The sequence below is a fragment of the Besnoitia besnoiti genome, chromosome III (genome assembly GCF_002563875.1).
Source record: "Besnoitia besnoiti strain Bb-Ger1 chromosome III, whole genome shotgun sequence".
NCBI lineage: Eukaryota > Apicomplexa > Conoidasida > Eucoccidiorida > Sarcocystidae > Besnoitia > Besnoitia besnoiti.
Window position 1 is genome coordinate 3,760,549 of NC_042358.1, and position 275,060 is coordinate 4,035,608.

General features: G+C 58.0%; 30 protein-coding genes across 30 annotated transcripts; 14 read left to right on the forward strand and 16 right to left on the reverse strand.

Annotated features, from left to right (window-relative positions):
* Positions 1–2,993: 2,993 nt before the first annotated feature.
* BESB_048090 (uncharacterized protein) lies at positions 2,994–16,206 on the forward strand (the record flags this gene model as incomplete). Its single annotated transcript, XM_029363260.1, has 9 exons — positions 2,994–8,391; positions 8,762–9,070; positions 9,459–9,587; positions 9,915–10,330; positions 10,620–13,115; positions 13,276–13,380; positions 13,678–13,908; positions 14,369–15,019; positions 15,496–16,206. 9 exons carry the CDS (start codon positions 2,994–2,996, stop codon positions 16,204–16,206), a joined length of 10,446 nt encoding a protein of 3,481 aa, XP_029220626.1.
* Positions 16,207–18,190: 1,984 nt separating this feature from the next.
* On the forward strand, positions 18,191–25,992 carry BESB_048100 (uncharacterized protein; the record flags this gene model as incomplete). Its single annotated transcript, XM_029363261.1, has 4 exons — positions 18,191–18,442; positions 19,324–19,380; positions 19,818–19,876; positions 20,193–25,992. 4 exons carry the CDS (start codon positions 18,191–18,193, stop codon positions 25,990–25,992), a joined length of 6,168 nt encoding a protein of 2,055 aa, XP_029220627.1.
* Positions 25,993–29,559: 3,567 nt separating this feature from the next.
* Positions 29,560–39,035, forward strand: BESB_048110 (Oxysterol-binding protein; the record flags this gene model as incomplete). The annotated part of the gene is made up of 19 exons (XM_029363262.1): positions 29,560–29,652; positions 30,060–30,813; positions 31,034–31,328; positions 31,493–32,030; positions 32,187–32,253; positions 32,517–32,710; positions 32,954–33,205; positions 33,523–33,586; positions 34,027–34,277; positions 34,743–34,880; positions 35,202–35,284; positions 35,683–35,761; positions 36,352–36,572; positions 36,885–36,956; positions 37,152–37,387; positions 37,671–37,767; positions 38,057–38,221; positions 38,383–38,485; positions 38,976–39,035. 19 exons carry the CDS (start codon positions 29,560–29,562, stop codon positions 39,033–39,035), a joined length of 3,762 nt encoding a protein of 1,253 aa, XP_029220628.1.
* Positions 39,036–41,827: 2,792 nt separating this feature from the next.
* BESB_048120 (uncharacterized protein) lies at positions 41,828–48,805 on the reverse strand (the record flags this gene model as incomplete). The annotated part of the gene is made up of 5 exons (XM_029363263.1): positions 41,828–46,835; positions 47,132–47,190; positions 47,624–47,680; positions 48,245–48,291; positions 48,577–48,805. The coding sequence occupies 5 exons, from the start codon at positions 48,803–48,805 to the stop codon at positions 41,828–41,830; spliced, it is 5,400 nt and encodes a 1,799-aa protein (XP_029220629.1).
* Positions 48,806–51,714: 2,909 nt separating this feature from the next.
* BESB_048130 (uncharacterized protein) lies at positions 51,715–53,758 on the reverse strand (the record flags this gene model as incomplete). The annotated part of the gene is made up of 3 exons (XM_029363264.1): positions 51,715–51,800; positions 52,312–52,467; positions 52,759–53,758. 3 exons carry the CDS (start codon positions 53,756–53,758, stop codon positions 51,715–51,717), a joined length of 1,242 nt encoding a protein of 413 aa, XP_029220630.1.
* A 2,331-nt stretch (positions 53,759–56,089) lies between these two features.
* On the forward strand, positions 56,090–59,781 carry BESB_048140 (uncharacterized protein; the record flags this gene model as incomplete). The annotated part of the gene is made up of 3 exons (XM_029363265.1): positions 56,090–57,158; positions 57,803–59,097; positions 59,359–59,781. The coding sequence occupies 3 exons, from the start codon at positions 56,090–56,092 to the stop codon at positions 59,779–59,781; spliced, it is 2,787 nt and encodes a 928-aa protein (XP_029220631.1).
* A 1,969-nt stretch (positions 59,782–61,750) lies between these two features.
* BESB_048150 (uncharacterized protein) lies at positions 61,751–78,531 on the reverse strand (the record flags this gene model as incomplete). Its single annotated transcript, XM_029363266.1, has 8 exons — positions 61,751–62,569; positions 62,836–62,972; positions 63,390–66,319; positions 66,615–67,030; positions 67,326–70,657; positions 71,011–74,110; positions 74,764–74,934; positions 75,166–78,531. The coding sequence occupies 8 exons, from the start codon at positions 78,529–78,531 to the stop codon at positions 61,751–61,753; spliced, it is 14,271 nt and encodes a 4,756-aa protein (XP_029220632.1).
* A 2,018-nt stretch (positions 78,532–80,549) lies between these two features.
* On the forward strand, positions 80,550–93,513 carry BESB_048160 (RbAp48; the record flags this gene model as incomplete). The annotated part of the gene is made up of 23 exons (XM_029363267.1): positions 80,550–80,665; positions 80,719–80,939; positions 80,997–81,063; positions 81,124–81,281; positions 81,753–82,135; positions 82,332–82,365; positions 82,941–82,990; positions 84,200–84,280; positions 84,733–86,624; positions 87,201–87,288; positions 87,533–87,590; positions 88,159–88,243; positions 88,587–88,645; positions 89,024–89,222; positions 89,501–89,595; positions 89,997–90,064; positions 90,489–90,562; positions 90,976–91,012; positions 91,417–91,500; positions 91,929–92,049; positions 92,335–92,504; positions 92,976–93,023; positions 93,412–93,513. 23 exons carry the CDS (start codon positions 80,550–80,552, stop codon positions 93,511–93,513), a joined length of 4,290 nt encoding a protein of 1,429 aa, XP_029220633.1.
* Positions 93,514–96,555: 3,042 nt separating this feature from the next.
* BESB_048170 (uncharacterized protein) lies at positions 96,556–105,116 on the reverse strand (the record flags this gene model as incomplete). Its single annotated transcript, XM_029363268.1, has 13 exons — positions 96,556–96,589; positions 96,879–96,940; positions 97,488–97,549; positions 97,914–97,971; positions 98,389–98,466; positions 98,821–98,876; positions 99,418–99,511; positions 100,006–100,119; positions 100,389–100,439; positions 100,722–101,046; positions 101,380–101,483; positions 101,913–101,984; positions 102,495–105,116. 13 exons carry the CDS (start codon positions 105,114–105,116, stop codon positions 96,556–96,558), a joined length of 3,732 nt encoding a protein of 1,243 aa, XP_029220634.1.
* A 3,596-nt stretch (positions 105,117–108,712) lies between these two features.
* On the reverse strand, positions 108,713–119,658 carry BESB_048180 (ATP-dependent DNA helicase, RecQ family protein; the record flags this gene model as incomplete). Its single annotated transcript, XM_029363269.1, has 16 exons — positions 108,713–109,341; positions 109,994–110,078; positions 110,428–111,105; positions 111,612–111,815; positions 112,109–112,222; positions 112,646–112,769; positions 113,072–113,175; positions 113,628–113,729; positions 114,025–114,163; positions 114,458–114,553; positions 114,985–115,114; positions 115,484–115,683; positions 116,002–116,096; positions 116,634–116,780; positions 117,280–118,056; positions 118,384–119,658. The coding sequence occupies 16 exons, from the start codon at positions 119,656–119,658 to the stop codon at positions 108,713–108,715; spliced, it is 4,899 nt and encodes a 1,632-aa protein (XP_029220635.1).
* A 1,527-nt stretch (positions 119,659–121,185) lies between these two features.
* BESB_048190 (uncharacterized protein) lies at positions 121,186–133,725 on the forward strand (the record flags this gene model as incomplete). The annotated part of the gene is made up of 6 exons (XM_029363270.1): positions 121,186–123,097; positions 123,165–123,347; positions 123,764–131,893; positions 132,429–132,516; positions 132,814–133,016; positions 133,442–133,725. 6 exons carry the CDS (start codon positions 121,186–121,188, stop codon positions 133,723–133,725), a joined length of 10,800 nt encoding a protein of 3,599 aa, XP_029220636.1.
* Positions 133,726–135,558: 1,833 nt separating this feature from the next.
* BESB_048200 (Sodium:neurotransmitter symporter family protein) lies at positions 135,559–138,927 on the reverse strand (the record flags this gene model as incomplete). Its single annotated transcript, XM_029363271.1, has 1 exon — positions 135,559–138,927. The coding sequence occupies one exon, from the start codon at positions 138,925–138,927 to the stop codon at positions 135,559–135,561; it is 3,369 nt and encodes a 1,122-aa protein (XP_029220637.1).
* A 4,977-nt stretch (positions 138,928–143,904) lies between these two features.
* Positions 143,905–150,282, forward strand: BESB_048210 (NEDD8-activating enzyme E1 catalytic subunit; the record flags this gene model as incomplete). The annotated part of the gene is made up of 14 exons (XM_029363272.1): positions 143,905–144,045; positions 144,519–144,573; positions 145,167–145,359; positions 145,600–145,717; positions 145,906–146,055; positions 146,799–146,856; positions 147,127–147,176; positions 147,613–147,723; positions 148,192–148,308; positions 148,387–148,725; positions 148,759–148,842; positions 149,325–149,459; positions 149,871–149,941; positions 150,159–150,282. The coding sequence occupies 14 exons, from the start codon at positions 143,905–143,907 to the stop codon at positions 150,280–150,282; spliced, it is 1,746 nt and encodes a 581-aa protein (XP_029220638.1).
* A 3,643-nt stretch (positions 150,283–153,925) lies between these two features.
* On the forward strand, positions 153,926–161,884 carry BESB_048220 (uncharacterized protein; the record flags this gene model as incomplete). The annotated part of the gene is made up of 5 exons (XM_029363273.1): positions 153,926–155,455; positions 155,813–156,236; positions 156,532–157,544; positions 158,215–160,714; positions 161,097–161,884. 5 exons carry the CDS (start codon positions 153,926–153,928, stop codon positions 161,882–161,884), a joined length of 6,255 nt encoding a protein of 2,084 aa, XP_029220639.1.
* A 3,559-nt stretch (positions 161,885–165,443) lies between these two features.
* On the forward strand, positions 165,444–169,533 carry BESB_048230 (uncharacterized protein; the record flags this gene model as incomplete). Its single annotated transcript, XM_029363274.1, has 5 exons — positions 165,444–165,746; positions 166,017–166,123; positions 166,510–166,685; positions 167,028–167,492; positions 167,912–169,533. The coding sequence occupies 5 exons, from the start codon at positions 165,444–165,446 to the stop codon at positions 169,531–169,533; spliced, it is 2,673 nt and encodes an 890-aa protein (XP_029220640.1).
* Positions 169,534–170,492: 959 nt separating this feature from the next.
* BESB_048240 (uncharacterized protein) lies at positions 170,493–181,782 on the reverse strand (the record flags this gene model as incomplete). Its single annotated transcript, XM_029363275.1, has 11 exons — positions 170,493–170,807; positions 171,354–171,503; positions 171,810–171,913; positions 172,399–172,475; positions 172,937–174,691; positions 175,067–176,228; positions 176,439–176,546; positions 176,973–177,783; positions 178,505–178,788; positions 179,090–179,221; positions 179,994–181,782. 11 exons carry the CDS (start codon positions 181,780–181,782, stop codon positions 170,493–170,495), a joined length of 6,687 nt encoding a protein of 2,228 aa, XP_029220641.1.
* A 3,881-nt stretch (positions 181,783–185,663) lies between these two features.
* BESB_048250 (uncharacterized protein) lies at positions 185,664–190,402 on the reverse strand (the record flags this gene model as incomplete). The annotated part of the gene is made up of 10 exons (XM_029363276.1): positions 185,664–185,830; positions 186,192–186,282; positions 186,797–186,950; positions 187,366–187,433; positions 187,897–187,969; positions 188,355–188,428; positions 188,813–188,867; positions 189,133–189,395; positions 189,664–189,923; positions 190,276–190,402. The coding sequence occupies 10 exons, from the start codon at positions 190,400–190,402 to the stop codon at positions 185,664–185,666; spliced, it is 1,332 nt and encodes a 443-aa protein (XP_029220642.1).
* Positions 190,403–191,797: 1,395 nt separating this feature from the next.
* BESB_048260 (uncharacterized protein) lies at positions 191,798–193,741 on the forward strand (the record flags this gene model as incomplete). The annotated part of the gene is made up of 3 exons (XM_029363277.1): positions 191,798–192,210; positions 192,312–192,408; positions 193,292–193,741. The coding sequence occupies 3 exons, from the start codon at positions 191,798–191,800 to the stop codon at positions 193,739–193,741; spliced, it is 960 nt and encodes a 319-aa protein (XP_029220643.1).
* Positions 193,742–194,982: 1,241 nt separating this feature from the next.
* BESB_048270 (uncharacterized protein) lies at positions 194,983–201,539 on the reverse strand (the record flags this gene model as incomplete). Its single annotated transcript, XM_029363278.1, has 7 exons — positions 194,983–195,132; positions 195,626–195,674; positions 196,132–196,237; positions 196,745–196,893; positions 197,580–197,679; positions 197,892–197,966; positions 198,290–201,539. 7 exons carry the CDS (start codon positions 201,537–201,539, stop codon positions 194,983–194,985), a joined length of 3,879 nt encoding a protein of 1,292 aa, XP_029220644.1.
* A 2,426-nt stretch (positions 201,540–203,965) lies between these two features.
* BESB_048280 (uncharacterized protein) lies at positions 203,966–209,342 on the reverse strand (the record flags this gene model as incomplete). The annotated part of the gene is made up of 3 exons (XM_029363279.1): positions 203,966–204,105; positions 204,531–206,191; positions 206,296–209,342. 3 exons carry the CDS (start codon positions 209,340–209,342, stop codon positions 203,966–203,968), a joined length of 4,848 nt encoding a protein of 1,615 aa, XP_029220645.1.
* A 2,677-nt stretch (positions 209,343–212,019) lies between these two features.
* BESB_048290 (uncharacterized protein) lies at positions 212,020–213,316 on the reverse strand (the record flags this gene model as incomplete). The annotated part of the gene is made up of 4 exons (XM_029363280.1): positions 212,020–212,442; positions 212,583–212,761; positions 212,955–213,123; positions 213,185–213,316. 4 exons carry the CDS (start codon positions 213,314–213,316, stop codon positions 212,020–212,022), a joined length of 903 nt encoding a protein of 300 aa, XP_029220646.1.
* Positions 213,317–216,362: 3,046 nt separating this feature from the next.
* Positions 216,363–222,512, reverse strand: BESB_048300 (phosphotransferase enzyme family protein; the record flags this gene model as incomplete). Its single annotated transcript, XM_029363281.1, has 8 exons — positions 216,363–216,453; positions 216,703–216,815; positions 217,414–217,682; positions 217,956–218,070; positions 218,628–218,768; positions 219,413–220,294; positions 221,036–221,125; positions 221,403–222,512. The coding sequence occupies 8 exons, from the start codon at positions 222,510–222,512 to the stop codon at positions 216,363–216,365; spliced, it is 2,811 nt and encodes a 936-aa protein (XP_029220647.1).
* Positions 222,513–222,718: 206 nt separating this feature from the next.
* On the reverse strand, positions 222,719–223,147 carry BESB_048310 (uncharacterized protein; the record flags this gene model as incomplete). Its single annotated transcript, XM_029363282.1, has 1 exon — positions 222,719–223,147. One exon carries the CDS (start codon positions 223,145–223,147, stop codon positions 222,719–222,721), a length of 429 nt encoding a protein of 142 aa, XP_029220648.1.
* Positions 223,148–227,290: 4,143 nt separating this feature from the next.
* Positions 227,291–232,650, forward strand: BESB_048320 (glutamate 5-kinase domain-containing protein; the record flags this gene model as incomplete). Its single annotated transcript, XM_029363283.1, has 7 exons — positions 227,291–227,617; positions 228,276–228,448; positions 228,802–228,910; positions 229,240–229,405; positions 229,948–230,838; positions 231,375–231,524; positions 231,908–232,650. The coding sequence occupies 7 exons, from the start codon at positions 227,291–227,293 to the stop codon at positions 232,648–232,650; spliced, it is 2,559 nt and encodes an 852-aa protein (XP_029220649.1).
* Positions 232,651–234,995: 2,345 nt separating this feature from the next.
* On the reverse strand, positions 234,996–239,083 carry BESB_048330 (putative arabinogalactan protein; the record flags this gene model as incomplete). Its single annotated transcript, XM_029363284.1, has 7 exons — positions 234,996–235,330; positions 235,636–235,717; positions 236,343–236,380; positions 236,873–236,941; positions 237,306–237,438; positions 238,333–238,526; positions 239,044–239,083. The coding sequence occupies 7 exons, from the start codon at positions 239,081–239,083 to the stop codon at positions 234,996–234,998; spliced, it is 891 nt and encodes a 296-aa protein (XP_029220650.1).
* A 7,528-nt stretch (positions 239,084–246,611) lies between these two features.
* BESB_048340 (uncharacterized protein) lies at positions 246,612–247,649 on the forward strand (the record flags this gene model as incomplete). The annotated part of the gene is made up of 1 exon (XM_029363285.1): positions 246,612–247,649. The coding sequence occupies one exon, from the start codon at positions 246,612–246,614 to the stop codon at positions 247,647–247,649; it is 1,038 nt and encodes a 345-aa protein (XP_029220651.1).
* A 2,257-nt stretch (positions 247,650–249,906) lies between these two features.
* BESB_048350 (uncharacterized protein) lies at positions 249,907–252,231 on the forward strand (the record flags this gene model as incomplete). The annotated part of the gene is made up of 5 exons (XM_029363286.1): positions 249,907–250,276; positions 250,440–250,655; positions 250,904–251,186; positions 251,615–251,772; positions 252,107–252,231. 5 exons carry the CDS (start codon positions 249,907–249,909, stop codon positions 252,229–252,231), a joined length of 1,152 nt encoding a protein of 383 aa, XP_029220652.1.
* Positions 252,232–257,144: 4,913 nt separating this feature from the next.
* Positions 257,145–257,936, forward strand: BESB_048360 (uncharacterized protein; the record flags this gene model as incomplete). The annotated part of the gene is made up of 1 exon (XM_029363287.1): positions 257,145–257,936. One exon carries the CDS (start codon positions 257,145–257,147, stop codon positions 257,934–257,936), a length of 792 nt encoding a protein of 263 aa, XP_029220653.1.
* Positions 257,937–259,402: 1,466 nt separating this feature from the next.
* Positions 259,403–262,780, reverse strand: BESB_048370 (uncharacterized protein; the record flags this gene model as incomplete). Its single annotated transcript, XM_029363288.1, has 1 exon — positions 259,403–262,780. One exon carries the CDS (start codon positions 262,778–262,780, stop codon positions 259,403–259,405), a length of 3,378 nt encoding a protein of 1,125 aa, XP_029220654.1.
* A 10,683-nt stretch (positions 262,781–273,463) lies between these two features.
* On the reverse strand, positions 273,464–274,744 carry BESB_048380 (uncharacterized protein; the record flags this gene model as incomplete). Its single annotated transcript, XM_029363289.1, has 1 exon — positions 273,464–274,744. One exon carries the CDS (start codon positions 274,742–274,744, stop codon positions 273,464–273,466), a length of 1,281 nt encoding a protein of 426 aa, XP_029220655.1.
* Between the last annotated feature and the right edge of the window lie 316 nt (positions 274,745–275,060).

Consider the following 275,060-nt stretch of genomic DNA (forward strand, 5'->3'; position numbering starts at 1 on the left):
GTTGAGTCGCCTTTATTCGACAAGTCTCGTAATCAAAAGGGAGTAGCTGCTTTCGGCGTCTTGGACTTTATGAACCCATCGTCACATTAATCAGCACAATCGAACTGAGGGCTGGCTCAATTCAGAGTCCTTCGAGGAATGACGAGGCAGATACGTCTGCTGCAGACGTAGTGACAGCCTCATACATGTCTAGAGCACACGCCAACAGAGTAAACTAGCACGTCGCAGCACGAGAAGACCACATGCGGAGAACAAACCACCCTACCAACCGACAAGCGACGTTTTCCACCAGAGAAAAAAAAAGTCAGGACACATTTCCATCTACTGGAAACAAGGCAATTTCTATCGCAATCGCCAAACTAGTAAGCCGCAGGATACCCCTCCCGTTCTTGGAGTCGGTGAGTCAGCTCATGCGAGCCACCCGAACGGTCAGGACAGCAGCAACCGGTACAGCGCAGTAAAAATGCCTTGTAACATGGCGTTGCCTCCGCCAGGCAACCTGACTCTTTATCAGGAATTAGCGAAGGCTGCAATTTGGAGGATGACAACTGAGTACTGTGAATTGACTGCGGCGTCCCCTGCAACCAGTTTAAGACAACGACGAGCGTCTCGGGCTGCCCCACTGGCGAGCGATCCACTGTGAATTGGTCTCGCGTTACTAAAAATTTTTCCGGAGCATATCCTCGTAGAGGAACAACGGCAGTCCACCACACGCAGCACACATATGCCCGCATCGGAAACGCTCTTCTGGTGATTTATCCATTAACTCAGGCACACCACTTCTGCGCAAGGCCACATAAGAACTAACGACTGAACACGTGCTCTACGCCTCATGAAAATGTGAGCAGCGTAGAGCACGGGGACGAGGACTGAGACTCTAGATTTAAGTAGCCATAGAGTTACATGAGACGGCTTTCGTCGGGTCAGGAAGCCGGCCTGATCTCGCCTCTCCTCGCGAGACGCCATTGGGTCCACCCTGTAATCGTCGTTGCCATCAGCACCTGCAGTCTTGCCAGAGCAACGGTGCTTTAACACATGGTACGCGAGGCTGACTCCGTGTCTGTATCGTATTATCTCGAGTTCAATACTTTCTGATAGCCAAATACCGAAGTATATATTGCTGAGAGCGTGGCGGTTGAACTGTACGCGCCTTCCTTCCACCAGTGAGTCTGGGCTCAACACCTCGCTTGCTGCCTAAAACATACAAACTGCAGTGGTTCCCGACGCACTGGCCAGAGGCAAGGCAAAATGAATTGTGCGTGCGTATGTGCATGGCAGTGCCTTTCTGGATGCCTCGTGTGTTTCGAGGTTTGACGGCACACAAGGGATCCCGCGAAAGAGACCCGACCAGCAAATATGGCCCCGCACGCCTCGTTGAACCGGCGCGTCACTGGTATGTCTACAGAGGGCGAAGCAGTTCACAAGCGAGTTGCCGAGCCATGAAGAAGTATTAGCCCACCAAGCCCATAGCCGACGAATGTGGTGCCGATTTGGCCAGTCACAATCATCCACATCTCAATCCGATGGTGCCGTGATTCACGGAATGCCTCGCATGTCTCCTAGTGTTGGCAGTATGCCTTCGCGCGCATCCGGAAATGGGGCGAGACCAAGGGTATGTTGGAGCACATGAGCGTACTCCAAGAGGTCGTCGCTCGTATACCAGTTATATTCATGCTGCTTTTTCTCGAACCTCTCACTTCTTCTTCCGTCCGTGCTTCTATTATTGTCTTGTCCGTCGGACAAGACACGATTGTCGCGGGCGACACCTAAAGGAAAACTTTCTTCAGAATAACATCGTGGCGACACGCGCGGCAGAGACTTTCGTCTTGCCTGATGGGCAAACTGAAAGTGAATTCACCAGCGAAGCGCGTTCACGAACTCCCGCATTACAGTTACAGCCACACTGCGCAACGGCTCCACTGAACGAACAAGCGATAGGCAGCGGCAGCCTCTTCTGCCATCGCCTTGACGGGAAATCCTGCTGGCCGTACGTCGCATCTATTTGCACAGAGTTTGGGCCGCCCACTAACTCAGAGAACGCAAGACCCTGCTGCGCTTGTTGCCACGTTGCTCTCATGAACACATTTTTCATTGGATGTCACGCACAACCGTTTCGCAGCGCCGTGGAGTGAACCTTTGGAACCTCGCTGTAAACAGATACATGCCTTATTGCAAGATTTCGGTGCAAGCTGCACCCGGAATGAATGCTAGAGGAAAGAAAACAGTCGGGTCGCGACTCTGCGACAAACCTTGTACGGGAGATGAGGTAAGGCTAAGCGCGCTGCAGGGGCAAGCTCATTTTTTTTCTGGCCTCTGAAGAGACGGTGACAGACTACTGAAACCAACTCTGTAGTGCTCTTATCTTCTTGAGCGTTTGACTCCGCGGCGATGTGATTGTCGTAGAGTAAGGCCTCCCACCCGTGCCCGCACGGTCTTGCGCCCCACGAAGCCCTGACGAGGCGGCACCGTGCAAGTGGCTCTACTCACATGAGTGTTGTCCTTCAGTCAAGTGAAGCCAATATTAGAACTTAGATTGAAGCATTGTCACAGAACACGGAAAATCAAGTGAAATGACTCTTTGAGCGTACAGCGGGCGCCAGCTTTTGTAAATACACTGCATGCATGCGACGAGATTGCATGCATCTGATGTGAGTTTCTCCAATGGCGAAAGCCAGATATGCCGTCTGTCTCCAACTAGTTACCAAAATTACCTGCTTGCTCCGTAGCAGTAGATCCTTCCTGTTTGACTCAGCAGGGGGTATAACGGAGTGGAAGCGCATGCTTCTGTAGCCAGCTCCAGGCTCAGCCCCGGAGCCCCGAGACCGAGGCGCGCTGCAGATTTCGAGGAGTTAATGTGTGCTTTTACGTACCGCGCTTCTCGTTGCCAAGGGAAAAAACCTCGCCTGTATACTGAAGAGGCAGTCGGTGGCTCCTTCTCCCCAGGCACCACTCCCGAGGTAACTGTCAGGCTGGTCTCACGACTGCCCGCCACCATGGCAGGTCCACTGAACGGAGAGTTGAAAACCGACACATTATTGAATCCTCAAAATGGGCCGGCAAGCCACGCCAGCCTTCCCCCTTCAGCGTCGAGTCGAAGGGTTCTCGCTCTCCTCCGCGAAGAATGCGCGAGGCTCGGTAGCGAGGCACCATCTCCTCGACGGATTGATCGCGAGAACTGCAGCTACGAGACAGTCGCGCGCCTGTGGGCTATATTCGTTGAAGACAGCAAGACCCTTGAAGGCCAAGGGACTACGTTGAAGCAGCTCGCGAATTTTCTTTTTCAACGAACAAAGCGAATACACGAGACCGGAAAAGGGGCATCTGGGACTACTCTCGGCTGCACTTCTGAACCTACAATCGATGTCCTGCACGAGCTTACACGGCCTCTTGTGGAGGCTTTGATGGATATCCTTCTTCAGCTGCGCAGCAGGGGAACCCTCAGCGCAGTTAGCAGTCTGCAGCAGCTCGAACGCTGTTTTGCCGCCCTGCTGAAAGCAGACGGCGGGTCTGGCGACCGCCCTCACTCAGTTGTGCGCGGAAATGACGACGGACGGGTGCCGAAGCCCGAAGGATTGCCAGGCGGCATAGAAAATTACCAAGCCAGCGAGAGGCAAGGCGAAGCGACCTGTCAAGTTCTGTCATCAGGGAAACGTGCTGGAGACGTCATTCTCGAGCGTCTCATGCTTTGGGCTCAAGAACGAAGTGCTCTCCTCCGGAGGTTGCGAGCGGAGTTAAACAAGGAAACTCGACAGGCCGAAGACTTAGCTGCTGTTCCGCCTGCCGAGCAAAGCGAATCCACCACAGAAGTGGTAGTGGAACCTCTTCATGCGGCAGCTCTAAGAGTTAGCGCCACGCTGGAGTCTCCGACATTATCTGCCCTGTACCGCGACTTATGGGGCCAAACAAGAACGGCCGGAGCTGACGCACCACTTAGCGACGCGAGCATCACGTTCCTCCTTCTCTTAACGGGCCTCCAGCAACTGGAAAACGGCTGCATGCTTCCATTCGCAGAGAGTACAGGTGACGATCGAAACGCCGTTTTTCTTTCGGTGTTGCAAGCCTTATCGTCTCTTTGCACCGCATGCTGGCGACAACTGCTGGAAGACTTCGCACTTCAGAGGTTGATCAATGCGACCTCGATGGAAAACCGACGTCCTGACTCGGGCTGTCGATTCTCCAGTTCCTCTCGCGCAAGCGAGATAAGCGATGACGCGTTGATGGCGCAGTTGCTCGGCCCTGCGTTGGATCCTGGGTTTCTGGTTCGCTTTCTTCAGCAGCAGAAACAGCTGGAGGTTTTGACAGCTGCTGCGGCGATCAAGGTTCGATTGGCCGCACTCGCGGGTCTCCACCGGGACTCGGGAGGCTTACTCGATGCATGCCGGATGGTGCAACAGTTCCTGACGCCGGTGCGTGCGGCGGCGCTTGATGAGGCAGGCGTTCGCCAGAGAAAAGAAGCGCCGCACACGCACGGGGCCGCAGGCACTCAAGCTAGTTCCACCGAACGTAGGGCGCGGGCAGCGGGACAACTGTCCCCTCGAGGAGGCCTCGCCCTTTTGCGATCCCTTCTGCTTCTCCTGTCGTCCAACGACGAGGGCGCCCGGACCCCGGATGCTCCTTCTCACCAACACGAGATTCAGGAGAAGGGTACGGCCAAAGTATCCGGTCAAACCACTACAGCAGGCCGCCAAGGACGAGGTGCTCCCCTGAACACCAAAACGCGCGTCCTAGCTGAAATTACGCGACATCTCATCATTTTTACACGCACCCATGATGTTCACGTCAAGCGCGACGCGCTGCTTCTTTTGAAGCAGCTTGTCGAGGTGGCGCCTCCTTCATTGCTCTTGCAGTCGTCCCTGGGCAACAGCGCAGCACTGCATGGCACATGCGATGGGGTATGTATATCCAACGGTATCACTGCGCGGTCCTCTGCTGTCGCACTAGCGTCTATGGAGGCGACATCTTCAGTGGATGCCTTGGCGAGTGGTGTGTCGGCGTCCGGGGAGTCCCCCAGTCTCGTGGACACGCTAATTGAGGTCTCTTTGAGCCACTGGCAGCATCCCCAGCGAAGCGTCTCACAAGTGGCTCGGAGCCTGTGGGAGGCGCTCGGGCGGGTGACCCTTCCGCCTCCAACAGGTGGTCGAGAAGGGAGACCGTCTACAGCACGCACAGCCACATGTGGAGAAGGCATCGAGCACGTCGGCATGTGTTGTCTGCCGCATCAGCTCTCTCTGGCCGTCCTTGAGTTGCCTGCAATGCACCGCAAGGCACAAAACCTCGCACTTTTATCGCTTCTCCCGACGGTCGGGGTGGAGTGGCTGTTGCACCAGCGGCCGCGGCTGGTAGAGCAGCTCCTCGTGGAGATAGGTGACTCGTTCTACACAGGCGCTTCCGCCGTAAAGCTCCTGGAGGGCATTTTGAGGCAGCTGCTATCTCGTCCTATACCCCTGGGGCAGACGCCCGAAGGCGTGCAGCCTGGGGAGCATGCATCAGGATCGTCTCACCGCAACACATCTCGCGTCACGGCGAGGAAAGCCCAAATTAAGACGCCCGTCGCACTTCGTCAGATCTTTTACCCCGTACTCACCGACGCCCTGCTGGGCCTGCCCTTTGGGTGTACTGCTACCCTCGGGTCGTGGCAAGCAGATGCGAATAGCGGCGGCGTGACTTGCCCGGCATTTGCTGCGTCCCTGCTGCCCCTCTTCGAATCTCCGTTAAGTAGCGTATCATCTGTGCGGTCACCTACGGGCTCCCCCCCAGCCACCCTGGCCTCTCAGCGTCGTCTGTCGCCTGATGCTTCACAGAGAGTGGCAGCTACGGTCATGCCTCTGCTACGGTCGTTGGATCCGCAAGGCCTTGCCTCAGTACTGCAATTAATTCATTGGGCTGGCTGCCGATTTGGACCTGCTAGCGCTGATAAAAGCACTCTGCTGGCGGGTATTCCCGGCGCTCATCGTATTTCCCAGGGGTCGTGTCGACAGGAGGGTCTTCGTGAAGTGGACACAGAGCAGGGCCTCAGATACTCGGAAACGGGAGACTGTGGCGACCAGCTACCATCAGATACGGACCGCATGCCGTGGAGCGTGGGAGAGGCGGTTCTCTTGAATGTCGCTCGACAGGCTGGCGTAGCCGAGTGGAGTGTGTGCTGTGGTAACGCATCAGTCGCAAGCAATGGTGCGCGGGTGCCTTCCCAATCGGGCGCTTTCTGCCTGCGTGTCTCCGGAGTGGACACAGATGAAAACCCGGTAGTTGTAGACATTCCCCAAGGACGCCTGCAGCACGGTCTCCAGAGTGGGGATGACGAGGTCCGCATGGCCCTTCTGAAGGTCGTCGCTCTGTCGCGTCTGTCGTCTGTACCTCCTGCGCTTGTTGAACTCGAGCTGCTGTCTCAGGCAGTCGAGAATGGCAGCAGCCGCCAAGCAGCTGGCTCCACGAAGGCAGCGTTCGCGGATGCCTTCAAGCGGCTGCTTCAGCGCGCGCGCGACGCGTACAGGAAGCAACTGATGCAACAGACTCCAGAGTCCATTCGCAGTTTGCTGACGCCTTCTTCTCCATCCACACGACTCCCGGCAGGACAGCGGGAGAACACGTGCAACGCATGCGCTGCTCCCGTGCCTAAAGGGGGTCTAGATGTGGTGGCAGAGGTCAACAGCTTTCGCGACTTCCTCTTGTTCCTGCAGCGACTGCACCGCAGTGCGCTGCTTCAGTGTCTCCCGTGTATGCACCCAGATCGACAGAATGCGGGCACGACTCTTCTATTGTTCCTCTACGAGCTGTGGGGTTCTCAACCGCCTACAGCGCTCCGCAAAGGTAGCAGCTGTGCGAACGCTGCTCTGGCCGCGGCTCGCGTGGTGCTGACTGATGAAGCACTTGCCAAGCTCACTGAGGGAGGCTGCGCGGTGGCGGAGGCTCTCGGGTTCTATGCAGCCTCCGTACAGGCTCAGCTAGTCGGAATGCTTGCTAGCCGCTGGCCGAAGCAGAGCGACGCCGCACTCAGGATTTTGAAGCTTTTCCCTCGCCATCAGTTGGAATGGGGACTGTCTGCCCTGTGCTTGTCGCCGCAGAAGGACGCCACCGGAAAAGGGAGTGGCTGCAACCCCCCTGCTTTGCAACCGAAGACAGAAGCCGGATCTCTCAGCCAGCAGCCAGTCTGGTCGCTTAAGCGAGCTTACGCCGATGTACTCGTGCTGATTCATAGCATTCGGGAGAGCGATTACGCAGCGGGAGCGTCGCAGCTCGAGCTTGCGCTTTCCACGGCGTTTGTGGCTCCGCTCAAGCGCATGATAGCTGCCAGAGGTCATGCAGTCACTGACCCCATCAGAGGAATGGGAGACTCGAATGCCGCAGCAAAACGCTCGCGAATGAGACAGGACGAGTGCGTCAGCACTGCTCCTGTGGACTGTCTGCCCGGGACGACACTTACTGCGTCCTTTTCTGATGTGCGAGAGACTCCAGAAGAGCTGGCAAACAGCGCGGACATTCTCATCGACATTCTTGACCGCTCGCTCGTCCAGCACGGAGAGGGCCAGACCAGCTCCTGTTCCGTCCTTCCAGGAAGCGTGGAGATCGGCCCGTTGCGCATCGCGTGTGACGGTGAACCACACCTCCAAAAACTCTTCCGGTTGCTTAACGTATTCCTCCAGGCTTCTCAGCAGAGGCTTGATGCCCTGGAAGGCCACGCTCGCCTTTCCGCCAAGACGCCTAATGCGTGCATCCACGGCCTACTTGTCGTGCTCTCGAAGCTTCTCCGGGAGCTCCCACCGCTTGGGGTCTTAATCCGAGCATATTCAGAATACTCCACGGGGACCGCGCGGGCGGGCAGGTTCCGGGGAGATTCGGGAGCTGGAAGCGATTCCGGGAGTCAGGTCTGGGTGCCATGGAGACGTTTGGTTCTTTGCCTTGTGCGGATGCTGATGGACGTGTGCAGCAGTATGTTCTGCGTAATTGCTGAGGGTGCAGACAGTGTCATGCTGAATGCCGTGTGGCAGCAGCAAAATGATCAACAGGAGGCACAGCACGATGAAAAGCAGAGCCAGAAAAAGAACTTCAACGTCGACTGCAGAGGCCATCCGCTGCTTCCGCGGCGAGACGTCGCGGACATAGAGATGGCGGACGGAGAGAGAGAGGACGAAGAAGAGACAGAAGAGACTTTGCTTGCTGTCCGGGGCTGGGTTACAGTTAAAGCAGCTTCATCGTGTCTGTCAGCTTTGCTGGACTGGATACCACTTGAACAGGCGGTGGAGAAACCAATTGAGATGCGGGTTGGTGACAGAACACGGGCCACAAAGGAACTGGAGAAGCAACTGATCAAGAGTTCCACCATCATAACAGTGGGCGAGATGAACGCCATCGGCCGGCGGCTTCTCCACTTCTTGCTTTCGTGCAGACATCTCGGTAAGCGGACAGTCTGGAAGTTCTGCAGAAAGAGTTTTGCTGCTCCGCTGCATTGCTGGGTTCTGCGCCGGCCGCCAGGCATCCGTGGAGCTGTCCTGGCGACTGCTGGATACGACGCCAGCTGCGCATAATCTATCGTAACCGCATATGGTGCGTTCTGTGCACCTGATCGGCTAGTAAATAACGAGTAATTTGCCTCCATTGATCGAGGAACAATGATGTCTCTGTTTAGTCGGTCCGAGGGAACACATGAGATAACCAAGTTTAACGGTGTGCTCCTGACAGTGGTGGCACAATCCCTCTAGCGCTCTCTAGCGCTCTCTGACTCCTAGAAGCCTTGCTCTGTTGTGGTGTGCTCTGCGGCTTTCAGGGGCTATGAACAGTCTTTTCGACAGTCTCGCAGGTTTGAGCCGGAAGTTGCTTTGTTCCCCTGAACAAGCCATGCAGGGTCTCCCCCGCACCTGGATAGATAACCTGCTTCTGCTGCTCCTTCCGCCCGCCCTGGCTGCAGCATCTAGCCGGACGTCCAGCATGTTTGAGAGCGAGGCGGTTTCCACTACTGTGGCAGACCCGTCTCAATTCAGTGCGTCTGAGAGAGATGATGTCTGCGCGGCTTCGCTTCCCCCTCCACTGAGAAAAAGCGCCAGCCTCGGGCTGGCATTCGTTGCAGTGCTTGCAGGTAGGCTGAGGGACTGGGTGCAGTAGCAGGCCAGGCCCTTGCCTACGTGGTTCCAGCAACTGGGAGTTTCCGTTATTTCGAATCGTGTCGCGTTTCTTGCCCTGGAGGGGAGGCGGCTGTTGTGGTTCGCCGTCGTAAGTGGATACTGACTGAGGCGTCCAGTGTCTGAATGCGAGGGGAGGTACACGATACGATGCTAGGCGCGTGCCTCTATGGCGACAGCTGGGTCAGAGCAGTCCACCATGAGAAACATTCCGGTTGAGTCAATGTAATGGCGCAAGCCTACGGTAGCGGACGAGCGAGGTGCATTTGCATCGATTATTATTGTTATGGCGGACGTGCCTGCCCATTTGGCGCATGAACGCCTCCTTGGTGCTATGCTGTGCAGGTGAAGCTGCGAGCGCAGACACTACGATGCGAGGCGGAGACAGATGCCCACTTCTTCAGCGCGCGATGTCGATCCTCGTCCCTCTCGCGGAGGGGCGTTACGACTCGATGTTCCCTGTTCTCGAGGAAGGTGAGGCAAGCTAGACGGTGCCGCGAATAGCCTCAACCCGCCGTCCTGCTTTTAAGCACCGAATGGAAAGCGTCGGCATCCACCCTACGGCAGCAAGACTAAATGAACAATGCGAACACTCGCGAATGTGAAGGAGGCGCATTTTCTATTGATGGTCGGCAGGCAACACAAGTTTGGCTCGCGGGCATATAACGCCGCCATGCAGACGTCTAGTGGTTCCTCCACATGCAGTCCGGCTCGCACACGCGCGTAGCCCCTTGTGCCCTTGCGTGACTGTAGCAGGCATACCTGCGCTTTTTCTGTGTTTCTTTGTGCATTGGATCTCAGCCTACGCACACCGCGCACACTGTCTCAATGTGATTCGAGCGGTGATTCGAAGTGGGTCCCTTTCCACTTCGATCGCGTGCGTTTCGTTGATCCCCTCCAAAGAAGCGGTGACCGCCTTAGGCATCCGACAGGCCGCTGGCGCAGCGCCTTCACGAGACAATCGGCTGTCAACGGACGCGGGTCAAAGTGCCGGCGCGCATGGTCCCCCGTCGAAGGCAGACGACAACGGAGTTGCTGCGGAGGTTCTGGACGCAAATGCCACCAGCAATATCATAGGAAATGGCGTTCCCTTGGCAGCACTGGCATTGGCCGCGGCGGTGCGCAGCAGCAACTCGACGTCGTATTTCCCACTTCGCAACGCGGCGACGCTTCTCCTGGTCGCCGCTGTCAAGCGGATGGCAGGGAAAGACAACGATGTAAGCGTTGCGGTCTTTGTCCGATGTCAGTGCGCGAAGCGGATGTAGACCTGCATTGGCGATAGCACGTCGATCTGAGTTTCCGTGAAACGGCATGGGACATCAGTGAAGCAACGGGAAAGGTGGCTCTCTGCATGCCCAAGACATATTCGACGGCACTATTTGCGACTTTGCTCACGCGTCTGCTGTGTCCGAGGTGTGCGGAGGCGCCAATAGCCAAGATGTTGACAGGCGTAATCGGCAGGACTGTATGTGTATGCCCTGTGTCCCTGTTCCGTTGTCGCTGCAGTCTCTCCATGTTGCAACCTTCCCTCTCTACTCCTTCTGTAGTGGGGCACAGCAAAGATCCTCTGCCAATCCATCTTTGGCAGAAGCGCCGATCGACTTGCCATTTCTTCAGTCCGCAGATGTATTGCCGATTCTGCTGCGCACGCTTGAGACTAGCTCCCGCAGTGCAAATCCATGGGCCTTTTATTCCGAGGATGAGGGACAGGCGGCCAATATGCCACAGTTCCGTGATGACCGCGGGCAGGCATCGGGGCAAGACACGGGCAATTACCGATTTAAGGAGCCTGAGCAGCTGAAGGTCACCAGGAACGAATATGACCAAGGCGCGCTAGTGGCTGTGCTGCTGCTCGTATCCCGGCTTGACTTCGCATCGGTTGCGTCAGAGGGTCCGAGACTGGCCATGCTGCTTGCGTCTGAGAGCTGCGGGGCACAGCAGGAAGACGACGACGCTGATGAGGTGTCGTGTCACAAGATGGACACCCGCCCATCAGCAGCCTGTCCTCCTGCGCCGTCGTCACCCAGGTGGCTGCTGCGACTCATGGTAGCGTTGCGGACGCATCTGACAGGCCCGAATTTCCACACCCGTCTGCTAGCTGCCAGGGCTCTAGCGAACTACGCGACGCAAGAGGCGCGTTTACAGGGTCCCGAATGCCTGCTCCACGGTCTAGAAGCGGCTGTCGTGAGTGCGGCGAACGCCCGAGCGAACAGCAATACGAGCAACGGCCTCTTGCTTCTTGTCCTTGAGCTCCTTCAGCGTCCTGAGGTCTGTGACTGGCTGGAACAGGTTGCGTACAAGCCTGCGGTGGCCTGCCAGCACCTGGCCTCAACGCAAGACGCGGCCGCTCTGCTGTCGGATGGGGTCGGCACCGGCTTTGAGCGCAGCGCTGAAACCGTATTGCGATCAGCAGCTCGCTCCGGAATCTCCGGATTTGTGAGCCAGTTTTCGCGATGCATATTATATGTTTGTTCCGTGGCACCAGCCCCGGTGAACAGGCTTCTCGGACTTCAGGCCATGCAGACACTTGCAAAACACTTAGTAAGTATTCGGAGGTCGGGTGGCGAAGCCCGTCGTGCGGCCTGCGCTTCCGGACGACAAGCTCAGGGAGCCACGTGTGTGAACGACGCGGACAATCAGGTCGAGGGCTCCCTCTGTCGTGGAGGTGTGGAAGGTGACTGCTGCTCAACATCCAGCGAAGAGAACGATGACATCCTCGAGGCTACTAAAACCGTTGTCGCTTGCGCTTGCCGCCACCTGCCGTCATGCTTCTCTGAAGTTGCTAGGCACTTCAATCTCCCGTCTCTATCCAACTTATCGCTGGAGCTGTTGCTCTCGACAGACGAAAACCCGCCATGCTCTACCTCGGAAAACGCGTGCTCTCTCGGCAGCCGGCATCCGTGTGCACTCTGCCTAGTGGGAGGCATCCACTTGCCATGCTCGCCAGCGGGCGTGACTGACAGTAGCTCCCGCTCTCCCACAAGCCTTGGACCTCGACTCGGTCTGGCCGCCCCCCTGCATACAGTGGCGGTATGTGCGTTGATGGATGCGGTGATGCTGACTCCGGGGCCAGCGTCACCGGGTGCGAGACTCGCAGCCGTTGCTGCGCTTCTTCACCTCGTTCATGGCGTGCAGCTGCATCCGCAGGTGCTGGAGGAAGCGTTCAAGTGCTGCCGAAAACGGCTCAAGAAAGGTCGGGTCTTCGAGCCACCGCATTGTGCTACCGGGGGCAAGGCCTCAGTAGGTGCAGCGGCCGAGCTTCGGCTCGGCGTGCGGCTACTCTGGAAGACCGTTGCGTCGGCCCTCTGTAGTATTTCTGAAGCTCCAGAGCACATCGAAGACACAGGTTGCAGGGCACCAGCCAGCCAGGCCTACGTAGAAGAGGCGAAAAGGAAGGGCAGCAAGGGGGCAAGCACTGTATTAACAAACAGCGAGCATGCAGAAGAACACACATGCCCGTTCGCTCACAGCAAAGTCAAGACCGGCTTTTCATCAGTGCTACGGGCTGAGGCGCTAAGGTTGGTCGCCCACCTTGCCCAAATGCTGATCCACGACAGTCAAAACGGTGGAGGAAACGCTACACGTGCGGGCGCCGTTGGCAGTGAAGGGGGTGGCTTGGCTGCAGTGTCACCGCCAGCGGCGTGCGTCGCAAAGGCAGCTCGCGGGCTTGTCCGAACGTACCCTTGCAGCACGCCGGTCCGCAAGAGTTTCATGCTTTTCGGGGCTGCGTTCCTGACCTCGAACTGCCGCCGCAAGGGAAGTGACGAAGGACAGGAAGGTGAACTGGAGGCGGACAAGGAAACAACAGAGCTTGCACAGGCGTGGACCGCATGCTTGGCGGAGTGCAGTTGCCCGGAGGCAGAAGTGTCTCTTCGGCGAGCAGCAGTACAGGTGATCGGCTTTGCTACCCCTTCTCTGATGCGTTTCTGTCAAAGAGGGACTGACGTTTGTGCTGTAAGAGATGCCCCGGAGCACACCATAGGTTATCCGGCATCTTCCCGTGTGGCAGAGGCGTGAAGCCCCGATTTGATGTGGCTATACAGTATTTCAGTTTCAGCAATGCAAAAAGCGTCTGCTTTAACAAGTGGGTTTATCCGCGTTGATTTTCCGAATGTCTTGCCGATTGGTCTTACTTTCCTCGCGTTATCTGTGAACTCGGCAGTCACTCAGCTTGGTCGGCCTGCCCGTTCCCAGTCCGAGAGGGTCGCCGTTTTACTGCTGCGAGGACGCCGTGCAGGTTTGGAAAGCCATGATCACTCTTCTGCAGGTAGGGTTATAGTTCCTGCACGAATACGGACTTCTGTTGCTCTGCGTTGGCAGTCGACTAGTTCAACTTGAACTGTTTTATAGTCGCGTTGGGAGGTGTTTGCGAGTTTTGCTGTAAGGTGTCTTGTTTAGGGACTTCCCTTCGGAGCCACAAAGCAGGTTACTCATGTCGTGAAGCTGCCTACCGTGTTCATACCAGAAATCAGTGTCACCATGTGTGCCTTCGGTCATAACTCAGATAGTCCTACAGTTTTGTCTACTCGAATGCGGTTACCCCATGTTCTGCTGCTCATTCCAGGATGGCGAACCTGTTGTTCGGGGAGAGGCTATTCGAGTATGCACGGACATGTGCAGCAGCCTGGCAAATTCCCTCCTCGCCGTCCCAGGAGAAAACGGGAGGCGGATCGCGCCAACGGCCGAAGCCTCGCGAGTCGTCCCTGTTCTGCAACTTGCACTGTGCAGTCAGACACCGACGAGAGGCGTCGACAGCTCAGTGCTTCTGCAGATTCTGCTAGACGTGGCGACAGAGGTGAGCCCGGGCGTTCAGGTGCTGCCTGTGCGACACTCGTCGGAGCCCGACACGGCAAGGAGCATGTCTCGCCAACAGTTACGTCCGGTCCGCGTGCCGTGCGTGGCGGCCGTCGAGCAGCCCAGTGCATACTGGTGTGTCTGCGGAGGCCCGTGACTCCAGTGGTGCTCATCTGGCCGCACAATTCACAGGCATACCGTGACTGGAGCACCTCCGGGCAACCAGCAGAAACGACAGCCTTGCTCGCTCAACGCCAGAATTCCAAGGGATGGGGCGGTGTGTTACGTGTGACCGGCGCGGAGGGTGCCTGCTGCCCCTCCTGCCGTGTGGGCGGCGGGAGGCCAGACTGGGGTGTCGAATAACTGATTTACAATTTCTGCCCGGCGGTGGTGTATGCTGAAGGTCTGCATTACACGTCTCTAATGATGAATGGCGTGTGCGCGTGCTGTTCACTATGCAGCTGTTCCCTCCTCAAGTGGCTGCGGACCTGCTATGGGCCTACACGGAGGCAAGCGCGCCCGCGATTCGGGATTTCTGTGCCGAGAAGCTCTGCCTCCATCTGGCCCCTCGTAGCGGTACCGGCGCAGGGCCTGACCAGCAGCCTGGCCAGGACAACGTCGGTGGGAACCCCGACGTTCGCCCGCTGTTTGACGAAGAACAGGCAAATCTGTACACCGAGGATATTCTTCTTGGCCAAGCAGCTGCGAGGAACTTGCTCAGGCTTCTTGGCTCGCCCAGTGCGCTCGCGCACTGCTGCGACAGTGGCACGGTCAGAGGTTGCGAAGAGAACTCTGCAGTTACGTTCGGGCTCTCCCGCAGCGCGTGCGAAGCAGCCGGAGGAAAGGGAAGCGTGCTGTTCTTGCTGAGATGTCTCGCCAGGCGTGCCTCAGCTACGGAGACAGCAGGTCCTGCTGAGGGTGACCGTACACAGCGCAACGGGGAGAGCATCTCACGCCGCGTTGTGGAGCAAGCGTCCGGTAGCAGCTTCGGTGATGCGGACACTAGATTAAGAGATGCCATGTTCCTGTGGGACAAGGTGACGAAAGTTTCCGGGGAGGTGGAAGACGTCTGCATTTGCCTCGAGGAGGTGACCGTGGAGAGGCTTGTTTGGGTAAGTGTTCGCCCGCGTATGCGCGGCAGCGGAGGCAGCGGAGGCAACGGTTTGTCTCTTCTCCGTTTCAGGGTTCCAGCATCCAATATACTGTGGTCGTGTGCGCGTGTACTTTGCCCCAGTGCATCTTGTCGAGTCTCTGAAGGCGATCCAGTTCGTATTGCTAGCGAAGTGGACACAGAGAGCCTCCCTCATATGCTCGAGTGCTTATGTCAGCATATTTCTGGCTTCGTACCTGTGAACCAAGGTTTTCGTATATATTCGGAAACTGAGCTTCAGGAGATTCCTGAAGACGGCTTCACCCGAACTGAAGTTGTGCTGCAGCGCTGGGGCCTTCACATTCACTCAAACGGCTGGGGTGAGGCGGCTTGCTCTGTATGTCTAGGCGTTGCATCGTCAGATGGCAAGTGCGCTATGTGTGCGTGACATGCAGACGGTGTGGTTTACATTGCGGTTTGTGACTGGGTTTTTCACAGGGCGATGCAGCTGTCACGCTGGGAACTGGCGAGGCGAGGAGGCCCCACCGCGCTGCGCAAGATCAACACGTTGAAGACGCTATGCAAACGACATACGATGCCAAACATGAAGCAACGACTCGAGTGCTTCACGCCTCACGGACTTCTCTGGTCGGTGAAAACGAATTCGGTTCTCCTTCTCTCGGCAACCCCCACTTTACTCAACATGCCCTGTTCCAGCCAGTGTATGGCGCTCTCCTGAAGGCAAGCATCCTGTTACTCCTTTTGTCTGACTCGTCCCTCAAGGGCATCTCGCCTGCCGCGCAGCCCGCCAGTGCACACGAATCGCGTTTGCGAGACCTGCGGAACCTCTGCGAGTGGATCAGGTGTCTCCATGAGAAACTGGAGCAAACAGTCAAGGGGGGAAGCGCGGCCCACTGGGTTTTGCTGTCGATCACTCGACATCTTCTCGCTGCCGTAGGTGCAGGCCAGTGGGGACTGCCACGCCAATCCGCCGGCTATCATGCAAAGCCGGCTGGACCCGGGGACGAGGGAGATTCGGACGGCCAAAGAAGGATTGCTGAAGACAAAGAGTCAGCTCAGATACCCGTCTCCGACGCTGCTGAAGCTGCGCTGGATGAAGCTATCGATCCTCAGGCCAGGGAGGCGACCGCACGTCTAGTAAATGCGGTTTTGTTTATCCTGCCTGGTGGAGCGTACGGAGGGAGATAAGTAATACCAGGATGCGATCCTGTTAGCCCCGCTACCATCTATGTCTTCTTGCTGATTGAAGCCGGCATGGCACCCGTTAGTAAGAGGATTCCTCTGCCTGTGCAGAAGCCAATCATCGTGGCAGTCGTCTAGGGCCGTGCTCCACAAGTGCGCAGCTACCGTCAATGGGGCGTGAAGAATTTCGTAGCTTTCATCTCGTGTTCCCGTGATCGGTGCACTGTACGCGCCGTTGATTGAATTAGGCACTTCCGTACTACGCTGAGTATTTTGGCGGCATGTATTGGTGCCGTTTTTTGTCCTACGTGAGATGCCTGGTTTAGCGGAGGCAGCGACAGGTTTGAGTTCTCTCACAGCGTTCGCCGCTCGACCTGGAGTATCGTGACTATCGCATGGCGCCATTTGTGAAACGCTGCTTAGCTGGTGTACAGCATCAGTATTTTCTTCGCCCTCACCTCCGGGAGCATTGTCTCCACAGAAAAAGTGACCTGCTACTGGGCGTATAGTCTTGTGCGGCGACAGCATAATCTGCTCCATGGCTTCATAAGCTGTCTGCCAACAGAGACACTGACACGGAGAACGGCAGTGCAGCGGAGTATTAGGCGGCGCAAGTGAAGGTGTCGCAGGGTCCCAGATTTGATCCCTTTCACTCCTGTGTCCATCGCCCAAGGGCCACCGTGATCCAAGAGTACGTGCACCCCATATCGCTGGTAGAAAATTTTTTCCTTAGCCGGAGACGACAGCTAGCAGGTGCAAGTCCTGCGGCCCAGCAGCTCTGCAAGAGGCTGCACGATCGGTACCTTAGATGAGCTAAAGAGTGGCAGCGGCCCAATGAGGTCTATTGGTGTCTGTCTACGTCGGCTTCACCAGGCAGTGGATGCGATATATGTTCCTACACCTCAAGAAAAGATGTATCGCATCCAGCTGAAACCCCCGAGAATAGTTGGTTCGGCAATGCATCATTTCATTTGCCACCGACTGGGGCGATTAGATTCGACGATTCTGACGAGCACAGACGACCTGGAAAATGTCATCTACCGGATGCAAGATAGCTCGGATTGTAGCTAGCTATCCTGAGGCCCCCCCCCGGCGCGGTCATCCATGCCAAAGCTCCGGGGCTGGCTAGTCCCACATGCACAGCAGTTGACACGCACGATCGTCGCCCGCGCGTGTGCCCAAAGTGCTTAGAGCGCCTGCTGTTTGCCATGGTCATTCGAACACTGCTTCACAACTCATTTCCAAGCAGAGTCCAGCAACGTTTCATGACGTGCATACATCACTCGTACAACATTAAAGCTATCTTCTTCGAATCATCTGCAACCTGGGTTCTACCACAACGAGACCCGCAACCACCTCCCCCAATTGTTCGTGATCAAGCGTCCTAGCGCAGGCGCGCCTAGCGACGTGCGTACATCACTCGTACAACATTAAAGCTATCTTCTTCGAATCATCTGCAACCTGGGTTCTACCACAGCGAGACCCGCAACCACCTCCCCCGACTGTTCGTGATCCAGCGTCCAAGCGCAGGCGCGCCTAGACGCACTTCTTTCCCCTGTGCTGTACCCATCCGCTCCCACCTGCTCTCAACTGCTCTGAGATTCTCGCCTAAATCTTCTCCTCTGTGGTCGATGGGACGCCTGTCTCTCCCGAGTTCCGCTGACGCTACCGTCTACTCGTGAACCCAACCCGAGCACTAACCTGTGTTGACGCAGGGCTCAGCTCAGCTGGTGGGTCTGCGTCTTAGGCAGCCGCGTCTTGTACACGCCGAGTTGCAACTGGCTAAGTCTAGTTTCAGCAACATACACGTCGTGAACGAACTTGGCTTGCTCGCGGCTGTCGTCGTATTTCAGCGTACGCTGTACAAGTGCTGGGTATTCCCTTGCAAAAACTGTTGCGTTTGCACATCGGCTGCGGCAGCAACCGGTAGCACCATCAGGTTTGCCTCTGATACCCCGTTCATGTAATACATGTCCCATCGGTTTCCAGCATGAGTGCGCATGCTTCTTCCGGGTCTCCCCTTGGGAAAATTTGCGAACCTGCTCGTGCGTGCGGAGCAGTGCCACAAGACATGTCTCCAGAGCTGCAAGATCAGCTCCTTAACAAGGATGACTGTACTATTTCAGTGGGGATGAACAGCATTACGAGCCTGCAAGTCGATCTCCTCCAAAAGGAGGAGAACGTCTTGATGTTGCGGCATTTGTTGGAGGAAGAACAGAGTGAGTGCGCACCAGGTGGCGTGGTGTGTGGAGGCGTGCACACGCAACATGATCATAGGAGGCTCTACATGGCAGCGGTAGCGACAGCTTATAGTTCCTGTACGAGCCGTTTGTTTCTCGAAGCCGCGAAGGTTACGCAGTCGAGCGCGAGAGATCTACGTTCTAGCCACTGGCTGATCCCTACGCTGATTGGGGGGTAGATCCGATGTGCGTCGCGTGCCGCCGGCGAGCCTAGAGTAGTGCATTGAATCTCAGAATGTGTGGACGTGTCTATTTGCCCAGCGACAAGTGCTCTGCTACGATGTCAACTATCCGATCTACGCGATGAAGTAAGCAATCCATGTACCAGTTCCCCCCTGTCCATTAGAAGAACTTCTTTATACGAGGCATGCTGGTTAACATTCAAACTCCCCCTGCGCCCTGTTGAAGTAGCCATGCCATACAATGCTTTATGCCGATTCACACGAAGGGGCCGCGACTCCCCGGTCAGACTTGGGCGCACCGCCGTTTCACGAACGTGGTGGGGGTTCGTCGTAAGCCGTGAGCAGGAGTGTAGCAGTCCACGCGACGCATACTAGGTCCGCTATGCCTCCGGCGTCCCAGTCGGCTGCTGAGAACGGAGCCTCCTGGCGGGGCGCCTGCCATCGAAGAATGCTGTCTGTAGACTGCCCCTGCCACGTGTCCTTGCAAGGACTAAAAACAACACAGTTCTATTCTCGTCACTTCAAGAAGCTGCGAGAACAAACCTGCTGCGGCCCGAAATGCATCTGCCTTCCCTAGTGCGCAGGGCGCTGTTCACGCTTTGATGTGCCCGCCAGTTTGGTCGTTGCGAAACACGATGTCTCGCGATCTAATCCCGCTCAGCTTCCAAGAGCTCTGTACATGATTATGTATTTGCTTTCAGTGCGAGCGCCAACGCAAAGAGTACGACATGCAGGCTGAGCGCTTCACCAACTCAGAGGTAACCGCACGGTGGAGTGTGCTCGGCGCAGTGTGAGCGTATGCGATAAACAGGATCGCTCGACATCATTATCCCCCTGCAGGGACGCAGGGTTGACTATCACTGCTCATTCCACGCGCAAAGCCGTCACCAGCTGTGCGCGGATCCGTCTTGACTAATGGTTCGCAGGAACTCCGAAACCAAGTCGACGCGAATGCCTACAAGCTCAAGAAAGAGAATGAAGCACTTCACACTTCCCTAAGCAAGAACGCCACTGAGGTACTGCTTGCCGTTGGGCCTCAAACGAGAAACGTGCACCGAGAAAGAGCCATGCCACCATGTGCACTGTTCTGTAGTCGCTCCCGACCTCACTGTGCCGCGTCGGACACAGACTGAGGTAGTCAGCCTCGCGGTATCGGTGGAACAGAGCCTCTGTGGCGCTGTGGTGGCATTTGCAGATGCAAAAGTTGGCGTCGCTCGTCGAACACATGTTAGTCCAAGTTGATACCAAAATGAGGTACGCATAGTCACAAATTCCCGATTCAGACGGTATCACCGGTACCGAAAGCGCGTAACTCAGGTTCCACTGGCGACCTCACCGTCGACCCAACCCACTCCGAACGGTCTCCCTCCCCTCCCCCCCCTCACGACACTGAGACTTGCTGGAAGCACTTCAATGATTACACCCAGTTGAAAAGACCCCGTAGCTACTGGCCCGCTAAATCGATTTTAAGGAGGAGCAACTGCCAGAGTCGGGCCGTCGGCAGTCACAGATAGTCCCTGACGCGACACCCTTTTCTCACAGTGCTCGGTTTCACTGATTTTGATTGCAGGACCGTCGTGGATGAGGCGATTGCTGTCATCTCTGTGATTGCTCGGAAGTGGAGATGCGGAGACCTACAAGCCATGTTCGAGAAGAAGTCCCTTAGTCATCTCCTGCTGGCTCGTCTTTCGTTGCTGGAGTGTGCTGATGCAGTGGAAAACGCAGTGTGTTTCCACGGCAGCGTTTTCGCAGAAAACGGAACAGCCGACGCTAAAGTAACCCGCGGCAGAGCACAAGGGCAGCGCATGCCAGGTGATGAGGGCCGCCCGCCTGCTCAACCACAGAGTGAAGAGCAGCGCGCCTGGGTGTTTGTTTCCGAAGAAAAGCAAATTCACGATGGCCAGACGAACAACGTTCAATGCATTCCTACACATAAGGAAACTAACGCACTTGCCTTCGAAGAATGCGCCCCAATGCCGAGTCTTATGACTAAAAGCTCTTCCACGCCACCAGCCGTACCGACCACGGCTGTGGCAAATGCCATGGGCGTTCCCCGCAGGAAGGCTCAAACGCTTCTAGTGGGTAAGAATCTCCTTCAACGCGGGAACGATCTGCGTGCTGCTCGACCGATATTGCGCCGTGCCAAGTCGGACAGTTCGCCTGCTACGCCACATCAGCAGATGCCAGGGTGGCGCTCAGCTCGTTCCACTGTGTGCCAGTGTGTTGCCAGAGATATGAAAGCTGTCGGCAATGGAGCAGCCTCTTTCATTTCAGCCTTGCGTGTGGTTGAGGGGACCCTCGCTTTCACCAGCAGACACAGCTGCAGCGGGAGCGCCACCGGTGCAGAAACGAAACACGCACACATGCCAACCCATTCGTCCTTTAACTCTGGAAGCAGTAATGGAACCAGAGCAGTTCCAGCGAAGAGTCATCTAGCTTCGCTGCGTAGAAAGGCATCAGTCGTGGAGAAAAAAATGATGAACAACCACAAAATCTGCACAGTTCAGGCGGCGACGTCCGGTCCCCGAATAGCGTGCAGCGCCACCGGATATGGGCAAGGGTTCGCGCGAAAGAATAGCCAAGCTCCTGTTTCCATCAAGGCAAGTAATAGATGCAGGGCTCTTGGGGTGGCATCGTCGAAGAGGGAGACTGCCACTGCATCCGAGACTCCTCTCGTTCTCCGAAACAAAGCTGGTAATTGCGAGCCGATGGACATACCTGGCCAGAACAGCGCGACAGCACTGGCTTCGAGGCAGGCAAGGGGAGCAGCTAGCATCTCAGATCAGGGATTTAAAACCAAGCCTGCGGCACCGGAAGCCAACAGGGAAAGTGGTAACGCCAGCAGTGCCCCTGATATTGGGGCTGCATACACGCCACGCGCCGCGGGTCGTACAGCGTGTGTTGCCTTAGCCACCAGAGCCGTGCGCACAGCGGCCATGCTCTGTAACGGCGTTTCTCTGACTCCCTCCGCTACCGGTAACCGGCGCGCGCTGACTCACTCGCGCAGTTCACCTCCCGAAGCGACCGCTGGCCAAAGTGAAGACTCAATAGGTAGCTGTCAGCGGCATCTGGCAAACCCGGGGCCCCAGCAAGTGTCTCCTCCCACAGTCATGCCAACCATCCAAGCGCAGCTCAGCACACGGAGCCGGCAGACCCCCGGACAGCATGGAGCACACTCTGGGTTGTCTCCGGCTGCGGTGTCCTGTCCGTTGCCGAATATTGGGTGTTTGGCTCATGAGGAATCAGAGAAAGCGGAGACAGCTGCATTGTCGCGCGGTGACTGGCCGCAGCACGACCTCGAGGATAAGTGCAGTGCAAGCCCCAAAACTCGCACGCCTGTCGCCCCAAGCATTTCAGCCTTTGGCAGTCACCCGATGACTCCTCGGTCGGAAAGGTTCGACTCGCTGGCAAGCGCCACTTCATCGTTCAGTAGTCGAGACACATTTTACCTCAGTCCGAGTGGATCATCAACAGATGGTATAATCGACGATTTGGAACCAACGAGTCCCCTTCCTCGTTTAAACATGCCCCCGTCGAACACGTTTGTACCCCCATTCCCCAACGGGTTGTCGCCCCTGCATGCCAGACCATGCCCTAACTCTGAGTTATGGGCAACACCTTCGCTCTGCTTTGTTCCGGCGTCTTCCGTCGTCTCTCCCCTTGCAGGCGATCCTCTTTCGCCCAGTCGCGGCGGCTACCACGATCGTGCACGCTCCCCCTCCAGAGTTGTGAACAACCCGGAATCTCTACAAGTTTCTCTACAGCCTCCCAGCCCAATTCAGATGCGCTCCCCAGGTGCCGCATATCCAGCCGCACACACGGTAATACCCACAATCATGAAGAGCGGACCCACTGGCGCGAGGACATCACGGCTCCTCAAGCCGGCTTCCCTGTGCTCCGTCGCGGCCGCGAACTTATCAAAATTATCCGTGGACACCAGAACTTTCGACGCTGGCAAAGCTACGACAAACGTATGCCGATCCACCAACACGACTCGGGTGCGATCCGTCGGGCCTGCGAGCACTTCGAAATTATCTGTGAACACCAGAACGGTCGACTCTGGCAAAGCTATGACAAACGTATGCCGATCCACCAACACGACTCGGCTGAGCTCTAGCGAGGACACCGGCACTGCAAAGCAGCCCGTCAACACCAAAAATATCAACGCTGGCAATGCGAACGCAAATTTATTACCGGCCTCCCGTTCATCTCGGACTGGCTGCCTCGCTGCCGGCGGACTTTCGACCCAATCCATCGACACCCTAGCCCTCGACGCTAGCAAGATGAACTCTAATACCAAGCAGCCTCCCACTCGAAATCGGCTGCGCTCCGTCAATCCCGCTCGCGCAGCTAAGCAATCCGTGAATTCCATAAACCGCCACGCTGGCCATGCTAAAACAAATATGTCACAGGCTGCCAGCCCATCTCAGAGAGGCCTCCTCGCCGCCGCCGAACACTCCACACAGCCCACCAACCTCAAAACCCTCGACGCTGGCACATCCAGCTCAACTACATGGCAGACCACCAGTCGACCGCGGCTACGCTCCGTCGAGGCCGCGAGCATACCAAAAATATCTGTGAATGCCAGAACCCTCGCTGCTGGCAACGTCACCGCAAACGTATTCCAACCCGCCAACACGACTCGGCTGAGCTCCGTCGAGCCCGCGAGAACTTCGAAATTATTCACCAGCACCAGAACCCCCGACGCTGGCAAAGCTAAGACAAATGGAGTACAACCTCCTGACCCAACACGGCTGCGTTCCTTCGAGCTCGCGACAACTCCGAAAAAATCCTTGAACACCAGAACTCTCAACGCTGGCAGCGCCAACACAAATGTATTACAACCTCCGAACACGGTTCGGCTGCGATCCGGCGAGGCCGCCAGCACAGCAAGTCTGTCCGTCGACGCCAGAGCGCTGAACGCTGGCAAGTCTGACTCCAAAACGTTGTGGGCCGCTACTTCATTTCAGACTAGGTCCCGTTCCGCCGGCAGCGGAGCGAAACAGTCCGTCCGCGTTAGACTCGTCAACACCGCAGACGCTGACGTAGTTTCATCGCCGCCTGCCAGTACAACGTGGATCCGCCCGGACGAGACCGTCCGTATCTCCGCAGAATCTTATTCTTCCCTAGTGCTCACAAACGAAAATGATGTATCTCCTTCTCCACACGCGACAACGACGCAGCTGCGATCCTCGAGACCAACACATGTTACTGCGAATCAACTGGATGCAGCAAGCAGCCGTTGCGGAACCGTTCAATCGGTAAGTGAGTCCTCGCTTTCCCCCGCGTCAACACCTCTCGCTCCTCTTTCCGGATCTCGCAACATCACGCCTTATGGAAGTGGGGATACACACGAGGTGGTTCAGCCGCAGCCGCAATACAGACACACCCCGCTTGACTGCAGCAGCCGTGAACACAAACTCAGCCAGCCTAACACGTCGACGCCCCCCGCCTCCCACCCCCTCTCGCAAGCCACGCCGCTCCCTCCTCCAGTCAATACCCGCCGCCCTTTGCCGGCTGCGCAGAGGGTCACAGACGAGCTGACCCTGCCGCAACAGCAACAGACCACCCCGCCTCACGACTTGGTCTACTGGGAAATGCCACCGCTCCCACTCAGCACCACGCCGCCGCCAACGTGGTGTCTGAGTAGCAGCGGGGGACCGCCCACCAACCAGGGTTTGGCTCATCACGACTCCTCGGGCACAGTCGACAGTGTCAACCACACCGCCCCAGACGACGCGCACCACACCCGCAATTCGGCCCCCGGCCTTGCGAACAACTCTGGACTCGCCGCGCCTTCGTGCCGCCAGCCTGTGGACGAAGTAACCCAGCCGATCCTGTCTACGCTCCGAGACTCCCACCTCCTGTCACACCCCGCGCCGCTCCCTCCTCCCGTCAATACCCGCCGCCCTTCGCCTGCTGCGCAGGGGGTCACAGACGATCTGACCCCGCCGCAACAGCAACGGACCACCCCGCCTCACGACTTAGTCTACTGGGAAATGCCACCGCTCCCACTCAGCACCACGCCGCCGCCAACGTGGTGTCTGAGTAGCAGAGGGGGACCGCCCACCAACCAGGGTTTGGCTCATCACGACTCCTCGGGCACAGTCGACAGTGTCAACCACACCGCCCCAGACGACGCGCACCACACCCGCAATTCGGCCCCCGGCCTTGCGAACAACTCTGGACTCGCCGCGCCTTCGTGCCGCCAGTCTGTGGACGAAGTAACCCAGCCGATCCTGTCTACGCTCCGAGACTCCCACCTCCTGTCACACCCCGCGCCGCTCCCTCCTCCCGTCAATACCCGCCGCCCTTCGCCTGCTGCGCAGGGGGTCACAGACGATCTGACCCCGCCGCAACAGCAACAGGCCACCCCGCCTCACGACTTGGTCTACTGGGAAATGCCACCGCTCCCACTCAGCACCACGCCGCCGCCAACGTGGTGTCTGAGTAGCAGAGGGGGACTGCCCACCAACCAGGGTTTGGCTCATCACGACTCCTCGGGCACAGTCGACAGTGTCAACCACACCGCCCCAGACGACGCGCACCACACCCGCAATTCGGCCCCCGGCCTTGCGAACAAATCTGGACTCGCCGCGCCTTCGTGCCGCCAGCCTGTGGACGAAGTAACCCAGCCGATCCTGTCTACGCTCCGAGACTCCCACCTCCTGTCACACCCCGCGCCGCTCCCTCCTCCCGTCAATACCCGCCGCCCTTCGCCTGCTGCGCAGGGGGTCACAGACGATCTGACCCCGCCGCAACAGCAACAGGCCACCCCGCCTCACGACTTAGTCTACTGGGAAATGCCACCGCTCCCACTCAGCACCACGCCGCCGCCAACGTGGTGTCTGAGTAGCAGAGGGGGACTGCCCACCAATCAGGGTTTGGCTTGGCACGACTCCTCGGGCACAGTCGACAGTGTATGCTTTGCCGACCACGGCCTTCACCGACACGTCATGGCTTCTGGCGCAGACACGGCGTCTATGCCTGGTCCCTTGTCTCTGGCTGTGTGTCCCACACGGCATGAATCTGCACGCTGGCCTCGAGGGGAACTGGCGAGCCAACGAGAGCCGGCGGACTGGCCGCTGTTTCAGCTGCCGGCCCAGAGTTGCATGAGCCTTCCTCAACGTCTCATAAATCCGAGCCCCCTCCCTTCGTGGCAGCCAGGCGCGACTCAGCAGTTTCAGCGACCCCCCGCTATACCAGTGCAGTCGTCCCAGCACGTGTTCGTTGACGCGCGCGTCTCTGTCCGCACTCCTGAGCACACGATGTATTGGTCGGCAACTGTTGCCGACCAACCCATGTTGTCACGGGGACCACAAGGGGTTGAGCAGTATATCTTTGTCCACCAAGGTTCTGCGCCAGCGTGACGCACGCGACGTAACATTCCAGGAACCGTGATTCGGGTGGCTGAAAATGAGGAGTCGTTTGAGGTTGCTGTATTCGAATGTCTGTTCATTCTCGGGGGAAGCTCACGAGATGCCACAGACTAGGTACTCATACATAGTGTACTGTTTTCGAGAAGGCGAACGGGACGCGACCCAGCCATCTGGCTGTAGTCCCAATGGAATGTCTGCAAGATACGGGGAAAGCGCAGGACCGAGGTCCCTGATTCCAGCTGACGGCAAGCTCTGCATGCCTCGTTTTGGCCTCGTGTCGCCTTGCACTTTCCACCTTGAAACACTAGCAGACGTCTGAGCGTCCCCTTATGTCGTATACGTCCTTGCGCAAGCCGTCCCTCTGCCAGTCCTTCCAACGCCATTTCTATGTGTACCTTTGAATCTGGAAGTTCTATGACGCCCTTTCACGCTGACCCAGATCCCTTTCGGCACTATCATGAGCACCGGCGGGGAGGCCACCTACTTGTACGCACTTTCAGCAGCAGACGACTGCAGGTAGCCGAAATGTCTTGGTCACGAAATTGGGATCCACTGATAGAAGCACTCTGCAGTGCGAAGACAATACATTGTGACATGGTCGCTCGTCATTCTTTGTTAGCCGAAGGTGATGGGATGGCCTTCAGCGAACCAGAGGCTATCACACTGGCACTATCTCCCAAAACTGCTCCGCAGGCATGCTTGTTTGCGAAGCTCATTACCGTTCGTCCGCGCCCGCTGAGCATGGACGGCAAACAGGCTTGACGGTGTTTCAGCGTGGTGCCGATGCTTCGCGATGGTAGAATTAGGCATGTGGCTCGACAGGGACGGGGCGGAGCGTGCCGCTCTGTTCTTGCGAGCATCTTCAGCTGGTATAAACCGGAGTTGTTTGCAACCCCGTCCGTGCCGACTGCATATGGTTCTCTGGTGTCAATACATTATGGATTCTTAGAAAATTCGGTTGCCGACTTGTAACCCGTGTACAGCACACCCTCTAATAAACTGGTGCTTCTGTAGTAAAACTGGTCCTTTGCGACCAGTTGCCCCAGATAATGTGTCTACTGGAAATCCGTAATATCTTTGAACTTCCAATATGCGGATACTCGAGTTCATGCTCGAGCACTACTGCACCAGGGGTGAATACAACTCAAAAGCGACCGGCTGACTCCTCTCAGCGCTCGCTTTGCAAATATTTGCCTTCAATCGTGGCAGCAACAATCAGGATAAGAAATCTGCTCATGCGAAATTTTGCATCATGAATGGTCCGTCCTTGTCAGAGCTGCGCCCCAACAGACTTGTCACCTGATGCCTCCTGGATGGCTCGTCCTGGACACGGATATCGTAACAAAGACTCTCATGGAATGCCTAGGATTGTGTTCTTCGTCCCTTTTAGCTCTACAATCCGTGTCTTGCTTCCGCTGCACGATAGAAAATCAGCAACAGAGCACGCTTGTTCCGCCTCGCTCAGCAGCTACAGACACAAGTCGCGCATGCAGCAGATATTTGAACGAAAAACAAAGCACATTCCCCAATTACCCCTACGAACACAAAAATGTCGTTTTCAGAGCTATGCCGAAGCGGCAAGCGAGTCTGACTCATCATCGTCGCATCGCTATGTGCATCTATCCCTATCAGCGCGGGCAAGACAAGGCAGAGTGGGTCGCAGCACTGGAGAGAAGGACAAATGAAGAAGGAACGATTTCGTCCTCCCTTGTGGCATTGCACGGCAAAAATACAAACCATTTCTGTTCACCTTTATTAGCAAGTGAAGGACTCATCAGTTCGGAAAAAAGCAGCAGAAGACGCACATGCAGTTTCAGCCGAGCTGGATTTGCTGAACAGCACAAGGGACGGAAAACAGGGCGTTTCTTTTCTCGTAGTTTACCACGTGCCCGCGTGCGTGCACGACTGTTTTCAGCGTATGCGTCACCATGATGACATGTTTTTCTCTTCTTTATGTAGCGCTTTTCGAACGCCCAACGCTGTTCCCCATTTTTTTGTTCCTGTGTGATATCTGGACGAGCCGATGCTTGCTCGGTTTCAGAGAGGGGACGGCCAGTCTGTCGACTACATGCTCAGGAACGGAGACGACGTGACGCCTGTAGTTGAGAGTAAACGACGCACAAACCTGTTGCAGAGTGTTGTTGCACACAGGTTCGGCGTCAGTGTTACTTTTCCCGCTCATCATTTCTTCTTTGCTGCCTTTTTTAGTGATAGATGTTTCTGCTGCTCGCCTCCGGTCTCTTGCCCAGCCTGGGTAAATACTATCCTCTTTCAGCGGCCCCTCTGGTAAACCGAGAGGGAAATGTATTCCCAGTTTATGTAGGGGTCAGCCTTCGCCCATTGACTTGCCCTCTGCTGCTCTCCTTGCCGTACGTATTCCAACTTGCGAGGATATCTCTCTCATACGCGCTGTTGCTGGCAGCCCTGCTCTGAACGTGGGTAGGCAACGCCTTACTGATACATTGATGCTGCACCCCTTTTCACCAGCTGCACAGGGTGCGCAACTATTCTGATCGTTTCCCAAAGCGTTTACTTGCCCTGGCGGCATTCGCATCTCGAATCAGCAGCCATACAGCAGGGGACCACAGGCCTGACCCCGGGACGCGCCAGGCGGTGTACCTGTTGTGTGGCGCGGCTGGCGCGCTTAGCTCTGTGACCTCCGGCACACATCTGCGGCAACCTGCCGCCATACACTCCCAACACCCCCTGGAAGTTGATCTGCCCCTACTGGTGCCGCGCCGCTCCGGCCGACCTGCGTACTTCCCGCGCAAATGACGCGTACATGCGCGTGATTTCAGTTGGGCAATAAAAGCAAACGTCCCTCCACCGGCTTGAGCGGGCAACTAAAAGAATGCCATATCTCTGCGAAGTAGCGCGGATACACTTCCCTAATATTGTTTCACCCACTCCCCGCCTGTCTGTCACTGGCTGCGTTGGAGCATAGCCTCTGCGAGGTTTCTTGACTGCTTCACCAGTTGAAGACATAGCATGCTCCACCGTTCCAGCACGCTTTACGGTTTGTTTCCGCCTCGTGTTCCTGATCTTCCCGTGACCACTCTTTCCCTCGCTGTTTCTTGTCTTTCGCCGTCTTGCTCGTCTGCGCTGATCACGCGGGATACGGCTCGAGGAGAAGGCGACGCAGCAGGAAACCGCGAGGGACGGGGGGATCGCTGCGGTGCTGCACGCTCACCGCGTCTGTCTCTCAGCGAGATTCTGAACTATGGCTCCCGCACGCGGGCCTCACGGAAGGGGAGGAAGAGGCAGTGCGTCTCCTCGGCCGCCTGACAGCGCTGAGCCCTCAAACAGTGTCTCTGCTTGTTCGACTTGTCCTGCAGTCTCTCCAGCTTCCGCGTCGGCTGCCGCTGTGTCTTCTTCATCTTCAGCTTTCTCTCGCGTCCCTCCGCCCCCCCGCCCCCTCCGCCTCCAGGCCGGGGGCCGCACACGGGGAGAAAAGAGCGAGGCGGAGGACCACAGGAAGGGGAATTGGTAGGCAGGCATTCGAATCGCGAAATGAGGGAGGGAAGCGAACGCGGCAGCCCAAGAGCAGGAGAGGTGCGGATGGAGCACGACTCATGGTTATCCGCAAGTCGCCCCGAGCTCTCCCTCTCTCCGCCGGCGGCGAGCAGCAAAGGAGGAGCGCTTCGGGGACAGGTAAGGCCGTTGAGAACATGCATAGTGCAAACTCTAAGAGACAATCCCCAGGGGTGGTATGCTTGGACGATCCTACCACACATAAGTGCTGTTCCTTGCGCACGCCGGCATGGCGAGGTGTATGTTGAGAATACTAGAGTACACGTGGTGGTGGGAGAAGCACGCTCGGTATGTTTGCGCACCGCGCCGCAAGCGTGCAGAGTCCTCGAAACTGTTTTCGAGGATCTTAAGTTGACAGCTCGCTGCTACCGGTCATCGTGTGCGACAGGCCGGTGTCTGCCACAGACAGGTTGAAGGCGTGTCACACATTGTGGCCCACTCGACGAAGGACCCACGCTTGCCCGTTTGCTCGGCAGCATTTGGCTTTCCAACATTGCTGCCTTGTTGCGTCTGTTTTCCGTCTGCAGGCGTCAGCTCTCTGGCGTCCCCAGACCCCTCCTTCGCCGGCTCGTCCGGATGCCCCTGAGACAGGCACGGCGGCGCCGTGCTGCCCGTCCTCCTCCGGAAGCGCCTCTCAGTCGTCCGCTCCCCCGCAGTCTTCGTCGCCTACGCACGCTGCTTCGTCTCTTCAGCCGCCCTCGCCGTCGTCTCCGCGCGCTGCCTCGCCGCCTCAGCCTTCTCCGCTGTCCTCCGTCATGCGTGCGCCCGCCTCTCCTTCGTCTTCCGCCTCGCCGACCCCTCCGTCAGCCGCCATGGCTGCCGAGGCATTGACTGCGACGCCGCTCACATCGGCGTTCATAGCGGACACGAGGCGGCAGCACTCGATGAGCATGACGGGCCCACGCAGCAGTCGCCTCCTGCGCGCGTCGTCCTCCTCCTCCTCGCCCTCGCGGTCCGCGACTTCCTCTTCCTCGCCGCCGCGCCGGGGCCCGAGCGGAACGCAGGCAGGCCAGAGGCCAGCGGGTTCGCAGACGCTGGCGAGACGGGCAGACGGCAGCTCGCTGGCGCGCAGCGGATCGCACGCGTTGCCGCATTCCTCGTCCAAGTTCCTAAACAGCGTCATTCAGCAAGGCTGGCTGCAAAAGTGGACCAATCTGGTGTCGAGTTGGCGGCCGAGGTACTTCTACGTGATGCCAGGACTCTTCAAGTACTCTGTGCAGAAGAACGCACCGCCAAAGGAGGTGTTCATGCTCAACCAGTGCGTCATTCGCCTCTGCCCTCGTAAGTCCACAGCGCCCCCTCCAGGCGCAGCAAAGACCGCGCAAGTTTCGTAGTGCGCACGGGCGCCGCTGAGCCGCGAAGGGTATCCTCCTATACTTTTTTACGGCCGCGAAAGCGAGTCGCCGCACGCCGGATGTTGCCGGTCTGCTGCGTGTCATCTGGTGCCGATTTCGTCCGGGTTTCCTTCGCCGCTCCTGCCTGTCTGTGCGTCGCGCTGCAGACGACCCGGTGAGATTTGAAGTTGAGGTTGTGGACCAGCAGACGCTGTACCTGCGCACGGAGACGCTCGAAGAGAAACAGCTCTGGTATGCGGCCTTCAAGCAGGCGCAGCGCGCGCTCCTCAACTGCACTCGCAACCCGTCGTTTCCTCTTTCTTCGCTGTCGTCTTCCTCCTTCGCGGCCGCCGACAAGAGCGAGAAAGCAGGATCGCGCCCCTCCCGCGACGGCCCCGGGCCGCCAGACCGGGCGACGGCGGGGCCGCCCCACGAGCGGAAGGCTAGACCGAGCGACGGCAGGTGAGGAACCAGGCTTCTCCGAGGGAGGGCAGGCGGGGGGGAGAGGAGGGGAGAGCAGGGGAGAGGGGCGTAAGGAGTTATTTGAAGGGCACTCGTTGATCATCCGTGATTACGAGTCACGCTCAACGACCGGATGCCTACCACTGGCTTGCGCTTTTCTGCAGCCTGCCAGCATCGTCTCCTGACTCTGCTCCCTCGACGGCGGCGCTTCCTGTATCGTCCGCGACGTCCTCTCCCCCGTCGTCTTCACGCCCTGCTGGGACTTCTTCGGTCTCTGTGTCATCTCAAGAGTTATCCCCGAGCGGGTCTTCGTCCTTTCTGTCTTCTTCGACCAGCAGCATGGCTGGCGCGCTTGCGGGGGCGGTGGCGTCGGGCGTGAACTACGCAGCTGCGTACGCCTCTAGCAAACTGCGGGGTTCTTTACTGGCGTCTTCGCCTAGTTCCTCATCCCTCTCCATCGCACCTCCTGGGAGCTCCTCCGCCGAGGGACTCGGCGCCTTGGGCGCCACGACCGCAGGCGGCGCTGCGGCGGCGCCGAAGGAGCCAGGCGCCGGCGGCGGCGCGACGGCAACAGGTGCTGCGTCCCCCTCGTCGCCGCAGTCGGCCGGCGGAAGCTCAGCCTCTCTTGAGTGGCTGGGCAAAGAAGGCAGCCCTCTGGTGCTTCTCCTCGAAAATGTTATTGCATCTCGACAGCAAGTGCAGGTAAAAAGCTTGCATACGCAGCCCGTGGAGCTTTGCTCCCAAGCCGTCCCCCGACTTAGCCCTCCGGTTCTGGGTTCGGACGAACCGCACTTGCTCTGCGAAAAGTGGCTTCGTCGACCACGAATATCGTTTTTTCTTTCGTTGTTTTGTCTGCAGGCAACCAGTGCGGAGATCCGCGCTCTACAAGCAGGCGCGCTGAAGGAAGTTGGCGCGATCCTCAGCAGTAAGCTACGACCGTGCCCTCTCGAGTGAAGTGACTCTCACTATTTTGTCCGCCGCGAGAAACAGTACCCGTGTTGCTGTCCTTATGTGCATCGAGCGCCTCACCCCACTGGAATATGCGTCCGCAATTCTCTGTGTGCATCTATGTCTCTCGGTCTACTTTTATGTGCATCTGGGTAGCGCGTGCCTGCTGCATGCGGACACGCTTGATCTTCACGTCAAACACATTCGATGCTTTGGACTGCTCGTGGCGTGTGCTCTCAGATGCGAACGGCCCTGGCGCGCATGAGCTGAAGCGGCAGCTCGTTGCGTTGCTGCAGAAGATTGACAGCCTACAGCTGACTGTTGAGCGGCACTTCAGCACAACTGAGGCGCTCCTTGCGGAGGAGAATTCGCAGAGACGCCAGCTTGAGAAGTCGCTCAGATCGATGGCGAAGCAGAACTACAAGCTCGAGAAGGTATTCTGAATATTCCCGCCCAGGGGCTGGCTGCCAGCGCTCGTTTTTGCTCGGCGCACAATATAGGTTGACTTCTAGCCGCGTGAATGTGTGTACACGTACTCCGTGAAGCTACGTGCACCGAATGATGCGGCCTCGCCATGTCTACGGACAGTTCTGTCAACGCGTGTCTTGCATTATCTCTCTTCTGCTGATCTCTGCCCTATGCATCGCCTCTCCGGTGCGCCTTGCGTGTCCACTCAGACCCAGCAACGGATCTTGGCGTTGGGGACTTTGCCTGAAGGAGCCCAGAGCGCGGGCGGTGGCATGGCGGCGGCAGGAGGCTCCGCGCTCGCCACGGGCGCGGGCGCGCCGGCGGGTCGCGGAGGCGAAGGCCTCGGGAGGCGCGCAGGGCCGGGCGGGGTCTTGGAAACAGATCACCAGTTGTCCTCGAGCTCTGGAGAGGAAGACGACGAAGACGACGACGTGGAATTCTTCGAGTGTGAGGATCAGGAGGTGAGGGGCCTGCCAAGGGCTCACGCGCACACCAAGCATTCTCTCTCTTTCCATATATATATTACACACGAGTGCGTCCTGCAGTTCCTATTGGCACGTGCGCCTGAGTTCGTCCTTCTCCGTGCATTTCTTCAACTTGGTGTATGCGTGTGTAGGGCACGGGCAGTGACCATGTCAGTGGACAGACAAGCGAACTCGGTCAAGTCTCTTGAGAAGCCTCGGAGATGATGTGACACAGATTCGTGTGCGAGCCTCTGCGCTGTGGCTGCGTAGTGAGCTCTTTCATCGCCTCGCAGTCGGAGTCTCTTGGCTCTCAGGCTTATCCTGCCCCCGAAGACCTTCCGCCCCCACCTGCGGTGCCCCAGAGACCCGAGGAGCCTGGTGAGCAGGATCCGGGGCGGAGCTACAGTCTCCTGGCGGCCGCGCTCTCTGTAGCGAAGCCCGGCGACGGGGAAGTGGGCAGAGACGTATGCAGTTGAACGGTGCCGTAGCACCACTCTCCCCTTTGCCTGGTGTTGCTAGCGGCGGAAGACTTCGTCGGCTCTCTTCTCGCTGTTGGTGTCGTGACTGGACACGCGGCCCCTTTTGCTGTGACGGCCCTTCGCTCGGGTGGGATTTCTCCGTTCCTTTCATGCGTGGTCAATTCGGCAGCTCATGAATCGCTTCGCGTCCACTTTCAGTTTTCCTGTCACCTGTTGCCACATTTGCATTTCCCACGTTCTGATCCTTTTGTCCAGACTCTGACTCTGGCTTCGCGTCCCCCCACACAGTCTTTCTGGACGCGCCTTTGGTCGGGTTTGTCTGCGCTGTCTCCTGTTCAGCGGCAACGTCTTCTGCTGTAGCCGCCTCTGCGGCGGCGGGCGCGGAAGGTGCGCAAGGAAGAGTCAAGAAGGAGAAGGCGCCTGAGACCTCGCTGCTCCCTGTTGCTTCGCCGGCGTGCTACGCCTTGTCTCTGCTCTTTCCTTCTGAGCACCCGCCTGTCCTGAAGTTCCTCGAAGCCACCGCTGGCCGCCTCGGAGGCGCCATGCCGCACCGACGCACTGCGCTCGCGAAACCGAGGACGGAGTTCAAGGTAGAAAAGCGGAATGAAACTGGAACTGGTGGAGCGATTTCTGAAAAAGAAGAAGCGAACAGCAGCGAGGGAAGGCAAGAGAGGAAAGAGGGAGAGTAGGGGAGGACGGCGGGAGAGTCTAACCTGAAGCAAAATGGCGAAGCGCAGAGGGGCCGACGGCAGTCCTCGGGAACGTGGAGCCAGAAAGGCCAGGATGTGGAGCCGGAAAAACCAAGAGCACAGTATACAGGCCGCCGACAGGAGGAGGGGATCTCGTTCTCGCCATCACTAGCCCAACGTCGCGAGGAATCGCTTTCTTACGGACAACGCGGTGCTCATACAGGGTCGTCGAGGAGGAGATGCGAGCACTCAGCTCGGAGTGAAGGGGAAAGGGAGGGCAGCTTCGTATACACGGATGTCCTGCATGCGCAGCAGGAGGGAAGCGATGCCAGCTTGGTGTTGATGTTTCTCCGCTTTTTGCCCCAGGTCGGCCTCTGGTCGATTCTAAAGGACTGCATTGGCAAAGATTTAAGTCGCATCAGCATGCCCGTCTACTTCAACGAACCCACTTCGTTTCTCCAAAGGCTTCTTGAGGACTTCCAGTACGCCGACATCGTGCATGCCGTGAGTCTTGAGGCAGCCAAGGGAAGTAGGAGAGTCGCACTTCCTTTTTCACATAATTATATTCAGCGGTAGACGTATGCATCATAGAGACGTTTATCTGTGCGGCAGACGAGAAGCGCACGGCGCGTTTGGGGGGTGTGCTAACAAATATGCCGAAAATATGCTCTCGGCTTGTGCTGTCCGCGGATGGCTTCAGCAGTTCACCCGAACGGCGCACGGGTCGCTTTGGTATGCATGCGGATAAGTGTACACTGAGTATTTTTTCGTAAGCACGCATTTCTCGCTACTTGTTTTTTTCGGTCTTCCGCGACATCTGCGCAGGCGCCGCTTTTCCCTGATAGCGTGGATCGCATGCTCCTAGTGACTCTCTTCGCGATCACGCCGTACGCCTCCGCCACCGGCCGGTAAGAGAGAACAGTCCTTCCCACAGAGCCGCTCGATGCTGAGGAAAGCGAGCGACGGAAACCAGCAACAGCGGAAGAGTCGAAGCCCTCGTGCCACGAGCCGTGACGTGAGCGAGAGGATGCAATTCACAAACAGCAGAAGCTGCATGGATCTGCTGGGCAGCAGCAGAGAGGGTGATGACTCTTTGGATTTTTTTCAAATCTATGTTCGAGAAAGAATGCGAAGACGAGAGCCGGCATGACCCTGGAGCATGGAAATGGAAAAGCTGTAGATACGGGGCAGCTGACAATGACATTACTGGCGCGTCCAGATGCTGTCGTCTGTCGGCATTTGTCTTCTCCGACGCATCCAGTATTCATGCAGTTGCCACCGTGAAGCTGTTCTGTCTCCCCTGCAGGACATACAAGCCCTTCAACCCGCTTCTCGGAGAGACCTTCGAGTTTACGCACCGAGGATACAATTTTATTGCAGAGCAGGTTTGTCGTTTCTTGTCCCTATTAAACAACCGGCTAATCGTCCTTTATCTTCTTCGCTTTTACGACGTTTTCTCGGTCTCCTGCACATATTTTTCTTATTGCTGGTCCTTCCAGCGTCTCGGTTTTTTCTCGATCTGTTTGTGTCATGAATCTCGCCTCCTAATGGATCTAGCGTCTGTCGATTACTCTGAAGTTTCCACGCCTTTTCGCATTTGTGTCCGGATGTCCGTGTAATATGTTCGCTGGTTCCATCGGTCTGGCAGTGTCTCAATTTGTGGTTCCTCTTCTCTGCTTGCATTCTTCACCCCCAGAGTCCTCTGGGGTGTGTCGCCCGCCTGAGGGAGTTTCACGCCTTGTCCGTCGTCGCTGCAAGCGCTGGATTTTTCCCGAAGCGCTTGCTTGTTTCTCCGGAGCTGCATCCGCTATCTTATGTCTGACGCGCTACCCGGGGGTTTCCCCGGCCTACGCCGGAGGTGCTTCGCGTCGTTCGTCGCTCTGTTCAGAAGGCTCTTTTTTGGACATCACCGTGAGCTGCAGTTTCGGTCAAGTTTCGCTTGTGCTGTCGTGTTTTGTTTGCGCAATATGCGCAGGTCGGGCACCATCCGCCCCGAACGGCTTACCACGTCTCCAATGACCGCTTCCTCTGCTGGGGCGACGTCGCGGTGCGGAATCGCTTCACTGGGAAGTCTCTTGAAGTCACGACGCCCGGCACTGTGCACCTTGTGCTTCCCGCGGTCGACGACCACTACACCTACCGCCGCGTCAAGCTTCTCGTCCACAACGTCATCTGGGGGAAGCTCTGGGCAGAACTGTAAGTCGGAGCCCTCGGCAAAGCACTCTTCTGCGTGTATACCTAAACATGTATATATGCATATATATTCGCATATGCATGTACATATGTACATACACATGTGCGTCTGTACCTTGCAAAGATGTAGAAGTGCACGCCGAACCGAACCTATGGGCACAGCCACCTGGGCCCACGTGTCCGCGTAGACTACTCATCTGTCGGCTTGCTGAGGTGCTCATCGTGCGGCTACTGCATGCACTTGCTCGCCATGTGTACCCTGATTCGTGGGTATGTCTGATTTCTCATCTGGTCTGTCTAACTAACACTCTGCAGCGACGGCACGACGCTCATTCAAAACCAGACAAAGGGCGACTACAGCATCATCCAATTTCTACGCAAGGGCTGGTGAGGATCCGGCGCTTCAGTGCGAGATGTGTTCCTGCAGAGCAAGTGGTGGCGTCACCTCTGCCAGCTCAGATGGGGAAGGAGTACCCTTTTTGCTTGGGTGGTGATCTGGCTCGTACTCGGGCGGTCGCCAGTCGTCTGCTTCCTGCACGCGACGATATGAGTATTCCTCCATGGTGGAGTGCTTCTCTTCAGGTTGGACAAGGCCATTCACATGATCCGAGCGATCGTGTTCACGGCGGAAGGTCGCCCAATTTACCGCCTCTCCGGCAGCTGGTCGCACGCTCTGTACGTCGAGGAATACCGGCAGAGCCGCTTGCCTCCCAACGCGCCCAAGCCCGTGCCCGCGTCTTCGATGAAGGAATACTGGCGCTCCGAGGGCCCTCCCCCGTCCGATAGCCCCGACAACAAACTCCAGCAGCTCGTTCAGGGTGAGACAGCAGCTTGAGGACAGACAGCAACCGAGCCGCAAAAAACCGTGACGACCGCGGTTGATTTGCGTGTGCAGAACGACAAGCGATGCTCGCGAGGAGAGCAAAGAGGGGGGGGGGGTTGGAGGGGAGGCGGCAGTCGACTGTCTCGAAAGCAGGGAAGAGGTGCATGTGCTTGTTTGGACGCGCCTGGCAGCGTCGTCTTGCTCCTGTGAAGCACGCCGCTTCCCCGCTCAGGCCCATGCATGCGCGTTTTTCACGTTCCGCTGTGCCGCGACCTCAGGCTTCTGGGAAACGATTCCTGTGATTGAGGGCTCGCGACGGTTGATATGGCGCCCTGCGGTTCGACCTGCGCACTCCGATGCGTACTACGGCTTCGGGTAGGTTTCCTGCCCTGCAGAGACAGGCATGTAAAGGCTGCGGTGTCTTTCTGCGATCCGCTTGCCCCCTCATAAGCAGGAAAGTTCGCCAGGGCCATGCACGCTGCCAGTCTGCATCCGGCGTTGCCTACCCCCAACTGTGAGGACTTCTTTCCAGGGTTCTGGTGGTGAAAAGGAAAGCCTGTAACTCGACGGAGTTTGGTTAATCACATGCATCAGCCTGAAGCGAAGACGCGACCTCTGATTCGCTTCGTACGAGTTTTGATGCGTATGCATGCTGTTCACGTAGAAATCTTACGATGGAGCTGAACGAACTTACCGACGAGTATGACCCTGCAAAGGGCGCAGTTATCGCGCCTACGGATTCGCGATTCCGCCCCGACCAGAAGCTCTACGAAGAGGGCCGGGTGGAAGAGGCGGTTGAGGAGAAGACGCGACTGGAAGAAAAACAGAGGTAGGTGCCTCCTACACAGATTTAATGACAATGTGTCTACTTTTGCCCTGAGCCGTCTGCAGGCACATGCAGCAGGTATGCGGGGTGCTCTCTAGAAGCAAAGACGAATATGTTTGTCCGCTGTGTACTGTCGCCTTTGAACTTGCCAATGCCCTTTTCAGAAGTGCTGCGCGGCTCCGACCGCGAGGCGAAGAAGACTACGACCCTCTCTGGTTTTCAAAGGGACAAGACACCATTACGCACGAGCCCGCCTGGCTGTATAAGGTAACTAGAAACCGTAGCCGGTTGATTCAGGCACGGAAGCGTCGGTGAGAGCATCATCTCGGGCTGTGCTGCGCTGAGCCCTTTCTTACCAGTGAAACGGCACATGTTTGTCTCTGGGAATGCCGGTGTGGCTACGGTACCTGCTATCTTGTGAGCGAGAGGCTTGAAGCGTGCTGCTTTGCTTAGTGAGAAGCCGCAGCTCCATACGCCTTGAGAGAACACGACATGCGTGAAGGCTCCCAGAAATGTCGTGCATCGTCCTGAGTTGCGTTCCAGTGAACATCTGCTTGTTCTCTAGGGAAGGAGGAGCGTCGTACACGCAGCTAGGATCTAAGGACGTGAATCTCCCATCTAGACAGAAAACGAAGCGGAGCCCTGACGGGTGCCACACGCGTTTCCCCACGCTTCAAATGAACCTAGCGTTTGCTCCTGGTCGGCAGATAAACCCTAAATCGTAATCTGACCTGTGTGCGTATGTTTTACGCTACAGGGAGGTTACTGGGAGGCGAAGTCCGAGGGCGGTTATCCTGATAGCCCCGACATCTTTTAGGTCGTTCGTGGCATCCCACTGGAGAGCACTGAGAACCTGGCTTTCCCGGGTGTCAACTTTGATATCGTCTGGATCAGCCTATGTCGGGGGCTTCAGCTTGCCAGGCCCTTGAGCTGACCGGCCTAGATTCGCTCTTGGAAATTGGGAAAGGGGGTCTGCAGGCGCGCGGGGAAAGGCTCGAGATCTTTTTACTAAATGCCATGACTATTTCGTGCTGCACGGCTAGGGAAACCCGCGATTATCTTTTTTCTTTGATGATACATCTGAGAGTTCTACATGGAGGAGAGCCACTTACCGGCATCTTTCAGGGTCAGGCAGCAGACAACCAACCTTTCGCCGCTCAGAAAGAGCCCCTTCATGCACCAGGATGCCGAAGACGCGGCTTGTAGGCATGCTTCGGTATGCATGCTTCTTCGCAACAAACGCAACGCCATTTCAAGCTATACTCTGAGTCAGTTGCCTGGCCCCGCTTCATTCATTTTTAGACGTGTGTCAGGAAACGACGCCGTGAATGCGCCCGCACGCGGTGTGAGACAGTTGACGCAGTAGGTAGCGCTTAGCTGCTCGTGAGCGAACTAGAGATACTACCTCATGATGGATGAAACAAGTAAAAGTGTTTGTTTCAAATGGGCTTTCCTGAGCGATACGGAAAGAGAGGAGGCTGCTCGGTACCTCATACCTCACGCACACGTATGTGATACATACATACCCAAACCCCCGCACCATCATGAGTGCAGCTCGACAGGCTGAGAAAACACGCACACTATTTAAAGCTGAAACGGTCACCTCCCGGCGCGAAAAGCACGTTATGTTCCGGAATCGGGTGTTTTCGCGAGGAGGGGTACCGTGGAGTTTCGAGTTTTCGTGGGTGCAAACTAGATGTCTACAAGTTCCAGCCACTGTATGCAGTCCGCTCGGCACTCAGCCGTCCCAGCCACCGACGCAAATCAGCATCCTACGCGCATAATGAACCACTATCAATCGCGGAAGTCCAGACAACGCGCGAACTAGCGATCATAGGCCGCTTTAGGATCATGGATTTTCAGACAAGAGTCAATGGATTCTTGGCCGGTCCCTCATACGCTTCTCCGATGAGGCAGCGGCAAACACGTGACCACGACGATGTGCAACTGCCGAGGGTACTTTTCTACTGTCCGCTGAATTATTCAAAGACATAGCACACACATTGCTATTCCGGATGCACAGGTGTGTAAAACCTAGGTGACGCTCAATTACTTTAGTGTCGCAGAGTATATGATACGAGCCCTCTGCGAAGCAGAAATTGCAGCCAAGCAGCAACCTCAAGAACCGCTCGGCTCCCCAAGTAGTAGACACTTGCACTGATTGCGGAGTATTCAGAAGAACCCGCTGTGTAGCCTGCGGTAGTCGCGCCCCGGTGACACGGCGTATTGAAGCCTGAGCGATTCTCAAGGGTGGCGGGGGGAGCTCGAATACCTGCACACCGGAAACTTTCCCATCTGCGTCAGAACATACGTCATGACGGGATGTAGCGTCCGAATTTGCCTTTGCTCAAAGAGGCCGTAGTGGCGTTCAGGAACAGACGTGCGGGAATATGCCGATTTCACGTTTAATCCAGATACGGGCCAGCCTCGACTGGAAAGACAGCAACGCAGCAGTTATTTGCCGCAGCTGTGCCCGGTGACTGCGATCCGTGTTCGCAGTATGTTCACCCTGTCCAATTTCCCGCCGCGTGTATCTATTTCCATCACGCTCCCTCCCCCGTAGAGTCTGCATTTCGCTCAGTGCAGCAGTTAATGCATAGGAGCTCTCCAGAAGACCCTTCAAACCATATGAACGCTCCTTCCACCATTCAATGGATGATGCTGCATGTGGAATAAGCCAGTCAGAGAGGCCCATGCCATTTGCTTCGCTGCCCAGGACACGAACGCGGAGTCACCACGGCTGCCCGCGAGATGAGGCCAACGTGCTGCATGTCGTCCCCGTCGAACCACAGACATATATCTTCCTCGATAGAACGTCGACTCCACGCGAAAACACCGTCAAGCCTGTTTGCCGTCCATGCTCAGCGGGCGCGGACGAACGGTAATGAGCTTCGCAAACAAGCACGCCTGCGGAGCAGTTTTGGGAGATAGTGCCAGTGTGATAGCCTCTGGTTCGCTGAAGGCCATCCCATCACCTTCGGCTAACAAAGAATGACGAGCGACCATGTCACAATGTATTGTCTTCGCACTGCAGAGTGCTTCTATCAGTGGATCCCAATTTCGTGACCAAGACATTTCGGCTACCTGCAGTCGTCTGCTGCTGAAAGTGCGTACAAGTAGGTGGCCTCCCCGCCGGTGCTCATGATAGTGCCGAAAGGGATCTGGGTCAGCGTGAAAGGGCGTCATAGAACTTCCAGATTCAAAGGTACACATAGAAATGGCGTTGGAAGGACTGGCAGAGGGACGGCTTGCGCAAGGACGTATACGACATAAGGGGACGCTCAGACGTCTGCTAGTGTTTCAAGGTGGAAAGTGCAAGGCGACACGAGGCCAAAACGAGGCATGCAGAGCTTGCCGTCAGCTGGAATCAGGGACCTCGGTCCTGCGCTTTCCCCGTATCTTGCAGACATTCCATTGGGACTACAGCCAGATGGCTGGGTCGCGTCCCGTTCGCCTTCTCGAAAACAGTACACTATGTATGAGTACCTAGTCTGTGGCATCTCGTGAGCTTCCCCCGAGAATGAACAGACATTCGAATACAGCAACCTCAAACGACTCCTCATTTTCAGCCACCCGAATCACGGTTCCTGGAATGTGTCGCCGCGTGTGTTACCCTGGGGCACAGCCTCGGTGGAACAAAATATACTGCTCAACCCCTTGTGGTCCCCGTGACGTCACGGGATGTGGCGCAGCAGATGCTGACAAATAGACCGTCGGCGCAGGAATGCCAATAAACACGCGAGAGTCGAGGATCACGTCTTGAGACGAGTCCATTGGAATACCGGGGCGGCGCTGAAACTGCTGAGTGGCTGCGAGCTGCCACGAAGGGGGGGGGCTCGGATCTGTGAGAAGTGGAGGAAGGCTCATGCAGTTCTGGGGCAGCTGCTGAACGGGCGACCAAACCGTCGACGCCCGCTGTATCGCCAGAGCCCCGTTGGGCATGCCTGGAAATGCATAATGCGTCGGAAGCGACGCCTGCGTGCAGGGCTCTGGCTCACTCGCCGCGTCGACCGAGGAGACAGTGCCGAGGCGGGGCGAGCGGGGGGCTGCGTGGATGTCACTGCCGAGGATGCCGGCGAAGTCGACAGATGAACCTCCGACATTTGTGGATGACCACCCGCTGCTACTCAGACACCACGTTGGCGGCGGCGTGGTGCTGAGTGGGAGCGGTGGCATTTCCCAGTAGACCAAGTCGTGAGGCGGGGTGGTCCGTTGCTGTTGCGGCGGGGTCAGCTCGTCTGTGACCCTCTGCGCAGCCGGCGAAGGGCGGCGGGTATTGACGGCAGGAGGGAGCGGCGCGGGGTGTGACAGGAGGTGGGAGTCTCGGAGCGTAGACAGGATCGGCTGGGTTACTTCGTCCACAGACTGGCGGCACGAAGGCGCGGCGAGTCCAGAGTTGTTCGCAAGGCCGGGGGCCGAATTGCGGGTGTGGTGCGCGTCGTCTGGGGCGGTGTGGTTGACACTGTCGACTGTGCCCGAGGAGTCGTAATGAGCCAAACCCTGGTTGGTGGGCAGTCCCCCGCTGCTACTCAGACACCAGGTTGGCGGCGGCGTGGTGCTGAGTGGGAGCGGTGGCATTTCCCAGTAGACCAAGTCGTGAGGCGGGGTGGTCCGTTGCTGTTGCGACGGCGTCAGCTGGTCAGTGAGGTCCTCCTCGGATATGGTAAAGAGGCGAGAGTGCGACGGAGGAGGGAGCGGCGTGGCGCGCGAGAGCAGGTCTGTGGCGCGGAGTGTCGGCGTGTTATGGTGGCTGAGTTCGTCTTCAGGGCCGGCGCGGTCAGGTGGGGCGGGTTTGAAGTTGTTCGGATTCTCGGGCGCCGAGGGGGTGCTGTGGCACGCGCTGCCGGGGACAGCGTTGCTGTCACTGCCGAGGAAGTCGGCGGAGTCGAGACATGCCGCTGCGTCGTTTGTGGATGGCCGCGCGCTGCTTGCCGGGAACCATGCTGGCAGCGTCGTGATGCTGAGCGAGAGAGGGGGCATTTCCCAGTAGACCAAGTCGGGCGTTGGGGCGCGCTCCTGATGCGGCGGCGTCAGCTCGTGGGTTAGCTCGTCTCCGACCCTCTCCGCAGCCGCCGAAGGGCGGCGGGTATTGACTGGAGGCGCGAGAGACGCGGGGTATGAGAGGTCGTAATTGGCGCGCAGTGTAGATGGGTTCGGCTGGCTGAGTTCGTCTTCAGGGCCGGCTCGGTCAGGCGGGGTGTATCCGAAGTTATTCGGAAGATAGGCAGGCGAGGGGGTACTGTGGCATGCAGTGTCGGGGGCGGAGCTGTCACTGTCTTCTACGCCTGTGGAGCCTAGAAACGAAGCACTCTCATTGGTGGCTGGTCCCCCGTTGCTACTCAGACACCACGTTGGCGGCGGCGTGGAGCTGAGTGGCAGGGGTGGCATGTCCCAGTAGACCAAGTCGAGCGTTGGGGCGCGCTCCTGATGCGGCGGCGTCAGCTCGTGGGTCAGCTCGTCTCCGACCCTCTCCGCAGGCGGCGAAGGGCGGCGGGTATTGACGGGAGGAGGGAGCGGCGCGGGGTGTGACAGGAGACGGGAGGCTCGGAGCGTAGACAGGTTCTCGGACGGGGTGAGTTGGCCTTCACAGTGGCGGCGGGCAGGCGGGGTGTGGGGCTGTTGGTGCGGATCAAGTGCGCCGGGGTCCACCTCCTTAGCAGGCGCGGAGGCGCTATTATTGGGCGGGAAAAGTTGATGCTTGGCTTGCGCGGCGAGGTGGGAGGCGCGAAGCGGTTGGGTGGGGGCGCAGTGAAAGGGTTCTACTTCCAGTGTATTAGCGGATCCACGTACTGTAGTGGAGGATTGCAGCCCGTTCTGTTCCCCGTGACGGGGTGGGCATGCATCAGGGTATCCGTTTCTCTGCACGATGGGTGTGGCGAAGTCTTCAGATATACAAGTAGCCCCATCGGGGCGGCTCTTTGTTGGGTCAGGCGGCCGTAGTGTACACTCTTCACTTTCTACGGTGCTGATGAGTCGGCCGTTGATGGATTCGACTGCTGCGTCTGCAGCGTCAAGATAGCGTGTCCGTGTCCGGACGGGTTCCCGTAGTGTACCAGCTTCACGTGTTACGGTGTCAATGACTCTGGCGTTGGCGGAGTCTGTCGCTGCTACAGCAGTCTCACGGGGGCGCATCTCACTTGGGCTGGGAGGCCGCAGTGAAGCTTGGAGAGCTTCCGCGGAGTTTGCGTCACTGGTTTGGGAGCGCGCAGGATCGTGGTCACCGCTCGGACTGGGTGGAAGAGGATTGTTTGAAGAAACAGCGAAAGACCCAGGGACGATGCAGAGTGAAGGTGTTGCCCACAACGCGGAGTTAGGGCATTGTCTGGCATGCCAGGGCGACAATCCGTTGGGGAATGGGGGTTCAAACGTGTTCGACGGGGGCATGTCTACACGAGGCAGGGGACTCGAATGCTCCAATTCGTCGATTGAGACATCAGTCGATGACCCACTGGGACTGAGGAAAAGTGCGTCTATACTGGCGAACGATAAAGCGGCACTTGCCAGCGAGTTCACGATTGCGGGCTGAGGCTCCCTCGGGTGACTGCCAATGGTTGAAACGCTGGGGGCGACAGTCGTGTGAGTCTCGGGGCTTGCACTGCACTTGTCCTCGAGGTCGTGCTGCGGCCAGTCACCGCGCAACAATGCAGCTGTCTCCGCTTTCTCTGATTCCTCATGAGCCAAACACCCAATATTCGGCAACGGACAGGACACCGCAGCCGGAGACGACCCAGAGTGTGCTCCATGCTGTCCGGGGGTCTGCCGGCTCCGTGTGCTGAGCTGCGCTTGGATGGTTGGCATGACTGTAGGAGGAGACACTTGCTGGGGCCCCGGGTTTGCCAGATGCCGCTGACAGCTACCTATTGAGTCTTCACTTTGGCCAGCGGTCGCTTCGGGAGGTGAACTGCGCGAGTGAGTCAGCGCGCGCCGGTTACCGGTAGCGGAGGGAGTCAGAGAAACGCCGTTACAGAGCATGGCCGCTGTGCGCACGGCTCTGGTGGCTAAGGCAACACACGCTGTACGACCCGCGGCGCGTGGCGTGTATGCAGCCCCAATATCAGGGGCACTGCTGGCGTTACCACTTTCCCTGTTGGCTTCCGGTGCCGCAGGCTTGGTTTTAAATCCCTGATCTGAGACGCTAGCTGCTCCTTGCTGAGATTGCTGTGGGGTAGGCAAAGGTGTGAGTTGGACTTGAGGATCTGGATTCTCTTCAGCTGCCTTCGTTGCTTGTTCAGAAAAAAGACCGCGGTCGGGTCGCCTTGCGCGCGCCGGCGTGTCGTCTGGATTACTGCAGCACTGAGGAGTTGCCGGAGAACAGAAAGCCCGCTCACGACTGATACGGTCCGTGCTGTTCTCGTCCGGTGAGGGGAACGCCGGCGTTAAACTCGTGCTTACGCAACCGGTAGCGAATCCTGGTACGGTGCCAGTGTCCTGCGTCGAAGCCATTGATGTCACACCGTCCTTGCCCGGTATGTTCGCCTGTTCGCAATGACCAGCTTCGTTGCGGAGAACAAGGGGTATCTCCGCCGGAGTGGTGGTCTCCCTCTTCGATGAAGCCCCCCCCCCTGGGCCCCTGCATCTGTTGCTTGCTTGGAAGGAAACGGGAGCATGACTATTCTTCCTCGCGAACCCTGGCTCATCTCCGCTGGCACTGCATGCTGTTCGGTTACTGGACGTTGCCGCCTGAACTGTGTGGAGCTTGTGGATGTTTATCATTGATTCCTTCAGGATGGATTCCTGTGTACGCAGCGATGCTAGGCGACCCTTCGCTGGAACTGCTCTGGTTCCATTACTGCCCCCAGAGCTAAAGGACGAATGGGTTGGCATGTGTGCGTGTTTCGTTTTTGCATCGTTGACGCTCCCGCTGCAGCTGTGTCTGCTGTTGAAAGCGATGGTCCCCTCAACCACACGCAAGGCTGAAATGAAAGAGGCTGCTCCGCTGCCGACAGCTTCCATATCTCTGGCAACACACTGGCACACAGTGGAACGAGCTGAGCGCCACCCTGGCATCTGCTGATGTGGCGTAGCAGGCGAACTGTCCGAGTTGGCACGGCGCAATATCGGTCGAGCAGCACGCGGATCGTTCCCGCGTTGAAGGAGATTCTTACCCACTAGAAGAGTTTGAGCCTTCCTGCGGGGAACGCCCATGGCATTTGCCACAGTCGTGGTCGGTACGGCTGGTGGCGTGGAAGAGCTTTTAGTCATAAGACTCGGCATTGGGGTGCATTCTTCGAAGGCAAGTGCGTTAGTTTCCTTATGTGTAGGAATGCATTGAACGTCGTTCGTCTCGCCATCGTGAGTTTGCTTTTCCTCGGAAACAAACATCCAGGTGCGGTGCTCTTCACTCTGTGGTTGAGCAGGCGGGCGGCCTTCGTCGCCTGGCATGCGCTGCGCTGGTGCTCCGCCACGAGGTACTCTGGCACCGGCTTTTGCGTTTTCGGCGCCGTCGCTGCCGTGGCAACACACTGCGTGTTCCACTGCATCAGCACACTGCATCAACGAGAGGCGCGCCAGCTGGAGATGACTGAGCGACTTCTTTTCGAACACGGCTTGGAGGTCGTCGCTTCTCCACTTCCGAGCAATCACGCAGGTGACAGCGATCGCCTCGGCCATCAGAGCCCTGCAGTCAAATCAGTGAACGCGAGACGCTCTGCGAAATGGCTGTCACGTTAGGTTCTAGCATGACTTCCGCCGGCTAGAATTTGACAGTCGCTTTTTCTTTTGAAAGGAGGTAGCAGGCTAGCAGCTAAGAGGGCATTCAGTAGGTTCTCATCACGGAGAGTTTCCAGGGAGACTCGATGACGTGGTCGAGGTTCTGTCTGCAGTGGGAGACTGTGAGGACGCGAGCCACGCATGCCTTACGCGCCTTCAGTACCGGTGATAGCCTCTGAATCGCTTTCTCGTAAATATACGTACCTCAGTTTGGTATCAACTTGGAGTAACGTGTGTGCGACGCGCGACTCCAGCATGCGCATCTGCAAAGGTCATCACAGTGCCACAGAAGCTCTGTGCCAACGACAACGCGGGGCTGACTACCTTAGTCTGTGTCCGACGCCGTACAGTGAGGTCGGGAGCGACTGCAGAACAGTGCACATGCTGGCTTGTATCTTTCCCGGTCAGCGTTTCTCGTTTTGAGGCCAAATGGCAAGCAGTACCTCAGTAATGTGCCGGCTCAGGGAGGTTCGAAGTGCTTCATTCTCTTTTGTGAGCTCGTAGACATTGGCATCTACTTGTTTCCGGAGTTCCTGTACATAGTAGTAGCAACGCGTCTGCGCACAGTTGCAAACGGCTGTGCGCATGGACTGAGTAACGACAGTCAACCCTGCTTCGCTACACATGGATCATGATGTCGAGCGGTCCTGTTTGCAGCACGCGCTCACACAAAGGGTAACTCTACCGTGCGGTTACCTCTGTGTTCGTGTACAGCTCAGCCGTCATGTTGCACTCCTTGCGCTGGCGCTCGTTCTGGAAGCAAATACAGAGCCAGCTACGGGGTGCTTGGAGCCAGAGCAGGATAGTATGGCAAGACGGAGTTTTCGGCAACAACAAAACAGGCGGGTGCATCAATGGGTGAATAGTGTCCAATGAACGGGGAGAGGCAGACGCATTTCACGACGCGACATGTTTGGTCTCACAGCTTCTTCAAGTGACGGGAACAGAACAGGTGTCCTTAATTCTTGCAAGGACACGTGGCAGGAGCAGCATACCAGCAGCATTCGCGAACGGCAGGCCCCCCGCAGGTAGGTTGCGTTATCAGCAGGCGGCCGGAACGCCCGAGGCATAGCGGACCTAGTGTGCGTCTTGTGGACTGCTACCCTCCTGCCCACGGCTTACGACAAAACTCCACTACATTTATGAAACGACGGTGCGGCCGGGTCTGACCAGGTAGCCGGGTATTCTTGGTGTAAGTCGGCCGAAAAAGTGGTATGGCGTGGCTACCAACCAAGCACAGTCGGAGTTTGAATGTTTACGCGCATGACTGTAAGAAGTGTCTTCCTACTGCACGGGATTGGTATTGGCATTGCTTACTTCATCCCGTAGGTCGGCTAGTTGACGTCGTAGCAGAGCACATGTCGCTGGGCAAACACACACATCCACGCGCTCTGAGATTCAACGCGGTACTCCAGGTTCTCCGGCGGCACGCGACGCGCATCGAATCTATCCCCTAGTCAACATAAGGATCAGCCCGCGGCTGGAACTTAGAGCCCTCGTGCTCGACGTACGTATCCTACGCGGCTTCGAGAGTCAGCCGGTTTGTGTACAGGAACTAGATGCTGTTGCGAACACTCCCATGTGGAGCCTCCCATGATCGCTTTGTCTGTGCATGGCCCCACAGACCACACTGCCCGGCGGCTGCTGACTTTGTTCCTCATCCAAGAAATGCTGCAACATCGCGGTATCCTCCTCCTTTTGGAGAAGGTCGAGTTGCAAGCTCGTAAGGCTGTTCGGCTCCTCTGCAAGATTAGAGTCATCCTCGTTGAGGAGCTGATTTTGCAGCTCTGGAGACATGTCCCAGGAAACAGCTCCGCATATACGAGCAGGCTCACAAATTCCTTCGAGGGGAGCACCGGGAGAAGCATGAACATTCATGTTGGAAATCGGATGGGACATGTATGAGACGGGTGCGTATCACAGGAAAACGTGACGACGCTGCCGGCCGCTGCCACAGCCAATGTGCAAACGCCACGATTTTTGCAGCGCTACGCGCAGCTGTAGAAGGTAGGCTTAAATACGACAGCAGTAACGAGCCAGCCAAGTTCGTACACTTCGGCTATGCTGTCGAAACTAGGCCTCGGTCAATTCGAGCCCCCCCCCCCCCCAAAACTGTTCTAAGATAGCGGGCCTGAGTTGCAACTCGGCGAGTCCAAGACGCGGCTCTCTAAGACCCAGTCCCACCCGCTGAGCTGAGCGCCGCGACAGCCACACTAGTGTTCCGGTTGGAGTCATGCGTAGAGGACAGTGGCACACAGGAGGGAGAGACAAGCGTGCAGCGACCGCAGAGAAGAAGATATAGGCGAGAGTCACAGAGCACTTGAGAGCAGATGAGAACAGCACAGAAGGGAGATGTCTCCAGGCGTGTCTGCGCCAGGACGCTAGTGCACGAGCAGGAGGGGTAGGCGGCCTTGTGGTGACAAGACTCAGCTTGCAAATGGTTCGCAAAACAGGGCCGTAGTACTGCACGTTGCCTGTATGCAAGCCAGGAGTCTTTGCTGGCGTATGCTTTGACGTGAGGTGTGAAGCCGTGTTCCAGTGACCATGGCAAACAGTAGACGGTCTACGCACGCCTGGCACACGCCACGGCAACGATCGTGCGGATCATCTGCTGTGCACGGGGGATTAACCAGGCTCGGAGCTTTGGAGTAGATGACCCGGCCGGTGAGTGGCCTCACAACAGCTAGCTACGACTTGAGCTGTCTTGAAGCCGGTAGATTACATTTTCCCAGGTCGTCTGTGCTCGTCAGTGTCGTCAAATGTAAGGGCCCACGTTGATGGCACATGAAGTGATGCATTGCCGTCTCAACTATTCTCGGGGATTTTATCTGGCTGGATGGAGCAGGGAAACGTGTTTATTTCAAAATGGACTTTTCTGTGCGATAGTGAAAGAGAGGACGCTGCTCCTCGGTACCACACGCACACATATGTGCTACATACGTACCCAAACCCCCGTACCATCATGAGTGCAACTCTACAGGCTGAGAAAACACGCACCCTATTTAAAGCTGAAACGGTCCCATCTCGGAACGAAAAGCAGATTGTGCTTCGTATACGGGTGGTTTCGCAAGGAGCGGTGCACTAAAGTTCCGAGATTTTGTGGGTGCAACCTAGATGTCCACAAGTCCCAGCCATTGTATGCTGTCCACTCGGCACGCATCCGTCTGAGCTACAGAAGAGAACTGGGACTGTCAGTGAAGACTTTTTCCGCATCAGGTCGTCGAGAGTGTCACACAAAGCGGGGCTGAGCTGGAGAAGCGCTGCGCGAGACTCGTCCGTGACAAGTGAACAGAAAGGTCTTTAAGGTAGCCCGTAGGTGGGTGCCGATTCTCGAGGCAGGCGATCCACTCTTGCCCTCGAGATGTGTCACAACTGCCTAATGCTTGGCAACCCAACCACCATACGCAACGCCACCTGCATATCATATGTAGGGGGTGCGTGTCTGCATGCTTTTAAACCAGTGTTTGTTCAGCTCTCTTTTTGCGGTAGCCCGTACGTATTTGTTTGGCAAACTCAAATTAACTGCATCCCACGACAACGCGAGAGACCTTCCATGTCCATTCAATTCCGGTCAGCACCAACGCGACCTTGAGAACTGTGGTTGCTGTAACTCAAGCTTGTTCCCGTTTTCCCCGCGAGGTCGACTGCCTTCTTGTCTCCTTGGGTTATCGAAAGACTCCCTCCGTACACATTCGGTAAGCCACAGTGCTCATATAGGATCGAAAAAACGTAGTTACACCATGCACACCTTTTCACAACTTGTCCCAGCTACGTTCTCTGAACCTGCGAGTTGCACTGCTGCAGTAACGGAGACCTCCCATCTCCTTTTACAGGACCCGTGTTTTTGCTTCACCAAACAGAGGATTCTCCCGCGCAGGCGTGTGACAGGCTCGCCGTTGCGGTCATGAACGCTCATTGGCAACTCTCGCTTTGGATTAACGTACTCCCTCCCGGCAAACTGCGTTCTAAGGAATCTGAGTTCCCACTGAAGAGATAATCACTTCCTGAGCTCCGTCACTGCGTTCAGCTTTCGTCTCGACTCTAATTAGCGCATCACCCCTGGTGTCCCTGCGGCCTTTCTGGAGCCCCCAGCGACGGTGCCGATTCTAGATCCATAACATACGTCTGGCTAACATATCCGGCAAAATGTCACGCTTCTAACCTGAATTTGTGACGTCCCGCATCAGGCTTCGATTGAGGGGCCCACCAGAAGGCGGGTGTAGCAAAGTCGGAACGAGTGCTTCAATTCGGATGTTGAAGCATCCCAGAGATGCTTCTTCAGCATATGGCTCAGCCCCGCCCCCCCCCCCCCCCTTCGAGAGATGCGCCTACCTATAGCGGGCCACCCTTTGAAGTGGGCAATGTGAGAAAAAAGACACACATGCCTGGTAGGAGCGTGACCGAAGCAGAAATATTTACGGGAATAGGCATTGCGAATGCCGTTTGACTACGTGCGCAGTCCATGCAAGGCCTCATACCGGGAATCAGTCCGTGTGTGTAAATGTGTGTTTGTGTGAAATGTGACTCCCGGCATTGGCTTGTAACAGCCCTGGAATCGGCGCTTTGTTTACTTCCGCAGCTCTGTTCCTCCTCCGGATCTCGCAGAGTGTAGGTACAGTTCACTACTCTATTCGCTTTTTGAGCCACGCACGCCACATGACGCCCCTGATTCGCTTAAGGCGCCTCCATCTGTCATTGTTACAGCACAGTCGCAAAAAAAAACCCGGAAACGAAACGGTGTGGCTGGGTCGACCTGCGGTTGCGCTTCTTTTTTCGCGTTTGTCTCCCTAGCAGGCGAGCGCCACATAGCCGGCGTGCTCCACGATTTCTGCCGCCTCCTCGAGTCCCTTCAGCGCAGCGTCAACTTCTTCCTCTACGCGCACACACACCACGGCAAAAGTAGACACCAGACATCACCGCCAATCCCCAACCCCCCGAAGCCTTCGCCCGTCAAAAAAAGAACGGTTTCTACTAAAAGATGACAGATGTGATTGAGGCACGAGATGCCGCCGTAGAGCGACACGCTCACGCGAGAAACCGCCTTCTGCAAGGCTGCAGAGAGCCCAGAAAGACGGGAAGTGGCGGCACCTTCTCACGCCTGCGGGGGGCCGCGCGCTCAACCGCGAGGAAAAAAAACCACATTGTCGTAAGCCTCAGTATATTATATCGAGCAAGCAAGTAAAAAAGCTGTCAGCACACGAGAGTATTCACCGGGAGTCCCCCGCCCAAGCCTTTCGTGCCACGCGGCTCGCAAACAGGCAGCCAGCAAGAGCCCCGACGTTTCCTTCTCTCATTGTCGTCTATTAAATCGATTTATTTAGAAAAATCGTATGAGAAATGCCTATTTCATTAGCTAATAATAAACAATGCGGCGCAGCGCGTACCTGTGCGGGAAGGCCTTCGTCTGCGCGCCTCGGCCTTCACTTTATCCTTCGGCGCTCGCTTGGCGCCACCTCCGAGAGTGAGGAGAATGAGGACCACGTCTCGCTGGAGAGCGTCCTCAACGTGGTCGTAGTCCTGCAGAAGCTTCTGTTCTTCTTCTGCACAGCCAGGCACCGCAGCCGTTGAACACAATAAAGGCGCACGGCTGGAATCATGAACGCGACATGCGTCTCCACAGAGCACACACGACGAAACATTGGACAGCACAATGCACAAGCGCGTCACGCGTACACAGAGAGAAAACAGAGCCTCAGCCTCTCTGCGCCTCCATGCGCCGGTGTGTGGCAGACCACCTCGGCTTCTCGTGCCCAAAGAGCCTCAGGGCCTCTCTCTTTCTCTCTCTCCCCCCCGTCCCCCGCCCGCCCGTCTTCTGTCTGTTGGCTTCTCACCTGGCAACAAAGATGAGGAAGCCAAAGAAGACGCGCCATCTTCGCCGTCTGCGTTCGGTTCGCCCTTGACTGCCTCGCCGTCTCCGGTCTTAGCCTTCTTGACACCCGCGAGGTCGCCTTGCTTGGCATCAGCTCTGCCCACATCCTCCTCTGCGCGCAGCGTGCCTCGCCTCGCGGCGAACGTCGCGGCTGCATGCGCGACTGCGGCCGGGTGCAGGAACACGAATTCTGAAGCGTCTTTGATTGGCGCGCAGGAGGACGCCGAGAGAGACACCTCGCCATTCAAGTCTGTGGAGACACCCGCGGCGATGCGGACGAGGGAGCCGACCTGCAGGAAGCGCTTCTTCCCACTCAAGACTTGAATTTTTTTCGCTTCCTCCGTCCGCTCCGCGTCGCCTCCGCTGGCAGCAGCGCCCGCAGCCTCGAGCTCGGGGATTACCACGCCTGCAGCCTCCTCCTCGTGGACTTCCCACCAGGGTTTGCCGTCGACGACGTCGTACTCGACTTCGATTTCACCCGTCCCGTCGGCGAGTTTGAAGCGCACGAGAGACGCGAGCTTCTCGCAGCCCGGCGGCGCGACCCAGCCGCGCAGCCCCACGAGGCCCACGTCGTTCCCGTGAAGGCGGAAGGCGTGCTTGGAGCCGTCCTCCTTCTTCTCGCCGTCGCTGGGCAAGTGCCCTTCGCCCTGCGCAGCCGCGCCCTCCTGCATGTCCCTCGCGGCGCGCTGCAGCATGCCAACCGTCACATAGACCAGCCCCTCCGCGCCAGAGGCAGACGTGCCCTGGAAGCCCGCGGTAGCGGCGCTCGCGCGATTCTTGCTCTCCGCCTGCTGCTGTGAAGGGAAGAGCGATGGCGAAGTGAAGTCTTCGAAAGGCTGCGAGCCGAAGCCGCTGCCGCCGCTCGCTCGCCGGTGAGCCTCGGAGTCGCCTGCGACCGGCCCGCCGAAGCCACCTCCGAACGAGGAGGAGAAAAAACTCGAAGAGTCGTCGAAAAAAGCCATTCTGGAAAAGAAAAGACAGCTAACAGCGACGGCGGGCGCAGCGAAGAGGAGGAAGAAAACGGGGGCTCGCGGCGGGAAGCGCGGCGGCGGGCGGATGTTAAAGAAGGGCGGCGGAGTGGGCCAGACGCACGTAGGCAGGACAGCGGTGGCGGAGATCAGAGGTGAAAGACACGCAACAGACTCATGCCTTGTAAAGCTCGGAAGGAACCTGAACAAGCATACAAACTAGAGAAACAACATGGACACGCGAGGCGTTCGACGAGACCAAGGATTTACACAGAAGGGCACATCCTCCGTCTGCGTCACCGATGGCGTGCTTTTCCACCGGCGGCGCTCTCTGCGACTCCACACAAGTCAAACCCCGTACTTTGGGAACTTCCCAAAAGGAAATACGGTGCGTGCCAACAACACACAAGCTGCGCGTCTTCGCGTCTAGCAAAGTGAACGAGAAGACGCAGCAATGAAGACGTCCTGACGAGCTGCAAATTCACCGAAGGAGAACATGTCGATTAAAAAGAGACAAAGGTTTAAATTGCGAGAAGTTCGGTCTTGTGTCCGCACGGTGTGCTGCTTTCTGGAGCAGCGAAAAGGAGAATCTGGAGAGAGGTTGAGAGTAAGACACCGAGCATGCCGTCGTGGGGGCCAGTGTCCATCCACTCAGACGCCGCGTGTAACCCACTCGAAAAACACACCAAGCAGGGAAAAAGAAGCCAATTGATCCTTTGCCAGCCGGCGGGAAAAGACACCGCATCGGACAAATCACCTGAAACGGCGAACTAGGGTCATTCCAGCGCTCCGTGTAACGGCGCAGTGCTTACAAACACGCGATCAGTGAGTGGGGTTAGTGGCGATGCCCGCGCGGCAGAGCCCCTGGCGGCAGCGATGCATTCTCCAGCACACCGTAGAAAGCGGAGGAGAAACGAAATACGGGAAAACCAGAAACCTACACGTACGGCATGCTGGACCTCACAAGAGAAAGCAAGAATCATGAGGCGTCAAAGATGAGACTGCTAACCTAGCCGCGCCCGGGAGGACGACTTTGCGTGCACACGAGGCGTTGGAGGGCGACGGGTTCGCAAAGCTACGTCTTTCGCAGCACCGTCGTTCGCAACGAAAGCCTGCCTTGTCTTTACACCTGCGAAAACTGCCTAAAACTGAGAGACATTGTCTTGGATGACGACTAGAGAAATCACAGGCTCGATTGCAAGAACAATGAAGAGGAAGCAAAGCGCGCATCTGATTCGGCGTGTGCTGCCTAAGCGAATGACACACGAGAAGAAGCAACGATGAGGAGTGCTGTCGTCGGTGAAGGCGTGGTCACGCGTTTGCATTTCACAACAGGAGCGGCTTGCCACCCTGTTTTTTTTTTATCGCTTGTCTCGGCGTCTTCTTCTTTCACCATCGTTTTCGACTTTAACGTCGCTTGTCTCGCTACACTCTCTCGCCCTCAGGGTCGCCCCCGGTTTTGGTAGAGATGCAGTCAGAAAGGGACAGAAGACAACGCGCCTGCTTTACGGTTCTCGCTTAGAAGCAGCTTGGTGAGGGCAGGTCGCCCTTGCTGTTTAGGGAAAAACAATCTTTTTCTCTTTCTGTGGACTTCGTCAGTCATTCAGAGCAAAGAGAGGCCCTAACATCTGTCTACATAAGGGCGAAAAACGAGGCCGAGCGAGTCGCAAGCCTGGTTTTGACGACAAGTCCGTGGAGATGCGCGCCAAAGATCCATAAAAAAACAGGGCTCAGTTCAAACCGCGGCCTCACAAGCACAAGAGAGGGAACTGCTCTACTGTTTTTTTGCCTGGGGACTCCCGCGATTCCCGGTGTTCTTTCCGCCCCTTGCGGAGCGCAACTGCCTTGATGGGCGCGGCATCACCGGAATCTTCAACGCCTCACCCGGCTCCTTCGTTCGTCGCTCTTTACGATCGCGGTTTTTAAGGCTTTCTCGACTTCCGATGTTCCCTCGTTGAGACGCCTCCGGTACGAGTGTATGTGTACGTTCTTCGAGACCGAGGGGTCGCCGCCTGAGAAGTGCATTTCCTCGGCTCGAGGGCCACTTCCCACCTCTGGATTCTCCAGTTCTTCAGAACAAAGGGAACAAGCCAGACAGCGCAGGCTTTTCGCGCGCGCGCACATCTGACCCTCGTCCGACGGCCAAGGTGGCGAGCTCTGTCTTTTCCTTAGCGTCTTGAGGCGCCTGCTGGCACAGTCTGCATTCTTTCTCTTCCTCCAAGTTGTCGTTTCGCCTTCTTTTGCCTCTCTGTAGGCTGTCTCTTCGCCTGCAGCTTTTCCTGTCTCCAGCGCCGGTCTGGCAGCCGTGCCTCGTTGCTGTGTAAGATGCATGTGGAACGAGAGGATTCTGCTTTTTCCTCTTTTTCCTCTGAATCCTTTCCCTCGCTGTCTCGCACGTCCTCTTCTTCTTTCTCGGACTGTCCGCCGCCTGGCGCCGCATCGCCGGCAGAGCCGCCGTGTCTAGACACCCTGAGGTGTCTGTACACCTCGGCGCAGCAGGACCATTTGCTCGATTTCCATCCGCGCCTCTCCCACGCCGACCAGAAGCTGCTGCTGCACCAACTCAGCCGCCACGATGCCGTGCGCGTCTCGCGCATCTTCCGCCGCGCCCTAAGGCGGCACCAGGCGAAGGCGGCCGCGGAGTCTGCTGCGAAGCTCTTAGAGGCACAAGCCTCGCGCACGGTGTCCGCGGCCGAGGAAGCTGGCAAGCACGAGCTCACACAGGCACTCGATGCGCCGGGTGCTCCCGCAGGCGCGCCCGCCCCAAGCCCTTCTCTGCGAACTAAGGAATGCGCTGAGTGTTCATTGTCTGTCAGCCCCATAGTCGCCCCGTCTCCCTCGGTGCTCTCCGCGGAAAGTGCGCAGGTGGCTGCGCCGGCGGACGAAGCGACGGCAGCTACGGGCGAGGAGAGGTCGAACGCGGCGTCGCTGGCTGTCTCCGCCGCGCGCGCGTCGGCGCAGAGCTTCGCGTCGGTCGCCGCGCGCGCGGCCCTGGAGGCTGAGCTGACGCTGGCGGCGCCGCTGATTGGGAAGCGGATGAAGACCGAAGAGCCGCTGCGGAGTGTCCAGCCAGCGAGGCCGCCAGCGGGCGCGGGAGGGGGCAACGAAACCGAGCACGAAGACGAGGACGATTTGCATGAACTCCCCTCGAGGTGCTGCCGAGAGACGTGCTTTCCGCCCGATATCATCGAGTGGGGAGAAACGGCTGAGGACGCACACAAGGGCGAAGCGCAGCACGCAAACGACGCCAGCGAAGAGGACACAGATGCCATGCAAGCGAGACTCGCGCGGCTGTATAGCCTCGTTGAGCAAAGCAGCTGCCCGCTCGTTCGCCTCGAGGCCATGCCCGACCGCGCGAGGCGGCATTGGTACTCCCTCGGATTGAAGCTAATTCGTAAGTCGTCCAACGCGGGGCTGACATCGCCGTGGTTCAGGCAAGCGGATGAGCAGTAATATCCATATATATGAATACATATATATATATATATATATATATATGCTGCCACGGGTCCGCGTGTTTCACTGCGGCATCTGTATATACGCATCTGTAGGCTCTAGTGCCGTGTGTGCGCGCGACCACGGAGAGGGAGGAGTACAGTTAAAAAGCAAGGGCTGATTGAGACGCTGCTGGGTTTTGGTATAGACGTGCGTGCTGGGGTCAGCATAGTTGCATCGACTTTCCGTCGTCGCCGACCGCGAGCACCTCTTCTGGCCCCGGCCTACGTCTCGGCGCTTCTCTGTCGTTTAGACACGATCAGCTCCGCCGTCGCTTGCGCAGCCTGTTAACGAGTCTCTCCCCTCTAACCCAAGTCCTCATCACCTCACGAATGCCCAGGCTCACCCCCTGCTGAGGCTGTGGGGCTTGCACCGCCGCCACTCATTCCGCTTTTTTATTTCTGCCAGTACGCTGCCTTTGCGTTCGGTGCCTGGCCTGCGTTTTTGAGTGAGCAGACGTCAGACGCTTTTCAACGCGTTTCGCTTCATGCATGTCCGTCTTCGTGTGCGTTTGTGTGGTTCGTCTGGGTGTTGCATCTTCAGGGGAGGGGCGAGTGGCGGCCCTCGTGCTGGCGGGCGGCGACGGGACGCGCCTGGCTTTCGCAGGCCCCAAGGGACAGCTGCCGGTGGCGCCACTGTCGGGCAAGAGTCTGTTTCAGCTGTTCGCCGAGCGCGTCAAACGTCTCTGTGAACTCGCGGAGAGGGAGGGAGAGGCTGAGAGCCGCACGAGCGCTGCGGAGCGAGTCGAGTCGACGGGGATGCCGAGGCCGCAGCCTCGCCTCGTTTCGCTGCCGCTTCTTATCATGACCAGCGAGGGCAACGACACGCAGACGCGCGCGTTTTTCGCGCAGCACAACTTCTTCGGCCTCCATCCGTCGTCCGTGTATTTCTTCCTGCAAGAGTCAATGCCCACGTTTTCGCCCGACGGCCACATTTTGCTCCGTGAGCCCGGATGTATGTACACCGCGCCAAACGGGAACGGCGGCGTGTTCAGCGCGCTCGAGTCTGCGGGGCTGCTGCGCGAGCTGCGCGAGCGGGGCGTGGTGGGGCTGCAAGTCTGCAGCGTTGACAACATTCTCGCGCGGATTGGCGACCCGCTTTTCTTTGGGCTCTGCTTCGAGTCGCATACACCCGTCGGGAACAAAGTGCTGCGGCGTCGCGACCCGTACGAGAAAGTTGGCGTCGTATGCCAGGTGCTTTCGCAGGCGCCTCCGACGCACGCCGAAAGGTCGCGCCTCAAGGAGGCGCTGCTGCACTCCTTCGCGGCGACTGGCGGAGACAGGTCGGCAGACGCGAGCCGTGTGCGCGAGGCGGAAGCGAGGGAGAAAGACGGGGGTTCGCCGCGCGAGGGACGCAGCGCGCGCGAGTGCAAAAAAAAGGCGGCGACAGCCAGCGGGGAAGCGCGATCACACCCTGAGAGGAATGGAGATGGACGACGACGCATCCCCGTCGTGATTGAGTACTCCGAGCTGCCGGATGAGATTCGGCTGGCGCGGAAGAGCCCGGCGGAGACGCAGCAGGACCAGGCGACAGATCTCCTGTTTGAGTGGGGCAATGCCTGCCTGCACTACTTCGACCTGCGATTCATTCACGCGGTTCTGACCAATCGCCGCCTCCTGGACTCCTCGTACCACCTCGCCTTGAAGAACGTGAACGCGATTCTTCCGAGGCGCGCCGGAGCTGCCCGCGAAGGGGCCGGTCCGACCGCGGAGACGCGCCCGAACGGGCACGCGAGGACAGGCGAGGGCGACCTCTCGAAGGACTTTGTCAGAGTCGAGAAAGGCTGGAAACTCGAACTCTTCATCTTCGACGTGTTCGCCCTTGCCTCCCGCGTCCTGGTGAGACACTCCACAGCTCCTCTGCATAATTTACCAATTCGAGCAAAAACACCGAGGGGTGGGGGGGGGGGGGGGGAGGGGGCTGGCTGGCTGGCCGTCGTGTGAGGCGCACAGGTGTCTCTCGGCGATCCCCGCTCTTTTCGTATCCCCCTCAAAGCGGCTGTGCCGTGCTCCAGGTGTGCTGTCGCGCACGGAGTGAAGCGACTTCTCCGTCGTCATCTAGGAACAGTTTTTCTTGTTTCTTGTCGTTTCCTGCCGCAGTGCGTCGAAGTCGCCCGCAGCGCCGAGTTTAGTCCCATCAAGAACAAAAGCCCAAATCCGAACCCCCGCACAGTCAGCGACGTCGTCGAGGATACACTCTTCAGCGCGCAGAGAGACCTCTCTCGCCTGCATCGCTCTTGGCTGCGGTGCGCTGGCGTCCGCGCCGATACGCACGACGCGCAGCCGCTGCGATCGCCTGACCAAAGGGACGACGACCTTGAGCGGGAGATCTCTGCACAGCGCGCGGGCGCCGACGGCGGGAAGGGGGACGAGGCGGACAGGGCTGAGGCAGAGGTCGGCTTCCAAGAGACGCTCTGCGAAATATCGCCTCTAGTGTCATACGGAGGCGAAGCGCTGTCGGAGGCTGTGGCTGAAGGGCGCCTTGCGTCTCGCGTGGGTCTGCCGTTCCGCTTTGAAGGCTGAACGAGGCCGCCCCGCGCATTCGAAACGCGGTGCGCGCCGCTGCACCAAAGGGTCGCGATTGCGGTGTATGCACAGCTGGAGGTAGTGTCGCCGGAGGCTGTGCACTTCTACAGATCGGGCGCGATGCGTAGGTGCGTCCTTTGTTTTGCGTTCTACTCTTTGACATTTCCGTTCAGTCTACGTTTTTTGTGAAGTCCCAGCTGCGTTAGCAGCAGGCTGAGGCTCGTTTGTAGCCTTGTCTTCGCGTATTCCAGTCCCAACGAACCGCGTTTCACGATGAATACGGACAGCTCTTCGCGCACCGCACGGCCGAGGCCACACCCCGGGAGGTGCGTTGGGGATCTCGAGTGCGCATTGCCCCTGTGAGACGCGGCGACGTGCGCACTCCAGGAAGCGAGTTAATTTTGGTATTTTCAGGAGCGGACACCTCGCGAATCTCTCAGGTTCTCTCCCTCCACGCAATTCCCACGTGGCGCACCTCAGTCAGGGAGTATCTGGTTGAAAGGGCACCTGGCAAACTGCGCTCTGCAAGCAGGTCTGTGCGGTTGCTTCCGTAGACGCGTGCATGAGCCTGGCGGCCTCGCGGCCCCGGCACCTATTCAATTGTACGTACAGTGCAGAGAAGATAGAGATAGGCACTTGTGCTTTCTGTAGTTGTTGCAAAAGACAACCTGTGCCCTGTGACTACAGAAAACAGGCATGTGCGCGTAGACGTCCGAACTCCTGAACTCCAGAAAACTGCGGGACAGAGCGGCGGCATCCAGCCGCACATCTACATATCCATATATATATATATATATATATATATATATATATATATATATATATATCCATATATATATATATATATATATGGTAATGCATGCACATGCGTGCAGACGCTATCGTGGAATTGACTAACATCCCTGGGCGACCGCGGAAATTGGGTCGCATGTGCTGCGGATTCGCCCTCCCTCGGCACCGACGAGAGGAATGGGGGCGGAAATCGAATCCTCGGGGGACTGCTCACCACATGTGCCGAGGGGGCCGAGAGCGGCGCGAGATCACGGAGAGAAATTTGTTTTTCCAAAAATGATCTTGGCGTCACAGAGAAAAGAAGCCAGAACCAGCACCGCGTTCTGGCACAATCGCTCAAGGACCGCTGCGATGATGGAGTGGCGCTACGTCGACGGCGCAGCGCGGTACATAAGAGCAAGTCGTGCAAGCTATAATAAACGTGCGCATGCAACAATGCACAAGCGATCCGGGAGGTCAGGCCCTTCGAAGTCTCCCGGCGTTCAGAGAAAGGCAGACAAGAAGGAGGGGAGCACCGCGCGGGGGGCTGCAGTGAGGAAGCGCAGGTCGGGGATCCCCACAAGAGAAGAACACAAAACTATCCGCAGGCCGCCACGAGAAAGAGTCAACAGGACAGCAGAGCGCCAAGCGGCCGCGCACCGCCGCAGACACTCCCCACACATTCGCGTTTGACTGAGTAATTCCCTTCCAGCGAGAGAAGTGGCGCTTTCGGCCTCCACGGCGCCGTCGTCTGAGACGGAGGAGATAGCCAAAAAGTGCGGCATCGCCTCCGAAGCGCGCGGCCGCGCACTGCGCACGCGCTCAAAAAAAGCATTCCCTCACCCCTGGGCCGCCTTCGTCGATCGGGGTAGCACGCGAAAGGCAAAAAACAGGAGCGAGCCAACCAGTGAAGCCTGAAACGCTAAAGGCGGAGCCATCTCTGAGAGGCTGACGATGATGTGCCCCGCCAAAGAGGATGTGTCTCCATGCAGCCGCGTGCTTCGGGTGACCTCGCCCTTCGTTGTCGTAGTTTTCTGGCGTATGCCAGCGTCTCTGTCATCCTATGCGTTCATACGCCATGCCCTGGAAGGACGGCAGTTGCAGCGGGCACGTTGCGTGCGGTGTACGTACACCGTCCACGTCGAGCGCGACTGAGGGGAGGCCGTTCTCTCCCAGGTTCGCCTCAACTTCTTTTCTATCCTCTAGAATCCTTGGGTTTAGTAGCAGTACCTCCATCCTTGGTTTCGCCGTTTGCGAGATTCTCTTCGGTCCGCCGACCCCTCGCTTGGCATACCTTGTCTTTCTCCGTGAAGGCGAGACTGCTGCGTTTCGAGTTCCTTCCTCCGAGGATAGTCACGAGTTCGTGCCAGTGAGCGAGCGGGATTTGGCAAGAGAACTCGAGGCCGCGCGCATCCGTCGACCTGCGGCTGTAGTGCAGTTGCCAGAAGTGCAGGAGACACCAGAAGTTGTAGACCGGCAGCGACATGCCTCGCAGGTCTTTCTTGTCGTGAGACAGTCCGCCGATGCCTTCATTGTGTTGCCGCAGGAGACGCGCCGCACAGTGGAGAAGGTCTCCACTCGTCGCGAAGTCGTTGTCCGCGTCCTCCGCCTCTGCCGCGTCCCTCCGGGCTCCGTGAGGCTGCCCTGCCGTTTCCGTTTCGCCGTCACCGCGCCGACGACCGAGTCCCTCCGGCTTGCACGCTCCACTGGACGGAAGGTCCTGGCTCTTTGCGCGTATTTCACTCTTTCCCTCCTCGCCTCGGCTGCAGGGCTTCTCCGCTCGTGCGTCACCCGCTTGGCTGTCGGCCTTCGCCCTCGCCAGAGCGAGGGCCTGACATCGGCGGCATCTCGAGCGCGAGGCTGAGACAAGCGACGGCAGGTTGCCAGCGTCGCGGCAAATGGAAAAGAGAAGACGCGCGGACGAAGAGAACGGCGACTCGGGCGGCGAAGACGATGCAGCATCCACGGCCGGCGTGCCCGGAGCTTGGCGAGAGAGCACCGGACATTCACCCGCCTGCAGCAGCCGAGAAAAAAAAGAGAGCGCGTAAAAAGAGACTCTGCTGGGGAGTGCAGCCAACGCCCTCAGAGCAGAAGAAAGACGGAGCGAGAGGAAGGCACGAGAGACGAACCGCGCCACGAGAAGCAGACGGTAAGAAACGACAAACAGAACAGACGAAACGTGATGACCTCATCACGCTTCGTCAGTACGGGAAGTCGCGCACCCAAATGAACATAGATGTCTCTTTCTTAAAAAGTGTATGCGAGTGGTGTCTCGCCTACCTCTTCTGCGGCGAGATCGCACCGAACAGCGTCGAGTGTCTCCTCCAGCTCGCCATCGAGTAACGCGAGCATCAACAAGAGCAGACAGCTGTTCACGCAGCAGATCGTGTCGGGGGCGACTGTGTCAAACGGTACCACTGCAGACAAAACGCACAAGCAACGTGACAGCAGGGACCGTTTCTCCCCCCGAACACGCAACAGTCAACACGCACATTGCTCTCTGGTGAACCCTGCGACACCCGGAAAACAATCCATACGCAATCGAAGAAAGGGAAGATGTGCGAGCGGGCCTCTCCTTCACTCACATGCAATCGTGAAACGGCTTCTATGCACGAACGAACGCGCCACGGAACAGCGGCGAGCGTCTCTGCTGCGTGGCTCCTGCGTCCACGCTGACGCGACGCGGTGCTGGGCGAGGAGAAGGAAGACACGGATGCGGAAAAGAGACTCCCCACGCGACGAGGGTGCTGGCCTCTTGCCTCTGTGCAAAAGACTCTCTCCCTACCCCTCCGCTCCCTCCGCCCCATCCGTTCGTTGCTTGCGCTTGGTCTTACCACACATGAGCTTCTTGATAAGAGCCGTGCGCTGAAGTCTCGCGAAAAGGAACAGCGGCCGCCGTGCCTCCGCTTCACTGCCTGCCTCAGGCACGACGTCTTCAATCTCCACGGCGTATTTCTTTCGAAACACTGCGTGTAGTTCCCGGCATTTCTTCACCGCGTCTTCCGCCATCGCGGCCGACGGCTCCACGCGCAAGTCCCACACGTCGTCCCACACAGGCGCATTCTCCCAGTACAGCCCTTTCGCGGCGGCCTCTGCTAGGCGCGGCGAAGAAGCGAAGGGAGAAGAAGACTCGAGGAGGCGCGGGCACGCAGTGGCAGACCCCGACGCAGGTGAAGCTCTCGCTCGTGAAGAAGAAACTGCGACCGAATCCGAGGCACGGCGCACCGGAGTGGCCTCGCCTGCCGCCACACCGGCTTCTCGCCCCTCCGCAGGGGCCGCCGCCCCACCAGTCTGTCCGTCGCCTGAGCCTCCGGCTCCATCTGCCTTTGCGTCGTTCTCTGGCTCTTTGCTCGACCCCACACGCACCTCGCCGCCGGCTGTCTTCCTGGCCGCGGCGCGGGCGAGCAGCGAGCGCAGCGAAGGCCCTTCAACGAAAGGGACGGAGAGACCAGACGGCGCTGCATGCCACCCGCGAATGCAGCAGTCGCTAAACTGGTGCGGCATCCCGAAGCGATCGCACGAGGCGAGCGGCGTGGCCTCTTTTCTCTCCCTTTCGGCGTGACCGCCTCCGCAGCCTTTTTGGTCCTGCGGGCTCCAGGGCCATGCGACCCCGCTGTCCTTCGCCGCGGCAGGGCCTCTGCCCGCGAGCGCGAGCGCCGCAGCGGCGACGGAGTTCTTCGCGCCGCGGCGCACGCGCGGAGACGACATGCCTCTCTGCTTCACTGCGGGACTGTCTGAGGCGTGAAGCGCGTACGGATTGCTGCTATTTCGCTCGAAAACATGCACCGCGCGCCAGAGAGGAACCAGCTCGTGCCTCAGCAGCTCGAGGGCCTTCTCCACCTCCTCAGGCGCTAGTCCCGACGCGCAAGACGCAGGCGCGACGCCGTCAGTGACCGCAGAGGGTTGCCAGCTCGCGGGGGCAGTGCGCGCCTCGCGGAAGGCCGCCGGCGACAGCGGCGGGCCTTCGCCCGCTGAGGTGAGACACGACACGGCGTCGCGGAGCCCGTGTTGAGGTAGCCCACCGGCGCGGTTATCCGGTTCCCACGCTTCTCCGTCCTCGACTGCGGCCGCCAGGGCAGCGGCGGCGGCCGCCAGAGAAGGGCCGCGACTGTAGGGCGAGGGGAAGGGAGGGACTCTTTGAGGTAAGCGGGACTGGAGAATCGACGGCCGCGGCGGAAAGGCGAGAGGCGGAGCCGACGAGGGCGACCCGGGAGACGGTTCAGGAAGCGTGCCGTTCAGCGCTGCCTCGAGCGCCTGCAGCTGGATGCTGCGTTGATCAAGTGAGGGCAACGGATGAGACAGCGGACAGGCGGCGCGCTCCACGTCGTCTGAAGCCGAGAGGCGCAGGCCTCGGCTGCCCGCGTCGCGGGCCTCGCTCTCTCTCTGTCTCCGCGGCGAAACTTTCATGACTCTGAGCAGCCGGCTCGCCAGCGCGGCGCGGGCGGCCTCGGTGGCGCCGCCGAACTCGCGTTCTGCCTTGCGAGACGCCGCGCCTGTCAGAGTGGAGGCGGCATCGGGATCGGTCAGCGCGCGTCGGCCTGCCGCGAGGATGAGGCGATTCAGGTGGCGCACCTGTCGACAGAACTCGATGGTGAGATAGACGGAGCGCAGCAGGACGTTGCTGTCCACGAGGTTGCCGACAATCACGTTAAGGAACAGCGCCAGCGTGCGCGGGTCCTTCGCCAGGTGTCGGTTCAGCATGTGTAGCACGTAGGGGTTGAACTTGATAAGCTCTCCCAGCAGGTCGCAGCAGGACTGCAGAATCCCGCGGTGAACTGACGCTGCCTGGCACGGAGACGCAGCGCTCGCCGCAGCAGGCGCCTCCGGTTCCAGGGGTGCGGGTGGCGCCAACGGTCTCGGCGGCGTGTTGCTCGTCGCCTGCGCGCCCAGACAGGCCGTCGCGAGGGTGTGGGCTCCGGGTTCGAGTCCCGCGGTCTGCGGGTCAGACTCCACGCCGCCGCGCGCTCGCTTCTGGCTCTTCTTCTCTGCGTACTTATCGAGGAGCAGCCGCGTCTGTCGCGCCTGCTCGCGGTGCTGCTGGAAGGCGATCTCGACAATGTCGCGCAGGAGGAGTCTAATGAGCCCGCGCTCGGCCGCAAAGATCTTCAGCAGCGGGTCGCCGCCGCGAATGCAGGCCTCGATGGAGGACGCGAGCCAGAACTTGTAGACGGAGGCGCAAGGCTCGCTGGCGTAGACCGTAATCAGCTTGGTCAGCAACCCGGACGTGCCTTTGAACACGTAGCTCGTGAGAATCCGCGGAAAACGCTCACTCGACTGATGCACGCCACCAGGACCCCCGGCGCCCGCGCCGTAGCCGCTCTCGCTCGGCGCGCCGCTCGCGCAGAACGCGCTTGGCGACAGCGGCGGCGAGGAGGACACCGACACCGCGGACGACGCGGACACTGGAGACAGCTGCGACGCCTGGTCGTGGGGCGACGTCGCCCAAGTGGAAGGCGGCGACGGGAGGAGGCCCGCGGCGTCGCCTGCCGGCCTCGCGGCGCCGTCACGCGTTGGCGACACGTCGCCGCCGTCCTCTTCTTCCTCTTCTCGCCCTGAGACGAGTTGCGGCGGGAGACCCTGATCGTCGTCGCGCGCCTGCGCGGCCGGGGGAGAATTCATCATCGGATGCGGATGCACAACGAGGACCTTGCGGCGGATGACGCGCACACAGCAAGGGGGGCGGGTGCCTCGACCGCCGTCAACCCGCCGGACGCGCCGCAGCGAATGCATCACCACATTTCGCTCGTGTGCAGTCAGCAGCTGCCTGAGGCGAAAAAAGGAGACGCAACAAAACCACTTCTGGTCCAAGTCGGCACCCGCACCTCATTCGGTGTCTCACACCCAGTCTCCACCCCGTACATCTCCAACACAACCCCACCTCCCCTTACGTCCCCACCCTACCACGCTTTCCTTCGCGATTCCGTTGCGTGTCTCTCGTCAGCCCCTACGCATCTCTGCGTGGAAAGGCGCGGCCGCACGCGCAGTCCCTGCCGTTTTTCTCAGAGAGACTGAATGCGGGTTTCGCACACCGACTGCCGCACATATTCTGGTCTCCTCACCTCTTAATGGTGCCCGCGACCACACCGGATTCGAAGTCGCACACGTCATGAATGACGCGGAGAAACTCGACGATGAGGCCGCAGAGCGATGACTCGCACGCCACCTTCAGAGGATCTGCATCGCCCTCCTCCTCCTCATCGGCGATGGGCTCCGCGTCGCCCGCTTCGGCCTCGCTGTCGGCCCCTTCGGCTCCAGGCTCCTCGCCGCAGCCTGCGCGCTCACGCGACCGCATCCGGGCCTTGTCGGGCTCGCCAACCGTCGGCTTTCTGCTGGGCTCGTCCGGAGGCGAGAACCAAACGACGGCGTCGAATAGCTGCGAGAGGAGCGGCACGATGCCGCACTGGTTGAGGCGCTGCTGCACTTCACGCCGGAAGCGCCCCGCCAGGAGGCCGCAAATCACGAAGTAGAGCTCGGGCTGAAAGCCGGAACGCAGCGAGACACAGCGACTTCAGGCGTGAAATAAAAACGGGGAGCGGCCACCAGAAAGACAAACGACCAAACCCTCAGAAGCGTTTAGGCCCAGCACTCGCAAAGCCGCGACCCGCCTCCATGCACACAAGTGCTGCCGTCTGCTTTCCGCGTTTGGCTTGAGGCCTGGTCTGGGTCGAGACTTCCATTTGCGACAGGCAGCTGTGCCCCAGACGACGTTCTATCCTCGGTCGGTTCGCTGTCAAGTGCAGCCCAGTCCCGCTGTCCTTCGAGTCGCTCACCTGGTGCTGCGAGAGGCCCGCAATCCTCAGCACGTAGGAGCGCGTGGGCGAGCCAAAGTGTTGGATGAGGCTGTTGAGCAGCATCTGAAGCGCCTCGTTGTTGCTTCTCGCGGCAGCTTGCGAGAGGGCACTGAGGGCTGTCGCGAGCATGAAGTCGACCGTCATGCCGCCGCTGCCCGCCCCAGAGAAGCCGCTCATCACGTTGAGACTTCCGTCGCCGCCCGCTGGCAGCACGCCGAGGACATTCGCGCTGACTGCCTCCGGGGGGACGCTGAAGACAAGCGGCGCACTCCCCGACGGCGCCGACAGCCCCGAGACCCCGGCCCCCAGGCCCGCCGCGTGAGCCCCTGAAGCAGAGCCAGACGACGCAGCCGGACGGCCCGCGGGATTCACAGCGGCGGCAGCGGGTTGCGAAGACGGCGCAGCATCCGCAGCCTGAGGGGTTTCTTGGGGAGCTTGTGACGAGCCAGGGCCGCGCGGCAGCGACGGCTGCGAAGGCGACCGCAGCACGGAGGCAGGGAATTGTTGCCCCTGCGACTCCACGTTCTCCGAACGTGGCAGCGCGCCCGCCCCCTGCGGAAGATGCAGCGAGCTTGGAGTGAAGGGTGAAGAAAAGAAAGAGAGAACACCCGGGAAGGACGAAGACGACGATGACGCGGGCAACGCCGACGAAGGGGGGACAGAAGACGCCCCAGGGCCGGCCGCCGCTGTCGAGTAGTCCGCCGGGTGAGCGGAGGAAGCACACTCCAAAGCGAACGCCTGTTCCCCTGAAGGGCACGCAGCCGACGCGCGCGGCGAGAAAGCTTGCTCGGGCGCTGAGCAGGAAGCGTCGAAAGCCAACGAGGCCCGCTGACTCCCTGTCTGCGCTTCGGCCTCCTCTTCATCTTCATCTCCACTCCGCTGCGGCTCCGGGAATGCGTCTTCTCGCTTTTCGGATTGACTGAGCCCCTGCTGAACATGGTAGAGCAACTCGGAGTTGTAGTTCCTCCACGGCTCCTCAGAGGCTGCGCCGCCTGTGTGGCCGCCGCCTCGCATGCAGTCTCGCTCGTCAACTTCTTTGCGATCCCGCTCAGCTCCCTCCTCCTTGGCCATGGCCCCAGCACCGCCTAGGGTGTCTCCGCGCACCTGGCCTTCTCGCTTCTCTGCTGTCTCTAAGCCGTTGCTCCGTTCGTCTCCCGAGTGAGCCGCCCGCACCGCCTCCGTCGCAGCGCCCGAGTCGTCCGCTGCTGTCCCAGCCCGCTCTCTCTCGGCCGCTGCAGAATCTCCTCCGAAGGGTCGCCAACTTGGCGCGGCGCGGTTTAGGGCTCGTGACGGGCTTGCTACAGACAGGGGAGAGGCTCCGCCCCTCTCTCGCGCCTTCTCTTTCTCCGCGCCTTCTGTCCCTCCGGCCTGGAAGAAGCGCCGTCGAAGCGCAAGGGACGCGATAGCCTCAAAATCGGCGGGAAGCGCCTTTCTCTCGAGGCGTCGCAGTTTGATCGCTTCTTCGTCTTCGTCCTCCGTGGAGCTCGACATGACGCTGCTGTCTGAGCTAGAGCTCCAAAAACTCGACAGCGACGCCGCACGCGAAACGAAGAGACGGGCCGCGCGGCTTTCGTCGCTGCTGGGGCTCGAGTCGCCGTCGGAGCTCCCGCGGGCGGCAGCGCACAGGGGCGCGACACGTCTGCGAGGACCCTGAGAGGCTCGAGAGGACGATGACGGGCGAGGCCGATGAGGAGACGAAGGCGAGGCTCCAGCTTCCTCCCGAGTCTCTTCTGTGACTCCCCCGGCGTCTGTCTGTCGCACCTTCGGCTCGCCGCCGTCATCGGGGCAAGCGGAAGAAGACAGCGAGAAGGAGGACGAGGAAGAGCTCGCTCGGTCGTTGCTCCCTCCGGATCCAAGCCGTCTCGCTCTCTTCTCTCTACGGGCCCTCGCGCCACCGCCGACTCGTCTCTCCTCCTCCTGCGCCTCTGGCGCCGCCTCTGCGCGTCTCCACTCGGCAAGCGCTCGGCGCTCAAGCCGTAGAACGTAGCGCCGCAAGCGCGCCCGTTCTCTCTCAGTCAGTCCGGCCGCACCTGTCGCAGTCGGCGTCGCTCCTTCGTGCCCTTCTTTCTTCGCGCGTTGGCTTCCCTCCCTTCGTTTGTGGACCTGGGGGACTCTGAGGCCACAGCGGCCTGCGTCTGGCCCTCGAGGTTCGCCTCGCCGGGCTCTCGCGGCGTCGCTCCGCGCTGCGACCACGTCCGCGAAGCGCGACGGCGGGGCCACCGGAGCGCGGAGTGAGGCAGCTGAGCTGGACGCCCTTGGGACAGCTTCAGATAGAGAGGCGAAGTCGTGCTCACACGGACTGGCGCTGCTGCCGGTCGAGGCAACGTGAGGGGTGACGGAGGCCGACGAGAGAGAAGTGAGGGGATGCGAAAGGGAGGACAAAGAGCAGGGCAGAGAGGGCGAGCAGAGCAAACCTGGAGACGAAGAGGTCAGTGGAGAGACGTTAGGGTCCTGTACCGAGAGTTGCGCGCGTCGCTCGTCTTGGGGGGGGGGTGACACAAATCTGTCATCCGCGGGGAAGTCCTCCACCCCCCAGCTACGCGCGTCTTCTCGCCTGCGGTGCCTTGCGTCGCCCGCCTCTCGGTCTTGATCCGTTGCGCCGCCTTGCGCCTCCAAACCGTCCTCGCCCCCGTCCCGCCGTCGTCTTTCGCCAGCGCCGTCACGCACCCCTCCGGGCGCGGTGCCTGGCGAGCACCTTTGAAAAAAGCCTTCGCCCTCGAAAGAGCGCGGCGAGAAGAAGGACGAACGGCGACAGGGCTGCTCTTCGGCAGTCACGGGCGCCTCGCCTCGGCCCTCCGCGTCTCCCCCAGCGCCGCTCCCTGCGCGAGGCCGGGATGAGGAAAAGAAGGAAGACGACAGCCGTCTCAGGAGTCTCGCGAACACGTTCCCTTCTTGCTCGCTGTGCGCGCCTCCTTCGCTGCCTGCTCGCTTCCCGCGGCTCGCACGCCGCGCAGAGCGGCGGAACGGGGCCGCCGTGAAATCGGCGCCCGCCGCCGACAGGCGCCCCGCCGACCCGGGTGTCGCTCTCTGGGAGACGCTGTCGTCGCGTGCGTCTCGGCGCGAAGCGGAGGGAGACGCGCTCGAGGCAGACGCAGAAGACGCCAGCCCGAACGCGTCGCTCGATGCCGAGCTGCGCTCCTGGTCATGACTCAGGTGCATGTCGGCGAACCACGACCGGCGCGGTGGGCGGCGAGAAGACGAGGACGCGGACTCCGAAGAGGAGAACGACGAAGAGAACGCATGCGCCAGCCCGGTGGACGCGCTGCCGGCGGCGTGAGGGAGATCGGCTGAATTTCCGTCCGGGAAGAGATCTGCAGCGAGAAAAGGCAGCAGAAGCAGGCGATGAGAACTCGAATGCTTCAAACATATCGAGAAGTCTGGACAGAAACGGACTTTAATATATACATACAAGAAAAAAAGATGATACATGTACATATCCAAGGCGAGAGAGAGAGAGAGTCGTCCGGACGCGTAGTTCACCAGAGGCTACGCCGAAGAAAAAGCGGAGAAACGCTCTATCTATGGAAGGCCGCAACAATGAGCCTAAACAGCTTGAAGAAGGAACGACGTCCCACGCTGGTGGTGCAGTCATCCACTCGCCATCCTTTCTCCCCTTCCTCCCCTGTGAACTGGCATCCCTCGTTTAACTCGTCGTATCTCTAACCTTTATAATGCGGCGAGGCCCGCCGGCGTGTCTCTGCTCTGCGTCTCCTGCGCGCTTGCCGTCTTTCCTCGCGCTCGGCCTGTTCCTGCTTCTTCACATTCCTTCGCTGAGTTCGGTACGTCTGGTAACTCTGCTCGAAGATGCGTTGAAGCTGCTGCAAGTCTTGCGCGTTGCCCTGGGCTCCAGTCCGGCCGGCGGCCCCCATGGGTTCCCCGCCAGCGCCCGAGAAGGAGAAGCTCGCAAAGTCCTCGCCCACGTCGTCCTGCGTCCACGTCCCTGAAGCCCCGCCGAAGCCCGTCGCGGCGTACTGCTGCTCCAACGACAGCCCCGTCGACCCTCCAGTCCCCAGCAGCGTGAACAGCTCAGAAGTCGAAATCCCTCCCGCAGACGCGCCCGCGTTCGAGCCCGATTCGCCGCCGCCATCCCCCGCGATCGTCGTCGCCATCCAACCGACTCCCGGCACCAGGCGCCAGTTGTTCAGCCCCGCCGCGGGGGCACTCGGGGCTGCACTGGCTGGGTGTTCGCCGGGGCCCGCGGGAGGGGCAGAGCTCCCGCTCGCAGCGGCTGCATGCGCGCGGACGCCGCCTGAGGAATGCGTTGGCTGAGGCGGTGGCGAAGGCGTCGCCGAGGACGCGGAGACGGGGCGTAGGAAAGACTGGTAAATCTGCTGGGCAAGCGACTGAGCCGAAGCCGCGTCCGCTGAATCCGAAGACGACATGGACGAGTGGCTGCCACTCCTGCTCCAGCCTCCGCTGCTTCGGCTGAGAGACGCGTCAGAACCGGCAGGCTCGCGGCCTCCCTGCGCGGGCACCGCGGTGTGGGCCTCTCCCTGCGATATCGAAGAATAAAACTGCCCAGATGCGGTGGCCGCGCTGCCGCCGCCCACTCCTGAGAGGCGCGCGAGCGCGGCTAACACACTCTCTGCAGCGGCTTCGCCGCCTCCGCCGCCTACGTCGGCAGCCCCTCGCAGGTTGGTGGGTGCGGGCGAGTGCGGGAGCGCCGAGGCGAGCAGCGGAGCCAACGATCCGCCGCTCCTCTCCAGCGAGCCTGTTTGGGACGAAGACGCAAAAGTGAAGACGTCGTCGCCCTCAGGGACAGCTGTCAGCGCAGCCTGCACCATGACTTGCACGACTGTGCGCGGTGCCGGCGTCGCGGCGCCTCGGCCGCGCAGCGCAGCGGCGACCAAAGACGAGGACGCCGCTGAGGCAGAGCGGAGAGATCCGCGAGGAGACGAAGGGAGTGAAGAAGGAACGATCGTGTGAGACGGCGGGGGTGGGGGCGGCGGCGGCTGCTGCGCCGGCGTCGGCGGAGGCGCAGCAGACGACGCAGGAAAAAGCGAGTTGGGGGAGACGTTAGCGCTGCTGCGCTCGTCCCGAGACTCAGACTCGAACGAAGAGGAGGCAGAGGAAGACGACGAGTGGGCGCCAAAGGAAAAGAGATTCCACAGGTAATCTGCAGCGCTGCTTCCTGACCGCGTCGGTGACGCAGCTGGAGCCGCAGGCGAGGCTTGGGGGAAGGGAGACGCAGCAGCCGCGGACGGCTGCAACTGGGGAGAGGGCACTTGGGGCGAAGGCGACGTAGAGGACATCTGGCATCCGAGCGAAGACACCGCAGAAGGATACGACGCCAAAGAGTGTCCCGAGGCCGAAGAGGCGTATCCACTGCCTCCAGTGCCGTCTCGGGTCTGGCGGCCGCCCATCTGTCTCTGTTGAGCGAGCGGCGGCGAGAAGGCCAAGGTGTCGGGCGCGCCTGAGGTGGGAGGCGGGATGAGAATGTACGGAGAAAAACGGGAGGAGCTGCCTTGGCCCGAGAAGCTGTCAGGCACGTAAATGATTGCGTAGCCTTCCTCCGTGATGGGCACGACGCCCTCCTGGCTCCCGCCCTGGGCGAGGTCTCTTGGAAGCCAGACAAAGCCCCCAATCGACGCCAGGGTCTCAGCTAACTCGACTTCTCCGGGTGCCGCTCCTGAAGCCGCAGCCGCAGACAGCGTGGCAATCGACGAGGAAGAAGAAGCGGAGGACCCCGCGCGCCGCTCGCGCTGTTGGCGCGCAGCTGCTTCTCGATCTTGCTGGACCTTCCGCAGCCTCGCAGCGGTCACCACAGCCGCAGGGAAGGTGATCCGCGGGAGCGTGACCGGCGCCGGCACGACGCGAGTCTGTCGCGCTTCGCCTTCTTGGACGGGGACGAAGGGAGGAATTGACGCGAGGCCTTCCTCCGCCGCGGTCCTGTCGGCTGCAATCGTCGCGGGGCGCAACGTGCTGACAACTGCGTCGGGGGACAGGTCCCCCTGGCCAGCGCTGCATGCGCTGCTCGCCCGCCTCTCAGGTTCCGCTCCAGTCGACGGCCCTCCTTGGGGTGCGTCTCTGAATCCGCCCGCAACTGGGCTCGCCCCCGCAGGTCGCCGGGGCTCTCCGCCGCCGGCGGCGCGCTGGTCGACGTCCCTGCCCGCTGGCTGGAACTCGAACGAGGGCACAGCACTCAGCGAGGAGACTAGGGCGTTGTCGTTCGCGGGGAGCACGAGCAGGCCCTCGGGAGTGAATTCCAGCGTGATGGTCGCGCTGAGCTGCTGGCCCAGCTGTGCGGCGCCCGCAGGCTGCGAGGAGAAATTCAGCAGGTCCCCCTCTCCGCCGTCGCGGCGGTCTTCGAACGTCACTTCGAAGTGCCCCGGCGGCGCGACGCGCGGCGCGCCCGCGCTCCTCGCTGCGTGCGGCGGAGGAGGAAGGCCCCCCCCCGCTGCGGCCGCAGGGGCAGACGCAGCTGGCGCAGACGCCGAGGGCGCGGCTTCCTCGCCCGCAGCCGAGGTGCCTGCGCGGCTGCCTGTCACGAAGGAAGACAGGCGACGCCAGACCGAAGATGCTCCCGACGCCGCCGCGGAAGGCGCGGAGGGATGGGAAGCGTTCACGGGCTGCTCCCCCCTGGCGGACATGCCGGCAGCCTGCAGCGAAACCTGGAAGAGGGAGAAAGACTGACGGGGGCCAGAAGGATACGCGCCGCCCTCTGGGTAGTGGGGCCAGATGGTCGCTCCCCCGGGAGCCGCAGAAGGCTGGACGCCCGACGCCGCCGGTCCTGCCGCGACGGACCACGCAGACGAGGCTTCCGCCTGTAGCACATGCACAACGCAGGAAGACCCACGGCCGGCCGCAGTGGCGTCTCTGAAGAGCGACAGCACTCCGCCAACGAGCAGGGAAGAACAAACGGAGAGGCAGCTCGTGGGCGAGGAACGAAGCTACACAGCCTGAGGCGGGCAGATCAGATGAACGCTTCTGAGAGAAGGAAGCGAACCACGGCACATATAAATGCGTTGGTATACACGCATGCTATATATTCGCCTCACAGCGGAGAGCAAGCCAAACAGACCCCCTAAACCCCGTACTTCACATACAGATTTGAAGGCAAATCGCTTTGCCATCGCACGTCTCACCACGTACGAGATTCAACCCCCCCCCCCCCCCCACACACACACACACACTAAACCCCCTCCGGCAAAAAGAATCGCTCGTTGGCTGTGCGTGAGGGGCTTTAGCCATGGAACTCCGTGGGTGTGTCCTAAGCAGTCCAGGGGGGTGGTGGTGTGCTGCAATCACAAAGACCGTGGTTGTCTGTATCTCATAACCGCACTGTTATGTTATGTGGGGCAAAATACACAACATATGCGTGTAGATATCCTGTGCTGAGACAATGATGCGGTGCCTGGCTCGCCGACGGGACAAGCTGAGAGGGGACAGCGAACCCGGAGGCCGGGTAGCCGCTTACCGCGGGCGCGGGAGCCGACGGAGAGGCACCCGATGAAGAAGACAAACCCAGCGCCTCCTCGAACAGCGGCGCCGTCGACTGACTGAGACGCTGAATGAGTGAGTTCGCTGACTCGAAGCCAGGCATGTTCCCGCAGGTTAGCCCACTGAGGCAAACCGGCATCGGCAGAACCTGGAAAGGCGCACCGCAACGAGAAAACGAAATCCCAACACGTTACAGTAGCTATGCAGAGCGAGCGGGCGCGGCCGTCGCACGGCAGAGAGACAGGAAGCAACAGGCGCAGAAACGGGGGGAGAACAGAGTTCTACCAGCAATGAAGAAGCCGGAGACATGTACCGACCAAAAAATCGCGAGGCCGCAAGCGCGTGCAGCTCTTCTCCCGTGCGTCGAGTGTGGACTCACCTGAAGTTTGAGCAAGTCAACGAGTCTTTCGAGGAGGTCTGGGGAGTCGAGGATGGCCCTTTGGTTGCCGACGAGGCAAACGTCACAGGAGGAGCTGTGGAAGAACTTCGTTGCAGACATGGGGCAGCAGCGAAGGTTGCGGGCCTCGCGTCCGCCGCCATCGAGGTCGAGCTCCCGAAGCAGTTCGCGCGTGCTTTGCGTGTGGACATCGACGTAGAGTTGCCGATCGAGCGCCAGCGACGACGGGCGGTTGAACCGCTGACAAATCCACGCACGATCCGAGTGAGAGACACTGTCTTCCCCGCCACTGTCTGAGTGTCCGGCGTCCCGCGACCCATCGTCGACGTCGTACCGTGGTCTCCATCGACCTCGCCAGGCGTCGAAGAGCATGGCGGAAGGGGGACAAGCCTGCCGTGAGGATGTAGACACACGGGGAGCCGAGCTGTGCCTGCGTCGCCGACTCTCTGCTCGCGCCTCCTCGCCAGCTGAACGCGACTCACGTCTCTCCGCCCGTGGACATGTCACGGTCGGCTCGCCCTCCGCTCTGTCCGCTGCCTCCGCATCGGAACCCGTGGCCTTACGAGGACCTCCGGCCTCTTCTGCCCCGTGGCGCAGCTGCCGACCCGCTCCCTCCCCCTGCCCCACGCGGCAGTCCTCCAGGGAAGCCGAGGAAGCAGACGACAGAGAGTGCAGGCTCCTGCGTCGCGAGCTGGTCGCTTCGCTCGAGCTGCTGGATGCGTCCCTCCCATCTTCGCTCGCCCCAGAGACTGTGGACGACGGGGACCGGCTGGTGAGTCGGGCGCGGGTCCGCAGGCGGCGATCCAAGGCCCGACGAAGCAGACGGCCAACCTTGTCGCGAGCAGGGTAGACCGACTCGAGTTGACTAGGAAACACATACGGATATCGCATTCGTCCTCGCCGCCCTTCGTCGCCCTCCGTGGCCGTGGAGTCCTCGTCTTCCGCGTTCCGGAGCGTCCCCTCGGGCCTCCTAGGAGGTGAGAGGGAAAAGGAAGAAGACGAGTCGGGGCTGAAAGCTCTTCTCTCTTTTGTATTGTCGCTTGTTTGCGCGTCATAACAGCTCTTCTCTCGCCTCCGCTCTTCATCGGCGTTGCATAGGCATGAATCGCTCGCGCCGTGGGGGCCCGCGTCACCTCTGGTGTCCTCCTGCGTCTCCTTCTCTTCTCGGCTCGTATCTTCCGTTACCGTTACTCCCCGCCCCACGTTCCCTCCCTCGTTGTGCGCATTCTTCTCTGCGGCTTGTTGATCAAGCAAGTGGTGCCTCTGTCCTCTCCCGCTTGCGCCGCGCGCCCTCGGCACGTGCCGAATTCGCCGCGGCAGCTGGAGAAGCGCGAGTGTGTCCTCGCAGGCGTGGCGGTCGTCTCTCTCAAAAAGCAGCAGGCTGAGCAGCCGCGTCATGACCGCCACGTGCCGCATGCTGAGACGTTGGATGAGGTTCGTTTGACGGAGAGGCGGGATAGAAATCACTCCAGCAGAATCCGCGTGCGGCGGGCGAACGCCCGAAGCCGCCTGATGGTGAAACTCGCCACCTGCTCCCGCTTGCGAGTCGGCGGCCTCGTCTGGGTTCTGAGGAGACTCAGAACGCCTGGACGGCGGCTGGCGAAACCAATGTGGGCAGCCGTGCCGCGTTGAAAACAAACCTTCGCGAGACGACATGAGCTCCTCCAAGAGAAGCTCCGAGCTATCGAAAGTCACAGGGTTTTCAATGAGCTCGAACAGGAGCCGCATTAGCTCAGGGTTCCATGCACACGTGCCCGCCAGCTGCATATTGTTGATGACGAGCTCGCGCAGAAGATACAGGCACTCGCTTTTGACGTAAATCAAGAGCTCCTTAAGCTCAGCAGCCACGCGCGCGCCGGAGAGGAACTCGCTCGGCTCGTCAATGTCGAATGTGCTCTCCTTGAGCAGCAAAGTCCGGACGAGAAGCAGGCCTCCCCCGTACCCGAGAAACAGAAGAACGTTGTGCTCTGCAGACGCCGGAGAAACTGTCGGTGCCGGCGGTGGCGGCTGAAACACGTCTGCTTGCGGGGCCGCCTGCCGCGGCGCGCCTCCTCCAGCGTTGCCACTGGGCGGCGCTTGCGCGCCCCTGGCACCTCCGCTGGAAGGCTCGGAGGCGGGCGCGGCTCCCTCTGTGGATGCGCCCGTACCGCCAGAAGGCGCGGTATTCCCCGTGACCGGACGTGGAGTAGGCGAGTCATTTCGCTCGTCTCTGTCGGTCGGGGTGCCGTTTGCGGCCGCCCACGACGTTGCGTCCGATATGGTGAGGTCTGCGACCTTGAAGATCAGCTGCCTCAGGTCGTGGAGATCTTGCCGTTGATACTGCTGCCTCTGTCGCCGCGCCTGTCGCGTCGCGGAGCCAGCCACCGGGTAAGGGTTGACTGACGACGCGGAGACCGACAGCGCAGAAGCCGGGGCGGTCATGCACTGCGGGAGGAGGAGAAGACCCCCGTCATCTTCCGTGATGTCGTAGCTACTAACGATAGGCCTCCCTTCAAGGAAATGAGCGTAGCTCTCGAGACGACTGAGCAGCTGACGGAGTTGCTCCACCACGCCCAAAATATCTGCCGACGCTGCGAGCCCGGTCGAAGGCTCCTCCAGACCCGCGCGTCTCCTCAAGGGCTGCTGCTGAAGAAGCGCCTGCTGCAGACACTGCTGGGGACGCCCCGACGCAGTGCTTGCGTTTCGGTGAGAGCGCCCAGCCTGAGTGCGACGCGCGCGCTGAAGAAGGAACGCGTTCACGGTTTCTGTCGGCGCCATATCTTGGACAGACACGGGGGAGTCTGGAGGCGGAGATGCAGAATAAGACGAGTCAGCCTCGCGATTCGAAGATATGGGCGGCGCGGAAAAAGCAGAGGGCCCGGAAGACGACCCGAGAAAGGGCCGGGTCAGAGCTTCGCTGGCACATGCAAGAGACGGCGCCGGACAGCGTCGGGAGAGTTGCTGTTCGACTTGCCGTCGAAGGCGCCTTGCCGGAGGGAGAAGGGAAACCGCAGGAAGATGCGCAACACCATCTGCGGTTAGATAAAGCGGCGACGAAACAGACGGCCTCACACCCTGTGGCCCCGGCAAATGAGACGTCGTAACGAGGAGACGCGGGGAAGTAGACAAAGACCAGGGTTTGACGCGGCGATTGAGAGGCCCGTTCCCCCACTCGGTCTGTGCGGGGTCGCAAGTCGCATCCAAATTATATTCGTCTGCATCCGGCAGACCTTCCGCGAACGACTGCGCGTTCGCGTCGCCTTCTAGGGTTAGCCGATTCGCGTCCGGTCCATGCTCCCCGCCGCCGGCACGATATGTGTCGCACCACGCGGGAGCTGCACGTGCGCGATGTTCGTGCCCGTTATCCATGCTTGATGCCAGACGAGAGAAGACGCCCCGCGTTCCCAGCGGTTGCAGCAGATCGATAGAGCGGGAATATGGAACGGACTCGGAGGCGCCTCGGAGCTGTACGAGTCCTCCTCCCGCCACTACTGCTTCCTGGGAGAGTACCAGGCGGCGCACCGGCTGATACGGCGCAGCGCAGTCCAGTCCGCGAAATATGGGGGCAAGCTCAGAAGCGTCAGCTGCAGAGACCGGCTAAGGACGATCAAATGTCCACCGGCGGCGATTCCTGATATAGAGACTGTCCCCGGCACCGACTGGCAGTCAGACCCCACGTACCTAGCGATTCACGAAGGCGGGGTGAGGAGGCAGATGGCTACTGCGTCTGAGCGGGCCAGTCTCTACCCCCCTTGCTGCTGAATAACTGTCAGATGGAGAAAAGCCTGGACGTCCATACGATGTCCCCTGTCACCTGTGCAAAAAAACATGGCCGGCTGGCAGTATGACTTACAAAAATTTTCGGTCGGACAGGAGCAAACGCAGGCCATTCAGGCGCGGCTGGCACTCGCAGTCACATTTGCAAACTAGGCATTCAGTCCATGTCCAGAGGAACCCCCTGATGGACCGCGGCGGGAGGCTAGAGTCATGTTACCAGGGATGAGACGGACTTCCCACCACCGAAATGTTTCTGCATGCCGCACGTCGGTAAACGAACATTTAGCTGCGTCCAAGCAAGTACTGGTACAAAGTCAAACGCTCAGGTATCCAAAGTATGGCGGCTGCGTGTCGTAACCAGGGAGAAGAGCAATCTGCGGGCGGTGCAGGCGTTCGTCTCGAGAAACATGGCCAAGAGTCGGGCCTAGCGAAGAGCAAGCACGCCTGTTGAAACAGCTTTGAAAAGCTACGAAGAGCAGCGTACGAAGGCCTGCACGAGCCCAGAGGGTAATGAGAACCCGAACCCAAGAAGTGTTTGCCGACCTGGTGAAAAAACGTATACAACCCGAGGAGAACTACTTCGTATGTCTCTAGCAAAAAAAGATGTCAAAGCGGCAAAAAAGCGCGACTTTGGCCGGACAAAGGGTACAAAAAGACTGCGAAATGCCGTGAAGGCCTTGTCCCTTCCCGCGTTACGCTCTAACGTGGGGGGAACTACGGATTTCGCCTACTGGAAAAACTGCCTGCCAGAAAACACTGTCATGCAGGAGGCAACAGCGAGCGGAGCGTACTGGAGGGTACGCGAGCCATGCGACTACTCAAGAACTCTGTCCCGCGCCGACGCTCACAATTCAGTACTGGTTATATCACCGAGCACTCTGCAGTGCTTTCTTTGTGTCAGTTCTCGGTATCAGCGATGTCGCGGACGGCCAGTGTGTCAGTTCTTTGCCGTGTCAGCACCGTTGACAACTGACTCTTCGAAAAGAGAAGCAACATCTCGAGAGAAAACCCACGCGGTTTCGCATGCCGAGAGCGCAAAGAAGGCGCGGTGTCGACAACGCGAAAGGGAGTGGGGCTGCTGTAAAGTACGCCAGGTGACGAGTCCCGCACAGAAACAATGAGAGGGGAAAATGAGCAGTTTTTACCATGTTTCAATAGTGTTATTAGTATGTCGAACGCGGTCGCCTTCCCTTATATCCCATGAGGACTGTTGTTCGGAAACCCGTCGCGCCCCCCCCCGCCTGCGCTGCAAGAGCCATACGCTGATATGGCACAGCCGTCGGTGATCGGAACTACAGTTAACAGTAGTTCCGGACACCGACGGCACAGCGAGGCCGCCTGCCTAGATTCCGAGAAAAGTGGCCTAGTGCCAGAGTTTGAAGCAGCGGGTCTAAGGGCCAGAGAACCGCTACGCTACCGGAGGGCTCAACTTTATCTCGCAGTTGCACCGGATGTACACCTGACGCCTTGCAGCTGTCGACGTGTCACTTATTTCATTCGAGCTGCCAGCTCGTAGATTCAAACCGTAATTTTAAGAGGCAGAAAATAAATAGCAGTAGTTCGTGGGAAAGCACAGGCCTGCGTGTCCAAGTTCCTTCTGACGAGAAATGATGGAGGCGGAAACACAGAGACGCAGCTGGAGGCTGACGGATGAAATCCGGCTCGTGAGCGGGCTCCGGGATGATCTGGCGTCTGCCTTGCAGACCAGAACAGCAAACCGGCTTAAGTAAGTCTTGCTCAACAGGCCTTTCACGTTTCCGGTGACACAACTATCATCAGGTTAAAGACATCGTTCGAGACACATCAGTCGGCTCTGACTCTTATTTACGAGGAGATGGCTGTGACAGGCTCACAAGTGACTGAGAGCCGCGAAGCCCTTCGACACGCAGCGTTCCTTCTCGAAAAGCTCACCGCGTCTGCCGTGCACCTGCAAAAGACAGGCGAAGTATTTGAACGCCAACTCGTCAAGACAAAACAAGGCTTGGAGCAAGAACAGAAACGTACGCCTCTACGATACACGTGAACGTATAGTGCGCCATATGGCGCTATGCCTCCAGGAATCCATGAGTTACGCGCAAAGCTTGATACTTACAGAGAGGGAGCCAGTGGATTAGTTCAGCAGACGTGCGTAGGGTGGTACCGGGACCGGGTCTTCACAAGGCACTCTAATGCGTGCAATTGCAGGCAGGCTACGGAAGCTGCAATAATGGAGATGCGTGAAATTCACACGACAACTCAAGCACTTCGGCGTGAGCTTGAGGAATGCAGTGAAGAGAACAACCGAATGCAGTCTGAAATGGCAAGGCTTGCGCCTGAGCTACAACGCCAGCGGAAGGCTCTTGGTGGGTGCGAACGCCAACGCAGGATAAAAGCATGGGTCTATGCCTTCGAGACAGCCGAAGCAGAAGAATCCCACCAACTCCACCAAACACAGAATAAACATCTCCTCTCAGAGCTGCAGCGGTTGAAAGATGAACAGTGCCGATTCCAAGAGGTACTCTCGCCGTGCGACTGAAGTTGAACACTGCAACGCCTATACACGGTTGGATACAGCGACTGAAAAGTCTCATTGAAAGCCACGCTGAAGTTCAAGCTGACAGGCAACGCGTTGAGGCAAGTCGGAGTTTTGCTTCGTGCATTCCACGGCTTCAAGCACCACAAATCAGCAACACGTTACGGAAACTCGAGAGAGAACCAATGCAGACATGATAACGAAACAGGCCGCGTTGGTAGGGACTCTCCGTTGTGACGCCGTTCCCGCTTGTGCCTCTCAGAATGTCGAGTTTAGGCGGCGGCGCTGACCAGTATTACAGAGACCGAGGCTGAGATCGACGAAAAACAAAAAGTACTCGCTGAGGTCCAGGAAGCGAGAAAACAACTAGACGGAGAGATGACTGAAACGACAAACAAAATGTACTCCTCAGTCTCGAAGATGAATGAGCTGAGGGACAGGTACGGTCAGCTCTCTGTTGCTGAGAGTGTTGCAGACCCTTCTGCCTGGTCCAGGGATATAGAAATTTCTGACGCAAGATCTGTCGTCGAATCTGAGCTCAAGAAAACCAGGGCAGAACTGACTGGACTGCGGATGGAAGCAAAGATGATTGAAGATGCTTATGAGGCGGCTGCGAAGTTGAAGAACCTCCGACAAGAGGTTGCCGCGCTGGAAGAGCAGTGTCATGAAAAAGAAGAGGAAAAAGTATGCCACATCTTGTTGCATTTTCGATGTGCTCGATAGAGTTCGTCATTAGTTAAAACTGGCTGAGAACGGCGAACGGCTGACGCAAGAGCTGCGCCAAGCAGAAGAAGAGCTTGGGGCTATTTTATCTCAAGCCAAAGGCTTGAGAGACGTACTGAATACGGAAAGAGCTGAGGTATAGCGTTTTTTTTTTCAGTACCAGTACCCCGCCCCCATAACAAGAGTTATTGGTGAGCAGTTACGAAGTCTCGAGGGGGCAGCCGCCGAAGTGTCTCACTTCTCACAACAACTGGATGAGATTAAGAAAGAGCTCAAGACGTTGGAGGAGACTGCGACAGCTTGCAAAGCCGCCGTATGCTTCTTCGACCGACGACATCTTTGCTTCAGCACCTCACTGCAGCCCATAGGCAGATGAAGCAGAGAAACTGTTACGCGATAAGACCAGGGCCATGGAAGGTCTGAAAGTCAGTTAACCTCTGCTTTATCAGTAAATATAGCAAATATTGCCATTGCTTTAGCTGCGACGAGAAGAGTTGCATACTGCGCAACACCTGGAAGAGGAGCGGCTCTGTAGTTTGCGTAAGCAAATACAAGAGGTAGAGGCCCAAATCAAGGAAGCAGATGAAAACTCTGACCAAGCAAAAAAGGTAGGTCGACGCCACCGTATTGCTGTCCAGCACGGCGAAGACCCGCTGTTCAGGAACTGGAGAATTTGAAAGCTGGTGGACATGATAGTTTCAATGTGGCCGGGTAAGATGCCGCTGCGGACGTTTTCCTGCTCATGCTTTTGTCGCTGAGTGACTAGCTACCAGGCTGGAGGCCACACTGGAGGCAGATCTAGATGAATTCAAAAAGGTTAGTTTCATTCCTGCCCGTATATCACCATTTCCTAGGACTCGTCCCTCAGGAGCTGGAGGCAAGATACCAAGGAGCTGTAGAAAAGATCCGCATCGAGTGTAAATCGAGGTATCAGACATTCCTGGCACGCTCGATTGAGGTAGGCGCTGCATTTCGTCGGTAGTGCCCAGATATGGGGCAAGTCGATGAAATTCAGAACGAGAAGGAACGCCTACACGCCGAGTTTCACAGTCAAGAGAAGGAGCTTGAGTCGGAGCTACAGAGAGCGCTGGATCTGCGCCTCAAAGCAAAGGATGAAAAAATGCGCCTGGAAGCGGACCGGGCGAAGTTGGTAGAACAACCACGCAGCAGGTGCCCCCATTCCTGAACCGACTTTAGCTGTGCTTTGAATTTGTTGAGCTACATAAACACGTCCGCTCATTGACGAGCTACTCCTATTTAATTATATGCCACACGGGATCACATGACGACAACGGGGCAGAAGCTGACATGAAACCCTCCTTGCCTCCCCAGCTCCCGTTTATCGAGCCCGCGGAATCTTCTACACTGAAAATACTGGTTTCACACGTAGCTGCGCGCAAGACACACCAAAGGATACACTCGCCGTTTTTTCGTGAAGAGGAGAACTTTGCGGCATAATTTCGAGCTCGCGTTGCTGTTGACTGGAATAAAGTATCCCCATCGGCGGCCGGCCCATACCTCTTCAGTCCCCCCTCGACCACCGCCAGAATGCCGCACCCATTGTAGACTTCATCGCGCCGGCAGGGACCATGTAAAATCAAGGCCGCCGGGACGAGCTGGGCTTAACGGTGAAGTAACTTAAACCCTCGGCAAAAGAAGGGATGGAGCTGGGGCCACTGGTCCAGAAGCGGGAGTGCTACTCGCCTCTAGTCGCGAATTGCATGCGTTCGAGGTCCCTCAGAAAGCCTCATAATGCCTGCCTTGACAACCAATAAGCCTGGAACCACTTTTCGTCTGCTCAGGTGAACGATGCCTGTGCTCGCGCATTTTCACATTTGCAGTGGGCGCGCTCATACATCGAGAACCCGTGGTTATCGCGGTTTCTCCGTGTCTACCTGCGTTCGTCACGCCTGCGTATGAGCTTGCCATGACAACTCGGCTTGTAGCTTTTAGTTGCCACCGCACTGGCACATCCAGTGGCGTCCCCCATCCTTTTTTCGGAAATTTTGGGAGTGTGTCTTTCAGGGGGTCGGGTCTCAGCTTATGTGCAGGGTTTCTCTTCGGTACCCATTTTGCTCGGCTACTCGACGGGGTCAGCCGTCCGGGGTGAGTCGCGTAGTTGGCTGACAACGCTTGCGAGATGTCTCCCCGCGGCGGACTCACGGATGATCGAGCTTCTGGAGAGCTTTGCTGCTTTCGCTCCTGCAAGGGGATGCCATATCATCCAGGGGACGCCAACGACTGCAAGGCTTCTAGGTGCGCCGGTTGCTGCCTAGCCTCCCTTCCACCAGAGTGGAGGCCTTCCCTAGGTGTTTTTATTCACTGAGTGGAACTTCGCTCTACAGATAAGAGAGGGCGGTATCCAGCTTTCTCTCCTTTTTTAGCAGCACCGTTATCTCCAGTTTTGCCACTTTCCCCGTCCATTTCTTGGAGGAGGGCGAATGGCAAGGTACGGGAAGACCATCAAGTGTGAGAGCAACGCTCAGTCTTGTCGCAGTGCTAGCGCGTCGTCAGTTGCATCGCTACTGCCTCCCGCTAGTTCTGGGTTTCCGCCACAGATATCTTTGTCGCCTGTGGAACCAATCGGTACGAATACTCCTCGTCCGCCTACTCCTCATGGCACACCTGATTTGAGGGCTAAATGCAGCACCCCTGACGGTGGCGCCCCTCCTAAACGCACCCCAGTCGTGTGCTCGCGCGCCATCCAGCCTCGGACCGCACTGTCGTCTCGAGGTCTCAATGTGCATAGTACCACTCTGAAGGCGCACAAAGTCTGTGCCGTCGCCACGCACACACCCGGTTTGCCTGTCGACAGGGACGTGGACGGTGCGCGTGCCCCTGCCATCCGTCCCGCTGCGGAAACAACCAGGCGTTGTGGAAGGCCTCTCGTTAATTTGTTGTCCTCTTCGCGGGCGCGCGCTTCCCCGACTCGCGACGCTGCTGATTCCAACCCTCGGAAGAGGAGCCGGAGGAGTGTTCTCTCTGGTCGTGCTGAGGCGCAGGAGAAAGTAGGGGATGACCAGGCGCAGGCCTCGTTCTCGAAGTGGCTGTCTGCCTTTACTCCATCGCAACGAAAAGGTTCTTCCGGTCGGATGCAAGAGCGACGAAAGAAGACGAGCCCGAAGAACGCGACACGAAAGGACATGGGGGACAGAAATAGCAGCACGAGACGGTCTGACGAGGAGGAGCATCCTTTTGAACTTTCAACAGGAAGCTCGCATGAGCACAGGAGAGGCAGGCCGCCAAAGGAGTCTCGGCTAGCTGCCTGTTCCCATCCTCCTTCACACTCGAGACCCAAGAAAAGAGAGGCCAATATTTCAGAAGGTGACGGCTGTCCAGGTCCGGGACGCCCGCCTACAAAGCGTCACGCAACATCGCAGATCGCAGAGCTGGATGAGAAAAAGAAACGGAAAGATGAACTGGAGAAGGTTCACCTTAAACGCGACCGCGGAGAGGAGAAGAAGGGGAGAGATGAGCAGGAGGGTCATGTGGACGGTGAAGAAGGCGATTCCGTCTCATCACTCTCCTCCTCCTCCTTCAGGAAAGTAGAGAGAGGCGGGAACGAGTCTCTCCTTCCACAGGAGATCTTCGAGGCCGCACATGATGGTAGAGCAGGACCGAAACATCTTTCCACCGGCCGCATGAGAGGTGGAAAGAGTTCCCGTCGTCGACTCGCTGCTTCGCCGAAGTCTTCGCCACACACATCTCTCCCTCTGTCCGACTTCTCCACTCCAGCGTCTGCCTCCATGACGACTTCCACTGCCTCGGCGGGAGCTCGGAAACCACACTGTGCTTCGTCGCGCCTTGTGTCGTCGCTGCAAGCCGTGGCAAAAAATGCCTCGCTGTCGCTCTACGCAGCTGAGCAGTGTACCATGGCAGCGCCAGAGAACAGCCACACCCGGAGAGTCTCTCCCGACGGCTCGTCTGTTCGCCGGCGGCGCTCCACCGACTCCTCCGGCGTCTCGTCGTGCAGTTTGGGGGACGCGCCGCCTATGGCGGTATGTCCGTCGCCACCTTCGTCGTCTTTCGCTTCACACCGGAGACCCTCTGCGTATCTACCTGCTTCTGTGTCTCCTCTCGCTGCTGCCACCGGGCGAAAGGGGTCTCGGGGGGAGAGACGCGGCGGGAAGCGCGGCAAGCTTGGCCTTGGTCGTGCAGCGGAGAGCTCGATGGGTTGCGAGGCGTCTGGCGACTTTGACATAACACCTTTTGCAGCTGGAGACGAGATCGGAACGCACCGTAGCCAGATGGCCTCGCCGGTCAGTGGCAGTTCCTCAGCTAGCCACGCGGCCGGAGGAAAAGGGAACGCAGCTTCGTCGTCGCTGCAAGGCTTCTACCGAGCAAACAACCGTCACTGGCAGAACAACTGTCTTCTTCTCTACGAGCACGTCATGGCGCATACCCTCGAGTGGCCTTCTCTGACAACGCAGTGGATGAACGCCTGCACCCCGTACGCGCAACAGCAAGCCGAATGCAGATCCCAATTGACAGTTTCTCTAAAAAATCAATCTCCCTCTACGGGAAGAGGCTCCGTGTTTCGGCTTGTCGCTCTGCGCAGACGACCGCATACGCTTATGCAGATACTTGTATATGTTGTGTGTATCTGCATGAACTGGCGCGGGGGAGGCAGATCGGTCCGGATACCTTCGTGGTTTGTGTTGAGATGAGACGATCCCCAAGCAAGCTGGGAGCTTCCCGCGTGATCGCGCATCTCTGTGCTCTCGGGGGAACCCCGGTGGAGGAGACCGCTTGCTGCACGGGACGGAAAAAGCTGCGGAGCTGTCAACCTCTGATATCAAGTCGTAGCCCCTTGTGCCCCAGCTGAACCCGCTGCGATCCATTCAGGTTTTCTTGCTCGGCTACGTCTGTCCAGGCTGATATATCAGTATTAGATTCTCGAGGGGCATGCATATTTCGCTGTGTATGGGTTGCCGTCTCCTGCATCGCTGTCCGCGCACGGCAAGAATCCTGTCTGAGTTTCGCCTTCTTCGTTTCACTGGCGTGCGTTCCACGTGTGTGCTCTCAGGAAAGGCAATGGAGAGGCGACGCAGACGCTTCTCTTGGGGACGCACACTAGCGGCCCTCAGCACCTCAGCTTTCTTCTTCTGATGGAGGTATCGCGCGGTTCATTGTAGCGATGCGACTACCGGTGTTTCGTTCTACACATTCTATATTCCGGGTGGATTCTCACCGGAGCGTTGGCGCCCTCGCGCGTGGCCTGAACTTCCTGTTTTCAGCGTTCCCCGTCTCTCGCAAAAATCAGATGAGAATACAGTAGTACAGTTTAAACAGACAGAGCGTCATCACTTGAGGGAGGAAAGCTTATAAAGGATTTGTTCCGCTTTGCACGCTACGCAGGTGACGCTTCCACTGGAGCCCGTCCATCCGTCGGGGATGCACTTCGATCAGCGCCAAGGCAAGTCAAGCGAATCTAGAGGCGGAACTCTCGACGCGGGATACCTGCCAGCGCGTCGGCGCAGGAGCAGAGATTTCACATTCTGCATTCGAGGCTGAAGGCGCGCACCTGCGCGGCGTAGGCGATCATAAGCCCTATTTCCTTCGTATCCCTTCGAGATAGGTGTGGGCGGAGCGTCCAGGCCTCTGGCGCAGGCTATGCCCCTGTTCCAGCCGCTCGACACGTTCAATATGATACGGTTGTGAAGCACCGCGCATATGGGAAGTCTGCATGCTGTATGGGCTACGCGACGCTTCACCGTGTCGTTGCGTTTTGCCTTTGCACGCGCGGACATGTATGGGGTGAGACAAGCGGAGGCAGAGGCCTGTGACAAACGCCTTAGACTCGGCGTCGAACGTGTAGCGTTCCACAGCATCTCGTATTCGTCGCACATGCAGTAAAAACCACGTGCATGAAGTTTTCGAAATATATGTACTTATATATTTCTTTTCTGTGGTTCCAATGCCGACGGCACGATATATGTATATATACATATACATTGGTTGCGGTTGGTTCTTGCGTCATTCAGATTACGTCGGGTTCGATTTCGGCGACGAAGACACGAGGAAGTTTACCATCGCCGCTCGGATTCCGCACGAAGGCGAATCAAACAGGTGCGTTTCTCCTTGTTCTGGCGCTTGTTCTGGCAATACAGTGGAGTATGGAGCAATTGAGGGGCCTATTCCTCCACAGCGAGCGTTTGCCATTATGTATTTGTATTATCTTTATATACGTGCATGTATGCCTACCGGTATGTATGAAACGTGCCCGTGCGTCTCTAATTGACGTAGACCTATATTTATATTCAGGTAACTAATGATTATGCACGTATGTCATTATCATTGCTTAGGCAAGCGTATCTATAGATGGGGAAGGGCGAAAATGACGCGGGGCCCAAGAGAGTGCTGGTGAGAAGGGAGCCCATGCTGTTTGTGCGGGTGTTTCGCTTGCCTTCAGGGCTCGCTTCTGTCCGCTCGATCAGACGAAACTCGCTTCAAAGGCTCTCGACGGATGTGGTGAGACATGCAGAGTCTTCACGATAATACGCATGCAGCGCACTGCGTCTGCTTTTCTGGCGTGCGCTGTCTACTTTCGGCGACGCGAGGCGGCGTAACGAGCTCTGGCTCGACCTCCCGCGTGAGGCGTATCGTGACTGTTTTTTCATTGCTCAGCTGCAGTGCGGTGTCGGGTCTATCTGCGAGTTTGTTTTCTCTCCTCCGAGGGGGTAGCGGGGCGGGGGGGGGGGGGGAAGGGGGGGTGAATAGTCTGTCCTTTGGTCCGTCTCGCCGCATCCTTGCGAGTCTGGTTGTCGTTGGGCGGTTCTGAGAGACGGCGGCGTTCGTGTGAAACATCGTGCTTCGCGCTTTTGGCGTTCCCTGCGCATGCCCTTTCAGTCTACATCTTCGATGTCTGCAACGCGGGCAGCCAGTCGGCGCTGGGGCCGCTGGTCCCCTGCGGCGCCTCGCAACCCGATGAGGGCTCCGCGAAGACCTACAGGACGGCAAAAAAAGGCGATGTTTCTGTGGGAGAACTGCCGCCGACGTTCATGCAGGATCAGGCGGAGCTCGTGCTCGAGGGACACACTGCAGAGGGGTGAGAGAGAGAAAAGCCGACTCTGGAGATGTTTGTTGAGACAGGGCAGCGCGCCGGCGCACACGCAGACAGCGCACTGTCTGCCCGTGTCTATGTGTTGAGCTCGCCTGTAGCGAGGTCAGTGGACGCCTCGGCCGCGCCTTCTGCAGGAGGTGAACGCAACGCCGAATCGATCTCGACCGCCCCGTGTAGCGAACGCGACAGCTTGGGACTGAAGAAGAAAGCTGGAGAAACACTCCGGGGTGCTGTCTCTTTGCGTTTCACTTCTCGATGCGCAGGTGGGGACTCGAATGGGGGCCGCCGCAGAGGGAGAGCTTCATCGCGTCCGCCGCAGATGACGGCATCGTCTGCCTGTGGGATGTTCACGCGAAACGTGAGCAGGAAGCAAACACGGAAAGCAGTCAAAGAGACAGAGGGGAGCTTTCCAGCACGCGAGCAAGCGCCATGCGGCCGCACTCTGCAGCTTCATAAATTTGGTTTTTTTCGATGCTAGACAGATAAGCGTACTCTATGGGTGGGAATACCGGATTCAACACGGCTGCGATGCAGGGGAATAGTCCGCGAGCGAAGGGACTCTCCACTCGCCGCACGCAAGACACAGCTAGTGCTCCTTCTCAGCCGAAAGAATGCTGAGTGATCAAACACACCGACGTCTGAAGCTGTTTCGAGAATAAACGGAGCGACGTAGACTACTTGACGGTTTTCGCAGTATGCCTCACGCACGGGACCCGCGATTTGGCACATTATGCGGAGCTTCGTTTCGTTTTCTTCCAGCGCATCAGCACAAGCGTCTTGCGCCGCTTCACAAGCTCGTCGCCGACTGTCGGCTCCGCGCCCTGCAGGTGAGACGCCGGTCGTGAGCGAGTGGTTTGTTTTTTGAATTCTTTTCCGCCGCGGCGCATGCGAAGACAACCTTCGCGTTTGAGTGGGGAACGCGTGCGTTCGAGGCGCAGCCTTCGCCGCAGGCGCCGCGTATTGTCTTTGCGTCTCTTATGAAACGGATGAAAGATTAGGAGCGTAGATGAGCGACGACCTGGCCTCGCCTTGGTGCTGCCGTGTTCGCTGCGCCTCGATGAGCGTCACGAGCTCCTTATTCGCGAGGTGGATGCATGCACTCAAGCTTGATTTTTTTGGCGGTTTCGCTTTGTGTGGCGGACGCGTGATTGCACGCGGGCTTGCCGCTGTGTCGCCTCGCTGCGTCCAAATCAGGAGGGTTTCCAGACGCAGACACGCTAAAATTCGATGCGCTGGCGTGTGGATGTGCAGGACGTGGCGTGGAAGCGGGGGGACGGCGAGGGCCGCGTTCTCCTCGGCGTCGGCGACGACGGATTTTTGAACATGTGAGCCGTGTTGGGGTCTCGCTCGCCCGCGGTCGTCTCGCCTTCGCTTCGTGGCTTCCTTCGTCTTTGGCAGCCATGCGGCTCTGTTCGCGACGCGTCCACGTGCCGCATTCTAGCCGGAGAGGTCGTCCCTCGGATGTGTTCGGGGCCTCGACCTGTCCTGCGGCCTGATCTTCGGCTTTGTTTCCTCATTCGCCTCGACAGCGACCTCGTGTGAGGCTTCCACTCAACCAGGAAGACGGTGAACAGCTCTGAAAAAGTGTCGCATCACCTCCCTGTAGATGCCGCGGCTCGTTCTCTCCGCCGCAGATCCGTCCGCGCGTGTTTTTCGCGTTTCCAACTAGTCGGTCTCCCTTCTTTTTCCTTGAGGTCCTTTGATCGCGTGTTCGGTGTTCGGCGCACTGCCTCCGCAGGTGGGACATTCGCGTTTCGCCGGCACCAGTCGTGCGGGTAAGTTGACTTGTTGAGGACAGAAATTCCTCGATTTAGTATGCTCGGGATGTGGAATCTCGCGTGAGAAACACTCGGGTTTGTGTTGCTTGCCGCTGGCGGACGCGCTCCTCTCGACGGATGCAGGGCTGGGCAGTGTGCCGAGCGCCGAGGTCCTGGCGCCGTGAGCTTCGTTTCTCTCCGCGGGACTTAACTTTTGCGTTTCCTTCTCCTCGAAGGGGACGCCTCTCCCTCGTGAGTGCCGTTCGTTTCCGCTGCGTCGTCCTTTTTTCTGTCGGAAGTTTTTTTTTTTTCGTTTCAGTTTATGTCTGTCAAATGTGGCGCTCTCGTCGCGGCCCAGTGGAAGAAACCATCTCTCCTCTCTTCAAGCGTCTGCACCCATTTTTCTTCTTTTCTTCCTTCAGACGCAGTGCAGCTGGACATGTACCAACGCCCTGGCCGCGAACCAGAACGCGCCCTTCGTCGTGGCGACCGCAGGAGCCGACAAGGTGCGGAGAAACAAGCTGGGAGGACGGCAGAGTTGGCGTCTATCTTGCGATCAGCCGCAAAATTGGGGGAAGAGGGCCGCTTGCGGATACGGCTAGGCCGAGGCAGTGCAAAGATCTCGTCGAAGGGGTCTTTTTAGTTCGAGCGAGGCAGAAATGCGTTGAGTATTGAGTATTGGGCACCAGAGAAGCTTTCAAGGCGTCTCCTCCTTCCGCTGTCTGCTGTCCCCGTCGTCTTTGCTCTCGGATGTCATGTGGGTTCGTTCTTTTCGTGTTCGCTGCATCGAGGGTGGGCTCCCTGGAGCGCCGTCGCTTGGCTTGCGCCGCCGCCTCGCGCATGCTTTGGGAGCCACGGGCTTTCGCTGTTCCTGCGCGGCTGTCGCTGTGTTCCGCGTCTCACCATTTCGTTCGGCGCTTTCTTTCGTGTCCAGGGAATCAGCGTCTGGGATCTTCGCGCGCTGCGTCGGCCCGCGCATCGCCTGCTGCATGCACACAGCGAAGCCGTGACCTGCCTCAAGTGGGCGCCAGGCGAGAAGACGATGCTCGCCTCAGGTGAGTGTTAGCTTGTTTCTGCTCGCTTTCTCTTTTTTTCCGGCGCTTCCTGGGGGATACGCAGCCGAGGATGTCGTCAGGCGTCATCGCGTATCCTTGCAGCTGCGTTATTTCCTCTCTCCTTTTCCTATCCTCTCTGGGTCGCACTCTGTGTCCTGGGGTGTGCGTGCTCTGTTTCGCCGTCTCTGTTGATCTGTGTTTCTGGTTTTTTTGCGCCGGAGTTTGGCTCCGCAGCTCGCCTCATCCTCGGCTCTCGCGCAGTCGCGCCTCGGCTGTTTCCTTCAGGCAGCACCGATCGCTTGATTCGCATTTTTGATCTCTCGCTGGTCGGCGCTGAGCAAGAGAGCGACGAGGCGGAAGACGGGCCTCCGGAGCTCCTCTTCGTCCACGGCGGGCATCTGGGGGCCGTCAGCGATTTCGACTGGAATCCACAGTCTGACCGTTTCTCCTCGCTTGTAAGCAACGAAACGAGAGAAAGCGTCCGTCGAGGCACTGCGGCGGAAGACGTCACGCAGGAGACGCAGAGCTCGCGAGTTGAGAGTGTGTGAGGCGCAGGGTTTAGGCCTTCGCTGCCGCACGCATGCGCCGCGGCTCTTCGCTCGTAAGAGAATGGACATGACCGGCATCTGCGCGAGATCACCGCGGATGCTGCCTTTTTCTCTCTGTGACGCGAAAGTCAGGCACGCCGGCTGTCGCACGAAGTCTGCCTCCCTGCAGTCCGTGGCGACGTTAGAGCGTTTTGAAGTTGGAGGCGCATGCCCCGGCTTCTCTGAAGATGCGTGCGGGTTGTGGGGGGGGGGGGGGGGGGAGTGGTTCCGTGCGGCATGGAGATGTCCTATGCGAGAGATTACGAAATTGATTTGTTTCTGTCTCGCCTGTGTTGACGGTGCAACTGGCGATGCGGTATGTGCTGCGTTTCTCTTCAGATGCTCGCGTCGGTCTCTGAGGACAACGCCCTTCAGATCTGGCAACCGGTAGGCGAAGAAAACTAATAAGCTTTTCCTAACTCTAACCGCGGCGGCTGTTTCTCTATAGAGACTCAGATTTACTCTCTGTTTTCCGATTCTCGGTGAGCGCGAGCCTCGTTTTTTTCCTCCTCAGAGCGTCTCCAATACCGCGCAGGGTTGTCGGGCCTCCCCTCCTCCAGCTGCTCTCCTGCGCCTCTCTTTCGCTTGTCTCTCTTGGTCTGCTCTCTTTGCTGTCTGCTGTGGCGTGGCGCTTCTACAGCCTCCACACTGATCTTTGAGTCTGGTTTACCACTTTTGGGGGCGAAGTTTGCCTGGCCGTTGGCGCTCTCGCGAGCGGCGGGCGTCTGAGTTGCTTCGGGGGAAGCTGCCATTCTTTTGTGGTGACTACCTGCAGACGCGAAAGGCCTTCAAGCGCGAATACCTCTTCGATGACAGTCCAGACGATGCGCGCGGGCGATTCGGCGGCGGAGACGCGGACGGCAACGACGTCGAATGACGAGCTCAGCCTGGAGGGGACGCGCAGCCCTCAAAAGAGTCACGCATGAGCGCGCTGGAAGAGATGCGCGCTCGCTTCTCTCCGCTTGCGCGTTGCAGAGTTCTCTGTCTGGGGCGACAGGGACACGTCCGTCGATTGCGTACCTTTTTCCGTCCTGTCTGCGGTATCATCTGCCATGTAGCTCTCTGTATATGTGTTTTTCTTTTTGTTTTGAGGTAGACTGCCTAGCGCAGCATCAACCCGCTGCGGTTTTTTTCCTGTCCGCGGCTCCGCATTTTCTTCGCGTGTCTGCCTTTGGGTGTTGCTGTCTCGCCGGTCGCCGCCAACAATGTCGCTGCCGCTGCGGCGGTACCTACGCCGCTCCTTTGGCGCCGCTGGTGCTTACGTTTATTCCTCTTTCGTGCTTTGATTCATCACAAAATCAAAAGAGACGTACAGACTTTCTCAGGGATGGACTGGCTCGCTTGAGCAGCGATGAGGCGTGCACGCGTCGGCTGCGCGGCCTCGCAGCTCGGGAGCTCAATCCGAAGAGCCGCATGCAAATGTCATGAGATCCTCGTTCTGTCTTCCTGCTTCTTCTTCCGTTCCTTCTGCGTGCGCAAGCACCTCGAGTCTGTTTTGATCACTTCCTCGCCTCAGCGGCCCTTAACTCACTTTATTTGTTGCGTTCGTTCTACCTCTGGTCTCGGGGCTGTAATCTCTAACAACACCACCGCTCAGTTGCGTACCTCGCCTTTCAGTTTCGCCGCAAAGGCGCGCTCTCAGAACGCAGAGAGAGCAGAAAAGGCTAGAAATCGTTCCTTCGCCCCTATGCTTCGGTACGGACATTATTTTCTTAACCTTCGTTATGTACACCGGCATTTTCGCGTCTGCTCGTTCACAGAACGTGCCGTCTTTGCTTTATTATGCTGTGAAACGCGAACGAGCAAGCTGCACTGCGAGACAGGGAAAGATACTGCCTTCACTACTTGAATGCGTTGACACAACTCCACAGGCCGCTGACGTCGCCCACAATTCTATGACGGCACAACTATGTCTATATTTTTAGAATATATAGACAAATACTCACGTATGCATGTGTGCTCTGTGCCTATCTCTGTATTTTTAGAATATATAAACAAATACTCATATATGCATGTTAGCCCTGCGTGCGAACCTACCGCCCGTCTATACGTGCATTCACCCACCGGGAAAGTCAAATAGACCAATCTCCTTGCAGCCAGTCTCCTATGTCTCAGCATTCGCATGTTTGGGCATGTACGCCCTTCCCTTCCGCTTGCGTGTGAAACCAGACAGCACACTGATTCCCGCAAGAGTGGGAAGTACTAGTGGCTGAAAGATACATGCACACCTATATATATATATATATATGACACATGTAAAGCCCGTTTCTCGCAATCACAGGATCGCGCCGTATTGCGTCAGTGTGCGCATATGCGGCAGCTGCGAATGAGCGAACACTGCCCCTTTGTCTTTCCGCTACCACGTTTTTGCTGTCGTTGGTACCCCGAAACCTACTGGACCTCTAAATGGAATAGCTCTTTCCGCAGGATTGTAAGAAACCCCAAAAGCTGAAGTCCGTGCTGTCTCAAAATTGTAGCGGGATGTAATGTGAGGTCAGGCAGACAGGGAATACATGAGAGAGACGCGAGAGCCTGTGCACTTCACGGGTGCAACACTTCCCTACGAATCCCCTCAGAAAGAGCTTCGCTCTCTCTTTTCATGGCGTGCTACCAACATAAGGTCCTGGTGGAAGCTTGTGCTTTTATGTGTGGGCGTTTATGAGTGCGTCGATGATGTGTTTCGTACTAATCGGGGAGCGCTGCTGTCGAGCTGCGCCTCTCCTCCACGACCAGACCACATGATCAGGCAGAATATGTATCTTGCTGGAGCAGTGCGTATTTCTAAGGCATGTGTCGCTGTGCCTATCTTCCCCCGTATTTTGCTCTGATCAGCATGCGCATGCAGCTTATGTACATATCGCCTGCCTCTCGAAGCGTCCCTCCATCTCTCTCCAGCGGCGGACGACACCCCTAAAGCTGGCGGAAGGACTGCCGCTGCTCACGGGGAACTGCTGCATCGCGAAATGCATCCAGCAGCCTTGCGATTCGCAGCGATTTGGAAAATTACCACCCCGTAGGAGCACCTAGGCGCGCATGCGAATCCTTCAAAGTGCAACAGCATCGGCGTAGTCGGCAGTACTACAAAGATATGCCGGCGAACGAGTGCGTGAGGTGTTCGTGGCTACAGACGCGCCTCACAAACCCGATTATAACTATACTATATATATATATATATTTATACGTATATGTATACGTATAGAAATATGTATATATATATATATGCGGTATAGCATACACAGCGGAGCGCGTGCGCTTCAGTCAGGGTGATTCTGAGACCGTGCCCTGGCGGAAGTGACGCGGCTGAACACCTAAGAGGAAGTTCGCTCTTTCTGCACGTGTAGGTGTCTTTTCTCCGACTGCGGCCGAGGGACGGAGAGAAAAGGAGACACATACTTACGCAGCGGCTTTCTCTGAGTTTTCCAGCGCATGCACCGACGCGACTACAACATCCTCTTGCCTGTCCTTCGCTTCCCTCATTCAGCTCTCCCGAGAAGGCCCTTTCCTCTTCTTCGGGGTCTTTCAATAGCAAGAGAAACGAACAACACGGAAAATCTCGCAAGCGTCTGTTTCGTTCGCCGTCGAAGGTCTATATTGCTGCTCTGTCGCGTCGACCACTCGTCGCCGTTCTCTTCTTCCGCTTCCCTGGGTATGTGCAATTTCAACTTATTCATCTTTGTTTTCGTTTGTTCACATATTATTCAATGGTCTGCTGTTCATTTGCGTCTTATATCTTCATTCCATTAACCTTTGTCTTCGAGCTTTTCTTGATTTTGTTCTCCCACTTTTTCGAGTGTTCCCTTGTTATAAAACCCATTTTTCGCTTTGCTTCGTTTTTCGCGTCCTCCGGATTGGCGCATTCGCGCAGACGGCCAAGCTACCGGAGTGAGTCTCTCGACTTCTCGACGCCGCCGCGGCCTTCTCAAGCTCGATTCCGCAGACACACCTGCTCGCACCTGAAGTGAGAGAACGAAACAAAAAACAAGAACCAATTAAAAAGTAAAGTTAAAAAAAGTCTCCACGTAAACCTACCAACATCCACATATACATATATATATAATAGCATGCGCAGCTGTCTTTCCCGTATTTAGATTGGCTCTTCGCCGATGCATACGTCCGTCGAGTGCTGCGCACAAGCACGGTCTTTGTGTCTCTTTTTCATTCATCGCCCGGATACTCTACAAAAACGCTTTCCCGACTCCGGGGGTTAGGTTTTTAACATTTTTGAAAAAGCGAACACCGCACCTGTATGCCAAGTCCTCGACAGCCTCGCAAACGCCGCCTGTCTCCGGTCGACTGAGCTTCGCCTAGTCACACAAGGCGCAGAGAAAACAGGCAACTCGGGTACAACGCCAGCAAGAACGGTCGACAAAAAGAATACGAAGATGAAACGAAGCCGTGAAAGGCGCGAAAGAAGATTCGTGAAGAGACTACGGGCGCTCCAAGCGAACCGACGCGAGACACGCTCGCCGCGAACATACACCGGCTTACCACGCAAAAAAGCCAAATAAAAAGAATGTTAAGAAGGGGGCACGCGACAGCGGGATGCAGGCGAGAAGCGGCGGGCTTCGAAGAAGACGAAAGTGCGAACATGCATACATAAAAATATACATGTATGCACACATTCATGCATATATTTATACATATATATATATATATATATATATATATATATATATATATACTAAACCCTAAACCCTAAACCCTATATATATATATATATATATATATATATATATATATATATATATATATATATATGTATAACGCCGGTTCCGCGCAGGACCAAAGCAAGAGGAAAAAAGGCGATGAGTCAAAATCCCTCCCTCATGAGAGCGCCCGCTGAGCCCTTACCAGCAACTGCGTCTTCATCGCCTCGCTCGGAAGCACCGAAGGCGGCAAGCCAGAGAGGCCACCTGCACACAACAGAGACAGACCAAGTTGAATAAAATAGGACAAGAACGGACGACAAGGGGATCGCGCAGGCTCTTTAAACGAGTTATCTACACAGCTGAAGGCTGACAAATCACACAAATAGATGTAGATGCATGTCCGTGCCTCTATCCACGCATCCACTTGCGCATACACGGATTCATGTTGAGCGGTTCAGAGGCGTTTCAATCTCTTAATGTTCGTTAATATATGTATGCATACTTTTAGTGCATTCGTACATATATGTACATGTATATGTAAGCATAAATGCATATCAGCATACCCTGTAAGAGACATAAAACGAACGAACGCGACAAATACATCCCCTTTTTCTCTTCTGCAACCTACGCGCGAGCCACTGCACGGATCTGTTTCCGAAGACCTGCGCGACGGTGGTGATGAATCCCTGCAAAAGAGAAGGAATTACAAGAACGGAGGGCCGCGAGGTAACGATGAAAGAAAAGATTTGTAAAAAAACGGAAAAAAAATACACGAGCATGAGAGACAACGACCCCAAGCAGTCAAACCCCGAAGCGTGTTCGCGGAAGCATCGCGAGAGAATAAAATCGGCGAATGTGGTCACACCCGCACGCGACCGTGACTGCACACAACCAAACTGTCGCAGGCTGACAGACTGACGGGTGAGCTTGCAGGGAACACGCGAATCCTTACATACATTCCAAATGGAGTTAAACAACTAAAGTACATCAACACACGTTCGAAGGAGACTGCGCGCGGCGCCTGTGTGCGAAGGAATCCTCGCGTCGAGGCTCATCGGTTTCAAATTTTAGAAAAGGATTGTCGGCCCCTCGACAGCTCTCACCTCGACCAAGGCGACTACGTAGCTCGGCGGAGCCTCCATCAACAGCCGGAAGGCCTCTTCGACGAGCGCCGGCAAGTGCTGAGCGATCACAGCCCGAGACAAAGTTTCGAAGTAAACAACACGAGCAACCGAAGCTCTCTACGCAAGAAAGAAGCGATTCAAAGACCAAGGCAAGGACATGGGAGCAAAACTATCTAAGGCTCCCTCCAGCGCAGATGCTGCCTCAGAAAGACGCCCTCTCGTGCTCAGAGTCTGCAGGTGCAACGTGCAGATATCGACGCGGGGGAACGCTGGAAGCGGCCGAAGACAGCGCGCGAACATATGTAGAGCGATATGAATCAAAGTGCGCGATGTAAAAGTAGGCTCATCACGTGGAGGAAGCACTCGACACGTGGAAGAAGCACTCGAAAACGAAATCGCGCAAACCCTCACCTCCAAGGCCAGGGATCCGACGGCGTTTGAAAGAGGCTCGACAGGTCGATGTTCGTCTGCAGCGCGAACGGACACGCAGTCTTCGAAAAAAAGTCACCCAGTGCCGCACTAAGGGATTTCGGGACGGCACGTGAGCACAGGCATGCATGCCTGCATTCTTCTGTTTCTGCGCCTGATACCGCTCATACAGCCCGGCGACTCCATATGAACGCCACACTATAAATACAGATACATATAGAGATATATATGTATGAGTATATACATGTATACATGTATGTGTAAATATATGCAGGTCTGCGTTTATGCATATATGCATATAGAGCTATAGGTAGAGAAATGGATGCGGACACGCGTCGTAATCCACGCGAACGAATATGCGAAGCTGCTACGGGTTTGCTCCCAGAACTGCAGCACTACGATGTCTCCGCGTCTACAAAGCGCGCGTATACAAATATACTTACACATATGTATACGTGGGTATACGTAAATTCCTATTTAACTGCCCATACGGCGCCGGGCAGGTGCAGAAGCCTGCGGAGCTACGCGAGGCAAGAAGAGACTCCCTTAGACGCGCCGGACCCGCGGGGAAAGACTCACCGCAGAAGAAGGCGCAGGAGTCGAGGAAGATGAAGACGACTTGAGCCGCTTCTCGCTGCTGGACGTACATCGCCGAGCGAGCCACTACCAGCGCCTGCAAAAAAATCAAGAAAAAGAGTGAAACACACGGGCATGCAAACACTGCAACACAGGGGACAGAGCGAAACGCAGATGAGCGACAGTCTCTTCTCCACAGTCCGCACGCAGACCGACGCTCTGCTTTCCCCTGGCGAACGAGAGACTCTCGCCTTTCACACGAGTTCGCCTTGACAAGATGGTGTCGAGCTCTCCGCCCCCTGAAACGAGCTTGTCGGCATCTAGGCGCACTCCACCATCCCAGGCCTGCGCCGACGAACGACCACGGCCATTCCCTAAAAATGCCGGCACGTAGTCGTCCTAACAAAGCGGAACTGTGGCATAGACGCAGCGAGGACTCTCCTCAACAGTGGGCGTGGATATGCGCCGCAGCGCAGCTGCGGGCACCTACTGCTGTCTGTGCGCCGCCCAGTTCGGACGCTCTTTGGAGACGGGGAAATCTACGCGTTTCTCGTCTTTCTTGACTCGAGTGGAGTCGCTTCTTCTTCTTACCTGCTGGACAGTGTCTGGCGAGAGGCTAACAAGCAGAGGACAGTGCCGAATGTACCGGTTGATCATTCCGTAGCAGTCCTCGACTAAATCGCTGCATGCGTCGACGTTTCCAGCCTGCGGCAGCGTACCACACCGCGGAGCTCGGGTGACGCAGAGGCAGAGATCGGAGGTCACAGCCCCCCACAGACACGATGCGGCGCGAGCTGCGAAGGGCGCGAAGAGAATGCGAAACACAAAGCGAGACAGACGTCGAAAGTGTCTGCTCAAAAGTGCCTGTGACCTCGAAGCACGGAAAAAGACGAGACGAGTGAGCGAAATGCATGACCCAAACCAGAACTAAGAACAAACCGAACGGTAAATGTGTAAAGAAGATACCAACTCACCTGCTCCTGGATCGCCTGGAGAGCCTGGCGGCTGAGCTGCTGAAAGAGATGCTGGAAGAAAAAGCCGACAAGAAATCAAAACGCCGCTTTGCTCCAAAGCGGCCCGAAACTCACCTATTTCGGTTTCGCCTCGCTAAATACATATTCCGCGAAATATATGCTGAATAAATATATAAATAAATATATGCGTACATCAGTAGATTTAGTTCCACAAATATAAACGTATGTACATGTAAGTATGGGTGCGCCTCTGCGCGACTGAGTGCAGGCAAGCGTCTGCCTCAAACTGGCGGGCGCGAGGATTTTTCGCGTCGCCTTTTGCGCGTTTCTCACCATAAGGACTTGCTGGTACTGTTCGTCCTTGGCGAACTGCATCGCGAGCCACTCGGCCGCGTAAAGGTAGGTGCAGTGCAGGCGACTTTGCGCGTTTTTTTGCAGCAGCGTGAGCAGACCAGGCAGCTGCGGCTTGAAGAGGTCGCCCGCGCAGCGCACAGCGTGCTTGAGGCAGCGGAGCGACTTCTCAACGATGCGCTGCTGCGCCGCGTGGTGGTCGAGCTGCGCACTAAGAAGCGGCCAAAGCGAGGAGGTGAGGAACGTTGCCACGCGCAGGTGCCGCTCAGAGGGCTCCGCCGCAGCTGTCCCCGGGCAGACGGCGTCTCTGAGGCGAGAAAAAAAAGAAAAACGGCAAAACTGTGCCGCACAAGGGAGCAGCCCGAACGGAGCCTGCTTGCGAGACCCCTCCGAAGTGCAAACCCTGAAGAAAGGCCAGACAGAGCCAGCAGCCCGCGAGGAGACACCGCGCAGCCGAGCGAGAGTGGAGCCTCGTAGCAACGACGACCCAGAGGAAGGAATGCGGCTTACGCTTAAGGCGCCAACACCCAAGAATCAACGCGGAAGAATCGTGCAAACGAAAAACGCGCCTAAACTAGTGCCGACGCGCCGCCGGAGAGACAAAAACAAAATACAAGAGAACCAGAGTGGAAGAACTGACCTCAGAATCACAGCGAGGCAGTCCAGCTGCCAGCAAATCGCATGCTCGTCGCTCTCCGTCTGTTGCAGGCCGCCAATGGAGGGCTCGCAGAGGGCCTCCAAAACCTAAAAAAAATTTCACACACTCGCAAACTGTCTGACCGGCGAAATGATCAACCCTCTGCGATGCACACAGCGGAGCACACACGCGGCGATATATATATATATATATATATATATATATGTATACATATATACATACATATGAATACATACATACAGATACATATATTCACATCTATATAGGTACATATATATGTATATATATCTATATGTGTTTATATTCACTGGGTGTCGAGCAAGCTGGCGTCCACGCATATATGCATAGACTTATATATATTTATCTGTAGGGAAGTCGAGCTCTTCAGAACTTCGAGGAAAGAGTACCCAGCAAGGTGACTACTTCAGGGAGGGCGTTGAGGTCGTGGGAGATCTGAAATCGCTGCGACAATTGAGAATCTACGACAGAAGAACAGTTGCGGCCTGGAGACGTACACTGAGAAATGCGGCAGTGTCAGTAATCTTGCTGGCTACCGCGGAAACGCCCTCCAAGACGAACATTTGCACCTGTGCGGAAAACGACAAAAAACGTGAGAGACCGCTCAGCATATATGGGCTAATGAGAAACACAGCTGGCCATGCCGACAGACGGCAAACACTCACTAAACTCCGAGGACATATAGGTGCATGTAAGTGTAATTTACTTACATATATGAACACAGGAGAACAAGATCCCGTCTTCACTGAGACTCCGGACGACCGCTACCCATCTGATGGGTATATATATTTTTATAGATATGTACGTCTAGTCGACTCTACCTACGTATATGGATAGACAGCCTAGACCCGATCAAGCGGCGGAGGGACTTGGCGACTTTAGGACTTATAAGCACAACAGTCGATCCCCCTCGCATCTCTCTCTCTCTGTGTCGGAGCTCCATCCATGAGAGGCACACTATCTACAAGCCTACGCATATGCGAGTGCATGCATGGAGCCGCGGTATTTGCGCTGCCCGAAACTTGCTCAGCTGAACGGTCGTGCCTGCCGAGCCTGCATTCTGAGGCTTTGCCGCTTACGTCTTCATCCGCCTTGGCGTTCGCGAGCGCCTTCGTGAGGCTGACGAGCTCGTTGACTGTCGGCGACGCGATCACGTTCGCCGTCGCGGCGGTGCACAGCTGGCAGACGGCGCGCGCGGCGTGAAGATGCAGGCTTTGAATCATCGTTTGGCGCTCTTCGCTATCGCGCGCGCTCCCTCCGGCGGCCTCGTCACGGGCCGGCTGCGCGGCGAGCAGCTGCCGCACAAGCATTTGCAGTGCGTGCTGCAGGGCGCCGGGGTCGTCCAAGAGGTGCTGAAAGAGCTGCTTCAGGACGTCTATCGCGGCGAGTCGGGCGTAGATCGTCGTGTGGAGGAGCTCGAGTGCATGCGGAAAGCCCTCGACGCCCAAAACGACGCTGATCGCGCCGACCGGCGCCTGCATATGCGCCTTCAGCGAGGCGAAGTCGCCCACGAGGCTGAGGAGCTTCGCGAGCGCGACCAGCGCGCCCTCCAGCAGGCGCTCGTGGCTCTGCTGCAGCTTGGGCTGCAGTGCGGCGGGGAGGCCTGTGGCGGCCGCGCGGCTCTCTTCCTCCTGGCGCTGGCGGGTTTGATGCAGGTGCTCGACGGCGAAGAGCGCCGCGCGCTCGGGAGACAGCACCAGCGCGCAGTCCTCCAGGCAGTCCAGCAGCGCGCGGCGGTACACGTCGTAGTCGCCAGAGAGCGACGCGGACGCCACGCGCTTCGGCATGACCAGCTGCCGCAGACACTCGCGGAGGAGGTGGCTGTAGACCTCTTTGAGCGCATCCAGCGACTGCCGCGTCTCTTCCGCCTGCTCGCCGTCGAACCTCGGCGTGTCCTCTTTGTCGGCCTTCCGCCCCGCGGGCTTGGAGACGAGTCCCGAGTCCGCACACGCGCCCAGCGCGGCCGCCGTCCGGCTCGCGGCCTCCGCGAGTTTCATCCAGAAGCGCATCGACTCCTCGATCACCAGCAGCGCGTCCTCTTCGCCCTCCTCTTCCAAGTCGTCGTCGGCGTGCTGTGCGAGGCTCTGCAGGCTCTCCCCGAGCGCGTGGGCAACCAGGCCGCGCGTGCGCGGTGCCTCAGAGATGCGCATCAGGAGGTGAATTAGCTCCTGCAGCTGCGGGTCTTTGTGGCTCCGACGAAGGATCACGGGGATGAGAAAGACCGCGACCCCTGCGTAGAGCCGCGAGAGCGTCGTGAGCGTCTGAAGCGCCTCGTAGTCGTCGCGGAAGGCCGCGCCCGCCGCGCCGGGCTGCGCGTCGTCTGCCTGCCGCTGAAGCGCAGCGAGCAGCCGCACCCGCAGCGAGCCCACGCAGTGCGTGAGGATCTCCTGAAGGAGTTGCTGCTCAAAGGCCTCGGCCTTCTTGAGCGCGGCCTCCGAGTCGCCCAGCGCCTGTGCGTAGTAGGCCGCAGACGGCGGGGAGAAGGAGGATGGAAACGCGCCCTCATCGCCGCCCGCGCCCTGCCGGAAACGCGACCGCTCTTGCTCCAGGCGCAGGCAGCGCGAGCGGAGTGTCTGCCTGGACGAGGTGACCGATTTGAGCAGCCGCAGAATGCAGTTCGCCGCAGCCTCGTTGGGGTCCTCCTCCTCGCTGCCTCCCGCGCCACCCGCGGCGGAGGTCTCTTGGCACGCCAGCACTTCGACGCAGTCCGAGAAGACGAGTGCGAGGCTCGACTGGTGTTGTTGCCCCAGCAAGTCGGTCTCCGCGGGGGGGGGCGTCGGCGCGTCGGCGCGGCTCGCCGTCTCCTGCGTCTCCTCGGCGGGCTGGAGGAAGGTGAGCCAGACTCGCCAGCAGGACAGCACCGACCGCAGCAGCGCGTTGTTGGCCGCGAGCGCCGCGACCGCCTCGGGAGTCTGGCTGCCAGCCACGCGCGCCCTGTCCTCCTCCTCAAGCGCGCGACGGCGCTCGCGGACGCGGTCCCGTAGCTGCAGCAGCGTCTGCATGACAGTCGACGCGGACTTGGTCAGGTTGACCAGGTGCCGCTGGCGGACGGTCTCGTCCGCCATCACGCGGCGACTCGTGCTCTCCTCCGCCAGGTGCCTGAGAAGCAGCAGCAGCAGCGACTGCGCCTGGAAACTCGCCGCCGTCGCCTCGCGGGCGGGCGGAAAGGCCTGCAGAATGACCTGCACCGGGTTCAGCCAATGGTCTGCAGTCTGCAGCGCCAAATCCGCCAGACAGAGTGACAGCTGCGTGGACGCCGCGCGGTGGCGACGGCTGACAGCCGCAGACGCCGAAGAAGCAGAAGACGCCGCCGCGTCGGCGCAGGGCGCCCTCTCCGCGTCCGTGGCGAAGACCTGAAGCAGCCGCAGCACCTGCGAGCACAGCGCCTCGTGAGAGGTGAGCGGCAGCTGATGGAAGTCGAACATAGTCTTCGTGCGGAGGGTCTGACAGAGGAAGTAGACAGCCTCGTCGCTGAAGAGCTCCGAGGCGGAACCCGGCGCGGACAGCAGCTGCGAGTAGCGAACGAGCATCTCCATCGCGATCTCCCACGCCTCCGCGGACTTCTGCCACTGCCGCAGCCAGACGTCCGCCTGCCGGCGCGCATGCGAGTCTGAGCTGGAATACAGCGTCTGCAGCATGCGCAGAACCAGCTCGCCGTGGTCTCCGCCCGAGGCCTCCTCCACACCGCCCAGGAGCGCCATACTGAGCGAAAAAAGGGAGAAAAAGGGGGATAAAACGGGAGAAGACGGAAAAAAAGGGAGTGGCGAAAAAAAACAGCGAAAGATGCAGACTACAGGGCAGGAAGGCGGGTGAAGACAATGAAAACGGAGGAATCAGGCGAAAGGAGACGAACGAGGCAAGAGAAAACAAAACAGGCCGGAAGACTTGAAAATGACGAGAAGAGACAACGGTCTCGGAGACCGTTCCTATGCTTGAGCCGAAGACTGGGAAGCGGCAGAGCTGATGCGGTACTGGGTCGCATCGCAGCGAAAAAGACGAGTTGGAAAACAAAGAGACTGCACCACATCAAAACGTACGCGGACCCCGTGCTCTCCTCTCAGCCTGCTTCTACATTTGGACAGAAAACTGCGCACGCTCGGCCTCGAAAGTTTTAGGCTGTCTTCTTACCCGCGGCTCACGCGCTGAGGAAATGAGCGAGGCACGCGGAGGAAAACAGAGACGCCGAAAAAGAGGCAGGCCGCACCCGAGTCTCTTCTGCAAAGAATCGAGATAAAAGAAACAGCCCGGGCGCGAGTTTAGTCTCGTTGGTGAGGGTCGACAGCCGAAGCAAAGGCGACAGAAGGCAAGACAACGGGGGAGGGAACTCAAGGGACAGAAGCGCCAGAAACGAAGAAAACACAAACTTCAGTGCTCACGCAGAGACATGAAAAACGCAAATGCTCACTTACAATTTAGAGAGTTTCCGGGGAAAAGCCAGAAAGGCGGCAGAGATATCTATGAGTGAGAGAACGGCGCAGAGAGGTTTCTTCGTGTTCAGGGTGGGAGAGGGCTCCAGCAGAGAAGGAGAACGGACGGAAAGAAATAAAAGGTCCAAGCGACAAAAAGAAGTGGATCCCGGCGGAAGCATGGGGTTCTCTCTCGTCTCTCTCTTTTCTGACGCGTAAAGATTCGCCCCTTTTTTCGAGAACAGCGAAAAGTGAAGCATTGAGCAAAGAAGACACCGCGGTATGCATGCGCCCTGCAGCGAAAATAGAATAAAGCCCGGTGATCGCGACAGTTTTCACAACAGAAGCAAATGAAGTTACATTTTTTTCTTCGGTGAGCGGAAAATATACAAAACACCGGCAGTCATCTTGCGCAGTCTCGGGCTTCTATCTTCAACTAGCAATCATAGATACCTTTACACACCATACGCACAAGTAAGCGCCCTCCGGGGCTTTATTGAAGGAGGGTCATGTATGCGGGATTTTGTGGCAGTTGATTACATCGAGTGTATGAAATAGTCGGCGAATTCGCTTTTTGCGCACTTATTTGGCCAGACCACGTAGTTCATCGGCCGAGAGGAGAAGCGTGTTTCCTTTGTTTACAACTGCACGCTCGCCCTCTGATACAGGGGCGTCGGCGTCGTCGCGGCCCAACACACGAGAGACGCTCCGCACGATTCGTGGGAGCTGACGGCATATACTCGGCAATCTTCTTTCTGTTACTGTGGTGAGAGCAGAAACCATGGATTATGCCCACAACATTCCCGATGCCGAGTGATCTCCGTCGAGCAAGAATATGACTACACACGCGCCTTCATACGCAGGACACAGAGCCGGCACTGTACTGTAGGCTCGGAACTTAGTTTTGAATCCGACGAGCGTTTTCTTTCTGGGATGAGCTCTGTCAACCGCCGATGCAGCTAGGGGAGAGGGAGTCTCACTGAAGGCAGCACTACATAGGCCTTACGGTTCGCACGCAAATGACGGGGTCATTGCCAAATACCTAACGGACCTGACGCCTGGAAAAGCCAACGCGAGGAGACGTCCACGAAAACTCACTAGGTGTTCGGTCGAAGAGTCGATCGGACACGTTTTCCACACTTCTGCGACTCTCAGTAGTGAACACAAAACCTGCCACCTGCACTGGAAGGAGCCAATGCAGCGGCTCTCTGAATCCTGATTCCACAGGAGCTCGCTTTGTGACGGCATAGACGGGTGCTCTGTGTTCTGAAATGTGTCAGCGCCTATGTTCGACTTTATTCCCAAACGCTCGCCGACAGACTCCGGCTGATGTGCATGCTTGCGTCCGCAGTAGACTTTTATGTTCTACTCTCCAGGTACGCATGGCGGTCCGAGTACTCTTCCACACACGAGTGTATGATCGCATATAACTACCCGAAATTTCGTCGTCTTCTACAAACAGCCAACTCTGCCGTCTCCTTTCCTTGACAGTAATCCACGCAAGGACTTGATCGCCTCGCGGGGGGAGTGCTGCTCCATCCCCATGTCCATGTAATCTTGTTTTCGAAAAAAGATCTTCACCAATTTGCTTCAGCTGCCTCCTCACGGCGATGAGTAGGATGGAAGTCTGAGGAATGACAAACCAGGCTCCGTCGGGGTAGAGCGCTCAGACGTTTCGCATGCAGCGAACTGCAGTCGTTTCTTTCCCTGACGGTGATGCTGTCACCCGTACGATCCCCTTCAAGTGAGCTGCAAGGTGCGAAAACGGAGCTCATGAGCTCAGAACCCTCACGCACGAAATGCCCAGGCTGCCGTATTGAAGCAACTGTCATTTGGCGTGTGTGGAGGTGTAGTTAAACACTCGAAGACCGGCGAGACGCTTGGTATCGCCTCTCCGTGCTCACCAGTTCTTCGCTCCTTCAGCGTCTCCAAAATCCACTGGAGCACCTTTGTCTTCATTTCCTTACCTGCGGGTCTGTTTTCTTGTCCGCATGTAAATCTAATCGTATGCATCCTGTCATATATCCATATCTATATATATGTAGAGATAGATTGATAGATACATATGGGTTATATTTATGTGCAGAATATACGTAACTCCCCACGAGAGGGCCACAGCGGTGTTTGCACGCAAACGTTTCAATTGAGCGTCTGAGTGCGCTCCAAACTGAATGCGCGCTTGACATCTCTCTCAGAGCTCTCGCCTGCGCAAGAAAAGCGCAGGGAGCCTGCTACGTTTGCGTAAAGTCATAAACGAGACGTGGCGGGCGAGGCGTGTTCCTTGAAGACTGCCCAAAGGCGACTATACAGTGATAGATCCCGACAAGATACCTGCAAAAGGTCGATTCTGCTTCTGAAACTAAAACAGCATGTGCATGTGAGGAAGCGTACGACTGAACTGCGGACTACGCTGTGGCAGCTGGCTGCCTCGCCCGCGTGTCGACGCGAGGCACGGTTTCCAGTTTGAATCAACCGCGCCGGAACGACAAGGCGGCTTGCCCTCCCCACGCGCGTGCGCGGCTACAAACGACAATTTCCAGTGAATATCTGCTCGTCGTCACTCTGACAAGTGTTTAAAAAGACGCAAAAACCCCTAAAATGAAAAAAATGTAGAGACAATGCGCACTGCGCCTCAGGACTGGGGATCGCGGCGGCCATCGCGCTGCACACCCCGCGACGCGTGCTGTGAAGCTGCGGCGGAAAAAGGAAAACCGCGCCAACTCAGCAACTCCTTGCAGTTAGAGCCACACGTAGAGAGCGGCGGAGCGCTCGGAGGCCACAAAGGGACTGAAATGCGACAGCAATGGAGCCCCGAGAGAGAGGCGCCGTCTATGCTGCGCTGGGCATGCGCTCTACCTAGGTATGGAGCCGCCTTTGTTTCTTGGAACGGCTTAGCCGCACGTCGCAAAGTCATCGATTTCTTCGATGCTGACGTAGCTGCTGGATCGCGTCATCCCGCCTCTCTCTCGATCTGTACCGTAACTCGGCAGCGGAGTGTGGAAGATGGTCAACGTGTCGCCTGGCTTGGGCCGCGCGGCGCTCTGCCTAGCGGAGAAATAGCACGAAGCTACAGACCGCGACGCCGCCGCCGTTCGGGCCTCCTCTGCGCACGCGATGCGCGCGCCGCTTGCGGCCGCGGAGGGCGCCGAGTACCGAAACGAAGAGAACCCTTCTGAGCGCCGTTGCTCCATTGCGCCGCCTCGGGCGTGCGGCGGCGGGGCGGCGGCGGAGGGGCCGAATGAGGCGGCCGCGGGCGCCGTAAAGGCGTCGCTCGCGCGGCTGGAGCCGGCAGACGAGATCGAGTCCCGCGTCTGCATGGAGAGGTCGTCGAGCCCCTGCCGCGAACCAGCCGGCTGGAAGGCGTCTCGAGAGCTCAACTCATGGGAGGAACTCCCTGCGCCCCCGCCGACCGGGATGGAGCCTTCGCCGCGCGCGCTGGCATGCGCCGCGACTCTGCTCAAGAAGGCGAACGACCCCGGCGTGCACTCGCCGCCGGATTTGCTCACCGGCGGAATGTGACCTGCGGGCAAGACAGACACAGCGCGAGAAGCACACGTCACACGCCGCGCCGGAAGCGACAGAAGCGTGACGCCGGGGTTGCGAGTAGGCGTCGCATGTGCGCTGACGCGCATCAAACAGCCGTTTATACGCGCTGTACCCGCAGCCGTGCGGCACGGTAGTCACGTCAGGCCCCATAGCGAGCAGCGTCGCGCCTTGCACACGAGAAAGCTCGAGAGATAAAGTACTGGGTGTGTACAAAACAGGCCTCATGAAGCCGATGGCTGCATCAGACAGGCCTGAACAATTTTAAGTGTATACATGCATGTGAAAATTTACACAGTTAGATACACACTGTGCGTGATTTAGATTCCAGGCTTTCGACGCCTTCGGGAACTACCGAGAGCTGCGAAGCCATAAAGAGACAAACATTGGTCGAGGCCAAGTACATGCGACTCTTTATCCACCCACCTGCATTCTAAAACGATTCACAGACACCTGATAGTTGAAAAAAATGTTAGATATTTCTACACGAACGTGAATCATTGGACAGAGACACGTGGAAATGAGCCGTCATGCATCAGAGGCTCTCCGCCTCGCGCTTGTGATATATCTCCGTTGATGCATGCTTCCTGGCGGCCGGGTCGCCTGCCTATTTTTTTTTCGCGACGCACCTGCGGACTGCACGAAGCACTCGAGATTATGCTCAAGAAGGTAACGCCGAATCGCGTCGGTGAAAACCGCGCTGTATTTATTTAGCTGCACACCGTGCACGCAAACATAAAAAACACCGAAAACAGAACAACCTGGACAGACAAGACAATGCACGAAATCCCGCCACACCACATACATCCACATATACATATACATATAAATCTGTGAAAACGCAGACACGGAGATTTACGTGTGAATGCGCGGGCGGATTCCGGGTGTCTGCCACGACGACGTGGAGGGTCACAGAGCAAATCAGGCACGAGAAGCCGCTGACTCAAAGTCAAGCGACGATCGAGTACGCGCCCTCAGAACACGGATGAAAATTTGTCTCGCGCGTCAAGATGATCGACTCCTTCTTCGTCTGGAGTGTCTTCAGCTGTTGCGTTGCGCGCACCTTGTACTGACTTTTGAAGTCTGTCAGCTCCATGCTCTTGAGCGCCTCGCGGGTCGTGGGCAGACGCGTGACCATTTCCTCTATGCCCTGCAAGCTGACAATCGCCGACGAATTCTTGATGCCATAGAGCTTCGCAGTTTCCTTGCGCACGTCGTGAAGCTTCACCTTGAGCTCCTTCTGCTGAGCCGCCGAAAGCGCGCGCCCCCTCTCGCTCTCCGCGACCCAGCCGCCCGCGGCGCCGCGCCCTTCGCGCCTCCACTCGTCTCCGCTCAGAGGCTGACTGAGCGCCGGCGGCGCCGCGGAGGACAACAGCGGGCCCCCGCCGCCGCGCGGGGCATGCGCGTCCGCCGAGTCGAATCTCGCCGACGCGTTATCGTCGCCTGCGCCAACCAGGCGCCGGTCGCCGCGGGCCTCTGCGCCGCCTGCGACCCGGCCTTTTCGGCGCCGCTTCGCGGGCGCGCCGTCACGAGGCTCCTCCCGGGGCGCCTCAGAAGAAGGCGCCCGGCCTTGGCGCTCTCCGCCGTCGCCGCTGTCGGCGGAAAGCGCCGACGCAGGGAGAGAGGACACGAGCGCCGCCGCCTGGTGAGAATGCGCGCCGAGGTCGATGTAGGCAGTGAACCCCGCAAAGCCTGAGCCGCCGCCAGCGCCGCCCGTCGTCACGCAGCGTTCGTGCAGCACCTGAAAGAAGAAATTCGAAGCACGCCACCGGACACGCGGCTGTCTGCAGAAAAGGAAACGCGCAGCCTCTCCAATTCGTGCAGATGCATCCTTCATGCATCTCTACGTAAAGGCACACACGAGGAAAGTCGAGAAAGGCGGCAAAGAGGAGCCTGAGGGCGAGCTCGCGCTCCCAAGGCGCGAGACAAAATCGGCAATACGCACATACATAAAACATATGCACACATGTACATGTGTATATGCACATATACATACATAAACATACATATATATATACAAACATGCATATGTAGTCTGAAGAACCGACGACTCCCCCAGATTCCGCTGTTTGCGCTCAAGTGAGTGGGCGATTGACAGGGATTTCGCCGAATGACCTGCGAGCGTCAACTGTTCTATCCGCCTCTCACGCGTCACGGACCCATGTACAGGCAGACGCGAACGCCCCGCGGGATGCGGAGTGTGCGGCACGGCCGCGAGCTTGCGTGAAGGGTTCTTTCTGTGGTTACTTGGCGGATGATGAGGCGCTTGAGGAGGCGAAAGGAGTCGTGCGGCGACCAACGCCGCTTGACAAGCAACCCGAACTGTGGGAGTCGGTCGACCGCCGCGCTGCGCCGCGCGTTTTTCTTGCCTTGCAGCAGATCGCGCAGCGACGACAGCGTGAGCGGAAAGGACGGATACTCCGCCTTGCAGCGCCGCACCAAGTCGACGATCTGCGAAAAAAGAGAGGCAAGCGAATACGGAGGGCGAGTCCTTGCGGACGCTGACAGAAAAACATGGAACAAACTCGCCAAAGTAGCCAGAGGACAGAAGCGACTTTGCAGACCTTCTTCTTCAGCCTGCCTCAGGTCCCCACAGGCGCGCAACGAGCGAGACGTGCCGGCGGATGTTGTCTCTCCCTCTATGGAGCCTCGTCCTTCGGGTCGGCCCCAGCCCCAGGCAGCATCGGTTGAAAATATGCCCGTTGATTTCCATCTTTAGAAAGACAGTGCCATCATTGCCTCACCTGCATGACTTCGTCGGCGCACCGGAGAACGCGCGGCGGAGCGCGACGCGTCTCGCGACGTCTGCAGTTGTCGCAGCGGACTGCGCAGGGACCTCTGAAGTCTTCGCCAAAATGCTGCGAAACCAAAAATTTGCGCAGCATCATCAGGATCGTGGGGAAAGTCAACCGCAACCTGCCTGGCGGCTCGCGCGGGGGAACACGACGACGAAGGCGCGCGGCGATAACCCGGAGGAAAAAAAACGAAGGTCGATTCACCCAAGGACGAGAGAGAAAGGAAAGAAGACACCTCCACACCCAGGTGACAACGAGAAAAAAGGCAGCACACAGAGGGGAATTGCCGGCAACAGAACGCACCAGATGCATATTTATACATATCAATGTGGAGAAGTGGGAATGTTTGAGGGCGTATTCTTGGCTCCATTCACCCGCAAGGACGTGCATGAATACGTTTGAAGACATGTGTTTCTGCTTTCGCGCGGGTAAAAATAAAACACGCGATGTCTTGTCGTGTAGCTATAGCTATACATGATTCCCTACGCGAAGAATAAAGCGCCTTCTGCACTCCTCTTCTTCTTCGCAGTACTCGACCATGGAGAGAAGATTCTCTTCGTTGCGGCTCGCTTGCGCGTCCGCCTGCCTGCGCGAGCCTGAAGCGGCTTCGCTGAGAAAAAAGTAAAGAAGGAACAAGCACAGGCGCCACTGCGCACATCGAAGAAAAAACCCATACTTGACTGCGCGTCTGTGTGGACGTTCTTTCCTGTTTGGAAGATGTGTCTGTGCCAACATGACAAGTCAACTCCCACAGGAGTACGTATATATCTATAGTTATAGGTACACATGAATGTTTAAGGAGGTGTAGGCCTGGCGCAACCCCGCTCAGCAAGGTCGCACGGCCATGCTTTTTCTGCTCGTTTTCCGCGCAGGAGAATGACGAACTCTGCTGAGATGAAAGCTCCCGCGTACGCGCTGTTCAGTTGAATGAGGTGAGACTGACGCTGCTTGTCATGGTAGTCGTAGAAGAGAATGCACGAAGCTTCGTCGCCATTGCGGCCCGCCCGCCCGGACTCCTGAAGAAGGCAGGCGGATTGAATCAAAAAATGAAAAGAATTGAGAAAATCCCAAGCGACACACCGAGGGCTTAGAGAAGTGCTTCCAGCCCGAACGCGAGTGCTCAAGCGACCGCCGGAGTATGACTCGGAGAGAGGACTTGCCACTCAGTACAAACGCGTGTTCATACATATACACACATATATTTAAAGTGTCATACATATTTTCAAGCACCGCTCAGACCGCAGCACCTCCCCGACGGGGAACACGTGCCGACGCATGTAAAAATACATATACGTACAGAAAGAGAATATTCACAATAATGCCGGCATTTACATATACACCTATGAATATAGGTGTTTGCTTCTGCAGAAGCGTAGAGAGACATGTTGAGGCACGGGCGCACCCGCAGCCGAAGTGGAAAGGAGCAGCGGCACAGCGAATGCGTGATTTGATGCATGCGAAAGCTAACCTGATAAAAGTTTTCGAGGCACTTCGGCATGGCGCAGTGAATCACGAAGCGAACGTCGCGCTTGTTTATTCCCATGCCGAAGGCCAGCGTTGCGACTATGACCTGAGAAGTCCGCGCCGCAGCGAAGTGAAGCAAACAGACATCAGTTGAGCAGCGACGTCTCTCCAACCTCTCGGCGGAAGCGCAGAGTTTCACACGAAGACAGAGACATGCACACGACCCAAAGACGAGACGAAACGAAAACGTAAAAGCACTACACGATGAGACGCGCGGGTAGGCGATACAAGGTCATGAGCATGGTGTTGCATCCGCGCACTCAAGCGTCTATAAAAATAAAAGACTCAAGTAGATATTAATAAACATGACCTAGCTTGCATGGCTACAAAGCGCAGCGTACCTTGATATCGTCGTTCATCCAGTCTCTTTGAATCTCTTCGCGTTTTTCCGCCTCGAGTTGCGCGTGGTAAAAACCTGCGGAAATGCCCCCGTGTCTCTGAAGGCCTTCCGCGATGCGCTCGCACTCCTTCCGGCTCAGGCTGGAGAGAAGAAGATCCACGCAAAACGTCTGCGCTTCACAGAACTCTGGAAATTGAACTGCCTACTGACCTACTCCCCCAGCACCTCAAAGGCGGATACATATACATATACCTACATAGATGTACATACGAACATGTATATGTGTATTTACTTTCATACATGCACCTATATATTGATATACACATACATACATATATACAAACGCATATATATATATATATATATATATATATATATATATATATATATATATATGTGCTGCACTTTAGAGGAGGCACCTCGTGGGAGCTCACCAGTACACGATGCCGGAAAAGCCGTCGAATTCAGTCTTGATGGTGTTCGCAATGTCTTCTGCAATGCGCCTCGCGACCTTTGGCCGCACCTCGTATCTGAGAAATTGGCAAGCGCATGCAGAGGAAGAGAAAAAGTACTGAGTCAGAATCGCGCCCACATACACAGTTGCCGAAGGAGACAGACTCGCGGCGGAGAAAGGAGGCTCACTGCGACGACGCAAGCTGCCACACGGCGGCCACGACTCACAAAAGAGGTTCGCGAGGCGCTGCATCTGGTGCATCTCCATGTCTCAGTTGCACCACATATGTACGTCGCGCGCAGGTTCACCCGAAGGCATGCGACCAGGCTCTACACGCAGACTCTCCTTTAAAGGAGCAAATTTGCGCACGCCGAGAAAGACTCAGCTGCGAAGGCCTTCGAACGCGAAAGGCGCTCAGACTGGAGCCGCAGCGCCTCGCATGCAGCCTTCGACGTGCTCGGCCACCGAGTGGGGTCACGAAGGACGCTGACTGGAGAGAAATCGAACCTGAGATTGGGTCGGTCGAAGGAGCCTTGGAAGACAACGGGCTCGCGCATGCGCAGCTGCGAAATAACGTCTTGGAGCACTGGCTTCGTCGCCGTGGCTGTCAGCGCGAGCAGTGGAACGTTTGGATACTCTGAAAAAAAACCAAAAAAACGCAGACCGGCACCGACGAAGGGTCGATTTCGCAGGGAACAGGAAGGAACCACTGCGACAAGAGGGTCGAGAGAATATCCACGTCGGAAGCAGGATTATCGGCTACAAACTTTAGAGATCTTATTTCTCTGCTATGACTATTATGATTGCAGACCGGAATGGACCCCTGAGATTTGCAGTCTTCCTGAAACCCGACACACGCGCATATTGGATGCGACGCCTCTGCGGCCTCTCTGCGGTCGCCGCGAGCCTCCACCCGGTGCCTCAGCAAGGCTTAAGCGCCAGCCCATCCCGCGTCTTTGCGGGTTCCGTCGCAAGCGCGTTTTGGCGTCGCGTACTTTTGTCTCACCTTCGCGCAGGCTTTCGAGCTGGCGGTAGTCTGGGCGGAAGTCGTTGCCCCACTGACTGACGCAGTGCGCCTCGTCGATGGCGAAGCGATCCAGGCGGCCGTCGCGGTTCAACTCATGGAGGCAAGACCGCAGCAGCGCGCTGTTCTTCAGTTTCTCGGGCGTGACAAGCAGCAGATGCACTGCCCCGTCTCCGCGGCGTCTGGGCGCAGCGTAAATTCGCAGAAAATCCGAAAAAACCGAGAAAATACCGACCTCTCAGGGGAGATGTGTTTTCCCTATACTGGGCAGGACGCGCCGTGAGGGGAGGGGAAACGCCACAAACGGCACCACACACATACGCCGAGAAGACACATGCGCACAGACCAGCTGATGCAAGCTACGCATGCACGCTTGTCGACACAAGATGATGAGTAGCTGAAGCACGCGATAGCAGGACTGGGCACGGACGAGAGCGGTGCGATTTCCCAAGAGTTTGGCGGACATGTTTCTGGACGCCGAAGAGGCTTGCGCGGCTCACAGTTCGTCGTAGACAGCCTTCTGTTCCTCCCAGGGCTGGTTCGCGGCGAAGGCGCGGCAGCCGACGTTCAAAAGTTGCATTTGCTCGAGTTGGTCCTGCAGAGAAAACGAAAGAAAGACGGATAATCGCCAACGGGGAAGTTCGTGATGGAGCCACTCCGAGTCACGTGGCGCCGCAGCAGTGGAAGTCAACACCCGGGCTTATAAGGGCAATCGCGTCGCGGGTCACGGGTGCGCAGAGACAGTATGTCTCGCGGTCTCGCCTTCTGCGAAAAGAGGCGCGGAGTGCGTGTTCGCCGTTGAGAGCGGCGGGATCCGAATCAGCAGAGAGGAATACTTGAGAACAGCTCTCACTCTCACGCATCGCCTTGTCTCTGCCTCCGCCTTGCGCTTGGCACTGCCGTTTGGCACCAGCGCCCACGGCCCTGCTCACGCGGGGGAAGGGGTTAGGCTCGCCGCGCGTGAGCCGGAGTTCCGCGCGTTCGCGGTAGACGCGCTTCGTCGGTTTTCGTCGATTCGCCCGTGCGTCTCCGCGGTGTGCCTTATGCCATTTTCCTTCTCGCCTGGCGGCGGTGCGTGGGCTCAGCGCAGCTCTTGCGAGAGAAAAATAGAAATCGAGTGAGTCGCACGTACCGTGATGAGCGAGACGAGGGGCATGACCACCACCGTGACGCCTCCGGAGACCAGCGCAGGCAGTTGGAAGCAGAGGGACTTCCCGCCGCCGGTCGGCATCATGACAAACACGTCTCGCTGACTCAACACGGCGTTGATAATGGCGCGCTGAACAGAAAAGCACAATTGTGGCGAGGCTGAGAAGCCTGTGTGCCACAGCCGCGTGTGGTGTGCATCCCCAATTCGGGGTCACACGCGTCTCCTATTCTCCTCACCAACTTGCCATCCCCACCGGGTAGCTTCAGGGCACCGCTTTCAACCTTGACGCCCTCGCCCCGAGCGGCCCCTCTGGCGGTCGCCAACGCAACACCAGTCAGATAACAACTGAAGCTAGACCCCATGTCACAATTGCTAAAACGGGTTTCCTAGGTTTGTATGAACCACCTTTCTCTTGGGAGTACGTACTACTAGTTGGACTTATCGCCTCGGGGTCGATTTGCCCCTACGGCTCCATTCGTCTCTCCCTGGGCTTCCTGTGCCTCAACACTCGAATCATCCGCCGCCAGGGCTCCACGCGCTTGGCGGGGCCTTTGGCTGCTGGCGCGGCTCGGACTGACTCACGCCGTTCCGCTGTCTCTGGAGCCTCAACCGGAAAACGTGCACTCACTTGCATGGGCCTGAAGGTGTGGTTGCCGAAGACCTCGCGATTGCATGTTTGAACCTCAGCCTCCCACGCAAAGCTCCTGTCGCTGTCCCAGTTGCGGCTCACGGTGTTGACGGAGACAGTCCCCGCGGCCCAGGCGTCGTAGTCGTCTGCGCCCACGCGGAAGCTCCGGGAGCTCGTCGACTTCATCTCGGCGGCGGCGAACGAAGAACTGGAGACGCCGTTCCACGCGCAGGAGTCCACGACAAGGCCCGCGCGTGAGGCTAAAACGGATGTGTCATCGTCCTGGAAGAGGTCGAACATTTCGCAGGGCGCCCCGGCCCCTAGACGCCCAGCCGCGCCATCACCGCCGTCCGACCCCACAAGCATGCGCTTCTCGCGCCGAGGCGCCGGCAGCGCCGACGCGGATGCCACTGCCGAGGGAGCCGACGGGAGGTCCGCCTGCCCAGCGACTCCGCCCTCGAGCTCCTGCTCGCCCTCCCCGCGCAGCTGTTTCTCCCTCTCGATGCGCAGCGCCTCCTCGCGCTGCCGCTCAAGCTCCTTCATTCGCTCGCGCTTCCGCGCCTCGGCCTTCATCCTCGCCTGGTCCAGCAGCTCCTGGAGCACGTCACGGGTCTGCGCCTCCGCCGCCGCGCCCTCGGCGCTCAAAAGGCCAGGCGCCAGGCTCGCCACCGCGCTCGCCTTCCGCTGGAGAAGAAGCCGAGGTGAGGAGGACGCGCCGAGCGGCGGCGCGGGCGCGACCCGGTTCGCCAGGCAGTCCTGCCGCAGCCGCGAGAATGCCTGGCACGCGCAACCACAGACACAACAAAACACGAAGGAGAAGGGAATGCAACGCAAGCGAGCAGGCAGGCCCTAGACCATGAGAAGCGACAGCGCCCGGGAAACGAATGTATCCTCGAGGCCCTGAGGCCCCATGCCCCTTCTTGGCTGCCATCCGCCACAGTCTCGGCGGATCCTCTCAGCATTGCGATTGCACTCTCTCATGCGTTTGGCGGCCGGCTGCGGACTGAAACCCTGCACCCGTTTGCTTCCGTGTGCCGGGATTCTCATTAGCCTCCCACCCATTCATTGACCCCCCCTTCGCGTCCGTCCGTTCCTCAGACTTACAGCGAGCGTCAGCGGTGGCGCGACCTTCGTTTCGGCTCCGGCGCCTCGCGCCGAGGCTAGCCCGCCCTCCCGCCGCCTCGCTTCCTCCTTCGCCGCCCGCAGGCGCCGCTCCCGAGCCTCCGCCCCGCGGACCTTCGCGAGGCCCGCGGGGCCCAGAAGCCCCTCGCAGAGCGCGGGGGGCAGCGAGGGGTGCGCGGCGGCCGCGAGAGTGGCGGCGGCAGAAGAGGACGCGAACGACGGCGAAGGCGAAGGCGGGAGAAGGAGTGCGGCGAGCTGGGCGCGGCGATTGCATCGCAGGCCTGAAGGAAGGACCTCCACGTCCCGCGGAAGCCGAGAGGGCCTCGAGCCGCCGAAGGCCGCACTGCGCAGCGGCGACGCTGAGGGAGATGAAGTAGGGGCAGGTTCACATGACCGCACCGCGTTTGGCGGATGCCAGACGCTCCTGGCGGGCGTCTGCGCCGCCTTGGCTTCAGCGTCGGCGTCTCGCCGTCGACTCGTGCCTCCCCAGTCCCCATCGGCCTCGCGTTGGGAGTGTGTGCCTTGAGGCCCCTGTGACACATTCCGCTGAGTCTCCTTCTTCTCTCTTGTGGCGCGTTGCCTTTTCCTCGTCAGCGGACTCTGCCGTTCCGCACCGGCGCGCTCCGCCTTCGTATTTGGCGTCTTCGCCGCACGGCCTGCGATCCCCCTCCGCTTGGCTCGGGCCTTCCTGGCGGGCTGCGAGGAGCGCCCCTCCTCGCCACCACAGGCCTGCGCTGTGTCTATGCGAACGGCATCAGGCTGCAAAACTTCGCCTCCTTTAATTCGCTTGACCTCCGCTCCCTCAGCGCCCGTCTCGCCTTCCGCCCTGTCCCGCTTCTTGGGGGGAAGCCCCGCATCGCGAGGCGCCGCTGGGAGGCCGCGCGAGGCGCCCTGCCGGAAGCCGGCGACTGCCGGGCGAGTCCCGCCCGCGCCTCCGACCGCGGTCGCGCCTCCAATCCGTTGGGCGAGGGGCAGAAGCGTGCGAGATGAAGACAAGAACTCGGAGGCCCGCGTCTGAGGTGGAATGGAGTACGCTGAGGCGGAGCTCGATGAGCCGTCGCTGTGAGGAGAAGCGGAATCAGCAGAGATAGAACGGGCAGGGCCGTGAGTGGAGGAAGCGAGGAAAGCGGAAGAGGCAACAGAGGCGGGTGAAGAACCCGACGATGAAACAACGCCAATTTGCCGCTGAGCGGCGAGCGTCAGCGCGGAAGAAAAGGAAGGCTGTCGCAGCCTAGAGAACTGTTGGTCGTGCAGCATCTTCTTCTGCCGTCCCTCCAGGCGGGCGACCCGTGGAGCGCTTTAGGCACTCAGCGCACACTGAAGAGACGCGAAAGAAAAAGAGCATCCTTCCATCGTGAAGCACCCTGTCTGGCGAGCCTACAACCTCCAAAGACGAGAAATCATTCATTCCCAAGTGAGGCGCACAGATCGGCTGACACATCAAGAAAACAATCGCACAGCTTACGATAAAGCGACGAGCGAGCTGACCCTGCCAGATGAAGAGCCCTTTCCTTCGACGCGAGTGGAAGACAGGGCAGCGATCTGAGAGGCGGCAAAGTAGCCCTGGGGTCTAGAAGGTAGATGAAAGGAGACACGACAGCAAGTACAAAGCGTTGCAAGACACAAGAAATAAAAACTGGCCTTCACGCAGAAAGGCTGGGCTCCTGAGAAGTAAAACTAGAACAAAAGAAGCCGCGAGCGAGCGCGAGTTAAGCAACGGCTACTGCCCTACGCGCCCAGCGCGGTCTTCTGAGAGCTGCCGCCCTCCTTTCTTTCTCTCTTGTCTCTTCCGGCCCACCTACATTTTCCGCTGACTAGTGTGTACGTGTATCTGTCAGACGCACAAGAATTAGCCATTCTTTCTTTTACGCTCTCCTGTGTGTTTCATGAGCGTGGCGAAGTGTATGGGCGACAAGCTGCTGAAGAGTGAGGTACCAAGACAGAGAAAAATCGCCGGGCGTGGTCTTTTCATGTCTCCCTGCATGCTTCACGCTGCAGCGTAGCTTGAGGAAAACTGCGCTTGTGAGTAAGAGCCACGCATTTGTTCCCTTTTTTGAGAGGATCTCGGGGCCTGGGCACCCTGACTCCTTTGTTGTCCTTTTTCCCTGGGTTTTAACGTGACAAAGACGCTCTGGGGTGTCAAGTAGTCCTTCTGGCCTTCACTTGGGCGACACCGATTGCGTCACCCCGCACGAACGCATCTGTCGAGGGTGTTCGCCGCATTGAGGGTTGAGTGACCCTCTTTTGTACTCTGATTTTCCTTCTCCTGGCTCATTTCCTTTTTCGTTTCAGCATTTTGCTTGTTCGTTGCAGTCTGGGGAGCCCTGCCGCAGGGCGCTCCACTTCGTCCAGCTTGTTAAGTCCCCATGACCCGCGGACAAGACCTTCTCATCTCTCCCCCCCTTCTTCTTCTCACGCTCGTGATCTTGCTTCACCCTACTATGCCTGCGGCGAGGGATCCTTGTCACCGCCTTCGTCTCTGACTTGTGGCTCAATCGCGTGTTCACCTCGCGCTGGACTCCTGGCACCAGGCCCCGTCCCCCGTGACATTTCACGCTCATTCCTCTTCTGCTTCTCTCTTGGTTAGCTAGATCGTTCGTCGTTTCTGCTCCGTCTGTTTTCCGCATCCTCTCGTTTTGCTCGTGCTCGTGGCTTCGCTGACTCTTCGTCTGCCGCGCTCGACTTGCTGCTCACTTCTCCCGCCGTCGCCGTCTCTCGCTCGCCAGCCGTTCGTTTCGCTTTTCTCTCTTTGTCCCCATCTGCTGTCGTGGCGGCGCTAACGCAATGGCGCCCAAGCCGAGCCCCTCGTCTTCCCCCGCCGCGTCTCGCGGAAAGATCAGCGGGAAGGAGCTGAAGCATCAGCTCCGCGGAACCGCGGCCTCCAGCGCGCGTGCAGCGAACCTCTTCTTCTCTTCTGAGTCAAGCGGCGGCGCCCCAAGCTTGACTGGCGGAGGCGCCACGCAGCTCGCAGCGATCTTTGCGCACTTTGCTCAGGTTGCGACGACTACAGATCCGGCGGCCGCCGAGGCCGCGGAGACGCGCAAGGCGCCGCGAGCCGCCCCCTCCTCTGGGTCTCCCTCCTCTTCTGGTGAAGCGCCCTCGCAGCACAGAGAAGAAACACGACGGGCGTCTGCGGAGAGGCGCGACAGCGCGGCGGCCTACGGACGCAGCGGCGGCGGCTTGGGCGCCCAGGCCTCCGCAGGCGCCAGGAGCGCCGCACCGTCGCCAAGCGGAGACGGCAGAGAGCAGGCACAGGTCGATGAGATTCACCGCGCCCTCGTGAAGCTCACGAAGCGCGACTCGGTCACGCGGCTCAAGGGCCTGCAAGAACTCGAGCACCTCTTGCATGCGGCCGCTTCCTTTCCGTCTGCCTCCTCCGGCTCCTCTGCTGCTGCCTCTCGGTCTGCTTCTTCCGCGTCTTCTGCGGGTGCGTCAGCAACGGAGGCCGATAACCCGTTCTTCCAGGATGTCGCAGAAGGCATTCTCTCGCAGTTCGTCTACGTCTACGGCCGGCTGGCCCTGTGGGACGCGGAGCGCCGCATTCGCGCGGGCGTAAATCGGTGCTTGGCGCTGATCGCCGCGCGAGCGCGGAAGGTCCTCGCGCCGCACCTGCGGCTCCTGCTGCCCTATTGGTTTGCCGCCTCCCATGACGAGGCCTCCGACGTCGCGCTCGCTGCGCAGCAGGCCCTGGAGCTTGCGTTTCCCTCCGCTTCGGCCTCCGCCGCCTCCGGTCTCTCCGCGGCGAGTTCAGTGGCCTCCGCCGCTGCCGGCTGCTTTCGCGGGTTCGTCGGCAGGCACGCCCGCCTGGTCGCGGCGCTGACGCACTGCAGGGAGGCGATCTTCGCGGAGTATTTGCAGCTGCTCGCCACCGATGTGCGAGGCCTCACGGCGCTCATCTACGGCGACAAAGGTGCTCAGAAGAAGGGCGCAGTCGCGGACGCGAAGCAAGACGAGGAGGCTGAGGATCGGTACGACCGGACGCTGCGCTGCGTCCTCCTCGCTTTCGGGCATCTGGCGCGGCTCCTGGCTGCCACGTCCCTCGCGAAGAAAGAAGCCCCGCAGGAGGCGTGCATGCTAGGAGGCTGGGCGAAAGACTTTGAGCCGCTTTTCTCCGTTGGCGCGCAGACCGGCCTCGTGCGCTTCCTCGCGCCCACGGCCTTCCGCCTATCGGTGCGGCAGGCTGCGCTCGCGTCGCTGCACGCGATTGTGAAGACTTTCTCTCAAGCCGGACTTCCGCTGCCGCTTCCTCCGCAGGCGACAACTTCGCTCTTTGCCTCGCTTGGCCTCACGGGCGGCACGGGCGGGAAGCACGACAAAGCACTGAAGACAAAAGAGAAAAGGAAGGCTGCCTCTGCAGCTGCGGCGGCGTGCCCTGCAGGGGCGGCTGCAGGCGAGGCCGCTGACGGCGCCGCTCACGCCGCATCCGCCCCTCTCTCCCTCGCGGCGCGGGCTGCGTATGCCCGCGACCACGAGGTCTTCCCGTTGCCTCTCTTGCCCAAGAGCTTCTACTCCGCCGTCTTCAGCGCCCTCGCTGACCGGCTCCTCTGCGCCTCGCGCATGACCGCCTACTGGAGCGAGAGCCGCGCGGCGGCGGCCCTCAGCGCTCGCGGAGGAGGCGCCCCGGGCGACCTGGAAGGCGAGAAAGTTGGAGCACAGCGCACACACTCCGCAGTCGCCGACCGGGGGAGGAAGACATGTCTGGCTCCGCGGCGGTCCTGGCCGTCTGCGCCTTGCTCCTTTCCCCTGGTGGCGCCGAGGGTCAGCGGCGGCAGCTTGCGAAGGGGGCGGGGGGGTCGCCCCGCAGGACGGGGTCGCGGAGCGCTCGGCAGACGGCGAGAGCGACGCGGCCGCAGTCGAGAAAGAGGTCTTTGACGCGCATGCAAAGGTCGTGGAGCAGCAAGTCACTCTGCTCTTGCCCAAGCTCCTCGCGGCCGTTCGGCACGGAGGTAAGCCTCCTCCCCTCCCCTCCTGCCCGCAGTCAGACCGCAGATCGTCGACGTTGCCTGGGGACTCTTCAGAGGAAGCGAAAGCGATATGCTGTTGAAGGCGACTGGCGCAGAGCGCTCTGTCGCGGCGGCGTGAGGCACCACGCGGCGGCAGTACGAGAGGGGAGAGGCGGGTTTTCTTTCTTGTGCAGAAGTGAAAAAGTAGAGGGAAGAAGAAATGAGAATCCGCGCATTCAGTTGTGGGGCTTGTGCCCCCGGAGGACGTAGCGAGCCAGGAGGGAACCGCGTGTGGCGCCAGACTCCTTGCGCGCCTTCCTCCTCTCTCGCCATCGCATTGTAGTTCATCACGCGGTGTGCGTGGGCACGGGTCAGTTCGAAGGAGGCGGAATCGGCGCGCGTGCGTGTGTCTGTCTCAGGGTATTCGGCGTCTGCGTCCTTCTACGACGCGCTGCTTCCGCTGCTCGCCGCGCTACCGTGCGAGGTGCTGCTGCACTCGCAGGAGGGCCGCGCCTTCGTCGTGTCTCTCCTGGGCGACTGCGCGCTTCTGCAGCCTCTTCTCGGCCTACCGGCCACGGCGCGGGCCTCCGGCGCAAGCGGCAAGGCGAAGCGTCTCGCGCTGCTCCCCTTTGCATGCGCCGTTGCAGGCCACACCTGGCTGGCGGCGGAAGGCGACCGCGGGAAGGCTAGGCCGGGTGCGGCAGACGGAGCTCAAGCACGCGAGACGGAGACGCCGAAAGCCGCTCTGGAGGGAGTCGCGGGGGAGGGAAAGCTCTCACAGGCGGCGGATCAAAGTGGCGACCGCCGGTCGACGCGGCCAGGTCAGAGCAGAGAGACCAAGGCGGGGCTCTCCAGTGACCCAGCTTCCTCGCCCTCTCAAGTCGTTTCCGTGCTGCCTTACCCTGGCGCTCGCGCGTTGCTGACATCGCATTACACGACTCTTCTCTTTCTGCTGCAGAAGCGACTCCTCCCTCTTCTTCCGCTTCAGCGCACCCCTTCGGAGGCCACCGCCGCCTCCGCCTCGTCTCGCCATGCATCAGCTTCACGCCCCAGCGCGCCTCCGCCGTCTGGCGCAGACGGCGAGCAGCCGTCCTTGTCAGGCCTCGACGAAGACCAGAAAGACCTGCTTCGCCTCGCCGTCGCCCGCGCCGTCGCGCTGCCGCTGTGTTTTCTCTTTTTTCCCTCGCGGCGGAGCGCCGCTGCAATGCCACCTCTCCTTCTGAGTCGTTTGCGAGATCAGTGCGTCGGCGGAGCTGCAGCCGCAGAGAGTGAAAGCCATGCAGACGCTCACGCGAGACGTGTGAGCAGCGATGCGGACGAGGAGTTTCCTGTCCGCTGGCATGACGACGGAGACAGACAGGCCTACCGCGGGGCGCTGGTGCCGACTCTCAGCTGGTTCACAGAGGAAGTTTTCAAGCGGCGCTTGGCAGGCGCTGAGGCTCTCGTCCTCTCGCCGTTGTTTGCCTGCCTCGCTGAACATGCGCAGGGCCTCCTCACTGCGGCCGCTGCTGGTTCGCCCTCAGCCTCTCTTGCGCTGCATGGCTCTGTCGCACGTGCGATGGCTGAGGAGGAGTCCTCTGCGTGCCTCGTGCTGGGGCCTGAAGAAAAGGAATGCCTCATGCGCGCCCTCGCGCTGTTCAGCCAGACAGTCCTTCCGCTGTTCGCTGCTCTGCGGGAGGCCGCCCGCCAGGGCCTGACCTCTGCGTCTGCGGCTCCTGCGGCGTCCCCTTTGTCGCCTCGGGCCGCCGCCTCGCCCGCAGCTCAGGTGTCGTTGGCGAGTTTTGCCGCAGATCTGCGGGCGCTTCAGGGGCGCGGTCTGGCGTTGCTTCTTCGCTTGCTGCGCGAAATCCTCGTTGCACAGTGCCGGCGCGTCAGCGACCCGAGCCCCGATGAAGGCGACCTCGCCCAGCCTGGCGCCAGCGAGCTGCGGCCTGCGCGAGGAGTTGAACGCGGCGACGACGAGACGCTGGACCTTGTCTATCGAGACTGCGCGCGCGCGGTGCTGGCTGCGCTGTGGCAGAGTCTGGAGTCGAGCTGCGGCGCAGACGAATCAGGAGAGGCGCGAGTTGGCGCGACGCGGGGCGAGTGCGAGCCTGAAGGCCTCGGGCCTCTGTCTCTTCTTTTGGGGGATAGGGCCGCGCATGGGATCGCCGAAGATGGAGATGGCGGCGTCGTTCATCTTCTCGGCTTTCTTGTGCGGGCATGTGCAGAAGGCATGGCGCGTGCATTCTCTGCGCCGGCACACCCAGGGGCGGCCGCCGGAGGCAGCAAGCTCTCGCCCGCGGAGCGAAGTCTGTTTTCCTCCCTTCTCGCCCAGTGGGACGTCGCGCGCCTCTTCGTGGACGACTTGCTGCTGCCTCTCTTCAGCCGAGTGCAGGCCCAGGCCCGCGGAGAGTCGAGAGACGCAGCGCCACCGCTCGCGGACTCCTCAGCCTTCGCGTGCGCGTGGCGCGGCCTGGTCGCCGTGCTACTTCCTCCCTCCCCAGCTTCTGGGGGGCGAGGCGTTTCCTGCCCAGAGGGGGATCAAAGTGAAGGCGCACCGGTCTCTGGATCGGGCACAGAGGCCAGCGACCTCCTTCCGCAGCTTCGCTCGTGGCAAGAAAGTTTCGCCCTGGGCCTGCTGCATCGCCTCTGGAAGGGCCTACGGCGTCCCGCTGGAGCCGCGCCCTCCGGACATTCGCCTTCAGCGGGCGAGTCTCACCACGCGAGAGCGGAAGCGTGCGCCGGCGAAGAAGCGGCTCTCGAGAAGAGCCTCTTGGCCTCAGCCCAGTTCGCGCTCGCGGCCCCGGCGCCCTGGGCCCAAGAGGGCGCTGGGGTCTCCGCGGTCCTTGCCTGGAGCCCAACGCGGTCGCGGCTCCACCAGCTCGTCGCGCAGGAGCTCCTGCCGGACTACGTCGAGCTGCTTAAGGAGACGCTGGTGTACGCGAGCGGCGGCGGCACGACAGAGGAGTTAGATAGAGAGCAAGACGCGGAAGCAGGCGCAGCAAGCAATGCTGTGCAGGGGCAAGCCCTTGAGGCCCCAATGATCCGCGTCAAGACTGAAGAGGCTGTGCTGATGTTGACCGGAGTCTGTCTCCGAGCGCTTCACCAGCTCTACGTTGACCAGGCCGACGTCTGTCAAGCGTCACAGGAGAAGCGCGGGAGCTCGTCTTCGCTCGTGCCTCAGGCGGACTCCAAGAAACTGTCTCTCTACGTCGAGGCGACGGCGCGTACGCGAGCGGAGCTGCTCGGTGTTCTGTTCCCGCTCGTGACTGAGGCGACTGTGCCTGTGCTTCTCTCTCGGCTGCCTGCGCCTTCGCCTACTTCGCATTCGAGTCTGCCGCCGTCTGCCGCGCTCACCGCGTCCGTATCTGTCGCTGACGCGTCGGCCGTCGCAGCTCTGAGTGAGTGGGCGGCGGGCCTTTTGGTGTTTCATCTGCTTCAGCACCGGGCCCTGGAGACCGCGGACGGCAGCTCGTCCCAATCGCTAGCGTCTCGCGCGTCGTCTTCTGCGGCGGAGCTCCTGGCTGCCCTCGCGGCGCGCCTGCCGGCGCCCGCGGTTGAGCAGCTTCTCTCTCTCCTCCGCGCGGCGCTGGCCTTTCCGCGCGCCTCCCTCTCCTCACCCGTCTTCGAGCCCGCGCCTGCGGCACGCCTCTTGCGCGACGTTGGCGAAGCAGCCGCAGAAGGAGGCGCAGCAGAGCAGGCGCAGGCCGACGAACCGGGTCGGCTCCTTCTGCGGGTCTCGGCCGCGACCGTGCACAGTTGGGCCATTTGTCTGGCTGCGCTGGGCAAGGCACTTTTCGTTCGAGAAGCGGCGCCGCGTCTCCTGGCCCATGCATGGGAGAGCGAGACATCCTCGCGCACGCACAGCATGCACCACGGCTTGGATGTCTTCGCCCTTCTGCTTCGCCTGCCGGCCCCCGGGCCTGCGCAGCTTCGCTCGCGCTCCACGCCTGCGACCGGCGGTTGCCTCGCGCCGCCCACGCCCTACAGCTCGGACTCGCAGTCGGCGGGCGCCTCCGCGCAGGGCGCTTCGGAGATGGTGTCTCTCTTCCGAGACGCAAAGGAGGCTTTTCAGGGTGCGCATCAGCTGGCGCTTGTTCACAGCTGCTTCCTTGCCTTCCTCGATGCGTGGCGGGCTCTGTGCGCCGCCCCTGACTCGTCGCCGCACGCAAGCGGCGAAGCAACCGACCGCGCGCTGTTCCTTCTCTCGCCCGAGCTTCTGAAGGCCGAGCCAGGGTCCTCCAACTCCGGGCGCGTGGCTGCGCTGCTGTTGCTTCTCTTCGCCTCCGCGCGAGTCTCCATCGAGCCTGACCTAGCTGTCTCCTCGTTCGCGAGTCGCGCCGCGACCGCGGTCGAAGCGTCCGAATGCTCGGGCGCGTCGCGCAGCTTTTCTGCGCTTCCCGAGATGTGTTTTCCGCGATCCTTCGAGTTCGCGAGACGCAGAGAAAGAGTCGAGAGTCTGTTGAGCATTGCCATGCCTGCGCTGGTGACCACAGTGCTGAGGGAGGGTCCCCACAACGCTCTTCCAGACCCCGAAAGCCTCGCAAACGCTTTGCGCTACGGGGCGGACCAGGCCGTCCAGGCTCCTTCGTCTAGCCCTTCCTCACTCTTCTCTGCGCTCTTCTGGCAGCTCCTGCTCCACTGCGAGGCCGAAGGCGACTACGCCGGCGACGAGGGGGAGCCCGTGCGCGCCTCCTCCGCAACTTCGCCGCCCGCTTCTGGGACGGCATCGGCTATTGGGCCTTGCATGCTGCGCGCAGCGACCAACAGCGCCCTTCGCGTCTTCCTTGCGCTCTCCAAGATCTCCGCTGAGGACAGCGAGGCCTCTGTGGAGAGGGCCGCCGCGGGCCTGCAGGCCCTCCGCGGGGCCTTCGAGTTCCTCCGGTGGGTCTTTCGCGCGAGCTTGGCGACCGCGAAGGTACGCGCAGCGGCGCAGGGAGGCCAGGCAAAAGAAAGCATCTGCGCCGCGGAGAACAGCGCGGAGAACGCGAGCGCGGCTGTCCCCATCTCGTATCCGAGCGCGTTGGCTGTTCAAGTCGCCGCAGACGCTCTGCAGGATTTCCTCCGCGCCCTCGGCTCTGCGGCCGGCGAAGGCACGGGTGGAGAGGAGGAAGACTCGCGGCGAGCGCTGTGCGTCTTGCTCAGCGAAGAAGCTGAGAAAACGCAGCGTGTCCTCCTCGACTTGCTTCGTACGCATGCTGCGCGCCTCCCCCTGCATGCGCCTGTGGACGTTGTGGAGACGCGAGCCTCCTCAAAAAATTCTGGCACTCTACTTAGAGAGGGGGCCCTCGCGCGCGTCGTGGCCTCTCTCGTCTCTGCGCTGCTGACGATTTCTTCGCTAGGCAGAGAGCTCGGAGAAGCTGCGCGAGCGTCGGGTGAGCACTTGCCTTCTTCGCCGCCAGCAGAGTGTGCTCTCTCTGCGGCAGCCCGCGAACGAGAGAGCCAAGTTCTCAATCTTCTTCAGTCGCTGCGCAGCGCACGGAGACCTCTCCTTCCGGCGATTCAAAAGTCGCTATTCGTGGAAGAGGAGAAGAGGGCTGCGCAACGGGACGACCCCTGTGAGACCGCCGGCGAGACGCTTGTGAGCAGAGACACGAGGGCCGCTGAAGCGCTTGAGGACTCGTGGAGGAGGCTGGAGGCCGTCGATGCCGCCTGCGGCTTGCGGCTGGTCCTGCGTGCTTCGGCCGCCGCGCCGCCGCACTCGCCTCTCGAAGGAGGCCAAAGCGTCGAAGTTGCAGACAGCAGTGAACGTGACTTCGAGTCCGAACGGCTGAGCGACGAAGCATTCCTCCGCGAGGCCCTCAGACTCGCAAACGGCGTGCTTGAGGCCTCCAACCGGTGCCAGCGCGCGGCGAGGGCGCGACAGGGGAGTCAGACCGAGGCGGAGCCCTCCGCAGGATGTGTCTCTTCTTCGACGACCAGCTCTCCAGGCGCGGCCTCCGAGTTGCGGGCGGACGCAGGGCGCGATAGCCAAGCCGCCAGCGTGCGCAGCTGCACTCGGGACGCGCGGCTCGTTCCGGGACGCATGGGGGCCGTCTCCCACGTCCTGGCTCTGGCTGTGAACCTTCTTGGAAACGGGGCGTGGCGAGAGAGAAACGGCCTGGAGGTCCTGCATAGTCAAGAGGCTGTGGCGACGGCGCGTCTGAGCAAACCCGTCAACCGCCTCTTGCTTTTGGCTCTCGCCGTCCGCCTCGCCGTCTTGTACGACGAGGCGCAGCGCCTCCACGAGCCTCGTGGCCGTGCCGCTGCCTCGTCGGCGTCTTCCGCTGCGGCCTCCACCGCCCTCGCGGTCGGGAAGATGTCCTTCGGCCGCTGCGCCCTCACGCTGTCTCCCTACGTGTTTTGCTCCCAGTTCTACGACGACTCGGTCTGCCGCGTACTCCGCGCGCTCTGCGATTCGCTGGATTTGTCTTTGCCCGGGCTGCGGGGCGAGTCGGACGGCGCCGCGGCCGACGGAGACAGAGGAGACACCTTGGCCGCGACGACCGCGGTCGCGGCGCGAATTTGCGGGGCGCTGCTTGGGTGCCGCAGAAGCCCAGTCCAAGCGAGCCTCGTGCGTTGCCTCCGCAGATACCCCTGGTTCGCCTACCCCGTTGGAGAGACAGGAGTTTTCCCGTCGTTCCTTTCGCTGTTTCACCGCGAGAGCGCCGATTCAAGCGGCAGCCGCGCTCAGCGCGACGGCGCCGTCTGCAAAGCGGCCGCGGCAACCGGACAGCACGACTTGTGTATTTCACGCGGAGACACATTCGGCGATGTTTTCGCTTATGTCGCGGAGGCGGATCTGTGTGAGTATCTGTGCGCGGGAGAGCGTACGCGTGGGCAGGGCGTCCCTCTGTCGCTGCAGCACGGCAGACACCTGCTTCAGCGTTTCGAGCTCTCTCTGGAGACGTCGTCGCAGGCGGAGGACGCGGAGGACTCAGATGAAGGCGAAGCGCGAGCAGACGCCAACGATCCCCCCTCCAGGGTCAACGACAGCGACACGCCCAGCGGAGGGCGCGCAGGCGCCGCCCGGGGAGGCACGTCACCTGCGAGCGAGAGGGAGAGGACAGCGGAAGGCTCACCGAGTGCACCGTTCACAATCCCGCTTGCGAGAGAGGGCGACGCGAGGCCGTCTCTCTTTGGCCGTCTCCGCGGCATCTGGTCGTCGGCCGAAGAGACCGAGGCGCAGCGAACGCAGCGCGAAGAGGGCGAGGCTGAGGAGGAGAGAGAAGAAGCGCGAATCATGCAGGAGGTTCTGCAGGCTGTCGAAGAGGCACGCGATAGCGAAAGGACTCGCGCCAGGGGGCAGACGCCTGTGGCAGTGCCAGCGCAGCCTTCGCCAGCTAGTCGGAGACACGCCTGTAGCTTTGCGTCGGTGCTGCCGAGCCTCGCCTCTGGCGCGTCTCTCGCCTCGAGCTCCCCTTCGCTCTCGCCGGAGGAGGAGGGCTTAGCCATTCTCGGCTGGCTGCTGCAGATCTTCACGGGTCGCGTCCTGGCCGCGCAGCTGATTGAGACCTTCCGCGACGCGGCGGGCGCGCTCGCGCTTGCGTCGCACAGCCACGTGGACAAAAAGACGCGCTCGCGGCTTCTCGGCGGCAGCCGGCGCCCGCCTCGATCCTCCTTCGAGTCGAGCCTCCTGGCGAGCGGCGACGAGAAGGCTGAAGCGCAGCTCGACGACGAGGAAGGCCGCGAGCGAGAGGAGCTGCTGGAGGGGGTGGCGCTAGGCCTTCGGGGATGGATCATCATCCTGCCGGCGCTGCTTGCCGTTGCGTCGGGCGGCATGGCGAGTGACGGCGCGAGGAAGGGCGCCGACGACGCGCCGGCGCAGACCTGCGTGGCGTATCTGCAGCATCTGTTTCAGACGCCGCCAGGGCAAGCGGCGCTTGCGCGGAGAGTCCTGAGCCGCGCGCAGCCTCCCTACGCCTCGCCGTCCCCCTCCGCGGCTTTGTATGACCGCCTGTGCACTTCCGCCGCGACGTCGGGGTCGGCCCCGACATGCGCCACGTGTGCGGCGTGCGCCTTGCTGCAGGACGTCGCGCAGATGTCGCTCGTGCAAGCTCTGATTGAGTTCCTGTGCGTCACAGTGCTGCAGCTCGCGGATGAGGAAGCTCCGCGTCTTTCGTCCGACGAGCTGCTCATTATCAGGTCTGTCCTCGCGTCGTCTGAAGACTCGAGCCACAATCTATCTCTCTCCGCGCGACCCGCGGCGCCCCTCGCCTCAGGTCCTGAGTCGCGCCGCGCGGTGACGCCGGCCTCCGTTGCTGAATGGCTCGTCCCCCCAGGCGCCGAGCTAAAACCGATGAAAAAATGCAAAAAAAATGCGAGGCACGCAGCGTTGTCTGCCGAGCCAAGCGACGCGCTGTGGTTCACGCGCGACTGGAGGGTTCGCGTCGAAACCGAGGGCAGGCGCGACGTGGGCGCCGCGACGGGCACGAAGGCTGGAGCCTCAGATGCTGCAGACCAAGAGGAGGAATCCTCCGCGCTGCAGGATCTGCCTCTGCACGGAGTGGTGTGGGATGTCGCGAACCGATCTTTCCTGTGGCTTCTCGCCTCTCACGTCTACTACCTCCTCCTGCAAGTGAACCCGGGTTAGTCCCCCAACAATTCATATTTACCTACATATATATATATATATATATATATATATATATATATATATATATATACATGTATATGCATGCATCATGCAGTCGAGGCATCTACACGTATGTGTATGTTGTGATAAAAGCTTTTATGTATGCATTGCTGTGAAATCGAACACCGAGAGAGAGCTGAGGCTCCAGGACACCGCTTCTGCTGTTGCCGGTGTTAGGCAACCAGGTCTCTGGTATGAGCAAGAGGGATGTGGCAGGCGAAAGTACGTCCCTATCTACACACGCGCATATATATACATATATATTTATGTGTATGCATATGTATATATATATATATATATATATATATCGCATGAGAATATACGTGGAGTGTGACGCGTCCGCCACACTCGCAGTTCTGGCTGCACGCAGATTTTTGTAAATTCATAAAAAAATATAGATGTTCATTTTCTCCGGTGTCTTTTACATTAGTGAACAGTGAACCGCAGGGTAAGAAGAGTGGCTTTTTTGTCTTCGTCTCTCATCGCAGAGGCTGTGCGGCGCATGTGGACGCGGTGCCGCAACGGGCGAACGAGGCGGGCGCTGGAGGCCTTCACGGAGACTTATGTCTCTCCTGGGTAAGGGCTCCGTTTTTAACATAGAGTTATCGATGAAATGCGCAGCGCATGTCCTCTGCCGCGAGTCACAAGCAGCCGCTTGCAGGAATTGTTTAACGCGGCTGTTGGGGAGGGGGAGCGTCGATAAAATCTCCAGATTTGGCGTCCAGTGTAAGAGTTAGCTCTGGCAGATGCGTCCCGCTTTTGCTGCGGATTCTTTGTAGCGGAGTGGTTTTTTCGTGTTTCCGCATTTGCTTTATTACCGCTTCTCGGCTCGAGTGCGCTTGTGTGCGCTCGGCGTCGGCTTTCTGTCCGCAGGCTGGTGCTTCGCGAAGTCCAGGCAGCCTCTCAGCTGGCGAACGTTTTCGATTTGTCGCTGCGCCTCGACGCCCGGCAACGAGACCTCGCAGTCACGTATCGCGATGAGAACGGCGAGATCTCTGTGACGCTGAATGTGATATTCTCGAAGAATTTCCCTCTTCAAAAAATTCGGCCTCAGCTCGACTTGGCGCGAATCCCAGGTCCGTAAAAAGAGGCACTCGCCGGCCGCAACGCGGCTGCAGGTTTGCCTGATCTCCCGTCGTCGCTTGCGGGCTGGCGGCATCCTCAGCTTCTCAGCTTTCAGACTCAGTCGTCTTGCAGATGCGGTTGCCGTTCGGGCCCCGCCGCAGGGTTTGGCGAGCTTATGTGGAGCGCCTGCGGATCCGCGTCTTAATAGAACAGATCATGTTAGTATATTTACACCATTAAAAATACTTTTTCGATGATATACCATCAACTTTTTGGAAATTTTACTGAGAAATAGTCTGCTCGCGGCACGGAGACATGTGGTTCCCAGGTCGCCGCGAGAAAGTGCCCCCGAGGTTGAATGCTTTCCAGGGGCAGGGCCTGTATACCTCTTGCGGGGCTGCTAAGAAGCTTTTTCGGCGTTTTTTTTTTCGATCAGGTGTCCCGAAAAGCCGCAGCAGCCGGTGGCTCCTCGCGGCCTTCGGTGCCATGAACCGATCGTCGCTGCACGCGGGCTTATACGTCTGGGCGGCGAACCTGCGTCATTTTTTCCACGGCTTGGAAGACTGCCCGATCTGCTACTCGGTCGTGCATCCGCAGCACCGCTCGCTGCCCAAGAAGTCGTGCCCAACTTGCAAATACAAGTTCCACGCCGAGTGCATTTACCGCTGGTTCCGAACTGCAAGAAAGACGAACTGCCCTCTCTGCCAGTCGCCGTTCTAGGTCCGCGGAAAGGCCGAGCAAGCTGGAGCGCGGCTTCGGGTGTGTCTGTGTCGGGCTAGGCGTTTCACTACTTGAGCGAAGTGCGGCTGGGATCTCTACGGGGTCGCCGCGGTGCCGTCTGACCGTCATCAGTGTAGGCCTGTATATGTGCAGTTATTGGCATGCGTTCTGAGAACGCAGATTTCCCTCGGCATCTGCAGTCGGTGGCGGATGCATAGACCTGCTCGCCCAGATGTGTAGGCGTCGAGCGAGTCGGAACAGTGTTCGCTCGCGCGATGTGAGCGGAATATCAACACGGATGAAAGGAGTATTTGATTCCTGTCACTCCATGGGCGCGTCGGGAAGACAGGCTGCCCGTTGCCGCACACGATAACTCAATTTGCTTCGCTGATGCGCTGAGTAGACTCACCCTGACTGTTGCGCGAAGTACGTCGTCCTTCACACAAAGAAACAAAGATTGATTCTCTCTTTGTGTCAGTTGAGTTCATTTCACACGGGATAAACGAGGCGCAGGGAAGGAGACGAAACGCGAAAAAAAAGACAATGCAGGCGAGGCCGTCCTTTCAACGCCCTGAAGCGGCCGGCGGCGCTTGCCCCCCGCGACGCGTATTCCTCCTCCATGACAACGCGATAAACTTATCCCATTTTACGAGCACAGCTCTAAGAAAATAACACACATCTACGTCGCCCTGAGGCCAGGCCGATCACAGAAGAGACAGAGAGCGCACGCGCAGAAGTTGAACAGCGCGGCAGAAGTACGCGAAGCGCATTGGACATCTGTGAAGAAACAAACGCCCCTCTAGAACACACCAGCCGCACACAGAAGAGACTTGCAACTGCGAATATATACCCTCACCAGTGCGCGTCGTGCGTGGCTCTCCTACCGATACTCATATGCACACGCCCATAAATAAACATACATAGACATATAATTATACAAATGTAAATGTATTCACATACATAGTGTGTATATATATATATATATATATATATATATAGTAGAACAACAATTCATCCCGTTGCTTCGCTCCGGTTCGCCCCCGTTTTCTTGCTCTCTTGTTCGTCCCCTGCTGCAAAAAAAGACGCTGCCGCGTCAGTGATTCAGCGGCGGCGCATTCCGTCGCGACAGGCCCTCCTGGAGAGAAAACCCCGTGCATCCACGCGTTTTCACTCTACATGAAAATAAAAAACAATTAAGAGGGCCGCTCCTAAACAGCGCACAGGGAGGCCCCGCTACCGTCACATCAAATGCTTGCATCCATCCAAATATGTAGACTAGGCGCGACGCGACCTTCTAGGCTCGGTCACTCGTCGACGCACGCAGCATCATCTGCGCCGATAACCGTGACCGCGCTTCTGTGAACATGAAGGCCAACGCGAACTCATCTTCCTCACACCCCGCGACGCGAACACCGTCACATCCTGAGCGCGTGAAAAAGGATAAAAAAGCATCTCCGGGCGCATGCACGTCAGATTTTCGGTGCAGATGCGCATACCAGGTGCGTGTGCGTCAACTTACATCCTCCACGGCACGCCAAATGCACACACCCGGTGTGTACTTCGAAACGGGCAAATACACCAGTGCGGGAGGAAGGGGAGGCGCGCCTACGCGTCGGCCTCTCTATCGACACGCTCCACTGCACGGTGGATGTGTACGAACCCGCAGGCCGAGAAGGACATCGCCGAACATGCATGAGCCTGATAGAATAGATCGCACATCTGCGAACCTCTAGAGAAGATACTCCTTGCGTGACCGCGACGCGTTTAACTTCTCTTTTCTCGCACTGGTATCTCCCGCATCCTTCTCTTCTCTCTTCTCCCCCCAACAACCCCTCAAATGCATCGCAAGCCCGGGGGTCCCCGCCCTGCGCCAGGAGGCGTTGCGAAATATGGAGAGAGTCTTGTAAAGTGTTTTTCCCTCTCCAGAGCCGCAGCTTTGGTCTCGCGGACTAGCTCGTGAGGCACGAGACCACTCCAGAACTGCGGTAAGCAGAGGCCCAGGAAGACGAGGAAGAAGATCAAAGCCAGAACCGCGACAGCCGCAGCTTGGTAGCGCAGGGGGAACCCGCCCACTGTGAAGAACGGCCCCTGCCCTAGCTCATGAAAGAGGAGAAGTAGCAGCACCGCGGGAGAGAGGTACTTGATGACAACCGACCACACAGGCCACAGACAAAGCACGCGCGCGTTCGCCGCGGTGATAGCGTTCAAATTCAGCCGCAGATGCTCCACGTTGCCCAGGTACAGCCAGAAGGCCCGGTCCCGCAGAGACAGAACCGCGGAAGGCGCACAGAGCTCGGCCGCCCCGAGCTCGAACGGCGGCAGATTCTGAGCGGCCTCAGCCGCCGGAAATGGGCAGCCGGCTGCCCCAACGCCCGCTCGAGTCTTGCCCGCCGAAATCCTCTCATCCTCCTCGGTCGGGTTGTCCGCGGAGAGCGTGGAGAGGGAGATGATGCTGCCGAATTCTCTGTCGAGCTGCGCTTCCTCGCCTTCGCGGATGTCCTCCAGCGCGCCCTTCCCGTTGCCGCCTGCGGCAGTCGAGACCGCCAGCGACAGCGGAGAGAAACGCGACGCCGCCTGGAGACTCCGCAACGCTGCCTGGAGACTCGGCTCCGCCGTGGAGAGGGAGTCCGCGGAACCCGACTGGGGGGGCTGAGGCCGAGGCGGGTAGCGCGGACAGAGGCAGAGCGCCAGGCCCGCGCCGAGAAGCATCAGCGGAAGCGCGATGCCGAGGCCGACAGCCACGCGGTTCGCGGGTGCGACGACAAACAGAACGAACGCCCCGATAGTGATGCCGCCCAGATAGGAGAAGGCGTGGAGCGCCACAGGGAGGAAGCCGACGGTCTGCGCCTGTCTCCCGAGCCCGTAAACCCAGCCGAAAGCGATGCACTCGCAGCAGCCCAGGAAGGTGAGGCCGACGACGCTCCAGTGGTAGTCTGCAGTGTCGAGGAGGTAGACTCCAGTGCGGAGGCAGAAGGGGACGCTGAGGAGGAAGCCGGCGACGCACGCCGCGAAAGTCAGCTTCCACCGTCGCGCTCGGTGCAGCAGCCGGGACTCCTTCAGCGTGTCGATCACCGGCTGCACGAAGGACAGCGCGCTGGTGACGCCGAGCAAGAAGAAGGCGAGAAAGAAGAGGAGACAGAAGAGCTGCGCGCCCGGGAGCGTCGCGAGCGAGATGGGATACAGAACAAAAACTAGCTGGCTGCCCTCGATGTTCATCGCCGACATGTCGGCGAGACCCGTCGCGGCGTCGAGGGCCCCAATGCGCTTGGCTACGTGGCCGGCGATCGCAAAGGTGGCGACGCCGCTGATGACGGAGAGGACTGTGTTGCTCGCCGCGACCGCGGAGGCGTCCACGACAGCGTTCTGCACGACTTTCTTGTGCGCCGCGTACGCCGTCATCACGCCCTGAAACACGCCTAGCGAGAAGAAGACCTGTGCGGCAGCTTCGCCCCAAATCGCCGGCTGGTTAACCAGCACGCTCCAGTCGACTGAAAAGAAATGCGACAGCCCTAGCGTGGCGCCGTCGAGCGTCAGCGCGCTGACCATGACGAGGAACATCGCGGAGAGCGGGAGCAGGACCGCCGCGTAGGTAACCGCCGTCAGCGACTGGAGCCCCTTGAAAAGCGAGAAGAAGACTTGCATCCACACGAACGCGATGCCCAGAAACACGCTCACGGCGAGCGCCGACGGATGCTGCGTGTCGAAAGCCAACACGTCCTCGAAAAAGAACTCCTGCGCCTTGTGACGGATGTCGGGGCGGCAGTGGCCGCCGGCAGGCGCCTCCAAGTGAGGTGGAACCCACACACAGAGATTCACGCCTCCAGTGTCTCCTTCGACCCTCGGCGTCCCATCCGGCGGGAGCCGCGAGTCGAAGCCGTGCCCCGCGAACATCGACGGTCTCACCGCCCGCTCGCAGGCGGCTTCGTCGCCCTCGAAGTGGCTGCACAGCGCAGCTTGCTCAGGCGGTACCACCCACGGGAGCGTCGACCGGAAGCAAGCGAGGAAGTAGTGCAGCGCCCAGGAGAGGAAGACCGAGTAGTAGGCGCAGATGAAGAGGGCCTGCAGAATCGTCGCGGCAGCGAGCCCGCGCAGGCGCGGCGAGATCAGGTTCATGACCTTCATCTGGCCGCCGCGGAAGACCTGCCCAAGCGCCATCTCGAGCGCAAGGAGAGGCAGCCCGAGGAAGACAAGCATCAGGAAGTAGGGAACAAGGAACACGCCGCCGCCAAACTTGTAGCAGTACATGGGAAAGCGCCATACGCAACCGATGCCCACTGCGGCGCCGATGGTGGCGAGCACGAAGGAGAAGCGGCTCTGCCACTGCGTCGCAAGCGAAGACATGGACATGAACCGCCGCGACGACGCCGAGAGATCGTCTCCGTCGTCCCCGTCAGGCACGGCGGGCGGCGCAGGGGGGAGCGTCTGTTTTCGCGAGAACCAGGACGCTGCGTCATTGCGACGCTTGCCGGCCGACGCGTCCGTCTGTGGAGAGGGCGCGCCGCCACTCGCTCCAGGATCCCCCACGTCCGCACTGCCCGCCTCGCCCACGCGCGGGCTTCCGCCGTCGAGGGGGACGTCCCGCCATCCCTGGAAGCTCCCGAAGAAGGCGCCGCTCTTCCCCTTGGATCCAGTCGAGGAGGTGTGGCTGCCCGGGAATGCATGCAGCGGCACGGAGAAGTCCTGCTGCTTGTAGATGCACGGACTCTCCAGCACGACGTCCACGGGCCTGCCCGCCGGCCTCTCGCCAGGCGCGGTCGGGCGGTAAGGCAAGAAGTGACTCTGCGGCGAGCGACTGGCGAACGACAGCGAGAAGGGCGACGAGGAGACAGGCAACGAGGGCGGGACGGAGACAAGCGACGGAGGACGATGCAGCAGCGCCGACGCCGGGGTGCGGACACCAGCAGAGCGAGACGAAACAGAGGATCGCGAGGCGGCAGATGGAAACGACCCTCCGCGCTGGACACTATCTCGGCGCGACCCCCGTCTCTCGCCCCTCGACCGCGGCGCCGAGCTTCCGGCGCCCGAAGGAGACACCCCCGCAGAGGAGCTCCACGTGGAAGGCGGCCCGGGAGAGGCAGATCCGTTCGCAGGCACGAGTCGCGTCTTCTGGCCGTCTGCAGCCGCGTGCGGGGACGGAAGGCGAGAGAGGGACGAAGAAGGACCGTTGGGCGGCGAGACAGCGGTTGACGGTGTCGGCGACATCGCGGCGGAGTGAAAAATTCGGCGAAACAAAGGCAGAAGGGTATTCTCTCTCGTGCTTCATCGGCCTATCCGCCCTATGCCGCCTTTGCGCACGCTCGTCGATGACAAGGGGGGCAGCATGGTAACAAATCACGGCCTCAGCCAAAAGAGAACAAGATGAAAATGAAAAAGGAGCGACAGATTGGTGCCGCAGAGAAGGGCACCCTCGACATCCGCTTCCAAAAATCGGACCCAGTGTTTGAACCACGTGAGATGCGCCTGTACTGCTGTGGAGATTGCGAACGACGACTCGGCTCTATGTCATGATGCTCAAACCCTAAACTAACTCCGAGTTCGCGTTGGATCATTCTCATTCATCAAATAAACAGGCACATCAGAGAGCGTTTCCTTAATCCAGCAGAGAACACGCCCTTTCGAGAGGCAGCAATGGAGCATCCGGTCGCGGCAGACTTCAGTCAAGCTTTTTGTCGTCTTGTTGACCTCCTATCCGTCGAATATTCGTGGCTGAAGAGTGAACTATCCTATCTTCCACTGGCCTCTTTTCTCTGATTCACTCCCACCTTAAATCGCGCCCATCCCTCGACTGCCTAGAGTGCGTCGAGACGCAGAAGAGACAGAGCTACGGGGGATTTCGACTAGAAGAAAGGTGAAGGTTGGAACCGCAGGCAGGTACGAACGGCGTGGAGCAGCGAAACAGGGAAGGGCCTTTGTGGAGGAACTAGTTGAGCTCTCTCTTGCAAGCATCTCTTCAGTTTCACACTCGGGCAGAAGACTGGAAAACGCAGCGCGGAGAAACTCGGCAGATGCTGGAGAGGCCTGAAAGCCCGAGTCGGTTAGCGCGACTGCCGCACACAATGCCACGAACCGGAAACGGCGCAAACTCAATATGTCGTAAGTTAAAAACGGAAATGAATGAAAGGAAAGGGCTTGGCTGTATTTAAAAGGCCAGCTGGAGGTCAGGCTGCGAAGGACAAAACAGTCAAATAGCGAGCGCAACTGACGCCCGGTGGGGAAGGGAGCTCCTCGGTACCGAGTGCATCGGACAACTCGAGAGCGAACGGCAGACGAGGAAGAATGAACGACATAATTAGACGGCAAAAACGTTTGCGACTTCGCGTCACCTATAAACTTACACGGGGGCTTGCGCGCATCCGTTCGTCGCAAACTTTCGGTGCCCACGGAGAAAGCGCCTCTGGCCTGCCAGGAGTGCCTTGCTGGCAAAATACCACCTACGGACTCCCGCACGCAGAGACGTAAACCTCATACAAAACTCTGCGGAAACGGCCGCAGGAGTTCCATGCGCGAGTCGGCCTCAACCGAGCTCAAACATGCGTGTCCTGTGTCTATCGCGGAAAGAAGGTAGGACCTCGCATTCACCGCGGAAAAGGTCCGCTCTGCCAGAGGACAAAAGAGCCCGGTCGTGCGTGCCTCTTCCTCCCGCAAGTTGCAAGAGGAAACCTCAGCTACCCTCCAGCGAGCAACGCCGGCTTATATGTGAAGCGAGATGTCCCCGTAAGGTGCTGCGTGGGTGACCGCAACCGTGTCTCGACGGGACTCTGCGGAGAGGGCGCCCGGGACGTTGTTCGGCGAACTGCCACAAGAAAACTGGCGTGAGAACTCCACACGGGAAGCGCATGGACTGCGCAGCGCACCTTTCGCTGAAATGTCCGCCAGTCAGTTTGTCCAGCCTGTGGGTGTAGGTCACTAGAAGGTAGCGGATGAGATCGTGCTGCGATACGTGGAGCCTGCTGGTTGCCGTCGCACTGAGATCGATTGCCAAAAGAGCTCCGGCCTGCGGCTGAATGCAACGCAGCAACACCCGTGTAGTTGTACGCGTTTTGAGATGAAGTGATATAGAGTAAAACTGTAGCGCGTGCTAGAAGTCAAGGAGAGCCCCGCGGCGATGCTTGGCTGCTTGACACGTTCTCCATCGCTACCCGCGGCTCACGAGGCGAGGCACACCGGAAGCTGATGCTGGTACTGCTACACCACAAACTGGATTCTCACATTCTTTTGTTTACGGATCTTGCATGCTGCGAATCCTGGAGGTGCCGTCACATCCTTCTCGCGTTTGGTATCGCGCCCCGCTCGGCATGTCCATACATACATGAACTCTGTTCCCTAATAATGCATCAGCATTCGGATCGCACACGGTTTTCCACGGATGCTTGCCTCTGAAACTCGTCTTTTTCCGGTAAATCACGATGAAGGCTGCAGTCCTGTTCGCCTTGATCCCTAGTTGGTGTCTCGGATTGCCATCATGAGGAGACCGGCGGGCTCTTTTCGGCTATGTGACAAACTGAGGACAGCAAGCACAAAGTTCTTTGATGAACGGTGTAGCAGCTCGCGTCAGGATGCAGCGAGACACACGCCCAACATGAATTTTGCTTGTGGAGCAGAGGGCTAGAGGCACGTTCCACATTTCCGAAGTGCCGGTGGACAGCAAGTAACAAACCAGATCTCCCTTGTGTTTCAAGCGTGCATGCATAACGCACTCGACCCTCTTCAGCGGTTGATGCGTCCCTCTTTGAAGAGGCGGACATCAGCGCGCCGTCGTCTTCAAAGAGGATACCATATTGTCGCCTTCGTAGCGGCGTCGTAGCTGAGTATATCTGATGCGTCGGTCGGTGCGCTTGAGAAGATACCAGTCTGGAGTAACGCATGGTTCACAGTGATTCGCCGTTCCGTTCTGATTAGAAATCGATAACAGGAGCAGAAACGATGGGGCGCTCAGGTTTAAGGAAGACCTGCGACAAGTCGTGCACTGGCAATGCTTAGTGAGCCGCTAGTAATTTATGCTGCATGAGTTTAAGCCGTGGGCGATGGGCTGTTGTACCTGTCCAGCCTGTCTGCGTGCCGCAGAACAAGGTGGCTCTGAGGGCACTTTGGCAAGCTTCGCATCGTCGTGGGTACCCCTGACTGCACCGCTGACGCGCTAGCCCAGCGGGCCCAGAACGGCGTTCAGCTTTTTTGCCGGGAAAAGCGTGAACGGTTTCTTTATAGCATACTCGCTCGCTCAGCTGCCTATATATATATAAATATATATATATGCATTTGTGTACATATGCGTGTGTGTTTGCATAAGCGGTCTACTAGACTAGACTGACCAGGTGTATAGGGCAGGTCGCCTGCGGATAGGTGCATGCTCTATTTTTATGTACTGCACAGATATACTTTTTCCAGATGTGCCCTTCCGAAATAGATGATTTGTTTCTCGAGTATGCCATGTTCCACCGCCGGTTGCGGAAACGCTGGTCGATGGCAATCTCCGTGTTTCATGAACCCTCCATAGACCATCCCAGGCCTCCCGAAAACCACGGTGCGTCTAAGCCCTGTCGCATTTATCTTCTGTCCTTGTTGCCGCATCTCCGCGTTGAACTTCGTCCTCGAATGAAGACAGGCAGATGCTGCGACCTGGCTAGGAGCACCATGGAGCGTAATTTACACAAACGGCGCGGTAGATAGTGAGCTACGTATATCGTTAGGCGATTTACGAAGGTGCGCGCTATCGGGCTCTAGTTCGACGACTAAATCGTCTGCCTTGCGGTGCTCGGACAGCGGCCTCTCTGTGAGTGTAATGCCAACCCGCACCGGAGGGACGGTAGGCTTCTATGTGTGCCCCCGCCAGAAGTATCTCAGGCGTCTGCTTCGCGATCGTTATTAGGCACACTCAAGAATTCCAGTGATCTGCACAAACGCGTTTGCCAGTCAAAAAACGTGAGATATAAACTCGGTAGCGTGGAGAGCCACACCTACACCCGGGCACTGCGGTCCCTAGCACTGTAACTCCTTCTGTGTACCCAGCCACCGCACAGGCACACCCTCAGACACATTACAGATGTTTGTGTTGTCTTTCCAGAACGATCAAAATGGATTTTCCTGGAGGCAAGCAGGAGGTCAGCGGATGCTTTCGGCATTATGATGCTGCCTTGCCTGACCGTCAATGCAATACCAAGCCTGCTTGAGGACGCAGTAACTCTTTGCCTCCGTCACAACGCATTGTTCAGTGAGATTTGGAATGACTGCAGCAATCCTCTAGCTTTCTTCGTTTCGTTTCTCGGACAGATCACGAGACTAGCAGATCGCGGCATGGAAACTATGCAATGCGCCACGCGTGCCGTTGTCTTGTTGCGGCAGCCGCTGTCGATCTCAAGGCAGCGACAACGAGACTGACTTTACCCTCCTGCAGCCAATCACACAGTGGATCATGCGACGACGAGGACAGGAACAGACAGTAATACCGAGTGGTGAAAGCAAAAGTGTGAAGAGTCTCTGTGGTCCGTGCTCGTTACTCGCTGTTGACACACGCATGCAGTTGCACGCTTTACGCGGCATTCGCCCAGCCAAACAACCGATCGAAGCAAGTCTGTTCATGTTCTTCCTTTATCAATACGATCGGTGGACAAGTATGGCGTGGTGAGACTTCGCGGCGCTGTGTGCTGTTCACTTCTCGCTGTTTTCTGTCAAGCACGTCGCGTTCCTCGAGGTGGAGAGACAGACGGCGGAACATGTCATCGACACAAGATGGCCTGCTTTCATGAAGTTCATTTGTCTCGACTCTAGCCTTTCCCTTTCCCAAAAGCTGCACTCCTCGTCACCCGTGGAAAAACTTCCCCTGAGCCGCTGAGAAGCACATTCGAGGCGCCCGCCGATGTTGCCGGCGCACACAGGCGGCTGGCATACCGCCAGAGTCCGTGGACCTTCAGTGCAGCAGGCGACCTCGAAGCCCCTCCGGCCTGCCGTTCCTATTCAGTCGGCAGAGAAGGCCGCGGGGGTGGCTTCCAGTCCACTGTTCTTCGAGTTGAGCATCGCTGACCGCGCACACCGCAACGTGGGCGCCGCAACGTGACTGCGGCGTGTCGTCCGGCCTGGTGTGTAACGGCGTCACCCGCCGTTGCCATTTTGCCCTTGTCCCTGCCTTCGCTGCCTCCAATTCGGCACACAGAGACTCGAGTTTTCCCCTACTTCCCCCAAAACATGGAGGAAAGAGACGCAGGCCCGACATGCACGGCCTATCAGGTGACCGCGCAGACGAACTCCGACCCCGACTACCACCTCAGCTGCCTTCTCCGGCGGCCGCAGGCCTTCGCACCGCTGCAATTCGCGCCCGGTACAGAGGTGAGGAGGTTAACGCACCGAAAGCCAGACAGACTCTCGCTATCGACGCTCGCCACCAAGCGTCGGTAGACTCGCACCGCAAGGCGGAGCTGCTGCGCGCCCGCTGGCGACGCAGACAATGCGCCAGAGAGGCGTTCGAACTTGCAGGTTCCTCGCGTCGCGCGCAGCCAGAAGACAAGCGTCAGAAGATGGGGCGACGAGAGGTCCGAACGACAGACTGTGCCTGCGCTGACGTTCACATCGCGGAGGGCGAAAACGTCGGAGAATGAGAAGCAGAGAGCGCCGCTTGAGGGAAATGTCGACTGCGCGGCACACGAGAGAGAGCTTTTCACGTGCTCCACGGCCTCTTTCCGTGTTCGCCTCAGCACGGCGTTTTCCCTGGACAGCAGAACTGTCGTTTACAGGGACTAAAGTCAGCATACTCAGGAAAACGCCGCCGCTCTCTGCTGCTGTCGCTCTCCTCTCTTTCTCAGACTGTCACCAACTTGCGCGAGACGCACGTCCTCGTCGTCGGAGCGGGAGGCCTCGGTACGTCGCTTGCCTCCTCTCTTCTTCCTCACGTGTGCTGCCTCTGCGCCTTGTCTCCTTTTCTGCCTCCCGCCACGCCCCCCGTCACCTCTGTTCCACGCACGCACCTGCATAACCTATACACACTAGTAGATATATAAATATGTTTACATATGTACCTATGTGTATGTATAGGTGTGTATGTTCTCTTGGGGAATTGCGAGGAAGACGTGCGCACATATCGAGAGGGAGGGGGGGCCTGTACCTCAGACGTCCGCGAGTGAGCCTGTTTTCAACAAAATATCGCTCTGTCTCTCCTTGCTCCGCATCCCCATCTATGTCGTCACTTCCGGCTAGTTTCGCATGCGTCGCCTCTCGTCGTGACACAGCCACACTGAGCAGGTCGCAAGCGTGAGGCGTCTCTCCTTGCGTCGTCGTGCCTCCGCCGCCGCGTCGTCGCCCGCGCCTTTTCCTGCGCCTCTTGCCGCCGTCTCTCGTCGCGCTTACGGGCCGCCTGTGCGCCCTCTGCGTCGCGAGATCTGCCTGTCGTGCCTGTTTGCCTATCGCTCTCCGTTCAAGTTTTTTCTCCACGGTGTGTCTTCTCCCTCCCTCAGGCTGCGAAGTGCTCAAGGGTCTCTGTCTGTCTGGTTTCCGCCGCATCGACGTCATCGACATGGACACGATTAACGTCACGAATTTGCACAGGCAGTTCCTTTTCCGCGAGTCACATGTGGGATGCGCGAAGGCGCAAGTCGCCGCTGATGTTCTGAACGCGCAGTACGCGCATCTGAATGTTCGCGTTCGAGGGTACGGCGGGAGCAATCGGATTTTCGAATGAGGCATGAGCCGGCAGTCGGGGCAGCTGCACCTCGCTTCAGGAAGAGACGACCTCTGCGCTTCAGCGGGAGACTTTCAAGTCACACACGCTGCCAACGGGGACCGGCAAGAAGCAAGAACATGGTGCGCGGAGGCGTCTTTCCTCTTGGAGTAAAACGGGAAGGTGGCGAGGAAACTGCGTCTCCTGTTTGCGTCTCCTGTTTGATTTAGACACGTGTGTCGGCTCGAGGAGAAGGACGAGGCGTTTTATCGCCAGTTCCAGCTCGTCATTTCGGGGCTCGACAGCATCGAAGCCCGACGCTGGCTGAACGCGATGATTCACAGCTTGGTACGCCGCCCTCAGAGAAGGCAGCCGATCCACGACAAGGCGCGGCGCACTGCAAAAGGCTCGCGTGTCTGTGAGGCACTCGAGCCTGAAGGGGTGCACACAGCGAGGGAGCAACGCGCAAGAGACACCACAAACGCCATCCCCCACATCTGTTCAAGGGCCATATCTCGTTCTTGTTGTTTGCTTAGGCTGAGAGAGACGAGAACGGCGAAGTCGACCTCAGCACATGCATTCCTCTTCTCGATGGCGGCACTGAAGGGCTGAAGGGACAGGCGCGCGTCATTTTCCCCTTCGTCACCTCTTGCTTTGAATGTTCGCTTAGCAGCTTTCCGCCTCAGGTGAGCCCTCCTCCTTGAGCAGCCACAGACTTCATTTGCGTACGCGCGCCTGCGGATCTTTCGAAGACTGCCAAGCGCCTCGACAGCGCTAGCTGCGACAGTTCTGAGTCCGCTACGGGCCCCCAGCCATGTGCACATGCACACGCTCTATGTAAAGATACTGGCGTGTCTGTCTATCTACATATATATATATATATATATATATATATATATATATATATATATATATATATATATATATATATATATAAGTCTACTTATACGCATTTATTTATGGCAGCGTGAGAAGTTGCTGAGCCGAGTGATCAACAACTGCGTTGGTGGCGGCCTGGCGTGCGCGTCCGCTACGTCATAGATCATTGGCTGTGGCGCGTGTCTCGCGTTGCTGCTGCCCATTCGACTCAAGAACCCTGGGGTTACACTCGAATAGAGATTTTCCATTTTTGCGTGCTTGCGCGTAGTCACCACGTTTGCCTTGTCACTGGCGTTTGAGCGAGGGGCTCGGCGCCTCACGGCGTTCCGCGCGTGTTAACCGCCCTCCCGGCGCAAACGAGACATAAAGAAGCTCCGGCGCGGATTCGAAACATCATGTTCAGCCTGCGATGACAACAGGGAAGCCCCGAGTAGGAAGGATGCAAGAGGCGTTTCTAGCTTGCTGCCGTGGCGTCGCTGGATCCGTGCGGCGTTTTCGTTTCTCGCCTTCGCGGTCACTTTCCTTTGTTTCTGTGTTTGAGTCTCCGTAGACGACCTATCCGCTCTGCACCATCGCCGAGACGCCGCGGCTGCCAGAACACTGCATCGGTGAGCCACCGAGGACGTTTCAGTCTCGCGTTTCAGCCGGAATCTGCGGCGCGTTATAGAGAGCTGAACCTGCCAACAGCGCTGCTGCGTTTGGAAGCTGAATCGGCAAGCACTCGGGAGGGTACGCGGCGGCAACACAGACCTGGCGATACCTTTCAGGGGCGCTGCGGAGGCGCGCGAGAGCAAACACGGCACGCGAGAGACCGATCTTGCGTGGTGCATACGAAAGAGAGTCAGAGCGATTTGGTGCAAAGCGCGCGTTTTATTCAGAGTACGCCATGCTGGTTCTGTGGGGCAAACACTTCCCGGACTGCCAGTTTGTAAGTTTAACCCTTTTTTCTTCCAGCTTTCTGAGGACAGGAATCCATGTATTTCGCCTAGAACATAACCCATGTGGAACACTCTTAATGTAGGAGGATACTCAAGTCCAACACGGTTAGCTGTCTTAAGCAGTGAAGTAGGGGAATTAGAAAGAACGTCTTGTCACTCGCCTGGGCATGCGTGTCTCGCGTCCGTGTATGCTTTTTAGGGTAGTCCCGGTGAGGCTGCATGTGTGTCTTCCTTTTCGCGTTCATGCGGCGCCCAGCCTTTCTCAGTTCACTCAGTTCTGCATGCAGAGACGATTCCTAGTCAAGACCTGAGGCGCTCGCCGTCGCGCGCATCGTTTCGAGTCTAACGAGTCGCCGTCTCGCCCTCTGAGTGCGGCTGCTGATTGCTTGTTTTAATGTGCGTCTGTCGCTCTGCGTGGCCTGCAAGGATGCAGACAACCCCGAGCACCTCGAGTGGGTCTACGACAAAGCGAAATCGCGAGCCGACCACTTCGGCATCCCAGGCGTTACGTATCGCCTGACTCTCGGAGTGACCAAAGTGAGGAGAATCTTCGCTTTCGTGAGCTCTAATCGACGCACGCATGCACTGAGGCAGGCAACGCACACGACAGACTCCGTGCGGCTCTCGTACGCGTGGACATCAGGGCGAAGCCTCGCCTCAGGACGTGCTGAGAGCGCGCCGGAGTCTCAAGGCGCAGGCGACAGTAGCGGTGTCTCTTGGTTCGACTGGAGAGAGAAAAAAGAGAAAAACGAGTCTGCGTCGTGTGCGGCGAGACGCACGCGACGCGCAGGTCGTAGAGGGCTACAGATGTGGCGGGGGGAACGCGCGCCGTCACTCGAGACTTTTCGTCTCCACTTCGCCCTTCTTGTCGCAGCGCTCGTATTTTCGTTTTCGTTTCTCTCTCTCTGTCTGTTTTCACTCCTGCTGTGTCGCCGTGTAGCCTTTCTCCTGGTCGCCAGTTTTTGTTCGGTTTTTTCTGTTTTTTTTTTTTCCATTTTTGGGCAGCGCGTCATCCCCGCAGTCGCGAGCACGAATGCGATCGTCGCAGGGATGCTTGTAGAAGAGGCGGTGAAGATCGTGACATTCTGCGTCTGCAGCACACACGACATTCGCGTCGCCGAGGCCGCCGTTTCTCCGGTGGACTGCCTGGCGCGTGCCTCGTCTCTTTCTGTCGCTGGATCAGACGATCTGCGAACCAAGACTGACAGGCTTCACCTGTCAGAGGCTGTCGCGGCGTCTCCGCTGCGCTCGTTGCCTTCCTCAGCTTCATCCTCTCGCGGGGAAGAAGCCGCTAAGGTGCGGCGGAGTCGCCCCGCCGAAGGAGACGACGAGGGCAAGAAGCGCGCGGCTTCGGCCGTCCCGTCGTCCACTTGTTCGTCTTCGGCGCCATCTGCTCATTCGTCCGGTCCTGCGTCGCCTACTGAAGAGGAACGGAGGTCCCAAGGTCTGCGGAGAGGCTCCGCCGAAAAACGTGGCGGTCACACAGAAGACGGGAGTCGTCAGAACAGTTCGCGCGAGGGGACAGCTCAACCCGAGGACGTGGGAGGAGGCGGAGACCGTGCGGCAGACGAGGAATTGTCTGGCGTCCAAAATTATATCATGTACATGGGCGAGGCATCTGTATACACGCACACCTTCGAATACGCGAAAAAACCCGTAAGAATGCATCGCGGTCGCGACAATACCCACGCTGCTGTGTTCTGTGAGGCTGCCATGCAAAGCAGAATGCGAGAGGGAGGGCCGTGGGCTTACGCCGCTGGCACGCAGCAGCCCGTTTTTGTTAGCATTCATCTTCTCGCTTTGAGAAACGTGGACGAGCTCGCTTATACCAACGGGTTTTCTGTGTGGGTTTCAGATACTTCTGGTCAAATGCATTTGTTGTTTCTTTACGTGTCACCTGTGCTGAGGCAGGTCGGCACGGAGGGCGGCGCGAGGCAAGCAGGCACGACTTCAAACGCGCCTGCCGGCGGCAACACGGGACGCAGGCCAAGACTATATGTATTTGTATATATGTGCGTATATGTGTATATGTATGACTGTGTATAACTGCGTAGGTGTATATGTGTATATCTATGACTAGATATAAATGCGTAGGTTTGTATTGATGCGTTGACGCGTTCGGGACTTGGTGTCTGCAGGATTGCGTGGTTTGCAGCGGGAAAGGGGCGGTGAAGCGCTTCGTGGATCCGGACCAGACCCTGCGCGATCTGCTTGATCTTCTCTGCCAGGAGCCCAGGCTCAACCTGAAGAGTCCTAGCATCTCAAGTTCGGCGGTACGCAGCCACGCAGGGACCAAACTCGCGGCTCCCTCAGGCGTTTTCTCCCTCCTGCCGAACAGATTCCACGACCCGGAGCACCTAGTCGCTCCGCCTTTGTAGTTCTATACTTGATTTGTTTCCAGCGAGGCCCTTGGGTGTGTGTCGCAGCCTACGACCTGAGTTACACATAGATACATATATATGTGTTCATACATATATTGAGGTAGGTGTATGCATAGACACACACCTTTTCCGGCGGTTCGTTGTATCTCCGCCTCATGCCCCGCATTTGTGAATGGGGACTTGTATTTCTAGATGCATATATTTTCTTTTATTCTCGTACAAATTCGGAGTGTCTCTGCGTCAGGATTAACTTCCGATATTCATATGCAGAGCCGTATGTTTGTCGTGTGTGTCTCCGTTCAGGGTGTAGTTTTCCTGCAGTCGCCTCCACAGCTGCGCCAGCAGTTCGAGGCGAATCTCTCTAAGAGCTTGCGGTGAGGATTCCAAAGAGAGCCTCCATTTCTCGACCTGTCTCGCCGCGCGGCTTCGGTGCGCCTGTGGCGATAAAACGCGGAGTTCGGGAGTATGTCTTTGTCAGAGTGAATGGTTCAATCGCTGCGAATACCTTTTTCTTGGTGACACCTTTGCACCGCTGTCGCGTACTTCCTCCTCTGAGTGTGTCTGTGTTGTGTCTTGTCGTTTTCTTCGCAGGGAGCTCGCGACCGCAGGGCTAGTCCGCGAAGGCGAAGAACTCCTCGTGACTGACTCCGCTTTGCCTTCGCCCCTTCGCCTGAGGCTCGTCTTCGAGCCAAAAGTGTCTCGGCTGCCCCGGTAGGGGACAGGCCGCGCCCCATATCGTGTGGGGTGCGGTATCGGACGCACAGTCCCTACTCGGCGCCAGGTGCCCGCCAGCGGGCGACGATCCGCGTGAGTAGGAGACAGCGGAGACAGGATGGCGGCACGGGGGAGGGAAGAGAGACGAGAGACAGAGGAAAGGGCAGTCTGGGCTCTTTCAGAAGCGCCTTCCTTAGACTCTGGAGAAGACACGCAGGCTGTGAATGCAGGTGTGGAATCTAAGGGAAGAGTAGGAGGCCGCCCGGAATGCTGCTGCAGAGAGTGCACGCGATAACTCACAGGATGCCAAAGAGTCCGCCCGACGAAGATGCGCAGGTGCATGCCTGTCTGTATTGGGATCATGGAAAACTAAGCGCAAACGCGGAGAGGAGACTTCAGCGTGATTTGTGAGCTGTGCCCGTTTACCTGATTTTAACAAGCAGACTGAGCTGTTTCTGCTCTGGCTGTGCGCTTTGAGCAGAGCGGCCTGAAACATTTTTCAAATTACTTGCCTTTCACTCTTTCGCTTCTCAGACACTCGGTATTCCCTATGAATACACGAGAATAAATATATATATATATATATATATATATATATATATATATATATATATATATATGCATATGCATTTCTAGTATGCCAGATTTCGTACCTCTACGTAGGTACCGCTGTGTGCAGCTGCATGCATCCAGAACGAGACGTAGAATGCAGAAACACACGTGCAAATTTCGCGGTGTGATTTTCGCCACGATGTTCAGCCTCGAAACGCAAGTGAAAAGACTGCACTCATCGGCATTCGATTAGTTGGAGTGAGGGAAAGTTGCGACCCTACGCGATCCTCTCTGTCCGCACACAGACCTGCGAAGCGTCCTGCAGCAAAGGCTGCGTCACCTTCGCAAAAACGATGCAAGCGTTTTGTTTGCAAACGGCGAAGAACGGTCGGAGTGGAAGCCAGACAGCTCCGGTAGAAGCCACACTGACACGAGCCTCCGCAGCGTAGGACCAGGGCCAGACAGGCGGTGCGCAGCTTTTCAATACGCGCAGAAAAATCGCTGAACACAATGAAAAACGGAAATGCTCAAGCTCTTCGTCGCAGCCAGGAGTAGCATTCCAGCTGGTCGCCCAGAATGTTCCTTCACACACTTCCTCAATTACTCGCTTTCGTATGCATATATATATATATATATATATATATATATATATATATATATATATATATATATATATATATATATACGCATCAGCGAGGTGAAAGAATTGTCCTCATCATTTCATTCAGGTGGCTACTGCCCCCCGTATATACAGATTTGTTTCCGTCCTTGGGGGCGCGGTCACTCCTTGTGCGCGGGGCGGAACTCTCCTTTTTCTGACCAGAATTGGATCGCGCGATTGCGAGCTGTGCGACGGAGACAGCCTGCAGCTTTCGCGGGTCTCTAACAAAGCCTGAGTCTACACATTGCGGAGATAGACACTTTAAAACAATGCACGCAAGAAGGGTGTCGATCTCGAGAAGCATGAACTTTCTAGGGGGAGTGGCTGAGAGCTATACATTAAGTTATGTGAGCGACATGCCCGCCTGCGAACGCCTTTTTTCCAGGCGACCGACTAGAGTTCGATGTGCTGCGCCACACCGCGAACGAGCTTCTCCTGCCTGCCTGGCAGCGCGTTTTCTCACCTGACCTGTTTAAGTGGGCAGGAGCGTGTTCCCCGCAAGATCCACGAAACCTGACCGCGGTAGTGTGGGAGAGAAAACGCGTAAGATCAACGGAGTGCCTGCGCCCGCTTGTACACGCATGTGTTTGTTTGCCTTCGCAGCCTTCGTGTGCGATTTTTCATATGCCAAGACGCGTGTGCATATATGTATCTGGTTAAAATGCACACCTTATGGATGCTCAACTAGGCTTGCCACTTCATTCCTCTCCTGGTGTGCGTCAATGGCGTGTGCCAAAAGATTCATTCGCACATGTAGGGTTAGGGTCAGGATGCCGACGCGTCACTAGGTGAGCTAGCGGTGTCTCAGCATTCCGCGTCTTTTTACCCCTCAGGAGACCCGCTTCCTCTTCCCTGGCCAAATCCGCGCTGGGAATCAGAAGGCTTGGCATAAAGTCGCCGCTGTTTCTTTTCTAAGCACAGCGGCGCCACAGGGCCTGACGAGCGCGGCTGGTGCAGAGCGCGCCCGTCACACTGAATTGCGCATAGTGCTCCTCCGTTGCCGTGGAACTCGCGATTCTGGAGGAGAGTTTGGGACTGTTTCCTCAGAAATACCTTTTCACCTCAAGACCGACTCGAAGACGCTGTGCGTTGCTTCTCCGTCGCGCGCACAGCGGGCGGGCGAACGAGTTGCCCGTCTGCACATGCTTCTGGTCTGTTTGTCGATGCGTTTTTGTCTTTCGACAGCTGCCTCGCAAGCCAAGTAGAACGGACGCGAGTGGGATTGTAGAGCGGACAAGAGAACTTTTGTTTTCTCAGACTTTCCTCTGTTTCCACGTGTGCATTCAAGCGCGGCGGGGGGATTCGCGCATGCCATCCTGCGCTGGCGAGACGAGTCACGCTGTCGTGTTTCGCGATTCTTTGCGAGCTTTCGCGCTGTCCACTATTTCCTGTTTTTCCGTCTCCAGCTCTCTTTCTTTCTCTTGCGTTCTACGCGCAAAGCCGGGACTCCGTCACGGTTTACTCTGCTTGCCTCTGCTTGAGGGATGTCTTCTTGCCCTGTGGCTGTGCGGCACCCAGCAGGTGTCGCCCCATGCATCTCGCCTTTTCGACGCTTGCGCCTGCTTGGACATTCGTTTTTTTCCCTTCTCCCTCCCTTCTCTCTGCGTTCATAGTTGTTTTCGCCACCACTCTGCCTTTCGGTACTCTTCGCGACCCCTTGGAGGTTTTCCTCTCCTGCGCAGGCGCGACCGCGGCTCGACGCGAATCCCCTTGTTCGCGCCGGTGATCCCTCAGGAGAGGGAACTGGCTGCTGCATCCTTGCGCACGTCTTCCACCGCTCACTCATACTCTCGTCTAGCACTCAGGGAAACGGCAATCGACGAACGATTGGGTGTCCCGTGGTCTAGGGTCGCGGCAGAATCCGCGTCGACCCGACCCCGCCGCGTGTGCAGACGCCGCGGTGAAATTTTTCCTCGTTTCATTGCTGTATATGCTTCCACTCGTGATTCTTCCTGCCTGGCTCCCTCCCTCGCAACTCCTTGAGGTTCCTCGTACGCCCGGCTTTCTTCTGTCTCTCGCAATCTTCTCAACCCCACTCGGCACGTGGGACTTTGCCTGTCCGCTCGTCTTCTCTCCTCGCGCGGTTTCCTCCTCGCGGCTTTCTTTGTTTTTGTCTCTCCTTGCTCGTGTGGCGCGCCGTCCTGTCTTTCGGCTTCGAGTGCAAACTGAGAAACAAAACACTCAGCCCGAGGCCTGAACTGACGACGGCGAGCAGAAAGTCGCGCGGAGCGAGCGGGACGGCGGGCGCGTCGAGGAGAGAGGGACGACGGGCAGCCTCTAGTAGTCGTTCTTCGTCTGTCTCCGTCCCTCATCGGCTGCAGCTCGTTCACGTCTGTTGCCTCCATTCGGTTTTGTTGCTGTCTTTTGACTCCTCCCTCCTGCGGCTGCACTCGTCGCTTCGCGGGTATCTGGTCTCCATGCGCCACTGACCATGTACCCGCCTCCGCCGCACTCTTCGGCCGGCCGGGGTCCGGGGCCTGTCGACCCCAGCGGCGGCTCCCAGGGGTTTCTCCGACCCTCCCCGTCCGCGCTGCCGCACCGCCCGACTTCCTCCTCCTCGTCTTCGTTTCCTGCGGGCGACGGCCCGCCGCAGGCGCCGCGCGGCTCGCCTCCTCCATCTTTTTCCTGCTTTTCTTCGCGGGCACATTTCGTCTCCTCCTATGCTTCCGCGGGCTCCTCTAGCGCGTCCCCGGGGCGCCCGCCGATGCCCTTTGGGGGCCCTCACCCCGGGGGCCCGGAGCTCCACGTCTCTGCTGGGGCGGCCTCTGCGTCCTTCGCGTCTGTCCAAGGCGCACTCACGTCGTTCAGCGCGCCGTCTGCTTCTCACATGTCTCACCTCAGCCCATCCTCTGGGTATTCGCATGGGCCAACGGGCCTCGGGCGGGGCCTGGGGGACGACCGGCGCCAGGCCGGCGCGGCTTTCGGGGTGCAGACCCGCGCCTTCCACGGCGGCGGGCTCATGAAGAAAGACGAGGCTGTCTCCTTCGGGTTCGCGGCGAAGCCCAGGGGCAGTGAGGGGTACTTGGAGTCCCACGAGGTGGGGGAGCGGGCCTTCGGGCCCGAGGCCAGTGACCTCGCCTCGTCGTCTCATCCCTCGGGCTTCGGGGCGTACGGGGCCGCTCGCAGCCACACCCCACACGCGCCGCCGTATCCACCCAGCGCGGCGCCGCAGTTTTCTTTCCCCTCGAGCTCCGGGGCGCCAGAGGACGCGCGCCAGGCGATGCTTTCGTCGCAGCATATCCACGCACGCAGTTGGGGTGCCGACGAGGACGCCGCCAGACGCGAGGCGAGCGCCCACGCAGCCGCGTCGCGTGCGCAGCGGCTGCCTAACGATGGATTCGCCGTCCCGAGGCACCTGGGCACTCAGGCAGACCACGCCTCGGGGACACGCGCGACTGGCGACGAGGGGCCCGCGCCGCCTGGTCCAGACGCCCCACTGGCGCCGTTCCTCCAGGCGCCGCCCCACGGGCTGGGGACCGAGCGGCCGCTGGGCGCGGCGGCAGAGGCCGCGGCGGCAGAGGCCGCGGCTGCGTCCCTGCTGACCCGGGGGCCTGCGGAGGCGGGCCTAGGCGGCGAGAAAGAGGAGAAGAGAGAGCGCGAGAGAGAAGGACCGTTCTACGACGCTTCCCGCGACCCGCGCGTCCTGTGTAGGACCCAGGGGAGGCGGCGGCCGCGCGAGGAAGACAGCCAGGCGGCGGGCTCGCTCTTCGATGCCTCCTTTTCGTCCCTTTCGTTCGCGTCCTCGGCGGTCGGCGACGCGTTCAGTCCGCACGTGAGGGAAGGGACGGAGGAGAAGGGGCGCGCGACATCAGAGACACACGGTCAGGGCGAGGGCGGCGTCACTACGAAGAGACAAAGCGCGGGGCCCAGGAAAACCTGGAGGCCCGCAGAACTCGTCGCCATTCACGTGGAGCCTACCGAGCGGTCGGACGTCGGGCTGCTCTCGCCGTGTCTCCCCGACGTAAGTGGAACAGGTGTCTCAACAACGCGAGGAATATCCGCGCCTACGCTTAGACGGATGACAGTCGCCCTCCCGCTACGAGGGAGAAAACGAGTTGCCAGGGATTCGGTGTTCGCGGCGCTACGGAGAGTACGCAGTCCCATTTCCTCGCCCGGGTAGCCCTTCGCTTTCGGCGGGAATTCACGTTTCGTCTTGGCCTGAGTGCTGGTGGTGGCCGCGATGTATCCCGGCGCCGCGCCCGGCGACAAATTCAGACCCTCGGCCGAGACGCGCCGTGCCAACCTGTCGCAGTTCTGAGGCGAGAGTGAGAGAGAGGAAGCGTGATGCTGTGGTGATGTCTGGATGTGTTCCCTTCAGATCGATAGTCTTTGCGACCCCTACGCGTTGAGTAGCCCGTTTTCGCTTGGGGGGACGACGACGCCTTCCTGCTGCGGAGGCGAAGACGCACGCGCTTCGAGGACGGAGAAAGTTTCAGGAAGTGAATCGCGGACGTCGCCAGGAGAAGCGAGTGGGGGGACACAAGAGGCGAAGGCGCCTCTCAAGAGAGAGAGTGAGGCTCCGCCCCAAGGGCCTCCTCCTGCGTCCGCCTCTTTGTCGTCCTGTTCGACTTCGTCCTCATCTCGCGCCGCTGAAGCTGCAGCTTTGGCCAAGCAGCGCGCGCCGATCGTCTCCGCCTCGTCCGGGGACCCTCTGCAGGTCGTGTGGCGGCTTCCTCTCGAGCTGCTGAATCCGTTTCTCCTCGTCCCCCGAATCGTTTGCGAAGAAGAAGGGTGGATTCCGGGTGAGATTTTGGGTACGCCCGTTCGCAAGCCACGGATACCGCGCGTATGCATCGATGTGTCCATCTATCTATATCCGGTGATGTATCTATCTATATTTATATTTATTTTTCTTAGTGTGAGGGCTATTCATCCGTCCGTGTCCAGACGCTCGTCCAGCCGCCTTGGGGACTTGTCTCTTTATATGGCTGTCGCGACCCGGCAGTATGCATGCAGATCTAAGCCTATCTGCAGCGTGACTGTGTGTAAGGCCATGTTGCACCACGGATTCAGAGTCGTTTCGATTCTCTTCTTCAGGGACAACCACGCTCGCGTTCTACGGTTTGCCGCCGGATTCATCCGCCTCCACGGTTTGCGAGTTGCTTCTCGACTTGTTTTTTTCTGCGGCGGGAGTCTGCGCGGGCTCCTCGATTCTCGCGTCTGCCGCTGTGGCCGCTGCGTCGCCGTCGTCGTTCTCCGGCGCGCTCCTGGAGGACCCTGGGGCCGACGACTTGGGCTTCTTGTCTCTCTACGACCCCCTGCTGCCGCCTCCGTCGGGCGCGCTGGGCTCTGCAGGGCTGACGCGCGCAGCGGGGCTCGCTCACCCGGGCGCACAGGACCACACCGAAGATTTTTTCCTCTGGCAGCTGCCGTCCTCGACTGGGTCCGCCGCACGCAAGAAGAGTCTTTCGGCGCTTCTGGGGTCTGCGGCTCGCAGCGCCGCACCCACGGCGGAGGAAGATTTGTTCGCATGGCCAAGAAAGGCGACAGAGAAACCGCTGAACACGTATGCAGAGGCCGTCGGCTTGGAGCGCGTGGAGCTGATTGCCGCCCGTGCCGCGGACGGGCGAGGCGACAGGCTGCCGCTTCTTGAGGACTTTGTTTCACCTGTCCTCTCCTCGTCGCTCTCGACGTATGGCGCGCCGCCAGCCTCCGCCCCCGCCGCCTTCCCCCGGCGCTCGGCGCTGCTCGCGCAGGCGCTGCAGCCCCCGAAAGGCGCGCGTGACGACGGCAAGGGCGGCGCCAAGCTCGCGGCGACGGCGCCGGGCTCCGCGTCCCTCGGGTCGCTCCTGGGGGGCAGGCCCGCGGCCGCGCCTCGGGGCCGTGGCGGCGCGGTCGCGGGAAGGGACATCCTTGCCAGTTTGAAGCGCGCGGCGAGCGGACAGGACGTGGCAGCCTCGGCCTTCGATTTTCTCCACGAAGGCTCGGGCACGGTGGCGGGCGCAGGCAGGGGCAGACGGGCGGAGACCCCAGCGATGGCGCTCGTAAGGTTCGCAAACGAAGAGGACGCGAAGCGCTTTTGGCTGGTCTTCTCCACTGGGGCCTGCCAGGTGAGTCTGCATACGGCGCGAGGGCGCCCAACTGCGGAATAGAGCCGCGACCGCTCGCGTAACAGAAGAGCTCAAACGCGAGGCAGCCCCTCGCATCCCTCTCCATATGCCAGAAAGGAGCTGGAACGAAATGGCAGGAAGCGGAAACGGCGTCATGGATGGTCGCAGCGTTCATCGCCAGGAAGCACTTCACCGTAGAAACAGTGCAGCCGTCGTGCCTCTTGCTTTGATCGGCGAGGGATGGCTCAAGCGCTGAGACTCCAATGCGTCTATCCGTGCATCATTCCGGCCCTCCCTTCGCTGCGCTTCTTCGACTGATTTTGCGTGACAATTGACAGTCATTCTACTGCGCCAAAGCTGTCTCAACGCGGCTTGCTGGCTATGCCCTAAAGCCTTACGTGTAGTATACTTTTTTTTACGCCTATATTAATCTGTCTATCTATCTATCTATCTATTCATATGTAGTGGTAGATGTGTATATATATTTATATGTACATGTATATTGGTGGATTGCAGATCTCTCTATATATATTTATTTATATGTACACGTATATGTATATTGGTGGATCGCCAAGTCTGCGTTTTGATGTGAGTTTGGGACGTGTGTCTTTGGCTTGGAAATGAAACTGCGCGCGCAAGCGACGGCGTGTGTTGTGTGTGTGTGGTGTAGGCTTACGGCTACACTGTGTTGGCGTCGCCGGATCCTTCGGGCTTCGGAGTCTACGCGGAGGCCCTCGCGGCGACACTCTCGCTGCAGGAGCTGAGAGTGCAGGCGGAGACGCTGGGGCCCTTTCCTTTGCAGTCGAAACTCTCGCACGCGCCCAACTTGTCTGCGCTTGCTGCGGCCTCCAGAGCTGCGCACCGTCCGCTGTCTCCTGGGCATCCGCGGCCGCCGTCGCCTGGCGCCGCGGCCGCGGGGTCTGCGCCGACGGCGTCGTCCTGTTCAGTCGCGCCGGGGCCCGCGGGCCCGGCGACACTCATCGCGGCCGTCTGTCCCCTCGTGTCTCCTGAATCGGTTGCGCTGGCGAAGGAAGCCGCGGCGGCGCTGCGGGCGACATGCCAGTGGGACGGAAAGCGGCAGGTGTGTGAGTTTTTCTTTGCCAACGAAGAGACGCTTCTTCTCGCTTGCCTCGCGCAGCATACGTTCCCTCTTCCAAGCACTCCAGGGCACACAGTCACGGCGATGCTGCTCGCCGTCCCCGTTCAAACGGAGGTGCCCCTTTCGCCTTCGCCACCGACTGTCCCCAGCGCCCTCGAGAAGACCCGGCGCGACCAGGCCCGCACCCAAGTGGAGCTCCGCCTCCTCCCCCTGGTCGTCGCCGACCTGTGCGCCCACAAGAAAAGGGACACCCCTTCGCTTCCCTCTCCGCTGTCGCGAGCCGGCTCACAGGCTTCGCACGCTCCAGCGAGGGTACCGGGCAAGGTGGGCGCCGCACAGGGAGCTTCGGGGCCTTCTGCTGCCAAGGCGCCGTCGCTGCTGCTCGCCACGAAGGACGCCGACGCGACCCCTGGCGGAGACACTGCGGATCGCTCTCTTCAGTCTGCAGCCGAGCGGGCATCTGGTGCAAACAAGCCTGGATCGTCTCTCGCTGCTGCTGCCAAGCGCGCCGCTTCGGCGGCGGGCTCCGGAGACGCAGAGAGGCCGGAGGACCGACCCAGTGGGAAGACAGGAGGAGCCGAGCCAAGGGGCGTAGGCACAAAGCAGACTGCTGCGCTCCCTTCCGCAGGCGCTCGCGGACAGAAACCTCCAGTCGTCGTCGCTCAGCGCTCAAACGTCTGCGCTGCCAAAAAGCGACCCGGGCCAGGGAGCGGCCCCGGCGCAGGTGTCTCCTCTTGCCCCACCGGGGCTGCGGGCGCGGAGATTGGAGCCCAAGGCGCCGGCGCCGCTGGCGGTGGGAAGGGCCCGAGTGGCGGTGTGGACGGCTCGGGGCCGAAGGCAGCTCCGCAATCGTCTGCGTCGCCCGTCCCGCCTCCAGCTTCCGCGTCTGTCTCGTCTGTCTCCTCCCGCACATCCGGCGCGGGTGGGAGGGCCGCCGCGGCGAAGTCCGCGATTAGTCGGGGCTGCGGATCTTTCGCAGGAACTCCTCAGGCTCCGGAAGGAGCAGCGCAGTCGCGGAATGCGTCGTCTTCAGCGTCTTCTCTTGTCGGGAGAGGCACCGGCTCGAAAGAGGGTGACAGTGCGTCGCGTGGGGCCGAAAAACCGCCGGGGGCAGGCGGGGCGGGGACGCGGGAGACATCGCCGGGCGAGAGAGAGCGCGAGGACGGCGTTCGCGGACGGTCTGAGGCGTCGGGCGCTTCATCCGGCAAGCTGCCGCGGCCGCGAGACGGAAAGCTGCTGGACGAGAGCGATCGGTGGGGCCCAGAGGGCGCCCAGCGCGGCGGGCGACTGCTGAAGCGAGGCGGGAAAAAGCCGCGGAGACGGGGTCTGTCCTCGGATAGCGAGAGTAGCGAAAGTAGCGAAAGCAGCGACAGCTCGAACTCCAGCGAATCTTCGAGCTCCGACGGCAACGCATCCTCTTCGTCTAGCGAAGATGACACGCGGAAACCCAGAGCGCCCGCACCACGGCTCAAGGTGACGCTCGCCGCCCGCCCCGCGGCGGCCGCCGCCGGCTCGGCCGAAGGCGCAGGCGAGAAGAAGGCGGAAGGTTCGCCGCCGGTTCCGAAGCGTCGGCGCCTCATCGCGCCACGCGACGGCAGAGAGGACGCGGCGTCCACGAAAGAGACAGAGGGAGGAGGTGAGAAGGCAAAAACGGGGGACCCTGAAGGCAAGGATCGAGATGAACGAGCATGCGCTTCGCAGCAGCACGCGGCGACGGCGCTCGGCGGCGAGCAGAGAGCCCGGAGGCCTACTGGGGAAGCTGCGCCGTGGCGCTCCGCGCTCGCCTCGCCAGACGAGCCCCAGGCTGAGCCGGGAGACGCGGCGGCAGCCCCCTCCCTACTTTGGGGCGAGGACGACGAGAGTCTGAACGAGGGAGACAGAAAGATGGATGCGAAGGGAGGTGAAGGACACGACGACGAAGAGGACGGAGACCAGACCGGCGGGGGTGGCCGCAGGAAGCGTGGAGGCGCCGGCGGGCGAGCAAGGAAGCGAGGACGGGGGCGACGTGAGGACTCCGCCAACACCGGTCCGCCACACGCTCAACAGAAGGCGGAGGCAAAACGCAGGCCAGGTGAGAGGAGACAGACACGCGTCGACAGCGAAGGCAAGGGATCGTAGATGCGCAGCAGGGCAGCGGGATCTGATGAGAACGGAACGCGAAGCGAGATATGTAGGAAAGACTCTCTTTCCGTAGGCACAGAGAGAAACGGGGCAAATGCTAGTAGAGAGCGCCAGGGAGGTCGCGCAGGCCACACAGTTGAAGCATCTACAGGCGGCAAAGCATTTTTTTCTCGCGTGACGTGAGTACGCACAATCTCGACGATGTGACCCTGAGAACGCGAATTTTGTGGGGGTTGGGGGGGTGGGGGGGGCTCGAGCGGCTGGAGTGTGTGGCGTTCGTTTTTCTTCCAGTTCCCTTCTTTGGCTGCGAGTTTTTCGTCGTGCTTCCACAGGTCGAGGGCGACGCTCGACGCCCTACGGCGCGCCAGCGGCGGCCGACGACGAGAGCTTGTTTCTCCCGAGTTGCGAAGACGGATGCGTTTCGCTGACAGAGACGCCGCATCTCCCAGAAAATGCGCGGCTCTGCTTCTCTCCCTCGCGCCCGTCGAGCGCCGGCGCTTCGTCGTCATCCGCCGCTGCTGCCGCGCTTGCTTCTGCGGCGCCCGCCGCGGGCACGGTCGTGGCAAGAGAGAGACAGTGGAAGGCGACGCCTCCAACCTCTCCGCACGCCACGCGGGGCCGAGCAATGAAACGCAGACGAAGCAGAGACGGCAGCTTCCCGCCGCCGCGGCGCTCTATCAGGCTCCTCAAGGGCGAGCAGGGCGGCGGGTCGTCGCCGTCGGCGATTCTCCTCCCTGAGAGCCTCACAGCCTCGATTCCCGTCGTTCTGGCGTCGCCGACGTCTGCGTCCTCGCCCACGTCTGTCGCCAGCCGGGCCCTCGGCGCCGAGGGCGGCGGGGACGGGACGACCGCGGTCGGAGTCGAGCGACCGCCGGCCCCGGCGCCCGGAGACTCTGCGGACGCAGAGGGCGCCTCAGAGTCGCTGTTCGCTCGAGGCGAAGGAGAGGAAGAGGCAGCCTCGGGGGACGCCTCTTTGCGAGGCGACCGCGGAGGCGTGGACTCGACGGAGGGCAACGCGGACAGCGCAAGCAGCCTCGGCAGACTCACGCCAAAATGCGACGATGACAGCGAAGGGGGGACGACGAGAGGAAAAGAGCGCGGGCGACGAGGGAGGCTCTGAAGCACTTCTAAACTCTAGCACCAGGCAAATCGAACACGGCGTCGATTCGAGCATCTGACCCCTTCCCCCCTCCGCCCCCCCCCCCCCTTCCAAGCGGGCGAAGGGAACCAGAGAAATACCTGCGGCTGGTATTTGCGGGATAGCGTGAAACCGAATTAAAAAACAACCGCAAGCGGCAGGCTCTTCTTGAGTGTCAACAGGACAACAGAAGGAGCAGTGCCGTTGTGCGCATGGTCGCATGCGTGCGATGCTGTGGAACTAGACATGTTCTGTGTTCGCGGCAAATCTCTCGTTTTTTCTGTTGAGGCACCCAAGGACGCACAGGGTAATGACACGAGCCTTTGCACACTTTCCTTCGAAGTCGCCTTGGGCAGGAGACACCTGGGCTGGTGGGCAGAATGAGTCATGTGGGCCTGCGAAGTGCCGGCGCATGCCTACCGAGCGAGGTATTTTCTTCACAAGATAGCCCGGTTTCAGTGTTTCTCCAGCAGGAGATGCGGTTTTCACTCAGCGAGTGCCTCACGAGCGGGCGTTGGTTCCGGTGGAGCTCATCTAACCACACCCACCGGTTATATATCTATATATATATATATATATATATATATACTTTGTCACTATACCAGCAGATATATATAGGTATATACACAGATAAATAGATGGATTCATGTATGTGTCGCTACCACGTGACACGGTGTACGCTTTCAACTAAAGTTTCTGTCACGAAACATGCCCGCAGGGTGTGCTGACTGGACAGAACTCCCCTTTATCTTCGACTTCGCATAAATAAAGATAGGCCTGGCAACTGCCCCTTTGGGAGTGCGACACTGCCTGACGCTGATAGACGCCTGCCAACCAACCCCCCTCCCACCACGCGTTTCGAACGAATACGTTTAACGACTAGGGGAGCGAGCACAAACTGGAGATCTGAAAACTGTCGCCTTTCCCCCATATACACATTTCGTTGAGAGTCGCTTTGTGGCCGACCTGCCTGCTGATAACTGCCTTGTCGCGCACATTTCTTGTTGCCTGTGTCGCATGATCTTCAGCGAGCCAGATCTCTGAGAGTACGAGCAGACTTCCTTGCAGCAGTGGTCGCTCCAAATCAAGCCCCACTTTTTACTAGCGAAATATGCCTGTCTAGTACTGTTAAATTGGCTACTCAAAAATCACAAGTGAAATATGGGGAAAAGGGGGTGTGTTGAAGCCATACAGAACTTGATTGTCTCCAGAAAGCAATCGGCACAGAACTTCCTTGCGCAGCTGTTCTCGCAGTCCGAGCCTGCCATGACCCCTAGTTCTAGCTTCTATACAGTAACATAAATATTGGAGGACAGCTGTGCTGGAGCTACGTATAGATTGCTTGCTGGCTCTGTGACGAGCAGGGAACCCTGCCGATGAGAAAAATAGGCCTCTTAACAGTCAGGCTGCCTCCGCTCCCCCGCCTCCGTCGGGCGAGGCCGCCTCCGTCGGGCGAGGCCGCCTCCGTCGGGCGAGGCCGCCCCCGCCGTCAATTCGTGTCGGCGATAGACAAGGCCTCAGCCACTGACACGGCTGAGTGTGCTTCGTACGGACCTCGCCACCACTTCCAACACGAAACATTCGCTCGCGTGTTTCAGTCTCCTACTTTATCTTCCTCGTACGGAAGTCCTCAAACGCGGGATTGGTCTTGCGTTCTCTTGGGTCCGCGTCTGCCGCGCGGAAGCCGCTTGGATGCGGACACGAATCACATGGTTGATGTCTTGGTGCGCTGTAAATGGTGAGCTGAGTTGGGGCAGACGGCGGTGGCAAATCGAAGTGTCGTGAGACAAGTGACATGTGTCCGCGGGGGGATGAACGTCTCCAACAACCGTCTGTGCGCCTCTCCACAGACAGGAACGAAGGAATACTAACGTTTGCATTCGTCACAACGTCATGATGCATGCACCCCCATACGTACGCACTAGGCCTGCAGGCAGCTCGGCGACATTATGCGTGAGGCAGGGGCCAACAGAGAAATGCGACTCCGGCGGTGACCCTCTGTGCAGCGAGGTGCAGCCAAGAGTCGGCCCGCCGCGCGATCCCTGCCCATGGGCAAGTTCCGCTTAATTACTGTAGCGCACAAAAACTCTATCGACGACGTCTGTGCGAGATAGCTAAAGACAAAACTGCAGCGCAAAGCGGACCTGAGCTACACGCGATCTCGCCTGGCTCCCTGCACACGTGCTGCGGCCTCCATATGCGCACCCGTACCGGTGTGTTTCCGCATCCGTGTGTCCAGATATACGCCTTCAGTCATGCACTCCACGCATCACATTTACACATGGAACGGACGCTCAATACAGAGAAGTGGATGTTAAAATATGTTGTGCGGATGTGCTGGCAGCGGGGCACCGGCGGTCGCCACCCTTGAGGTGGGCACAGACGCCGCCGCGCCTCTTAGAATATACCTACGCTTGAACACGAGCTTGTCTTCCGCTTCCTGATTCGGCTGCCGTAGCTATCCGAGAACTGTGTGTGGTAACTGCCCTTCCACGTCGCCTCTCACGCTGTCGCGGGCGCTTGCCGTCCCGTGCCTTGGCAGATTCGTTAGTGGTGCCCCCGGACAAGGTCATGCCGGCAGCTTTCGCCGTCGCCCGCTATCCCTCGTTCCGTGGTTTTATTCAGCCCCCTAGTGTTCATTCCGCAGGCATTTGCTCGCGGACTCACTTAGGGACGGCGGCTTTACTGTGCGGGTGCGACGCTCGGACCGAAAATCGACTCCACGTTTTTCCTCAGGCACGCTGACTATTGCTCTTGTCTCCCGTCGTGCGCTCCCCCGCTCGCATCTGCCATGACGGAGGGTGCACAGCGGCGCATCGGGGGCTGCATAGGCCGTTTTCTTGTCGTCCTTACTCGCAGCTTCCGATTTTTTCGTCTGCAAGCACGAACGAATGGACAGAGGGGATGCACAAAAGTCTTGTCTCGCTAGGATACCTCGTCTTGCAACCTTCCTGTGCACGCGTGCTCGTTGACGAAAAGATTTCTACTGCCGGAGCTGTTCACTGCGATGTGTGGACGCTAGACGAATCTGAAAGCACATGTGGGTGGCAGACGTTGAAATGACGGACAAAAACTAAAAGAGGCAAGTTTGCCATCCATGCCTTCCGCATCACAACTTAGATGCCACAGGGGTGTCGTTCCTCTCGCGTCAGGGCCCCTTCTTTTTGCGTTCGGCGTCATTCACCTCGGGTGGCCTGCCGGTCCTGCATGTGCTCGTCCGCCTTTTTTCGTTCCTTTTGGCGAAGCTTCCTCACGGTCGAGTTTTCCTGGGAGATCGCCGAAAACACTGTTTCTCTTGTCTTGCGCCTCCCGATTCTGTCTTCAAGTTCCGGAGTGACTGATGACGCATGTGTGCCGCGCCGCGCCTCTTCGCCTTCGGCGTGAAGCCGTGATTCTACTCCGCTTTTCTAAAGAGCGCTGAGCATGCCCCCAGGAGGCCCTTTCTCTTGTTTTCTTCTACACCTGGTCCTGTTTTCAGTCTCCGCGGCCTCATCTGACTTTCTTGTCTCCTTGTTCGCTTTTGGCCTTCCGGCCCGTCGCCATGGAGGGAAGAGGGGGGCCTGTGCGCCGCAGCGGCACAGCTTTGAACGCGGAGCCTTCTGCTCGCCACAGAGGCGACGCAGACGGGCTGCACAGGCGGTCTGCCACCGCCGTGGCTTCTTCCTCCTCGACGCCTTTCGCATCTTCCGCAGCGCATCATCACGCGCACCGAACAGAACAGGACCCCGGCCGAGTCGCTCTCGCTGCAGGGAGGCTGAGGAGCGACGACGACGTCGAGGCTCTCTACGCAGGCGTCGACTTAATCGGTCAAACAATCGAGGGATCCAAAGTCAAATACACGTGGGTAAGGGACCGTCCCACCGCGGACGAGTGGCGTACTGCATTTGCTGATCTATTTAGACGTTGTTACTAAAACCTTGCAGGATAAGTCCATACCACTTACAGGAGTTCTGCCCCACTGGCTATATATATGTAGGTACAGCTATCTATATATCTATTTATATATATCCTGGTGTTCAAGTATATGTTACAGCAGGGCATCTACTACCTTCGTCTTTTTCTGCTCCCATGACCCTCTGTGTGCCTCTTGAGAACGCCGTGTCTGATCTTTCAGCTGCTAACGATAAAGGGAACGCGACACAAAGTCGAGTTCTTCCACTCGAAGATCTCAGGCAAGAAACGCCTCATTCTCGACGGCCGGGTCATCTACGAACAACACGTGTAAGTGCATCTGCGCATTCGTGTCTACGTACACGTGTGCATCTGTGTCCGTTCGTGCGTCTCTCTGCCTGTCTTTTCTACACGCTTTCTTGTGGGGATATGTAGACGACTCAGTTGTAGCGTTGTTGTGTATGTGGGAGTCAGAGAGTGTCTTGCGTCCCGCGCATCTGTTCCGCTCTCTGCCGCACACGTCGCGTCCGATGGAATCTGCATGTCAGCGAGCGCAAATGAGCTCCCGGCGCCTCTGTCTGCTGCCGCCCCGACTGCGGTTGCCCGCATTCCTCTCGGCGGCGACTGTCACCGGGCAGATCTGTCTTCGGCACGCGACCGCCATCTGTTGCGACAGTGACGCGCGTCCGCGGCTTCAACTTTTGTTTCGTTTTCAGCATGCGCGCGCACAAGTTCCTTTACAGCTGGCCTCTGCAGGAGCACCTGCTTTCAGTCGTTTTCGAGCCTGGAGATGGTCACTTTCACCTGACGATAAACGGCCTGCCTTTCTCCTACTTCACGCACCGAAACCGCGTGCAGAGGAACCCTAACCTAGCGGCTCAGGAACGCCGAGGTAAGAAAAAGCAAGACAGTCGAGGAGAAAGCCGCGGCCACGCGCAGCCTTGCCGAGGGCCACGAGGGCTTGAATGATGCTTTGATATCCATACTCCCGTAGCCGTCCACGGTAATCAAAATTATATGTATCTAGCTATATTTATATTTGTCTATCTATCTCTCTATCGTTCTATATCTGTCTACCTATCTATCTATCAAGCTGTATTTGTCTGTCTATCTTTCGATCTATATCTGTCCATGTATCTATCGATCCATATATGTATTTGTCTGTCTATATGTATGTGTATCTTTCCGCGACGCTCCAGCTCGGTGCCTGTCTTCTGCTGCGCGCTGTTTTCAGCGCGAACGTCGGCATACGCCTCCGCTGCCTCTTGCTACTCGGCTGACGCGTGCCACGCCCCGCCGGCGGCGCCCGCCCCTCCTCCGCAGCCGCACGCTTCGGGCGCATCAGGCGCCTCTTCCGAGACCGGCGCAGGCGCCAGGCCCGCGCGCACGCCTCCTGGTCACGCCGTCACCTCGCCGCCCACGTCGCTGTCCTGTTCGGGCGCGGTCACGTCTGGCGAGAGGGCTAGCAGGCTGTCCCGAGAGCGCGTCCAGAGAGGAAAAGACGGAAGCTCTGCGGCGCACGTGGACGTTGCACCGGGCGCGCGGAGGGCGTGCAGCGACAGCAGGCCCGCAGCGGAGACGCGAGATGGCGAGGAAGGCCGCCCCAAAGAAGCGACACGCGAAGGAACGGAGACAGGAGGCGCAAGGGGGTGCGACGCGGCGCTCGAATCGCAGAAAAGTGAAGAAGTCGATCTATTTGGTAAACTGCGAGCTTCAACACATCGATCTGTGGTACCGCTGCGGAGATCCAGGCTGACGGACATATATATTTTGTATGTATGTATGTATGTATGTATGTATGTATGTATGTATGTATGTATGTATATATATATATATATATATATATGTATATGATTCCGCGCATAGCGTGTAATGCGCGTGGCAGGGTTTCCCCCTTCTGGTAGAACGGAAGCTCTTCGTCTGCATATATGCAATATTCGTACATATACGTATGTATATATATGTATATACGTATATATATGTGTTTTCTTGCGTATATGTCCAAACGATTCTGCCTGCGTTTCGCTCTCTGTCCTTTCGCTCAAGATTTCTGTGTGTATGAAAGTAAACTGTGCTGTGCATGTAAGTGTCGCTGACGGTCTCCTGCCTGGCGTTCAGATCTGTTTGGGGCGACGGAGGCTCCGCCAGCGCGCGACTCTCTCTCGCTTCCTCTCGACGACGCCGCGGCTGTTTCGTCTGTTTTCGGCGGAGCGGAGACTTTGATGCCCTCGCTTGGGTCGCTGCCGCCTGCGCTCTTTGATCCCGTCCCGCCTCCTGCTCAGGCGAAGGACGCCAAGTCTGCGGGCCTGCCCGCACCTCGAGCGTCTTCTTCGCCTTCCCCGGCCGCTACAGGGGGCTCCTCTTCTGGGCTCGTTTCGTCTCCATTTTCTTCTCTTATGGGCACAGGCGAGGTGGAAGGCGCACCTCCCAGCGGCAGGCGTGCATGCGGGCCTCTGGGGCTGCTCACGCCAGCGGCGGCGCAGCCTGCTGCTTCTTTGCGCGCGTCCTCGTCTCCCTTCGCCTCTGCCTCCCCGCTCGCCGCTGCTTCGAGCCCGTCGGCCTCGCTCTTTTCTGCGCCGTGCTCTGCAGCTTCAGGCGCAGTGTCCAGCGCGCCGAAAGGCCTCGGCAGTCCTCTGGTGGAGCCCTCGCTCGCCCCAGCCCCTCGGGCGTCGGCGTCCGCTCCGGCGGCGGTTTCTCCTTCGCTGGCGCCGGCGTTGCTCCCGCCGTTTGCCGCGCCGCCTTCGCGGTCAGAACCTGCCGATGCCGCGACGCTCTGCGAATCGAGCGAGGCGCCCAACGGCCCCTTCGCGTGCTTTGACATCCACAGCGCCACAGACCCGCTCTTCCCCGCTCGCGCTGCCGTCGCGCAGGCCCGCGCGGCACCGCCATCGCCTCAGCCGCCCGCGGCAGCGTCGCGGAGCGCCGCAGCCTCGCTTCTTCTGCTGGGCGAAAACGGAGACGACAGCGGCGCGTGCGCGCCCCCTCGGTTCCCGAGCTCGCCGCTCGCGCAGACGGCGGCCTCCTGCTCCTCGTCGCCCTCCGCCTCGGCTTTCGCAGGGAGTCTCCCGCCACGGCGCGAGCTGCCGGCGCGCCTTGGAGAAGTCTGCGCGGCCGTCTCGCCAGACCCGGGGCGCGAGACGGATGAACGCCTCGCCCAAAACAAAGGCGCGGCGTCGCCCACGAGCGGCGCGGACCCGGGGGGCGCAGCGAGCACGCCGCAGCCCGAAGGGGCGTCGAATGCTGCGCGGCGGGGCGTCGAGGGGCGTAGGCAAGGAGCAAAGGACTCGCAGGCGGACAGCGCCGGCAGCAAACCGACCGCGCGAGCCGATCCGCTGCTGCTCATCTGGGAAGAAGCCTTTCGGGGCGATACGGCGAGAGTCCTGGCAGACCGCGAAGACGGCAGCAGCGGCGACCGACATGAGGGTCAGGCGGAGGGCCTCAGGCGGGGCGAGCCGGCCGGCGAGAGACGGGAAGAAGAGGCGAGGCTTTTTTCGTCTTCGGCGCAGGCGGCGCTCGCGAGTCAGCTGGACTCGGCGACTAGCGAGGGGAGACGTGAGAAGCGGCAACAAGCGGAGACGCAGACCTTCGTGTTCCCCGGGGGCCTGCAGCCTCCCTCGCGCCTTCGCGCGGAGCCGCCGAGAGAAGACGACACTTCGCGGCGGCAAGACGTGCCCGATGACCCCTTCGCAGGCCTCATGACCCTCGCAGGCGAGAAGCTGGACATCCATGCGAACTTCTAGCACACAAGGCTGCGACATCGCTGACATTGTGAAAGGCGAAGTCGGTCTCCACGCGTCACGCGCGCCTCGTGGGAATCCAGCGAGAGCGCCAGAACAGCAAGGGAGGGGGTTCCTCTGGGTCAGCTTCGTGCGTCAAGCGCGAGGGCTGCTGATGAGAAGGCTTTCTTGACTACGCAGTGCGATTCGATCGAGAGGAATTTAAGGCGCTGGCGCTCGCGTATTGTCTGCGTCTCGCGAACTCCATTCAGAGCTAGCGCTTCCTCGCGTGTCGATGTAGGATATAAATCGCGTTGGGTGCCTGATGGAGCATTTGTTTCCTGCGCTACCTCGCCCGCTGCGCTAGGAACGGCGCTGGCTTCTGCAAAGAGCGGCGTGTGCGGTCCATGCCCCGCCCCTGGGGGACGAGAAACCCTTAACCGGAAGACAGCGCTGTACGTACACTTGAAGACCCACGGCGAGAGAGCGTCGCGCAGCCCTAAATCTCAAGGAGGAAAGAAGCTAAAACAACGGCGGCAGAGCACGGAAGTGCAGGGGCGCCTCTGCGTGCGTTCTCCATTGCCACACGCAGACAATCGCCGATATCGATTGCAGCTTTGCAGACGTGCATAAATATATATATATATATATGTCACTGCCTATAATTGGATATATGTGTATATATCTTTACATGTATGTATACATATGCGGGTATAAGTGCTTATCGGCGTGCACTGCGCTTCTGTCGCGTCACAGTGAACTTCGCGCCAGATGGGCTAGTGGAGATTCGCCCGGCTACGATAATATATGTATCTATGTATGTCTATGCGTGTTTTTTCTGTCTGCCACCCCTTCGCGTACGTTCATAGAGCGCAGACAGCCCGAGCCACAATTCGCTTTTTTCGCGCTGTTCACTTTTGTCGGGTTTGGGCGCCACTCGGAAGTCCAGTTTCGCCTTCGAGACGTTCTCTGGATTCTTCCTTTTAAGTTTCCGAAGCGGAGGCCGGAGCCCTGGGTGAGCTCTCTAAACTCTCTAGCGGATCCTGGAGACTGTCTCGCAGTCGAACCCTCGCGGTGCCGCTGCTGTGGAGATTGAAAAAGGGGGAGTGGGAAGCAAGAAGTCCATCGCGAAAGCGCTTGACTCTGCCCGCAGAGCGCGCGAGCTTGAGCCCCGAAAACCGCTGTCCTCGGATGAGCGTTGTTCCTTTGGGCAGCACGTGAGCCTCCTCCGCAGGCGACCCGCGCAAGGCTTGCGTAGGCGGCCGTGAAGCATTGAAACGACAAGCGCGGCCTGGGGCCTACTAGCACCGCAAGCACATTCAAAAGACAATTCAGAAGCAAATGGCCCGCCGTCGGCTCCGCACATCCTTATGTAGAGACCGTGCACAAATATAGGCCTCTGCATGCGGTCATATCCGACGGCGTGGGGGGAGGGGGAGGGGGGGGGGGGCCGGAAGGGGTAGGGGCTGCGCACGTGTTGACCCCAGTGGAGCACACGCTTGCAGCAGATGCGCATAACGCGAGGCACGCCGTAGATCGTCTGCTGTTTGGAGTGTGGCCGCGCGTTCGCGGCTGCGCCAAACAGAAGCTCCACGCTCGGGAGAGACGCGCCGGCGAGCCGGAGACGCAGCCTCTGCGGACGCAGTCCTGCGGACGCAGCCTCGCGTGTGTCTGGTTTTTCGCGCACGCGATGCAGAGTCGCGATTCGGCGAAGCGTCCAGGGAGTTCAACCTGAGCGTCTGTGCGCGCTCTGACGTTGATGCTTCAACGTTTCTTGCAGGGCGTCACCGCGAGAAGAATCCTGGCAGAAAGCCGGAGGGGATACCCATATCCGCAGTTTTCACCTCGCGGTCTTTCTTCTCTCGCAGCTTGGGCCGCGGCTTCCGAGCGCCCTGTTTCGGGCGCGCCGCGAGGTTCGCGCCGACCTGCGCCGCGACCATCAGATTCGTCACGCGATCCTGGCTGTCGTGACCACCGAACGCGTAGAGGCAGTTCTAAAAAGCAAAAAAGGGCAAACCATCCGTGACGCGAGATGCACCGGAAAACGGCACGCATTTAAAGACCCGTCCATGCAAAAGCGTTCCGACAACTATCGATATAATTTTCTATATATAATATAGATATAAATCTATAGATAAACGTATATAGATATATGAGTATAGATATAAATGAACAGAACCGCGCGCAGTGTAAACAGATATATCAATATATATATATATATATATATATGTGCTGCGGGGGACAAGAGAACGCTAGGAGATGGAGCGGCAAGTGAAAATGTTTGCTGTTTTGCGGCTTACGTTTAAGACGAGGCCGGCCGCGAGCTCCGTGCGTGGCACGCGGACGCCGCCGAGCGAGATGCTGACCCACGTCTTCGTGGGAATGTGCAGTCGATACAGCGTCGCTGAGGAAACAAAAAAACTCGAAGAGCGTGAAAGGCCCAGAAGCTACAAGCTAGAGGGAGAGGCAGTAAAGCGCTGGGGTGGAAAAAAGGCCAACAGATTACGGTCTAGCTGCCTCGCGTTGCCTGTTGCTTTGCAGTCCTGTCGTGCGACCCCGCTACAATTCACTTCCTGCCATCACTCGTGGAGCGTCATCTACCCTTCGCTCTCCTGCCGTTCCTCGCCCTGTCCCTGAACCTTTCCTTTGCTCAGGCCTGTCCTAGAGCTTCACTTGCGTGCGGGGGGTATCTCCAAGATCAGATCTCAATCGCTGTGCGGCTCGTCGCGCGTCCTTCGATGCCCTTCCCCTCCTTCCTGTGCGTCGAGTTTCTCGCTCGTGCATTTTTTGCTTTCTTTCGTCTGCCCTCCACACCCCCGGTTCGAAGCCCGGCTTGATCTCACTTTTTGTCAGTTTTAACGTTTTTCTCATGAGATCACCTCGACTTACACATGCAGCACAGAGCTCCGTCCGCGCCTCGGCCGCCGTAGACTAGCATGTACGCACCCACGACGGCCGCCGAATGTCTGCGAAACGCAAAACAGCCAGTCCTCGCACCGCGGAAATCAGCCGCTGGTACCCTCTCCCGTGCGGTTCGATTCTCAGAGAGACGCCCGCACAGCCGCACCAAAATGTGCTAGTATTCCGCGCGCGCCTGTCTAAATGCATCTACACCTGAGAATGCGTTTCAACTGCGGAAAGCGAGAAATACCGCGCCGCTTTTGTGACACAAGCGGAGGATCCCCCTTTCACTGATTCGCTATACGCACACTCTAGAGGCCTGACTCTCTCTCTCTCTCTCGCAGCAGACATTCTCTCTGAAGGGATACGGACGCACGTGGAAGCCACTTCGCCGGCTCAGGAGGCCTCTCTCGCCCCCAGGCAACGAGAGCTCGCATCTCGGCAAAGCATGCGTCTAGGGCCTGCACTCAGGCCTAAAACGCCCTCCGCTCAGTCCTTATTCTCATGCGTTTGTCTAGTTACTCACCGAATGCGTGGCGACGGTTTGTCTCCGGAGGCCTCGCACTTCACCCAGACGTTGCTGTCGACGTAGTACTCAAAGAGCGCATTGGAGATCTCTGCCGGAGTGGCTGCCTCCCGGGGGTCCAGCCACAGCCGCTGCCAAGTCGTCAGCTTCGACCACCGCGAGGAAGAAGACACCAAAGAGGACGGCGAGCCCAAGGCGCCGGGAGGGCCCCCGACAGGGCTCAGAGGCCCAGACGCCGCTGAGCTTCCTGCAAAGCCGGAGAAACTCGCGCTTTCTGAAGGGAGAGATGCAGACGCTATGGGAACGCGTCCATCGCCTGAGGTCTCTTTTCTCGCGTCGCCTTCTCCGACTGGAAAGCGCTTCGGCGCCTCTTTGGCAGGCGACGAGGGCGCCGCGGCCTCGCGGTCTCGGCTTTCGAGGCCTCCCGCCGCCTCTGGGGTGCGCTCGCCCAGGAGGCAGAGTTCGTCCTCTTCGAAGTCTTTTTCACGCCTCTCTTTCTTCTCTCTCCGTCTCTCCTTCTGCCTGCCGAGGGACGCACGGCCCCAGCTCCAGGTCTTCCCGGCGGCGGCCGAGGCGCCCGCGGGGAAGCCCGCTCTCAGCGCGCCAGAGGGCTGTTTTTCGCTCTCAGAGAGACGCTCGTCTTTTTTCTCCTTGGCAGCCGCGGACGAGGGCCCTCCACCGGCGGCACATCCCACCAGTCCACCGAAAATCAAGACTACGCGGGCGAGACTGCGCTCGGCAGCCTCGACGGCCTCTGCGAGGCTGCCTTTCTGCTTCTCAGACATCGACGCGAGGCAAGTACACAGCGGCCGAGGGGCGTTCTCGGGAGACGAGAACGACGGCGGAACGCCGCAACGCGGCGCCTGGGGTCCCTCATGTGGTTGCGCCTTCTCTTCGGCGCTCACTGCATCGTGCTTCTCGGCGGGCGACTGGCTAGGCCCCACGGCCTCGTTCTCGGCGCCGCGGAGCGACGACGATGCCGCAGGGGCGTCAGTTGCCGCGCGGTGCGCGTGCTTCCACGAACACGGAAACGGAAGAGAAGAAGAGCGCGCCGACGCAGAACGAAACGGCGAGCGCCGTGAAACAGAGACTGTCGCCGCAGTGATAGCCGCGGACTTTTGAGCTGCCAGCGCGGCGCCGCGCGGATCGGCTAAGCAGTCCAGCCACGCGAGACGATTGCCGGTCTCCCTCGCTGCCCGCGCCTCGCTGCCCTCCCCTCCTTCTTGACGTGCGTCTCCCGCGGAGCTCTCATGCAGAAGCTCCGCTCGCGAGTCGCCCTCTTCTTCGCGCTCATCTCCCTCTCCTCTCTCCGCCGCGGACTCGTCGTGTACCTCTCTTTTCTGCTGCTCTTCAGCGCCGCGGTCGCCGCCCTGAGTGTGCGTCTGTCCTCTGTCTGCGGTTCGTTCAGCCTCTGCGGCCGCGCGTGCGTCTGGGGCGCTCGCGTCCCTCTCACGCGTCGGCGGCGCGTCTGCAGCGGGAGAACGCGGCGGACGCGCTTGCGAGTCTGGGCGCCAGTCTGCTGCGCTCGCCGGCGCGCGGCACGCGCATGCACGGTGGCCTGCCGGGGGGGACAGACGAAAAACTTCTTGAGAGGCTGCCTCAGTGAGTCCCGAGACGCATGCTGTGTGGTAGGCGTGCCCCGGAGGAGCGACCGACGCAGAGGCGACAAACCAGAACTGCGGCGGCGTCATCCAAGACGGAGACACGGCGCTCCACCGCCGCGCCTGCAGATCAAACAGCCAGACGTCCTTCAACCTGCAGAAAAAAACGTATCCAGCAGAGAGCAACAGTGAGAGACCGCGACGGCGCAGCGAGCAGGAAAGACGTGGGGACCCTAGCCTCGAAGTACCACCGGTCTCAAAGCACATAGACATGCACGCATACATACATACATACATACATACATACATACATACATGCTTACATACGTACATGCATACATACGTATATATATATATATATTCATAGGTATAGACGAAGAGCAAGATCTAGATCGAGATATGAAGAAAAAGAAAGATACATATAGATAAGTAGATATGCAAACAGATGCATAATATGCGTTTGTGTAACTCTTTTTGGTCTCAACGTTGCGAGAAAGTGAGGGCTTTGAGCCATCCCTGCGCGACGCACAGTTGATTGTTTTCTCCGATTCCTCCGTAGAGAAGCAGGCCTAGATTTGATTTGCCGGTGCCGCTCTGCGGAAGGCTGACGGGGCAGAGGACGCAATCTCGCCGCTTGGAAGGCACGCTCGGCTTTCCGCTTCTCTCCGCCTTAGGCGTCCGCGTCTCGCTGGCACTTGGCGGGGGGCCCTCGTCGCCTTCCGGCGAGACGGGCTCCGCAGCAGGCGAGACAGCACCAAGAGGGCTGACTGTGTGACAGGCGACGTGAGGCATCGGGTCGGAGGGGACTGCGGCCGCTGCCTCGCAGCCGCCGCAGGCATCGGCGCTGTCGCCGCCTCCGCTGTCCCCGTCTCCGCTGTGGAGCCCCAGCGTCTCTTCGGCTGCCCCGTGGCAGTCGGATTCGAGGCCAGCCAGCGGCGCAGGAAGGGACGACGAGCACGACGCCGGCAACAGGCCACACGCGGATCCTACACGCGCGTGCGAAGAGGCCGCTGAAGAAGCACGCAGGGGCGCGTAGGTGACCAACGAAGACGACGCGGGTGAAGCAACAAATGAGAGCGATGGAGACGGGGCCCGCGGCGGGCAGGACGGGGGGGCGAGAACGCCGGGATGCGCAGGCCTCCATACTTCGTCCTGCATGTCGAAAATCCACAAGTCGTTCAGATACTCCACCGCGAGCACCCGCGTCTCCCTCTCCTGCGCCTCGTTCTCGACGCGTCCCCCCGTTTCGCCCAGCAGGGCGAAAGCCTCGTCGAACGACCGCGCGAGCGGCTCGCGGTCGCGGAGGGGCACGTCCGGAGACGCGACCGCGGTCGCGCTTGCCGAGGAGAACCGCGAGAGCAGACTCCCTGATCGAGAGGAAACACGAATCGACGGTGACGGCGACAAAGAAGGCGACCGCGCGAGCTCGCGCGGGAGCCCAGCGAGCAGCGGCCGCTGGAAGGAGCGGAGCGAGCGCAGCGCCGAAGCAAGTGGCGTCTCCGAAGACCGCGCAGAAGACGACGCGAGCGAGAACGTCGAGGACGGCAGCGAAGCCGACGCGAAGGAGGCGCCGCCAAAGAGGAAAAAGGAGGAGAGGAAGGCGCACGAAGCCGCGCCGAAGCGAGCCCGCGGCGACAAGGCGAACGATGCGGGGTCCTCCAGCGAAGGCAACGCCTGCCAGTAACCAACTCCTGAAGCAGCAACAGAGAACATGCACACACCATGAGGCGCAGGCAAGAACCACACGAAGAACGCACGTCAAAAGGGCAGCCATTTTACAGGACTGGCGGGACACTGGAAGACGACGGAATGGAGAAAGAACAAAGCGACAGGCTGCGCAGACAGAGTGCGAGAAAGCAAAATGCCCGCGGAGCGCAGACAAGGCAGGCGTGGAAACTCACTGCGGCCAGGAAGAGCGACCCCCTGTGGAGGCGGCGCGGAGCCTTCGGACCTGATGGAGCCCGGAGCCAGGCGTTGCTTGAGGAGACGCCGTTCGGGCTCCGGCTTATCTGGAAAAAGGAGAAAAAACAAAAAATTCCGCAGTTGGGGCAGAGGACGCACGAGTCATGACACAAAGTAAGAATGAGGTGCGAGCAACGCGTGGAGAAAAGTGAGACCGGAGGTGCCCGCCTCGGGCGCTGCGCGCTTGCGAAGCAGGTATGCCAGACGCGTGAGAAAACGTGAAAGCGAGAGAGCGCAGCCCGCTCCACCTGGCGACGCGACAGACAGCTTCAAAGTCCCCTCGCTACCTCCCGCGACGCAACGAACACAACAGGAGAACCCGCGACTCGCCGACGCCGACGCCAGACGCCTGCAGGCCCCTTCCTTTATGGCCGCCTCGAAAAGGAAGCAACACAGAAAAAAGGAGACCGAGCGCGTCCCCACCACGGGGCCCCGGCCGCCGCACCGGCCCGCAGCCGAGAAGCGGAGCCTACCGTATTTTCGAACTCGCACTTGGTCGCCAAACCGAATGATCCTGGCGGTTCGCTTCCTCGTCTGGCTCGCGAGAGCCGGGATCGGGCCTGCGTCCGCGTCGCTGTCAGGCATTCCGCCGAGCTGCTCCTCGCGCTCGCGCGCAGCGGCGGATGCGCAGGTCGCTCCCGGCGTCTCGGGCTTCTCAGAGTCGTTGATTGAGGTGAATTCGTCGAAGAAGAACGGCGCGTGGAGCCCCACGCCGTTCGCTTCCTTCGCTTCCGCCTCGCGGGCCGACGGGCTCGTCGCATCGCCCCTCCAGGCGGCGGGCGAGGGCGAGCCCGGGAAAGGCCCAGGCGGTGGCGACGAGGCCTTCGCACTCCAGGGGCTGTCGCCGTGGGCGAAAGGCGCCAGGGGCGGCTGCTGGAGGTCCCCGGGCCGCCGCACCGCTGCATCTTCCGCGCCGTTTCCGGCCCCGCTCTCCACCTCGTTCTCGCCTCCAAGCCCTTTTTCGCTGTCTCTCCCGTCGTGGGCGCGAGCGGCCTTCTCGCCGTTCGCGGCCTGGGGGTGCGCAGCGTCCTCTCGGGCTCGGCGGCACTCTGCGCCGGCCTGCTGGGTGACGTCGGTAGGCGTGGAGCCCCCGGAGACGCCGACGAAGGCGGCCTGCAGGTCCTCGACTTGTTCGAGGACGCTGAGGAGTTGCGGCGAACGCAGCAGCTCCTCTTGCCGCAAGAAGCACATCGAAATGAACTCCGCGTCCGAGGAAATCCCCGCTCGCGTGTGCAGATGCGGATTGAGCAGTTCCGCGCAGAAGTGGTGCAGGCAGTCGAATGTCTGCGGAACCGCGCAGAGGTCACACGCAGAACGCCTCCCAGATGAGAAAACGGTCTTGGGAAAGCGTAGCAACGCAAGCGACGCGGGTCCCTCAAAAAAATAAGGCGCCAGGGCCTTGACATACGCACATATTTCTACATATCTATATATTACTGTATATATCTGTGCTTGTGTCAGGGAGCGCCGACGTGGACAGAAGCATCTGGCAATCAGAGTCGCGGACGACGCCCCGCAGAAAACGGAGGGCACATGAAAAAGAGGAACTGATGCGTGCGTGTCCGCTCGTGCGGAGGTGCCGCATAACGCTAAGCACCTGCGTTTTCGCTAGCGCGGTTTCTGCGTGCACGTGGTTGCAGGTCAGTCTGCGGATACTACTTACGCAACAGCCAAGCTCTATGTAGCTGGCTGTGGTTGTAGATACATATATAAACAAACGAAATAATCATATAAACCTAGATAGATGTGGACATGTGCAGGAAGCAATAGAAAAGCGCCAGAAGGTATATGGCAGAGCGCCTGGGCGTGCTTGGCGCCCAACTACTGGGCAGCGTTAAAAAGTTACTAAAATGTATAAAAACTACCATCTTTTGTGGAGCGTATACTACGAGTTGGGAATGATGTTGGCAGCCAGTGTTGTCTGCCGACTGCAAAGTGAGGAAGTGTCATGACCATTTGCGCATGCATGGAGAGAAAACCCCCCGAGTTCTGTATCGTGGCGTACCTCGCTTTTCTGCCATTCACTCCTCAAGCGCTCGGTTTCAGCAATGATCTTCTCATAGCTCCACGAAGTCTCCTCGGCTGCTGTCTCCTCTCTTCGAACCCTAGCGTCCTCGCTCCCTTTATCGGTGAGCGTGCCTCTCGCTGACTCGTGCGAGTTCTGGGCTTTGTCGTTGCCTTCTCGCTGCAGCAGCTCGCACGCGCGCAAGAGATCTCGAAACCCTTCATCGAGGATGTCAAGCACGTCGCCAACTGAGGATGAAAGCAGCCAGACGTGGCGCTGAGCCCCTGAAAAAGTACCCGAAGAGAAAACGTAAAAAGAAACGAAAAATCCGCTCAGCGCACCCGCGAGAAAAGAAAGGAAATTTGGCAGCACGACTCCCGACATGAAGCACGCGTGCCGTGCACCGGACTCAGAAGCTGCCCTCAACCACGCCGCTAGGAAAGAAGAGAAAAAAACACAAGGAAGCGGGATCAGCGATGCCGAATGAACACCAGACTTCCGCGTCGCGTGAGCGAGGGCGAGGCACAGAGGGGGATGCAGAGTTCGTGAGATGAGGCGGCGAAAGCGAGACCTCGAGGGACTCACTGAGAGACAGAAACGAGAACTTGAAGGTCTGCGGCAGGCAAAGGCCGTTCGCATCGAGGCCGCCGAAGAAGAAAAACGCGTCACCCCATGCCGCCGCAGCGCTTGCACAACGAGGCGAGGGCACCTCTCCACCTAAAAACAAACATCCGAAACGCCGCGCGCGTGCTCATCAAGATTCTTACCCTTCATTGCATCCCTCACGCAATTACGACCTGCTAATTAATATATCTATAGAGAGAGACTGTGAAATTCATGCATACATACGTACACATACCCTACATACAAACATACAATATCGACGTATTAAGAGAGATATGGCGATATTGGCTGTGTGTGGGTCGCAAGCATTTCTGGAGAAAAGGCGAAAGACCGCACAGGGTGATTGATTTAGCTACGCCCTGAATCAAGCCGCGCTCATCTTTGCTCCTGGAAATCTCGTGTGCATATCCCTTCACCTTTCCGCACAGAACGCGCGTGAATGGAAGCGGATGAAGACAGGGGCACACCCGTGAGCTCTAAATGTCAAAGCAGGGAAAGACACAGTCACGCGTTTCCACTGCGTGCAACCCAAAAAACAGCCGGCGGCGCGTTGCAAAGGGAAGGCCCGTACGCGGTTGAGATAGCAACCTCTCGCGTTGCCTCGCGCGACGTTCCGCGCCTTCCGCAGAAGGAGAGGAAAGGCTACTCAGGGGGCATGCGATGCATGTGTCAGGGTGTCTGCTTTCGCTGCATCGCGGCGGCGTTTTCCTCTTTAGCGCTCGCAGGTCGATCGAAGGCGCGATACGCCCACACCGCAATACGACATAGAGCGGAGTTACTCACACACACTCGGCGGTATGGATTTATCTCGGGGCGGCCTTCCAGTCAAATAAACAGCGAGTGTGATCAACGCAACTGGGCGTACCTGTGCGAACGAACATCCACTGAGCAGACGGCTGAAGCGCTGTCGGCCGGGGTCCCTGCGTGGGCGCGAACGGCTCGCCGCGTTTGTTTTCGTTCTTCTCCGCGCCTTTCCCCTCCAGCTCCTGCGGGAGCGCACCGGGCTCGCTCTCCGTGTCGCCCTTCGCGCGCCTGGAGTGTCCCCCCGCCGAAGACCCCGGCGGTGACGAGTCGGCGAGAGGCTTGGAGCGCGAACGCCCGTCTCTGAAGAAGTTGACGCCGCGCTCGAAGCCGTCGCTCGTTTTCACCGGCGCGGCCGCCTCGTGGAGGCTGAGTTGCGCCTCTTCGCGGTCGCTGGCGGGTCGGTTCTCGCGTGCGTCGTCGTCCTTCGCCAACTGCGTCTCGGCGCGCTCTGCGTGCGCGAGTGAGGTTGCGGCTGACGCCAGGCACGACGAAGGCGGCGCTAGCGGCGGCGCGAATGTGGAGGGCGCCGCAGCGGGTGGACACGCGGAGCCGCGCACGGGCTTCAGCCTGCGAGCCGGAGAGAATAGGGGCGAGACAGGCGGCGTCGTGGAGGCGTCCCGCGGCGTGGAGAGCGCCGATCCGAAGAGAGAAGCCGAGTCGGGCGCCGGAAGCTTCACGAAAGGAGCCAAAAGCGCCTGAAGAAGGCGGCCTCCTTCGGCAAAACTCTCGCGCACCTGCGGGCGCAAACGGAGCCCAGAGAGCGGACACGCGTCCCCCGCCGGCACGCTCGCCTCGCCCGCAGCTTCCCAGGCTGCTGGCCTCTCGGCTGACTGTTCAGACGCAGGCGGCTCGGGCGGCGCGGACGGAGAGACAGAAGCGGCATCCGCAGCCGGCGGGGGCGCAGCGGACACAGGAGCCGAAGACGGCGACGAGCCGCCGCAAGACGCCATGGCGGACGCCTCTACGGCGGGAGGCCGCAAGGGTGACTTCGCGAGGCTCTCCTTGTCACGGGGCGCGGCGCCTTTGCTTCCCGCTCCGAACGAGCGCGAGAGCAGCCGCGCAGACGTAAACTCGAAAAAGGCGATGCGTTTCCGCTCGCTGGCGTCCTCTTCGTGGCGCTTCTTGCGCCCTCCAAGCAGCTCCCCGGTGGCGGACCTCGAGAGATCCGGGGCCGTCGCAGAGCGCCGGCTGAGTCGCTTGTTCCAGTAGCTCTTCAAGCCTCTCCCCCTCCCTTCCGCCTTTCTCTCAGACTCGCTCCTCTCCAGCGGCCCGTTCGTGCACCCGTCCACGCGCCCCTGAAGAGGCGACACCGCCGCTGTCTGTGGGCTCGAGGGCGCGCCGCAGGAGCTGGAAGGCTCAGTGGGCGCTCTCAGGGTAGCGGCATCTTTCGAGGTCTCAAAACCTTCAGAGGACAGCCTGCCCGCGTCGCCTCGCCGCACACCGAGGGTGCCCGGCGGCGCCGTCGTGCTGCGATTTCGCGCCCGCAGACTGCGGCAGAGCGGCGCGAGCGGCGAGGAAGGAGGCGAGAAAAGAGAAAAAGAACGAAAGGAGGACGCAGGCGACGCCCGCGAAGACGCAGAGGCAGGCGAAGGCGAGGCAGATGACGAGCGCGCAAGAGAGGACCGATGAGAAGAGGACGCGCGCGGGGAGTCGTGGGAAGAAAACCTAGACGATTGACTTCCCTGAGGAGAGTTCTCTCGGCCGTCGCCGTCGCGCCTCTCGGCTGCAGCGGAGACAGATACATCTGCTTCCTGCATCCTTCCGGCGGACGCGTCGCGACCGTCGTCGCGTTTCCTCTCTGCGTCCGTGTCCACGCCCTCGCACTCATCTTCCGCGTCGTTGCCCTTCATCTTGGATGCTTCTCCCTCGTCATCTGCTTGGCTCTAAGATCCACACTCGCTCGCATCCGCGATGCTTGTCTCCCTACACCGGCATCGACCCGAAGTCCGCAGAAGTCGGCGGGCGGCGCTTCTCATCGCAAACGAAATTCCAGGTTTTCTCTCTCGCTCGCATGCACCGCCCTCCGGCCGCTTTGGAGCCCGTCTCACGTTCTCGTTTTTCCTCCGATCTCTGCAGATGGCTCGGCGCCCGTCAAAATCTTTCCATGTTCATCCGCCGCATGCCCTCGGAAACCGCGAGGCGAAAAGAGGCTCAGGGCGAATCTGACTGTCCACAAGGCCGCACGCGCACGCAGAAATACAACTCAAAGACTACGCAGCTATACAAATATACATATACAACTATAATGCATATATATAGATACGCATATCGTTGATGTGTAGGAATACGGATAAGAGGAGAGCGAGTGGGGCCCTCGGCGGTCGATGAGGCAGTGAGACAGGGTGTATGCTGCAAACCAATTACCTTCGCGCGTCAAGGCTGCAATTATCCTCCGTGTTAAGAGGCAAGAAGCTCCCAGCGCAGTCAAAGCTCCATTGCAACTGTAGCTTTTCCCGTCGCTGTCTGTGATGTCCTCTGCGCGTCTTGCAGCGTTTCGCAGTCCGTCTCCTCTCGGGCGAGAAAAAAGCCGTGGAGAGGCCGGAAGATGGGAAGAAGCCGAATCAAACAAAAGAGAGAGCTTGCCGGCGAAAGAAAAAGAGACTGAAGAAGCAGTAATTTCACCGCAGGGCGCCGGAGATCGGAATCAGAAAACTGGGGCAAATGCGGAAGGTGGAGGGCGGAACCCGCGAACGGGGACAACGAAGCCTCTCTTGAGAGCACACACCGAGAGAAAAGGGTGAGAAGATTTCCAGAGGTGAGGCAAAAGCGAGGGGAAATCCGATTTCCCGAGAACAAACGGAAGGAAACACGAAAAATTGTTAGCAAAGCTGGCGGGAGCCGAGTAGCCAGCGAAGGCAGAGACGGACGGTAAAATGGGAAAGATCTCGAGACACGGCAAGCCAACACTCGAGGCAGCCCCACACCGCTTGATTCGTTTTTCTTTCATATTTTGGGCGTCCTGTGCTACTCTCCCACCTTCGAGGGTCGCCCTGCATCTACAGATCTCGCCGGGTCGTGAAAAGACGTCACCCGCAAGGTTGCTCGCGACCGGAGACAGACGCACGACAGGGAGCGAGCATGAGAGACACTGCGCGAATGTCGTTGCCAAAGAGGATAAAAAATGGAAAGAAGTAGCGTCCGAGTTCTAGAATCTCTTTTCCTCCATGTAAAGCTTCGATTTAACGTCCTTCCTCCTCACTGCAACGGTAGCTGTGACGTCAACGTATGCATCTGCGGCGGTGCGGACACACACGTGAGCCCTCGCACACAGCGAAACGAGCGCCGCTCCATGTTTCATACGCGTCAAAAGTCAGCGCCAGCCCGCAGAGAAGAGAAGAGGGAAAACAGAGTGTCGCGACTGCTTCTGAGCACAGCCAGGCCCTGGCTGGAGCCAAAATGCGGTATAAAAGGCTGGTCAAGCGCCTCCAAGGACGCGGCAGCGTTCTTCGTTGACTCGCGCACACAGTTCACGCTGGAGTTGCAATTGCCTTCCGCCGCCGGCGGATATGAACAGGCGCCGATTGCAGGCGCACGAGTATCCCTGCCTCGCGAGCTGGACTGGCGGGCGTCCTTCTGCTACTCCGTTAGATAGATGTGAATATAGTAACTTGCAGTACTGAGTGCAGGCCGCGGGTAGCGCTTGTAGAAGATATACTCCGCTGCTAAGCCAACTGCACGGAATGCGAGTCAGGCCTTCCAGGTGCAGGATGCGCCGTGCTTCGGAGGTGTTCAGATCTTGATTCATTTTCGAGAGATTATGTCGCAGCAGCGCGAGGCGAGGCCCGCAGTGTCTCTTGGCTCGACCTGCAGACGGGTATGGACAGGGAGAATCACAGGTTGACAACGAAACGGTAGAACTACAGGATGTACGCGCCACCTGGTGGCCTGCCGGGACGGTTGTCGCTTTCAGATGAACAGGAGACGCAGTTTTGTGACTTGCGTGGGGCTCTGAAACGGCCGCAGATGGGATGTGGAAGCCCACCTTATTCATGACAGACTTTCTCGCGGGGCGGCGCGTGACAGTGAACGGGCGAGTAGTCGTCTGAGTCGAACCAGTTTGCTTTATTTCAGGATGAGGATGGTGCCCGCAGCGCGTCTGTGGGGACACGTATTCTTGACTCATGCAGAGCAACAACGTATACCGCGTTACTTGCACTGTGAAGGGAGCCTGAACGCGGCGCTCCCGCCCTCGACAGGGACCCTGTTCGGCTGGAAAGGAGTATAAACAATTTCTACAAATCTTGACTCGCCTTGGTATAGCCATGTGTCCCACTTAAGAGCCGCCGCGGCTGTAAACCCACGTGCTCATTGCAGACGAGCACGCCGTTTCTAGAAAAGGGGAACAGAGTTGTGTACTGGGGCCAAAGTCATTACTGGACTCGAAATGTAGTCAGTGATTTGGTCAGTTTCGGCGTATACAGTATGATCTCCTGTCCAGCAGGGTGACGGGGCACGCGGTCCTCAAGCACTTGTGCTGCTACCTTTGTACTTCTGTATACTTCTGTACTTACAAAGTGAATTCGAGGATGCTGTGTATACTGGTAAGCGGTGTCGTGCTTGACCTCGCCTTCTGTAGCCGCTGTCACTTCTCAGCCCCACGACACACCCAGACTCATGCGTGAGAGAAGTCAGCAGTACTCCCCTTTGGTGAATGCCGTGATATGCGTTCAGCTCATCTTCAAACGCCGGATATCTGTGCGTTCACCCTTATGGGCATGACGGAACTCACTTGTTGCTTCTGTTCAGGCATGTTTTCTCTACGCTGTCGACGATATTTTTATTGAAAAGTATCGGCCCTTATCGTCCCCAAGTGTTCGCCACACTCGGGATGAAACGCTTTATGTGCATTCAAGGTTCGCCGCTCGCGAATACCGGTTGGAGGCGGCCTTTTCGATCATCAAATACCTTGTTTCGACTTCCTAAACCCGCAGTTAGTGTCCGTTCTGAAAGAAGTCAAGATGAATCCGTCAGAAGACTTCTACCGCGGAGAAAGCTGTGCTGCCGCTTCTGCGTTTCAAGGTGTCGAGACTAGATACTCGGGAAAACTGTGGCTTTCACTTTGTCTCCTCTTTGCCCGTCCCTACGACATCCGTGTGTGTGTTCAACGTCGTTCGCCGCTCTCTGGGCGCACACCGCGGTCGCCTCGGCAGCCTTCTCACCAGCAGCGGCAGAAAAATAAATGGACCCTGACGCCATCGTTACCGACGGAAGGACACGGCATGCATGTTTGCGCCTCGCTGCCGCGACAGGAGCGAGAAAGCGTCCGAAGTGAGTACGCCTCCCTCGTTTCGAACCCATTCTCTGACAAGTTTCACGCTCTGCAAGTTGTGCGTCGTCATGAAACACTTGGGTTTTCGTAAAAATGATTCAAAAATGAATTCGATGTGCGCGCCGCCATTTCGGCAGCGCCCACAGCCGTGAAGTCGCACCACGCGCGCCACTCCAACGCAGAAAACATAAAAACAGAGACAAACACGCGCGGATTTTTTTTGTGGGCATGCAGGCTCCCCGAAAATAAAGTGTGAACTTCCCTCTACCAGATGCGTGGCAAAAAAAGCAAATATTCCTGAAAAAAAAGAAAAATTCCCGACTCGAGCTAATCAGCTGCCACGACTCTCAGGTGGCAGCCTTGCCTACGCTGCGCTTATATATACGTCTCTACACACATGTATGCACAAATATATACATGTAAATACATATATAGACGAACATAGACGCTTACAGCGCGCGCTCAGATCTCGTCTTCGTCTTGTTCTGCGTGTGCGGGCACACTTTCTGCAGCGCGGGCGACCGCCTCGCGAGCGGCGCGCTTCGCAAGGTCCGATGCAGACGCGGCGGCCCGTAGGGCTCCAACCGAAAACCACTCGGGCGCGTCCCGCTCCAAAACGAGGCGCGATGCTGCGAACTCACACCCACGAACACAAGGATTCACACATGGGCATGCGGACGTATCTCTCTAAATAGATATATATATATATATATGTTTCGCATATATATATATATATATATATATGTTATCAGGGAGGGGCAGCTACATGCGTGCATACCCCTTGATGAGCGTCCTGAATCCTACCTCACAGATAAGATATACTTTTGGCATGTATCATGCATACGCTGCCGCACACCTCGACGTCCAACCAATTTTTTCGCATATATATAATATACGGGCATGTATATACCAACAGACACTGAGGATTTGCCGTGAATTTGAATGGCGTTCATTCATGAGAGGCTGACTCAGAAAGAAGGAAAGACACACCTGTCTCCGAACTCGCGCCATGCAGCGCGAGCGGCGCGCGGAAAAAGCCAAACGGCGGACAGAGAGGAAGCGCTTCCCAGTGCGGAGAGGCCTGCGAGTGAACCGCCGCACCGCTTTCTGTTCTTGACGGAATCCGAGCGTGCCTCGGCAAAGTGTGAAGCCATGGAGAATCGAATAGATATACAGATATCCAGGTTGCGGATTCAATTTAAAATGTGAAGGACGAGGCACACACGAACGTGTCATTTGAGGCTGCTTCAGAGCGAATTACACATGCGCAGAGCAATCGCAGCCGCTGCAGTGTCGCGAGAAAGACGAGTATCTTTTGACACGTCGTGTCCTGGATGCAGCTGAGCTGAACACACGTGCATGTCGCGTATCTTCCGTAGACGAGCCTGGAGCTTTATGGCTACGCTGCTGACCCAACGAAACACGCATTTCCCCTTCTCTCTCTAGCGAGCGCTGCACACAAAGGCATCCAGCCCCGGCAGAAGGCTCATGACTCGACACCAGCGGAGACATGCGCCCTCGAGACTGCTGCCCAACAAGTCGCGAAGGAGGTAGACCCGACCCGACGACAAGGATGGCAGTGGAGCGTCAGTTACCTGTTTCTTGATCCAGTCAAAGTCCTTAACATCTCGCCATAACAAGTTTTCCTCGGCGTCGCTTTCCCCTCCACTCGCCTCTGTGGCAGAGTTGCCCCGGGGGGAGGCAACTCGGAGCTCGAGCAGCTGCGGACCAAAGACTGCGCCACGCGTCCTGCGCAGAGAGAAAAGGACTCTCATTCTCTCCACGCGTCTCCCCGAGGCTGATCAGCACGCCCCTGCGGTCCACTGTCTGCCTGTTTCTGTGCGGCGACGAGACGTGCCCGGCGTCGTGAGCCTCCAAGCTCGTTTCAGCGCGACTGCGTCTCATTCCAAATGCGCTGAATCAAGCTGGAGAAGATCGCCCCGCGAGCTAGCGCAGGCGCACCTCATTCTTCTGATCTGAGGAGACTGCCTGCTCTGCCTCCGCTGCCGCTGCGCGCGCCTCCTGCGGCCCGCAGCCTTCCACCCTCCCGCCTGTCGGCGCACGCAACGAATCCGTCACAAGCATCTCCCTCGCGACCGGCAGACAGAGAGGAGTCCTGCAAGATGCATGCGAGCTTCCTCTCGATGCATGCGCGCCCGCCTACCGCTCAATGATCGGCGATGAGAAGATGTCGAGGAGAAACGCAGTGTCCGAGCTATCGTGGACTCGCAGCTGAAGATACAGCGCAATGAAACAAATTTCTTGACTCGAGATGATTAACGAAGATGGCCGTGAGGAAGTGATGCGTATCGCAGAAACAAAAGCCTGTGTTTTGTTCTGCAATGCTTCTCTTCGTCTCGCGTTTTCTGCTTCAACGCTACGCGGGACTGGCGAGTCTCTCTCTCTGAAACCTTTCGCGCTCTACAAGCGCTCGCCTTCGCCGCCGTGCAGTCCAACGTCTCAGCGCGCGCAACAACAACACAGCCGAGAGCTCTGCATCGTTCTCAGACGCGCAAGATTCAAATATATTTATATGCATATAGATATATGTGTACACACACATGCATATGTATATACATATATATATATATATATATACACATTTGATTCACTTTTTCGCTCTCGTCTCGTTTTCGCTTTCGTTGCGTCTCGCTGTGGTGTCTTCTGACGCCGGAGTTTCTCTGGTCGTCCTCACCTGTTGCGTTTTCAACGCGAAGAGCGACTTGGTACATCCGAAGAGCCACAGCGAGCTTGCGATCTCCGAAAAACTGAAACGCCACACACTGCGCAACGCCGCGGGGGATGACGCGAGAAGGGGGAAAAGAATTATTAAATATGGCCTAGTCTGCAGCGAGTCACATCCGACTGCCGCGCGCCCGCAAGCACCCCGAAACACCGAACGCAGCGGAGCGCCGGCGCAGGCTAGGTCGCGCATCAGACACGAGGTCGAATACCACAAGAAAGCATCCTCGCAACGCTGGAAATCAACTACAGGCATACTCCCGAAGCTGGAGCATAGGCCGTAGAGGCTCGGGGTATGACCGTTACTGCAAAACTTCAAAAAGGAGACTAAAAATCATGTATGTATTTATTTATTCTTGTGTAGAAACGCGAGGTGCTCTGTTTGATCATGTGAGAGCTTCGGGGGCCTACAAGACAAGGCAAGAGGAGAGTCGCCGGACGCGCGCCGCGGGGATCTTTTCTGAAACGACGACGAGGCATTGATCCTGAAAAAATGAAACTTGCAACGCAGACCGGTAAAAAATAGAGCGCACACGACGTGCGAGCTCCCTCGGAGTCTAGTCGATACGCGTGCGTGCATGTCTCTTCTGATAGATACACACTGGCGTCCGCAGAGGCCCCGATCGCGGCATCCTGCAGAAAAGCAATCATGTGTGGAGATAGCGCCGCGAGAAACAGCGCTGAATCTTGAACTGGCGCGCAGCGGAGGAGACTACGAGGCAGAGGAGACGATGAACCAGCAGAGAGAGAGAAAGGAGAAGTCGAAGTTTCCTAGCTGCCACATATTTGAGCAATAGACATCTACAGTATTGGTCTCTGCAACTAAAAACGAAAATGTCGTGAGGGCAAGCTAGTTTGTTTCTCCTTACGAGGTCTCGGAGCAACAGTTCTCGTCCTCCGAGTTCGCCAGGACCGAATATAATTCTGCGAAGGAAAGCACATCCGTCAAACATCTTCGTTTCACACATTTCTTTTCTTTCTTGAGCTCCGTCGCGTCTAGGCAGGCGGGGATTCCCACACAGCAAAGACAGACGATCATTTACAGAAACAAAAACTATTCACAGCACGCACGCTTCTGCCGGATGCGCTCGCCTGCGTAAAGGGACCCTCTCTGCGTCAAGCGAGAATGCTTCGTAGAAGAGTCTGGGCTTCATCTCGATTGCTCCCTCTGACGCCACGTTCAGCATACGTTTCCTGTTGCCGCTTTTCGATGAGAATAACGTGAGGGCCTAGCGTCTCTTCTTCGCCCTCTTCTCTCTCGCATGACACGGCGCATGATGCGTCAGGTTTCCCCTCCAGGTCTTTCTCTCTCTTGTCATGACCGGCCGCAGCCAAAGCTGAAGAGGCGCGGGATGGCTTATCTGACGCCTTCTTCCGAAATGAGAATGTCTTCTTCGGCGCAGCGAGTCGATCGCGCTCCTGAATCAGCTGCTCCTCCATGCGAGATATCGTCTGCAGAGAAGCCGGCAACGGAGGAAGAGACAAAAACTCGAGAAAAACAAAGATTCGAACACGTACACACACAAAGCAGCGCCACATGCAAACACAGAAAAAATCCTCACGAGGCACAGTGAGTCGCCCCACATTCACGAAATAAAATAGAAATAACTTCCAATATATAGACAGTGATTTTATGCAAAATACAGAAGTAGAATACATGTTCTACGTATACAAAACTATTGATTACATACACATAACCCAGAAGCTCGGGCGTACGTACAGCTGCCTGCAACTTGCGTCTCCGCTCCTCGCCATCGCTTCCGGAGCAGTTTCGCCGGCGAATCATCGCCAGCTTTTCTGAGGCTTCCCGAAGGCGCTCGAGATGAAGAAGCGCCTCTTCCTCTCTGGTTCGTGTGAAGGCAGTCGCTGAAGAGGCGCAGGTAGAAGACGAGGAAGGGGCTGACGAAGAACAGCCGAGAGAATTGGGGTCCGCTCGCGAGCCGCTGCCGCCAGGAGCTCGCGGAAGAAACGTGCGTGCCTCTGAGGAAAACACAATGCCGAGCAAGTCCCAGGAAGGCCATGAGGAGAGCGCGGGGCGGTGTCGGCCTACACGGTACGGAAGGATTCGCAAATCAAGCAGTCGAGCGTGGAAAAGGAGGAGCCAAGCCGAGAGGAAGCAAGGCTGAAGGAAGCATTTCAGAGAACAGAGGGGGGGGGCGGAGGGGGGTAAACGGAGAGCCAGTGAGAGTTGAGAGCGCAGGGAAGCAAGATGAAGAGCATCGAGCGAGGCAAAAACACAGAGATCTGTGTTCATGCTAAGCATGCAATTCGCGTCAAGAGACGCAATGCGCATGGCAGCTAGGATATCCCTCAATCGTGTGTATCAGCGCACCGTGAAGCACTTGGTCGAGGAAACTTTCGAAGGCTCTCAGCTCTTCTCGAGCTCGCTCATTCTCCTCTAAGGGGCTCTGCTTTTGCTCAGACACTACCTCCTCCTCGAAGCTGGGCGCTTGCTCCATGGCACTGTCTGAATACCGCAGACGAGGCGTGCCCGCCAATCTGGTTTGTTTCGCTCCTTGAGAAGTCCTCAACCGCCTCTTCCAGCGCGCGGAAGCGGAAACGAAGAGAAACAGAGGTGTTCATGAAAAAACAAAGAGGAGGCGGTGCAGCGCAGTGGGTTTGCAGAGGATTCGGCCGGACTCACAAAGAGAAACGCGATGAGTGGCTGACTGCGCGGGCTCGAAGGTGCGCGGGCAGTGCGCAGGGCCAGCAAGAAGAAAGAAAGAAGCACCAGACGCAGGAGAACGAGAGACACCGGGAGGAGGTCAAGTGAAAGGCGAAGCAGAGTCTGAAAAACGCTCAAAGGCAGACGGTTGCGGTGTACGTACACCTGAGACTAGTCAACGCTCCAGCGAGGGCGACGGAGCTGCGTGCCTTAGAGCCGACTCTTGCCCTCCCTCTCTCTCTACAGGCCTTACAGTGAGAACTGAAAGGACGCCAATGATGAGCGGGTGTCTGGAACAGGCAGAAAAAGCCAGATTTGCGGGGTTTTTCCGCGGCGGTGCTCGAGATGTGACCAACCGTTGCAGAGCCTCGAGGGGGGGTGTGGCAGGATCCTACACGCCGAGGCCACGAACGGGCGCCTTTCTTTAGGTCGAGGCAGACGGGAGGACTAAGCTTCTTTTAATCCAGCTGGCAGATAGATGCTTTCTCGTTTCCGCTGATATCTCGGTTCTCAGGACTTTGGACTTCACGAGCGACCTGCTGCCCCCCAGTAGCCGTATCTTGCATGCACGCGAAGACACGCCATGAAAAGAGGACCTGTCGATCGCGTTTTGAAGGAGAAACGAAGCTCTTCTCATCATTACAAAGCTCAAAGCAAACCCGTCCTGAAATTTCATTCACATCGAAGCTCCTTTGTCGTTTAGAATCGGCTTCTTTGAAGGAAAGGCCTTCGGACGCTCGCCCGTCCGCACACTGCCGCCCCGGGATCGCTGCGTCACGTGGATGTGTGTCTTGAGAGTTTAATCGTCGCCCCGTTTTCTTCTCACACTTCAGTCGCGCTTTTCTCGTCACTATTTTGAAATCTCTTCGTTTCTTGATAGCCTTGAGCCCGTCTGAGAGGTGTCTCTTTCAGCGGGTTTGTGGAATTGCGCCACGTCGCGCTCGCCTTCGAGCTCGGCTCTCTCTGTCGCGTGAGTTTGTCGCGCTGTTTTCCACGATAGCCTTCTGCGTCCGTCCAGCTCTACGCCTAAACACGCACTCCAAGTGGCGTAGACATTCTTCCATATATACATATCTATGTATTTTCACCTTTTTTATGATGTTTGCAAGTCGTCTGCACTAACGCTCCCGCCTTTGCTGTAGAGCCTGGACTTTTCCTAGGAAAAAAGCGTGAAGCGGTATACAGACACATGGAGACCTCCAGGCTGCCGCCCACGCCGTCGCGTGTTAACCTCTCTCGAGGGGGCGCGCCAGACTCTTCCTCGCTGCCGTCTTCTTCGAGTCTCTCTTCTATCGCTGCGCAGCCTTCTGCGCCGAGCGCCGCGGGCTCGTCTGCCGCTTCTTCTCTCTCTGCTCTCACGGGGCCCTCCTCTCTCGCCTCCTCTTCGCTGCGTCCGCTGGCTTCTTCTTCGTTCGCCGCTCTCGCCTCCTTGCGGCCAGACGCCTCCTTCTCTGCGTCGTCGCCGCCTGCGGGGCGATGCGGCTCTTCTTTGCTGCCTTCTGCGCTCGCGTCTTCCCACGCGCCGGCGACATCGTCCTACGAGCGCATGAGCCGCGAAATCTGGGCGCGCATCCAAGACGTGAAGCTCCTTCTCCCCTACAGGTCGGTCTCCCTTTTTGTCTGATCCAGACGGGCGAGCAGAGAGGCATTCAGAGGATCTCGCATCACTCCACCTTTTCGTGCACCTTTCTTTTTCTTTGCAGAGCCGCGGGCAGCGCGGAGGCGCAGACCGCCGCCGCCGCAGCTGCCGCCCTCGAAGAGAAGCTTGTGAGGCTGGAACAGAGCGTTGCAGAGATCCAGGTACGCCTTCCTTTCCTCGGTTTTTTCTGAGTGATTCCGCGTCTTCTTCGCCGCGTTACATCGTGTTTGGAACCCCTTTAGAGGCGCAGCGGAGGCGCTCAGGTCGGCATCAAACACAACCCCAGAGAAGAGCTGCGAGGGGAAAGTCTGGCGTTCCTCTCGAGCTGCGAAACAGAACTGCGTAGCTCGACTCGAAAGAGGCTTTAGCTCTGAAACACTGGAGGCGAGTCTGCATGAGTCGCAGCCGAAGGCTTGTTCTTTCGTCGCCTGAGTCAGGCGGTTTCTCTCTCTGAGGCAGCCTGTAGCGGGTTCGTTTGGTGATCAGTCTCACGCCACATGCATCCTCAGTTCAGATGCAGATAAGCTCATATTTCGCTAGCGTGGAGGGAATCCTTGTGGATTCTTCGTCGCGTCTTTTTCGTGGCGCAGCTCTCTGCGCGTCCGCGATTCTTCCTCTGCTGCGTCGCGCTGCCGTCCTCAGGCGCCCACCACGCGGCAGCTGGACTGTGTCTTTATTTTTTGGTTTTCCCTCTACGTTTTGTTCTCTATTCTGTTTTTGCTTCATCGTCGGGCGTGCCGCGTTACCTCGCGTTGGCTGTCGCGTGTTGCAGCGTTTTTGTTTCTTTTTTTGAGCTGAAGTCTGCACGCCGGGTACATTAAACTTCCCCTGTGTGTTTGCCTTCTCTCTCCTTGCCTCGCGTTTTCGCCATTCGGCTGCGTCCTTTTCTTCGCAGTTCTCGGATTCTCAGAACGCCGTCACACGCAGTCTGCTCTCTCTGCATCTCCTCTCTAACTCTTTTTCTGCCTGCTACTTTCTTTGTCTCTGCTTGCTCCGCGCCACGCTCGCTTCGTCTGCTGCGTGTCTCTCTGCGTTTTTTTCCAGAGGCAAGTCAGCGCAGACCTCGCGCTCCTGCCTGCGCTGCCGGCGCTGCTCGCCTCGGCGCACGCGCAGCGCCAGAAGGTCCAGCAGCTCTACGCGCGCCTCCTGCCCGCCTTCTCCGTCTCACTGCTGTCCTCTTCGGCGCTCTCTCCGGCGCCTGGCGGCGGCTCGCTCGGCGCGCGCAGAGCGGAGGCTGGGCGCCGCAGCGGCGGCCGGCGTGAAGGCCGCAAGCGCCGCGAGCGCGAGGGCGGGGCGGGGGGGGCTTGCACGGTGGAGAGCGAGCGCACTGCGGCGGAGGAAGGCAAGAAGGAGAGCAGGAAAGCGAGCGCTGCGGAAGAAGAAGCTGAAGAGGACGCCCGCGGCGAGCAGAGTGGAGACAGCGAGCCGCGCGACAGCCGCGAAGACTCCGAACCGCGCGCAGGCGGGGACGCAGAGGACAAACCGCATGGGTAGCGCGTGCAGAGCGAGTGATGCATGTTTAGCGCTTTCTAAAATTGTCTTTTGCGCTGCTGCTTCCGAACGCCTCATGTCTCGAAACGAAGTTTTCTACGCACAGCCGGCTGTCTCACGCCGAGTCCACTCCGATCGGCGCACGCAGAGACGGAAAACACTCAGAGACGAGCAAGCGCTGAAAAATCCCACGCGATGCGCAGAGATCGAGTGAAGTAGAGACAGACAACAACGAGCGGGCTGTGAGAAAACGCAGCGGCGAAAAAACGTCGGGAGGGCAAGCGCGCGGGCGCAGTGCGACACAGAGGGAACTCGCGCGCGTTAGTACACGAGAAAAAAGAGTGCGTGAGATGGCAAGCTGCGGATGCAGGCTTTAAAAAACAGCGAAAAACGCCGTTCGACTTAGGTTTCGGTTTCAATCTCAAGCGGATGAGGACGCACGCACTGCCGAGGACGCGGCAACCAAAACAGCATCTTCATTCAATCCGCGACACGCTGCGCATGCAAACTCGCACCAGAGCAACATTTTAGATGCACCTCTGCGAACAAATAGGTACTCGCATATACGTATATATATATATATATATATATATATGTAAACATGTGCTGCGCCTCGCATAATGAAACATATACATATACAATATATGTATATGTACCAGAGGGCATGTGGAGCACGCTTAGGGATGAGCGCGAGGCAAGGAGGCGCACTGCCGGGTGAAGTTAAAAACGGAAAAAATTGGACGTCGCCTCTTGCCCGCTGCGGCACGCGCGTGCTGCGCGCCTCGTGCCTCTGTCTGCGACGGAAAGACACTTCCCCGCGTTCGTGTGGGAAACGAAACGCCCGACGCTGAGTCGCCGCTCTCGGCTCCGCTGCCGACTCTGTCTCCTCTGAGAAGCCTGAGAAGAGTCGCTTTCAGCTCTTCAGCTCCTTCTTAGTCCGGCCTTTATACGCGAATGGCTGTAGATGTATGTGTTGTGGGACGTGTCGACGTGTCTGGTTGCCGCTGAACCTCTCGAGGCGGTCGCGGCTCGCCGCGCAGGTTCACTCGGCGAAACGCCTCGTTCGTGCGTTCTCTGCCTTTCAAAAAATGCATGCGTGCGTTCAAGATGCACTCACGTTGCACCGAGGCATGGAGCGCTGCTGCGAGGCCATCAGCTGCCTCTGCGCATGTGGCGCGTAGTATTTCCGTCGCCATTCTCTCTCTCTTGCCGTGTTCCGATTTTCCGTGACCGCTCTCGCATCTTCATCGCTCCAGGGGGCCAGCCTCGTTCGCGTGGCTCGTTCTCTCCGTCTCCGTGCCCGCGAAATCCTCCTCTTCTTCTTCATCGTCCTCTTCATCTTCTTCCTCGATCTGCTGCGAGACGCCGAGCTCGCTCATTAAGTGCATCTCAATCTGCACGTACGGCAGAACCGCAAAGAAACCCGAAACAGCAACACGCCTCAGCCAAGTGCACAGCGCTCCAGTCTCTCTATCTCCCACGTCCGGATTACTCTCCCTCAGGAAACACAGCTGCATATATGTAGACAGAGAGAGAGAAAGAAAAACACATGTTTCGCGACCGTTGTTGGTACTAGTTTGTGAAGAGCGAAAATCCAAGTTTTCTCTTAGCACGGGGCGCCCGATGTTCGCGTTCTCTAGAGTGGAATCTCTCTCACGTCTTTCCCGTTCCTGTTCTGTTGCGTCTCTCTTCTTAATCGCGTCTACGAGTTGCTTTTCTTGAGTTTCGCTCCCCGTTCGCTAGTCGGATTTTCCGCTCTGCCTCCTTCCGTGCTCCCCTATCGGTCCTCTTCAACCCTGCTCGGTCGATCGGCGTCTGCGCCTGCTATTCTCCGCCGTTCTCTCCCCTCGCGACTTCTTCCTTTGCCCTTCTGCAGCCCCGACCTACCGCGTCGCGCTGTTGAACGAGGCGAAGGCGCCGCAGCGCCCTCCTGAGTCTGCGCGCGCCAGCGAGACAGGAAACCGCAATGCATCCAAATATTCACAATTGCACAAACACGCATAATGCGCGGCACATGCATCCATCCTCAGGCGCACCGGGCGAAGCCGTGTTGAAAACAGAAAGAAAGGACAAAACATATTTCTTCACAGCAGATGCGCGCCATGCTAGCCCGAGGAGTCGCGTCTGCTGTCCTCCCGGGTTCGAGAGCCTGGTACTTTACTCCGCACACACATGCAGCTATGGCAACTCGTATATCTGCAAATAGTCGTATATATAACATATGCAATCATATATATACACTTGTCGACGCATGTCACATGTTCAATCCACGGCACGAATACGTATACATATATGTATCTATTTATTATTGCGTGAGAGACCGCTTTGAGGGCAGTGCCGGGAGCATCGGGGGGGTCTCGCGTTTGAGTCAAATCGTCTTCGACTCGACTCACCTGCGGTGCTTAAGGGCATGGCACGAAAAGGAGATTCCGCAGCAGATCGGAACGCCCATGACCAAACTGAGGACGAAGAAGACGATCATCACCGCGTCTCTAGAGTCTGGTAAACACACACGCAGAAAGTCGTTTCCAAATCTTACACGTGAAGCGGGTTCCTCTGCCTGTCTCCGTAGGCATATCTACTCACACATGATTGAGTATATATATATATATACATATATTTGTCCGGTCTACAATTACAGAGAGTTTCCGCTGGATATACTCTTTCCCACATCCCCTGCATGCGCCTTCTGCAAACCGACAATCCTCGAGCCGAAACACTCCCCCTTATCCCAAATGCAAATGCGCGTTTACGTGTGCGAATATATGTAGATACGTAGACAGATAGATACAGCCATACATAGACGGCACCGGAGTGCAGCCCGGCGTATGCGCATGCATGTACATGAATATATATATATATCTGAATACATCTGACTGTGAGGCGCGTCTGCATCGCACATCTGGTCATGTAATGGCGACGAGGAAGGGGCTGTGTGTGGTTTCCGCTGTGGGCTTCGCGACGCAGAGCTTTGCGTCTTCGTCGCTGCGGGCTGCGGGCGCCTACCCATGACAAAGAGGACTTCCGCGACGGCGAGGCCCTGGGGATCTGCTTCGTTGGCGTAGAAGCACGCGAAGGTGCGCAGGTGGGGTGGCGGCAAAAAGCCTCCGTCGTAAAGCGGCGCAGAACTCTCGTCGCGGTGCCGCTCTTCCATTCTGCGAGGCATGCGCAAGGCAATCGTTTCGCGTGTCTGCCTGGGTTGCAAAGGCGAGCGCCTCGGAGCCGACGCGCGACAGATTTGCCTTGCGAGGGCGCGCGGGCGGAAGCAAGTTTCCGCCCGCGCGCCCTCGCAAGGCAGACCGCGGACAGGAGACAACTAGATCCTGTGCCACTAACACGCGCCTCCGTGCGAGCGGAAACGCGAGAGAGAGAGAGAGAAGAGAAGCGCACGCGGAGAGGTAATGCGCAGGGTAGCTCAGCCGCGTCGGCGGGTGAGCCTCTGCGACCGCGCCTCCCTTCGGGACATACTGTCTGCCGAAAAGGCGGAAACAGGAAGGAAAAACATAGAAAAAGCCCGAGGAGGCACGACGAAGGCAAAGCAGCAGGAACTGGAAGGGACTATTGCAGAGAAACGAGAGGCGAGAACTGTTCATTTTCATCTGAGTGGAGGCCGCTCACAAGAAGACGCAAGTAGCAGTCGTCGCTTCACCTTTTTCGGTATTATAAATTCCAGTAATCGGCTCCTGACTATCACGATTGCAATTCCTACTGAGCGTGCGCAGTGGATCAGACTTGAGAGTAGTCCGCAGCATCGCATCGCAACTGGAGTGAGAAAGTGTAGACACCTGCAGCCGCTGTGAACACAGACAGGAGCGGTGCCAGCAAACCGCCAAAGTCTCACTCAAAGTGCAGCGTCTCGAGGTTGGGATCCGTTGTACTTTGCGAAGGCCGCGCGAACGCCACGGGCGCGACGCCGAAGAAGGCGTGTTCCTCCCAGAAGCCTGCAGAGACAGGGATAGACTCGACTCGACTTCAGAAAAAAATAAGGTGCCAAACGCGAAGACACAGCCGAATTTAAACACAGAAAAACGACTCGAAGACTCGAGTGAGAACCGACATTGAAAGAAGGTTGATGTGAAGGCGACGTCTCTTCGCGCTCCGCATGAGAAGAGGCTCTTCGGTCGCGCAAGAAATGACTCTGCGAAACTCGTACCTGGGCAATGAAAAGGCGAGTGACGCTTGACAGACTTCAGGACGAGGCGATTGAAAGACGTGAAGTTGTATCCCTCTGCAGGGAAGGGTAGGAGAAACACAGAAAGACAAAAGAGACAGCCACCGCGTCAAGCGCGTCTTGCACGCGAGGCACACACGGGACGCACAGAAATGGAGAGAAGCGTTCCACGCCTGCCTCACGTGAAGCGAACCCCCCCGCTCCCCCATAAATAAGAAGAGAAAACGAGGGGAGAAATCGACTTCTGATGCGGAAGTTTTTCTTCTCTGTGACGAGTTCGGCGGGGAGAGGAGCCCGATCTCTGCAAGTGCGCGGCATCCGTGAGTTGCAGACTTGGCCGGCGGAAACCCAGCATCGTTCCGCGGTTCGAATCCACTTACGCAGATCTTTTCCGTAGCTCCATCCGGCGTTGATGAATCGGCGCATGTGGACGGTCTCTTTGTCGTGCATTTCCAAGTAAACGGAGCTGGCCCAAGCCGGAGAGTTCGCGGCGCGCGCGGCTGCGAAGCGAATCGCGTCTGCCTCCTCATTTCCATCCTTCTTCTCGTCCTTCTTTGCGGTTTTCCCCTTGTCGCCCTCGCCCCGCCCCGCCGCTGCTGAAGGCGCAGGCGCCCCCGACGATGAGGCGTCGTCATCGTCGTTCAGAGAGAGAGATAGCGTCGGCGCTCGGTGGAAGAGGAGCTCCCCGACGTCAAACATCTCTTGCGACCAGCCGACGCGCGTCGGCGCGGCCTTCAAAGCCCCCGCCGGAGGAGGAGGCGCAGCCTCGTGAGCCAGAAGCGGTTTTCCCAGCTCCTCCACGCCTGCGAACAGGATCGCATTCCGCCTCGCCTCGTGCGGGCCCCGGTAGCAGACGCCCAGCCGCGCCTTGGGCTTGCCATTCGGCGAGCCTTCTGCGTCTGAGGTGCGCGCGCCGGGCTCCACTGGAGACGCGGCTGACTTCGGATCGACGGCGAGCGCCGCCGCGGAGGCCGCCGCGACGTCGGGGCCGGCGTCTGGGCGCGTCTCCAGGCGCCGCGCGATGACGCGGAGCGGAGGAGCAGGCCACAGAGACAGCGGAGACGAGGTAGGGGAGGAGGGCGACGCAGAGGGCGACGCAGAGGGCGACGCGCGCGACGGCGGCTGCGAACGCCCCACCAGCTCGCCAGGGCTGCCGATGACGTGCAGGTCGTAGCGGGAAAGGAGGAAAAGAACGAAGTCCTGAGGAAGCTGAAAAGACAAGTACTGGCGGAGGCTGCTCGCGTGGACGACGGGGCTGCAGAACACGGGCGGCGAGTTCGGGCCCCACGCAGGCGCCTGCGCGGCCGCCGAAGACGACGACGCAGGCGAGCGACCAGGAGACACAGCCGGAGACGACGCAGAGGACGAGACTGGCGTCTCGCTCGCAGGCGAAGGCGACGGGGGAGAGGCAGACGCCGCAGCAGAGGCAGGGGAGACCTGAGCAGAGTCTGGTCGCGTCGCTGCCGACGCATCCGCGAGACTCCCCTTGCTCGTAAAGAGTGCATCCTCCTCCTCTTCCTCCTCAGAGAGGTTTACGGCGCCCTGGCTGGCATCGCCTCCGCGGTTGGGCTCGGCGGCGTCCGCGCGCCGGAAGGCCTCCTCGCACGACGTGGGGAAGTCGTCCGCGGCGGACCCGCGCGCCTCCGCGGAGCTTATCTCCTCTTCGTCGGCGCCAGAGGCGGCAAGCCCCTGAGGCCGTTCGGCTCCCTCGCGGAGGCTCAGCTCCCGCCCCGGCGCGCCGCCGCCCACCACGCGCCTCCCCCCGGCGCCCGCGCGGGTCTCAGCAGCCTCCACTGGAGAAGCAGAGGGAGAAGCGGAGGACGGCGTAGACGAAGCAGGCGACGCAGGCAGGCGGTAGATCGCAATGCATGCATCCACGAAGAGCGCCTGAGCGCGCGCCAGGGGCCTCTCCGCCAGCCAACTCCCGCGCGGCGGCCAGGGCTCTGAGGCGAAGGCCCACGAGAAGGCGCGACCGGGCGCCCCCGAGAGGAGTGAAGAGATGAAGCGCAGCCGCGAAGAGATCGAGCGCGGACTCGCAGACTCAACAGGAGACGCAGAGGCAGAAGCGTTTGAGTCCGAACTCGACGCGGAAGCTGCGCCGGATTCGGTGCCTTTTTCTTGGCTCTGAGGAATGTCCTCTGCCGCTGCCGCCGCCTTGTCCGTGCCCGCTGTCGGCTCGAGGCTCGTCCCCGCGGGAGGCTCGCTGTCCCCCGGAGGGTGCGCGGCAGCAGACGCCGACGCCGCTGCGGGTCCGTCTCCTCCGCTCGAGTCGTCTTCTGCGGCGCGATCCGCTGGTGCGCGGCGCGGGTCCGAAGAAGCGCCTGCCGCAGAGAGAGTAACGGCGGACACCGCAGGTGCGTCGCTTGGCGGCGCGGGCGAGGCCGCAGAGTAGCTCGGCGGCGCGGCGGCGAGGGCGGCGGAAGGCCCTGAGGCGTGAGAGGCGTGCGGGGCGTTGGGTGCGAGAGGCTTCCGCAGGGGCAGCGCCTCGCGCTCGGCTGCCTCAACGGAATCTCGCGGTGCAGGGGGCCTTCGTTTGGAGTGGGCGAACCTCCAGCTCGCGCGTGCGTCGATCGTTGCCGCAAAGAACTCCGAGTCATTCGCAGACTGGATCTCCGCGCGGAGCTCCGCAGTCTCGACGAAGCCTCGAACTCTCACGAAGAAGGGGCCCCATTCTCGCGTCGGCTCTTCTTCACCTGTCGCGTCCGCGACCTCCGCGAAGGACAGGCCGGTCGCGTTCTGCGCCGCATCGAGAGGCGCGCGTGCTTTCTGCTTCCGTTCTGCCGCGTGGCTCTGGACCTGGTCTAGAAGCCGAGAGGGCAAGGCCACGGGGAAGAGCTGGCTGCTGAGCGGGCTGAAGCAGCCTTCAGAGAGGTTCGAGAGGCACTTAGACCAAGAGAGAGCGGAGGACGAAGCGGAGAGCGGCGCGGCAGGGGAGCCAGACGGCAGAACGGCACCGCGGTAAACGAGCAGGGACGCGGGAGACGACAGCGGCGAGGGCCTGGCGACCGGCTGGAGCTCCGGATAGACAGAGCGGCTTCGCGGCCGCGCCAGCAGGTGGACTGAGGAGAAGGGATGCGGCAGCCGTCTCCACGAGGACGCGGAAGCGGCGGAGTCCGACGGGGGACGCCCTGCAGAGGAGGCTGACGGCCCCGTTGCAGAGGACGGGGAGGAAGAGGAAGAAGGCGGCGAATCATTCTGGGATTCGAAGTCCACAGGGAGAGAGAAGAAGGGGAAGGGCGGCAGGGCCGAAAAATCCTCCTGCAGCCGACGCGGAGGAGCAGCGCGGGTGGTGCCCCAGACGAGATCCGCGCGAAAAAACGCCGAGGTAGACGAAAGAGAGCACAGAAACAGGAGGAGCAGCACACGGGTGCGGGACAGACGAAGCCGGGGCTGGAGGGCTCTGCCGCCAGCGCCGACCAGACGCACACCGGAAGGGGAAGCAGACAAAAAGGGGGCGCCGGAGCTGGCTGTGCCGCAGCGAGGAGACCGCGAAGGAGCGGCAACACAGGCAGGCTGTTGGAGAGCGGAAAAGAGACGAGGCGACGGAGAAAGGAGGCTCCCGTCGACAAAGGGAGAAGACGAAGGGCTCTCGGGCAGCCCCTGCGCGCCAGAGGGGCGCCGCCGCCTCATTGTGGAGTCGCCGAAAGCCGCAGAGTCGTTCGCAACGGGATAGCAGGACAAGGACAGTGGTGCAAGCAGTGAGAGAGATGCGTTCCTCTACGACTCTGCGCTAGGAAATCGAACGGCCGGGGCGCAGACAAAACCTCCAGCGAATCCCTTGGTGGTTTCGGGTAAGCGAACTGAAGACGGGCCTGGCCGTAGTGAAGCGCACATCTCACGGAAGCAACGACGGGAGGAAGAAAAAGGGTGATACTCTGTACGGTGCACCTGAAGAAGGCCACTTTGAATAGCGTACCTCCTGTGGGGAACACTGATTCAACGGGAGGAAAAGCAAGAATAGTCAGGAGACAAAACACAGCGGAGCTCGCGGCGCGGGCGACCGGGCGTTAACGGCACGATATCGCCGCCGAAACATGAGTGAAGGCCGCACATGAAAGCGTACCTCGTCGTGCAGAGAGGCCGTGAATGTCAAACAGACATTTCTCCGCAGTTCCGAAGAGCCAAGAGCTCCGAATCGGAGCTCTGCGGTGAGTTCCTCTCGTGTGCCGGCACAGCTTGGGTGTCGATACATCGCAGGGGGTAAAATCACCGGACGAAAAAGGAGACATCGTCATTCGCTGTCTGTTGTTGTGCGCCTATCTTTTCTTGTTGTGTGCGCTGCCGCGTTTTCTCCTCTTCGTCCCAGCGTGGCCGGTGCTAGCCTGGTGCGCGCAACCGACAGACAAGAAACAGAAGGTCAGGCAGCGGTGCAGCTTCTAGCTGGCTCCTTATGCGGTGAGCACGTTGAAGCCAGAAAAACCGAAAGGAAAGGATGAAGCACGAAGATAGAGGCGTGTGTGCCTCTGAAAAGCAACACAGCTCATCTCAGGCAAACCCGTGCCTCAAGTAATCGTTGTCTCGCATGCACTGACGCTCACGCGTCGAGTCCGCCTTAGCGCGGAGCCAGACTGGGAGATCCAGAAGACTTTGCGTGGCCAAGAGAGACTGAAACGTTCCCTAGCCTTTTGCTTCCTTTCGCTCTGTTATAAGTAACTAAAGTCGGCAATGACCTCCTCCGGTTCTGTCGGGCCTCGTTCCCTAAACACACTAGCTTCGACGGCGCGCGCCGCGGCGTCCCGGTGAAAACCGCACGTTCTAGAGGTGGATGAGGCATACTTGTGCGCAGGCATACTATCGACGGCTGTTTCGCTTGTCTCTAGAGCATGTCTGGCAAAGAAGTGCGCTTGCGCGAGTTCGCGAACAAGCTTCGCGCACGGTGCAGAGTTTTTCTCACGATGAAAGGCCTGTAACAGGGCATGGCTACACACTTTGTATTCGGACAGCCGGAAGTTGCGTGCAAGCAAGGCGCCAGTCAAAGCAGTGAATGTTCCTCCCATCTTTTCACATATCGATGCGCGAAAACAAGCTAACATAGCGGTGCTTCTTGCCTCGCCGGATCTCTCTGGGGTGAGATCTCTCCAGCGAGGACTCGCATTCACGTACCGCGTGTGATGACTCTCTTGCCGCAGCAGTCAGCCACTTTCCCATAGTAGCCGAGGCAGTAGAGCAAGCGGATAGATCGATATTTATGTTCGGTTGTGCACGGCCTCTCTCCGTGCCGCACAAAGTCGATCTACATATGGAATCGCGGACGTTTCACTCATGTAGCAGTCGGGGGGAACTCCTGTCAGGTAAGCATGACGCGCACGCCACGGGGACGTAAAACAACGGAGAATCTAAAAATGCAGGTTTCCGCGCCGTCAAGAGATCTGTAGCCCCGCAAAGTCAGCTGTCGGTCTTTAGAAGCGCTCGTATCTCACAGGACTATTTCGCGAGGGTGGCGCCGGGAGCGCGATGAGCGCCACGTCGCGCGACGCAGGTATTATCCTAGAGGGTTTTGTGCCGAAACACAGCGTAACGCGCTCACATGCTTTTTCGTGTAGAAGGCAAGAGCCCTTTGCACCGTGTCGTATCTGTTTGGCGGTTGGGGCCGGCCCCTAAGACTGCTATAAAAAGTGCATTCCGTGGCTACAACGGAGAAGGGTCTCAAAGCGGAAATGCCTAGCGCCTGCGCCGCAGCTTACTTGTCTGAAATCCCTCGCTCAAGCGCAGCGGTTAGCTCTCCTTAATTTTGGGGGGAGTACCGAGAGCAAAGGCAGCTCGCTGGCGCACAGACGCCCCCAGGATGCGGTTTCTGGTATTCAGTAGGCTCAAACATGAGGAGGAAATGAGATGGAGCTGGCTACCACTGCTGGCAGAAGGAAGGGTTTTCCTTCCCGCATGGGCGTTAGGGCGGGAGCACCGCAGTCTGGTTTTATCCCTGAGTCGACTACGCACTGGTTGACGCGCCAGTAGCGGGGTTTCGGTTACGAGCCGTGAGAGTGTCCATCGATTACGCCACTACAACGAAGCACTAGCAAAGCATGCAACCGAAATAGAAACAGAGTTGACGCTTCTCAAGACAAGAACCACGGGTGGCGAAGGGCCTCCGCCGCTGTAGGCCGTTCCGAAGGAGACAGCTGGAGGAGGCTTGCGATGAAATCCTGGCACACGAAAGAGCAATCTGCGTCGCTCAAGCCGGTGAGGAAAGCTTCACCTGCAGGCAACCGCGAAGGACAAAAGCTTCCAGCTGAGGCTCCCGACGGCTCACAACCTGGATTGCGAAAGAAGGCAAGACCACGACAGGAGAGAAACGGGACCCTGGACTTGCCTCCGAGGCATCCCCAGCCGCGGATGAGCTTCACTCTGCCTCTCACGCCAAAGCCCTGCCGTCCGAATCTATCTGGTACCGTCACATCTCAACGTAGTACGCGAATCAGAGTATGCCTGAGCAAACATTCGCGGGTGTGTTCCTCTTTAGTATATTTGCCGATGCAGGTGTCTCCCTAGGTATATGCGTATTGTGTGCATGCACGCATATCGCTGGTCTTTTTTGGCTTGTCTCTTTGTCCTCCTAGGCATGTGTATACATGTGACTGCAGCGTGCAAGGGAATTCAGGCTTTGCAAGCTCTTGCGCCTACCGAGAACGCCTCTGGTGCCAAGTGTTGCCCGCAGGTCCTCAACAGAGTTGGCCTCAAAGAGGGGCCGCCCAGCAAGCACCTCAAAGAGAAGGACGCCCAGCTGCCACATGTCTGCAGTCGTTCGCATTCCTGCGGTCGCTCCCTGGAAAGCAGGCAGCAACTCCTCGGGGGGCAGGTAGCACAGAGGGACGCCAGGAGGCAGCGCCACCCGTTGCGAATCCGCGTCGTCCTCTCCAGGGCCGCGTCGGCTGCTGTCCGCAGCCGCCTTCGCGGTTCCCTCCCCTGCTCGCCGGCGCTCTGGTCTTTGCCGAAGAATGCGATACGGACAGGGAAGGCCCAACCGGGCCTTCACTTGGCAGGACGGCGAGCAGGGGGCTCGCGGAGAGGGCGAGGCCGCCATCGCAGACGACGGCGAGGCGGTTTGAGGCAAAGTCAGTCGCGCGCGACCCCGCATGGCAGCGCACAAGCGTTCGTTTTTTGCCGGCAGATGAAGCGGAACTGGCTGGCGAAGACTCCTTGCCTGGTGGAGATCTCGCTGTGACCTACCGGTGGCGTGGAGACGCTGCAGATTCCTCAGAAGCTGCACAGTCCACGTGCGCAGGCGGTGCTCGTCACGCGGAGGCTGCAGAGAGGCGGACGGACCCCCGCCGCGGACAGACGCTGACTCAGCGGCCTGCGGCACTGGCAAAACTAACGACGGAGGAGGGGAAACCAAGAGCTGGAAGCGGGCAGGAGACGAAGCGTGGGCGCCCAGGGAAGCCGGCGGAGAGGCAGGCAGTTCGCTGGAGCGAGACGGGTAGCCAGACAATCCCGCTGGCAATGGGGACAGTCGTGGGGGTCTTAGGGGCTTGGGCGGGGGTTCCCAAGGCGCGGCGGCGTGCGGCTTCACCGGTCGCGCCACAGAGGACCCCGGAGTTCGCATTTCTCGCTCTCTCTCTGGGGGGCGCTGTGGAGCCGGCGAAAGGGATTGAATTTTTGATTCGCGTATCGGCTCGGCGGCCCCTCGGGCACGAATGCGTGAGCACGAAGGGAGGCGGTGCGGAGGAGACACGTGGTGGGGCTTTCTCTCAAGGTGTCGTTCCCTGCGAGCGGCTGCTTCTCGCTCTCCTCTGGAGTGTGCCTCCGTGCGCCTCGGCGGATCTGCAGCGGGCCTTTCTGGTGTCGGTGCATCTTTTCCAGACGAGCCGGCCCATCGCAGCCGGGAAGCGGTGGCTGCGACCCATCTCGCCTCCAACCGCTGCTGCTTCTCCAGCGCCAGCAGCGCGCGCTGCTGGCTTGGCCACGACTTGCCAGTGAGGTAGGCAGGCGCCAGGAAGCGGTTTCTCCCTCTCTCGTCTTCCAGTGCTGTGTCCTCCCCAAGCCCTTGCTGTGACTTGTGGTGGCGCATCACTGCAGTCTCGACTTCCAACTCAGGAAGCGCATGACTGGGCAACGCTGCGAGCGAGTCCCTGGCTTCTCCCCGGTTCTTAACGCGCCTCTCCGCGTTTTCTTTGAGTGCGACGTTGAGCCAGCCGCCTCCCCGGTGCCCCAGGTCCCGCTGCCGACCGGAGTAGCGGTGAGCGAGCGCCTCCACCTGTCTGCGAATGCTCTCCTGTGCCTCGTGGAGCCCCGGCCGCGGAGCCTCGAGGGGGGGCCTCGCGCCTCCAGGCTTCATTGCGGGCCTGGACGCAGACACGGGCGTTGGGCTAGGCGGCGCAGGGCAGAGCGCGCCCGCGCCTCCCCCCCTCGGCGGCAAGCGACGCCCGGCGGGCCGATGGGCGCTGACCCCGCGCCTTCCGCGACGCGTTTAGCCGCGTGCGAGGCCCCGTTGCAGAGTACAATCTCACCCTTTTCATTCAGGAGACTCTCCACGGCGAGCGTCAGCGGCTTCAGCCGCAGTTGGTCTCTCTCTTCGCGCCTTCTTTCCCACTCCTCTTGTTCGGCCTCGAGAGCTCGGAACTCTCTGCTCTTCAGACTCGGCTGCCTTCCTGGAGGAGTCCCTTGTGGCAAGGTAGTTCCGTCGAGAACTCCCCGAGCGTCAGGCGCCTCTGCTTCTTCCCCCCTGCGCGTCGCTTGCTCCTGGCATTCGCTCTTCTGGGTGTCGGTCCCCGGCGTGTTTGTGCCCTTCGCCTCGTGGCCGGGTTTTCCGGAGTCCGTTCGCTTGCCGGCTCTCTCCGTGCGCGAACAGGTGGTCGCCTCAGAAAACAGTGATCGCCGACGTGACGGCAAAGACGATGGAAGGCGCTCGGTACTGTCCGCCGCAGCGTGGGAGAGAGACGACGACGAAAAAAGTCCCTGAAGCCGGCCTTTGGTCAGCCGCCTCCCTCCTCCCGTGCGGCTCTGGCCTCTCTCAGAGGCCACTCGCGTGTTGTGCCTCTGCCCTGGAGCGACCCGCATGTCTCTTTCAGGTTGTGGGGCCTCGTTGGCGAGACTGGCTCTTCGGCGCTGCATCCGCATGCGCATTCGCCTTTGCCTCCGGTTTCGGCGGCTCTCAGTCGCCTGCTCAATGGCTTCGAGTTGTAGGAAGTGATGCTGGAAAAGGGCCAGGTCGTAGTCGGCTTCTGTCGCTCTTCGAAACGCGAATTCTTCATCGCTTTCTCCTTGTGAGTGCGCCGCAGCTTCGCCGCGCGCCAGGAAGACGCCTCCTCTCCAGAGGCCGAACATGCGCATCCAGTTAAGCGTCGTTGCTGCGTCACGCGGGTCACGCTTCAGCGCGTTGGTTTCCACGAAGCGCCCGCTTCGTTGGTTCGCTTGCAGCGGGTCGTCGTCGTCGTCCAGCATGCGCAGGGCCCCGCCGTCGAGCGTGAACTTTGGCGCCTCGTTCCGTCCGGCCAGAAAGTACCCGCCAATGATTCCGCCGTCGAAACCGCTGTCTGGCAGAGTGCCCTCTCGGTCGGGCTTCTGCGGCGACCCGCGCGGCGCGTCGTCTTCTGCTAAGTCGCTCTCTACTTCGCTGTCCGGCCTGAAGCCAGCCCCTTTCCGCCTCGCTCTTGACGTGTTAGCAGCAGGCGGCGCCGCGTAGGCGTCCCCCGAGGCCAGACGCGGGCGACGCGGTGCATAAAGGGGCTGGCAGAAGTGCCCGCGGTATTCCTCGTGTTTATGCTTGAAGAGGCGAACGACGGAGGTGGCGATGAGAACCGGCTGCGGCACAGTCTCAGCTCCGCGCGGGGCCGGCAAGCACGCGACGCAGGACGCGTAGAGATTCAAGACGACGACGGTTTCTCTGCCTTCGAGAGATTTCTTGCCTTGCCGCTTGGGGCCGCGAAGCACGGACTCCGACCCCGAAGAGGTCTCGGAGACCTCGCTGGTCGTCGTCTCGTCTGCGCTCGAGCTCCAGGAAGGCGAGGACGACTCTCCGCGCGTCACCTCTTCCAAGTCGCGTCGCTTGGTGGGACGCGGGGGTAGCGGAACAGTCTCCGAGCTGTAATTTTCGTACATGGGGCGAAGCAGGAGGGGAGAGAACGTGCACGGCAGCGCGACAGGAAGGTCTCCGCCGGAAAACGGGTTCTCCACGAGCGCATCCATCGCCTCGGGGGTCCCACGAGCCGATCTGTCGTCGTTGGCGGCACGACGGCAAAGCTCCGGCTGCAGCTTGAGCACGCGGGTACCCATGTTCGAGACCGCCATGGCACACGCCGAGATGCAGCCCCCTGCATTCGCAATGTGGCCTGCATTGTGGCGATACATCGGCCCCGTGACCATGTCGCCCGGCTGCGCGCCGGCGCCGACTCCCTCGCCTGACGCTTCAGCCGCTCGCCCCTCGGGCGACTCGCTGTCCGCCTGCTTGCTGAGCCCAAAGAAGGCCTTCGCGCCGCTGTCTTCTCCACGGCTGCCGCGGACCCCCTGACGAAGCTGCATCGGCGGCGAGTAGTGCGAATACGGACTAGAGGGCTTGACAGCGAATTGGCTGCACGGGGAGGACAGAGAGGTCGACTCGAAAGAGGCTTTTCCCGAGAACAAGCCGGGCAGGGGCCCTCCGCGAAAGCGGTCGCGGGAAGACTTACTAAAGAGGTGGACAGAAGCTTTGACGAGAAACACCCACGCGTTGACCGGGGGCGGGTGGGCAGCCTTTTCGGTTGCTTCCTGCAGCGCCGCGAAGAGAACTCGATCGGGGAGTGTCGTGAAGTCCCAAGCCGCCGCGCGGGCGTACGCATGGTGGAGCAGAGAAGGGTGATCAAATTTCACAGCGAAGCGCCGCAGGTACGTCGTCGCTTCCTCTGCCTCCGATTCGCTGCTACCGCTGTCAGTCCACGGCGCCATCGAACCTCCTTTGCGTTTGCGCGTAAACAACATCTGCGAAGACGCCGAGGAGATCTGCTTCAAGCCTGGGCGGCGGCCGAAATACGGCCCCTGTGTGGCGTCCCCATGTTCAGCCTCAGGGTCGACGCCTCCAAGAGGGTTGCCACCCTCCACGTAGTTCGCCGAGAGCTTCTTTCGTCCTGAGAGTCCGCGCACCTTCAAAGAAGAGAGTGTCGCGGCTCTCTGTCGGCGGGCGACCTCCGCCTGGAGCCGGTCGCGGCGGAGCGCGTAAAGGGAGGCGAGCTGCGAGTCCAGGGCTTCCTGCACTTCACAGAGGAGAGACGGGCGCGCGAGGAATCGCGTAAGGCGCACAACTATCCAGGCGGGCTGGCTACTCACCGCGACCACTGGGGCTCTTCTTCCCGGTCCACTGCGGCGAAATCTCCCTGGGTCACTTCCCTCTGCCTCTGACGCGTCACTGTGCCGGAGATTGTCTCTCAACTTCTCTTTGAGGCCTTCGGGTCGCAGCGTCTCGTTCTCGCTTTCGCTGTCCGTCCGTACCTCGTCAGACGTGGCCCAAGCCAGGGGCTCCATCTTGTTCGAGAAAAGGAACAGCACAAGCGCGGTGACTAACACACGGCGCTGGGACGCCCTCGCCCGCCACCCCCCTGCGGGGACCCGCGGCAAAGAAGCGGAGCGACAAGGGGGCCAGAAGCAGGACGAGGAAATGAGCGACGTCGGCTCGAGCCCGATCTTCTCCCCATCCTGGAGTCGCTCCGAAACTCAGAGCGTTTCGCTCGCGATCTGGATGAGCGCCGGTGTGTCAGTTCAGGTGGCGAGGGAGGACAAGACAAAAGCTTGTCTCCATAAAGAAGCCTAAACCCTATATTTTGAAATACGGTAAAATATTGAGCATAATCGCAGGCATAAGTCGCGCGGGCCTCAGGCCAAGCAGCTAAGGTCAAGGGACACCGACTGTTTTCCCCAAAGCCCGCAAACGCCCCCAAGCCGAGTCCGCGACACGGCGGGCGAGCCGCACGCAGAGCAGGCCTTATCGAAATGCCGCTACAGGCGAGATCTAAGCCTCCTCCATGGTGGGAGAGGGATATTCGAAAGCTGCACTTTTCTCGGGACAAGGTCAATGCGGCTCACAGGAAGAGTCGGTACAGACGATGAATTGTCTGAAGGAGCCTACGGGACGAGACTGACAGTTGCGAAGGTAAAGTCGCTCCGGTAATCCTGCACGCAGACTGTGAAGTGCCGAAGGAATACCAATTGCATACGGGGAGTCCAACGTCAGAAGCACGCTTCATCCACTGGTGGAATACAGAGGCAGCCAGAAACCGTTTGGAGCGGAGCGCTGCGCGGGCGGTACGCGCCAGTAGGGAGAGCCAGAAAGGGGACGACTACGTCAAGAGGTAGAAAAAGACGTAGTATGCTCTCAGATTCGCGGCAGCATGGAGGGAAGGTGGGAGGCTCGAGCTGTACTCGCCATTGCTTTCTAAAGCCCTGTTAACAGAACGGGCAGCATCAGCATGACGCGGACGATAGGCAACGGGCCCGGCGAGGCACGCGGGTCGATCGATCTTGGCAAGAGGAGAAATAAGCGCCGAGAGTGCGGTGGGCAGCACCCACACACGGCGCGGACGGCGTGGCACAGATCTCGCTAAATTTCCTTTAATTCTTTCTTTGACAAAATTGTAGAGCTGCGGGCATCGGACTGCTAGCAATGATGTGGGTCACCGCTGCTGGGCACGCGCCACTGCAACGGGCACGCGGGGTCTCGCGCGTTGTCTAGCCTGGCTTCAGCACTGGAGTCGAGAAGAACGAGTGGCGCGAAAACAGCTCACAGAATGGAATGCTCATTCTCAGATGTTTCCACTTCAGTTTGCAAGCCTACTGGTCCAAAGGAGGCGTTCTCTGTCCGCCAGCTGAGTCGCCCCTACAGTCGGCAGTCAGCGAACCGACGTCTCGAGGCCCGCGGCAGTGAGCGGCGAAGACTACCTCCAGTGGAGGAAGAAACGCAACGAGAATGAGTCCACTGTCAGAGATGCACGGCAGCTCGGCTCTCAGGTTTATACGCTAGCCTTTCTGACATGTATGTCGTGTTGCCTTGCTGCGGTCAGCTGAGACCAGAATAGCGTAGTCGCCACCAGCCTGATGATGGCCGTGCACGGGTGAAAAACGGCCTCTACAAAGTTGTCACACGTGTCGCTGGCTAATTCAAGAAGTGTGCAGGAAAAGCGATGCATGACAAGCTTCACTGACAAGCTTCTTAGTCTGGATCCTCCCGTCATTCAGAGTCTGTAGTGCGAATATGTGTTTTCTGCCGTGATGTATGTAGTATGCGGCCGTCTGCAGACGAGCCTGGTACGCAAGTCTATTCATGTACGGTTGCACGCAAAAGTGCATATTTGAATTGATTTGAAACTTTGTTGTACATATTTCGGCGAATGTAGCTCCGCGAAAGGCGCAAAGCGACAATGTCCAGAATCTACGCGCGGAACGGTTATATATGGCGCGAGTCGTAACAAGGGCTTCCCTAGGCAATTGTAGTCGCACTCCGGCAGGTCTAGTCCCATTCCTACAGTGGCCGCATCGAGTTATATGTGTTTTTTGGCAGCCCACACCACGCAGTGCTCGTTTCCGAATGAAGCTGTGGCACCCCTTCCAGTATCGGGAAGCCTGAACCTTCATACTGGTGCCTGTCTAATCGAGCGATGCATCAATACTCTTGCAACGGCGAAAAACGCACTTGAAACGCCCATCGCCTCTCGGCGGCTTGCCGCAGCAACTGAGAAAGAAGGCCTCTTGACTAGTGCGCCTACACCGGGGAACCTGCATCTGGAAATCCTCGTGGCGACGCCTGTTGCGTCCGCCAGAAATCGCGAGACATCCCGCCGCCGCCTCCTGTTTTAGGATCGTCAACGCGAGTTAATGTATTCCCGAATGACGCAACAGGTGTCCCTTGCTGTTTGTTGCCAAGTCCAACGACAGTGAGTGTCTTTCTTCTAGGCGTGGAGTGAGCATAATATTCTGGAAGCAGCGGCTGCCGTGGTCTAGCGCTTCTGGCCAGTAGGCCGGAGCTACGTGGCGTGGGAGCTCTTCGGGGTCTCTTGTTATAATCGATTGATGTGGTAAAACATGTGTTCTGGTAAGGCTGCAAGCTGTTAAAGGCAGACGGTAACGAATCATGCGTCAATCCTTTGCCGTGCGCCATCCCGAAACGATACGTTCACGAAAAAACTGGCGAATGAGGACGCTTCAGACCTCAAAAGATGGGCAAGAGCGGCGCGCACGGGCCCTGCGCCACCACCGGAGGCGGGCGGTTCAAAGGAGAAGGAACGGCGTACTGAGGGCAGGGAGGAGTCGGCATCGCGGGGTACGGATATGCGGGAGCGGCGGGATACGCCAGGGTCATGGGGGGGCAGTAGCTGCCAGGCAGGGGATATGGAATGTTGTTGTAGATCGCCTGTGCAGGGTGGATAGGTGCTTCTGGTCCCTTCGGCGCGTACTGGGTCCCGGCTGTGAGGTTGACTGCGTCCGTCACAGACGTCTTGAACTCCTCGCCAGCCATCTGCGCCTCCTCCTCTGACTGCTGGCGGGAATTCGTGGCAGTGGTGGGCTGCGACGCCTGAGGTCCGTTCACGTGAGGACTGGGCGCGCCTGGAGCAGGCTGAGCCGTTGGCATTGGCTGCAAAAGTCCACACATCGACATCACGAGGCGCTGATTGTATACTTTCATCTACCGAATACTCGCTTCCGGGCGTCTGACTGCGATCGTCGGAGAGACTGTGATGCCATGTCTGCCGCCTGCTAGACGACGATACTCACCTTGTAGACGGGTGTGATGAGGCCCTGCTGGATAAGGGCATCCAGGGAAAGGTTGGCGTTGCCATTTTCGGGGCAGAGCTTGTCCTCCGGGTTCACCACGCGGACGGGGCCCACCCACAACTTCGGCTGCCTCTTGCCGGGATACATGATGGAAACGCCGTCTGCGCCGTTCTCAATCTCTGCATACAAAAAGTTGCAAGCACATGGGACGGGCGTCTGCTCTTTAAGCGGTGATGCATGCCACGGCAACTCGCCCCGTCCTAACCCGCGAACCCCGCGACCCGCCCACAACTCGACCGTCCTGGCGTGTGAGACCCCAGAATGCCGCTTTGGGTCATCTTCGCGAAACTACTTAGTGTCTCTTCGACTCACTCCAGTCGTGGTCCTGAGCAGCTTGCAGGAGCTTTGCTGGGAATTCCGGATCCTCGGGCAGCTCAGGATCTCCCTGCAACCACGCATTCAAGGCACGCGAGAGTGTCAAACCCGGAGAGGAATTGAGAGAGTAAGGCTGGAGAGCAGCCTGAGTTCCAAGGATGCGCGTCTGCTGTAGAAGAATTCGTGAGAACCCATGATTTGTTGGATGCAGCCATGGTCACGCCTACCTCACGGTAAGTTCTCTCGTAGTAGCGCGGACGGCAGTCCTCCGGCCTCATCGACCTCTTCTTTCCATCGGGGGTTGTGAGCACGCCGAACCGCGGGTCCAAGCGGTCAGCGGTGTCCACGACATTTCCCATTTTGCTGAAAGAATCTGGAGGTCCAAGAGAAAGGGAGAATACGGTAGTAGAGGACGGGAATGGGACACAATCCCGGGAAACGTGGGCGTCACCCGTCAATTCCTCTGGAGAGTGTCCACTTTCGAGAAGGAAACCGCAACAGATAGTGTTGAAAACTCAGAATACTCCTTGCGAGGTGGGTGTCGTTGTAGAAAAGCCTGGCAGTGTTTTCTTCAGAGGGGCGGTGAGTCGCGAGCAGTCAGTCCCCAGTGCCGACCGGTGAAGAAATCACGTCGAGTTGTAGGATTTCGAACGGTACATTCCCGGCACCCAGGTCTTTACTTTGAAAAACGTTAGAAAGAAGGAAGTTGACGGCCGTCAGCACTGAAGAGCTGAAACTTCTACGGCTGTGGCACGGAAAAGAGCTTACTGTGTGCCTTGCTAGTTGCCTTGCCGGCTAGAGACCTCGAGCGGGGCGGCTCGCGTAGGCAGTGGAAGACCTGCGACGGCTGGCTGACGTCGATGCGAGTTCGAGCAGGACGGACGATCAGTGGTATCGATGCAAGACGAGCTTGTGAGAGACTGAATGTTCAGGACAAACAAGAGACGGTGAGTAGCGAGAGACAGACGACAGAAAAAAACATATAACAACTGTCTCGGAAACCAATCGTCATCGGGTGACCGCGAAGTAGCATAGTCCATTAGCAGCGCCGCGGGTTGATGCCACAAGACCAGCATCGCGACGTGCCCACGTCCGTTCCGCGCGCGCCCTGCTACGGATTGGCTAGCCAAACCTTGTAGTGCGCGGTGTTCGACGCCGGGTGACGTATCTAGAGTGTGTGAGGGATGCGCGAAGTAGAGGCTCCCACGATACAATCTCTCTTTCATGCTGACCTACTCTCCTCGGACCTCTCTCATTTCCAGCAGCCGCCTCAACCCGTAACGGTTGCGCGTGCGCGGAAAGTGGAGCTGCATATGCCGAAGTGAGGACAGTGCAGAAAACACAGGCAGGGGAACCACTCCGGCGTTGTTGTGCAGGATTTATCGCGCTTGTTGAGAAAGATACCACAAAAATACGCTCCCGCGGCACCTGCCGCTGCGATGAGGCGGCCAGGCCGCAAGAGTCAGACGGCGACATGAGCAATTGGGGCGATGCAGTTTAGAGGGGGATTAGGAGAAATGAAAAGATAATTCGACGAAAGTAAACCAATCAGACGAGTGTACGGACACTTCATCGGACGACTTGTCCATGCTGCACTGAGTCCATATGTCAACGCGAAATGGCATCAACAGCCCGCCCCCCAGGTTTTCCGGCTCTCTGCCTTACGAGAGGCGGACTTTCTCCTCTCCGGGTGGCGAGAACGGAAGCCCGCTTTGACTCTCAATCAAAAACCCCATTGCCCATAGACGATACACGAAATTCTGCAACCGCTCAACTGCGCCTGGAGAGCGAAACGCATAGATGTTTCCATGAGACCAACAACGACCTCTGAGGCGCAGCCTTCGCGGAGCCACAGGGCACACCGGAGTCGACCGAACCCATCGATTTTGGACGCTGTAAGGGAGGCATACCTGCCAGTACTTCACCGCCTCCGCTTCTCCGACCCAGGAGGACGCACATATGTAAGGGAGTTGTTCCTATCCTGTCTCGCCTCCGGGCCACGTGTTCCAAGTTCTGCATTCCTGCCTGATTACGCTTCAGTCTCTATTGTAGGCCGCTGGCTGCGACGAACAGCGAAGAAGACTGTGTGTTGAGGTCGCATGCTATCCTGGAAGCCGATTGCTTTCAGAGTCACTGGATATAGGCTTCACATGCAGCTAAGGAGGTAGATAGCGAGCGACGCTGTCCAGGAGAGTAGTGTCCCGATCAAGCTCTTGTTTGCCAGCTCATCCATGAAACACTCGAAGCGTAGTAATTGGCATATGTAGAGAAGACCTCAGTGCGGCTCTGATGGCGGCAAAGCGTGCTGCGCCTTCAAAGGGGGGGAGCGGTGACATCCGCGTAACCCCCATTGCAGACGTGCACTCTGGGCACTGTCCTCGTGGTCCTGTTCTCTCTAAAGTCGCAGGGAAATCGCCTATTGCGAGTATCAGACTAGCGTATGGCACCCGTGGTTGGATGGGCTGGAAGTAGGAACGTCAGCTGACGCGCTGTGTCTGTCGTGAATTAGTTTGTTCGTTCCTCTGAGCGCGCGTCTGTCGGGAGCACTTGGAGTATATGATGCTTGTCTTTGGCGTTTAACATCGTCAAATCGCTACACAGTCATCTAGGCTCTCACGACACATTAGCCAAGACGTGGACGCGCAGTCGCTCGGCCTCAGTCAATGCTGAGTGCGAGGCGTCCACGCAGAGAGCAGCACTGATGCCTGTCTCTATACAGCCTGGCGCGCCGCAGGCACGGGCCGCGGCCCGCGCCTCCTTCTGCGCGGAGCGCGGTAACTGAAAAGACGTGAGCACCCGCACTCACGCGCCGCGCGAAAGGCAGAAAGGAGCAACATCCAACTAACTGACCGCATGAGATCTGCGGCCCGCAGCGCCGCCGCGATCGCCGTGGACGCAAAGCGAGAGACCTACTCGACTCTGGGCCGCCAGCGCAGACAGCCCCACCGAAAAAGCCGCGTAGCTACGGGCACAAGTTCGCGCCTGTAACAGACATTGAAAGCGTCCCTGAAACGCCTCCGCAAAGCGGAAGTGAACTGCAGAGAACGGGGAAACGGAAAGAGCCATCGACGAGAAATGAAGAAAAACCAAGGAACAGACCCGGTCCGGCTTGAATTTTTCTTCGCACGGGGGCTTCGAACCCTGCGCCGCTCGAAGCCAGCGCATTTTACACTGAGGAAACCGCCGCCGCCGCAGTATGCCTGGAAGCGCCTCTTCCACCGAGGCACAGAAGCCGCAATTATACCATCCCACGTCTACCCTCCCATGCGCACGAGCGCACTGACATGGCCTGCCGCGCTCGTCAGCCATGCAGTACAAATGAATAGGTGGGAGGAAAGATACGGCGCGTCCACGACAGGCCGCCTTCCGACTCTCAGCATGGACGCGAGATCTGAGCTCCGCGCTTCACGCAGAAGCCGACGGTCTCCCGTCTGCGCCGGCAGTCAGAATTCCCAGACGAATGAGCTCGGTCTTCTTCTCCTCGTACAGCTTCAGCCTGAAAAGCAGGGTGGAGATACAGAGGGGGCCAGCGTCTCTGCAGAAGGCGACTGCATGCGTGGGAAAAGCAGAAAACGACGTGGCGGCAACGCTCACCCAAGTCCGCGCCTGGGAAGACGCCATCTCTGCTGCTCAAAGATGGAAGCTCTTGGTGGCAGAGGAAGGCAGAAATGAAGAAGAGAAAGTGAACCGAGATGCGCTAGCTGGAGGCGGAAACGCCTGACTTGAAACTAGAAGACATACGCACCTCTCAACGGCGTATCTGAGATAAGAGAACTCATCTTCCGACTGTCGCATGGGCGTCCGCACAACAGACCAGAAGGCCCAAAGAAGATGCGAAGACAGCGTCAAGAGCTCAACCTGTGCCGCAGCAGGGAAAGAAATCAAGGTCGCACAACTCGCGACAATTTGCACGCACGAGCTAGGTGCTACCGTACACGTCAACGTTTCTAAATCGATATATATCTAATTATTTACATATGTATATGCAAAAAAATGCATACATATACAGGTATAATGCGCGCATGCGGTGAAGACATCCGCAGCCGCGGATGCTGGTGACAGGAGAGCGTTCTTCGCGAAACGACTGCTGCCGCACACCGGCAGCCTCATACCTTGAGCTTTGGGCTTCCACTCGCGTCGCTAAGAGGTCGTTACGCACTGATTCGCGCCTGTCTAAGTCCTCGCGTATATCTAGTGATAAGTATAGATATACATATATATACATATGTATGCATGTATGTATGTATATGTGTCTCTACATATATATCGATACGTATATTCCTGTATGTAAGTCGGTCGGAAAGGCTTCTTCGTGTCTCCGGGGAAATCCGTCCGGCGATGGAAGTTGCGCAAAAAACCTCAGACGCGAGGAGATACGCGACAGGCAGGCACATCCCACGGGGCAGGGAGCGAGCGAGAGGCGAGTGCGCAGGTCCGCAACGCCTTTTTTGCTTACCATGTGCTCAAAGTTCGTGATGATCGCATCGTTAACCTCGTCGTGGGTCGCATCCCCGTCTCGTTCTCCGCCTACACCGTTCACGCACGCCAGTGCTGCGCTGGATGACGCGCCCTCCTTCGCGTCGCCGCGCGCACGGCTCTCGGCGTCCGCGGCGCTGCGCCGTCTCTTGGGCACGGCGAGCAGACTCTCGAGGTAGACGCGGATGAACTTGCGTCGGGTCGCGCGCGCGGGATACCGTGTTGAGTCGATGAGGAAGAAGGGGAAGTCTGAGCAGGTAGAAAACAGAGGGAACGAGGACACTCAAGCACCGCCGCACCCTTTCGCAAAGCGAACCCACGGGGCGGCTCCGAAGAAACCGCGACCGCGGAGATGGAAACTCGAGAAAGCTCCTGCGGCGAAGCCTTGTCGATGGAAGCAGCAGCCTGCGACGGGGCACAGAGAAGAGGGGGCCCTAGGTGGAGTAGAGACGGCGCCACGAAACCGGATGTCCAGCGCGGACGTGAATCACTTCTGGTGGGCTTTCAAATGACGCTTCTTACGCTGAGCTGACGTGTAATCGATGCACATCTCGCAGAACAAATTTGCGATATCGAAGCCTCTTAAACTCTCCGTCGCGTATTCGAAGTCAATCAAGTGCAGTCGCCCTGCGTTCGCCTGCGGACAGGCACGATCGGATACGAAACCAGAGTAAACCGAGATGAACAAAAACAACGCGCAGCGGACGCCAGTAAGAGCCGCACAGAGCATCCGCAAACGGCCTTCCAAGCCGAGAGCTGTGCACGTCACTTTTTCTTTTAAAAGATTGAAATCTAATTTAAATTGTAGTCAAACTTATATTAGACAACATAAAACTTTACTAGCCATACTAGGGTTTAGGTTTTAGGAACTAGACTCTACTCGCTGCCGTTGCCTCTCTCCCCTCTGACTTGGCTCCAGTGTCTTCGGATTACTGCAGCCTTCTCGGCATGATCTCGCCTTGCACGCCCGCGCCACTACCCCGCACTGCCCTCGGCCCCCTCCTCTTTCGTTCTCCTGTCAGGTGTGTCGTTTCGCCGCTTTCTCGTTCTGGATCGCGGTCTTTTTAGTGACTTGCTGTCACGGGTTTCGCGTCGCTTTCTCTCCCACCCTCCCCTCTTCTTGTCTGCGCCCTTCTCCGCGCCGCTTCGTTCGCGGCAGGCGCATTCTCCTCTCCGCTGCGGTCTGCTTCCTACTAGCATCAAGTTGTTTTCTTGCAGGTCGTTGTGCGAGAGGACCGGCGAGGCCGCGGAGAGCAGCGCCCATCGCTCCGCGCCGCTGTAGACGCTCGTGAGGCTCTCGGGAGACAGCTCCCTCCTCACGCGACTCAAAATCGCCTGCGGACACACGCAGCGTCAAGAGAGCAATCCGACGTCCAGCGGTGAAACAAGAGAGAAGGAGAGAACAAACTCGACACAGATGTGCAGCGCACAGAGCCCGCGCCCTCGAAACCTCGCGAACAAGGCGCTGGCAGCTCGCTAGAGGCCTTTCCTCTCGGTATTTCCTCTCACGGGGTCGACGCGGCGCGAGTGCAGGGAGACACGCCGTAGAGAGCCAGAAAGAAGACCGCGACAAGATAAAAGCACAGGGCTAGGCGGCAATCAGAGAGGCACGAATGCTCGCCACGTATAAGGGAAAAAGCGAGGGCAGGTGCGAGAATGGAGAGCAGAAGGTGTCGACGAAGAGAGGAAGAGGGCAAAGCAGTCAAACCAAAACACCGAAGAAGCAGACAACGCGCGGAAGAGACTGACGGAAAAGAGGAAGAAACACACAGCGCGCGAGGCGCACTGCAGACGAGAGAGGCACGGAGCTGCGCAGACGACACGTTCCCGTCGAGGCCTGTCAAGAGTGCGTCCGCCTTGGTTCTCCATCCCGAAACTCGAGAGGAGAAGACTGGAGCCACGAAGCGAAACGCACACCAAATGCGGGCGTACCCCCCCCCCCCTCCCCCAAAGCGGCAGTGACGGCGCTGAACTCTCACCTCTCTGAGTTGCCTTGCTTCTCGCATGTACTTCTCCAGATCGAGGCCCTGCATCAGCCCTACAGTCGCCTTCGCCTCGTCCAGCGCCACAGCCGCTTTTTCCGCCAGCAGCTCCGCTGCGCGTATCGCTTCCGTTTCGTCTTCTCCGCTGGCGTCTTGTCCCTCCCTCCCCTCGGTCTCGCTCCCAGGTGTCTCCTCGCCGCTCCGGTGGCGCGCGGCCTCGGCGTGGTCGGCCGCCCCGTCTGGTGTCGCCGCGGGCTCCGCCTCAGCGCGGAGTCGCTCTGCGGCTGGGCGGCCCTGTGCCTGGTCTGCTCGCTCGCGTTTTTCCTCGCCTTTGGCTGCCGCGGCTTCCGCGGCTTCTTCCAGCGCGGCCTCCGCGACTTCCGCAGTCTGCTGGGCGAGCAGCGCCGCCTCGCGCTGCGACTTCTCGGCGAGCAGTGCCCAAAGCTCCGTGCGGCAGAGGAGACACTCGCAGGGGGAGAAGGGCGCAGCAGACTTGCTGTCGCTGCACTCGCCCGACAGCGGACAGCTGCCGGCGGGTTTCGCCGGGTCGAAGCCGCCGTCCGCTGAGCCCGAAGGGGAAGCAGGCAACGCCGCCTGCGAGGGCGCAGAGGGCGCGCCCGCCGGCGGAGGGTCACGCCGCGCGGCCGACGGAGCCGCCGACGAGCTGTGGTGGTGTGTGTGTGGACTCAGCGAGAGGGCATCCTGAACGCTTTCCCCGCTGGGGCTTTGAAAGCGATGCAGCGAAGCAGAGGGGCGACTTCTGAGCGGCAGAGAAGTCGCAGCGAGCGGGACGACCGCACACCACGGACAGGACCGCCGCGCGGTCTCCGAGGCGCACCGGCGCAGAGGGCGAAGGCACGTCTGGTGGAAGCGCGAGAGCTGACAGAAAAAGCCGCAGCACAGAGACGCGCCACGCCGTCGAGCTCGGCAGGAAGCAGCGAGCAGTGAGGCAGTCACGCCATCTTTCAAAGCCTGCATTCATGTATCTTATCTTGATTTGCCTCCGTGTGTGCCTGTGTGTGCGGCAAACGCGGCGGGGGCACGGGGCAGCGACCGCGAGCTCGAAAGGGCGCAGCGGCAGAAGCGGAGTGGAAGGCAACGAACGTCTGACACCGCTGCTGCAGGACGACAGGAAAAGCGAAAGGATTCCCCCCAACGGAGAATCATGTCCTGCAAACCCAAAGGAGTCTGATACCCATGGTGCGCCGCACAAACCTACAACGGCGTCGCCAGGTAGCCCGTATTCTAAACGCTGACATCCCCTTCTTTGAGCCCGACTCCTTTTTCGGCGTTCGTAACTTGTCAGAGAACGAGATGCCATGAGATCTCAACAGAGGGAGAGGCTGGCGTGTTTCAAACAGTCAGCCAGAAGCCCGACAGGCTAGCGACCGCCGGAACCACCTCGCAGGCCTCGCCCCTTGCGAAGAAGCGGAGGCCGTGCCTGAGGCCCCGATCCGTCGAGACAGAGAGGGAGGGCGGAGAAGTATGGACGCAGCTGCCTCGGGCAGACGAAGCGCGCCGGAAGCGAACGGCGGTGCAAGGGCGGACGCTCGCGCTGAGGAGGAATCCCACCACGCGAAGCAAGAGGCCGAGGCGCGGAGAGGAGAAATGGAGACTTACAACGCGGGCGATTTTGAGAAGCGTGTCTTCGTCGTGGAGGTCCTCGGTCTTTAGCGTGCGGCCGTCAATCCACGCCTCCACGCGGCCGCCCTGAAGAAACACGAAAAAAATAATAACAACAAGCGGTCGAGGAGGACGACAAGAAAACCGCGAATCCTTCGGAGCCCATACGTTCAATACACCACAAACAGCGAAAACCCACGCAGAGGCACACGCTTTTCCCCAGGAGGAGCCACACGGGAGCTTCGATTGGACATGCACACAGCCCCGGCGGATTTTTCATACACCGCGCGTTTTTTTAGCTGCACGCAGATCCGCAAGGGCTTATGGAGCCACGCAAGGCCAAAATGCGACTTCTTTGTCTCACATCGAATTCGGCGATGCAGCGCGGTGCGACTCCGATGTCGCCCAGCTTCTTGAAGAGTTTTTGCTCCGCGCGAGGATCGAAGAGCTCTGTGCCAGCTGGGTGCCCGTAAACGCGCAGCAGGACGCGTTTTGGAGTCTCTTCGCCGCGGCGGTCTTCGCTCAGGCGACCCGACTCCGAGGCACTGCGATCTCCTGCGCCTCCCTCCCTCAGCTCCCCGCCGACGTCGGCATCCACTACAAATAGCTTGTTGCTGAGGCCTCCAGAGAGGCAGGTCGCTTTTATTTGTTCCGGCAACAGGTGCCGCCACGGCCGCACGCAGCAGCGCGCGAGCGAGCAGACGGTGTCGAGCTGATGAAGAACTTGTTGTTGATCAGTTTCTGGTCGGTCTACGCTGCTGCCGCGCGGTTCGAGAAGCAGGGCGAGGGCGAGCTGGTGACTCAGAGCCTCCCGCTCGAGTTCGCCTGCGCCCTCCACTTTTTCAGATTTTTCTTTCTTGTCCAAGCGGCAGAGACTCGACACGAAAGCCACGCTCGTCACGCGCGACACTCCCGGAGTAGTCAGATCAAACAGACGCTTTTCGAGAAGCTCCTCCCCCTGCGCGCGGCGATGCTTCTCCGAAGGCGAGAGGAGGGACGACAGATCCGCAGAGGTGCCCGCGCCTGGCTGCGAAGAAAACGAGGTTACGGAATCGGCTGAGATGCCGCGAAGTGTGAGATGTGGCTCGGAGCGAGAAGCGGGCAGCGGCTGCGCGCGCTCTGGAGCCGGGCTCCGCGGCGCCGCCAGCTCAGGCGCTGCATGCACAGGAAGAACCACGGGTGGGCAGAGAGAGTCGCCAGCCACGGCAGCCAAGCCAGCGGGCTCTTCGTGCGGATGCTGCTTCAACTGCAGATGCTGCTGGACGCGTCGTACCGCATTCAAAGTCGCGCGACCTTGCTTCCCGAGAGCCGCGAGATGCGCCTGCCACTTCTGCTCGTTCGGCACATACAAGCGAGTCAGATCTTCCTCTTCGTCTGCTTCCTCCTCGTCCCACGCTTCCGCGCCATGTCCGCGGCCGGCATCCAAATCCCCGACCTCCTCCTCCGCGTCTTCGGCGGAGAACCAGGCGGCCATCTGCTGGCTTCCGCCAGACGCTGCCCTCGCCCCCGACAAGTCGGGCGCCTTCCTGGCACCTTGCTCTTCTCTCACTTCTTCGGCTGCACGCCCCGCTCGTTTTTCGGTGCCTGAGGCACCCAGAGGCTGGGCCGGTCTTCCGTCCGCGTGTGAGGAGCACGGCCGCTCCGCGGACTCGAACGAAGCCCGCCCTTGTGTTTCTGCTCTCACGGCACCGCCCGGGGGGGCCCCCGCCCCCCGCGGTTCGCAGCCTCCGCGGCCTCGAAGTCTCGGAGGCCTTCGCCTCGCTCCTCCGCGGAGGAAGACGCACTCCGCCGCCTGAGTTCGCCCTCTGCGTCTTCCTGCGCCTTCTGCAGAGGGCCGCTCGGCCGCAGCTTCCGCTCCTTGCCAAGCTCGGAGCTGCGCCGGTTCCTGATGGTGAAGCATGTGTAGGCCTCCTCGGAGCTCTCCAGAGGCGGACGCGCAGCCCGGGGGCCGTCGTCGGTTTCCTCCTCAATCAGCACGGGAAGCCCGTGCGCCGTTCGTTCAAACACCGCTGCACGCGACCGCGCGGAAGGCGCCGAAGCCGCGAAGGCTGTGAAGGCGTGTGCAGCGCCGGCGTCGAGGGCACTCTGTTGGGAAGAGGCGGCGCCCATCTTCGCGTGGGGGAAGCGAAGGCAAAGGCCGCGCGAGACGAAGCCGGATGGAGCCGGAGAAAAAGAGAAGGAAGCGATTTACTTCCAAAAGAGACTGCGAGCGTAGAGGAACGGCGGCTGTGTGGAGGTTGTGCATGATCACGTCGTCGCCTTGCACGCCAGAAGCACCATAGAAGGCGAGGGCGAAAAATGCACCAGAAAGCCAACTTATTTCGAGTTTCACGCGTCCAAGGCGCCGCCTCCAGCTCCTGTAGCAGACGCTGATCGCTGTCGTCGAGGTTGGGTGTGTTTTGCCTCTTGGAAACACGAACAGGTGAACCGGGCACGTGGCTAGACGGCGAAGAAGTTGGACTCCGATAAAACGCCTCGATTCCGGCCTCGTTCCTTGTGTGGTCAGTGCCTCCTTGCGGAACTCCCCCTACTGGGTCCGAACGCCACACTTTACAGAAGAAATGCAAAGTTTAATGGCTCGGCTTTTTTTTTCTGAATCCGGCTTCGACAGTGAGGCAGCACGACTGGCGCACGCGTTGGATGGCTCTCGGGGAACTACAATGCGAGATGAGCGATCGGGGCGGTCGCGACAGAGAATGCAGAAGCCCCATGTATTGAGAGAAGGAAGAATTGCACTGAAGGTCAAGAGGGGCGGAAGTCCTCGGATCTGGCTCCAAGGAGGCACTCGACGCTTTTCGAAAGAGAGCTACATCGCAGCTTTTCAACGGCTTCTCACATTGACGCATGCGCTTGCAAGGTCCGTGCATGCAGGCGTCGGAAGCGCTTGAGCATTTTCTGCGGCGATATGCACTACCAAAGCGATGACGTTGTGTGAAAAACCCTCTTCTGGAGACCTGGGGCCACGGTTTTTACAATTGCAGTTCGTTCTCAGCACCTCCACTTCCCCAAGCTTGTCTGCCAACGGCAGGAAGGTGCTGTCGTGTGCAGTGGCGGCCGCAGTTCCGTAGACGCCAGGGGGCGAGTTGGGCAGTCCTAAGTCCTGGCGACCGCGTCAATGTATGTTGCACATACCTCTTCGTCTCTCAAACTATTGTTCGTTTTCAACGCGCCAGTGCAGTGGAAGTTCGCGTTCTGTCCCGGGGCCGAGGGACCTCCCGGTATATGTTTGGAGGAAAGCTCCCAAAGTCACAGCTAGTCGCTGGCGGGAAGAAGCGAGGAGAAATCCTGTTCGGTCATTTTATGGAATCAACGGAATCCAACGGAAGTGCCTCTACAGTGAAGCGTGCGACCCTACAACCTCCTCTACTAGATAGTATCCAGTACTCCTGCTCTCAGCCAACACGTGCTACTGCTAGCATGTTTAAAGTTTCCCCCTCGGTTCAGCACGCTCAGTCACATTTGAAAGCGGCTCGCTGGGCTACACTAAAAGGAGGGACAAGGATGAAATCGTACGTTATTTCATGACGCCTACCAGAGGTCAGGCAAACGTGGTTCACTGTTTTCACTGCACACCAGGATACCGGTGATTTTTACCGTAAACGACCACCAAAAGGATGAACCTGATGCTGCTCACGAAGGCCACACACAGAGCACCATCTGCGCCTGGCGTCAGCGTGTGTGTCGCTATCGTTCTGTTGCACGGTGACTGCATACGCGCAGCACCAGTGGCGCATAGCATCACTCGATTCTAGCAGTCCAGAAGCGCAGGCTTGCCAGTTGAAAGGTCAGGCCAATCGCGAAAGCCGGTTCTCCCCTCTCCTGATAAGAATAAAAACTCGCGTAGTAAGTGCTCTTGGCTTGAGCGTGGTCCACAGAGTTCTTCGGCACACCTGCACTTGATTCGCTACCCTGGCGGCAGTTCCCCTGTTGTGAATACAGTTTTCGCATGTTGTGGCAGGGTGGGCGGCCAGGTGCATGGAGATACGGAGGCTGCCCTGCGACTCGAAATGTAGTAAGCGGATGGCTCATTAGTTGGGTGAAATGGCTGAATAAACCTTTTAATTGAGGACTATCGAATGGACACAAGTGCTTCAGCGCTGGTCTACTTGTGGTCGGTGACGAAGTACGCAGTTAAGCACACATTCCTTAGTACCTGGAACATGTGTTTTTTGGTGAAGGTCTTTGTTTACCGGATCCAAGGTGTGAGAACAGGAATCCATATCTTGCCTAGAACATATCCGATGTGAAATAATCTTGTGAAGCCGAATAAGTTTCATCGCTGTTGATAATTCATTGACCTGCTGATAACATAAATACGAACAAACCACGAGTTTTGGATGGGATTACTTTTCACACCGCATATTATGCTAAAAGGCACCTTTCAGGTACAATATGAAGCGGAATTGCCAATGGGTACCATCAGTTGAGTCCTTTGGTATGACTGTAAGTACGCAGTGAGCACACTGGATAACAAGAACCTGACAGGCGTTAATTGTTCACATGAAAGGCAAAGACACTAGTTTAGTGGAATAAAATACAGGTTTGAACTGCGGTTTCGCTTCATTGCCCAAGGCAGAACAGCTGGTTGGATACCCAGGGAGTTCTGCTCCCATTTCACCAGGCATGCAAGACAAGTCGGGTAACAGCTGAAGCTAGACTCCAGGCTCCCTTTTACACATACTACAGTAACATTCCTAAGTTTTTATAAATTGTCATTCTCTGGGGAACATATACTACGAGTTCGACATCACGTTTAGATCCTGTAGGTCTTTCGTTACCGGATGCAAGTTCGCTTGTGCCTTTCATGACCACCTTGTACGCGCATTACCTATAGTGGTATCTTCGTGTACCTAGCCAGCGCCATCCGGATCTTTGGGAGAAACCTCACCATCTAAGTGATTGATATGTGCTACATTCACACAATCGGTACCAGCTCCTCCACGTCGGCTCACTACTCCCGTGTTATTTCGAGAAATTCAGTTAGGAACGCTAGTGTAACATTAAAACGATTATGTGCATTGCTCTCTATACTATTTCGTGGAGGCTTTAGCGTCCTGCTGCCATGTTGTAGGGCCGCCTGCGTGCGTGTGAAGTGGTAATTACCATAGCTACCCTATTACCCGGTCGCTACAACTGCTGATGCCTCAACCAGAACACCCTCCTGAACGGGCATTATTCTCCGAGTTCTTGGAGCGCCTGGGGAGCGAGATCAAGGACAAAACCACACCAGCTATAGCTGCGTGTGGAAGCTTTTCAGCAGAAGCCTTGTATTCAAACTGAAGATATACCGTGACGAGTGCGCACAGGAGTGTCCAAAAAGGGTCCCTCCACCACACGAAATCCTGGCCGTGAGCAGCCAAGCAAATGCAAACAGACAGCTGGGTAGAGAAAAAATAAAGTCATCCAGTAGACAGCATCCGAGCTCCCTTCTTGAGAGACGGCACTGAATCCGTAACAGTCCAGAGATACGCTCTGCATGCGGGGAACTCCCGAAGGGGCGGGCCTTAAACGTTTTGTGCCTCACGCTCCAGCCTTGGGACGTCTCGTGTCTCCCCGTGTTCGACTTTATGCAGGCCAAAGATCATACACCAGTGGACTTAAGAACTGAAACCTCATGCAGGACGACTAATTTAGTGTATTGGAATACTCAGTAGACGAAGGGTTCTATGCGTTGTGGCGCAACTCTGCGCGCCAAGCTAGAGGCGCGCGGGGTCTAGCCCCCCAGGTCACACTGTCGGGGAATCCTGGGAGGCTACCCCATAGCACCGCGTCTTTTTGTCCTTGGGATGTTGTCTAAATCGTTTGTTCGCTGCAAAGAGGAACTTCCAGAAGCACTGGCTTCAGTTGTAACCTCCGTGTCTTCCCAGTCATTTCCGTTCGGCTGTGAGCTGCGGTCCTGCGTCTCGAGACTGCCGCGAGAGCTTACGAGCACCGTATACTCAAAGCCGCAAGATACGTGAGCACACTCATCTACCGGCCGCTCCAACTACGTTTTTTACACGTACTTGGCTTGAGACCCATTTCTTTATTAGCGGCCCTTTGTATTTACGTTCTGCCGCGGATCCTTGTCAGTGCGCAGAGCTGCAAGGCCGAATTCCACCCGGCACGGACGCGAGCACATTCAAGGTCCACGAAATCGCTCGGTCGGCAGCGGGAACCCGAATTGTCGCGTGTGCCCGCCCTGTCTGGGCGAGTGACTGCTTTTCGGTCTGCTTCTCTGTTTCATGGACGGCACCCTCAAAGGCAGATTTCATGATGGCTGATGACCTCGCATCATCAGCACCCAACGACCGACGGTACTCTCTCTGCGCTGACAGAGACTGTGGCCGGGAGTCGTTTTCCACGTCCCCGAGGCGGAGACATGCAAAGGCTCAAGGATCACACTGCGAGGGGGCAGAGGGAAAGAGACGCTGTGAAGAGCAAAAGGAAGAAGGGAGTCCGTCGCTGTGCCCGGCTCCTGCGACTGCAGCGAAATCTGGCTGTCTAGTGGTCGTGAAAATCGGCACCAGCACTCTGCTGACTGTTGCAAAAGGACGCATGTGCATGAATCTCTCCAACCTCGGGAGGTTCGTTGACACGGTAAGCCACGGGCAAGAGGCGAAGGCGCGAGCTGAAGTTACTACAGTGGAATGACCCAGAGAATAACAGCGGAAGCCGGCGGCACAGCGCGACAGAAAAAGACAGCGATCGAGGCAAGAAGGCTCAGGTGAAGGGCATGTGTACTCGTTTACCACGTGTGAGGGAGGAAACAACACGCATGGAAGATCACCGTTTGTCATTGGTGTGCCATGCTGTGCCGTTAGGCTTCCGTTGTCTCGGCTCCTCTGTGCACGTTTATGTATCTCTCAAATTCACTTTTCCTCCACATCTCCTCGCTGTGGTCTCGATAGCCTTTCCAGCTCGCCTGCTCAGCACTTTTGCTGTCCCCTTTCTGCTCCTCCGGCGTCACCTACTATGCAGTCCCGATTCGCTCGTTTTGCGGACTGTTAGCCGCAGGATGGAGGGGTGTCCGTGTGCAGACTGCTTTGCCTCAATCGAATTCTAATAAAAATACGCGACTTTGTTGGCTGACCGGGGGTGTTGAAGAGGGGAGTCGCGATGCAGTGTTGTTTACGGCTGTCGCAGTCTAGACGTCCTGCCGTCATATTTAGGGGCTCAAGCGCACGTGTATGTTAACTCCGGCATGCGGGATGCTTACGACTCTACGGAACGCGTTCGCCGCGCGTGCTCCCTGTAGATCTGCGAACTCCGAGCGCGAGGTCACACGGTGATTATCGTCTCGAGCGGGGCTGTCGGCGCCGGCTGCGTCACACTGAGACTCAGAGAGAGGCCTGAGCATCTGAACATGAAGCAAGCTCTGGCGGCCGTCGGGCAGTGCCGGCTGATGCGGCTCTACGAAGACTTGTTCAGGTTAAGAGAGTTTGCAGAGTGACGCTAGAGAAGAAAGACCCCCCCATGTCCGGACAGCCTGGCGCACGAGCGACCAATGCGTCGATATTTTGGGTTGGCTGATGTTGGAAAAACGGACGAAGGGAAATCTGGCTGGCCTATCATTGCGGTCATGCATCCAAAGGAGCGTGGCGCTGGGGTTCCAGTGGACACAGTGAAGAGTGGGGGGGGGGGGGGGGGGGGCAGGGGGGAGACAGCTGCCAGCAGTCTGAGCTGGTAAACCACTCGTGGCAGCACACTCGGAAGTAGAGCAGACACATCACTACAAGCAATATGTGTGCGGCTGCAGTCGTTGCCTTGTCCTCTCCCTGCAGCATCCGTGAGGAGAAGGTGGCTCAGATGCTGGTCTCGCGGCACGACTTGCTCCAACAGAAGTCCTATCAAAACTTCCGCTCCGCCCTCAAAGCTCTGCTGGCGCTCGATGTAAGTCTCTCCTACCACACGCGCTTGTCGTCTACAATACAGAGAGAGTTGGGGGGAAGACGATGAGAGTGAGACAAGGACTACCCCCAGAGATATTTGCTCGACTTCCTATCTATCGGTCGGTCCATATCTATCCATATATATGTATATATATATATATATATATATATTAACCTACACTTGAGCGAGTGGGGGGTCACGGCAGGCCTGTAGGTCTTCTGTGTCATTTTCGCGGGGCTGCTGGTTCCTGCGCGGCGCCTTTTTCTTCGGGATACTCTGTTGGATAGGCAGCGTGTGGCTGCGGGCGAGGCGTCTGTCGTGGACTGCAGGCCATTCCGATCATCAACGAGAATGACACTCTCGCGACCGAGCAACTGCGCTTCGGAGATAACGATACACTCTCCGCGCACATCGCTGTGGCGGTCGACGCCCACTGGCTGTTCATCCTAACTGACGTCGACTGTCTGTTTGACCGAAATCCTCACAAACACGCAGGTACAAGCAACGACAAACGGAGAGGACTATCTCGTCATTTTATCTCGCGCACGCGCTGGCATCTTGCGCTGAGTCTCCCATCACACGTTGTCTTGGCGTGAATAGTGGAACTTCTTTTTGCTGTGGCTCTACGTACTTTGTGTGACTTTTGGCGCGGGTTTACTCACCATTCTGCCTGTGTTTCTTCTCACAAAGCCCTGCAATCCGCCTGTCCGGTTTAGGCGGGTTTGAGCTGCATTATTGAGTTCGCAAGCGACTTGCACGCACCACGAAAATCGGGAGAATGTGTGGGAAAGTCGATCAGATTGTAGTGACCCCGTCGCTTCAATTCTTGCAACTCCCTCCAGTCCTTCCCGCGTCGGAGTATCTGTATCCCCCGTTATTGGGCTCTCTCTGTGAAGGTGTGTTTAGGGTTGCTGCTGCATCGGCTTTCAGCTGCGGCTGTCTTCTGTCTCGGTTGGCTTTCTGGCTCCTGGGGTGCGTCTCACCCGCGCGTCATGAGGCGTTCGGGTTCTCGCGCGTTTGGTTCCTTTCTTTTTCAGACGCGCGCCCCGTGGCCCTGGTAGACCGCCTGACAGACGTGTATGCGTTCCTCTCGGATGGCGACTGCGGCGCGTGGGGGACTGGCGGTATGCACACGAAGATCATCGCCAGCAAGCTGGCAACGAATGTGGGCGTTCACGTCGCGATTTCCAACGGCCAGCATCCAGAAAGAATTCTCGACATACTCGCGTACGCGCAGCAGCGAGACGGCACCCCGCACCCCCTGGAGGAGGCTGCGCTGCCTCGCCTCTCCCTCTTCCCGATGCGCGCGCCGATGCGACAGGAGACCGGAGACGCCTGCGCCCAGGCCCGGGCTGCTGAGTCCGCGGAGGCTGCGGCCTGCAGACGAGAAGACGCAGCGGCCACCGGACGGCTAGAGGAAAAGAAGGGGAAAAAGAAGGGCGAATGGTCCCCGACCAAGAGAAAGGGACAAGGCGGAGAACAGGAAGGCAACGGCGCCTTCGTGGAGACCGCGGCCGGCGGGGGAATACCGGGAATGGAGACATGGCGACGCGACCCCGCCGCCGGTTGTGCGAAGGAAGGACAAGAAGAGGCACGAGCCGCGAAGGCCATAGACAACGCGAGAGATTCTCATCTCCCTGCAGATGCTTCGCCGTCATTTTCAGCTTCGGTGGACGTCGGAGCGAGGCAGAGTTCCGCGTGGGATGTTGGCGAGGCCGCAGACGAACGAAGAAGCCGAGCGATTTTCGAAAAAGCAGACAAAGAGGACATGGGGCCCGGTCAAGGCGGAGGAGACAAAACGAAGAAAGAAAGTGTGGGGAGTGGGCACGAACCAACCGACGACTGCACTCCAAAACTGCGCGCCACTGGAGGGCAGCCCTTTCCTTCTCTTTTGATCTGTGACAGTATTCAGCAGATGCCGTTTCTTGGTGAGACACCCGTGTCTGCTTGCGAGACGTCCCCTTCTCTGTTAGGTATCCTACTGTCACTCGTTGCATGCACGCATCTGGTGTTGCCTACCTGCTTCGCTTTTTCCCACACTCCTCCGTTCTCGCGGCGCTCTCTGTCTCCTTCTTTGCCCCTACCTTTACCTCACGGGTCGTACTTTCAGCTGTTCATAGCGGCTTACTCACGGAGTTCAAGCTCGCTGGCCGGGGGTCGCCATGTCCCACTCTCGCGGTAGAAAGCAGGCAACAGGTAGAAGAACGCGTCTGTAAAAAAGGGTTTGGGCCTTGAAGCACGTGGAGTCGGTTGTGGGTGCTGGCGACCGGTATCATTGTCCTTGGCCTGCTTGGCTGTCCTTGCGCTCTCGTGCTTGCGTGTACAAACACTTTTGTTTTCGTATGCTGAATTTGCATACGCACACGCGCCTATTACTGCAGATTGCATGTGCGTGCGCGTGTGTAGACGTCTCGATGTGGAAGAAGCGGCTGCACTGTCCGTACCTTTTGCTGGTGCTTCTCAGGGACTATTTTTATAGCGAAAGATCGGCGTTCGCACAAAAAGGGCGATACTCGGGGCTGGATCTTGTCTTTGCCTGTTCGCGGAAAAATCTTTATCGACCCAGGCGCAGTCGCGGCTCTTGTGCAGCAGAAAAAATCTCTCTTTGCAGCAGGTAAGGTGGGCTACGGCGTTCCATGTCGGCAGATATGTCGCCGCGCGCTCACGCTGACGTATGCCTGTCTTTATGCGTAGGCATGACGAGTTGATGTCGTGAAGCATAGCCTTGCGAAGCGGAGAGAGACACTGCGCGCTGAGTGCCTGTTCAGTTTCCCCAGTTCGCAGAAGCTGCAGTCACCTGCGTGGCAGGTGACGCTTTTTTCTGTGTTGCACATGAAGCTCGCCTGTGGACACGCCCGCAAGGCACCTCTGCGTATCCATAAGGATGTAAGCATTCCTTCACATATACGTAAATGTAGTTCCGTGGCGCGATGGTGGCGACGTCCTGGGGCGACTCTGACGGCCGATGAGATCTTCGCGGTTTGATTCACCGCTCAGGTGTCCGGCACGTAGCGGGCAACTTCGCGGCGAACGAGTGCGTGGCCGTCTACGTCACAAGTTTTTCTCGCGGGGGCTCCAAGCGTCTCGCAGGTCAATTTCCAGGGGCGAAGAGCTATCCGACACTGGCAGACGCCGCCGCGCAGTCAGGGAGCTGTAAACGGGAGGCGTCTGCTTTGGGGCGGAAAACCAGCAAAGGCGGGCAGAGCCGCGTGGATCTAACCAGCCTTGACAAGGTGCAGCAGACAGCAAGTGTCGAGGATGAGCCAGGTTGGGTCGATTCCGGGGCTCCCGACACGCTCGAGTCGCCTCCCCGAAGCAATGTCTCTGCGTCGGCCGCAAACGGCCCCTCTGCTCGCTCGGCGATCTCGAATGGTCTCGTGCCGCCTGCCCTGGCTTCCAGCGACGCGACAAGAGACGGGGAGACGGCTGCCGAGCGAGCCGTCGAGACTTCTGATTCACTGTATGCGTCCACCGGACTGGGCTTTTCGGCGCCCTCGTGCCCCATGGAATGCCTTGAGATCGCACGGTGCATCTCCAACGTCAGCAGTGCGGAGCTGAAGACGATTAAAGGCCGAAAGAGCAGCGAGTTCCGCGACCTCCTTGGATACGCCGTCGATGAGGAAGTCGCCCACCGCCAGCACATAGTCTTCACGTTTATGAACGGGCACGAGGCCCTGAAAAACTTTTGCCTCTGCAAAAATCCGAGCCAAGAGCGCGAAGAGGCTACAGAGCCGGTGTAGGTGCTGAGACACTGCTGGTCTCTCCAGGCATCCACGTTTACCACACACCAACTTGAGGAGTCAGTTGGCTCTTCACTCAAAGCGAACGGACCTGGCTAGAGGCACGAAATGAGCAGAAATTTGATACGTGTGTACCATTCTTCAGTTGCGATGGACTTCTGCGGGTGGATATTTTTGACCTTTGCGCAGCACGTTTCTACCGGACGCAACGTCTTGACGCTCACGACGTTTTAGGTCTATGTATTTCAACTGAATGGATCACAAACACATGTCTGTGAGATACACGCATTTAACATGTACGTGTGCAGTAGCACGGCTGAAAGGAGTTGCGTTCTGCACGATGTGCCTATAGGTAGTGTCTATGCAGATCTGTTTTCTAGGCGCCTAAGCACGCCGTTGCAGCTGTGGCGCTGTTATGACCACAAGGGAGCGCACTGTGCTCAGTTTGGTTGCCCTTCCACTGGTACTGTATGCATTTTCAGTCGCAACTTTTTTACACTCTCACGCGCCGGCGGGCAAAGCGCGCATCCATCCATGACTGTGTGCAGCATGTCCTGCATTTGCACATCTGGCTTCACCGTTTGCGTGAACTGCATCTTCCTGGAGGCTTTTTGGCTTTCAGACGAGATGTTGCTCACTGGCGAACTCGGATGATTAGCATAACTTTTACTAGAAATAATAAAATAGGTTTAAGGATAAACATCATATTCATTGCACCACCTCTAATGAACTGCCGTCGGTGGATGCAGAGCTCTCAGAGCGCCACGGAAGCAACGAACGGGGAATCACCTTGTCGGGGAGGCATGAGGGCGAAATGAACCTGTTTATTTCCGCGGTGAATTCACTCCTCCATTATTCGAGTTCGTTGCGTGGCGGTTTACGCTTCAGCGTCACCCTACTCTAGAGCAGTGAGGAACAGCACACTCCCTGACTGGTGAACCTAGTGACTGCGTCAGCTACGCAGGCCGCCCGTGTCGGCGAAGGAGACGCTACCATCACCGCTGAACTGCGCGCAATTGCTGTGGTCACGGGGACCCCAGTCTGCTGCGTAGAGCAAGCTGGGTAGGAGTATCGCGCTTCAACGCTGGCGCGCGCCAGAGCCAGGTGCCCTACATGCCAACGTGAACAGCTGCATGACGAGATGCTATGTACGCGAGCAGACTGCCGCTGAACGACTTCAACGCGGCCGTGATGTCTAAGTGACGGGCACGAGTCGCCCACGCCATCGCGTCTACGCGCCGTGTTCTCACATCTGCGTGCTACGCGAGGAAAATCTACTCCTCAAAATGCCTCAGGTGGCAGGAGGCATGCCCTTTCCGACATGGTTGCATTAGGGAGCCAGATTCCGCAACCGAGGCTCCTGACCCGCCACTAGCTACAACGGATTTGCAAACTGGCAACCAAGAGGCAACGGGCAACCGCTTCTGCGTCGGGCGTCGTGCAGATTCTCTCACGTGGACCCGCCTGAACGAGTAAATCGGAAGAGGCCCCTCTGAATCCCCTTGCTCATGGCGCCAGTTGACCACGCGACTCGTCTACTCAGCTCACACGCATCCGACCACAGCGCTCGCTCCTGCAAGTGTCGAGAGAAGCTGCCGCGACGGAGCCCCGAAACCCCCCTGACTACCGCAGTGAACAGGCGCTACGTCTGTTCCCCTACTGAGTCGCATGCTGGCACAGAGGCTTTGTCGTCATATGGTTGGGCTGGAAAGACCGTGCAAGAAAAAGCGTGAGCATCGATGAAGATTTGAAAGACACCACAGCACGACCAGAAGAGCACGAGCACATCTGCTCCACGTTCATCCCTTGCTTTCTTCGAGCTGGCACATACTTCTGGCGGGCTTCACTGAACTTCAGTGCTTACAGAATTATAGGTGTAGATTTATGCGTTCATACCTAGCTGCACCAAAAACATGGCCGCCTGCCTGCTGTAGTCACGAGCGCCCACACGATTTGCGAATGTATGCTGAGCGTGGCGCCTCCGCGAGTTCTGCTTGGTGACGAGCTGGCGCGCCTGCCCTATCCTCCGCGTGTCTCGACGAGGCCTACGCGATACGTGAGTTTCGGATGGCCTCAAATCTCCTTCTGTACCGGGGTTTTCTGTGCGTCTACTCTGTCTCTCCCTCGCTGGCTCGTACTTTATGTTCTTTCCCTCCACTCACTGCCAGCGTGTGTCTCTCTTCGGCATGCTTGGCGCATCTACGCGATTTCCTGTCTGTATGATGTCTTCTAGATATCGTTCGTTTTCAAGGTATCTTTCGCTTCCCTGTGTTTTTTCTACCATCTGCCCTCGCACCTCTCCTCCCGCCGTCCTCGGCTCCCTTCTTCGCCACAGCACCGCACGCCTACTGTGCGGGGGGCTGATCACCAGCCGGAACAGTAGGCCCTGGCGGAGACGCCGAGACCCCTGGCGGCGGGCAGGCCCCTTGGCGCGGTACGTAAACAGGTTGGACACCCCCCGGAGGGGGATAGGGGTACGGGCCCTGGGGCGGGTACCCGGGCCCCGCCGGAGGGTATGGCATCGGAGTAGGTGGGGGGGCGCCCGGAGCACCTGCCGGCGCAGCATAGGGGACTCCCCCAGCCGGAGAATACGGAGTACCAGGCGGGACTGGTACCCCAGGCGGAGGGTAGTAGTATGGCGGCTGCTGTGGAGGAAGAGAGCAGTAGTTCGGCGGGGGGACTGGTACGCAGGCGGGATACCCGTGGGCGCTGTGACAGAGTGAGAAATCACAAAGGGAGAGGAAAGTAAAAGACAGCATCTACAAGAAGCAAAGAAACGCAGACCGAGCAGCAAGCCAAAAAGAAACCGGAGTGTCCCCTCAAGCCAGAAAGTAGCAGAAAAGAGGTACGAACGGGAGCACGGGCAACGTTGGTCGACCGACATTTCTCGGTAGTCTTTGCCAGTGTCTGTGAGCCTTTTTCCAGCAATTCGCCCGCGGGCCAGATGGACTGCATTTGCTCTGATTTTTCTGTCAAAACGCTCACCAGGCGCTGCAGGAGACGCGCCTGCGGGGACAGGCTGCGTCACATAAATCGTTGAAGGATCATTGGGGTCAACGAACGCCGCCTGCAACACCAGAGAGGAAGTCACCTGGCTCACGTGTCCAACACTGAGTCAAGCGAGACAGTTAATTTCTCTCCAAGCACTCCATGAAAACACAGTTTTTTGGATTCCATCTGACTCGGCGACGTCTGCGCCATTGCAATGCCTCGGCCTAACCAAATCAATCGGGCGCCCACTCTGTCGCAACACCGACAGAACTTGACCTCTCTCACGTGGATATACATATATATGTTATTATTATTTTTACTATATGTATGTAGATATATGTCAGCATCAGGTATGCATATCTGTGTCTGCTCCTGTAATGCGCACATTAATACAACCGGGGTAAAATACGAGCGTGCTACAGCGCGGCGAGGTATCGCGAGGCCTGACGCGCTTCTATCCGCCAGCCCCACGCTCCTTCGCGTGAGCCAGAATCCGCGCAGGTATTTGAAGAAAGGGCGTTTTTTAAAACTACCAGAAGACGCCGCATGATACAGCATTCGACGTGCAGAAGATCGGGACAGGCGAACGACTCCCTCCCGCCGCAAACAGTCCACTGGGAAAGAAGCAAAAAGCTGCAGCTAAGCGGCCCTCCTCGCACGAAGGCTGCGCTTTTTCTAGTGCGATGTGGCAGCACACGTACGCTGTTGCCCAGTTGCAGCTGCTGAACGAGCTCCGGACCTGCACACAGCAAAAGGCACGCAGCCGCATAGCGTGCAGTAGTAAACTGGAGCTCCTGCATTCTCCATTGAAGGGAGACAAAGTCTCGAACAGGGGAAGAGCGAAGGCCACAGAGAAGCCGCTCTCCCCTTCCGCAAACGAGCATCGCTGAAAAGGCCGCTGCATGCGTCCTTGTTTCCTCGAGGAAGGCGTAAAGCCGCACGCACTCGGCTCCGCACACGAGCTCGCGAGCGCTTGGTCTCTCTCTGCACATCTTTGGACTCGCAAAGCCCAGCTGACCAGGACTGATGCATCATATTGGACAACTCGCCACGTACCGAGAAGCAATCAAGTTTACGAATACATGCATGCACGCATATATATATATATATATATATATATATATATATATATATATATATGCCGGGGTGCATGCAAAACATGCTATGTGAAGTCTGCTTTCGAGTTTTTTCGTGCGCATCTGCGCCGAGGTCACCCAAGGCTAGAACTCACTTGGAGGCTGGTGTTTGATCGCGTACTGCCAGAGCTTGTAGAAAACGTTGAGGAAAGTTCCGCATCCCCCTGAAGCAGACAGCCACCAAAAGACAGCGCGCGGGAACAAGGTTCTCGACGCGACAGCACTCCAGCTCTCCATTGAAATCTGCGGGCAGGCCGGCTTCAGTCCGCAGCCCGGGAGGCTGTGCAGTGGCAATGCTCGCACCGTCACCGCCGCATGCCACAGGTCGCCTCGAAAGCGTATGCAACTGGGTCAAGCCTCTCAGTTGAGAACTCTAGACGAGGACGTCCAGGCCAAGAACCTCTGATCTCGCGGCAGATCACGCGGTCGAAGCTCCCAGGAGTGTGCGAAAACCCCACAAAGGTTCAAACGCACAGAGTGCGCACGCGGAGACACAAGCGCAACACCACCCGCGCCCAGCGTTCTCACCGGCGTTGAAGGTCAGCGACCATTTCGACGTGCCGCTTAGAGGGTTTTCAGCAGACTCCAGAGGCTGGACTTTGCCGCGCATGTAGTTTGCGCCGAAGATCGGCTGCTCGAACTTGGGCTCCGACACCAGGTGCTGGGGGAGATAGCAAAACAGAGCAAAGAAACAACGCGCCTTCTGGCACAGTCCAATAGATGTGCGCTTGTACCTGAGTCTTTGAGGTCGCTGCAGCCAGGTGGCGATACCCCTCACGCCCGCAGAGAGCAGCGCGGGCAGCAGGAGGCGACCGCAACAGAAAAAATGACGGTTTCTAGGAACTGCGGAACAACTGCTGACACCACGAATCTGTCTACTAGCGTCCCTGACGCAAGGCAGATTGACAAAGGTCAGGAGCGTACCACCGGTGAGAGGACGCGCACGCGAAGGAACGAGACAACCTACGCCATCCGTGCGCACACCTCTCCCAGAACCCCAGTGGCAGGAAAGCCGTTTTAGACGCACTACACTGAGAAACATAGAGCACCTTTCACACAGGAGCAGTAATTCGCTGTTTAAACCTCTAGTTTCCTGCCTTGCAGGCAAACCGCACCAGACACAGCCCCCGCATGTCACTCAAAAGCGGAGAAATAAGACGGAAAAAAATCGACGCAGTAGAAATACAAGAAGGTTCTGCGCCGGAAATCACACATCTACCGTTAGGGTTATCTACCCAACACACTCCTGGTCTGGGGCGTAGCCTGTCGGCTTCAAACCCGAAGGCAGCGCGAAAGACCCGCAATTCGGAATCGTGCAACCTGCGCGGTGGAAATCTTGACAAGAGAGTAAGGGCAGCACCCCAGATTACCCCGACAACGCCACAGGAGAAAGAGGCACCCCGCAAAGCCAAGCTATTACGGCCGAGCTTTCAGCGACGTCGCAAACGCTACATGCGCCTCCGTCCGCGCGAAGACGAGGACCATACCGCCAGGCAACCTCGAGAAAAATTCTGAACTCTGCGCGGCGTCGAACGCAGGCGTGAATTTCACCTACCAGGGGTAGCTCGAATGACGAGAAGTCCTTGTGTTTACTGACATCTCCCTTTTTGACGAAGACAATGCGACGGCTGCTCAAGAAAAACACTCCTCCGCTGGCTTTGAGATTTGTAGGCCCTGTCAGCTTGAAGTCGATGTGAGCCCGCTTGAGGAAGAAGACTTCTCCCGGAACGGGCAACGGGAAGGTCTCTTCTGAAACACGAGAAAACTCAGAGAAGAAAGTACACATCATGAAGAAAAACAGAGACAGAGGGTCGGGGTGGACCAGCAAACCGTAACGCAGAAAGGGCGGAGAGCCACAGAGCCCGCCGGGGCGATGAGGAGAGGGACTTGCAGCACGGCAACACAGGGAAGCGGGCTGCCAGAAAGGATCCACAGTCGTTTGCAGATGATGCGACGGACCACTCAAGAAACGAGACGAAAACTGTGCAAGAACATAGACCGGACATAGACATAAGCGGGCAAGCACTGCGAGCGGAACGCAGAGAGTGAGGTGGAGAAAAAACGAATCACAAATAGATCAAGCCGCTGAGCCGGTGTCATGCGCGTGTACCTGGTGGCCTGTCCCGTGTACTCGGCAAAAATTTACTCAAGGCGGCGACAGTGGACGCGAAGTTGAGCAGCACGCTGCTGCCGTCGCTGAAGAGCGAGCCGTGTGTGGATGCCATGGCAGATGAAGCGTCCAAGCCGGAATACGATAGAGACTTACTTGTTGAAGCATCTTGCGCCAGCACGGGGTTGACCGCCATGACTCGTTTGCTGGAGCGCGTCGTGAAAGGTGGACGCCTTCCTCACTCGGGAACGATGCTGGGCGTCAATCGACGCTGCTTGAATCCTCTCACAATCACGCACCGTGTTGTTGCTAGAGTTCATCTGCCCGACCTACATCTCTTCCCGATCCGGTGTTCCACACCAGCGAATGCTCGTCTGAACAAGTTCCTCGCTACAACTCTTGTGTCAGTTCGCAGAAATCTTCCACGTGCCGTGCTCAAGGCCATGAGAACCCGTAGTCCGCCGCCAGAAGCCGACGGAATACTGATGGAAACGAAAAGAAACGTCGCAACGTCAGCCGAGAGGACGAGTACGAATACATTCAATTCAGAAACAAGGGAGAGGCTCGCTGAAGTACAAGTCGGACATCGCCAAATAAAGTGCACAGGATGTGAAGAATCGTCGCTATCAGAGTGTCGACTGAGCACGCGGCCTGCCGCTTTGGAACTCCTAGCGTTGCTGAAGGCGAGATTCGCCAGCCTCCCACCGTTCATGAGACGGCGAAACAAAAGAGACTTAGTCTGTGGACGAATAGCCCCGTATGAGAGAGGATGGGTCACGCCAGCCAGAGGAACCGTCGTTTCGTTTTTCATGGGACGAAGCGCTAACGGTGTTGCCAGCTAACAACGCATGCACGCATTGGAGACACGGAGAGGCATGCGCGTGATACCGATGAGCAGCCCGGCATTTGTGTGACACGCGTTCGCAAAGAGCTGCCTACAAAAAATAACAGCTTTCAAAGCAACGTCAAGGATGTGGACTGACCACTCCAGTTTGTAGAGTGAACGCAAGCATGCGATGTGCTGAAGCGATAAGGGGAGGCGGTGGGGCGGGGTGTCAGAAAGTACGGCGAGGAACGAGGGAATGCGAAGCAGTGTCGTGGCTTCGCGATGTTTCGTTCACGAGTACTTGCTTGGTATTTTCTAGGGAGCATGCAGGGAATACCATGGAAGAGTACCGTGGCTGACAAAGTAGAATCTGTGCAGCTAAGTGGGCGAATTCGTACGAGATCATCATGAAGCGGGTGGCGTATGTCTGGCCCCCCGACGTAAGCGCTCAATGCGCTTTCACATGAGAAACATTTTTGAGTGAAGACCTGCGGGTACTTTGGCTCATACGCTTGAAATGGGAATGCGTAGGCACGCGATAATGGGGGGGCGGGGTGGGGGTGGGGGTGTATCGGGCAAGTGCTGTGTAGTGTTGCGCGTGCATAGTCTACGGGGATTTCGCAGATCCATTCTGAAGCAAAGGCCGCTGAACAAGGTCACCCCGTGGAGACCGGACGTTTTGCATCGCCAATCGCTCTTTCAGAACCGATCCGACTATAGGAGCACGCTGGATGCGTAGCGTTACTGCTGTAGTCCTAGTCGGGCGCTTCCTGCCACATGGCGGAGCCAGCACGAAAGAGCGAAATAACGCTCAGTCAATGAGAACTCTCGAATACTGCTGCCCCCAGAGCTTTGCAGTGACCCTGTCGAGGGAACAGCAGCGGCCCTGGCAGAAGGGTGTTTTCAGATGGGCTGGCCGTCTGGCAGTGGCGGTGTTTAGCATTTCAGAGGACAAGGGGGGGATAACCTGCCCGGTGCATCCCCCATCCTCGCCCTCACGATATCCGAATCTCAACAACGAAGCAGCTTCGCCACTCAGGAGATTTTGGAGTCCTTCTGAATATCAGGCCCACACGCTCTTCGTTCCTTAGCAGGAGAGAAAGAAGAGCGAGGACGCTAGTTCTGTCCGCATGTGATGCAGACTACACCGAAATTCTTTTAGACGGGACTCCTGCCCCGCTTGTTGCTAGTCTCCTGATACATCATGTAGAGAATAGAGGTACCCACGGTGATGACGACGTCATAACGCGCCACGGGAGATTGAGAGATCGGTGGACCGGACGAGTTATAGGTTTTGCAGTGCCACCTGGCTGAGATGGGCTTGCTTTGTCATGATTGTCTTCAGCATCCGCTGTAAGCAAATGGGCCCTACTGACCGCAGACAGAGTCACTCATCCGGCGTTTGGCAGGGCCGCGAAAGCCTGCTGGCGTCGTGTTGTGGGCAACTGAATTAAATGGTAAACCCTTTGAAGTAGTTCAGTAATGTGAGAGATTACGCAGTTGTCGTTCGGAAGCTGTCGCTGCTGCCAGCGGAGAAAAGGTTCTTCTCACTCCTCCTGCCCCCCCATCTTTGCCCATCCGCCGGGACCCTGCCCCCGAGTGCCGCCGTATTGAGAGTGAAAATTGTTGAGACGGAATTACTCCACAGCATATCCGGGGCAGTGCCCTTCCCTCTTGCTAGATACGTTTCTCCACGAGCCTTGACGGTATTTAAAAGAAGTTATTCTGGCTAGATCTCGATGTTTGCTTTTGTCATACCAGAGCATTGCATTCATTGTCTGTATTACCGTAGTGACAGATGAGGTTCTGAGATGCTACCGTCACTACCAGTTTCTTCATCCTATACCCATATTCAATACATTGATTGCTCGGCGAATACTGTGTGTTAACACAGTTTTTTGTATTGCACTGTCTATTTCCTTCTCTGTAGGTTACATTCTAGCAGTCTCGTAGTACCATCATTTGAATTGTATTAAGCATTGCGATATATCTAAACCGCTTGGCGAGGGTTGCCCGCTACCTGCTCCTGAGTAAGACGGAGGAGCAGTGGCTCATTCCGAGTGCTGCTAGGGGGCACGTCATCGGCCGCTGCGATATGGCCGCACCGCCGGACCACCCACAAAAGAGGATTGCCATGGAGTCTGCCCACAATAAACGAATGAGGCGCCCCTGATACCGATACCGCTGGTGACTTCTGGCCTAGTTGTTCGGACTGGTAGCTCTCGTGAGACAAATAAGACGATGTGTCGCGGATGCAGTAGACTGAATTGAGACTGTAAGGGATCCTGTGAACTGCGGTTTCAATCTATTATGGGACCGCGGTGCATGCCGCCTCGGGGACCACCCGTGAATGACGCTAGCTGGGCGGCACGTCTTTCTTCAAGACGTACCCTCTGCCTACTATAGAAGAAGTCTTTGTTTTGGGTTGTCGACCCTTTGTGTCCACAACCGAATCACGTTTAAAGGTGCGACCTGGAGCGGAGCTCTCAACCGCTCGGTCTTCAGCCAAGCATCTATGGCCACATGGCAGCCTGTGTTTCGCTGCGTGGGCAACCGCCTTTGCCATGCTATTCTCGCCAACTGACCGTAACAGCCTTCCTGATGTATGGGCGCCTCTCCATTTGCGTCCCGGTGTCCGCATCCCAGTACGGCGAGCACCTGGCATGTTGTACCAATCGGGCGCACTCTTCGGCGTCGTCTTAGTACGGTGTGCTGAAGACAGCTTCAAGGAAGGTTTGAACCAAAGCGACAGCTGCTCAGGTACTGTCAAGGTGAAGCAGTACGGGTACCGAAGGCCCGAAATTCTTGCAGCAATCTTGCCCTGAGTCTCGCGGTTATAAATCCACTCGACTCTTGTGTAGGGGCCTGTGGTGCACGTGGTATTTAGGCGCAGATGCGGGCCTCGAGCGCGCTGATGTGCAGAGCGTGCGCGGCAGTACTCTTTCATCTGCTTGTCCAGGCGTCATATATACATCTGGAGGCCTCGACACATCAGACAGAGCCGTATGGCGCACGTATCAGCAAGGGCACTGAGGCTCACCATCCACCCGTAGCTTTAAATGATGCAGTTTGCTTTTTCCTTCGGTCTGTCCTTTGGACACGCGCAGCTGGATCCAGAGGCCCTCAGCCGCAGGCATATCTCTTGCCACTATTTATCACACGTTGTACTCACGCCCGGTATCCGTGTATCCCGTCCCGCTGAGGCTGCCACGCCACAGACTTGTGCTGCGTCGCTCTTAGTAATTGTGGATGTGGGCAAAGATACCTGAACTTTGATGACTGTGGTGCCGTCCATTGCCTGCACCCGTGGTAGCCACGCTAATATTGATGAGATTGATGGCCCAGATACACTGTATGTGGGTATATGGACTACACTGTCGGTGAACGGATCGCTGCTACGACAGTGTCCGACCGTGAGCCTAGCGCTTTCGTTTGAGCCGCAAATAATGTGCATGTGTAATCCTCAGTCCCGGCGCTTGCAACACTGTCTCTTCAGCTCCACTGTATCTCCCTGAAAACCGACCAACAGACCACCAAATCCCCTCTACGAGTAGAGGGGCCAGTGGTGCTGGTTGCACGCGCAGTCAAACGCCGGTTCAGGGCGAAGACTCACCGAGCGCGTCGGACTCTCGGGTGTTGTCACGACAAAGCGCTCGACGACTGCGGTCACAGACAGCATGTCTGGAGAAAGAAATACGTGAGTTAGAAGAGCAAGAAAACGAAGATGAGGAAACCTACATGATACGGCGAGTTGGAGCACGTATGCGCGCGGAAGGTGTAAGCGACCCCGTGACCACGTGGATCTCGGCTGCTCGTTGCCGCTACCCTCAATAATCCTCAACGAGCCGTGAACGCATGCAGTCGCTTTCGGAGAAACTGAAGAAGACACGTGGTACTTCACAACGTGTGCGTCGGGCTCGCATGGAAAGCCTGAAAAACGCTATCTCAATGTTAGGAGGCACGCACAATATCAGTGTACAGATGGATACCGAGGAATCACGTGGTAAGGTCGCGTAGCAAGGTGGACGTTTTCGGGCACCAGCAGGCGGCTTTCGGAAATTTAATGCAGAGTGGGAGTAAGGCGCGAGGGGCGAGCCACATAGTTGGTGGGGTTTGTGCAGTGCATGCCGACAACGGCGCGCACAGGCACAACATGAGTTGCACCGGAGGGGGCTAATGTAGTTTGTGACTGGTACATGCTACATAGCGACCCTCGTATTAGAACGCTTCTGGGTGTACACTGGCGAGAACAACGAGGCACCCTGAGCTCCACTCCGCGCAGTGCGACATGTGGTCGCCCGTCCCTGCTGCCTGCATTCCTTGTTTGATTGTCAGATGGCGACTTTTGCGCCAGCAGCCCTGTACCTGATGCTCAGGCAGAGTCACCCACTAGATCACCCGGGCCTGATTTCCTCTCCCCTCAGGGTCATTAGCAAGTCGCCCGGGGAGAAGGCCTCGACGGCAGCGGCACAGCGGAATTGGCGGCATCATCATCTGCTGCCGCTGCCCCGTCAGTTGCTGGCGCGTCAGAGCAGGGGCCTGATTACTCGGCAGAGACTATTATGTTTAAGCACAGGTCAGTTGGGCAACTGATGCCTCCATGGGTGCGCCAGTTGAAGGTGGAAATAATTCAGGTGCGACTAGGTGTGCTCCGTCTTTGAGGTTTACTGTTTGCTATTCAGGATTAGCTTGCTTGAGCAGATGATCAACGTCCTCGAGGAAGAAAATAAAGCAAAACAGACTGTTTATGTTAACAAACTCATTGCAGATGCTGTCCGAAATGGGATGCCCAGAGCCTTTGAGGATCCTGGCCGAGGCGCGTTCGAAGCTGCTGTGGTGGAAGAATGTAAAGGTGCGTCACCCAGGAAGCAACGACTTCTGAAACTCCGGCAGCAACTTGCGGTAGAGCAAGACATGTTGGCACGTGCCTTGGCCTCAAGCGGGGCGGAGCGCTCACCTGTACAAGGAACGTGATGGCCGATTTACTTCGGTAAAGCTTAATCTAGGAGCGAAACCTGATAGGGGAAGCGACGCATCATGCAGTAGGCTGCAAACCCTTATGTGGTGAAGAACTCTTGCGGAAGCTGTGCGGCGTCGCGGCTTGCGTGGCATGCTCCACGGTCCTGACGACTTAAACATCTTTCTCGCTTCAATAAATACTTTTGAAAACGCGTATGAGCGCCAACGAGATGGAGGGTGTTCCAGTATGCGCCACTGGGCCTGGAACTCAGGCAGGAAGCTGATTCCAGGCTGTGGACAGTCGTGCCGTTCTATACGGCACCCCTTTCAGTTTTCCCCAAGACGCAGTGCTGTGTTTGTAGATGCTACTGTGGTGCGGCCCATGTGGTCCTAGTGTACCATGTGCTTGCATGTGTGACAAAAGTCGCCCTGGGGAGGTCGGTGGACCCATACTCTGGAGAGGCCGCCAGGTGGCTTCTTTCCTAAAGTCCGAACTTCGACAGGCACATGCCGTCACAACCACGTCTGAGCTGCTGGCCAATGAAAAGAGTAGGGATGCACCGCCTCCGGGACTACCTGGCACCCGCTATGACTATGTCTGGATGCCGGATAGCCGGCATCAAGTGCCGGCACCTAGTGTGTGTTACCGCAGGAGGACCGGGGCACCCCTTCAGCCAGAAGACGTTTGCTGATTTATATAAGTTTCGCCGACATACAAGGCATACGATGTCGATGCCCTGTTTCGTGTAGTTGATGGGGGCGGCACAACGCCTGCTGTCGGTTCTCCTGCGCTTGCATCAGCATATAGGTATACTGTTGAAAACCAGCGAAACCGTGACAGATGACAGTTCCGCAGTAGGACGACATGGGAGCGGTTGACAGTAAGCCATGTACAATACGGTAGGGGACTGAGGCATGTAACAACGGCAGCCGTGTGATATTGGCCAGCACAGCACATTCCATGTCAGTATGCTGTCATACGTCGTGAAACCAGAAGTACGCCTTGCTGCTCCCACCTTCGTCAAATAAGCGGGACCCTCAGGTTCCTCGCTTTTGGGTGTCAGTGGGATGAGTCATGAGCTGGAATGGCTGGTGCTTGTATTGTCGGAATTCCTCCTCATCGCTGTAGTTCTGGCATCGCCATTGACGACGCCAAGCATCTGAGTCCGTCTCACAGACATTCGACAGCAGGCTTGCCTTTATGCCACGTGTCACACCATCGGTTGTCTTTGCGGTACAGCCTCTCCGCTGAGGGAACTGGGCGGGTGCTCTCGCAGTGCATCATTTAGAAAGGAGGAGGGAAATGCTTCTTTGTGGTTGCTTACAGGCGTCGTTGCAAGTACCGTGCTACCAAGGGTAATGCATACTATCCCCACCATGTGCAACTCTTCCTGTTCAAAATGGTGTCTGTGGCGTTCGCGTTCGCGTTCTGGTTGGCTGCATGGACTCCCAACTTAATACGTGAGTTTCTAGTCGATTCAGCGTACAGTTCTAGTACTTTGGACATCTTCGTGGTTCGTCGGTCTGCGGCACCTTAAACCTCAGTAAATCGTGTAACCACAAAGTAAGCTGCAAAGGGAAGATGGCATACAAGCCACCTTCGCATTTTGCCTGATATCAGCATTCGAACATAGGGCAAGATATCTCGTTTCTGAGGCGACTCGGCCGCTTTGAGCAGCGATCAGCTGTTCCCAATCCGTTTTCATTTGCGTCCACGTGTTTTTGACAGACTGTCTTTGTCTACATTCCTCTGCGTGCAGAGACCGGCGACGCAGCTTTGCCTATCTTTGGTGCTGCTCTTGGTGCGACAACTAGTAATCCCAGTCCTCGGCTAAATGCAAGAGATGGAGTATCTACCGTCAGTGCAACCTCTCTTTCTCAGGCTTCAAATGACTTTTCCCATCATTATCGCCCCGTTGTTCGCCTTCCGTATGAAAAGATGACTGCGGATTATCAAGCGCTAGATACAGGCGCAGCTGCCGATGATTCAAACGTAGCGGCCATGATTCGCTCTCACAGACGCGATACCTGGAGTCGGCTTGCCCGCGGAATAACAGGGCCAGGCACTTACAATGGAAGGAGTCACCGGCGTGCCGGTGCCAACGCAGTGACACATACAGAAAGGTGGGGGCGCAATTCGCGGCGATCGCGACAGGGAATGAGATCCTACAGACAAACCGCAAACAAAATTCCGATAAGCAAACGCGGAGAAAAGCAAGAAAGCCGTATTATGGGGGGGCGGAGGCTTGCAGAGAGCGACCATTCTATTAACCAGTTGAAACCGCAGAACGGGCGGGCCCCTCTAGCGAGAAATGACAAGGTATCCCAGGCGAGCAATGCATTCAACGATGTGGACTATCCTAGTAAGTTCCCGGCAGGTGGAGTGCAGCCCTCTGAACACAGGCAGCATATCGCTCATGCGGGATGGCGCAGTGAAAACACAATTCCCATTGGTAATTCTCCGCAGACACAGGTCTACGGTGAGGCAATGTGCGATACAAGCACGAGGCCTGCCAATTCCGTGACACCGGAGAGGCTTTCTGATCCCTCGTTTGGCGTTGAACCGAAGCCAACTGAGCTAGCTGGCAAACGTGCTGCTGACCGCTTTACCAGGATTCAAGAAGCAAACGGGATCGAATTCTGGATGGGAAAAGCTGTGAGGAGCGCGGCGCTTACCGCCGCGACCATTCAGCACTTTATCGACGAAACCCGCAGGAAGGCTTCGGCATCGGAAGCATACCTGGAGCAGCACATCAACGTGGTGAACAGCCTGGCGGCCAGATTTATGCGATTCAACAACGAGATGAGACTAGCGATTGAAAAAGCCGCGGATTACCCCGACCTGCAGAAACAAATGGCTGTGTACTGGCTGGAGCACATTATTGTTCAGCAGCTGCTCATTTTCAGAGAAATCCGCGTGGCAGTATTAGGACAGCAGCCTACTCTTGCGGTACCGTCTTCGTTAGTTGCTTTCTGAGCTCCTCCTGGTTACTCCATATGCGTGGAAGAGGCGAAAGGAGAGCCATTCGAGGCTCTGCCTGTTTGACGGTAACTGACATTCCGTGCCGAAAGCCGCTGAAGGAGTACTGTCCGCCTTCTGAAAGGCAGTGTGACACGGATCAGCGGATTACACGTACAGGTAACTTGTGCCCTCGGGGGAAGGCCTTGATGGGTGACACAAGTGAAAGGTTGAGGGCGCGCGAGCCCGCTGGTGGTGATATGCATTCAAGACCTGTAAGGTTTGACGCACTGCCTTTTCTGGACCACGGGGAAATGCCGGTCCTGCACATAAAGCACAAACAGTCTCTCACAGCTTGCATCAGCGCGCTGATGTAGAGTTTTTTTAACCCCTGTTCGACTACGAGTCGTGATCTGGTACGAAGCTGTTCTGAATTGGAAGGTCGTCAAACACCTGTTTAGATGCGTGGCACAGAATGTGCCACGCATCCGGTAGTCTACCGTCATCTATGTACCTCTGCCAAAGCGGCAGGCAGGTTGTGGCAATAACCATTTGGATAATTCTTAGAAGATATGCTTCCCCAGCGCGGGAGCTCAAAGTGAATCCTAAGCCGCCCCTGGACAAGGGTGCTGGTTTAGTTCAGAAAATAGGCGTACCAGGTCGGTCTACATAGCAGCTCAGTGGAGGCGTATCGCTGCGTACTGCAATGGAAGCAAACCATAAATTCGGCATGGAGCCTATAATGCTAGTACTGTATGGTTCAGACCGGCCTTATCGTAGAGCTCTAGAGAGGCATACGTGTGGCCATCAAGCACCCACGGAACAAATCCGGGTATAGAAGCACTGCATGACCATCCGTAGATCGCCTGTCTCTTTCCTTCGAAATTAGCGCACGGAATTCATTATCCTGCTGCGCATACTGGAGTCAGCTGCCTTAAAGTACCCGGCGTACCCGTGACCGCGGAACGGCTCCGGCACGCCTCACGACTTTTTCTTTCGGCGTCACGCACGTTGCTCTGCTCATCTGTTAGGCATCGTGTGATCAGTGTGGTCTTGTGGCAGCCGCTCCGCGCCCTGTTCTGGCATACTCGCGTAGCAGCTTAACGCCGTGAGGCCATAACCAACATCCGGTCCCCGTTGCAGCGAGTGCCATCGGAACTGTGCGTTGCGTAGTAGCGCGTGTACTGAACAACGCTTGTAGAGGTGAAGAAAGGGACAAGAGGGTAGACTTTGCCTCGCAACAGTCTAACTGTCGAAGGGGTGAGTCGAACACGCTTCTAGTTGCTTGAAAAAGGATGCCTCACGAAATGGTTCTACGGTATCCAACAGAGAGAGGGGAAGTGAAAAAACACAACTGGATGTCCGCGCTTAACCGAGTCTGGCTGCGCAGTCATGTCAGCGTCACCTCTATCGAAAATAGCTATAGTGTCAGCTTTTCCTTGACGTCATCTTGAGAAACTGGAGTAAGCTTGTCCAGCCGACGCGGGGCTTAGCCTTTCTGCAGTGTGTCTATGCTTTTGACGCAACCTAAGAAGCCAAAATCCTGATCAGTCTACGCCTTCGTGCTGCGACACGGAGCAGCATGGCTACCGTATGGTGCAAGTTTTACCCCACGTCTCAGAAAGCCGCTTGCGTTGCTCACCGGACTCGGCAGTCCACGCAGGCATACGTTGCCGAGTGATGGGGCGGCTCTTGTTAACGGGAGGTTGCGTCTCTATCCAACAGGTCGCGTGGTGGCTCGAATTGTTTTCAGAGTGACAGCTGGTCGAAAAGGGGACGAGATACTTGCGTATTCTCATTTCCGTGAGATGAGATAGCGGCCTCGCGCAAGATCCGCAACTCAGCTGAATGAGTTACTTTCGGAAGATTGCGTGTAAAATGTCAGAAGTTGAGCACTGCTTGGATCGTGTCTTGTTGCTCCGATGGGAGATGATCACACCGTATCTACGGGCTAGCGCACGGTGGAACAGAACGGCGAGCTTCGTGCTCACCTTCTGGATAGGCTGGATTTCCTCTTTGCCGGGTCCCACACGTTTTTGCTTTGTATGTTCTATTGATATTTGAAGGGGCCTGCATTTCATGCTTTGATGACAGGGCGTACGGTACACTGGCAGGTGAGTACAGGGTAGTGGGACGCCCCCCCCCGGAAACCAGTTTTGTCGTGCGCACGGATCCCTCAGGAATTTCATGTCCGGAGAGAAACAGCACAGTTGACAAGGTTATCGTGCCAGTTTTTGAGGGCGGTGTCGCGCACGCATTGTATTTCGGAGAAGCCATGGCGGCACTTCTGAGGGCAGAATACGAGCATCTCCTCGCTAGTCTGAGTGAAAAACTGGATATCGCCAAAGCTCGAGGCCTCGTCCATGGATCCATCTCTATCCGGCTTGCAAACACCTACGATCCTGTTTTCTTGGACTTTCTCGGCAAGGGGAAGACTCTGATAAGGGAAAGTCTTCGCGAGATGGCTCCACCCCCTGGAGTCGCAGAGAGAGATCGTCTCGTGTGTGCCGCTGTAAAAGCTGCAGTCGTTGACGACGTGAACCTAGCAAGAGTGTTCCAAGTCCTTCGTATTGAGGAACTTCTAGAAAATTGCTTTGAAGACCTAACAATCACAATGAGCGCCGCTGTGGTGTGTGCAATACTTGGTGAGTAATATGGTTTGATATTTGCCAGCCGAGCGTGCGAACGGCATCAGTGAGGGCGATATCCGAAATGTATGTCCTCGCGGATAGGTCTCCGTGTTTGAAGGCGTCCCAAGGCAACCCTTCAAGGCTTTCACGTGGGCGGACTTTGTGTGCATGCGAGTAGGGGAACTAAAAGCGGTTGCAGAGCAACTTGAGGCCGACGAGGAAGATGACCGACTGCGGGAATTCAATAGGCAGACGGTCTGCTTTATTCACGCCACCATTTCCACATTGACCAACTTCATTATCGAGTCGGGGCGCGATCGATTCACGTACATGAAAGAGACAACAGTGTCTTCAGCCTCTGTGCCGCCGAGAGTGGTGATTTGCCGTCCTCCGGGTAAGCGGGTTCGCAGCTGGTAGAGCACATTCGTCGAGCTGCGAATATCGACACGGATGCTGCTTTATATGAGAGAATGAAGCAACATATGCCACTGCCTTGACTGAAGCAGAAGGAGGGCAGGCCGAGTCTAAGCTTTCTGGCTGCATTCCTGGATGGCCCTCGCATTTGTCTATTCCGCTGTCCCTCGTGGTCATGTGGCCTATCCGCGAGGACACGAAAAACTGCGTTTCTCATATGCCGTTCAGGAACTCGCTTGGCGGATATCAACAAGGCCCTGCAATGTGCAGCGAATCCATACGAGCTGAACACCCTCTTTGCCGAGGAGTTGACCTATGTGCCGGTAACAGAGGCGCAGCAATCCGGTGTGCCAGCTTTTCAAAGCGGCGACAGAGTGCTAGAATTGTTGTTGCGCTTCGGCTCGGTCTTAGGCATTATTGGGCGTCTTCAGCGGCTGTACTCAAGATACTGGCAACAGTCGGAGCAGCTGATCAAGTGGTCCTTTTGCAGACAGGCGCCGAGGCTCCACCGGTGAGGCGGATAGCCGTTTGAACGTATTAGTGTTCTGGAGCTAGTTTGTGACGGGCAGGACTTTTCCTCGTACGAGCCAGCATCACAACCCTTCAGCAGTATGGTGGGAGGAGAACGAATTTCCTAGGACGGGCTCCTGTCGCGGGGCTTCACTACAAATAATGGGACTACTTCTACGTTCCGCAATGCATTTATGCAGAGCCGACCAGTGCTTGCAACAGACAGATTCCTAGCATGAGACTGCATATATCATGTCTAAACTCGTTTATGTTACGCTACAGTGTTGGACGTATGCCGTTAGTCTCCTGGAAGGCTCATGCCGTGTTATACGCAAGGTAACCAGATATCACTCACTGGGTTGTTACTAAGGTATGACTGTAAGGCTGGTTAGTAGGTGACATTTCGTGGGTCTCTGGCTGAATGAGCAGGATGCGGCAGCTGGCTGTCACCGAAGTGATGTACGCTCTCAGTCGATTGCTAGACAGCGCAGACAAGACAAGCAGGGCAAGGGCAGCATTATCACAGGAGCTTCTTTCTATGCACAAAGGTATTCTGAAAACTATCGTGGATGGACTCCTCACTTCAGGTGAGAATATCGAAAAGGCACAATCTTATCTCACACAGCTGAGAGAAACAGAGAGGTGGCGTTCTGCTTCGCGTGCTCTATGGTTACCGGCAACAGTTTGTGTACATCGGGGCTGTCAAGTGAGCCGCGGTCGAAGGGTGGTGGCAACACAGGACACTGTGACTCATCCAGCACAAGGTGTCTGCGTTATGACGAGACAGGCTGTAGACCGATCGCCAGCCGTTGCGTCAGATGTTCATCAGGTGCCCTTCCTTCAATATCGACAAAAGACCACATATACGCTGAGGTGGCGCAGCTGGCCTCACTACTAGTGTGTCTTACTCCGACTTCGTAGGGCTGACGGCGTGGTGCTACGAACGAGAAGAACAAAGGATTACCATCTCCACGAAAGGCGTCAGTGGGCCTTCCAAGCAGACTGCAATCAATGATTTTCTGTGTATCAAACTATCGCGGGAGTAAGTAACGCATTGAAAGGAATATTCCTCGCTGGGTGTGTTGACCACTGAACAGAGGTGTCGGTGCGTTTATTTGGCTGGATCTTATTCGGCTCCTCTGTCGAGTACCTCCTACCTTCTCCGATGATAACAGGCTTACGAGAGTTTTAGGGCCGAGGATGGAAAGTGTAGCTTGGGGGCGGAGAGACTTGGGATGCATGCTCGCGCGTGGTGCGGCTGAATCACTCGTGTGCAGCCTACAGGAAAGCCCGCGAAGTTGGGAACTACCTAATACATACTTGTCAAGAATACTACTGGCGAGGCACCGAGAACCATTCAGGGAGGAACCTCGCCAGCATCTTTTCCTCAATGAAGCCGGAGCGGAAACAGCCGGAGTTCTTTCTGAGGGTGAGGGCCTGAGGCAATAGCATGTCTCCACAGTTGTGCAGAACCAGCGTCTTTGCAAACAGCCCAGGTAGCTCCATATGCTTGTCTTCCAGTGCAGATTCACTTCTGCATTCGGTTTCACCCCGGATGTATGTGAGGCTGTCTGGTCCAGAGTGCTTCATGGTCTTGTGATGTCGTGGTGTCACTGGGCAAACCTCCAGGCCGACGTTACGAGTCTGCAGGTTCGTATGGAAATAGCAGCACTGCTTAAAACTTGCCGCTTCCGGCGTTATTTGTTAGTGAGACTAGACGCAGGCGACCTCAATTTGTTACCTGGTGTGCAGTTATCGCACACGGAAAACAAAAGTCCCCCTCCTGAGAGTAGGCGTGATCGCCCGTCCCCCCTGACTCCTCCACTGATGGGGAGCAAGAACCTCGTATACTGCACGTCTTGGGCAACAGTCTCATCATGAGACTTGGCATTAGCGTCCTGACATGGTCTCAACTCGTTTTGGTGTTCCCTAAGAGGGAGGGAGCGGGACGGTACATACCTGCCGCCTGTCCCCAAACTCAACGCATTTCACCTTTTCTTAAAGCACTCTGTAGTGATCTTAAAGCTTCAAAACGAGAGCATATTTCTTGTTTTGCGGCAGCACGCAGCCCTGAGTGTGAAATTGTGTTGCGCATGTGGTTCCTTGTGGGTTCCTTTGGCCAACACAGGACGGAATGAAAATCAGCAGGCGGCCACCCCTCGGTATCCTTTGGTCGGTACTCGTCTCCATGTCTCGGTGCCAAACTTCTCGGATGCGGGTGAAAATAACCCCCGCTTCTTCACCAGTCCTGTTATCACAGCTTTCGTGGATACTCGAAACTTTGTGGACACCCTGGCGGAGTTTTCACACGTGACAGATCTTGAGCAAGATTCCGGCACTCCGCTTATTGAGGGCGGCGGGAGACAAAGTGATGTGGGGGAGGACGCTGACGTATCGGCAGGATATGAATCTCGGAAGGTCTCACAGCCTTCGTGTCTCGCGGGGAGGGGGAGATAGGATTCAGAGCGCGGGGGGGGGTGGGGAGGAGGCGGGGGGCATGAGATCACCCTTGCATATCTGGCACGACGGGCGCGTGCCGTGTCTTGCATTCTGTTAGCCCCGCCCCATCCTGTGTGGCGTTGACTGCCATATTATCTCCCGTAACACGGCAGAGAAAGAAGTCTGCGCGGAAAAAAGGGATTCGGGGAGATCGCTTGCTGGTGAAGAGTCCTCAGGCAAGGGCTTTGTCGTTCTCGACCACCGTGTCCATCGATATATATAACTTGCGGCGTCATCACACGAAGGCCACGGTGGCTCGCTAATCGGAACGGGAATCCGGAGACGCGGATTCGTATGTGGCGTCAGTGCTGCGTCTCTAAGGGCAAAAGCTTGTAAGCAGCTTTTGAAGTGTTCTCTCTCGGTAAGTTTGCTTTGCGTGCCAACTTACTTCGTTCGACAATCTGGCTCTGTCTCCGAAGATTTTTTTTAAGCACGTTCAGGCATGTGGCACACACTGAGTAGCCGCCGCGCGGCTGGCAGGTCAAGCGAAGCGTACGCTGCTGGGGTTGGGGATGGGAGGGGGGGTGAGGAGGGGGACACAGATGGCAATGGGTGGGATATATGGAAAAAATTCAGTCCGCTCGGGCACAGTTTGTGCATTCTGTCAAATGGAGTCTATGGCCGTTCCTGCAGCCCTACCTGCCTCTATACGCTCAGAAAAGAGACATGTCTGACCCAGTGATGCATAGCCATCGGTTCCGCGTGAGTCTGTGGAGAAAAGCCTCCTCACCCACGTCACAGCGCGCGTGTTACTTCTCGAGGGTCAGCGCCGACAACGTCTCGACATCGGCAGCGAGTAGGTTCACATGTGTGGTTGCGACGTCCTCCGCGCAGCGCAGTCATGCCGAGCATGCGCATGAATGGGCAAGCGCAGGCACATTTCTGGCTGTTCTACAACGGAACAAGCAAAATTGTTTGCTCTTTGCCTCACAGAAACTCACGTTCGTCTTGATTTTGATTTTATGAAGGGACTGATAACTGTTGCGGCGACTAGAGGCAAACGTGTCAAAACAGCGGACCACTCTTAAGGAGAGACTTGTTAAAATACACTGCAAGGCGCAGATAGCGGTAGTGGCGAGGAGCAGTCGCGGTAACGTGTACCGAGTGGCTGAAGGGGCTGCATCCGTGCTACCTTAGCCAGCGGTTAGTTCACTGGTATCAGTTTTGTGGAAAAGGCTCCCTCATGCACGTCGAGTAAATACAGGTACGCCAACCGACGCTGGTATAGAGATCGAGGCCACGTACTGTGATTTTAGCCGCACAGACTCCAGCATTATCAACCGAAGTCGGAAACCCGGGAAATACTCACGACATTAACGAAATTTTTGTCATCTACACTCTTAATGTCGTACACAGTGTTTCTAGTATGGCCGGGTCGTAGCTGCAATTTGATGAACCAGCTCGACGCGTTCTAGCTTTCCGTGGAAATGCCGTCATCATGTCTCGTCTCCAGCAATCGTGTCTGCATGCATGCAGAGACTTTTTTGTGGTACAACACATGAGCTTTCAACACCGTCAGCGCTACGAGAACATCTTGTATTCGGCGATGACGTCTTTTTTCCATTTCACGAAACGTACTGCACACCGGTGGAGCCTTTGCGATCGTGTCGCGAGTGGCTTTATTTCGGTATGACCGGAGTGTGGCTTTGACTGCATCTCATGGCCCGCAATTTTCTTTGCTTTCTGTTTGCTAGCCAGACTGGAGGCGCACTGGAGTTATTTCCCGTTCCATAGTACATGCTGTTCCCGCGTCTCCGCTGATGTCGGTAGTTTTAGCGGTAGTCAAGAGGGAAGAGTGAACGTCTTTCTTGCTGCAAACAGTTGAGGGGCGTGCTCCGCATATTTCTGTTCTCTTGGCGTTGCAATGCCGAGCTGCTAACCGAATTCATTACTCGTCACTCGCCTTTTCCACCCGAAGACATGGTTGCGCCGGCAAGCCGCGACGTTTCGTCCTTGGCTCCCTAAAGACGAGAGAGCAGACGCTCAAACCGCAAAGCTTCCAGTTCCATCACGAGCGTGACGGTCGAGGGGCTCGTTTAAGAATTTAGTGGTCCGAGATGTTGCCTTCTCAAGAGCTGGGAGTTGATCCTGTCTCGAACATGCTGGCCCAGTCCTGAAGTTATCCTTCGCATGACGGAGATGAGTTGATATGTCGCCCATGCTGATTCCGAGGGTTTCCGCGCTGGCAAGGAGGGGTGTCCACGCTTAGCTTGCGGAAATGCGGTTGTCGGTACTCCAGCCACGGAAGACTTCGGGTTTTCCTTCTCGATAATACACAAAGGCAGTGTGAGGCGCGTCGGTAATTCCTGCGACGTCATGATCGCTTTTTGCCAAAACGAAGTGTGGGGAGCGAAACAAATCCCAGCGTATCTGGTGTGTGGGCGAGTCAACGAGGCGACAGACTACCTATCTTCATGCTTACATTGTAGCGCTTGGGGGGTTGAACGTTGTCTTTTCCAAAGCTGCTTGAGTTGAGATTTGGATTGCCGCCGTACCTGTCTTTGCTTTCGTTTGCGTCTTAGTAGGTTTTTGAGGACCATCATTCCAGCGCTATCCTCCTAGGCGTCAGATGTTTGAATTCCCGGTGGCGCGTGTCTTCCTAAGGGATTGCTGAGATTTCTCGATGGGCACGGGTGCTGCTGTGCCCCTGCGCATCGTGTGGATTGGTCGTTTTTCTGTTTTTATGGGGTCTTCGATGCATATCATTGCGCTTACTTTGTCACTGCTGGGTTGGTTCTCGTTCTCTCTCTTGTTTCCTGCCCTCACGCGGTACGTGCCTACCATTTCCTTCAGCCTTCAGTCTCCGACCCAGCACATTCGGAATATGATGTTTTCGCGGAGCGCGAGACGCTGCGGCATTAGTGGCCGCAACGACGTCCCTAGCAGATCCACATCGTGCCGTGGCGCTTTGGCTCCTGATCCTGCCGCCTCATCAGCCGATTCAACATTCTTGTAGTTGCCTCTTTGTTATCCGGAAGCATTTCGGGCGCCGACGCTGTCAGTGTGCGGCTGAGAGCCCCCTCGTGGGTCAGAACTCTAACTCACGTGAGGACTTCCTCTAGCGCAGCAATCGCGCCGTGGAAGGTGCAAGGTGCTGCGAGGTTCAGTGTCGCGTGCGTGCAAGCCCCCGGGTACGCAAGTGCGGGGTTTGACAACAGGGCCCGGCTCTGCCTACTATTCCAGAACACACCTGGGTTGGTTTCTTGATCTCTCCCCCTGCAGAAGGCCGAACGGGGCATATGGACCTTTTTCGCAGAGCCATACGGAGACAGCGGACAAAAGACGAGAGGACGGTGGGCGCACATCCGTGCATGTGCATGCATGTAGACCCATGTGTTTTTGAGCCAGTCATTTGCACAAGTTCACGGCCGTCAGAGGATGGTAGTTGGTGCTTTTCGGATTACGCGTAGCCGCGCGTACACCTCTATCGCATCTGCTGCACCGGACCGTTGCAGGCACAATGGCTTTTTTCTCCGCTTGTCAGACGCTCTCTTGGCGCCGGGGTCGCTCGGTATATCGTGCCCGTAATTTCCTCCTTCTTTGCACTGTTCTGTGCTTCATATCGTCGGTACGGCCGACGGGAGCCGTTCCTTGCGACCCGACAACGACCACAGTTTGCACGAATGGGAGTTGTTTTGCACACAACGGACTCGAAGTTTGCGTGTGCGAATTACCATGGACGGGCGCACAGTGCGACCAGACTATGTCGTTGTGCACCAAGGACTGCGGAGTGAGCGCGGACACTGGGCTAGACTGCCAAACCGCGTTGTGTGGGCTAGGGTCTTGCACGGACAGCAGGGTGCCGCCGTATTACTCGTGCGCCTGCGGAGATTTTTATTCGGGGAACAACTGTGAAATCCAAAGCAACCCATGCAGTAGCGCGAGCAGTAATCCATGTGCGCACGGCTCTTGTACATTTGCGCCCGGGAAAAGCAGCGGCACAGTCACGTGTGTGTGCGATGATGGATGGGAGGTCCCTCAGGGCGCAACGTCGACTCTAGTCAAGTGGGGAAGTAGTGAAGTCCTCATGGGGCCACCTTGCTCTCAGCAGCAGCATCGAGGAGTTGCGAAGCTCGCCCTGACATTAACTAGCGGCGAGATGATTATCTGGTGGATCGTTTTTGCCATCAGTATTATTGCGCTTACCTGGTGCTGCTACACTGTGTGCGCTGAGACGTGCTCCACGTATATCAAAGCCATCGGCAGAATGAGGACCGGGGCACAAGTGGCTAGCGCCGTTGCGGGGAGCTGACAGAAGCGATGTTTTTCGCGTCGGGGAGGCACAAGGCTTCTGGTCATGGGGGTAGTCTGGATGGAGGAGAGACTCTGAGATGCACAGCATCCTGGGCGGACGCTGCAGGACTCTTCTGCATCCTGTTGTCAAAACTTTCGTCATGCGGCGAGCAATTCTCGCCTTTCTGCCGGTCACTTATGGGACTCAAGTAGGGGCTGCCGAGGATCGCTGCCCTCATTTTTAGAACGAGGGATGGGACTGGTAGACGCGAGTGCTGTCAATAGATCTCTGTCGGGTAGCCACGGATCTTGGTGGTGAGGAGTGTGGAAAGCGATATGTGGACTGCCTTGTCATCTTTCTTATGCGGTTCTGCTGTTCCGCGATCGTTTAATCGTATGTTGGGATGTGGACGCCAGGCGAATCGGAGTCCTGCGGCATGCTTGGCGGCCTGCTGTGGTGTACCCAAAGAGCAAACCAAGCGGTGCTGCGGTGCCCTCAGTAGCAAGAGCTTTCGTTTTCTGGGCGCCCGCACGTGGAAGCATGAATCCAGACAACACTCAGACTTCTGCGACGTAGTGGCAGCGAAATGGTTCACCGTTCTTTTATCCTAGTGCAGCCAGGACCGAAACCAGTCTCTAGTTTACGCATGACTCATGCTCGCAGTATGCAGTTGAATCGAAACGTAGTGCCGTGGTGGGTACGGCGATATTCATCCACCCCTTGCAGTTTTAAGTGTTGCAGTCATAGGAACCCAGAGGTCACAAGTGTACACTAGGTCGCAGCGCAGGCAAGCCTTTGGGTACCACCATTTTCAAAAGTTCACAGGGTTGTTGCATTCGGGCTCGTAAATGAGGACTTTTCTTGCGCTGACTCTTTATCTTCCTTGGGCTCTGGAACAGCCTCGAGATCCCGCACTTCCACGCTCTATCTTCTAGAGGCACGCCTACGCCAGTATGGAAATACGGATATGCAGTCGGGTACTGCAGTATTATTGTCCCTCTTGTTTGTGTGTCGCAACTAGACAGTGGGGTGGCCAACTTGTCCTGTGGGTGTTTTTCTCCATCGTCCGCGAAAGTTGTTACTCTTGGGGTGCTTGTGTGTTCGTGCGTGCTTGCAGGTGGATACACGAGACCAGTAAAGCTGATTTTCACAAGAGGATGTAGGCACGCCACTGCAGGACGCGCTTCCGTGACTCCCTTCAGCGAAGCCTCTGCGGTTCGATCGGCCTCGATATGCAGCGTACAGCGTGAATCGTTCCAAGCGGGTATGAGGTCCTGTGATCCACATACGGTACGAATATTCTACATAACGGACACCCGCGATGCACCCCTATGGATCGTCTGCAACCTGGTTCCATCCGTTAGGGCCGGGCCGCCAAATCGTTGAAAGACACCGCAAATGCTAGATTCTAGAGGAGGAACCCGCAACATAGCAAACACTTGACGACTCTACGACAATTGTTCCCGCCAGTAATTCCGTGGTACTCAGCGCTCGAGAAGTCTCAGTTTGCTTCCCCACGACATGGCAGCTCTAGATCTCTTTCGAGCCGGTTTTTGCTCTTCCCTTCCATGCCCATCTTGTCCATACTCTTCCAGTGTAGCCCTCTCGTCCCTGTCTCCGGTATCGGATCTCACTTCACCTACTGTGTCTCCGCGGCCTCGCGTGCCTTGCTCTGCTTCCCCACCGCGTTCAGCATGAAGCCGGGGGCTTTGCGGAGTTTCTTCATAGGCGGCGACATCTGCTGTCTTCCCCTTCCTGCTGACTAAAAGGCGCTGTTTTTTCCTGCTTTCTTGTTGTCCGTTTGCCGGGGGATCAGAAGATAGTGAACTTGTTGACTTGGCATTCAGAGCCACTCTCCCTCGGGGCCGGCCTCCGACACTGGAACAAGCCAGCGGCGGCAGCGGGCGTTTTCCGGCATCTTGCTCAGCGCATTCTGAGAGCAAACTTGTCAGCGTCAAGTCCACATGCGCCTCGTCGTTATTAAGAGGTTTTGACCGCTGTGCCCGACTCCCTTGTCTGCATCTTCCTTGCCTTTCGCGGGAGCCACTTGGAGTTGACAGCGGATCCTCGACCACAGCTTGTTCCACATGCCTCTTGTTCACAGGCGAACCGCAGCCTGGCTCGCTGGAAGGCGCGGCCACGAGAGCTTCCGTCTCCGCACTTACGCCTGCGGCCCAGGAGCATCGCTTTCGATTTCTCTTGCGCTCGGCGGAATTTATAGAGACCCACGGTGTCGTGCTTGCGTCTTGCCCGCTCTGCGCCGCGGAGGAGCATCCCTCTCTAGGCTCTTGCGCTGCCAGTGTTTGCGTCGAAGCCAGGGCTCCTTCGGTCAGGCCAAGCGCGATAGACTCCACACCTAGCGAAGCAGGACGCGATGGCGTTGTAGCAGAGCACGAAGTGGGCGGTTCAAGCTTACCAGAAGACGCCGCTGTCAGCTGTCCCTCATCTGCGTTTTGTGGTGGTGCCGTTCCGGCCCCTAACGCTGGACTTGTGGAACTGGAACAATCTTCTGGCTCAAAAAATCCAGCGTATTCGTTATGGTTACTGCCTTTTGCGGTCGTCGCTTCAGCGGTGGCTGTTGAGAAAAAAGATGTACTGGGTTCAAGCGGCAGGGGGGGCGATGCGTTTCCGAGCGTGAGGGCGTCGGCCTCAGGCCCGACGCATGCGAACGAACGGCTGTCTGGACTGACTGAAATGGAGTGTAAATAATTCTCGTATGGCGGAGACGCAGGAACTTCGAAGGATTGAAACAGCTTCATAGTGGAGCACTCAATGGTACCTACCCTCTGTCGGCACGTTCTGGAGTACGGCCTTTCTTTGACGGCAGCGCAGGTTACGTCATTCTTCATCAGGCATATCTGGTGCGCCATCGCGTCCTCTCGTTTGTGTTGAAAGGGAGTGGCACTCAGAGTTGGTGTGGGAGGTACCTGGGTTGCGGCAGGGGGAGGCGAGTGCCTCTTCCGTGGCAGCTTGGCAGCCGGTGCGCCTTTAATGTCCTTTGAATGGACATGGTCATGGTCAGCGTCGCAGTGTCTCAATGGGCTATTGGTGACGACTGACAGGATCGCCATGGCAGCTGACGCAGCCGATTCCACCTTCTCTGGTTCGCCTCCTGTCTTTATAGGTGTTCCACTGCTGCGTTGCATCGTTCGTTGTTTGGTGTCCTCGCCTGCCGCGCCAGATACATCCGCTGTACTTGTGCGGTATTCTGTGCGCAATACATACGGCGAGTGTGCGGGTTCACCTGGCGGCGCGCCTGTTAATGCCTTATCTTCTAATGATTCCGCAGCGCCAACCAAGTTGCCACCTTCGTTTCTGTTTTCATGGATAACGGGTATTTCCATCAGATCTCCGTATCCTTCGATGACGCCAATCTTGAGTTTCTCCGTCCTCGCCATTGGGCTCCAGTTAGTGGGACTGGCGCTCTCTTCGTCGCACGCACTGCTCTTGATCACATTCTCAGCACTGCGCTCCACTTTATGCGTGACGCCTGGTGGTGCGTTCTTACCTTCCGAGCACAGCTCTGCACGGTTGTTCACCGCTGGCGGAAGAGTTGTCTTCCCATCCAATGTAAGATCACAGGCCGATCCTTGCCACCTCATTCCAGTAGCTTGCGTCGTTTCATGCGTCCTCGACGTTGGAAACGCGCCTTCCGGCGCCCCACCTCCATTGTTCGCTCCTGTAGGACAAATGGATTTATGGTTGCTGGCAGAATCCCCGGTCTTCTGCGTCGACACCGAGGCAGGCGCACTAGCCCATGCAGCAGGAGAGCCCGCAGGCGGCGCGACGGCGATAGGAGACTGCCCTGCCTCTGGCTCCCGTAAGCATGCCCCGTCTCTTGTATCTGTCTCACTTTTCTTCTCGGGAGACGTCGTCTCGCGATCGCCTGGGGGGAAGTAGGGACCCTGCACCAGGGAGCGTGATTGGTCACCTCGCCAATCGACTGCTACCTGCAGGCGGCTCTCCACCGTTTCTTCTTTTTCCTCCCGATTTCCGCGTTGCCCTTCGGATTCCGGCGGCCGGTCAGCGGTGATGGGGACTGTCCTCTTTTGTCGACCCCGCGTACCGAGACACCCTCGAGATGACGTCCCTTCCCTTCGGAGCACTTTTATGTAACACGATCGTAGTCTACCAACGTCATTTTGGTCATGTGAATCTTCGGCAATGCTCGCTGCATACTGAGTATCTCGTAACTGGGAATGTCTACCTTGCTTTCTTCTCCGGGCGTTTTCGGACAGTGAGACTGAGCCCAGCTGTTCGTTTAGCGTCCCTGTTCTCTTTTCTGCCTTCTCGTCGTTCGCCGTCAAGTGAGGTATCAACTCGTTTGGTATCCGCGAACACATCCACGACTCTTCGCGATAATATGAAGTTGATTTATTTTTCCCGTCCTTGCCACTCGAGGAGTCCTGTTTCACGACGTCTGCGTAAGACTCGACCCCTACTTCTGCCTCGCGGTTCCCCAGTTCGCGCTCCGCGAGTCTGCTAGCTTGAGGTGCTCTTTCTTCCTCCCAGTCAGCAGGGAAGTTCTCGATTGGTTCCTCCCCTCCAGTTGCGCCTGAGGCCTTCCTCAGGCGTCGTACTGCACATGCGGCAGGGGATTTGCTTTTTTCTCTGTAGCGGGTCGTCGTTGCATCGAGCAGAGAGTCTGCTTTTTGACTCTTCCCTCCTCGGTGTTCTCTGTCGGGCGTGAGCGCGCTGTGCATGTCACCGGAGGTCAGGAGCTTCTCAGGCGCGGGCGCGTCATTGTCTAAAACCGTAAGCCCCACGCCGGGGCGTATTGTTGACGCCGACGCAGACGAAGAAAAGGTTTCATCATCTGAGTTTGGTGCTTGGGAAGCGGTCTTTGTGGAGATAGTAGCCATTCGTCGGCTCCGGGGCGTTGTTATAGACGGGCCCGTTGTCCAGGAGCAATCCTTAATGTGAGACACGGGTGCAGAACTCGTGCGGTCTGTCAGAACCAGGTAAGCTTCACCTTCTGCATGGGTGTTGGCTTTGGCTGCCGCGTCTGCGCGAAGCGCTTGTGCGACCTCCCAGTGACTGGCAGGGTTCGGCGGGGCGTGGAATATGGGTATCTGGGGACGAGAGTTCTCTTCTTCACAGGTGGCGCTGCTGTCTCTGTCTCTCGCGTCGTCGCCTGCCACTTGTGAATCCGTGGAGTATCGCCATTGCGGCGGCTGGGGATATAGTATGTCTCGTTCAATGCGGTGCAAGTCATGTTCCAGCTGGGCGAAGCGTTTGAAGTTGTGGCGCCCAGTCCGTTGTATCGTTGCTGGAAGGTCACGTGCAGTCTGCGTGCATATATATTCGTATCCGTCCAGCCTGTCTTTGCTAGCCGGCCTGATGTTTCCGAAGTCGTTGCCAGCATTGGAAATCTCTCCCGTGTTCCTCTCTAACTCTTTTCCCTGGCTCTCGGTCGCCATCCCGCCACCAGCTTCTTGCCCACCTCGTACAACGTACGTGGTACATTGTCTTGAGTGTTTTTTGTCATCACCGTTTTGGGGTTCTCTGTGGAGCAGAGAAATAGTGTCGTACAGCCGTACTTCAGGGGCATTCTGGGACGAGTCGAGTAGCATTCTCAGTGGCTGTCTCCGCGTCTGCCATGCAGCGACTTGAATTGCCTGAAGTATCTCTGCACCACTAAAATTGCCCGGCAGCGCGTCAAGAGGTGCCCCAGGGGCAAGCTGCTGCAGGGTTGTTTGTAGGCGCCGCCATGTTTTTACATTGTGCCCTTCTCTTCTCATGACGCCCCCTAGATTCACTGTGGATAATAACTGCCGCATGCATTCCTCCTCGAATGCCCATGTATACAGTCGGTATCCAGGTAGTCTGACTATGTACTCCCTTGAGGGACGTAACATATGCAGACCATTTTGAAATGATTGCCACTCTCGCGTGAGGCCTCTAGCGGTGTGACACACCATCCAGAATGTGGGACATGACGTTAGCCCAGAGACAGGCAAGTGCTGTTCGCACCGCCGTGCAGCCATGCCCTGGTCCAGAAGGCGGCGGCGCAGTGGATGGGTTAGATTCCTTGCGGCGATAGATGATGAAAGTGAAGCGGGAGCTGGCAGCGAGGGAGGAAATCCCACCAGCTGCCAGGGCTGCTGGTCTTCCTCATGGGCATGCAAGGTACGAGTTTCTGTTTCCTCTTCCCTCCAGTCCCACTGAGCTTTCAACCCACGTGTACCTTCCAGGAACATTGAAATGTCAAGTGATTGACGCATCGAGACGGTGTGAGGCCTTCGTTGGCCCAGACACACGGTAAAACGTTCGAGTTGGGTGTGCTCCTCCCGTCGTGGGAAGCGGCGGTCAATCCGTTGATACACCCCGTCATGTGCTTGTGCATTTGGTTGAGAGTCTGTCACGTCTCGTGGCATTGCCTGCAGCTCCAGGAATTGAAAGGTTCGCCGAGCAGCAAGTGAACGGGGACTTTCAAAAAACGCTTGATCGTGGCGGAACATCGCAGGGACCTGCAGGAGTCTGTTTCGCGGAGATACCATTGATGGAGCGTCTGGGGGGCCGATCGGTGGTAGAGTGAAAACGAAAAGTGAAGTAACGCCGGCACCTCCTGGCGTGTTCACGCATTCGGTAACAAGTATGCGGGGCGGTGTGGGACTGAAGTAAGGCACCAGTTGGGCGAGCATACGTTTATTTTGAAGGCGAGGCGGCAACACAATCTGGATGAGCTCTCCGCTCTCTGAAGGAAGTGCCATGTCCCTTGGCTGTTTTAAGAGAATATAGAGCTCTGAGGGTCTCCTTGGCCTGCACCGCTGGTGCTGCAGCGTTTGTTGTGCGCCATGCGGACCGCTTTGGGTAGCCGCGGACAGGGGCCTCTCCTGGATATCGCTAACGCATATCTGTGAATTGCTAGATCTTAAGCACAGCTGCCACTCTTTGCCTTCAGTCGAATCTACTGGGTCTTCACCAGGGCCTTCGTATCCTTGCTCGCTCTCCAGCTTGCTTTGTTGCAACTGTAACCGTGGGCTTGTTGCCACCGGATGCCCCATCGAATTGCGGGCATCCCTTGTAGCAGCCTTGGACTGAGGGCAGGCGGATTGGCGAGGGGGTATGTCCTTCTCATAAAACGAGTCTGGCGCTGGCAGAGGTACTCCAATGTTCCTATTTCCGTCAGCAAACTCCACCAGCTCCTGCTCCGCCGGTCGGATGGGGGCAGTGAAGAAGAGTTCACCTCCTGTGCCCGGTTGCTGTGTGGTCGACGCTTTTACAACCAGACACTCAGTCGCCGGCGAGGAGATATGAGGCGTTTCGGGATTTTGCTCATCCCAGATTTGGTTCCTCTCGCAAGTGCCGAGTTCTGTCCCCCGCTGATCCGACCTAGAGGGCTGTTCCGCGGAGAGAGGGCAGGAGTCTGAGCCTCCGACAGAGGGGTATCCGTCTGTCAGGTCCGCTCCACCCTGGTTCCTACTTTGTCGCTGACGGACGTATGCGAGTGTAGGATCCTGCGCTGCTAATGATGACTGGCGAGGGACTAATTGGCGTCTGTGCATCTGGCCACGTGAAGTCTTTCCACAGGCAAACGGCGTAGAATACCCAGGGTCGCTTGCAAGTTTAGCTTGAAGTTTGTCTCTCTGTGCGAGTGAAGCACTCAGCATGGCAACAACTGCAAGCACGAATGCATCCGCAGAAGCGGTCATATGATGGTCTGCATAAGCACCGAAGCTGAAGTTCCATGTTCACCATCGCGGACGATCTAAGCCGGTTTGGTCTGGTTCGCTATCGGTAAACGGCGAGGGGTCCGCGAAAATATCGGTGCAACCCCCCCGTGATAGTCGACACCACGAGCACGCGGTGCCTCCGATGCTACCCCTATAAATAGAGTCGGGCAGGGTAGCCTGCGGTTCTATATCGCCTGTAGACGCGCATGCCTTGGTTTCTGATGTGCGTCGGAGCAACACCCCAGTGTTGTTCTTTTGGGGTGCCACGCCCAGGTCGTTTCGTGACTCGTACTCACCTACTCGGAATACGTTCCTTGCCCTTTGTGTGGAAGACAAGAAACAAAAACGTTCGTCGAAGTCAGGTGCATAGACGTGGCCTTTTTGTAGGCGGCAGGCAACGCCCTCATCTTGAGTGCAGTTCACATCCGCCCGCCGTTCAGAGCTACGGTGGTGCACGCCGGCGTGCCCTCTCGCTTTCAAAAAGACGCTCGTGTCTCTGCCCCATCCGTCCCGGCGGCACCAAACAGACGTTTGCCGTTTGTAAGCGTCCTCTGTCTTGTCGCCTCTCCTTTGATATGACCGAAGACTCAGGTGGGCGTCGACTACGTCATGTTGGGACGAGCTATTCGACCGGCGCAGAAGCGCGGCCCGACGAAGTGCTTCTCGAACGCAAACCCTGCACGGGCGGATGCACCGAAACTCGCTGGACAGCTCTAGCATTCCGTCCGTGGTTGTATAAACTTCACGGCTGCCGACGCAAGTACTTGGAACAGCGAAAGCTGAAGTGTGCGTAACGGCTGTCAGTGCCGGTTCCTCGTTTTGATTGGTTTCTTGACTATGGTGAATGCAGTTATCTGTTCCCTCCGCGGAGTCGCCGTGTTTCGTATGGTATCGCTTCACATTGACACGCCTGGAGAGGTACAGAACAAAACCACAAGAGTGGGCTCCAGATGACATGTTCTGTCGCTCGGAGCGCTGACGCAGTGTGCACTGTCGTGTGGAGACTTGTGGACAGCAGAGTACCCTCCTCCTGGTCGAGTATGGCGCGGGCGCAAATAGACACAAGCCAGGCGCTCATTGTTACTCTCTTACACAGCTGCAAGCCCAATTAGGAAGACAGTCGCACCAGCCACGGGGCGCGCCGCACAGCATCAGCAATAGGCGACGCAAGTGACACACACAGAGACGCCGTGCAGTCAGGCAAGATCCAGTGTTCTCAGGAACGAGTCTGGTTGCCTCACGATGCTGTGCATTAGCACCACGAAATACCAGGGCGCAACCAGTGCCTGCGTAGTCGTTCGCCCAGCACAACTCACTTGGAAAGGCGCAGGCATGCGCGGCAAAACCACCCCATCAAACGGTGTCGAAACTCGGAGACAGTAGCGCTCCCCAAGACACACTGAGAATGGAAAGCAGCTCCGCATGAAGAGCAGACTATGAGAGCCATTTTTGATCCTTCGAGCGTAACTTGCAGACGCCGGTGTAGCCTTGTCCAGTGTAGCGATGACGCTGACGCACAGAGGTCCCAGCAAAACCAAACATGCAGAGTTGCTGCACGCGGATGGAGTGATGGAAAGGTAACCCCAGATTGTCCCAAGAGAAGAAACCATAAGTCTCGAGTACTCCAACGCATGGTCGTCATTATCTTCCATGCATGTGTCTTACTGATAGACACAATGCCTGAGTACCGCGGTGGCAGTATTCGGGCAAACAGCGAAGAGGAATGTGAAAAAAGACAGCTTGGACTACACTGTTTGAGTTATGAGGTAGCTACGATGCAGATAGGACCCTTCCAGTTGTCACAGTGATGACAACAAATGAAGCAGAGGTTTTCACTCACTATTGGGGTCCAGCGAAACGATGAATCGGCCTGAAGCAATACGATGGCATTCTTGGCAGCGACACCAGACGTTGTCAATAGGTGGGCATGCGCGGCAGGTTTCTATACCCCGTAATGAAAGGAATGAAAGTCCTCGTGGCGACGGAGCGTCAGAATCAACTGCCGAGCATGAGCTCGGAACTTCCTTCGGAGTAGGAACCCTCCATTGGCAGGGCGCTGCGCAGTCGCTCGCAGCTGGAACAGTCATGGCAACCTGTTGTTGGACACTCTCGGTCGGAACGCAACTGAATGCGTTGTTTCGCGCCGGCGGAAGTGGAAAATACGCAGACCTTTTCAAATCCGTTGACTGGCTTGCTGTAACATAAAAGAGGGTATCCACAAGACACGATATCCGAGAACCCTCCGGACGCTGTCTTGTTCGATGCGGTTTCCCTGAAGGGTGCAAAGCTAGCCCACTCATTTATGCAAGACGAAACAAGACTGAGGACATCATGGTGCATGCAGATAGTGGCTCACATATCGTGATATTTGCAGTTCCACTGCTCACCGTAATTCAGTAGACTAATTTGCCGTGCGAGCTCGGTACGCCGACTGTAGAAAAAGTGCGACCCTAGGTCACAAAATAGCAAGTCTCCGGGACGGATGGGTATTCCGGGAATGGACGTCAGTACATAGTGTGCCCAGCCGTTAATAAAAACCTGTGGGCCACGCATGGAAAGCATAGCGGAAAATGCTCACACATCGATTTTTTGAGAGGCAAAGAACATGTTTCTCAAGAAACGAGACACTTTGTTGTCGTGAGATCGGATGGCACTTACGCCGCATCCGACTGTACTGCTGTGGTGAGTAGACAACGGAATAACTGTGGAGGCCCTCCTGTGATGTATACCCGGTGACACGATATCTTCTCCGGTATCGAGTCGACCATCGCACTGACGTCGCCCTCACCAGCGAGCCAAAGGCGTGACGCTGCAGAGTATACTACCTGAAACCTTCTACTGGATACGACCATACTCTAGTTCACCATCGGCAACTGAGGACAAGATAGCGCACCAGGAAATATCCAAACACACCACACCTGTTTCATGCAACCGGCATACCGTGTGCAGCTGGCAATTCTGTTGGACACTGAGTGGTGCCAGCGTGTCGTAGCGGGGCAGTTCGAAATGGTGGACGAACGCAATGAGGTTACATTTTCTTCGGGTCTGTAAGACAAAGCGGCCGCCTCCCGGCAATAACAAGCTGCGTCGCCTCAGCCAGCATGATGCGTCGTCCCCAAAAGAGTCCTGTCCGCTCAGGGAACTTTGATTACAACTTTCTAGCCTGGGTTGAAGCGGGCCAGACGCATCGTATCCACAGTGTGACTCGCATGCTACCCCGCGGCAGCGCGGTATAGTTTCCGCCCGCTCCTGCAGAGTTGAAAATGGTCCATTGCTTTGTTCGACCCGTTTGTGCCACTGCTGAAGAGCGTCTGTAGACAGAAGACCGAAGGACTCGCGATCCATTAGAGAACAATCCGCGGGGTGGCATCCGTTCAGCCAACAGTCCGGTTCTCGATATGAACGAACTACATGTCGTTCAGAGCCGACATTGGGGGCTAATGGTTTTGCTCAAGTGATCGGCGCACCCGCATTCGCAGGTGCGTACATCTCAGTGAGTATAACGTCCATGCTACGTACTATGGACAGCCTCGGGAGAGAAATGTGTTTGTAACTCGACGGTGTTACACACTTGTTTGCGCGCAGTGGCAACCTGCTTGTCGAGGGCTTGGTACTCGCTTGCACACTCGTCACCATATTGAAAGACGAGATCGTCGTTTCCCGATGCGGAGGACACTTCTCCTACAAGTTCCCCGAGGACCTGTGGTGCCTAAAAAAGGTACATGAAAAGCACGCAAAATGCGCGCTGCGCCACACTCGAGCATGCGGGGGCTACCATCACCTTTCGGGGTCAAAGCCGATATGATACATTGTTTCATACAGCTGGGTTATATAATATCAGGGAACACAGGCCTTGGGCAAAAGCGACCGCTCCTGAAGAAAGCAAAAAAAAGTGCACCCTGCCGTCTGCCACCATTAGGTGCTTTTCAGCGGCCTCGCTAACATCGACTTGGGCGTACCGTGTGGCTAGCAGGTATAGGATCTGCATCGTTGCGGAACCTCAGGGCGATACAGCGAAGCAATGGGGGGGTCGCCAGGCGAAGCAGGTGGTCGGGATCTTGTATTGCAACAACTTCCAATCGTGTATCGACCGCCTGCGCCGTGATGCACTTTACGACGTCTTCCATCAAAAAAGAAGTCTCCGGTGTCACCGGCACTGACAGCACCCGAGGGCCCTGCTGCCTCTTAGTACGGTCTGCTTTGGGCGTGTCCAGGCTCCTCCTTATCAGAGGTCCACTACACGATTCACGAAAGAGACTGGGGCTGTACACGTGTAGCGGCGGCGGAGGAGCGCCGACCAGGTGCTGCTCACCGGTGCTGTGAGTTGCTGCTTCTCGACCACAGCCGTGGTCCAGGGAAAGTGAACACCGGGAGCTCCGGCGTTTCGGTAGGTACGCGCTGATCTGGCGGTCGATATGGGAGACGAATGGGCATGAAACATCTCTTTGTGGCTGTCCGCACATCGCGATTTCTTGTCCCGGAACAGCAACGCCACAGTGCCGAGTGTCCTGTTTCGAGCCCTCGGCACAGCGAGATGCCGCGATATGGCTCAAGGAGCAAACACAATAATGGAAAAGGCGTAACAGCCCCGCATGATGTCCCCATCTAAACATCTCGCCGGTGCGGGCACCAGATTTGTAAGAGGTAGAGTCGCCATTGCGGGTTGCTGCGTGGAATACCCCTGCTACACGCCTCAATGAATCATGTGCACCAGGATCTGAACTAACAAGATGTGCACGCTGCAGACAGAACGTCTGGAAGGCATGTTTCGCCAAACCAGAATATGTGTAGGGCACCACAACGAGCTCATCGTCTGGGGGTGTCCACACAGTCACGCACCCCTGCTGAGATAAACGCGCGAGAGACAGGCTGTGGCCATTGCGCGGAAACGAACCTGAAAAACCCGGTGAAGCGCACATTTCGCGGAGGAGGAGCTGAGAGCGTGCGGCGTGCAGGGACCGAATATGCTGGTGCAAGACACAAACACGGCCTGTCTGCGTCGGCCAGTCTCCGGTGATATCCTGCATCTCGAGAAAAGGGAAAACTAAAGCGCCTCCATCTGCAGCAGGCCATCTGGCCATAAAAATTTCCTGCTAACAGGCCAAATTGACAAAAGTCTGACTAGCTGAGAGAAAAACTCTTCCGCTACAGACTGTGCACGCAGAAGCTCAATCCGCATCCTCACCAGGATGTCAATCTCACACAGCTTTTTTGGACGTGTTTGAGGAATACTAGCTAACCACCAGGGTGCCTTGCAAGAGAGAAGATCCTCTGATATGTGACTACATGTTGCCGCCTCTATGGCCTTCTCTAGGTTCAGTCCTGCCCCTCCATCAAGCTGCCAAAATTCCCCAGGATGAGGAGGGCACGTTCACGCCGCATATTGGGTTCCCGCTGTTCTTTGCACGGGTGTCAGTGATGGATGCCCCAGCGCCAACTGAACACTAGCCGCTGCATGTGCAGTCTCGCGTTCAATAAATAAGTACTTTTCGCTTTTGGATGAGTCAGCAGCGGGCTATGAATCTGCCTTCGTCTGCTCCGCGACGAACGCCCTACGGCAGCTCGGAGTAGCTTTTCGGTAGTCACCGCTCTTTGTTGGTATTTCTAAAGCTCTCCAGTGCTATTCCTAAACCACTCTGTACGTACGGCTCGGAACGCGTACCCACGAACCATCGAAAACTGCAATATAGTTGGTGTGATTCAGACAGAGATTCAACTAAGCCGCGTTCGCTATTACCACGACTGTGAAGATGCCTTACTAAGAGTTCTGGAGGTAACTATTCTGCTGCTCGACTTCCCATCGCCTCTGGAGTGTACACATCGGGTTCGAAACTCTGCCAGAAGAGGGAACAAGTCTCCCTACACGATGTGGCAAAGCTCGTCATATTCACGCCCCTTCACCTTCGGCGGTTGTGAGGCCCATCTTGCTGTAACGAAAAACACCCGTTAGATATTTCTAATAACTCTCTTCTGAGCAGCTCTAGAGCGGCGCCAGGCTTCCCTTAGTTTAGAGACGATTCGTGATGCGTGCGCCAGAGAGCGCCTACCAGAGGCTACAACTCTAGAGAGGTACTGCACCAAATGCGTCTGGCTCTCAACATTGGCGTCACGGTTGCCAAATGCCGACAGGGTGCGCAGGGCCGAAGCTGCTCCCGCAGCGGCTGCTCAAGGTTCTGGTGTGCAGGCAGCGAGTATTTAATGCACCAGACCTGATGTATCTACTGTACTTCTCCAGGTGCTGCGAGTTCAGCCACCACGTCTGCCACTTGTCGCCGTCCTTCCATTGGTGGCGAGCGTACGGTAAATCTTCCACACCTCTTCAAACAACCTTTTCGTCGATTTAACGCGCTGGTAGAATCCAGCGCACTGCACCGTTAAGGGCACTTCAGACGCACGCGATGCTATGACGCAAACTGACACCGACCCAAACAAAGACGTCGTAAGCTCGGCCGACTCCGAATGCTACAGAGCCTGCCTGAGAATCGGTGTGGCCTCAGTCGGTTGATTTGGTGACTCCCAACGCCACAGCGGGAGCGGAGATCGCCGAATGCCTCCGCAGGCAGACCGGTGCAAAGGTATATAACTCCGGGCACACAACGGCACACAGCGGCCGGTACTAATATGGCCTCCAGTCAGCCTTTGCCTTGCTACCTGCTGTCGTTGAAGGATTGAACGAAATCAGCAATATCGTGCACCAGACCGCAAACTCAGCCGATCTCCAACGTTTGCAGAATAGCCTGCTGGAACAGGAATCCCGGGCTGCCGTAAGCGACTTTGAATACGCGTACAGAAAGCAGACGAAACTGACGCGTTCGGCGAAGCTCGCGCACGATGCAATGATGAAATATGCGTCAGCGCTCGCAAACTCAATCGATCGACGCTTGACAGGTGACAGCTGAGAAATGGCGATGCGTGTAATAATTGGAGTCGCTTTCTGTCAGCGTTCGAACGGAAATTAGAACATTTGAGACCACACTCAGTCCGACAAGAGTTAACAGTAAGTTTATAATTTGGGAAGGAGAGTCATACACTGCAGCATGTCCTCCCATACTAGGACACAGTCATCGCGGGAATCACTTCGGTCTCTTGGAAGAGGAACCAAAGTTTGGCTCGGAATACGCAAAAAATAGAACCGCGTCAACAGGTCAAGAAACAACGTATCCTAGTGAAGAACAAACCGAAACCCAATGAACGGTTGCTCCGAGCCATCCGGAGACTAACCGAGAACAGTGAGTCGCCACTGTGTACCAAGTTGGCACACTGGTGTATTCCCGCCTCGTTGCAGATGCTGCAAAACATCGCCAAGGCTTTAACCCAACCCCTGCCAGGGCGGCAGACACTTCTGTCGCTCCTGCGCGCAGCAGTCCATAAAGGCTGTACGCCGCTGTGCGCGACGCTTTGTCTACTGAACTGGTTAACTCGCCAACAACGCCAGCAAAACCCTCTATCAGCTAAATATCTCCCCATCCATTGTGCTTGGACCGCACAGAAACGCTCATCCAGCTGTCCCACAACGCAGTAGACGTCTTTTCTGGGACACATCTGTCGCAATGATCAAGACCATCCTGACCTAATGATGGAGCCACCACCGCATCCGGGAAATCATGACTACACAGGCATTCGCCGCGTCCCCAATGAATGCCACCGCCACATTCACATATCTAGCCAGGTTTTTCGGTCATAGAACGCAGATACGATTGAAAAAAGTGAGACAACCACGAACCAGGGCGCAAAATTACACAGAACAGTCGTATGAGCTTCGATAATCCCGAGTTCCATTTCGGACGCTCACATGCTTGGCCCGAAGCGTAGATTTAGATCTTAGCTCACCACACAATCACACCGCAGAAGGCGGACTTAAAAACAGCATTAAAGGTCGTCAGAAGCCATGACAGCTCCTGCACTATGTGAGTGGGTGTACAGCTCGCAAATGGCTCGTTCCTCCTTCGTGAGATGCTTTCTTCTATATTTGATGATCGAGTCGATAGTGGTATACTGAAAGAGGTTGGTTACAACGGGGACTATGACCATGATGATGAAAAATCTGTGGTCGGCGTCCCCGTGGTGAAGTGGAGACAACACAGCGTACGCCGCAGCAGAAAGAGGCTTTGACAGAATACCGAGCATTACGAGCATGAGCAATTTTCCCACGAGGATTATCCAGATGAACACGAAAAGTTGGCCAAGAAAGAGCTTGAATGCTGGTCTCCCCCCAGGCCTATAACTGTACTGCCCGGATTCATACGCGAATCTATACTCGCTTGCCCGGAGCATCTTGACGACCGCCCAAATGCCAAGACTGGAGTCAGCGATCTGGCTGACGAAGTACCAATCGCAGGCGTCCACTTCTTCGTGAATCCATGTCAAATGGAAGTGAGAGACGATAGTGGAGAAACGAAAAACCATGAGTTGCGACAGAATGGCCCCAACGACAAGTTTTGCAAAGTCAAAGCAAAACGTCGCTAGAGGTCGCTTCGGCTTCTCTCTGAATACATACTTCAGCGTCACCGCAGCGAGGGCGGCAGCGGCGAGAACCTGCTGAAGAGAAAAGCTGAAGCTTCCCGGGGCCAGAAGGCATTCTTCACGATCAGACAAGCGCGGATACGACGCCAAATGGCCACCTGCCGCTGCCAACGCCGATGCCACGGAAGGAAAGCCCCCCCCTCTGAAGTCGGAGAAACGATAGGTCGCTCTTGTGTCTGTCAACAACGCAGACTCCGGCAGAGTCACCCGTGCCTCGAATGCGCCATCGCGGTTTTCCACGTCTTCTCCGCCGGATGCAATGACTGCTAACGGAATGGGATCCACCGGCTGGTCTGCTGAAGAAGCAGATATGGGAGTCCCTTCTTCAATGAAAGAGTCCGCTGTTGCGGGCGCTGGGGCAAGTGTCGCGGCTGTGCTTAGCCCTGCTGAAATTCCCCCGTAGGATCGGGCAGCGAAATCAACTGGTTGGCCATCTGGATTGTCATTGTGCTTTGTACCTCGAGCACTCCGTGACGAGGGAACCACAGATACATCAGGCGCTACGGACTGAGCGCCTGGATCACTCACGCTCAGTCCTGCGGGCCCAACAGAGCCAGCTGCCGTTGGCGGGGGCGGAGACCGTGCCAGCCTCGAAAATCTGACACGACTATCACTTCCAGAAATCATGGTAGCAGAGAAGTCTGAAACGGCAAGTAAGGATGGCCGTGGCCGTTACACGGCCGCAGGGAATCTGGAGAAAGCAGCGCCGCAAAAGAGCGAGGCGCGGGGGACCTAGACACCGAGGCCCGCGAGTTCCTCAAGAACGTCCCAGCGAGGATTGAACTAAGGGACATACCGCCCATGGAAAAGCGGCCGGACACGATAGAGCCGCAACGAAATTCACATAAAAGGGGCGGTATGTCTGAATTTCTCCACCCATCTCAGTACTGGCGCTCTGTAGTCGTCCGTCTTCTGCAGCAAGAACGGAAATCTGCAGCGGGGA